Source organism: Scardinius erythrophthalmus (assembly GCF_964197995.2).
Source record: "Scardinius erythrophthalmus genome assembly, chromosome: 8".
In the NCBI taxonomy this organism is placed as follows: Eukaryota; Metazoa; Chordata; class Actinopteri; order Cypriniformes; family Leuciscidae; genus Scardinius; species Scardinius erythrophthalmus.
Genome location: NC_138228.1, coordinates 4,462,631 through 4,731,199, shown reverse-complemented (window position 1 = coordinate 4,731,199; position 268,569 = coordinate 4,462,631). Strand labels below are relative to the sequence as shown.

Here is a 268,569-nt window from a genome sequence, read left to right as displayed (position 1 = left end):
TTCAAAATATCTTTTTTTGTGTTCAACAACTTTTGGACAGGATAAAGATGTCCAAATGTTTCTTATTTTGTTTACATATAAAACATTTATTATTTAGTACTGCCCTTCAGAAGATATTTGCATGTTTCCCAGAAGACGAATCATCCTCTATTACCTTGATCTTCATATTCAGAAAGGAAGAACGTTGGTCAGTTTAATTGCTCAGGACTCAAGAACAACCATCACAAAACAAAAACAAAAAAACAAGGGCACAAACTTTTGAATGGGGTCATTTTTTATAAATTCAGCTTTTTTTTTTTGTCTTGTGGACTGTGTAAACATATTTTATGTAAAACATCTTATTCAGGACAGTACTAAATAAAAAATAACATGCATTTTGTATGATCCCTATTAAAATGATTCACATTTTCAGATTCTGCAAGGGGTTCACAAACTTTCAAACATCACTGTATGGATGCATATGTGTCTCTATATATAGTGAATTATATTGTACTAAAACTGGATGATTTTCTGACTCCGTTATCATTGCATATGCGTAATATATGAGCGTGTTATGACCCCGCCTACACGCTTTCACCCATAAAGATTTACACATCAGTTTGTTGACTCCAAGATGCTATTTTTATCATTTCAAGCTTGTGTATTTTCTAGCTCATACCATATTCATTTGCATAATTTCTCTTTGGTGAAAAAACAGGGTTTTTATGCACAGCTAATTATAATATAAAACTATTAAGAGGTGCACTGTAAATAGCCAAGCTGTTGTGGTTTCTGTCCTGAAATAGCTACTAAATAGCTGGATGTCTAAAATAAATAATATTAATTAAAATAGACCATAATGCTGCTTTTATTGTGTAACTTAAAATAGCCATTTAAGCACTTTAAGCCTTGGGAACGTGATAGAGGCTTTCATTAGACTGTAAGCTGGGTCAGTGAGAACATTATTACACAGTATATTAATATGCATTATCATTAATTGCTGTTCACCGCAGCTGTGTTTGATGTTTCATTTCGTTTCTCTAGAGATGTGTTGTAACGAGTGTCATTAAAACACGCAGGCACTTTCCACAACAACAGTGCAATCACAAACATTTCCAAAGGCAAATCCAAATTAAATTTTCAATCAAGTGCATTTATTTGTTCATTACAGGTACATACACATATACACGAGATAAAAGAAAGCCGTGTGTTGCTCTCGGATGTCTCTGGTGTGGGTTACTGATAACTGACTGGAGGGGCTGTGCTGTCGCTCGATGGGGCAGCTTGTTGTGGAAGTAGTACATCATTTCCTACCATGATATGACCTAATTTCTGACTGCGGGGAGCTTGAAGGGCACCTGCCAGCGCAGTTTATGCTGACTGCTGTTTTGTGGCTTTAATCTTTTGGAGCAGGACACATTTCAATCTTTAATGCCTGGTACACATTGTACGGTTTTGGACTGTCCCAGATGAAAGATGACCAATCATGGCGATTTCTCTTAAACACGGGTCCTACGTCATACAGGCCTAGTCAATACAAATGCAACATGAAATTAAGTGAAAAACTACTTTCCTCAAGCTCCATTTGCAAGATTGAAAATCCAAGATGGCCTCTTTCTCCCAGCCATGATTCGTCCATGTTCACTGTTTCAGCGCACGTAAAAACCACAATTGTCAACGCGATTCTTCTTGCTCTATTTGTTCACCACTAGCTCATGCTGATGAGGGTTTATTCTTCTATAGTAACTAGCGTCGTAGCCTACGATCACATACATGTCGTACCCAAGTTTATTAGATCCATGTCGTACAGTGGGATTTGTAATGATCTTATAGGATTGCCGAAATCGTACAGTCTGTAGCAGGCATTAATAGTGTTGTTTACTGATTGTATTATCATGCACTTGACATTTAAATGTCGACTTTCTCTATGATGTACACGTCTGTTAAAAAGTCTGGGGTTGACTGTGTACAAAAAAAAAAAACACGTTCTTACCCCAGACTTTTAAACGATAGTGTATTTCTGGCATTTATATATAGTCAAGTTTCGGGAATCTATGGGTGCATTAGTATACTGATACTAAATCAGTCTAGATGGATCTATTGTGTGGATTATGTTAACAGTTCACCAGTCAAATTAAAAACTAGGGTTACAAACATAAATATCCTGCTGAAAATGGGAGTGCCGTTAACTGTGTATGAATGCAGATGGATCTGAAAGTATGAGAAATGTGATGTAATGTGTTTTATACTTTGTTTTAAAGCACTTCAGTCGCAGCGTCGTTTGGCACTGCTTATCACTTGCCTTTAGGGTTATCAAGGTGAAATGTAGACCCACAAAAGAGATTGAAGTATTAGTTGAGTGCTACAACAAAATAAAGAGTGCCCATGCAGAAATGTCACCAACTCGAGCGTCCAATATCCCAGAATCCCCTTTTAACTAAATGGATTTCATGACCTCAAGTGCATGCCTTCAATCGCACGAATGCAGCTTCAAGTTAATGACTGCCGAGACTGGCAAATACCCTTTAGTTCACATCTACAAAACATACATGTTATATGCTTAGCTCAGTATGAATATAAATCATTTAAAGATGTTTTCATACCTGCAAACTCGTCGCCTTTGGGTGAAACTGTCTCTGATGGGAACCGACTGTCTACACAAAACGTTTGATGGCATTTTCTTTTTGTTCGACCTTCGTACAATACTAACTACGATGATGTTAATTCACCTTATTTTTAACGTAAGAGCCATTTGTAATTTGAATGTTACCTACAGTTATCTTTAGCTGTACAAAAACAATCTAATGCTAAGCAATTCATTACTGTATTTTAATTACTTTTCCCTAATAAAGTTATGGATTACTCTTAATTCTTCTGTAATTTAATGAGTTATTTCTTAAGTGATTGCATTAAATACTGTATATAAAACAATAGTGGATCTAATGTTAAAATTTATGTTTTTAATGTGACCTTCTCCCTTTAAATACTTTGTTCATCTGGATGAGGTTGATATGGGATTTAAAAAGTAATTAGTAATAAGTAATCTAATTCGTTTTAGAGAGATTAATTAGTACAGTAATCTAATTACACTGTTGAAGATGTAACTAATAGTTAGTAATTCATTACTTTTTAACTACTTAGCTGGTTATGCTGCTTGATTTTGCAAACTGGCTTTTTTTTTAAATAATATTACTTTAATTTATTATTGTAATCATGAACACATTGGTCTATAACGCAAATAAAGTAGTTTTACCATTCGAATTTGCATTTTCATTCAGCCAGTCTGCATTTTTTGTTCAGGCCAATTATGTATACAATATTATTTGAACTGTTTAAATCTGTGCTTTTATGGTTATTTCACAGTTTTAGGTTGTTATCATAGACATTACTGTTGTTTCAAACAACTTTGCAACCAAAACAACACGTAGTTCAATTCTATTATGAGAATTTTATGAAATGATTTTAACTGCTTATTCCTGATTTGTTCCCTTGTCTGCCGGTCCAGAGTTTGCAGGTACGGTTTGGCTGAATCATAGATGTCTCCATATGGTTGTGTTGTTAGGTTAAAAAAAATGGAGAGTCTACATTTATCAAGCTATGATTATTCCTACAGGAGAAGGTTCAACCGTGAACAGTCTTCAGAAATGTTTCAATGTCATTTTCTTTTCGTCCTACCTGCGTAAACACAGCGGTGTTTATAAGTGCGTACAGGGGTAACCGCCATATTTCTGCTTTTCCACAAGAGCTATCTACTGTCAGAGACTGACTTCGCATTTTCATTTAGCCATTCTGCAATTTTTGTTCAGACCAATTGTATAGAAAACACATGATTGTTTAGAAAATTACTGATTCATCACCTTTTTCACCGGTCCAGAGTTTGCAGGTATGGTTTAGCTGAGTCATATGAAGCGTCTCCGTACAGTTTTGTTGGTAGGTGGACAAATGGAGAGTCTTTTAGCAAGCTATGAATAGAGTCCTGCAGGAGAAGCTTCTCATAACAGCATTACTCAGTGGAATCTGCAGTATATATTTGACCCTGGACCACAAAACCAGTCACAAGGGTCAGTTTTTTTTAGATTGAGATTTATACATCATCTGAAAAGCTGAATAAATAAGCTTTCCATTGATGTATGGTTTGTTAGGATAGGACAATATATGAAAATCTGGAATCTGAGGGTGCAAAAAAAAACGAAACATTGAGAAATTCGCCTTAAAAGTTGTCCATTTATGTTCACAACTGTGCTGCATTCACTCACAAACATAAATGTTTTATATATTTACGGTAGGAAAGTTACAAAATATCTTCATGGAACATGATCTTTACTTAATATCCTAATGATTTTTGGCATAAAAGAAAAATCGATAATTTTGACCCTTACAATGTATTGTTGGCTATTGCCACAAATATACCCGTGCGACTCGTGACTGGTTTTGTGATCCAGGGTCACTGTACCCCATTGCATCTGAACTTTTGCCTGCGCATTCCTGTTTTGCATCCTCATATTTGCCGAATCTGTCTGAACTTGTACTTGTTTTCTATCTAACAATTTCCAGCTGAGTTCAGTTTGGAGAGTGGTTCAATTACCATCTTTAGCGCTCAGCTAGAAAATGACCCAGTTTTCTCGAGTCATGTGTCTCAGAGGGCAAGTCCTGCCGTTTCACAGCCAAGTCCGTGCTGTCCTTGTCGAGTTCCCTTTCTAACAAACCCTCAGGCCTCAGTCCCTCCCTCCCCTGCCAACGTACACACAAGTGTCAAGACAGAGCGCAGGTCTCTCTTTCACATTTTTTCCCGACCCAAATACAAAGATTCCAGCTAAATCTACCCTCTCTCCAAATGTAGCGACTTGATTTTTCCCCTAATCTAAAGAACACGGTTACGATCTGAATCATCTCCACGTTCTATGAGCTTCAGACTCTAATACGACCACGGTGAAGTTGCAGAAAGGCGCCGTCTCTGCTGAACGCATGTACTTATTACAGATGTAGATGAATGCAAGTGTGTAAAGAGCAGCGGTTTGTGTGATGAGGAATCAGGGAGGTGTGTTTCTGGAAGATTGGAGAGAGGATACCGATGCTGTAGTCTTTAAGGTGGTTTCCCGGACAGATAGGAGATCAGGGCAGCGATGGCACAGATGTAAGTGATGATGCCGAAGACGATGGAAAGCACGGAGAGCCACAGAGCCTGCCGAGATGCTGCGCTGGCACCTTGGAAATCTCCTTGTGCTGAAGCTTTGTTTGTCTGGAGTGGAGAAGATAAACAGCAGCATTAATCATAAAGAATGATGGACGTCCCTTTCCTCTCTCCAGGTTGTTGGTTGAAATGAAATGTCATTACACTATCCTCTCTTTTATTCGTTTCTCTTCTCCATTCACCTTTGATCCCCTCATTTTAGACAACACCCTGTGCGCTATTGGAAATCAATCACCAGAGGTCTCTCATTATGACACTAATTTAAGTCTGAATGAAATCATTGATCAGTCTTGAGGGCTGAACGTCTGGAGTGGCGCCTCCATTGAAAAGGTGTTTGAACAGAATAATAAAAGTTGCATTTCAAGTGGTTACACCTTTCGTAAAGATGATCAATCAGCGGTGCGTTTTCTGTACAACGACGTAATTTGCTGCTTAACTACCGTAGTAGTACCGTAGTATGATGGATTGTTGAAGAAATCAACTAGTGAGTCACGACTGTTTCCCGAAAACATATTGTCGCAAATTCGTCATTCAACCATGTTGGTTAATGATGTCGAGCACGTGGTGGAGTAATAACTTCTTTTAATGAATCTGTTTGAGACTGAATTAATGCTATATGTTTTGCTATAGATTACAGACATGGCATTTGAGGACTAATTCTAATTTTTCTCAGTTATTTTTCTTTATTCCTAGATTCAATCATAGGCTCGTTCTTCCGTACTAGAGCACGTTCGCACAAAAACGGTGCTTTAAATCTCTTGACAAACTAAAAGATGTAAATGACATTTGTATATTTTCTAAATAGTAGATATAGATTGTACTGAATGTCAGCTATTTTGCTCAAGATAAGGATTTATTAAGTCCACGTCATGCAAATGAACTCTGCTTCTAACCACAGGTCGAGAGCTGTCGTTCCAAACACACAACTTTGTGTTTGCGAATGTTGGTTAGAACGATGGTTTCGGGAAACACCGACTCGTTGAACTGCTGATAACGACAGAACTTGCGACCATGGTTGGCAAACGATGCTTCTGGGAGACGCACCCCAGATTAGAGCTTTCGGGTTTTGTGTGTGATATACATCATGTGGTCAGCAAACGGTCTGTGATTGGTCCGTTTGAGTAATGCCTGAGGATGAGACAAGACAGCTGAATAACACAAGTGCCTGGACTTGTTTTAGACTTACGTGTGCCACTTTGATTCACTGGTGACATAATCCTGCAAATCTCAGTGTAATCCTGCCTAAACCCTCAGGTGTAATTCCGTAATGTCCACACTCACAGAACTTGCCCTGAGCTTTCTGCTAATCTCTGCCACTTTCAGTCCATTTGCCCTTTAGACACAGAAGTCTGTCTGTCAGTGCATCTTTAAATCGATCTGCCTAATCATCTATAACTATAACTAACTAAAGGCTCTGATATACTCACGCCGAAGTTCTTCTTTAATTCTTCGCTTTGGGGCAAAAAGAAGTTTGAAATATGTAGTAGCGATATACTGTTAGCAAACATCCTGACGTCGCCTGCGCTGCTGAGAGCGACATTTAGATGAATATGTTAATATGTTGCTGCGCACTTTCCTCACAATAACAAAACAACCACACAACGAGAATGGTAGTGATGAGAAAACAGCAGATAAGAAAGTATCTGATAGTAGCGATGTGGATCTTTGCGCGAGCTCTGCAATTCAGCACTCCATCATTCACGTCACGTTTATTGACATAATTATTATTTACAAATACCATACCATTTATACACTGCTTAAAAGCAAGCATCTTTACAGTATTAAAATGAAAAACAGTGTCAGTATCTCTTTCAATTAGAATTACAACTACGTTTTCTACTATAAAGCGGCTCTCCAGTTTGTTCATGTTTTTCTTTTCTTTTTTGCTGTTTATTATGGTAAGACAGTTAGTTGACAGGAAGTTGGAGAGAGAGAGAGTGGGATGGGATCGTGAAAGGTCCACGAGCCGGGACTCGAACTCGGGACGCCCTGAGCTTTATGCTGGCGCGCTGCCCACGAGGCTATTGGCTCCGACACTCGCACTCACGTTTATGGAGAAATGGACCGGAGAAGATTTCCATGTCAAAGAAGGCAGAGCCTCAGAGCGACACCCAACTATTGCATAATCGAAACGGACCAATGGTGGTACGAAGGTTTTTACCAGCCAGAGGAAACTTTTCCGTAAGGTTTGTTTTGGCAAGCCGTTTCCATCTCCCTAAACAAATTTAGTTTTGGCCTGATTTTGTTCGAAATGACGTCACACCAGTGATTTTGTGACTTTGATTTAGCTTGAAGTATACTATCTATATTCAATACTTGAAGTTCTATCTATCAATCTATGACTGTCTGTCTCTCCATCCATCCATCCATCCATCCATCCATCCATCCATCCATCCATCCATCCATCCATCCATCCATCTATCTATCTATCTATCTATCTATCTATCTATCTATCTATCTATCTATCTATCTATCTATCTATCATCCATCCATCCATGTCTGTCTGTCTCTCCATCCATCCATCCATCCATCCATGTCTGTCTCTCCATCCATCTATCCATCCATCCATCCATCCATCCATCCATCCATCCATCCATCCATCCATCCATCCATCCATCCATCTATCTATCTATCTATCTATCTATCTATCTATCTATCTATCTATCTATCTATCTATCTATCTATCTATCTATCTATCTATCTATCATCCATCCATCCATGTCTGTCTCTCCATCCATCCATCCATGTCTGTCTGTCTCTCCATCCATCTATCTATCTATCTATCATCCATCCATCCATCCATCCATCCATCCATCCATTCATCCATGTCTGTCTCTCCATCCATCCATCCATCCATCCATCCATCCATCCATCCATCCATCCATCCATCCATCCATCCATCCATCCATCCATCCATCCATCCATCCATCCATCCATCCATCTATCTATCTATCTATCTATCTATCTATCTATCTATCTATCTATCTATCTATCTATCTATCTATCTATCTATCTATTCGTCTGTCAATCCATCCATCCATCCAACACTGAGTCTACACTTGATGTGAGTGGCTTGACAACAGCAAATAAAACCCATCTATCATAGATATAAATGTAGATTAAACCACATTTGTTTGATATTCACATTCTGTAGTCAAACTGTATTTAAAGAGACTAGATGAGATGTTATTATCAGGCACTATGGAGGACTGCTGCAGTCCTCTATATAATGGACTTCTGAGTGCATGATTTATGGGTTGTGTCCTCTTTCTTCCTGTCTTTTTTCTTTTCCTCTCCATTAGTTGGCATTCCAATCTGTTTTCTCCCATGCATCATCTGCCATTTCTATAATATTTCACCGAAGGACATGAATGACATCAGAATTCTTAATGTTCATAAAATATACAAGGTTAAGAGTAAAGGATATTGATAATAGTGCTGTCAATCAAGAGTCTTTTGAGAGACAAGTATTTCGAGTGTCACAAAGGACTCCGTATTTGCAATATGCGAATATTGTTGAATGAACAACAAGAATTATATATCCACAAAAGCCCAAGAGAATGGCCCAATACCTTTTGGGAAAGATAGAACGCAGCAATACCCAGAGGCCAGAAACAACAGAGCATGGAGAAGAAAGCCAGGCCCAGGTAATCTTGAGGGATCATGATGGGAAAGTTGCTCTCACTGTCTGTGTCACTGAAGTCATCGCTGGAGGAGTCCTGTGGGTAAATATCACAATCATAAGCACTACTCAACCATACAAGTCCAGAGAGCTTATGTGTTACATAATGGAAATGATTTACTGGTCAGAAATTAAATTCAATTTGTCATGGGATAAAAGTTTTATTAATTTATCATGTATTAAATTGTATGTTGTACTTAATTCTTCAGGGAGTTTCAGATGACTTAAATTTTAGGTTATATAAATTGTTTTTCTAACATGTGAACTTCAAATGTAATTATGTTTCATCCTACAAAGGCAATGACTCGCATTCACTTGAGCTGTGTTGTAATAATGTATCTGTTGCAGGTTTTTCTGGTTCCTGTAAGATAATGTGACTGAATGAGGTTATGCCAAATGTGCGCTAGTCGTGCTGCAAGCCTACAGGCAAATTCTGACTCATGTTACAAAAAAAGAGCTGTGTTTTCAATTTGTGTCTTGTGTTTGACAACTCTGCTTATTTCACTTTCTCTCCAACCAGTGTTTACATCCTTCAGATGCGAGTCATGTATTTTGTACTTCACTGACTTCACTGTAGTATATTCATGGACTTAAAAAAGTAAAGGAAAAATGAAAGAAAAATTACACTTACAAGCATCTAAAGTTTTCCATTGTACACTAAATAACCCAGACAGGTTCAGTTCTGAGCAGTAACTTACTAAAAGCATGATGCAACCATCTTCAAGCTACTTTTTTCCAACCATAAAGCAGTGTAGCGTGACAAAATGCTATATTGCTGTATTTTTCATCAAATTTTATTGCAGCGCTGTGAGTGCAGCAGAGGCAATATTAAAACACACGCTCTCCTCTCTCCCATATATAGCACTGAGAAGTCAGAAAATGAAGTACGGGTCAAATAAATGATTCACTGATACCATTTTAATGCATTTGTGCTCCAGCTTTGACCTGTAGTGGAGATTTTAAAGGAATAGTTCACTTAAAAATGAAAATTCAATCATCATTTGCTCACCCTCAAGTTGTTTCAAACCTGTATGAATTTCTTTCTTCTGCTGAACAAAAAAGAAGATATTTTGAAGAATGTTGGTAACCAACCAGTTGATGGACCCCATTGACTTCCATAGTATTTTATTTTCCAACTATGAAAGTCAATGGGGTCCATCAACTGTTTGATTACCGACATTCTTCAAAATATCTTCCTTTATGTTCAGCAGAAGACATAAATTCATGCAGGTTTGAAACAACTTGAGGGTGAGCACATGATGACAGAATTTTCATTTTTAAGTGAACTATCCCTTTAAACTTGTATTACTGATTCCAAATTACATGACAAAAATTGTAGTCAGTAACGTAGTCTATTAGATGACACTTTTTAGGTAACAGAATCTGTACTTCCAAGCACTGTTTGCAACTTGTCTGGCCACAATGTCAAATTATCTTTAACAGTGGTCAGGTTCCTGTCAACTGTACTTTACGGTCAGAAATGAAAGTTTGAGATCTTAGATTTTAAATTATACGTATACCTCACAGCCATTTGAAATAAAGGCTTATGGATATTTCAAAGAGTAGCCTTGCAATACCATGCCCCACATCACTTGTAAGCGCCTTCTTGTATTTAAATTAGGGCTGTCAAAAGATTAATCGCGATTAATCGCATCCAAAATAAAAGTTTGTGTTTACATAATATATGTGTGTGTGTACACTGTATAATTATTTTGTATATATAAATACACACACATGCATGTATATATTTAAGAAATATTTGCATACATATACTGTATATATTTATATATAATTTATATTATATATAAATATAATTTTTTTATATATAAATTACACATTTTTCTTAAATATATACAAGCATGTGTGTGTATTTATATATACAAATTTAATTATACACAGTACACACACATATATTATTTAAACACAAACTTTTATTTTGGATGCGATTAATCGCGATTAATCTTTTGACAGCCCTAATTTAAATAGTAATATTTTATTAATGCTGTGTCATAGTAGAGCAGGTCCTCATGAAACGCACACACTTGCCGGACTCACAGTGGTTTCTCCTCTTTGTTAGCACTGCCTCTGCTCAGAACAGGTTTTTAAATATTTTAATGGCAGCAGTTTTACACTTGACCTCCTGATGAAAAGCCCTGATGGCGTGACAGCATGTGTAATCAGTGCTGACAGAGAGAACCTCAAGTGCTCTTTTAAAGGGACTGAGTGTTTGTGCTATGTGACAAGCCGCTTTTCAGAGGAATGCTTCTGTGCTCTGACGCAGAATGCTAAGTGTTTGAGTATGTTTGGCTTGAGCAGCATGTGGTGTTTTTGACAGACATAAATGGTCTGATACTTGATGTGTTCTTGGCTGTCACAGGGTAAAGAATCACCTTTTTTTAAAGCCCTCGATCAAAATGATTAAGGGGTAAGCCGAATTGGTAATCTGAATCTTTGCTTTTCCCACCCAGATCTTGTTTGCTGGTGTATGAAATAGAAGTTGGCATGGAGCTCATCAGCATAGTGGCATTATTATTCACACGCCAGTGAACGCAGAGCTTTCGATAATCATGCTGGGTTTGAAGGCCAGTGTCCGCGCTCCACATCCCCCACTGCTATTCATGCCATTTGATTTTTCAATTTAAAAGCTCACTCACCTATCACTGACTGTACAGCATTTGAATTCCACATTTGTGCTGCAATATCCCGAGCATTAGAGGAAATGCACGGCTTAACGGCTAGGTGATTTTCTATTTTTCAAATGCAGAAAGCTATGAGGATTTGGACTGTGAATGAACAACTGCGAATCCAGTAAACAGAGAGTGACTCGGCATGAACTCAGTTCACTCTTCTCTTCAGAGTCCAAATACAACAGCAAGGAAGAAATGAGCCAAAAAGGAAAACCAAACCACCAGCCACCGCACACCAAATTGAGAGGGCAAAAAAACAGGGGTGCAAATATTATTAAAATTTAAAGTAACATTTCTGGTTTAATATTAATCTTGAGTTGTTATTTATACCTGAGGTGGCAAAGCTGAATTTTCAGCATCATTACTCCAGTCTTCAGTGTCACACGATCCTTCGGAAATATGTCAAATTAATCGAATACTTTTTGTGGAAACTGTGATACTTCTTTTTTTTTTTTTTTACGATTATTTGATGAATAAACAGCATTTTGTGAAATTCTACTTTTTGTAGTAGTCTTTACTGTCACTGTTGATCAATTTAATGCATCTTTGCTAAGTATAATCCAAGAAAATATTTTACTGACCCCAAACCTTTGAACATTAGTCATATATGGTTATATGTTGGAACTTTTTGTCACAGGTTTATACATTGCCTTTGTTTATTTTTGCTATACTTTTCAAATGCCTTTTATGTATTTGTTTATCATGATCTCATTCTTTCAATCTTAAACATTGAATCTGCATTATAAAAATAATGAATTATTCCATTTTAAAAATTTGATAAACATAGTGAAATGAGCACAAACCATATTTATTTAAACATTCATTAGAAGTGCACTGTCTGTAGTTAAAAGGATAGTTCACCCGGAAATTTGTATTATTTCATTAATTTCTCACCCTCATGTCGTTCCAAACCCGTAAAACCCGTTCATCTTCGGAACACAAATGAAGATCTTTTGGATTAAATCTGAGAGCTTTCTTTCAGCTCAAACGTGCTGAACATGTCAAGCAAACATGATTGAGCTTGTGATGTGTGAGCTGATGACGTTTTACATGTTCATTCAATCTGTTCATCATATAAAGCGATCGAGTCTCTTCAGAAACTGTGGACTAAACCACTCAATTCATATGAATTAGTTTTACAATCTCTTTATGAACTTTTTGAGGCGTCAAAGTGGTAGTTGCGTAGCTGTCAATGGAGGGACAGAAAGCTCTCAGATTTCATCAAAAAGATCTTCATTTGTGCTCTGAAGATGAACGAAAGTCTTACAGGTTTGGAAAGACATAAGGGTGAGTAATTAATGACAGAATTTTTATTTTTAGGTCAACTAACCCTTTAAACAAACACCCATGTATTGTATTCTGGATGTAGAGGCCTTACCTCAAAGTCTGGCAAAAGGTCGTCCCCATCTTCTATGCTGTAGGACACACTATGAACATCTCTCGACTCTGCAAGCAACTTCCTTTCCAATGGTGAACCAGGACCAATGTCCACAAAGGTGGTTTCCAGATACTCCTTACTGTGGATGCCCAGGGAGTCAGCAGCGGCCCAAATAGTAGTAGGAGGATAAAGAGTCTCTAGAGTGCTAGGCAACGAACACGGATCCAGGAGCTGCTGCTGTTGAATATCTGTAGAACTGCAATAATTCCTCCAGTCCAGAGGGGGCAGTCTTTTGTCCTCCTCGTTCCTCATCAACATGCCTTTGAACAGTCCACCACCACTTGAGTTTTTGGGGCTGTCGCCCAATAATGGATGTTCTAGTTCATCCAAATTCTCCATTTTGAGAGATCTGGATTTGACATCAACTGATGCTTTCTGGCTGATCTGGCCAACAGTTGTATTCTTAAGAATATGTCATTTATGTGACCGCAGCAACACAGCAGTTAAAACTGAAGACTTTTTGGTTGATTTCTCACAGATACAAGCATAAACCTTAGCTGGAAAACTAACTCATGTGCTCCTCCATCTCCTCCGAGAGCACTTATTTTAGTGCATGTGTTTAAGTGCACAGAGCTCTTGAATAACCCATTTTCTTCACATGTCAGAAGCTATTTGTTTCTTCGCTGGATGACTGAATGCAAGATCCATGTAGCACATTGTACACGACGGTTATATCTCAGCCCATAAATATGCTAATGTGCTTCATTTTGCATGAAAAAAAGATGGAAGTCATTTCTGATGATGGAACACCGTGATTAGCAAACGACTGTAGACAGGTTGTGAAATTGTGAGGATTTTAAGCGTGAACCTCCCTTCTGCTCTCACCCATTCAGACGAGAGGACCGAAATGTTTTGAACAGGATTCCGTAATAGGAGACTTTTATCTAAATATGTAGTGGAATAAAAATAGCTGTGAATTAGACAGACCAAAGCTGATAGGAATATTCTCTGAAGTGCCAAAAGCTTTAAAGGAAGTGTCACTGTAAGTGCAAAAAAAAAAAAAGCATTGACAGGAGGTTGAAAGACTTATCAGCTTTATCAGCTATGCACATATATATATATATAAATATATCGTTTTTGTCTCCTGGTGTATTTTCAGAGACGTCGACAAAAATAGTATCCGGCTTCTGGTCAGCAAGTGCTCAAGAAACCCATTTCGCTTGTAGCTGAATAGAAACGTCTTGATGAAGAAATCAGAGTGCTTGGGTATTGATTTAAAGCACTAGCTGAGACCTGAAAGCTCATGTGGGGACCTGTATTTTTAATGCGCCGCGCTCTCTCCCAGTCAAGTGAAGTCTCTCAGGGCCGTGTCCGGCACCTCTCACCTCTCATGTTGACACTTGGGCCTGCCAAAAGAAGAGAACAGAGTCAAAAATGGCGTTTAGCTTCAGCACACACAAAAAAGCTCTCGATAAGTGATCCCCAAGTGTCTCTATTTTATAAGGCCAGTCTGTTGTAATGTTTGAGTGGCAGGATGGTATGTGCCAAAGGAACGGACACTAATGAACTCGACATCTGCCTCTGAACACTTCTAAGCGGTCTATTCCAAAGAGCACGTCTGTCTCAAAGGCAAAGAGCATCAGTGAGAGGGCAGAAGACTCGTTAGTTTGGAAATATGAGAGGGCAGCGGCCCAAGTCCCCTTTAAAAATGTTAGATGGGCATGACGGTTCGAGAGCAGACCCTCTGGCGGATCGTGAGGCGTTACACGTCATCTAGTCCACTTACTCGCTCTGCATACAAATCTCTGCGGCCCTCACCTAAAAACAGCCTCGGTACTGCCATCTGAATCTAGCGCCGCAGAGAAATCGAGGTTTGTGTATTCATAAAAAGATATTTCCAATGTAAACACCTGGACGAATGCCTGGTTATATAAGAGCGTCAGGGTGAAATGGAGCTTGTGATGTGGGATATATTCCCTTCACCTTGCTTATTTTGTTAGTCAGACTCATTTGTTATCAGCCATTTTGAATATGTATCAACTGCTGACTGCTTTTCTTCCCCATGATAGCCTCTGGTTTACTTAACCAATTACTCTTTTGAATACATCTTATATTGTAATGTGTATATTGTCATGCATTTATTACTCTACTATGAGTAGTGTCCCCTTACTGCAGTGACCTTTAAGGATGGAAAAAGTGCCATTTGACAGTTTGTATTAAAGGGATAATTCACCCAAAAATGAAAATTCTGTCAGTAATTACTCGCCCTCATGTCGTTCCAAACCTGTAAGACTTTCGTTTTTCTTCAGAACACAAATTAAGATCTTTTTGATGAAATCTGAGAGCTTTCTGTCCCTCTATTGACAGTCTATGCAACTACCACTTTGATACTTCAAAAAGTTCATAAAGTGATCGTAAAACTAAACCATAGGAATTGAGCGGTTTTGTAAAAAAATTCTGTAGAGACTGAAAAGATTGAATTTAGGCTTTTATTCACATATAAACATTGATCAGCGGACATAAACAGAAGCTCAACCGAACCTGCTTGACGCGCGAGAAGCGCTAACGTGCTGCGTAACACGAGAATGAATCTCATTGGTTCTCGCACGTCAAGCGAACAAGCTTGAGCTTCTGTTTACCACAACTGATGTGTGAGTTGATGAATGTGAACAAAAGCCTAAATTAAATCTGATCATCATATAAAGCGATCGAGTCTTTTCAGAAAATTTGGACTAAACCGCTCAATTCATATGGATTAGTTTTACAATCTTATGAACTTTTTGAAGCGTCAAAGTGGTAGTTGTGTAGCTGTCAATGCAGGGACAGAAAGATCTCAGATTTCATCAAAAAGATGAGCGAAAGTCTTACGGGTTTGGAACAACGTGAATAATTAATGACAGAATTTTCATTTTTGGGTGATCTATCCCTTTAAGAGTCTCAGATTGGCATTACCCTTGATTGTAGACCTTTATTTGATTGGTCATTGGCTGAAGAGTCTCAGTCAGTGGGTGTTAAAGAGAGCAACTTGGTCCGATCAGAATCTGCTGTCACATTTCCCAGGAGCCCCTCTGTCACTCAGTCGGCCCCTGAAAAACCAGAATGACGGTCTCAGAATGATAGGCATCTGGTGCAGGTGAGTGTCTGTCTCTCATTGTTAACCTTGCGCTGTTTTCAATCAGTCCTCTACATGTCTGTCTGCACCAGTCTCACACACCTGACATCATCTCCGTCAGTGGCATATGTTAGAGGTTTACCTGAGGCATCGATGAGGATTTTCTAATTTAATATGGAAATGGATTTAGGGTTAGGATGCACGCCGCATCATTTAAACTAGTTGTTAATGTATTCTACTAAGTGTTAATTGAAACTTTGATAAAGCGATCTAGCATGCTTAATATTAATGATATGCAAGAATACTACATTAGAAAAAAAAGCTATTTAAATTCAATTTAAAATTTGATTTTAACGATTTGCTCAAGGGGATCATTTGCCCTCTGCAGTGTGTGTGTGTGTGTGTGTGTGTGTGTGTGTGTGTGTGTGTGTGTGTGTGTGTGTTTGTGTGAATGTAATATAAAGGATTATTTATTATTATGCTATAAAAAGATTCAGTCGTCATTTATTCAGCTTTCGAAACTTTCTTTGGAACACAAATGAACTCTTTTTTTTTCCATATAATAATAAGTTAATGATGGCCACAGATATCAAGCAAGATTTTATACTTATAGATTTTATACAAAGTTATACTGTGAATATTGTGCTCAATGCCTTAACTTTTCAGATTCTTTTATTGAGCATATTTGTCTTTTCTTTAGTCCTCATTTCATTGCATTGTAGAGAGCAGAACATTCTGCTTAAACTCTGTAATTTCTGTGTTCCATATTAAAGAAAAGTCAATTTATACTTTTGGATGAACATTAAAAATTCATTTTTATTCAGCAAGAATGCATTAAATTACCTAAAATGACAGTAAAGATTTTTACAATGTTACAAATGCTGTTCTTTTGAACTTTCTATTCATTAGAATATTGTTACATTTTTTTATATTAGAATATTAGAATGTTTGTGAGATCATGGCAGCTGAAAAAATCAGCTTTGCCCTCAGATATAAATATATTGAAATATCTTAAAATATAATGAAATATTTTATTTTAAATTTTAATATTTCAAAATATTATTTTTGATCAAATAAATGGAGCTTTGGTGAACAAAATACGTATATACTACTGTATGTGTTATTGCTTTTGTCACTTGTTTGTATGCAGTTTTTAAAATAAAGCTGTCAAATAAAGCTGAAAAATTGATTCATACAGTTGCCCACTCATTAGATCATTTTTTGGAAGGCATAACAGATGACAGTCAGTTCTGGTTAAAGTTTTTAACATTCTAGCCATATGTTCAGTGCTTTGCCTCGAATAGAAAGTCAAAAAGGAAATCTGATTTCAGCAGCACATCGAGTGGCATGATAAAGAAAGTAATTGACTCTATGGTGGTGCACTTCAATCAATAAAGTTGAAGCAAAATCGAATTGCATCTGATTTTATACACTATCCATTACCATATGAAGATATATAGATCAGCGTATGAGACTGTTCCGGTCGAGTGCAGATCTGTGGTCTGGATAGTGGCATTGAGAGCTGAAGCCTGCATTACTCTGCTTCATATTGCTTTGCTCTGCTCTCCTGTCGTTCTCCTCCTCCGCTTGTGGTCGAGCTCTTGAGCGCAGACAGAACGGCAGGGTGATAATTCAGGAGCAGATCCCTGCTCTCCCTGACATCAACATTACTGCAGTGCACCTCTAAACACACTGGATGGAGAAGGCCACAAACATCAGACCTACACCCACACACACTCACACTGTGTATGGCTCTTAAAGGGACAGGTCGCCAGAAAATTAGAATTCTCTCCAGCATGTCATTCCAAACCTGCATGGCTTTCTTTCTTATGTGTGACCCTGGACCACAAAACCAGTAATAAGTCGCACGGGTATATTTGTGGCAATAGCCCTTACATTGTAAGGGTCAAAATTATCGATTATTCTTTAATACCAAAAAAATCATTAGGATATTAAGTAAAGATCATGTTCCATGAAGATATTTAGTAAATTTCCTACCGTAAATATATAAAACATTTATGTTTGTGAGTGAATGCTGCACAGTCACAAACATAAATGGCCAACTTTAAAGGAGATTTTCTCAGTTTCGATTTTTTTGCACCCTCAGATTCCAGATTTTCTAATAGTCGTGTCTCAGCCAAATATTGTCCTATTCCAACAAACCATGATGTATAAATCTCAATTTAAAAAGAATTACCCATGTGACTGGTTTTGTGGTCCAGGGTCACATATGCACATATGCAATGTCTTTTGCATTGTGACGTACATCTGAATGTAACTACAGATTAGCGAAAAAGAAAATCTGTAGGGCGGAGACTTGGTTCTATTCATTTAGATTTGAAGATTAATTTGCAGTTGATAGTGGACGGGTTTGAGTGGACTAAATGACTGTAGAAGTCTGAAGTTTTCAACAGAAGATCAAGTTATGACATTTTGATTAAACATTGCAAGGTAAAAAAATAAAATTAACATACATACGGTTCATTTAAAAGTTTGGAATAATAAGATGTTTTAAGGTTTTTGATCAAAAATACAGTAAAAAGGTAACTGTGATATGTTATACATTTTTAAGAACGGTTTCTATTGTGATATATAGTAAAATGTAATTTATTCCTGTGATCAAAGCTGAATTTTCAGCATCATCACTCCAGTCTTCAGAGTCACATGATCCTTCAGAAATCATTCTAATATGATGATTTGCTGCTCAAGAAACGTATTATCATCAATTATGAAAACAATTGTGCTGCTTCATATTTATATGGAAACCATGATACATAACTGTCTGGATTTTTTGATGAAAATCATACATGTTTCAATGCTGTAGAAGCATTGTTCATTATTAGTTACTAAAGTAGTTAACTAATGAAATCTTATTGTAAAGTGGTACCTAAAAATATTTCAAAATATTACTGTTTTTACTGTATATTTATCAAATAAAATGCAGACTTCTTTCAAAAACGTAATTATTCCAAACTTTTAACTGGATGCCAAATTCAGGATCAAATCATTCTTTTAAAGTCTTTTTCAATCATACGCTTTCAGAAGACATGGGATATAGCACAATAATCAAATAAATCACATTTATGATGTTATCATGGTGCTTTTTGAAGCTTGAGAGCTCCAGTTCCCATTTGTCGTCATTATATGGAAACGAGAAAAAAGCACATCGTTCAAAATATCTTCTTTTGTGTCCCATAGAAGACAAACAGTCAGGTTTGAAATGACGTGCTTGAGTAAATGGTGGCAGTATTTGAATTTTTGGGTGAACTATCCCTTTAAGCGAGGATGGCTTGATTCCAGAGGAGATGCACTCAGCTTTATTGCTAACCCATAAAAGGACTGCTGTCAGCTGCATTATAAGCCTGATTTCTGCCTCACACATAAAACACCCGGTCAGTTGGACGGAGCTCTACAAGGACAGCACAGCAAATCAGCCCCAGCACTTTTATAGAGAACCAGCTCTCTCTCCTGTGCTCCGGTTTCTTTTTCTATAACTCTCACACACGTTGGCTACTTTATCTTCTTTTTGCGTTGTTTAGAACTGACCTCTGTCTTTTATTTGATTCCTTTAGCCGGTTCAGCATTATTTCCGCTTAACCGACAACCTTTATAAATGTGATTCCACAGCCAAAAAATCTATCATGAGATAGTAATGTGTGTCCACTGTACATTTGGCATTGGGCTTTCTTATAAAGGGACAGAAGATTTATTGTACTTTTTTTGTTTTAAACTGTTTTAAGTCATTTGTTCACCACTATTGTCAAAAAATAAGAAAAATAGCAACAAAAACAAAATATAAAATGGCCCGCCATCTGCTATTGGTCAAACAAACTGATAGTCCCGCCCCAAACTTATGCTATTGGTTGAGCCAGAGTTGCTGTGTGTACGTCAGACAAAGCAATGTTTACAGCAGTGTTTGATGGCTTTACTGTGTCCAGTTTTCAGTGTCAGAAATCATTCAAATATGCTTATTTGATGCTCAAGAATCAATTCTTATCATTATCAATGTTGAAAAGAGTTGTGCTGCTTCATATATTTGTGGAAAACAATACAGGATTCTTTGATGAACAGAAAGTTCAAATGAACAGCATTTATTTGAAATATAATTTCTTTGTAACATTATAAACACTTTTGATCAATTTAATGCATCCTTATTGCTGAACAAACATACATTTATAAAAAAAAAAAAAATCTTGCAATACTATCATTTATAATTTGTTATTATCTTTCATGATTAAGCTCAGACAGGAGACCCACTGCTAAGGAGAAAACATTTGCTTATATTTCATGTATTTTAAATCTTTAAATCATTCATACAAACAAAGCAACAGAGGATAGAGTCCAGACTCTGTAAACGCAGCAGGAAAAAGCAGCGACAGTAAATGCCGATGAACAAGCTGATGGACGACAGATATCACACTGACAGCACAGGAGAGGCGTGCGGAGTGCAAAGGCATTATCAAGCACACTCATCCTTCACTATACACCCTTCAAGACCGAAATAAAGGATGATGGAGAACAGCTGCGTTTTGCTAATTAAAGCAGAAATTAACTCAGTCTATAGGTCTGTATGAAAACACATCAACTTTGATACTATGAATGCATTTCCTAAGATTAATGAGCCGAAGTCCGATACGTCATTTCTGTGCTTTACGTCTCTGGTTATATAAGTGAGCCTTGATATAATTCCAGCACAATAATTCCTTGAGCCCAGCAATGTCACATTATACTCAGGATGGAAAGATGCATAATTCCTCCCTAAATGACATTATAATGGAAAAAGGAATTGAGCTCCACTGAGGGAGGGGTGTTTTTACATCCCAGCATTCTGTGCGTGTGTTTAGAAATGAGCTCATTTATCAGTCATCTTTCTAGTTCAATTGTTTTTACCTTCTTTCTCTCTCTGTTTTGCTCACTGATATTGTTGTAACCATAGTACTATGGCCTTAACATGGTATAGAGAGCAACAGTCGGGTAAGTAAATAAGTAAAACACCATTAATTTTCTCCATGGGGAAATTGATTTTGAATGATAACTTCTAAACCTTTAAAGACAGACCTATACTGTGAGCTACGAGGTTGTTAATCTATGGTATTTGCTTCTGTTGAAGTCGTCAGCTTGCATTATTTCAGCTTATTTTTTAAATAATCGCATTTAACAGCAGAATTCCTAGTGAAAAACTACATTACCTATGATGCTGTGCAGAAAATTACACCAATCAGTGAATCGAATAAAGCAACCAAGCCAAAATAGCTCCGCCCACTCCCACATCTAGTTGATCTCTCTAAGCTCTCAACATACTTAAATATTTGTAAATATGCATATTTTGCAATACACTTAAAATATGTTAAAATATATTTTGCAACACACTTATAATATTACACTTAATATATATTAGTGAGGGGAAAGAACTACAATCCCATGAAGCATTGCGAGCAGCATAATCGAATCAAATCTAAAAGCGATGGAGAAATATAAAACTTCTCATGTACAAATGTTGAATATATATATATATATATTTCATGGGGTTGTAGTTCTTTCCCCTCACTAATGCCCTTAAGTCTTGTACCTTTGTCATTTGGTCCTTCAAATCAAAGTTTGGAATGCTATGATTCACCTCGTAGCTTGGTTCATGGCTTAAAACTCTTTAATGAAGACTTCCTATAGGAACAATTTATGGAAAAAATACTTCCGGAACCAGCGCCGCTGAAAAAGGGGGCGGGAACTGTTGACCTCTACAGTGAATCAGTTTTATACTAATATGATGTACACTTTGAATGCACTGTAATGGGCCATACTCATGTTTTTTCATTCCACTATACTGCTTTTCCACTGCATTTTTGTGTAAACATTGTGGTAGATTTTTCTCTATGTCACACCTGACCTAAGTCTACCTTGGTCTCATCTACAATCGACATCCCCTATCTCTAACTTGGTCCCCTAACTAACTTGCTGTGCAGCAATTATAAACAGACAGACTTCAGCAAAGTCCTTTAAATGCTTTAATCACGGCCGGGAGAGTTCTCGAGCAGTTTCTCAGAGAATCTCACCCAAAAAGAAGATTTAATCATGGCCGGAGGATCTCAGACAAATTTCAGAGAGAATCCCACCAGCAAACAGGAATACAACAGTTTTTATAGAATAGGAGCATGGCGAAAATGACATAACGCCGAGTCTCTACAAGAGCCAAGAATGTGTCCTGTGGTCTCTGGCACCAAGATGTTAGCAGCAGATCCTTTAAGTCCTTTATAGGTTCAAATGTGGATCAAGCCACCATGGATCAAACTTGTTGGTCCAGCACATCCAAAGTGAGATCTAGGGAATTTGGAGGCCAGGACAACACTCCTCAAACCATTCCTGAAGTATGTGTGGCAGGGTGCATTATCCTGCCGAAAGAGGCCAAAACCCAGTCGCCGGTTTGTGGTTTATCCCTCTTCAGATCAGACCTCAACATGTGGCCTTGTAAGGAGATGATCAACATTATTCGCTTGACCTGTGACAGGTCATAATGTTTTGGCTCATTCAACAGATTACCAAACCTGGTAATATCATACTTTTTGTCAGTGCCTTTTTTCTAGTACCTTTTCTCTGTCTCTACTCCCTTCTTTTCCCTGTCATTTCCACTTCTCTCCCCTTGACACTCTGTCTCTATCTCTCGTTCTCTCTCATGAGTTGGGCAGAGCACTCAGTGTTTCAGAGGAGCCATTTGCACATATCTTAGCTGGGTGATTTCTGTCATCCCTCAGGCCCCGTTGTGCCTCACACCAGCTGTGCCAGAGAGAGAGAGAGAGAGAGAGAGAGAGAGAGAGAGAGAGAGAGAGAGAGAGAGAGAGAGAGAGAGAGAGAGAGAGAGAGAGAGAGAGAGAGAGAGAGAGAGAGAGAGAGAGAGAGAGAGAGAGAGAGAGAGAGAGAGAGAGAGAGAGAGAGAGAGAGAGAGAGAGAGAGAGAGAGAGAGAGAGAGAGAGAGAGAGAGAGAGAGAGAGAGAGAGAGAGAGAGAGAATACAGACCTGTAAGGGGATTTCCCTGCCATGGACTGTGCGTGTTTGTCTATGAGCCATGAACTCTGTGTGTCTATGTGTCTGACTCTTTCTCATTATCTATAATCTGATTATAATGGGACATCTCATTATTCTTGTTGATCCACTTGGGTGCAGAAAAGGGCACCGGGGCTTGACAGATCTATACTGGTGACAATAAAGAATGGAAGTCTTCTTTTATCTAATTGCACTGAATTTCTTTGGTTTGGGTTTGATTTCTGGTTGTGCGTCTGAAATCTTTGTGAAATTTCTTGTTGCTGTTGTGTTCAAAAGATGAATAATGCTGCTTTCGCATGTTGGTCCGGATGTTAAAAGGCATCAAGGCATGTCCGAATGCAATCACAATCATCCTGTTGACAAGAGATGCCTTCATACGGTTGTTTGAAGACAACATATATCCTCCACTGCCCACGATATCTCACAAACCTGGGCATGCAATTTGAGGGTTAACTGAACAAACTTTGATAAAAAATATTGATAAAAAATGTTCACAGGAGCAGTTGAAAAATAAATATTTTTATAATGTTTACTACAGTTTTCTACAGGGGCTGCACAATTTGGGGAAAAAATGTAATTGCGACTTTTGTGATGTCGATTAAAAAAGGCTTTAGGTTTGCTGTGCTTGTTTATAGGGCTGCACAATTTGGCCAAAGAAATAAAACAAAATAAAAAAAGCAATATTTCTTATTTTGTTTAATATTTTTTATTTATTAGTAGTATTATTCATAAATACTCAATTTTCTATTTTAAAGTGCAACATTACTATAGTAGTATTTCCCTGTAAAATAGAAAATGAATATTTAAGAAAAAGACAACACTAATATTTATGGCTGTCTTAATTCATTTTCAAACGTTAAACCACACAGCTTTTACTTAGGCTGAAAACTACAGGGAGCCCTTAAAGCTTCTCTTTTGTTGACAACAGTTTCTCATTACAAGTTTGGAAAGATAAGTCAGCACACGTTATTTTCCCAAAATGCATGTGATGTTCCAGTTCGAAGTTTCTTTTATACAAAACACATTGTCTGTTTAGTCAGACTGACTGGGCCGTGAAGCTGCCTTGGGTTTCAGCCACTCAGCCACTGGTTCAGACCTCTATTTCATTCTCCTTTAGTGTGACATGGGTCTTCTCATCTCATGCCAGTGCTTGTTAACCGAGACGGCTACAAAACGTGATAGCTGTGCTGTGCATAGGGAGCAAACTACGATCAATCAGAGCTGCTGGTGTATTGTGCTCTTATGACACATCCATTTATGTGGTAAAGTAGTTGAGGTGTATGTACTGTACAACACAAGCAGGTTTCTATTGCCAGAGGACATTTTATATAAATTAAAAGCCTCATGGTGCAAACAAGGAACCAAACAAGCCTCCAGGCTTTTTGCTGACACTCAAGTTGGATATGGTAGGGGAACATATTTCAGATGTTTCCCACTGCTCATGTAAGAGACACATTTATTTCAGTCTCGTATTAACAGGTTATAGCACTCATGCCAGAGTAACCAGCACAACACTCGTAGCAGAAGTGTATCAGCAAGTATGGTTTCAATGCTAAGCCTATTTTTGTCACACGCAGTATGCTAAACTCAGCGAAATAAACTAGATTTTTGTGTTGAAAATTCTAACCTTAAAACCTATCAATCAACCCAATCTTTTGCACTGTAGGCTTTTATGATATAACATAAAATAATGGAGAGAACAAAGTTATGCACAGTGACAAACACTTTCTGACAGACAGAAGCACAGTAAATGACGCACACACACACACACACACACACACACACACACACACACACACACACACACACACACACACGTTGGGTTTCCATGTTTTATGGGGACTTTCATACATAATGATTTTTATACTGTACAAATTGTATATTCTCTCCCCAAACACAAAACACAACCCTCACAGAAAACCTTTTTTACATTTTAATTTATATTTGATTTATAAGCTGCTTTCCTCATGGGGACCTAAAATGTCCCGGTATTGTCATCCTTGTCAAACATAGGGTTTACCAGGACCACACACACACACTGTGGCAGAGCCTATGGTGTGATGATGTGTAATTATTCATCGATGTCTCGCTCTGGAGTCGGTCATATGACAACAACGAGCTGTTTTTGGAGCTTGATTAAATTAATAAATACTTGTTTATAATGAGGAGGATGTTTTAATGGTTCAAAGACCTCTTATATGTCAAAAGATCAAGGCAAATTTGATTTCTCATATCATGACCTTTTAATATAAAATCGTTTGTATGAATTATTAATGGTTATTAATCATAATAATTTTCTGATTTTTTTTTTTTTTTTTAGATTACACATGCATATATATATATATATATATATATATATATATAAATTCTCTGATGCTTTTGATTTAATGGCTAGTATAGTTCTTCACAATACTATACCATGCAGTCACTGTTAAATGTTGAAAATATTGAAAATATTACAAGGTTGTAATCTAGAAATCCCTCGGTTTGTATAAGGATGCAGTTTGGTAACACAATGTGAAAGCAGAACACGAGCCTCGGCAGCTTCTCTTGCGCGCTGCTAATGCGAGCGGTGTGAAACAGACCAGAGGAGAGAATGAAAGAGCTCTCGGTGGCCTGACCCCTTACTGGCCTTCTCCTCCATCATCTGAGTCACACACACACACACACACACACACACACACACACACACACACACACACACACACACACACACACACACACACACACACACACACACACACACACACACACACACACACACACACACACACACACAAACAAATGCCCATCCCAAAGACACACAATTCAATGCATGTCAAATTTAACAATAATAAGAAAAATCTAAGAACACTTCATAATACAGCAGACACAAATATGATAAATGAGATGCTCTGCCTCACTGAGAACACATTTAATCAAATGAGAAATCCTCTCGCATCGCACATAATCACCGGCTAATTGTTTATTACTCGTGCTAAGTAAAAGGTTATCTCACCAGCATGCAGCAGGCAGGGGAATCAGGCAACACACTGCATGTGACAGCACAGCGCTGATAAACAAGAGTGTGTGTGTGTGTGTGTGTGTGTGTGTGTGTGTGTGTGTGTATACAGGACAGTTTAGATTAGTAGTGAGATTTGTGCATAAGAGGGGGGTGCACTGAGACTTTAGGGATAATAACGCACAAGACCGTATGTCATGAAATAATCTCCTTTTTATTGTAATCTGGAAGTATGTTTTGTAGAGACCGAATTTAATGGTTTGTGTGTGTGTGTGTGAAGGGTGTCATGAGGGTCAGAAAACAGGGAGTCACTTTTTATTAAATATGAAATATATTTCACTTTGAGTAATTGTCTTAATGCACATCTCCGGGGAGCATCTACTACATGAATCACTACAGAGGCGACACTGGACTGCAGATTCAGTGACTAACAATAGAAACGTCTCTCTCTAATGGGAACTGCAGTTCTCCTGAACAATAGCTGAAAGTGTTCCAGCACATTTATAATCACTAAAATCTGACACAATAATAACGGCAAAGCTTGCATGTGTTATGATCGCCAGAGAAATCATTACACCCCATGCAAGAGGCACAGAAGAGCTTTGACTGAATTTTTTGAGGGCGGAAACATAATAACAGCACAGCAAAATTAAAGAAATGTCCCACACATCTGTTCGTCCAGGATGTGACATGAAATAATATATATTTCCACAGAGAAATACAGACAACAGAATGGTATGAATATCCTGAATATAAGAATATATGAATATGAATATAAGAAACTGAATGGTATGAATATCCTGGACAACACTGATTAAAATGCATTTTTATAAGAAAAGATGAGCCAAACGTACCTCTATCATCTGATGCTGAACTCTGGTGTCGGCGAAGTGTGTGGAGCAAAACGGATGAATCCAGCGGCCAAGTTTGAACTTCAGCGATACTTTAGCACCAAGACATATTCTCCATTTGTGTGTGTAAGCAAGTCTGGCGGAGAGAGAGAGAGAAAGAGAGAGAGAGAGAGAAAGAGAGACGGGATGGTGTTAGAGTAAAAGAGTGACAGTTCTTGCCTCCTAAGTTGTAATAAAGCGAGCTCCTGTGTGAGTGTGTAGACACACACCGCAGTACACACAGCTGCTGATGCTGATGCTTACACTTTACTCTCTCTCTCTCTCTCTCTCTCTGCCTGTCTGTCTCACTTCACACTTCTCTGATGGAGTCAGTAGTTGCTCTTTTAATCCTGTTTACGCTGGGTATTTATACCACCAATGCTCTTTTAAGTCTTGCTGGCGAGACTTCCAAACTACAGCAGCGAAGCGGCTCTTTGCATCTTCCTCTCCTCTTTTCTCTCCACATCTCTCTTTCCCTCCTCCACTGTCTTTTTGCGCTCCACTCCACCCCCACTCCCCACCCCCCCTCTCTCCTTGGCTCCAGCATCAGTGTATCGCAGGGTCCTAGAGCCTGACGGTGTTTGCTGGCGTGTTAGCGTGTACAGTGTATCTCTGCTACTGTAAACACATCAGTATGACTCAAGCCTCCTCTCTCTCACTATCTTTCTTTGCTCTTTTTTTCTCTCCCTGATGATGCTTCAGAACAGTGGGAATGTTGGCATGAGGTTGTTTTGTGAAACATTGTTCTCACTCTCTTTATACGGCCACAGAGTGGACAGTCCTACAGAGAGCCAAGATGACTGATCAAAGTTAAAGATAAAGTTTAAATTCAACACGAAACCAAACACTTCCATGTTGTGGCGTCGATGCATAATGGGTGGTCCTTGATGTTATCCATCAGGAATTGATTTAGATATTTAGATTGTAAAAAGTGGCCTCAAGGATGCATTACATTTCATATAAAAGCAGTTCTTTTGAACTATTTAAAGAGCCCTGGAAAATCAAATCTGCAATGAATGATTTCTGAAGGATCACGTGACACTGAAAAGTGTAGTAACGGTGGCTGATGAAAATTCAGTTTTGCATCACGTTTTAAAATATATTAGAATAGAAAACGTTATTTTAAATTGTAAGAATATTTTACAAATATTGCTGTTGTTATTGTATTTCTAATAGATCTAATAAATGCAGCCTCGGTGAGCATCAGGGTCTTCTTTCAAAAACATTAATAAAATCTTACAGACGATACTGTACTTTGATATAAATAGTAGGGTTGGGTAAACATACATATTGTGATCTTCTCCCGATCACATAAAATCAAACATACAACACCACCAGTGTGGTCTGATAAGAAATGGCTTTTTTTTATGGAATTATTTAAATAATATATATAATACTTATCTAGTAGGCAAAACACAGTATATGAAACAAGAAGTATTTCTGAATTCATAGTACTCATAAAACATCAGTTTTTAATGGTCGCGATGTAAGTTTCTAATCAAATGCGGTACCTACTCTACAGTACGTGTTCGACAGTGTGACCAATGCAGCCAAATCCCAAACTAATCTTATGATCCAATTCTTTTTATGACTAGTTCAAAAAGATAAGTCTGCAACACTGTCCATTACACAATGAGCATAGAATTTCCTTCTTATGTAAGAAACATACCATAATGAATCAGAACTGAATCAAATGAAACAAACAGCAAATACACATATCCCCTAAATGATACTCAGGCTCTATTTTCCTCCATCATAAATGTATTCGGTGAATGTGTTTCCATCGGAGTCTATGCCCATGCCTTCTCATTGGATGAAAAAACTGATCTGCCTCAATTGAGCAAATATGTTTTATATGCATAATTTTCTTTTCTTTTTTCATTTATGAACATCTTGCCGCTTTCATCCAGCGTTTTTTATTAATGCGATATCTCGTAAAAATAGGTGGATAGAAACATAGCTACTGGCTTTTGAATAATATAAACCAATAGCCAAAAGATATTTAGGCATTGCTTTAGCAAATTCAAATTCAGTTTTAGCACCATTTTGGTATGAAATGCTCACTTTGTACAATGCAACCAATTCCCAGTGTACAAAGTCAAAACCTTAAGTAAACGGTCAATTTGGATTTAATGTAGGCTTTAAGTGAACAGTGCTGTACTGTGCTATTAGTCATGTTGAAATAGAAAATCCAGCCAGAATTGTTCAATCCATGGCAGTAAGCTCTTCATGTTGTTTTCAACCATCTGACCCACTTCTAGACACTGTTTTGTAAAAACAATTAAGATTTCTGTTCAATATAGAAAAAGAAGCAGGAGAAACACATTCTGTTCTGTCCTGGATTTTAATATTAATACGATGGACCTCAGGGGACCCCGACTGGGTTAAAGCCGAGTGCAGGGATGGACATTAGTAATCAATAACAATCCTCTAGGCTTATGCGGTCTGTTCATGAGGTGTGCTCTCTCTCTCTCTCTCTCTCTCTCTCTCTCTCTCTCTGCCACTGTTGTGGATGGGAATAGGTCAGTCAACATGGTGAATCTGATGCTTCATTTGTCTTGCGCTGTCAGGACGACAGCTGTTTGGTTGAGTGTATGGTCAGCATGGATCAATAGCTTGCTGCACCCTTGCTGACAACAAACACGCACACCATTTACCTCACACACAAATCAGGAGGACAAGGACAGACAGATGAAGAGGTGCAGATCACTGGGGGAAACAAAATAGAACAAGGGAGCGACATATAGAAATACACACTGGCAGAGAGAAAAACACTTCTGTTGAAAGATGTGATGTGTGTCACGTACACACGCAATCTAATGTACGTTTTTTATGATAGGCAGTGTTAGAGAGCAACTGACTAAAAGTGTCGATGCTACCAACTTAACAACAATTTTCAGTAAAAGTATGAATGCCAACCAATCAATGCTACCAAGTAGTGAAAAGAGTAGCAAGTTAGTGAGCAAAAATGCTTGTTGCAATGCACTAAAAATGCATTTTACATCCAAGCCAACTGAACCAATAATCAAAATCTCTCTCAAAGTGAACTGAATCAATAATAATAATAATAAAAACACTGATTCAAATCCCTGCATGTTATTTTAATTCCTTTTTATTCCTAAATACAACTCTAAATACATCTCTCTCTCTCCCTCTCTCTCTCCCTCTCTCTCCCTCTCTCTCTCTCTCTCTCCCTCCCTCTCTCTCTCCCTCTCTCTCTCTCTCTCTACTATATTTAAGGGTAGTAGGGTGTATTCTAATTTTTGTTGTTGTATTTCATAAAAATTGAATATGTTTAATGCTGTCACCCTAATTGAGATTAATTTGTTCATTCATTCATTCAAAAATGGACCAGAAAAATATGGTTGTAGTTTATACTGCTAATTTTTCTAATAACATTTATTAATTATATATATATATAATATATATATATTTTTTTTTATAATTATTATTGGTCTTTTTATCTCATAATATGACTAAGCATCACATAAAATTGCATAGTATCTCATAATTTCACATTTGTATGTCAGCTTTGTCTCTTGTATCTTTGTTTAATGTTTCCCTGTTTGTTTTGTGCTTGAGCACATGGCTTTGTCTTTGTTTATGTTGTGTTTGTCCCTTGTCTTGCCTCCTAGTTTCCCCTTACCACGCCCCCTCATTTAGTCCTTGTCTAGTCCTTGTTCACTAATTGTGTTCACCTGGTCCTCGCTTGCTCCACTCCCTTTATATTGTAATTCCTTGCTGCTTGTCTTTGCTGGATCTTTCTTTTGTGTTCATGTCCAAGACCTTTCTCAAGTATTGTGTCATTTCCTGATGTGATTGTCCAAAGCTCTTCCTAGCTTGTATCCTTGCAGTTTTTGCTTTGGGGTTATATTAGACTAGCTTCCCTTTATTTAGCTTTCTTTAGTTTTACTTGAGCTAATCTTGTTTTTGTTTGACTCGGTCTCAGATTTATAGAGTTAGTTTCTGTTACTTTGTTTTTGTCTTTGATTTATTATTTAGCCTTGGTTTTTGTCTTATCTAATATCTAACTTTCTCCTGTTATGGACTTGTTTTACTTGAGTTATTTACTTTAGTGTTTTGTTCGTTAGTTCTACTCTTATATCTAAAAGTTTAGTTTTTCAGTTACTTAACTACAGTGTTTGCCCTGCCTTGTACTTCTCTAATGTTTTAGTGGTTTTGTTCTTGTCTTGTGTGTCTGTGTGTCCTGCCCAACCTGAGACTGCACTGACTGCTGATTACTGGGCCGCTCAATCCTGTGCCCGAGTTTCCTGTCTAGACCTCTGTTGTGGACTGTCTCTGGACTTTGCATCTGTTACACCCTATTGTTAATAAATCACCATTCACTGCTCATCTCTGCGCTTGGGTCCTGTTATTTCCAGTGGTTCCTGACAGTCAAGATTATGACTTGTAATTATTATCACTTTTTATCTTTAGAATTTTGACTTTTTACGTCATAAATTCAAATGTATCTCCTAAATATGACTATCTAATTTTGACTTATGTCATTTGCCAACCACTTTTTCCTCTTATGTGGTGGAAATAGGCTTCATATGAACACCTAGTATCTAATTTTTTATTGCGTTAAAACAATTAAATGAACAAATAAAAATACACCAAACAAAACAATTTACTAAAAGATTTAAACACTCACTAAATATAATAAATGTGTACCTAGTACTGAAACTACATTTTGAAAAAAACTTTAAAATACGAGTAGCTTGGCAAGTTCTTAAACCAAACCAGTCTAGTAAACCTAGAACATTTGACATTTATGCATTTGGCAGACGCTTTTATCCAAAGCGACTTACATTGACAGATTCAAGGTACACATTTTCATTCTTTTCAGTTCTTGCTTTCCCGGGGAATCGAACCCATGACCTTGGCGTTGCAAGCGACAACGCTCTACTGTTTGAGCTACAGGAAAACTCCTGAGACCGGTACTCCTAGTACAGGATTCCCATCATGCAAAGCAGCAAAGAGCACACCGAACTCTAATCCATCCTGAAGCAGAAGGTCATTGTCATGACGTATGCGGAGGCACGCTGACCCATCTCACCCACCCATCTGAAGAGGTCAAGGCCATTTATTCAGGTGATTAAAGCAGTAATCCATATGGGAAGTATGTGATGTTTTTATATGCAGGAGGATCATGGGGAATAGAGAGGTTCAAATTAATTGACCTCACTCTCAAAAAGCAAAAGATCACACACACACATACACGCACAGCCTGCCTATATTGAAATGTATGGCATTGGCATATGTGAGTGCACATGCTGTTTATTCAGGCACACAGAGAGCAGACAGCCTGAAATAATCCCCAGTGACAGCAGAGAGAGCTCACGCACCTGACAACACCACGACAAATGAGCTCAGCGCTCAGCTCCACTCCTGCTCATTACATCTGGACACGCACAAGCCTAAAAGAAGACAGTAATGTGCACATCAAAAACTGAGAATGTGTATGGAAATTTGTGAATGCTTAGAATGCATACACAGATAGACAATGAAATATGAATGTGATCATTACACTTAAATATAATTAAATCAAATGTAAACTATTCTTCTCTTTATACTGCCACATTAATGTCACTTTTTTCCACATTTTCTGCACTATTTAGACAAAATGGATTTAAACATGGTCAAATGTGTAAACTCTGTTTATCTGAAATCACCAAAACAAACACGCCCCTACCGAAAAGGATCAAAGCCCTATCTTGATGGCTCCACCCCCAAATTCACACGCCCCTTACTGCTGATTGGCTACAAGTGTGTTTTGGAGCTCAGAAATGGCTCAGACACTGAAAGCCCTCTTGACAACTTGCAGCGCCAAAGCAACTAAACATCATTCATTTTCAACGACAGCTGATGATAAATGAGCGACAGTGGCTGTCGTGATGAGATTTGAGTGCGTCCAGCATCTTGTCAAGTTGAGAAAAGTTTAAATTTATGCCAATAAACTGCAATGATGCATTGACAACCAGAAATCGTGATTTTTTCAGGGCTGGAGCTAAACTCTGTAGGACAGTGGCCCTCCAGGACTGAAGTTGCCCATCCCTGTATTAGAGCATGCTCTAATAAATGTTTAGAAACATTTTTTTTTTTAAATGTATCAACGCTTACATCTCTCATTTGTAATCAGATTATCAAAGTTATGGCCAGTTATAATAGTTATGGCATCAAGCAGCAGGAACATTTGGAAACCCATTTCTACAACTTAAGAAAAAAAAAATCATGTTTTGTATTTGGATTGTATATCTAAATTGACATAAAGTCAAAATTATTGTATTAAAAGCTTAAAATCATACTTATGAGATTAAGTTAAAGATAAAGTTCATGTCATAGAAATTAAAAAATATGACAAAGTAGAAAAGGCCAAAATTATGACAGTCAATTATGAGATAAGAGAAAGTTTGAGTTTTTGTAATAATGATGGCTTATTATATTACAATTCTTGGTCTGTTTATCTCATAATTATGACCTTTTATTCTTTTCATTGTTCTTTCTTTTGACTGTCTTAATTTCCACTTTTTATCTTATAATTAATTTGACATAATTTCAAATGTATCTCAGAATTATAACTTAATCTCATTTCGACTTATGTCATAATTATGACTTAGAATGTCATAATTATAATTTACCAACAATTTTTCTCTCTCTTATGTGGTGGAAATGGGCTTATACCCAGGGGGCAAAACACCTGTTTTTTAGGAAATCAGACATGGGCTGCTGTAAAAGGTTGTCATATAAAAATGAAATCTATGATGTCTGAGGATCACAACCTGGGTGGCCAACCCGGTCAACAAGCTGCTGGAAACTTGTAATTAGGGTCAAAACAATGCTACCTCAAATTCGGCTTTAACTCCCAGAATCACCCAAACATGCTAAAACGGTTTAATTATATTCATGAATCGTGAGCCATATCTTCCTGATACTTTATGCTAGAACCAAACTGAGCACACCTTTAGAAAGAGTGGAAGATAAGCTTTCATCTGATATCTTGATTGTACATGTAATTAGAATGTAAGAGTTAACAATGCCTCTTAATTCATAGGTAGGCAAAACAAAAAGAAAAAAATATTGAACATTCCATTTGTAATCGGTGGCATTCTTTTCCCTTTGTTGTTGTTACAATAAACAAATTACCATGTAAAGTTAACTTTTACTGGATGAAATCATATTTTGATGTTTTTTTTTTTACTAACCAGACAGTCCTCATGGCCCATAACACATTTAGAGGGAATTCAATTTCAAGCCTATAATACACAAGATCCAAGAAAGAAGTTTACCATTAACTGGTGTTAATTGTATACTGCTCTGTTTCTGTATGTACAGTATATCGTTTGCATATTTATGCAATATATTATGACACATCATAAAAGTGCATCTGTCCATCATAAAAGTGTGTCTATCCATCATAAAAGTGCATCTATCCATGGATAGATGCACTTTTATGATTGACACATGCACTTTTATGATGGATAGATGCACTTTTATGATGGATAGATGCACTTTTATGATGGATAGATGCACTTTTATGATGGACAGATGCACTTTTATGATGGATAGAAGGCACTTTTATGATGGATAGATGCACTTTTATGATGGACAGATGAACTTTTATGATGGATAGACGCACTTTTATGATGGATAGATGCACTTTTATGATGGATAGACGCACTTTTATGATTGACACATGCACTTTTATGATTGACACATGCACTTTTATGATGGATAGATGCACTTTTATGATGGATAGATGCACTTTTATGATTGACACATGCACTTTTATGATTGACACATGCACTTTTATGATGGACAGATGCACTTTTATGATGGATAGATGCACTTTGATGAAAAATATACCCATTGACTGTCATTATAAAGCTTGGAAGAGCCACGACACTTTTTAATATAACTCTGATTGTATTCTTCTGAAAGAAGAAAGTAATATACACCTAGGATGACGTCAGGGTGAGTAAATCATGGGCTAATTTTCCTTTTTGGGTGAACTATCCCTAGGACCATAGACATAAAATACAAATAGGACTACCAAATTGCCTATCACAGTTTTTGGCAAGTAAATCACGTGATGTGACACATCCTATTGACCCTGTTCACATTTCTGGGTTTCTCAGAAGTGTAAGGCATCATAGTTGGGTTAACTTCTATAGCAGTGAATGAAATACTACATTAAATATAAATTTTTGTGTTCCAATTTGCTCAAATAGCAAAAGAAAAACGCCACAACAGTGTTTTCACAACTTTCAAAAAGAGTAAAAAAATAGATAATGGCAGTCGGAAGAAAGAAAGTTGTCAACTTTGTCACAGCCGCGCTATTAGAAACATCCTCACAGCAGCGTTAACTAGTTTTTGTGTAAATAATACAAATATAGTGTTATATGCGTAATTATATTTTATTATGACAGTATGTGGCAACATGTATGTTAAAAGCGCATCTTCTGCACTAAACAATAATACTGCAATATTCTAGACTCTTACATGTACCTAACGCCACACTTACACTACAGAAGACTGTAAAAAATATATTTTTGTATTTTCAAATTACAAATTACTTGTATTTTAATTAAATACTTTTTGATGTATTTGTGCCCATCTCTGGTTAAAGGTTGTCAGAAGAACTGCTCCATGCTACATAGGATGCCGTTGCTAGGGGTTGGCAACCAAATGTAGTAGGACACAGCCTGCTGAAACACTAGAGCAGCGACAGCAGCGGTGATTCCATACAGCTAAACAAATTGTATAAACATTATTACAGAAATTAGTTATCACCCTAAATTGTAATCTGTTTGTCTGTTTCGTTTTTTTTTTTTTTTTTTTTTTGGTACAAATTGCTACTTAATGTAACAGTTTTAATCAGTAAATACTTTTAAACCTACTCCACACATGACTCCTGTGTGTTTTAGTCTTTCAGCATTTAGTTGTCAGTACCTTTGTCTCACACTCCAAACACCAGGATTGAACTAATCAGCCTAACCCAAAATCCTCAAATCCCTTTTTTTATTTCAATAGAATAAATAAAGCTATCCCACTTGTGAAAGAATATTAGAAATAGACATTGCAATACAAATAATTGATATTGCATAAATATGCAAACGATATACTGTACATACAGAAACAGAGCAGTATACAATTAACACCAGTTAATGGTAAACTTCTTTCTTGGATCTTGTGTATTATAGGCTTGAAATTGAATTCCCTCTAAATGTGTTATGGGCCATGAGGACTGTCTGGTTAGTAAAAAAAAAAACATCAAAATATGATTTCATCCAGTAAAAGTTAACTTTACATGGTAATTTGTTTATTGTAACAACAACAAAGGGAAAAGAATGCCACCGATTACAAATGGAATGTTCAATATTTTTTTCTTTTTGTTTTGCCTACCTATGAATTAAGAGGCATTGTTAACTCTTACATTCTAATTACATGTACAATCAAGGTATCAGATGAAAGCTTATCTTCCACTCTTTCTAAAGGTGTGCTCAGTTTGGTTCTAGCATAAAGTATCAGGGAGATATGGCTCACGATTCATGAATATTATTAAACCGTTTTAGCATGTTTGGGTGATTCTGGGAGTTAAAGCCGAATTTGAGGTAGCATTGTTTTGACCCTAATTACAAGTTTCCAGCAGCTTGTTGACCGGGTTGGCCACCCAGGTTGTGATCCTCAGACATCATAGATTTCATTTTTATATGACAACCTTTTACAGCAGCCCATGTCTGCTAAACCCCCTTTGCCCCCTGGGTATTATCTGAACACCAACCAGTGAACAATAAGTACAGCAAACCAGTAATATACAGTGATTTAAAAAAAAAAAAACCTCAGAGGATGTGAACAGGGCTGGATTGACAACTGAAAGCCTGATCAAATTAGCCAAATTATAAAAAAAAATTATATTTACAATCTTGCCATATATTTAAAAAAAATCTTTCTGTGGAGTTCTGGGCCTGCTAATACCTGACTATTCACCTCAATTAACCTCTCAAATGAGGTTTAGTATGTAAAATGAAATTGTGACAGCATACAGTACCAGCTCGTCATTGCTTGATAAGAGTAGTCTCAGCACATGCTGCGGCTCAGAGTAGCTCCAGTTAACGACTTGTCAAATTACAATCCTCTTAAGGAAGCTGAGCCGAATCCGGCTGGTTTCCCACTGATTTCCTGACCCTGTTGTCTAGCGTTACACCCACACACACACAAACAGCGACCTCAGCAGCACAAAGACCGTCCAACCTCATTACCGAATCAGCAGCTGAACCAACTTACTCAACACACACTCCATCTTCACAGTCCAACATGTGTAATTCTCTCACAGCGAGAGCAACTAAATGGCTGGAGGGAGAGAATCTGATCTAAGAGCCTTTCACATCTGATGACCTTAAAGTGGAACTTCAATTTTCAACATGCTTTGTAATGTTACAGTGTCAGTAGTATGTGTAAAAGAACAATGTTTACTCAATCTCCAAGTTACCTGGACCAAGAAATTCCCATTTATTTGTCACCAAAAGTCTCCCGGATGACGCGAAACGCATCACTGCTACTGCCTACATTACAACACGCCGGATCCTTCACTGAAACTGAAAGTAACTCACTCCCGCTAAACGTTTACTCTCTGAACTCTTGCACCCGGGAACAATACAAGTCAACACCATTAAGATTAAACGTTTGCTAAGAAGTATTTGCCCAGTGCATTATGGGTGTTGAAGTTTTCCCACCTATTTGGCTAAAGGAAAGCATCATTACTCCAGTCTTCAGTGTCACATGATCCTTTAGAAATCATTCTAATATGATTTGCTGCTCAAGAAACATTTCTAATTATTATCGATGTTGAAAATAGCTGTGCTTCTTGATATTTTCTGTAGAAACCGCAGCATGTTTTTGATCAATTAAATGTGTTCTTTTCAATCAATTAATAAATCAATAAATCTTACTGACCACATCTTTCTTTCTTTTTTGCATCATTATAATATCAGACATCTTAAAAAAGGGTGTATTCAAACTCTGTGACTGTACACACATTAAATTAATTTTAATGCATTTTTGAATAAATTAATAGTACAAAAAATGAGCATCACTGATCCTAATAGCGTCCTTGAACAAGCAAGGCTTTATCTAAAGATATTATACATGATAAATTCAGCAGCTAACAGTGGCGTGAGGCAGAACCTGATTTGTGCAACATGTTCCTGGATCAATATCTTTTCAACCAATCAGATCTGAGGGAGAAGTTTACAGTTTATGTCAGGTATAAACTTACAAATCATTGTTATTCCCCTTCCTTTGATTTTAGGGATAAGTTAGGGTTAGGTTTAGAAGGTAGGGATATGTCGGACAGGAATATTGTTCAAGGATTAACAAAATATGTTGACCAAGGAACGCATCTAACTCAGCAAAATCAGAACGTGCGTCTGTGAGCATGTGCTGTGCTGAAAACCATAATAGCAGCACATTTCCAGAGTAGCTTTTGTTTCAGTAACCCGACGGCTCTATTTTGAAGTTTCCGGGGTGGCTTGTGCTTTAATCTTCACTTTCAAAGGGAATCAAGTGATGTAGGCGTGTGGACAGACTTGTCGGTGACTTTGAGCTGAGACAAGAGCACTTCAGCCTTTCTCTTGTAGCTAAAACCAAGCCTAAATGCTGACAAAGCGTGTGTGTATGTGTGCTTGTGAGGGGGCTGAGCTGTACCGTGGCTGCAGGCTGTACATCACTGTGGAAGAGATGCTGTCTTTGTGCAATCTTCTGTTACGCATGGCGTTACATGCCAAGTATCAGCAGTCATCAGAATCCCTTATCTTTCCTAGAATGTTCCAGCGCTGTTCTGTGCCTCAGGAGCCATGAATTATTTATCTCTAAAAGAGGGGGGAGAGTGAAAAATTGGTTGAAAGGATAATCAGAATGGAGGGATGGGATGAAAAAAAAAGGAAATCCCACTAAAATCCCACTGCCTATCCAAATTGTTCAATCCCTCTCTACATTTCAATCTATCCTATTCTCTCCCGTGCTTTACCCCCCTCTGTGAAGCTCTGATGATGTGCGTCCAAGAGCAAGACTCGTTTAGTGAGGGATCAAGCTGACTTCAATCAACAAATGTCTCGCACACAAATACTCAAACATGCAAAATGAGGACAGAATCGAAAGCCCATTTCTGTCCTCAATAATCAGGAACACTCCAGTCATGCTCAGTCTAACTCACATTTGTTAGGTGCCTCATCCATGAAATTTGCAATTAAGGCATTGTGACGGTCAATATTTAGACAGGCTTCGGCTAACACAATCCATTTATGGAGAGATGTATGACTCAGATGTTGCTCCCTCATAGATCAGGAGACATTTAAGATATCTACGTACTGTATCAAATGTTTCTCCAGAAGTTCCTTTGGAGAAATAAAAAAATTACACAAATGAGAAACAATTTTTGACATATAGTACAAGTAAACAGTGATCAATTAACTGAGGGTGGCATTTCTCAGACAAAATATATGCAATTTTCAAAGGATTGTCTAAGAATTCATTTAAATGTTCTGTTTATATATGACTTATTATTTTACTTATTTCCTTGCTATTGTTGTTTAATCTTATGGTTGTGTGGTTTGAAGGGATGTTTGTCAGAGAATGTCTCCATTTCAAGGTTTTTAAAGTCACAGGATGGTTTTGTAAAGCAGTAATTTTCCATTGTTAGCTGTGGAATAATAACAATTGTTGGATTTGTACCGATTTACAATGGAAATTAATCAACGCTGACCTTACTTAAACTGGACAATGGCTTTCTTCTAGAGCTGCTGTACAGCCAAAACAATCTTTGTTGCATTATTTTCCTTTTATCACTGTAGAAGCTGCTTATATAAATAAAAGTGACTCGACTTGACTAGATGAAAACAAGATTTTAATCTAGTCATACAAACTACTTTTTCTACAGTAAGTAAAACCAGTTGTCGATATGGCTTGGTTCCTTCAATTTAAATCTCTGGGATTTAATAACCCATTTTATTTATTGCTCTGCAAAAATCTGTTCGCTGCAGTTAAAACAGCATCTCTCCGATGAGCTGTGATTCATTCATATAAGCTAAAGTGTATCATTTTTGCACGATTAGCATCAAACATAATTGCAAAAAACGATTGTTTTCAAACACTCTCCAATTTGAAAGAATGTGGGGTGGAATGAAATAAGACTGAAGGGGTCGAAGCATTAGAGAGCGAAAACGTCAATCAATGTATTTACTTTGAACCCAAATGAGAAAAAGAAGGCAGATGAGAATGAATGACACTAAAATATAAAGGGTCAAATGGAGGGAGAAAAAGCAATGTAGTCAGGAGAAAGAGTGAAAGGAGAAAAGGTTTCAGTGAAACAAAGAGAGCAGCCTGTGGGGACTGAGTCATGAGTGCTTTTAGCCCTCTCAAGAGCTGTAACCTAAATTAAAGTGAGGCTGCTAATGATTATTTATTTAGCTGCTCTTGGTCTGCAGTTCTTCCCACACAAACACATCCACTACAGGCAAAGGTTTGGATTGGAAACGCTTCCTCATTCTTATTTATTGCTGTTTTCTGCTATTTAGAATCATAGCAAAGAATGAGAAGCATGGGAATTTTGTAATATGCAAACATGTTAGATCAAAATGATCTATGTGAGTGTTTATAGACATTCTCGGATGTCCAATAACTTCATTTTGTTCTGAGAATTCTCTTGCACAAACACATTTGGCCATGAGTCAGACACACAGCGAGTTTCTCACGCTGACATAATGGCATTACAACAGATGAGAGCGAATGAAACAATGCTGAGAAATGCTGGCGAGGTAACATGCTTTAGGAGACAATACTGCTATTAGTGTGGGTCAGCACTGCCAATGATGATCCGACTCTCGAAGATTGACGAGTTTTACTTAGCACAGCGGTTTTTCCTCTTTGCATTTTTTTATTAGCCTCGGTGAGCCACCTCATTAAGAACCAGGAGAAAACGACAGCTTAATGGATTCATTCAGCTAATAATATAATAATAATAATAATAATGTCATCATTTACTCACCCACATGTTGTTCCAAACTCGAATTATGACTTTCCTTCTTCAGTGGAACACAAAAGAACACATTTGGAAATGAGACGTATGTAATCTTTAGTGTGCAATAACAATAAATAACTAGTTTTCAAGTCTCAACAAGGACAAAAAAGCACCATAAAAGTAACATAAATTTGGTTCGTCCGACTTGAGCGCTAACCACTGTAACCAGATCACTAAGTCAGTGACTTTGAGAAGCACATTAGTGAAATAGTGTAAATAGTGAGTGAGAGCAGAATGATGTCTCTCCCTGAGGTGGAGTCAGATTTTTGCCCTTCATGTTGGATCAGAGAGAATAAGTCTGTTTTCTTACCACTACATCTAGTCTCCTAAGGTGTCTTCACAAAGATGAGGCTATCTGAGGTGGCTCTGTGTGTGCTCCAAAAACTGTGGAAGAATGCAATGACACTTAAAAGCAGAACTAAAATATGGCAGCTATTAAAGTTCCCCTGTAGTCAATCATTTTATCCCTTAAAACTCATCTTTGATCACCAAAATGACATATTTAAACGTTTTCCCTTGAAAATAAAATTCTTCATGCCTTAAAATAGCTTGAATGTAACTCAACACCCTTGCCTCATTTAGTATACGCGGTTTAATGAATGAATCAATCATTTAGACTAATTTTGTGAACTACTGTGGATCAACTGACTCATTGAAAGGTCTGAATCAAACAAATTATTTATTAATCAATCTTGCCAAAATACTGTCAAAACAATTCTCCTTTTGTGTCCAGCAGAAGAAAGCATGTCATACAAATTTGAAACAACATAAAGGTGCTCGTGTGAAAAAGTACACTTTAGCATACTTATCTTAACTTTAGAGTGCTTTTTGACCGCCTTAAGTGTGACTTAAGTGCATCTTTATATGTAATTGTATAATATACAGTATATATACGTATGTCCTGCCAAATGCGTTTATGATAAAATATATTTTAATGTCATTTCTATTGAACCTTGTATGTCATGCATTTAAATATATTTGAAATTAGTTACACACGTGTAATGATGAAGATGCAATTTAGTACATTTCAAATATTAATGTAATATTGAATAACACACACTATAGTTAAAGGTACACAATGTAACTTTTGGCCCTCTAGCAGTTAAAAAACAAAACTGCATGCATTTTGCAGAAGAACATTGTTTTGGTTGTGCTTTGACTCTGTGCGACTGCGGATAAATATGTTTTTTTCTCTTTACTAAAAAATATTCACTCAATATTCAAATATTTATTAAAGCATCATGGTTTAATGTTAAAAAGTTGACATTAAGTGTGTAAAGTAACTGTCATGAAAGTATACTCTCATTAAAGTATACTTAAGTTGCTTTTTGTTTCATTAATATTATCTGCAAGTACAGTATTTTTAAATATACCTTTAAGATTTGAAGTCCACATTAACTACAATTCACTAGGCTGAGTAAAAGAAATTTTAGTTTCTGGGTCAGCTTGCCTTTTAACAATCATTAACAACATCAGACAAGAACATAATGACACAAGGTGAGACTGTAGCTCACTTTAAACCTGCTCTATCACACACAATGTGCATTTGAGACTCACTCATGAGGCTTTCTTATCCTCGCCTCCCAAACACACACCCACGCAGAGTACAATGTGTGTCTTTATTACCGTCTACCTCACAAACACACGCAAACAGAGTTCTCGGTATGTGCTATTATCCTTCCCTTCCAAATTCACACATTCAAGGGATTTCGTGAGGTTTAGTGGGATTCTGATGACTGTGAAGAAGATGATAAATAATGAAATAAATGCCGAAGTGGCCATTTAAGGGGATTAGACTCACAATGGGAACACCTTTCAGAAGAGGGTGAAAGCGGTGTGTGTCTCAGACTCTGTGGAAATTAAAGTGATTAATTCTGTGAACCAAGGAATGGAAGGGAGATTTGGTAATGGAGGCAGATTAAAAGTAATTGTCACAGAACCTGACCCTGGAGAGGAGAAGAGAGACAGGCAGACAGAGCGAGATAATCAAGAAAAAGAGACATACAGAAAGACAGAATGGTGGCATAAATCAAGGCACTATATAGATAGAGGGAATCAGAGAGACAGAGCTGGACTTAATGACCAGAAGAGTGATTAAAGAGTGAGTGAGAGCAGAATGATGTCTCTCCCTGAGGTGGAGTCAGATTTTTGCCCTTCATGTTGGATCAGAGAGAATAAGTCTGTTTTCTTACCACTACATCTAGTCTCCAAAGGTGTCTTCACAAAGATGAGGCTATCTGAGGTGGCTCTGTGTGTGCTCCAAAATCTGTGGAAGAATGCAATGACACTTAAAAGCAGAACTAAAATATGGCAGCTATTAAAGTTCCCCTGTAGTCAATCATTTTATCCCTTAAAACTCATCTTTGATCACCAAAATGGCATATTTAAACGTTTTCCCTTGAAAATAAAATTCTTCATGCCTTAAAATAGCATGAATGTAACTCGACACCCTTGCCTCATTTAGTATATGCGGTTTAATAAATATGCAAATGAGCCCTCCTCCACTCACTCGCTCAGCTCAGAGATCCACTCGTTGACGATCACACGTTGATCTGATTGGTTACAAGGTAGTTTGTGATGTCAGAAACACCAGCGATTTCAAAGCGTGTTTTTGAGACTGTCTTTGGTTCACTGCAGTTTTAAGGAGAAAATACTCAGTAATGGTGTTGACTTATGAATTTACACATGGTTTGTCTTAAAGCGTATTAAAAACACCACACAGACATATAAACAACATCAAAAACTTGATTTTCAAAACAGGGGGACTTTAATATGATAAATAATATTTGGATTATTATTCTTTATATTAATGTATACAATACTTACAAATAAAAATACAAAATATAAATAAAAAAATACAATATTTATACATTAATTTACCAATTATATTTTCATATTTTTATTTCTATAGTCACTAGTTTCAGCACTAGTTTCAGTGTGATTTTGCTTTAACACAATAGTTCAGAGTGAAGTTAAAATTCAGTTAACTGACATATAGGGTAATAGTACAAGTAGTGTGCTATTTTTAATTCAGCCAGTCATATGAATGAATCAGACAAATCAGTTGACTGAATGATTCAACTACTCAATAGCCCAAAGTATACTTTGATTTTTACATGTAGGCTAGGTTATTCATACAATGCGCATAACATAAATTTCATCAGCAGCATAATACATGCATTCTGTACATGCATAGCAAGATTTGTTTTGCTCAGCTTACATGCATTTGCACAAATTAGTTTGTCCACAAAGTGGCAACACTTCCCCAACCAGAGCAACGGCTATATATATTCCTAGCTAACCGAGGAAGAAGTATCTAAACTTATCCTCTCCAGTCATCCTACCACCTGCCCTCTAGACCCTATCCCCTCACACCTTCTACAAGCCATTTCTCCCACACTTCTACCAGCACTCACACACATCATCAACTCATCCCTCCATACTGGCACTTTCCCTACCGCATTCAAGCAGGCTCGGGTAACACCACTGCTTAAAAAAACAACTCTAAACTAGGGCTGTCAAACGATTAATCGCGATTAATCACATCCAAAATAAAAGTTTGTTTTTACATAATACATGTGTGTGTACGGTGTATAATTATTTTCTATATATAAATACACACACATGCATGTATATATTTAAGAAATATTTGCATGCATATACTGTGTATATATATTTATATTATATATAATTTATATTATATATAAATATTTTATATATAAATAACACATTTTCTTTAATATATATATGCATGTGTCTGTATTTATATATAGAAAATAATTATACTCCGTACACAGACATAAATTATGTAAACAAAAACGTTTATTTTGGATGCAATTAATCGTGATTAATCGTTTGACAGCCCTACTCTAAACACATCATTTGTAGAGGATTACAGACCTATCTCTCTCCTACCATTCATTGCGAAAACACTTGAAAGAGCTGTTTTCAAACAAGTAACATCCTTCTTGTCTCTGAACAACCAGCTGGATATCAACCAATCCGGCTTCAAGAAAGGGCATTCAACTGAGACTGTCGGTTACAGAAGCCCTACGTATCGCAAAAGCAGCTTCCAAATCTTCAGTTCTCATTCTCCTGGATCTGTCTGCTGCCTTCGACACTGTGAATCATCAGATCCTTATGTCCACCCTCTCATCACTGGGCATCACAAGGAACTTCACTCCACTGGTTCGAGTCCTATCTCACAGGTAGGTCCTTCAGGGTCGCATGGAGAGGCGAGATATCCAAAGCTCATCAACTGACCACAGGGGTTCCTCAGGGTTCAGTTCTTTGACTCTTGCTCTTCTCCATCTACACCACATCACTGGGACACATCATACAGGCACATGGTTTCTCTTACCACTGCTATGCTGATGACACACAGCTCTTCCTCTCATTTCAACCAGATGATCTCACAGTAGCTCCACGGATCTCAAGCTGCCTGGCAGACATCTCGGCATGGATGAAGGAACATCACCTGCAGCTCAACCTGGCAAAGACTGAGCTTCTCGTCCTCCCTGCCAATCCATCTCTACAGCACGACTTCACTATCCAACTAGAATCATCATCAATCACCCCATCAAGGTCAGTCAGAAATCTTGGAGTTCTATTGGATGACCAGCTGACCTTCACAGATCACATTTCAAAGACAGCCCGATTATGCAGGTTTGCACTGCACAACATCAGGAAGATCAGGCCTTTCCTAACTGAACATGCATGCAACACAACTTCTCGTCCAGGCCCTGGTCACTTCTAGGCTTGACTACTGCAATGCTCTTCTGGCTGGACTTCCATCATGTGCAACTAAACCTCTACAAATGATTCAGAATGCTGCAGCTCGTCTTGTCTTCAACGAGCCCAAAAGGGCCCACGTCACTCCTCTGTTCATCTCTCTGCACTGGCTACCTCTCGCTGGTCGCATCAAGATCAAGGCATTGACGCTTGCTTACAGATCTATCACAGGCTCAGCTCCCTCCAACTTTCACTCACTTCTACGAGTCTACATCCCTACCAGAAGCCTACGATCGGTCAACGAGCGACGTCTCGTGGTTCCATCACAGAGAGCCACAAAATCACTTTCCAGAACATTCTCATTCACAGTTCCATGCTGGTGGAATGCTCTCCCCACCCTCATCCGGAATGCAGAATCCCTGACAACATTCAAAAGACAGCTGAAAACCCCTCTCTTCCGTGAGCACTTGTTGAGCGTTGTTTTTTGCCTCTTCACGATGACTCGCTTAATTTAGTCCTAATTTGTAAATCGCTTTGGACAAAAGTGTCTGCTAAATGACTAAATGTAAATGTAAATGTAAATATATGTCCAAATTGTGTGAGGGGATTCACGCAACTCTAGTTTACATGAGTACGAAGACATTTTTATTGGTCTCTTCTAGAGAGAAGTAGCGCAGACACTGGACAAGGATAAAACTTTCTTGCAAACATATATAATTTAGCTAATCAATAATTCAATGACTCCCTCATTAGGATCGTCTGAAATCGAAGGTACTTATTTCGAATAGTAGGTAAGTATGCTATTTCCAGTGCAGCCTGTGTCTACACCAGACACGAGTGGGACGACGTGACAAAAGCAAATAATTATTATAATCAGTGATGCTGTCTACACTGGATGTAGCGATATAACATGACAAATTCCCGACAGTTTGACTGATGCCTCATTCTATTTCGGACATACTCCAAGCACTCACACTACTTATGACACAAAGAACACATTGGCTACATTTACACTGTCAGTTTTTGGGATTGACAACCACATTTACTTACAGGTGTCAGTCTCGAAATGTCCCGTTCATACTGCAACTTAAGCCTGTTTTATACTTCTGCGTCGAACTAACGCCGTAGCTACGGCGTAGGCTGTGTGTAGCGCGCGTACCCTTCGGCGTAAATGTAACAACGCGTCAACTTTACGCAGACACAAGCGCTGTGATTGGTCTGCTAGAACCCCTCCCTCGGGTTTCACATGCTCCCTCTGCAAGTGTAATTGCGCGTCAACGCGGACAACGACGCAGAAGTATAAATGAAAACCAACGCGTTGCCTACAGCGTAGAGGCTTCGGCGTAGGTCCGACGCAGAAGTATAAAACAGGCTTTACAGTTGCGTCTCGAATACTGTCTGTATGAACGTGCAACGGGAGTCAAGTTCATATTCTCTAACCAGTAACCACAGAGACAGTGAACAAAAGTAATATTAAAGATGGTGACATTCATTAAACTGAAAAGTCTTATCACTTATAATACGACAAGAGTCCAAGACTAGAGCCACGAGTTCATCCGTCAAATCATCATTAACTGACAACAGCTTTTCTGGGTGGAGAGGGAGCATTTGAGTCACACATAACACAAAATTGATGGGTACATAAAACCTGTAAAGCTGTAATTTACCGAAACCACACGTGAAAACCTGCAACACTCGGTAGACACGTGTTTGTGCAGAGCGGCTCTCTCAGACCACATAACGTGACAGAAAACTAGTTGTCCAGACCGGTTCTGTTTACACAGCGCAAGTTTTCTAAGAACGTGGTTGTGATTCCTGAAATTATACAGGTGTGAGTTCAGTTATAGAATTAGGTTGTCACTCCCATAAATAACTGAACTGTGTGTGAATGTAACCATATTAAGGACCTTTTAAGTGTATTTTATCTATTAGGTCACCAAAATCTATTTTTAAAAGCTTTTTGTATTAATTGAAATGTCTCCTTTAATAAAGTTAAAAAATAATGACATACATTTTATCTTTATATTAGAAATGATCTTGTTTTTTCAGTTGACACCACCTACTTTGTCATGTCCCTCATGGCCTTCTATGAAAGTGTACTTGGGATATGAATAATACAATTTGAAAAAAGTCCACACATTTTGCCATTCCCATGAATCTGTGCTTTTTTTGCTGGTAATGTTTTTTTTCTAATTAAATTCATGATTATTAATTAAAATCACATTATTTAGCTCCGTACCTCAGTAACCCTTTAACCGCGTTACATAAATCATTCTCCCATAATGAACCTTATGTGACATCAATAACAGGAATTAACATCATAAAAGTCTTCTGTACAACATTGTGTGCAGACACAGGCAAGTTACCACCTTCTTTTATAACTATAACTTAAGTTGGGATATGGGATATTTATATATAACTTATATTTTATGGGAGTTGTCACTCCTGTAAATAACTGAACTGTGAGTGAATGTAACCATATTAGGGACTCAAATACACCTGACAACCGTATTCTGCTGCTGTGTGAACATGGCCATAGATTTGCAAGTTTTTTTTGTTTTTTTTTTTGTCGTGTCAAATGTAGACAGCATCAAATACTGTTGGACTGTATATCAGTGCTCTTGGAATCAACCAGTTTCTGTGTAAATGCGTATCATCGCTGTGCAATCTCATTTCCTACATAAATGCACCTGGGAATGTGTTTTAGGCTGACGCTAATCACTGAAATGCTACATGTGAGAACAACAAGATGGACTATAAAGCGAGAGAACGAGAGAGACTGATCTAAAAAGGGAAGCGTGGATGGCGTAGGAGCAGGTGAGTGAGAGTAATAGATGGAAATGTGTCTCATGAGAAACATCGAAGAAAATGAAGACACGGGAAGAGGATATTTGCGGATGTGGAGGTCTTTAGTGGTGTTCTCCTCCACTTGCGGCTGCTGTCGTCCTGAAACTCTGAATGATTTATTAAAGAACGGTTGCGAGAGAGGAAAGGAGGGGACAGAGAGGGCAGCCAGGCGAGGCCTGATTAACCGGAGGAGGGAGAGAAGACAAGCATCCCTCTATTATTCATTACTCCAGAGGAACCGAGAGAGGGACAGGAGGGTATGAAGAGCGGAGCCGGAGATAAAGAGAAAAACAGGGAGAGTGGAGAGAAGAAGAAGAGGGGAAATGATGAGAAGATATTTTTATGTGGCACTCACTGTCTCTTTTGCCCTATTTTGTGAGCCTCACAGCCTCATGCATGTGTGACGTTTAATATCTATACATACAGTGCAAATTATAGGGCGTTTTTTTGGGAAGGTGTCTGAACCCATAATTAAGGCTTGAACCAATACCGTAAACACACATTTAAGTCAACAGTCATTAAAAAACAAACAAACATGTGGCAGGGTTCATTTGTCTACACTACAGTGACGTGTTTATAGTTATTAACTTGTATGCCTAGAAATGAGAAACGCTACAGTACACACATGAAGTAAAAATAATTGTGTATTCTTAATTTATAGGGTGCAATGCAAGAAGAGGCTATTTGTTGAAATTTGAATCTCATAATCTAAATGCAATTTCATCCTGCCAAACAACAGAATAATGAAGTGTTGAATTAAAGATATGAAAATATCTGTTAAAAAATGACAAATTATATTTTTTCTTGATATTAATAACACAGAAAATACTTAATGCTACAATTAGTAAGTATCTAACCATTAGACTACAAGTCAGTCAAATAAAATACATGCATGCTTTCCAAAAAGTCATTATCGAATGGGATTTAGCCTAAATAAAAATACTGTCCTTATTTATTTATTTTTAGATTTAATTACAAGTAAAAAAGTTTTGTTTCAAAATATTCTATTGTAAATTTGAGACATTTAGCTAACTGGTTAAAAGACATATGGCAACAAAATTCGATAATTACATTAAAAACATTCCTTCTAATACAAATTTAGACTTATGTAATATTTATATATATATTCTTCGCAACATACAGTAGCAGTCTCCTTACTTTGCTGTGTATTTTGGTTTATCATAGTTTTATCATAGGGTTTGTGTTGCCACAATTACTGACTGCAATCATTTCATGTTCATCATGTTAAACAAACAAGATGATTTAATCTTTTAATTAGGTTCACTGAATTTGTTCACTGAGGCACAAGCACTGATTAAACGCTCCTGAAAGGAAAATGAAAAGCGTTATAAAACGTAGTAATGGCATCATTTGCAGTCAGTCAGTGTGTTTTTGTTACTCACACCAGCCCCCATCCATATGTCTGTCCTGTGAATAATACAGTATGAAATGTGCTTGTTTACAGAAAGATCTCCCAAGTGTCCATCTTATAAAGCCAATATCTTGTGTGGTAATTACTCATCACATGGCCTTTAATACTTTAAAGATGAACATTCAACATTTATGACTTCAGGGACAGGGATATGGTGCGGTGATGTGATGTGTGTGTGTGATAGCTTGTCTGAGGGCCAGTGTTGTTTTGGTTAGCTAAAATTATTAAAAATCATTAGGTAGATGTAAAAAAGAAATCATAATAATAGATGTAAAACTTAAGCTGGCGAGTACTAAAATTACTTAAAATGGAAATAAATTCAAAATACACTATTGTGACACTGGACCACAAAACCAGTCACATGGGTCACAATTTTGAAATTGAGATGTATACCTCATATGAAAGCTAAATAAATAATATTTCCATTGATGTATGGTTTGTTAGGATATGGCAATATTTGGTCAAGATATGACTATTTGAAAATCTGGAATCTGAGGGTGCAAAAAAATCAAAACATTGAGAAAATCTCCTTTAAAGTTGTCCATTTATGTTCACGATTGTGCTGCATTCACTCACAAAAATAAATGTTTTATATATTTACGGTAGGAAATTTATAAAATATCTTCATGGAACTTGATCTTTACTTAATATCCTAATGATTTTTGGCATCAAAGAAAAATCGATAATTTTGACCCTTACAATGTATTGTTGGCTATTGCCACAAATATACCCGTGCGACTGGTTTTGTGGTCCAGGGTCACATATGGAGAGAAGTATTGGGACACCTGACCTTTGCACCAACAGGAACTGTAAAGACATTGTATTATAAATAATAGACATTAAAATGGAGTTAATCCCCACTCTGCACTCTATGCACTCTTCTGGGAAGACTTTCTACAAGATTCTGGAGTGTTTCTGTGGGAACTATATAAATAATCCTAAAATAACACTGCTCATATGAGGGCTTGATGATGTGATTGTGCAATGTTAAATGGCTTTAAATAGAAAGTGCCTAATTTTAGTGCCACATCAGATGTTTTTGTTTTCAGTTTGAATGGACAGGCCTCTGAAATCAGTCATCAGTATGCTGTCGATATAGTTTTATCTGTAATAATTTATCCTTCTGCTATTAATTTTATGGATTACCTTCATATTCAGCTGACAGGTTTCCTTTCCTCAGTTTACACATGAAGAGGGAGGAAGAGATAAAGAAACAGAACAGCCTTTCATTTCTCCCATACCATTTTTCCACTCCAATTATTTTTTTCTTTTTTTTCTCTCTATTTTTTCCTTTAGAGACATCGGAAAAGCCCATCTGTTGGAGGCTGATTACACATTTATTTGTTTTGAGGTGCACGTACACCGTCTTGTCACGCCAAGCGGGGCTGTCAGGAGCTGATGGGCCAAAATGCCATCTCTAATAATGGCCAACTCATCTCTAGACTAACAGAGTGTGTCTGAGAAAGGGGAAGGGAAAAACAGGGAGAGAGACAGAGAAGAAAAAACACAGAGGCAACAAGACAGCGCGAGAGAATCGAGCAGCTGATGGCTGGCAGTGGAGTGGAACTCAACAAGGCAAAAAAACGAGGTATGGGAAATAAAGGGATGAGGTCAGGAAAGTGGGAGAGAGAGAGACTAAAAAAAAAAGCTGAAAAGCATTCAGGTGTGCCTGTGGATATGAGGTTCGGTTTGTTTCTGAAGGGGGCACGCTCTCTCTGTTCGAGTTTTCCAGAGCACTCTATTCTCTCTTCCCTCCATCATAATGGCGTTCCAATGAGGCATCAAATGAGTTCTACCTTCACACAATCACCATTCAATACAAAGCCCCATCACAACAGCACCAGTATACATCAAACACACCTCTCACAGGGAGGGATGAACATTGGTTTGCTCTATGCATGTATGTGAATCAGTCCCGGCGCCAGGACACACTTTTATCAATCTCAGGGGGGCTTGAGGGTTGAAATTGTATTCGTGGGGTGGGGGTGGGGCGTGGGGGCGGGCGTGTGTCTTGAAATCATCATAGCCCCCCTTGACGGCAGGCCTGGTATGAAGATCTATAATTTTCCCGAGCGTCTGGAAATTGTCTTTGGGGAAATGCAATGCTTTTGCGAGAGAAATTAAACTTTTTCTTTTTGCTCCACACTTTTGTATGAAACAAGACAATCTAATCCAATAAGGAAATCCACATGATGCCTTTGACCAATCAGAATCAAGTATTCCAAAGAGTGGCATAATACCATGAAATCAAAATTGACAATATGGCAGTACTGTATTTATTATGAATGATTTACCTGTGCATATTATTATTGTTTTATTACATTTATTTATTTATTTGTATTATACATTACTTGTAATCTTTAATCAAAATATTAACTTACCCTCCCACTTGCAGTAACATGTCCTTTTCTCTGATGAATTGTTTAATGACTGGGGCAAAACAACCTGTCACTCACATGAGATCATGGCTATAGAGAGCCTAAGTCCCACCCCTTCCGGTCGACCACCATGGGACCTTATTTCGGAAAAATATTGTATGGTAGTCAATGGCGAGAGACAACAAATATTTTGATCTCGTTTGAATTGTGCCCTGATTTACACATATGATGTTTGTCAATTTAAAAGATACATTTTAAAGTCAAGAAAGTCGCAGCTTGATGTAAAACTGCTGAGGTATAAGACTGTGAAAATACGTAATTACAAAGACTACAAACCCAGAAGGCGCACATGCGACGTCATACCTTTTCTCTCAATGAATGAAGCTAACTTTACTGAAGCTAACGTCTGTCATTTTTTCTATAGTCTTACATTATAATCGTAACGTTACGCCGTCATGCCTGAGTGTTTTGAGCCAGAATACACACATACGAGCAACGGATCTTGTGACGTACATAGTGCGAGACGAGAGATGTAGTTCATTGAGCGATTTTCACATAAAACTAAACGTTACTCTTCTGTTTTATGACAAACTGCGACTTTCTTGACTTTCATAATTACCTTTTAAATTGACAAACATCATATGTGTAGTTCAGGGCACAGTTCAGACGGAATAAAAAGATAAGTTATCTCTCGCCATTGACTTCCATACATATTTTTTCCGAAATAAGGTCCCATGAGCCGGAAGCGGAGGGGCGGGACTTAGGCTCTCTATAGCAAACCACAGTGATCCAATGAATTCCAGATTTCTAAAATCAAGTCCCGCCCTACTGTTTTCTTGTTCGTGAAGAAGTTCATCGGATGGCCTACGTTACAACGGTGAAGAAAAGACAATTGCATTCGCAACTTAAGATTCATTTTGAGATTCATCAAACAAAATACTTGTTTAGATGTTAACCTGCATTTCAGCTGTGTTCTCTTTCTCTAAAGTTTCTCTCACACATCATTTTGTAGTGTCTCTTACCGGTTTGTGTTCTTCTGAGCAGTATTTTCGTTTGCTTAGTCTAAACGGTGAAACAAAGAAATAACACTGTCTAAAATAAATAATACTGAAAATAGTATAAATAATAAAAATTTTAACAGCAATTTTTTGCCTAATTTCACTTACTTTTCGATTTATTACTTTCCGTTGAAGCTGCATCGTTTCAAACGCAAAAAGGCGCGAATTACTCAAACTTGAGTTTTTATGACGAGAGCGAGATCGCGGAGTGATACGAGAAAAATGAAAGTAGTACCAGTAGGCCTACGTATAAAAAATATATAAACAATTATAATCGATATTTATTACACACTTGATAAAAAATAACCCATTATAGCGCATAATATCGAACCATGCGCTGAGGACATCTCAAAGATGTCAAAGGCAGATCTGCCTTTGTTATACAAGTAGGCCTACAGATACTTTCGCTTCGTTAACGAGTACCCAGCTGTGACTATAATAGTGCACAGTGATGTTTACTTAGTCCATGGTTCTCCGAACACTGTATTCAGGAGAATAAAGCCCCTCGAGGCTTATGTAATCTTACCACACACAAGCATAAAGATATTACAAGCAAATAGATAATAAAAGCTCTGGATGACACTCCAGTTCTTCCAGTGTAGGTGGTGGCTTTGTGTTATTAACAGGCTTTGCCCAGAATTATATTTGCATATATGAAATTCTTTCATCACATAATGTTAGCATGCATCCTTTGAGTGAGGTGAAATGAACGAGTCTATCTGATAGCAGGCTGATCAAAAGAATCCTCTGGAACTTAATTAACAAGATTAATTACTAGCTGGTTTTGCCTTAATTAAACCAGAGTAAACATAATAATGCTAAATTGATTAATCAAATATGCTTCACATTATATATTCCCCATCTCTATAGAATCTTTAAAACCCATTAATCAAAATACATTCGATTTATACCTGAAGAGTTTGAAGAAAATTAAGCTCATATATCATTTGTAGACTTCTCCCCCCATTCACACACGAATAAATGAGAATGCTGCTTGGGTGACCTCTAGGGGTGATTGGTGCAAGTGTGATTTTAAAAATGACTGGGCTTTGCCCTCTGCTTGTGGCTTGCATGCACTGTGTGATCCTGTGTGCAAAGAGCTTTATTAGCAATTATGTATGTTCAGTAAAGATTCAAACAAACCACAAATGTACAATTAGTATTTATTTATGTTTCTTTTGTGCAAGAGTATTACAGAAAGTAACAATTTGTCATTGTCTTCTTAACAGTCACAGTCAGTGGATTCAACGAGGCTAATCAAACAAACACTCACGCACAGTCGCACACACACCTCTAAAGCAAACTTCCCTCACATCAAAGCAAATATTTCATATACAACCCACATGGAGAGCATATTGTTACGAGAGGAAAACTTTCACTCATATTTCATACTACATAAAGGTCACTATGAAAACAGATAGAAATAGCAAGTTAAAAGTTACATATAAAAAGCTAACATTTTGGTGTGGAATACTGTAAAAAAAATGTAAAGATGAGTTAGGACACTATTTATTCAAATGCATCTCTAAAAAAACCCATTTATGCAACATTACTAATTACCAACTGATAAAACAAATGTGAAAAATATGCATAAAAAAGCAATACTGACAGACTGATGAATTCCTTTCTGCTCAGTGCTGAAAAACATTAGTCAGGACAGAGAATGAGCCTTTCCAAACAAACTGATGATGAGACTTTTATACATTTATTATCTAATCCAATCTGCTTATACAATTAAACTAAGTCCCTATTCTCAAATGACATATGCAGCATGCTCTGATTTACAAGATAAATTGTTATTAATGACAGTTTTACCATTGGTAAGGTCTATATAAACTTATATATCCACTATTCCCAGTGAAGTGACTTTGTCATGGTGTTCTAATAGTGAAAACTGAACTGAAACTTGATGGGATTGAACTACATTCCCATCAAAACTGTCCATTATACAAGACAGAAGAGAAAAAAATCTTACACATATTCAAACACACTTGTGAAACCTGTGTTCAGACTTGCTTGGCACGATTCAGATGCACTGATCGCTTTTGTCTTATGTTAGAGGATGGGTTCAGCAGAGTGACTTAGGCCGCACTTTTGGGAAAAGCTGCATGTGAGAGAACAAGAAAGGACAAAATTACATTAATTTAAAGATTGAGTAAAAATGATTGGAATGTATGAAAGACAAAAAAAACTTGACCAGACAAACAGCATTTTAAACATTGCAGTGGAAGACACCAGCGCATATTTTGTGTTTTAATTTCTTCTATAAACAATGTAGAAAGACTTTTATTTAGAAAAATGTCATACTGTACTAGTTTAAACTGGCTTTTGGAACATGGTATCTGGTTTGTTACTAGTCCAAGGTGGTCTACTAGCTTTAAAGGTGCAGTAAGTGATTTATGAGAAAAAAAGTTGATATTTGAGATCAACCCAAACAAACACACCCCTCCCTTCATTGCTCCGCCCCCAAAATGCACCAACACACAATGCATAGTAGATGACTCTTTATCATAGCTGAAGCCAAGCAAAATAATGCTTTGTGAAGAATAATGCGAAGATAACAAAAGACAAGGAGGAACAAAAAATGAACAGAATACACAAGAGTACATACAATAAGAGTTGTTAGTTGTCTCCAGCAGCTCTAGACAAATGATGATACTCAAAACTGTCCTGTTACTATAGATAACATTACAAAAACAGCTTCGGTTCTGTAAAACATAGCAAAACCAACGTTACTTATGTTTGGAGCAGAAACAAAAAACGTTTATAATATTAACGCAGGTCCTAAAGCTCTTGCCTGATCATAACCCTTCTTTTTCTAGTGATATTCCTCTGACCTTTTCTCTTTTGTAATGTCTCTCAGCCATCTCTCTTTCTACAGTCTTTCTTCAAATCTCCCTCCTGCTCACTCACTCTCTCTCCTCCCCCACCATGAGTGGACACGCCCCCTACTGCTGATTGGCTCACTCTCTCCCCTCCCCCATCATGAGTGGACACACCCCCTACTGCTAATTGGCTCGCTCTCTCTCCTCCCCCACCATGAGTGGACACGCCCCTACTGCTGATTGGCTCACTCTCCTGCCCCATCATCAGTGGACATGCCTCCTACTGCTGATTGGCTACAAGTGTGTTGTGCTGCTCAGTCCGATCAACTTTCAACAGCGTTTCTCGGAAATCATTTACTGCACCTTTAAATTATTTTTTTGGACTTTTTGACACAAAGGCCATCCATTTTCCAACAAAATAATGGTACATGTACTTACTATAGTAACAGTAAATCATGCAACTAAACCAGACATAGCAAACCCTAAATCAAACCTTAAACATAACCCAACAGTAAGTACATGTAGTAAATTAATATTACTCAGTAACTGCAAAGTAATTACACTGTAACAACATCACCTTGAAATTAAAGTGTAAACAAAACGATTCAAAGCCCCCTCCCCCATATTCTTATTGTCTAAAATATTTTTATGCAATACGTTTTTATTACCAGAAACTGGGATTTATTACATTAAATTAATTAACCACATTTTAATTTTGTGATTCCAGAAGATAAAGGTTTCTGATTCACTGTTCTTTAAAAAAAAAAAAAAGAATACACATCATGATTGTTTCAGCATTTTAATTAAGTTAAATTTAAATTAAGTTATACTATATATATATATATATATATATATATATATATATATATATATATATATATATATATAATTAAATATTTGAAGTCATCAAGTGTCTCCCTTTGCCAGGCCCCCTGAGTGGGCCTCAATCCCCCAGTTGAGAACTGTGTATTAGACCATTATTTTTCGTGTAAATGAGCTCTTCTTACCCCAAAGTAGTTGTTTGGTACGAAGCCCTCTCTGCCACACAGTGAAGCCCACCACCAGTCCACGCCCTCAGGCTTCTGCAGGATGGTCACCATGTCTCCCTCTCTGAAGCTCAGTTCATCAGGAGCCTGCGCAGGATATCCCCATAGAGCGTACACCACCCCACTGTTCTCTACGCCCATCGCTTCCTCCACACCTAAACAAAAACACACACGTGAAACTGAGCGTAATGGTGACTGCAGCAAATTACACTGTTGCATGCATGACTGTGCTCAAACTATTGTTGGTGAGTTAATAAGGGTGGATTGCATGTCATCTTCACCCTACAGTTTATGAATTGCCTGACTTGTTCTGACCGTTGTTTCCAACCCATATGAGCGGATGACACTATTAACTCAGGAATGCACAACTTATTGTGACATGCTAAATTTAATGCTGGGAGTTAACACACATGTAGGCGTTACGCCTATAAAAACTTGTGTTGCGCCATTTAGTTTACCTCTGTACACAAGTAATGTCTGTTAAGGTTTTCTTCGCATGACACCATCCTCACCTCTCAGGAAGCCCTCACATTCCTCGAAGCCCGGGGCGTACGGGTCACACTTCTGTGACGCTGTGGCCCCATCGCTGTCTGTTACGGCCATCACTGCCGCTCCGTTACGAACCAGAAACTCGCACATTTTACGCTCATTACAGGATGCAGCACAGTGCAAAGGCGTCCTGCCGATGAGATGAGAGTGAATATATAGTGTAGATGCATATGCAAACACATAGGCACATATATATACTAGGGCTGACTTCTAATAGTCGAGGATTCGACGATTCGATTCGGAGAGGTCTGATTCGACTATGAACCTCATAGTCGAATACATGGGCGTCAGTTTGGTTTGAAATGTGCTGGGGACAGAGACGCATTCGCATTTTCAGAAGGGCTGGGTACCATTTTTATTTTATTTTTTCGCTTTCGCGCAGGTCATGTTTTGAAAGACGATGTCCTGTAGCTTACTAATGTAAATAAATAAAAATGTATTCAAAAACCTGCTTCACGTTTTCAGCAGGGCTGCGGAGCGGCTGTGAGTTGACTCCACGGTTCTCATGTGCGTTAAAAAGCTTTACGTGGTTTAATGTACCTAAACAATGATTACCAAATTCCCCTCTCATGTTGCTCCTCATAACCACTTAAAATGGTAAAAAAAAAATCGAATCCAGAGTCCAATTATTATGGACGTTAACAGATATTAAGCGTTTCTGCTTCACATTTTCAGCAGGGCTGCGGAGCGGCTGTGAGTTGACTCCACGCGGTTCTCATGGGCGTGAAAAAGCTTTACATGGTTTAATGTACCTAAACAACCATCACCAAATTTCTCTCTCATATTGCTCCTCATGTTTATGAAATGTTATGATATATGTGTGATATATATGTTTTTTAGCTCTTTTGTTTGAAATGGAAAAAATCTAGCTGCTGTCTAAAAAAAAAAAAAAAAAAAAAAAAAAAGGTTCGACTATCAGTCGACTACGGCAAAATCTAACGAATCAGATTCGACTATGAAAATCCTTAGTCGAAAACAGCCCTAATATATACACTTGTTAAACTGATCACTCACCATCCGTGACTGTCCGGAGCGCTAACGTTCGCCCCTATCCGCACCAGGAACTCCACCACTTGTGAGTGTCCACCGCAGATGGCATTGTGAAGGGCTGTGATGCCTTCATCATTCGACTGGCTTGGGTCACTCATCTATACAGGGACACACAAGTGCACTCGTTATTTACAAGCAAGACACTTGAATACTTGAACATTTTATTCAGATTCTATTTTGTATTTTGATTTTGAGTATTATTTTAAAGTATTTTTATTTATGCAAAATCATTACATATATTTATAACATGTTTAATATAATTTGTATCTTTGAAAAGTAAAGTCACTGTAATTGCATTGAGTTTTTGTTCAGATTTTAGTGCACATTTACAGTAATTCCTTTACATTTATTTTTCCACGTCCAGTTTTAATTTTTAATTTGTGCAAATAATTACAAATATTTACATTCACACTTAATTAAATGCATTAACTCTTTCCAGCTGGCATAAAAAAAATAAAAATAAAAAATAAAATCGCCAGCCACCACCAGCATTTTTAATAAATTTTCACAATTTCATGGCCCCCAGAATATTTTGTTGTATGAATATCTGAACAAGCAATATATCAAAAGAAAGAACACAGCGTGTTTTATCCTAGCTTCATGCATTATTTGATCAACACTTGAATGTGGGTACGTTTTATAAAAAACAAAAAGCTGAAAAAAACATATAACATATAACAGTGAAAACATGGAAAGCCAATGGCGTCAATGGTGGGGAAAGAGTTAAATACAATCCATCTCAAGACTAGGGCTGTCACAATATCATACTTTCACTACATGATTATCATGGCCAAAATCAATATTCTTTTGTGTCTGTTTTATGACGGGTGGAAACCAGAGTTAAGGTGCAATATGTGACCCTGGATCACAAAACCAGTCACGAGTCGCACGGGTATATTTGTGGCAATAGCCAACACTACATTGTAAGGGTCAAAATGATCGATTTTTCTTTTATGCCAATGATCATTAGGATATTAAGTACAGATCATGATCCATGAAGATATTTTGTAAATTTCCTACCGTAAATATATAAAACATTTATTTTTGTGAGTGAATGCAGCACAATCGCGAACATAAATGCACAACTTTAAAGGAGATTTTCTAAATGTTCAGATTTTTTTGCACCCTCAGATTCCAGATTTTCTAATAGTCATATCTCGACCAAATATTGCCATATTCTAACAAACCACACATCAATGGAAAGCTTATTTAATCAGCTTTGGTGCTGGATTATTTACGATATTGTTACGTGTAATATTTTCACAATATCAATATTTAATTTTTTTAATATTACCGTTATCGCCAATAACGGTATATTACGACACCCATACTCAAGAAGACCCTGTGTTCTGATCTATTCAGTTGTGCGCTGTCTGTTTTTTGCCATTTATTGGTGATATATATATATATATATATATAGTTGCCAGCCCCTGTAAGCAACCATCCTGCAAGGTACCAGCCGAATCCCAAAGCAGTGACACGTACCTCCTGTGCAGCCCTCTGTACAGTTTCCAACTCTCCTACTAAGGACCCATCCAACATCAGAACCAGTGGGCTCAAGTGAGCTCTACGGATGGAGGATTTATTGGCTTTGCTGCCCTTCCGTAAGATAGAGTGAACACCCTGTAAGAGCAGATTAAAATCAAATATCCTCTTAACTGTCATTGGTGTCCACTGTTACTGAGCAATATGTAATCTGTCTGCCTCTCACCTTCTGTTCAGGAGAGACCTGTATCTCTGTGATTGGCATTGGATTTATTGTCACAGCAGATTTGGGACTCTCTTCTCCATCTGAGGAGCTGGCGCTTTCAGCAACTGGCTCTTCCTTGATGCGGATGGTCTTCCTGCGAAACAGTTTATTCATCATCATCTTGTAAGCGTTGGGCTGGGAAATGGGCAGGTTATACTGGGGCTGAGGAACTTCGGCTGAGCCGCGTCTCTTCAGGGCCCTGGGGAACTCGGCCCGAATGCGCATCACTTCGTCTAGGTCCGTGTCCAGCTCTGACTGAGGAGCCACGACGGGCTGAAGACGTGTGGGACTGAGAGGACGAGGGGGCATCTCTAAATCCTCCACTTTAGGCTCTCCGTCTGGTTTTTTACTTGTGTCTTGTTTCTCAAGCTCAGCATCAACATCTCCAGGGTGAAGTACTGTTTATAAGAAACCAACGAACAAAAAAAAAAATAGCATTTTAAATTGCAAATAAACGTGTCCATAATAAATTTCAAATCCATTTCAAACTTTTCCAGACTGAAATTTCCAAACATCTCTGTAGATTTTTCAGACCATATTTAACATAAATGGTTCATACAGCATTATTTTCACCATTATATTTGGTATATAGTACAGGCATCTGTAAATATTCTCTGGGTTTTTTCATTGATCACCAAAAAATTGCAATGAAAACACCCTGCTCGTATGAAACATTCTTTTAAGTCTTAATTTTATATTTTAGAAAACTGAAAAGGGGCAATAGTCTGGAAACACAAATATTTTTTTGTGGACTAGTTTCCAGGTCTGGATCATGGTCTTGATAAGAATGGAAAAAGAAAATAAATAAAAATTCTATACTTTTCTTTACTTTTCTAAACTGTGTTGGAACCCTGAATAATAATAATAATAATAATAATAATAATAATAATAATAATAATAACAATATTTAAAAATGCAGCAGCATGTGCCAAGTTAAAATGTAATCTTTGTCTTAATGGTTTTAAAATAAATTCTTCAATTTAATGACTAAATTTAATAACATCACATGACTACAAATGTCATGTTATATTACCATGAAGTTAAAAGTAATAACACATTTTCTTGAATACACACATAAAAACACAATTCAATTCAATCAGTATTTTCAAAGGAAAACTGAATAGATATTTCAAGGAAAAAGTTTTTTCTATTCACAACTCAATTTACAAATATCAACTTTTTGGGAAGTTGCACAACATTACATTTTAAAACTAATCTTGCCTTGGTCATGCAATGGTCAAATCATCTGCTTTTGTAATAGACTGCAGGGGGTCTACTTTATGATATCACTTCCTGTTTTATTTTATTTTTTATGATGGTTGAACCATAAGATTTTGATTTAGCAGACAGTTTTTCTGTCATAATACATATTAAAATATACACTGTTTATACTGTATGTATGTATATATATATATATATATATATATATATATATATATATATATATATATATATATACATACATACAGTATAAACAGTGTATATTTTAATATGCGGGGGAAATAAGTATTGAACACATCACCATTTGTCTCAGTAAATATATTTCCTAGATGTTGATAACAACCCAAGTAAGCCATACATACAAAGAAACCAAAACAAATAAGTTCAGATATTAAGTTATGTGTAATAATGTGAAATGACACAGGGAAAAAGTATTGAACACATGAAGAAAGGGAGGCGCAAAAAGGCATGGAAAGCCAAGACAACTGCTGAAAACTTACAGTAATTAAAAAGCAATCCAGCCCCCTGTCAGTGGAAATTAATAACAGCTGGTTCAGTCCCAAATGATGGCCTACAAAAAGGTCTCATTGCCAAGGTGTCACACAAGACACATCTCATGATGGGTAAAAGCGAAGAGCTGTCTCAAGACCTTCACAACCTAATTGTTCCAACACATAATGATGGCATTGGTTATAGGCGCCATTCTAAGCTTCTGAATGGTCCAGTGAGCACTTTTGGGGCCATAATACGGAAGTGGAAATAATTTCACTATAAATTTGCTTCGACCAGGTGCTCCTCGCAAGATTTCTGATAGAGGAGTGAAAAGAATAATCAGAAGAGTTTTACACATAACTTAATATCTGAACTTATTTGTTTTGGTTTCTTTGTATGTATGGATTCCTTGGGTTGTTATCAACATCTGGTGAAAATTTCATGCCAATAGCACCTTTGGAAATATATTTACTGAGACAAATGGTGACGTGTTCAATACTTATTTCCCCCGCTGTGTATATATATATATATATATATATATATATATATATGCAGAGTTCAGATGCAAAAGCCTCTAAGTGCCATCAGAAATTTTCTTTTTTATCAAGCTCATATATTTAAGTTCAATAATTTGACTTAAATGGCAAAGAAAATTACCTATTAATTGCCATTTAAGTGAAATAACTGAACTTAAATATACGAGCTTGATAAAAATGATCATTCTAGAAGAAAATTTCAGATGGCACTTAGAGGCTTTTGCATCTCAACTCTTCATATATATATATGTATAATTAAACATTAATATTACAATATTAATAATCATAATAATAAAAATAAATAATAATAAAACACTCTGCTAAACTACATATGAGATTTTTTTCAAGAATCAATTTTAAACATTGTTTTAATTTTTAATTGACTTCATGCCTTCAAAAACAAAAATCAATCAAAATCAAAATTTATTTTATTTTAATTCAGAAATGAAAAACATGCTCATGAAAGGTTTATTCAAGTCACTGTATGCATGAACTGTGTTTTTGAATAAATGAATAGTGTGTGTTACATCATTGAGTGCTCGTTGGTCCACTGGTACCTTCTCTATAGTAGAGAGCCTGTCTCTGAGCTTGCTGAGGTTGAGGCGTCTGGATTTGCCGCTGGTATTCCCGGGGCAGGGGAGGGTGTTGCTGGGGCTCTCCCATTGGGCCAGGGGTGTATCTGATGGAGCCAGGGTTTTGGATCCTCATGATGAAGGAAAGCGGGATGGGCCTGTGCTGACGGACTTCAGAGCTTGGAGGGGGAACGGGGATACGGGAAATGATTTGCTGAGAGCTGTAAGCTGAGCTGGGATTTGAGGGGAGTTCAGGCGGCACTGAGATCCGAGTGTTTCTCGGGAGCGAGCTGTGAAATGATGGGAGAGAAAGGGGAGCGGTATCCTGAAGACAGAGAAGAAAATGTAAATAAGAGAACATAGAACGCATTGTTTTTTTCTTCACATTCATAGTCAGTTACACTGTAGTATTATTATTATTATGTTGTTGTTTTACACTCTTTTATTTGTATATTTGTTTCTGTAGGCAAATGCTTTGGCAATACAAATTTAAAATACTTGTCATGCGAATAAGAGCACACTATAAATGTGGAAATTGTTTTAATTCACAGCACAAAAGACAGTAATGACAGGAGCTTGTAAGAAAATGAGATGACAGTGGTTGCCTGTTTCATGGGAATTGTCTACACTTGTTTCTTATACCTGGATATCCTAAGGCATAATTACATATAAACTTTTTTTTCATTGGTTGTTATAGTATTAAGTTACAGTTTGGTTGTTAACCTTTTGCCAACCATAAAAAAGCATTATGTGGGAGAGAAAAAGAGAAAAAGTCAACGGGTTTCAGTTGATCCAGATAATCCAGATTATTTGACATTTACACAATAACTGGCACCAACAACCACTTTCGCACACACGCCAAAGTTTGCACACCTTCTTTGTGGAAGAAGGTGCATCCAGGTTCGATTCTTTCCAGTTGCTGTTGGGTACAGCTGGTCTGATCCACTCATTCTCTACAACAGAGGAAAACACATGATTAATGAAGAATTAAAGGAACACGCCGACTTTTTGGGACTTTAGCTTATTCAGCGTATCCCCCAGAGTTAGATAAGTCCATACATACCCTTCTCATCTCAATGTGTGCCGTAACTCTGTCTGACGCACCCGCCGCTAGCCTAGCTTAGCACAAAGACTGGAGGTAAACGGCTCCAGCTAGCATACCGCTCCCAATAAGTGACAAAATAACGCCTACATTTTCCTATTTACATGTTGTGATTTGTACAGTCACAGCGTGTACAAATAACAAGGTCACATGAGACACAGCCATCTTCTAACCGTATATATACTGGGAGCTATATTCTCAGAAGGCGAAGCACTGCTAATTCTGCGGAGTGAATTAACCAATAAAAAGGCTTTTCTTTGTCATAATATATCTTGGATTTTAAAACTTTAAAGATTGTGTAGAGGACTATATTTATTGTATAATATTATTAATATTGTAAACTTTTAGAGCAATTAAAGTCATAAATTATTTGTATACCATGAATGGTCAAATGTGTTTGTTACATAGAAGCAATATTATGTGACTGTGGAATTGATATAGATTAAGTTATTTAGATTTTCTTCACATTTTAAATTATTTTCTTTTTTAGTCGTCACTTAACATTTATGTCAAATTAATAAAAAAAAAATATTAAGAATTGTCTCATGTAGCAGTTAATGTAAAGTCTGATATAGTTTAATAAAATTGTTAAATATAATTTTTTATTTTCTGAAATAAGTACAAAACAGGCACTAAATTTCAATGAAAACATCTGAATGAACAAAAACAGGTCTTTGATTATTAATTTCTGTTAATTGTTGCACAATGTTGCCTCTGGGTTTACAACTGAGCAATGCAATTTTATGAAAGAAAAGTGAGTCATTGTGCATTTACATTACTTTTATATTCTGTGTAAACTGTGCAACAGAACTTACTATCATAGGTGTGGTGAGGCTTTCTCTCGTATGCATCCAGGTCTGTCTCGTTCCAGGGGTTCTTCTGCCTCTGCATTCCCTCTTCTGAAAGGAGATGGAAGAAAGAACCGATGAGGGAACAAACGATAAACCAAAAAAGCAAACACCAATCACCAAACTTTACCACCAATCAAAGACCTTTGGTGCCCACTGAACTTTTCAGTAAAGAACTTTTCAGTAAACATTTCAGAGCGTGAAGAAAAATCGAAAGAACCTTTTTCCACTATAAAGAACCTTTTATGCGCAATTGAAAGGATCTATAGATGTTAAAGATTCTTTATGGGAATAAAGAACCTTTATTTTTAACCCTTTGATGCACAAGCAATGCAAACCTCTTCTAATGCACAACATGGGTCTAAAATGACCTGTATTCATTTCCTATGTTATTTAATGCATGGTTGGGTGTTTCACCCCCCACATTTTTTTTCATCTTTTGAAAATAATTAATTTTTTAATGTACATTTTTTTTTTAAAAACTTGCGTATTTTGTTTATGTAGAGAAATTCTAAATAAAGTGAGAAAAAAATATTAAGCAGCACAACTGTTTTCAACACTGATTATGATAAGAAATTTTTCTTGAGCAGCAAATCAGCATATCAGAATGATTTCTGAAGGATCATGTGACACTGAAGACTGGAGTGATGATGCTGAAAATAGTAAATTACATTTGACTGTATATGAAAACAGAAAACAATTACTTAAAATTTTAATGATATTGAAACTATATGTGAACAATATTGCTGTTTTAACTCAAAAAAATCTTACCGACCCAAACTTTTAAACAGTAGTGTGTATGTGTGTCTATAAAGCATATACAGTGTGTATATATATATATATATATATATATATTATTGAGTCATGATTATTCTGCAATAGTGAAGATTGCCCAACCTACTAAAGCATTGGCATAGATCAGGACTTGCGAGGACTTGCTAAAATGACCTGTATAAATTTCCTGTTATTTAATGCATGGTTGGGTGTTTTTTTCCCCCGCATGTTTTTCATCTTTTGAAATTAATTTATTTTTTAAGTGTTTATTTACATGCATTTAATACACTCAAAATCCCAAATACCTGGTCTGAATGACTGGAAGTTGCGTGGTAGCGTGCTGGCTGACGGTTGACTAAAAGGCTGAGGGGAAGGAGCGCGATCCAGCCTTGGTGACCTGTTCATCGAAGAAATGGGGCTCGATGAGGGCTGAAGCAAGCCGCGAGACGTTCTACTGTCGTATGTGGGGCTGGATAAGGGCGACAGTTCCACATAGCTCAGCGATCCTCTCATGCTTTGTTCTTGAGACCTCTGCGGCATTCGTCGCAATGTATTTGGAGACATATTAGAGGGTATCTTTTGGTCGACGGGATATCGTGAATCTGATATGTCTTTACGTGTCATGAAAGGGGAGCGCTGCTGGGTTAAAGGACTGGGAGATGAAGGCCTGAACTTCATGCTGTCTAGGCCAGGTGATGGAGATCGAATTGTGAGGGCAGGAGGAAAGTCCAGGTTGGATTCGCTCCTTTTGATGGTGGAGTCTGAGCTCTGGGAAACAGGGATGCTTGTCTTGATGTTCTCAGATCCTTTCTTGTTTGCGCTTTGCAAACCGCTGTTGCCATTGCTGCTGGCCTGGGGTTTGGGGCTGGAACTCTGCAATTAAAACATCCAGAAAAACATCATTCTGTTGGATTCAAATACACAAGAACAATAATAAGCCGCATATGCATCATCTCAAACTGTGGAATGTAGATAGTAACTCAATAAAGCTCTGGGATGACCATGGGAGTCTTTTTCGCAAATAAAAAGCCTTTATTATTTCATGGCTACACACAATATTGGATATTATGTTTAAAAATCCAAAAAAGTCTCTTTATTTGTAGAGAGAAACTATTAAGTTTTTTTCAGCTAGGATGGATTGAATTATATTATATAAAGATAATAATGATAATTATGATTAGGTTGCTGTTTAAAAAACACACAAGAAATTAATTCAGCATTAATAATAATGAGACATTTTCTTGAGCATCAAATCAGCATATTAGAATGATTTCTGAAGAATCACATGAAACTGAAGACTGGAGTAATGATGCTGAACATTCAAAATTTTAAATAGAATATCACAATATTGCTGTTTTTATTGTATTTTTAGCAAATAAATGCAGTCTTGGAGAGCATAAGATATATAAATATAAGTATTTTACTTTTCCCAACCCTAGATGTAACTGGTTGCTATTGTTTGTATTATATTTTGCAGTTGTTTTGCAGGTCATTTAAATAGTTATGACCTGCAAATATATCTTTCTATAAGTAAAAAGATGTAGTCCATATTGTCTAGGCCTACTGATTAACATGCATGCATCATGATTATATTATCACTGCAGGACATTGTTGTCACTGCTTGAAATGTCAACTACCAAAATAAGATAGAAAGCCGGCTTGACAATAGTAAAGCAGCTCAGTCTCGAGTCAGTTCTGTACCCGTGCAGTCGTGGGTTGTGCAACAGGAGTGGCTTCTGACAAGAGAGAGCTGAACTCCCGTGACAGCTCGTCCGCTGTGGCCAAAGATGCGCTCAGTTCATCGTTGATGGACTGAACTACAACACACACACACAAACATTGAGTAAATATACAGTAATGAGCATAAGTGGTTAGACAAAGGACAGGAAACATGATATAACAAGCCGTTCCAGAACTATGTACAGTAGCAACTTATTTGCCATTTTGTAGGCGCTCACAGAGGACTGAAAAATGTTAGCGTGCTTAGACATGCAACCATTTTATTATAACTGCTGCATCGTAACCTGTCCCACATTGCCTGTACATAGGAATGAAGCATAACTGCTGGTGTACTGCAATACTCACACATCAAGTTGCTGCCATAGCTGCCCTGGGAGTTCATGGTGTTTGTGTTTCTGTAGACGTGACCTCCAATTCATTCAACACACCGCCTGAGTGCAGAAAAGAAGATCAGATCAGTCTTTCATTGACCATCATTATCTATCTAACATCCGATCTTTAGGATTGCAAGATTTCTGAGCTTTCATTGACTCAAAACGGAAATATTCTAAATCAGTTGTTCTCTATTCTATTATCTATTTATTTGATGCTAAAGCACTTTTTATTTTATTTTGTTCTGACAGTAAACACTTCTTTACCTTTACATTTACCAGATGTGCACTGTTTTCGCCGTGATGGTTTTGAATTGCTTGAAATATGATTGGAATCACTTCGAAAAAGGAAAATACAGTTAAGTGCAAGATGTGCAGCGCAAGTCTGTCATATAGACTACATTCTTTTAATGGTGAGGCTTTTGTTTTTGTTATCAGGCTCTCAAAAATAATAAAAAAATTCGGATTTAGATTTATCGGCCAATATATCGGTTATCGGCTTTCAAATATAAAGAATTATCGGTATCGGCCAAAATCGGTGCATCCGTACTTTCCTTCTAGTCCTTCCTCCTTTATGTTTAACCACATAAACAGCCTAAACTACCAGTAGGTAACTACAAGCCATCTTTTCAACATAACATCTTTTAAGCAGTCCTACAGTGTTACAAATTCATTTTTAATAGTTAAAATATAGTCATATCATCAGAAAAAGGGTGCAGTAACTAGAATTAGAAGAGACTAGATCCTTCAAAAGCGTGGGGTCAGTACGATCTTTTTCATCAAGTCTGCATTAAATTGATCAAAAGTGACAGAAATTACTTTTACATTGTAAAAACAGATTTATATTTCAAATAAATCCTGTTGTTTTGAACTTTCTATCAAATCAAAAAATGTAGGCCTGTATCACGGTTTCACAAAAATATTAAGCATTTTTATTCTGTCCTGAGATGGAATTCTTATACTTACTATAAATACATAAATGTGATATTTCAATGGTATCTGTAATTGTGTGATGAAGAAAAAAAGAAAAGAAAAAAAAACTTATTTTTTTATGTGGAGAAAATCTAAATAAAGTGAGAAAAAAGAAAATGAACTGTTTTCAACACTAATTATGATAAGAAATGTTTCTTGAGCAGCAAATCAGCATATCAGAATGATTTCTGAAGGATCATGTGACACTGAAGACTGGAGTAATGATGCTGAAAATAGTAAATTACATTTGACTATATGAAAAGAGAAAACAATTACTTTAAATTTTAATGATATTGAAACATTGAAATGTGAACAATATTGCTGTTTTAACTGTAGTTTTGATCAAATAAATGCAGCCTTTGTGAGCAAAAAATCTTACCGACTCAAACTTTTAAACAGTAGTGTGTATGTGTGTCTATAAAGCATATACAGTATCTATATAGAGGTGGGCGGATCGATCCTAAAATATCGATACTTCGATACTGACATGGTATCGAAAAGGATCGATCCTCACATAAAAATATCGATCCAAATGTGTGTTTTTTTTACCAGTAATTTTTATTAATTTAGCACGCAATTCAGTGCATAAAATAAGCTTCTAAGTGGAAAAATAAGCGAATGTTAGCGGATAATTGTGTAGGATAGAACTTTTTCTCCTAGTCATCTGGATGCAAGACGAAACCAATCAATCACAGAGAGTGTTCGATGCTGGTGCTTCACTGAGCTTACTGCACGTTTGGGAAACGAAGCCTTGCTTAGATGACAGAGAAACAATCGGGAGTTATTTTGCAATAAACAAAGCAAAAGTGTACATAACGGTTCAAAATGTTGAGGACAGTAAGATTTTTTTTAAATGAAATTAATATTTTTATTCAACAAGGATCGATGCATTAAATTGATCAAAAGTGACAGTCAAGGGTTTTTTACTGTTAAAAATATCTACTTCATATAAATGCTGTTCTTTCAACTTGGTTCATCAAATAATTCTGCATCATGGTTTCCACAAAAAAATATGAAACTGTTTTCAACATTGATAATAAGAAATGTTTTCTGAGCTGTAAATCAGCATATTAAAATTAATTATCATCATAACTGGAGTAGCCTATGCCGAAAATTACGCTTTGATCAATTGAATAAATTACAGTTTAGTATGACATAGAAAACAGATAGCCTATGTTAAATTGTAATATTACAGTTTTTACTGTATTTTTGATCAAATAAATGCAGAAGAGAATTAAAAATCTTACAGACCCCAAACTTTTGAACAGTAGGCTATAGTGTACAATAGTACTTTTACTATAATTAGGGTAGTTTTGTAAAAGTCACTGACTAATAATTACAGGCGAGTTGAGAGCACAAATCACAAAATATTTAGTAGTCATGAAAACGTTTTCAGATTTAGCATATTCACCTCATAAATCATGACACACTGCTCTAGCACAGGAAAGTGCATACAAGTTCAAGTGCATGTTTTTAAAATTAAAAAGTATTGGTATTTGTATCGGTATCGATATCGGCGATACTGGCCTTGTATTTACTTGGTATCGGATCGATACCAAAATTTGGAGTATCGCCCACCTCTTATATAAATTATTGAGTCATGATTATTCCGCAATAGTGAAGACTGCCCAACCTATTAAAGCATTGGCATAGATCAGGACTTGCGAGACTTTCTAACTTATTCCAACAGTCAAACTATGCCTTCAGAGAAACGCCCTGTCCCAACATCTGTTCCTGCAACCCCTTCTTTACACTATAATTAACTGTTAGTGAATCAAGAGCAAGTGACACTATGACTTTCACATGCTGATGTGTCTAAATACTTACCCAACATGTGTCAGAACAAATAGACATGTGGGCTGTGCATAGAGACAGATTTTATGCACATCTGAAAATTTTGTTAGACTTTCACCCTCTGTAAGTAAAAAATAAATAAATAATTATAATAATTATACAAAAAACTGTATTAGTAGTTTGCCTGTTCTTTGTGCAGTTTTCAATATTGGAAGAAGTTTGTGGACATTGCTCATTATACAAAGTTAAAACATACAGCATGCAAATATTGTCCTTTGTGAAACAGTGACTTATGAATATATTTGGTGAACTTTTAGTGGGGTTGTATTAGTGACACTTTCATTCTTCATGGTGTAATAATCTGTGTGTACATGTGCTTTTCGTGCTCTCTTGCCAAACAGCAGTGTGACTGATCTACAGAGCATTGCCCGGGTCACCTAAACAAATGCACTTCTAAATGCACTTACTAAAATAAAGTGACAAGATTTCTGAAATGTTACTTGAGCGGTCGACATACCATTTAAATTTTCAATCTAAATTATTTATAAGTTACAAAACATGGTTTTATTTTGACCATGGGGAATGTAATAGGGTGGGTCATAGAATTGCTTTTTTTTTTTTTTTTTTTTTTTACAGAATTTCAGATCTATCTTTATTCAAAAATACATTAAAAATGCAATTTACACATACAAAAACTTGAATACACTTCTAATATGATGATGTTGTATAGTATATTTTTATTAGACATTTAAGATATGTTTGTAGAATAGCCTGCACAATTATATAAATGAAAACATCTGTTTACTATTTTAGTATATTTTATTCATCTATTATTTTAAAAATGTAATGTATTCCAGTGATCAAAGCTGAATGTTCAGCATCATGACTCCAGTCTTCAGTGTCACATGATCCTTCAGAAATCATTCTAATATGATGATTTGCTGCTTAAGAAACATGTGAAAGCATTTATTATTCTTAATAATTGTATTATTTGTCATATAAATCTTTTGTAAGAGTCATGTAAACGTTTTTACTGTAACTTCTGATCTATTTAATGCACCCTGACTGAATAAAAGTTTAAAAAGGATAAATAATAATAATAATATCTTACTGACCCCAAATTTTGAATGGCAGTTTCTCATCCTTTTTATAAAAAAAAAAAAAACTGTGCAATAAGTGATGGATGATATAATGAGTTATTTTTACACATGTCAAACACATTAGGTGTTTCTTCACTTTGCATGTTTGTTCTGAATGCACGACAAAAAAAACACAAAAAAAAACAGGAAAAACACAATAGTTTTCTCTATGTATTCTCACACACTCCCTTTTTCTTCCTCATCTGATTTTAATCCCTGATCTCCACCTCTCATTGCACTGCTCCACAGTCGTTTGCCAATACGGCGAGCCTGGAATGTGGAGTTGAGAGTGACACAGGTTAATAATAACTCTCGTGCTGCGCTGATAAGGCGACCTAACCCATTTTCTGAGCCTGGGGAGGAAACCATGACTAAAAGTTTAAAACAGCAGTGCTTTTCACTGATGAATCAGGGTGTGGTGACAGAAACCATCAGCTCATGCTCTCTCTTTCTCAATCGGTTGTTACACTTGTCCTTTACCCTGATTTGCATGATATGAATTTCAAACTAATCATTTATTTGCATCTTGTAAATCTCAGCCTCTGTCTTATGATATAAACAGGCTTTAATTTATTATTCATGTGGCGCTGCAAAAACTGATCAATAACAATCGATAATGAAAATAACTGACAGATTAGTGAAGATAATATTATAATATTGAAGATAATTTGATTATCAGTTAATTGCTGTGCACTGTGCATGGAAAACATCCACCAGATTATTGAATGTGTTCTCCCTCTATCAGTTAACATTTAGTTAGTGCTTGTTTTTGTTGATTATTCTTTTTTAATTTTTAAAGCTGTAATTCATGTTAAAATAGAGACAATGCCTTTAAAATCATATTTTTGAAGGCAGATTAGTGTCATCCGTTGGGAGTAAAAAAAAGAAAAACATCTGTAATGCCATGGTGTAACCACTAGGTTTCTTACTTTTTTAGGTTGTGGATTAGTAAATATATATATATATATATATTAGGGCTGACTTCTAATAGTCGAGGATTCGACGATTCGATTCGGAGAGGTCTGATTCGACTATGAACCTCATAGTCGAATACATGGGCGTCAGTTTGGTTTGAAATGTGCTGGGGACAGAGACGCATTCGCATTTTCAGAAGGGCTGGGTACCATTTTTATTTTATTTTTTCGCTTTCGCGCAGGTCATGTTTTGAAAGACGATGTCCTGTAGCTTACTAATGTAAATAAATAAAAATGTATTCAAAAATCTGCTTCACATTTTCAGCAGGGCTGCGGAGCGGCTGTGAGTTGACTCCACACGGTTCTCATGTGCGTTAAAAAGCTTTACCTAAACAATGATTACCAAATTCCCCTCTCATGTTGCTCCTCATAACCACTTAAAATGGTAAAAAAAATCGAACCCAGAGTCCAATTATTATGGACGTTAACTGATATTAAGCGTTTCTGCTTCACATTTTCAGCAGGGCTGCGGAGCGGCTGTGAGTTGACTCCACACGGTTCTCATGTGCGTTAAAAAGCTGACTCCACACGGTTCTCATGTGCGTTAAAAAGCTGACTCCACACGGTTCTCATGTGCGTTAAAAAGCTTTACGTTGTTTAATGTACCTAAACAACGATTACCAAATTTCCCTCTCATATTGCTCCTCATAACCACTGAAAATGGTCAAAAAATCGAACCCAGAGTCCAATTATTATGGACGTTATCTGATATTAAGCGTTTCTGCTTCACATTTTCAGCAGGGCAGCGGAGCGGCTGTGAGTTGACTCCACGCGTTTCTCATGGGCGTGAAAAAGCTTTACGTGGTTTAATGTACCTAAACAACCATCACCAAATTTCTCTCTCATATTGCTCCTCATGTTTATGAAATGTTATGATATGTGATATATAGCCTATGTGTTTTTTAGCTCTTTTGTTTGAAATGGAAAAAATCTAGCTGCTATCTAAAAAAAAAAGGTTCGACTATCAGTCGACTACGGCAAAATCTAACGAATCAGATTCGACTATGAAAATCCTTAGTCGAAAACAGCCCTAATATATATATATTTAGACATTCTCAAAATATTTTTTTTTTGTAAAGGTTTAGATATTTTCTGTTTGAAATGTTGATTTGAAGTGTCAGGTTTTCCATAAGTTTTACTACAGTCAAACCTGAACACAGAGGAAGACATTTTCTTACATATATTATCAAAATTCAATAAAAATATAACAAATTGAAAAGGAAATCTTTATCAAAGCTTAGACAACCTCATTACAAACTCTTATTTGAGTTTTCTGGCTCAATTTTGCCATATTGATACAGCCACACCATTTCATTTGTGTGTGCATAATAGTGTGTGTGTGTATGTGTGTCTGTTTTGTACTCTCAATGTTTCAGAGTGTAAACCCTTCCTTGTTGTCGGTTTTGTACTGCATTGTTGCTGAATTATTTATTTTATTTCACGCATTTGCAATGCAGTGTTACAGTCAAACCTGTGTTTTGTGTTACAGTCAAACCAGTTCATATTTGGGAGTGAGTGTGTGTGTGTGTGTGTGTGTGTGTGTGTGTGTGTGTGTGTGGTGGTGGTGGTGGTGGTGGTGGGGGGGGGGGGGGGGGTGCGCACTCTCGATCTTTTAGAGTGTAACCCCTTTACTGTTATGAGCTTTTTTCTGTATCGTTACTGATTTGTAGATTTTACCCCCAAAAAATTCCTCTTTGTTCATATTTTTTGTATTTCGCATTAATTTCCTATGTTGGTCATTTCTGACCGCGAACAACACGAGTGTGATTTTTTTTTAACGACCATTTTTAGAATTTTTAGAATCAAGTCCATTTTGTGGTCACATAGCGACAGCCACAAAAGTCACAGAATGTCATATCATTATAATGAAATACTATAGCATTTTTTTTAAAATGACCAAACAACCCCAGAGGGTATGGTAAGCAATGGGGGTGTCGCAAGATCTTGCGATATTAAAATGTGATGAGAGATTTCTTATAGAGGTAAAAAGCTGTCTCGTGATATCACCATGACAGAGCGTGAGGGTGAGATTAGCACAGAATATGCCACCACTATGTCGCCTCCACTGTCGTTTTGCTTTTTTATAGAAATAAAAACCATTCAAGTCAGTTGGATAACGATCACAACGAACGTCTGCTCTGCTGCAGAGTCACACACAGTGTAGGAATCACAGTTCACTGATCATGTGACGAGAATAAGGCGAGACCTGATGTGACCGACAAGACGATGGCAGGGGATTCAAACCTAAGTTAGGCTGGGCTGTGTTGTAACTACCTCTTAACGCTGGTCTCTGTTTGCACTTTGAATATGGTTGCACTTACTGTTTGCACTTAAAAAAAAAGTGTTTTTTATTTTGGTTATTTATACTGTTTTTATTTCTGTTCGATTTGTTGAAAGGAGTTCAAACAGGAGGTTACAGCCTCAATCAGAACAGAAGCTCATAATTCACGTACAGTAAGGTAAGGTGTATATTGTTGTCTTTCAATGCATATGATAATTCATACTCAGAAAGTACAACTGAATGACATTCATTACAAGATGATTAGTTAAAAAAAAAAACATTTCAAAATGCACCTGCAGACTATTTTTTCAGTCAGGATTTTTAAAAATATTATGCAAATATCTCGTCTCGTTCTCATGAACCCAATCTCGTGTCTCGTCTTGTTCCTGAGAAGTGTCTTGTAAGAGCCTACATCAATACATTCACATTTGTTTTTATAGCCTTCAAATTGCACATAGTTTGGAGGACACCATTGGGCAGGATGTGGAATAACATTTTTGTAAATTATTAAATTTTAAAATAAATTTTATGTTAATAATTTTTTATTAACGCTTTCAAATAATATTATCATTGTTTAATAAAAAAAATTGGCATACCAATTATTCAACAAAATAACCAAAAGATTAATTGATTATCAAAATAATCTTTCGATGCAGATTTATTTTAGGCAGGGTTAATTTGAAAAGTGTTTATATGTAAAGTTTCATCTTGTAGGTGAATCATTACAAAAACCAATGAATAATAAATAAAGGTCAATCACTATCTACAGACAAGACAACAAATAGTACATTTTGTACCAGCCTAAGCAGCATTTAGATCCCCACAGTTCTCCAGATGGTTAATTAAAGGCATAGTTTACCCAGCAATGACGATTTGGTCATCACTTACTCACCCTCGTGTCATTCCAAACCTGACTCACTTCTGTAGAAAACAAAATATACTTTGAAAGATTTGTTTTGTCATGGTCAATGAAGTTCAGTAATTTTATACCCAATAGACTTCTTTTGTCTCAGACAGAAAAAGTCATACCGATTTGGAGTGACATAAGTGTGAACTATCCCTATAATCCCTATAATTATAAGTGCGCATTCATGACAGGTCTCAGACGTGACGCTACCTCATGGCACTGAAACAACCAGTTTCAAGAGTGTTTCATAGTCTAACTGATAAGAACAAACTAACCATGCATTCAAACAGCATATAATAGGTTTGGAATTCATGAAGGACCTTGCCAAAAAGGTGTAATGATTTATTACCAGCTGAGATGCATGCTCAGAAAAAGGTAAAAAAGGAAAAAACACTTTTGTACCTTTTAGGTACACTTTAGTTTTAATATGTAGCGTAATATATGCACCCTTTAGGTACAAGTGTAGCTTTTGAAAAGGTATCACCTCAGTGACAGCTTTTGTACCTTTTTGTCTGAGAGTGTACTAGGAGGTGCATCAGATAAACAATACAAATCAATTACACAAATATGCAATGACTGCAAAATGGCCATGTACAAAAGCTCCGAACTCTGCTCTCACAATGAAAGGAATGAATCTTGAGGCTTGGGATTTTATTTCACAACCTTGAAAAGTCTTCCTCTGAAGGGGAGTGGAGCAACCTTTACCATGACATGGACCATTGACTGGATACAAAAGATCAAAATCTTATGAACCCCCTCGCATTGTCACATTATGGGCTTTCGCACCAGGTAGTGCTAGGAACTCAGTTATATGAGCTAGCCACCAGAGTGGTCCCCCGAGAACTTAATGTCCCCCTAGAGCCATTTTCCTTTGCATTTGCACCGCCAGCAACTCTGAAGTGACGTAATCCGGGTGACAATGACCGCATTAAACACCTGGAGGATGCTGTGATCCGAGCTGTGTTTTTGTTGTGTGTTCGGCCATTCAACGTACATCTGCGTCACTGGTAGTTCCTTTTGTGCTGGGTTAGACCCTACTCTGAAGTAGGAGCAAATATAGTCCCCTAAAAGGCGAACCTATAACTAGGGGTGCAACGGATCGCAGTTGATCCGTGGTCCATACGGACCAGGCCCCACGGTTCGGCACGCATGTGATTCGCGGATTAATCGCTAAATTTAACCATCATAGAGTGAAAGTTTAGCATTTGCACGTGGCTTCTCTTGATTATTCACACAATCAAGCCTTTTTAAAACATTCAAGCGCAAGAAGAGGCGAAAGAGAACTCGATCACGTGTATCAGATGGCGTGCAAATTACGCATTGATTCCTCTTTCATGTCTCTTTGCACTTGAACAGACTCGTACACACAAAATTATGTTAAAATGCCTGTCTCTGCAAGTATTCTCAGAAATACAGTTGGTTTATGCCTTAAGTGCACGTAAACACACTCAAAAAATTAATTTTTGCCTCTTGTTAAATTTAATGAATTAAAATAAGCTAAAGTAACAAGATTGTTTAATATTTTGTCACAACTTAATTTAATTGTGTTCAATAAACCTAATATATTTAAAATTGAAGTTTACTTAATTAATTTGTGTGAAACTATATGAATCATTGGGCACTAACTGGGCAGTGGATCTGTAGTTCCCAGCATGCTTTGCAAGGGACTGCATTAGGAGGGTAAATTTAGGGATTCAAGTGTTATTTTATTTTTTCTGTAAATGGAAAGATGTTGTTAGTTAATGTTAGTGTTTAATATTCAGTTATTTTAGAAACTTAGAGGACTTTCTGTAATGTTTTTGAATTTTGTGGTTACCATTATGCAGAAGAGTGGCGATTGTGTTTAGTTTAGGGCTGTGGGCGCTCAGTAATACACTATACATGAATTTAACCTCTTCTGCAGACCTGCATAAGTAATATTCAATAACACTCTGTAAAAAGTGGTTTTAATTCAATTGAACACTAGTAGCTTCTATCATTGGAAATAACTGTAGAGTCAAATTAGCTCAAATTATAATGTTGGCGATTAAGGCAGGGCAAAAACTTTATCTAGCAGGAATGACTCGTTCATACAACAAGATTACAATAAATAATTTCAAACAAATTAGATTTTCTTGGAAAAATGTAATTCATTTTAGTAGAAAAGTTTTCCTTAATTTAATCAAGTTCGTTCAACAGCTTATTTCAGTTGAGAAAGAAATCGGATGTGTATCATTATATTGTATCTGTTGATAAGGTCTTAAAGTGACAGCAGCCTATTAATATCTGCTGTTCTCTATATGTTATTAATGTTAATCTAACAACAAAACACATCTTTAACAATGATTAATCTATATCTAATGTATACAGTGGACACTATAGTGTTATTTTACATTTAATGATTTCATTTCTGTACCTGAATACTGTTAGACCATATTTTACTTGTAACTTTGTTATATTGTATTTATGATCTACGCTTGTAATTTGTGTATTTATTAATGACTGTTCACTTGTCTATAATAATGTTTAATAATTAAAAGCTTGATTTTTGATGTGGTTTTGAAGTGAGCTTTAAATTGTTAATGAAAAGCAAAGTTACCCCCCTTTATTTTTTTTGCTGATCCGAAAAATTAACCCACAAGAAAATATTTAAAAAATGTCTCAATGTTTTATTCATAAAATGATCGCTGACTGCTCTTCAAAATGTTCGACAGAAGAACGCAAGTCATGCAGATTTGGAATAGCATGAGGGTGAGTAAATTATGCAAATTTGAGTTTTGGGTGTGAAAGAAAACTATAATACTGAAATAGAAATACAAAAACACAAAGACAGATGCAAAAACACACAGATCAGTCAGGTCTCCTGCCACTGCTGAACTTAGAAATCAAGACATTTGATCATATTTGGCTTAAAGTTTTGGGTTGACACACAAGAACAAGGAGTGTCAGGTAAAATTTCAGACAATGACGGCCACTGGAGAACATTCTGACTAAACCCTGTTAGTCATGCTGATCTCATGGGGTGCGTTTAATACAGCTCACACTCTTTCTGACCAACGATGCTAGACACTACTGCTTTTCTAAGGGATGTTTGTTTATGTGCAGCCTGTGTAGAGAGGAATCTGAAGAGTCTCAAATAACATTTGCCTCTGGAATCTCTCAAGTCTTCGGAATTACAAGCTTAACATTCCTCGTGAATCACACAAGATATATCCAACATCCACCCCGACTGCATCCGACCTTTACAACATTAACCGCAGTGCCCACAAGGACAGGCTGGCATGTGATTGAACAAACATGCAAATTTAACAGATAATAAAGTGCAAAAGGGAGCCACAAAAAACAAGTTGTAGCAGGACAGGATCGGACAGATATGCAGTTCAGCTGGTTCCGACAGCTTTTAGTCTGATGGTAAATCAGGCCTGAATGCTGAAATTGGACTTAATCCCAACACCTTACAAAAATAACATGAAGGTTAAAGGCTAAAAAACACACAGTGTTGATCAAAAGATGTGGCGTGTTTAAGCCCGTAAAGCCTGACATATGAAATAATAGACAGAAACATCTCTGAAATGGAAGATTGTTGAACCTATTAAGGAAAATCTTTTTAAAAACGTTTGCATGTATGTTTTAGGTTTTGTACCATATCAGGCTTTTATAGCCCATATAGTGAGAATATGCATGGAGGAGGAAATAATAAAACACCAGAATTTAAGAATTAATCTTTATAACATTATAGCAGACAACTTACATAAAATGCATAATATCAGTTGTCACTCTATATCTCCCAATAATGAGTTAAATGGATAGTTCAGACATTTTTTTTTATTCTGTCATCATTTGTTCACCCTCATGTTGTTCCAAACCTGCATGAGTTTCTTTATTCTGTTGAACACAAAGAAAGATATTTTAAAGAATGGCTTTCATTAACTGTCTTTAAAATCTCTTCTTTTGTGTTCAACATAAGAAAGAAACTCATGCAGGTTTGGAACAGCCCGAGGGTGAGAAAGTGATGACAAAATGTCTATTTTAAGAAAAAAGATTAAAATCTCTTTAAGACAATATTTAAATTCTTATTTTTATAGTCAAAGCGCTGTAATTGTATTGTATTTATATATTGCAATGCAATACAATTCTGCTTGAGATGGACAAATAAACGTTCCTCAAAAGCCTGTTGTATACGTACGTTTGAACATGATGTGTCTAAAAAAATGATGCATGGATTATAAAGTGTCCATCTTGAAATATTACTGACAATTTAAATTTAATCTTAAAACATGGTGGAATTTATATGCTAAAAGCATTTTACTTGCTAGAAGATTGTGTACAAGTTTTTCAGCAAAGACCTTTGATCATTTTGATAATTTAGAGACCTTCATATATCAAATATGATACAGACTTTATAGGGTTAACAGGTTTAGTCTTCATGTGTCCCGACAAGAAATGCTAACGAACATCTGTAACACGAAGCAACTCTCATTTTGACAGGCCTCTTTCATTTTCTGAATCTGAACAACACAAAGTAGCTACTACAAAACTACATTGTTACTTAATAAATAAGAGCTCTAGCAAACTTTTGGTGAATTCAAAGACTTCATTCAGGCTGAATGATGAATAATATATTGTTGAGAGTGAGTGCACAGCTCAATGAGAACTGACTTCAAAAGATTTTTCCAAGACATCTGATTCCCATTAAAGCTTCTCTGACTCCTCCTTCTACATTCTCTAACACAAAGGCGACTTAAAAAAAACTTTCGAAACAGTAGATATATTTTAAAATATATAATACGAAAAAAAGGTTCATTAAAAAGGCCTGGCATAACGGACACGACCGAGTCTACTGTATAATCCACATCGCCTTCTCAAAGACAAGTAAAAGTACTGAACTCTCAGTCAAAAGCACAATAACATAAATATTCCTTTACCTTGAATAGCTGTAACAGTTGTGAGGTTGTCGTGCTGTGTAAAGTCCTAGAACTTATTCCCGCTGAGCATGGATGTGTTACATGACTAGCTGGAAAACATTGCAATGGTGAACTTGTTTAACTCTTGCCTGTGAAGTTCAGAGATATTCGGTCCAGCCCACTTGCTTCTGAAACCCGACCCAGGTGTTTCACAGCTGGCGCAGGTAAACAATGCGACCCAATCCGCGCAGACATGGTATTATATTTGTTTCTTATTTGTATCGTGATTGCTTTTATGTATTTATTTAAGATCTATTTAGAATGCATTGTAAGAGTTATAGTGTAAAAATGTCCGTATTCTATAAATATAGGCTAGTAAACAAATAGGGACAACCCTAAAAAAAAACTAAAATACGAGAAGGGTTATAAATATTTTTTCTCTTGAACTAAAATATATTTTTTTTATATAAATCTCATGAATATTAAACCAACGTCATTAATATTACACAAGAGCATCGTCCACATCATAGATTTGTATACGTAGAAATCACATTCGACCGCTCTAGACACGTCGGAGCGTCCGCCATCTTGGAACGGTCACCCATAGTAAGAATCCTCAGCTTCTCGTTGTGAACCCGCCAAGATTTAAAAATTCCCGTTGAAATAGAATAACCTTTCACAGGTGAGAATGTGTTTGTAACTTGATTTGTGTTTTTTATGTATTAACTCAAAAATATATGTTTTTACTATGGTAATTTGGTAGCATGTTTATACTTTTACTATGATCTTTTTTTCTTTTTTATGTCGCGTTAGCTGTAGTTTTCGTCTTGTATTGAGTTTAGCAAAGTACTCCATTGCAGATATAGATAAACATACATGAGTCTAACTACGGTAGCAGATGCTCAGTCAACTTGCTCAAAGAGTATAGAAGCCTCTTTGACTTGCTCTCGAATGTCAAATTGTCTCTGCGAATGTTCACGGACGGACCGGCTTTGACCGTTCCAATATGGCGGAGGGCGGACGCTTATGAGGCATGACCCACGTGACGTCCTTAACATCCCGCCTTCTCAGATGACGCATTTTCCGCCAAGATGGTTGTCGGTGCCTTTCCAATTGCAAAGCTGCTCTATCTAGGCGTACGACAATTGGGCAAACCAGTGGCTAACAGGATAAAAGCAGGCGCGCGGAGAAGTGAATTCTTTAAGAATTATATTTGCCTTCCTCCGGCCCAAGGTAAGTTGACATTTGTCTGTTCGTGTTTAACGATATGTCAGTCCATGCTTACGGTGTCTGAAGGCGTGAACGTCGAAATAATCACACGCCAATGACGTTAGTCTGCATTTGCTGTTTAGCCAATCGCAGAGCCGTTGAGAGATGGCTCTGGCCAATCGCGACTGCTGCGATATTCTTATTGGGTGTTTTCAATAACTGATTTACCAAGCGACCAATAAGATACTAGAACGAAGTTCCCTTTCGACAAATGAGGTTCGGGTTTGTTTAACGGGGGCGGGACTCATCTGTCATTGAGGGTACATCGAAAGTGCCTTTTGCTACTACTTCTTGATTTTAAAATCCTTGACATAGAGACAACTGATCATGCTTTCTTTTGTGTGCACTCAAATAATTTCTTGGAAAATATGTCTTATTAGTTGAAGACAACGATCCAGTAACTGCCCACTTTTGCTAGAAAACATATTATATTTAGAATGCTGTTGGATGTATGTTTCATTTATGCAATGTGGCAAATTCTTTATTCATAAATGCAAATGTATGAAGACGAAACCTTATTTTTCAGTATTTAAAAGAGGCTTTATTTGTATTTTCTTTCCATCATTGCAATGTTTGAAAACTAAAAAGGCCCAGAATTTATTCTTATTTATTTATTATTTTTATTTGCATTTATGAATGCCATAATAAATGTCTATTCTGTTCATTGTTCAATGAAAAAAAAAACATCTTGATTTGTTTCATATAATTTAACATTATATTAATATACAATAAAAATATATTTTCCTGATTATCATTTAATTTATACATAAAGTAATTAAATATAATTTATTTATACAATTTCAGTCAGGAGTAGTTAATGTAGTAGTAATAGTTAAATTGATGATTGTTTTGTGTTGAAAAATATATATTTTTGGATTAGATAGATATAGATATCTTTTTAATATATATCATAATTTTAATGAATATTGCTTTTATATTATAGTTTTTTTACACTAGTCTCTCTTTAAATATATTTTAATAATATTCTAGTTTTTAAATACTAATCTTTTAAAAATATTAAAGTATTTATATTCTAGTTAATGTTTCAATATAATTTGTATACACAATGACGTCACTGTTTTCTGCAGAACTGCTTTGTAGATGAAATAAACAAATGTAATAATTTATTATCTTTACAACGTAACTGAATCAACACTGAACAATGACACTAGTATTTTCTTTTACAGCCGAAATGAACTCATCATGAAATGAATTTATTTTTATTTTTTTTACAATCTGTATTGTATGAAGCGCTATATTAATAAAGGTGACATGACTTGACTAGTCTGTTACAGTGAAGGTAAAACCACAGTGCATCTTTCCATGAATTCTCTCATGTTTCCTCTGTAGCGTATCACTGGATCGAGATGAGGACGAAGATGAGGATTATGGGTTTCCGTGGCTCCACCATCAAACCGTTGAATGAAGAGGCAGCAGCAGAGCTGGGAGCGGAGCTGCTCGGAGAAGCCATCATTTTCCTCATCGGCGGAGGCTGTATGGTGCTCGAGTACAGCCGGCAGGCCACCAACGCCAGGCGCAAGGAAGAGGAGCTCGCACACACCATTACCAGTCTGCAGACACAACTAGGAGAGCTTGCACTCGCCACAGAGACACTGGATGCCCAAATCAGAGAGGTTAATAGACTTCTGCTGTCCCTCCCAGCAGCCCCAAGCACCAAGTAACAACTTTCATCACTAAAACATGCCCTTGCTGAGACCGGTTCATGGGGACGTTTCAGTTGTGGTGCGGCACTGCCATATTAACACATGGTTAAACCCTCCCATACACTCGAGGCTCAGCAAATGAGGAAGGAAAAGAGAGTGTTTGTGTCTGATAAGTGACTGACCGCCAGCATTACATAATAAAAGCTTCTTGTTCGATATCCGTTTGGTTGAATGATGCTGTTTTCAAATGAAAGTTGTTAGTTATTTGATGACGCTGTTAAACTTTTGGCCACTTATTATTTCAGAACTTTTCATTTTTTTCCCCATTTTTTGCTTTAATGTAATATGCTGTCGGAGTTGGGCATTCATCATTCATTAATGATCTGAAAATGCACTTGAATTGTGAATACTTGAATGACAAATTCTATATAGTAAGTATGGATGAGTCCCTCAATATGGGAAGCAGAGAGCCTTTCTCTGTGTGCGCTGCGAGAATATACTCATTACATCAGAAGACTGCTGTGTTTAATATGGCTTGTGTATATGGATGTATATTTATCATTGTAAAATAAAGTTAAATATTCTATGATGGTTGGGGTTTTTTATATCGTGCAAAAACATTTTGTGGTTATCAAATGGCATTTTTTCAAGTATCACATAAGAACATTTTCACTATATTAAAGACACACAATGTTGTGTTTACTTAAAGAAGTGCATACATTTGAAAAGTTGTAGCACTTTCAGTTGTAAAATATAAGCTCCCATATACAATGGCTTTAGACTAGAAAATATTAATTTTATTGTCACTACACAACTAAAGTATGTGCATATATATATATATATACACTACCGTTCAAAAGTTTGGGGTCAGTAAGATTTTTAATGTTTTTAAAAGAAGTATCTTCTGCTCACCAAGGCTGCATTTATTTGATAAAAAACAATAATAAAAACAGTAAATATTGTGAAATATTATGACAATTTAAAATGACTGTTTTCTATTTTAAAATATTTTAAATTGTCATTTATTCCTGTGATCGAAGCTGAATCTTCAGCATCATTACTCCAGTCTTCAGCGTCACATGATCCTTCAGAAATCACTCTAATATGATGATTTGATGCTCAAGAAACATTCATTATTATTAGCAATGTTGAAAACAGTTGTGTACAATTATTTTTCAAAATTCTTTGCTGAATAGAAAGTTCAAAAGAACAGCATTTATTTAAAATAGAATATTTTCTAACATTATAAATGTCTTTACTGTAATTTTTGATCAGTTTAACTCATCCTTGATGAATAAAAGTATCGATTTATTTTATTTCTTTCCCCCCAAAAATAAAAATAAAATTCTTACTGACCCCAAACTTTTGAACGGTAGTATATGTGTGTGTGTGTGTGTATGTGTGACCACCCTGAATTTAGTTGGGTCACAGGGATATTGGTTTGTTTGTATTTCTTTCTTTCTTTCTTTCTTTCTTTCTTTCTTTCTTTCTTTCTTTCTTTCTTTCTTTCTTTCTTTCTTTCTTTCTTTCTTTCTTTCTTTCTTTCTTTCTTTCTTTCTTTCTTTCTTTCTTTCTTTCTTTCTTTCTTTCTTTCTTTCTTTCTTTCTTTTATTACCTACACATGTCTATTTCAGTTTACTTGTATATATAAGTTTTATTATTGTAGTGAATTGTTTACATTGGGAACATTGGCATTTTCCGAATTCTGGTTGGCAGTTGAGAGAGTGGAGTTGCCGTGACGATTGCGGTGCATCTTCAGACAAACCACTAACTACTGTCTCTCTCTCATACTGTTAAGGTTAGTTATTAAATTCATTAATGTTCATATCAAATGTTTATTTACATGTTTTAATGTTAATTAATGTGTTAATGTGTTAATATATATATATCACATGCTTTTGTCATAAAGTCCATTCGTGTATACTTACGAGTTCAGCCAGTTGTGTGAATTAGGCTAACGTTAGAGAGCATGTCTGTACATATGGTTAAAGGAGAAGTTCACTTTTAAAATGAAAATTCTGTCATCATTTTAATATTTTGAGGAATACTGAATCAGTTTTTGTGCACGTGAAATGTTCACATTTGAGATCTACAATAATCATGATGTTCACACACAACGCACTCCTGATTTCTGAGGACAGGAGAGCTGTCAGTCAATACATTGGAAAACAAAGTAACCCGTGTAATTTATTTGAAGAAGAAAAAAAATGATGTTTTGCTGTAAATGTAAAAGTAATGCAGTTAGCTACTTGAAAAGTAATCACTAGTCTTACGTAACTCGTGTTACTTGTAATGCCTTTACTAAGTTAGTAAATGCACTTTAATTTTGCCTACAACAATAACTGTATTACTTATTTGAGATATGTATTTAAATTAATACATAATTGTATAAATTATTGGTCTGTCCGTCCATAAAAATTCAATCTCATGACTACACAGCCTTGGAAGTGTCCAGTAGGAGGCAGCACTCAAACACTGGACATCATTCAGTCTCAGTCACTCTTCTCTTCTGCTGACCTGTCCTGAAGCACGCGCTGTTCCAGTCCTGTGTGTTTACACCACTCACACACTCCTTCAACTCAACAACAGCTTTTCCTCTGGTGAGTCCATCTATACTAGTTTTACTGACATTTTAGAGTTTGCATTAGTGAAATCAATGTCTATTTACACGAGCACAGTTAGCTAGAATCCGCAGTTTGACAAATCAAACGAATGCATGTGTCATTTCTCTTAATAACGCATCATAGATGTGAAAGCATTTGCTGGATTACAGTAGATTTGCGTGTTTACACATGCATTTATTGCACAACTTAAGTGTGCACGTGATTTAGCCAGTTAGCTGTGCGAATGACCCACCCTGCGTGAAAAATAATAGCTGGTTTCTACTTGGACCAGCAAAATGCACATCATCCTAAAGTCGTGGAGTTGCTGGTGTCTTGCTACTCTGAGCTGGTCATTAGGTGTTTTCATGAGCTTGTTTTTTAGTGACCAGTAGCACTAAATCTAGCTAACATATTCCAAATCACAGTGGGATATGCAATGCATAAGCATTATTGATGTTCTGGAGATAATCATAGTTGTCTTCCATCAGCAGGATTGGGAGCGAGGGCTCCACGTTATGTCATGCACGATGAGTGTGGATGTGAAGAAACTGAAGGTGAACGAGCTGAAAGAGGAGCTGCAGAAGCGTGGGATGGACACCCGAGGCCTTAAAGCGGATCTGGTGGAGCGTCTGCAGGAGGCTCTGGAGGACGAGAAGAAACACACCTGTGATGAGGACGAGAAGAAACACACCTGTGATGAGGAGACAGAAGCAGGTACTAGAGTTTGAGTGCATGAAGATGCATGCTTTTGATCTAATGATGATGATAATGCTTGTGTGATCTCATGTGTGACAGGAGTTGAGGCTGGGAATGATGAGCGGTCTGATCCGGGACAGATGGACGGTGAGAAACAGGGCTCTGATAGTGAGAAACAGGGTTCTGATGGTGATCCTAAAGGCCCTGAAGATGAAACTAAATCTGAGACTGAGGAGGAACAACAGGTGACCGCTGAGACGATCTGCAAGGAAGGTAAGACTGCGACTGGGAGTTTGAATGCATTTCATCCTCAATTTTGAATTATGTGTCCCACTGGTATGTGACTTGTCTCGCTTGTTCATATACACGTAATTAAAACTTATGATATTTTCTACCTCTTGACCAAAATTGATTTTTTTTTTTCTTCGAGAGCAGGGTGGCTGAAATATTCATCACACGTGTCAAGTCAAGTCACCTTCATTTATATAGCGCTTTTGACAATATTAATTGTTTCAAAGCAGCTTTACAGTGATAATAGGAAATTACAGTAACAGAGTAATGCTAGTGTTCCTTATGTGTGTTGATTACAGTAACACACACAAGTAACACTACTTAAGATAGCAAATAACTCATGCTGCAATGACATGAGTATTAATTTTACGTAATATTTACTAAATTAGAAATAACTTGAAAATGAATCGATATGAAAAATATCATTTGAGCTTATTGTTTTCACATTATTTTCACAAATTGTTATAAACATGAATAAAAAGGAAGTAAACACAGTAACAACAATGCACTCAGGAATATGTGTAAGTCTTATTAATCTGTTTCCATGCCACTTCCATATGTGCTAAATCAGATAGAGGTCAGGGGTCTGTACCATGAAGCCGGTTTAAGTGGCTAGCCCGATATGTTTTAGTTTAGTTTGTGCCAACCCTGGGTTTTAGGCACCATGAAAGTGGTTTGTCTTTTAGCAGTGTTCATCGCCATAGTAACTTGCGCTCCACGACTTACCTGGTCCGGGTCAGGTGATGTTCCAGGTAAGAGGTTGCAAACCGAACTTTGACCTATCAGCTGTGAGCAAAGTGACACATGTCTGATGCGATAAAGTCACTCCACCTGTTTCTACTCCAAATTAAAGGTCACTACTTAGCAAATGATTTTTAAAGACAAAATCGTCCGGCTCTTAATGCTTATTTAGAATAATAATTATGTACAATTTTAGTTTATCAATTATTATTACACACAGTTTAATTGAATAAATATGTAAAGGTAATATAAATATGCTTTAGAATCAATAGATGAAGATATAAAATGACTATATGTGAGTTACATTTTCTCTACCTTTATCAAATGTATAAACTAATTTCACAAATTTAACTTGCACTGATATAGCAAGACTTTTGTTTTACATTAGTTGTCCTCTTTCATAGACAGCTATTTTCTTCTTGCTGTTTAAATTCTTTATATTTTTCAATCTTGTAATATTCTGTAGTGAATCGCGCTGCTTCTCTCACGAGAAATGAATCGTAGTTTCACTCTTTCTCAGCGCGTGATTGGCTGTTCGCTACTGATGTCACACCTAGCCTGAGTTGACAGAAAGTTGATGATCAGCATAATGGTACCAACAAAGCCTGTTTAGATTGGTTTGGTCAGCTCAAAACTAATCCTGTAACCCTGAGTTTGTACAGGCCGCTGATGTTTTGCAGTGCGACCTCAGTCTAAACAGTCATATCGGAATTCATGACTTTTACGGTACTCAACATTCATCACTTATAATGTTTTTCTAGCTGGTGATACTTTTAATACATCATTGCCCCCTTTCATTACTTCGGATGCCCCGTCTTCAGTGCTTCAGGCTTCCTTTGGAAGTTTCCTGAGGCCCTCGAGTGTTGACATCCATTTTTGATATTATCTTTTTATTTGGAAAGGCAAAATCCCATCACATACATTAATTACAATTTTAGTCGTTCAAGTACATAGGTAGGGATGAATTCAGGAAGTTTAGATGAGTTGTCCATATTGCTCGTCTGAGTTTTCCTTTTACGGACCACTACTTATTTCAGTTAGGAACAATAACAAATACATCCAGTGCCTTATATTGAATATTGATTGTTTCACAGCAGAAGAAGTGACACCAGTGAAGGTGAAAAATGAAGATGAGATAAAGCCGGAGCAGCAGCGATCTGACCCTGACGGTGAAAGAGAAGATCTGGAGAGACGGCAGACTGTTAAATCCAAGTCTGAACAGGACGGACATGCACATCATGGCCACAAGAGGCGCCATGATGAGAGCCACGGTTACAGCTATTATGAACACCGTGAAGACAGGAGGTGAACTTACCACAGAGCTTCTGTTATCATCCTATCAGCATTAGGATTTTGACTTGATGCGGATTGACATTGTGATTTTCTGTTTGATCACAGGTCCCGTTCTCCTCTGCCTCCCGCTGAAGAGGACGAGGAAGACTTTGATGGCACACTAGTGGCCATTGACACTTGTACGGAAGGGCTTGTTTTATTCAATCATGATTTATTATCTCGAAAATAGTCATGATAATGTAATTCTCTCTGCTAACCTCAACAGATAACTGTGACTTGCACTTCAAAGTCTCCCGGGATCGCTGCAGCGGATATCCGTTGACCATCGAGGGGTTTGCTTACCTGTGGTCTGGAGCACGGGCCACGTATGGCGTAAGCAAGGGACGCGTGTGCTATGAGATGAAGGTAATGTATACCGCTCAGAAGTTTGGGGTCAGTCAAACAGGTCTCTAATCAAAATAAAGTAAAACAGTAATATTGTGAAAAATTATAACTCTTTAAAATAACAGTTTTCTATAGATATTTGAAAATGATATTTTTTTTCCTGTATTCATTTATCCCAGTCCTTCAGAAATCATTCTAATATGCAGATTTGCTGCTCTGAGAAAAAAAGTTTTTTTTTTTTTTTGCTCAATATTTTTGTGGAAACTGATAATTTTTTTTCAGGATTATTTGATGAATATAAAGTTCAGAAGAACAGCATTTATTTGAAGTATTTTGTAACATTATGAATGTCTTTACTGTCCTTTTAATCTGTTCATATTAATTTCTTTCAAATCATACTGACCACAAACTTTTAAGTGTAGTGTAGTTTTGTTATTTCTCTATGGTTAACTCTTAAATCAACTTAAATGGGTAATTCACCTCTGGCAAAATGTGTTTTCAATTAAACTTGGCTGCCTATACAGTTGTAAGGCTAAAAAAGGCTGTTGTCAACCTTTTCCCAAATAGGTTGGAAAACTTCAACACCCATAATGCACTGGGCATGTTGTCGTCAAAGGCTGCTATGGATGCCCCCCAAAATGACTATTATTTAATAAATGTATTATCTCTAGTTGTCATTCTGAATAAGGTGTTTTTTCTTCTTTCTTTTTTTCAGATCCTTGAGAATGTATCAGTAAAGCATCTTCCCAGCAGCGAGCCTGACCCGCACGTCGTGAGAGTCGGCTGGTCTCTGGATTCCTGCAGCACACAACTTGGTGAGGAAGCACACGTTCACTCGGACACTGAGGGTTTGTTGTAGAAATGATCTTTATTGATACTTATGTTAGGATATTACTATGTTTCAGGGGAGGAGCCGTTCTCTTATGGGTATGGCGGAACAGGGAAAAAGTCTTCCAGTTGCAAATTTGAAGATTACGGAGAGAAGTTTGGTGAAAGCGATGTCATTGGATGTTATATTGTGAGTGCTTCTTGACTTCTTGCTGTATCCTGCTAATCAGGCGTCTGACTTCTAAAGGTGCCGTCACGTTTACCATTGCTATGCAAAATCCAGTCACTTAAATGTGAATTGGTTCAATGAAGAATTATGCACAGGAAACTTGAATTGAGTGTGGCATTAGCATGTTGCTACGCTAATGACATGATACTGTAAAACTCTATTCTGAGCATATAAACACATCAATATTGGGTAAATTGCTTTCATTTTAGTTAGTTTGAACAGTGGATGGGACTCTATGATGCCTTAAAGGAATAGTTCACTTAAAAATGACAATTCTGTCATCATTTACTCACCCTCAAGTTGTTTCAAACCTGTATGATTTTCTTTCTTCTGCTGAACATAAAGGAAGATATTTTGAAGAATGTTGGTAATCAAACAGTTGATGGACCCCATTGACTTCCATTGTATTTTTTTTTCTTACTATGGAAGTCAGTGGGGTCCATCAACTGTTTGATTACCAACATTCTTCAAAATATCTTCCTTTTGTGTTCAGCAGAAGAAAGAAAATCATACAGGTTTGAAACAACTTGAGAGTGAGTAGTAAAAAAGATTTTCAATTTTAAGTGAATTATTCCTTTAAATGCTGTTTAGGTTGGCAGCTCACTAGGTTGTGGAACGGAGAGAATAATGAAAGAAAAGCAAAATAACGAACATAAAACTACTTGAATGAAGTAGTTGACTTGATGAATAAACTTGTAGTCTCATATGTTTGTCTTTTACAGGACTTTGATAGCCATGAGCAGGTTAAAATGGCTTTCTCAAAGAACGGGAAGTGGCTTGATGTGGCATTTGACATATCTAAAGAAGAGCTGGCTGGTCGTGCGCTGTATCCTCATGTCCTGGTGAAGAACTGCGCTGTCCAGTTTAACTTTGGCCAACAGGAGGAACCTTTCTTTCCTTTGCCAGATGGGTACACGTTCATCGGGACCGTCGACATGGAGAACAGGGTCAGAGGCACTGTTGGTCCTACCAACAAATCTGATTGTGAGGTAATTTCTCCTAATTCGCTCCATACAGTGTTGAGGAACACAGTTTGACCCATAAAGAGAAACCAATATGTTTAATGAAAATCTGAAGTTTAGTCCGCAGTTGACAGAGAGTTCACTGAACTCCACACTTCCTAATGCTGTAGAAAATAAGAGTATCCAGTCTCAAACTAATTTTGGATACAGAAACACCAGAACTTATAGGACGATCAGTTGACGTCATTTATACAGGTTCACAAAGAGTAATTCTAGTAGCGTCCAAACATGGTGTTCTGTTCTTTACACAAATGTGCTTATTTAAAGGTGCAGCGAGTGATTTCTGAGAATCAACCCAAACAAACACACCCCTTCCTTCATTGCTCCGCCCACAAAATGCACAAACACACAATGCAAGAGTGGATGACTCTTTATCATAGCTGAAGCCAAGCAAAATAATGCTTTGTGAAAAATAAAGCAAAGATTACAAAGAAAATAAAGTACATGCAAGCAAGAGTTTGTTGTTTGTAGCTCCAGGCAAACAATGACACTCAAAACTGGTGCACTTTTGTGCGTTATTGATGACCCTAGGCACAGTTGTTTGTACACATTAGCCAGGCTAAATAAATAAACACTGTTACTGTATTCCTGACATGGGTCAGACACATTGGCCATGATGGTAATACCTGAATAAATGCAATAGATTTAAAAAACTATGATTCCTTTTTGTTATATAATATAAGAGGAGGGGATTGTAAGTCTGACCCTTTAAAAGGTCATGACCATTAGATTTTATGTTTTACTTTATCGTTGCAGGGAACATTTTGTATCATTGTTTAAACATTGTCTGATTTGACATTTTTGACAATGAAATCTTACAGTACATAGATACACTACTGTTCGATTTTTATTTTTTATTTTTAAAGAAATGAATGCTTTTCAATTCAGCAAAGGTGCATTAAATTGATCAAAGGAGACAGTAAAGACATTTAGTGTTACACAAGATCTTAAATTAATGCTGCTCTTTTGAACTCGCTATTCATCAAAGAATCCTGAAAAACATAATAATGTATTACGGTTTCCACAGCAATATTAAGCATCAAACCTGTTTTCAACATTGATAATAATCAGAAATGTTTCTTGAGCATCAAATCATCATATTAGAATGATTTCTGAAGGATCATGTGACACTGAAGACTGGAGTAATGATGCTGAAAACTCAGCTTTGATCACAGGAATAAATTACATTTTACAATATATTCACATAGAAAACGTTATTTTTTTTCACAATTTTTTGGTTTTTAGTGTATTTTTGATCAAATAAATTCAGTCTCTGTGAGTATAAGAGACTTCTTTCAAAAACTAAAGTATGTAATGACCCTAAACTTGAACAGTGGTGGATATGGTCTCAAATGAAGATGTATAATCAAGAGAATATGGCTGTTGTCTGTAGGTCGTGATGATGGTCGGTCTTCCTGCTTGCGGTAAAACCACATGGGCCTCTAAGCATGCAGAAATGAACCCAGAGAAGAAGTTTAACATCCTGGGCACAAACGCCATCATGGAGAAAATGAAGGTAGGATCAGCAGCTTTAAATGTGTTTTATGGTCCACATTTGAGAAAAGATGTCATGTTTTTGACTGGAACAGACTTTTTTTTTGGTGCAAATTTATACATATATATATATTTTATACTCTTGAACGGTAGTGTATATTGCTTAAAAAAAAAAAAATGCATGGTTCTCTTGTATGGTCTTAGGTGATGGGATTGCGTCGCCAGCGGAACTATGCCGGACGCTGGGATATCCTGATTCAACAGGCCACTCAGTGTCTGAACCGACTGATCCAGATCGCCGCCCGCAAAAAGCGAAACTACATCCTGGATCAGGTACAGCAAACACCTTCCCATGATTCCCAGCGAAAGCATTACTGTGAATGAGCTGTCGTGTTCTTCTTCTAATTTATTTATGAATCTTTCTTGATAAATATCTTTCATCTTTAATCTTATCCTTCATATGATAGAGATGCAGCAGCCTTTGATTGAATGTTGTATTGAAAGGAGAAACTGAAGTGTCACATCATGAACATCAAACATGTTCTTTTTAGCATTTTAATTATCTTGCATTTCCAATTATGTTGAATTGTTCTGTGAGCCTCTCTGATAATGATTAGTAGCCCATGACTGTGTTAAGACAAGTATTCTCTGCCTGGTGAGTGAGAGAAAAACACATTTTATTGCAACGGTAATTCTAAAAGAAATATACTTAGTTATAAAGAGACGTCTGTTATCTTGTGGGTTGCTTTTGTTGTTGTAGTGTTTGTTTTAGGGCTGTGAAACGATTAATCGTGATTAATCGCATCCAAAATAAAAGTTTGTTTACACATAATTATATGTGTGTGTACTGTCACTGTGCATAATTATTTTGTATATATAAATATACTCACATGTATATATTTAAGAAATAGTTGCTCTTTTTTATATATATATATATATATATATATATATATATATATATATATATATAAAATATTTCTTAAATATATACATGCATGTGTGTGTTAATATATACAAAATAATTATGCACAGTGACAGTACACACACATATATTATGTGTAAACAAACTTTTATTTTGGATGCGATTAATCGCGATTACTCGTTTCACAGCCCTAGTTTGTTTCTGTAAAAAGGTAAGTGGTGAATTTAATTTCTTGGCTTTTCAGGACAGTCCTAGTATGTCGCACTGAATGACGTGACGAAAACTAGTTGTCCAGTTATGTTCACACAGCGCATGTTTTCTGAGAATGTGTTTGTGAGTCCTGAAAATGTACAGGTGTGAGTTTGGTTATAGAATGCGGTTTTCTCGTAAATAATTGAATGTAACCGTATTAAGGACTCAAATACAGGACTGACAGCCGTATTCTGCTGCTGTGTGAACGTGTTGTAAGGGTCCATCAGGGAAAGAAAGAAAAACTACTCTTACTTCTTTGCCGGGTTCCAGATATTGTTCCTGGAAAACACATTTTTACAGAACGCAAACGAAAAAATAATAAACAGCTTCTGCTTCTTTCTTGTCCCTATTTCTAGACAAATGTATATGGATCAGCCCAGAGACGAAAAATGCGTCCTTTTGAAGGCTTTCAACGCAAGGCTGTTGTAATTTGTCCCTCGGACGAAGATTTAAAAGAGCGAACGTTAAAGCAAACCGAGGAAGGGAAGGATGTTCCCGATCATGCTGTTTTAGAAATGAAAGGTAAGAACGCTGCTTAGGAAAACAACAACATCAGAAATGATAAAAGATAACTTGATTAAACTTCTGCCTTTTGTAATTAAACTTTAATGATCATAGAAAGCGGCTTTATCTCTCGGACCCCTGTTCTCAGGCCCTGTTTACACCTGGTATTAAGATGCATTTTGGTCGATCGGATCACAAGTGGACGAGGCTATATACAGGAGTAAACGGGGTCTAAAACATGTCCACTATTGACCACTTCCAGGGGTAGTCAAAAACGCTTTTGACTAGATTGCTTTCGTAGTGTAAACACTCATGTGGTCGAATGTGTTCGAATAGTCACAAAAGACTCTACTCTCCACCTACTGATCTAATGCGTGAACATTATGGGAAGCGACTAGCCAGACGGGATTTAAACTTTGTCGGCTGGAGACTCAAGTTTGGTTTAAAGACGAAAAATGTACCAAGCACAATGTTCTCTCACCATTCCTGATATCTAACACACTCACAGCGTTCGGCTGGTCTTGAGGCCGTCAGAGCAGAAACTAAAGCTGATGCTCTCCATCATCGTGTGTTTTTGTCATCTCCGTGCACATTCATATGTAAATTGCGTGAGCTTACTTCATCCATTAGATTGAAAGATCTGAAAAAGCCTGTACATTTACACACCCATAGACCCTCGCTTCGACGAAATCAGGTCAGAAGTGATTGAAAGTGGACAAAAGCGACGGATTAAAACATCAGGTGTAAACGGGTTTGTGTCTCCCTCATCTACTTGTGATCTGATCGAACAAAACGCATCTTAATAACAGCTGTAAACTGGGCCTCGGGTTTGATTGGGTCCTTTTGATCGTCCAACTCTCACCTGCGTGTCTTAATGAAACATCAGATGCTGCAAACCAAGCATTGTGTATTACAGTGCAATAACATTTAAAAATGCCTATACAATAATAATTCACACTAATATTGTACCAGTCCAAATCAACACATTTTGGTTTAGTTCCAGAAGTGTTTTTGATGTTGCAGTGGTATTCAATATTAAGAGAGTTCAGAATTTAATAAAGATTTAGTTTTCCGGTGGTTTGATCCGTCCCACCTTCTTTCCTCTTTCCATGGCTTTAAAGCCAACTTTGCGCTACCAGAGGTTGGAGACTTCCTGGATGAAGTGACCTTTGTTGAGCTTCAGAAAGTGGAGGCAGAGGAGCTGGTGAAACGGTACAATGAGGAGGGTCGTAAGGCCGGGCCTCCTCCCGAGAAACGCATGGACAGCTGGGGAACCCGGAGACGTGAAAGCAGCCACCAGCAGTACGACAACCACGGAGGATCGAGAGGAGACCACCGGAGCAGAGGAGCGCCTGCGGGAGGCTATAGGGGAGGTGGGGTGACCTTATGATCACTTATTCAAAAATTCTGTCATTTGTGTGTTTTGTCATCTTGCTCTGTGCTTTGTCAGGTTATAACCGTGATGGTTACAGTCAGAACCGCTGGGGAGGAAATTACAGAGACGGGCGAGACGGATACGGCAGCAGACATCAGTCTGAAGGATCCTACAGTAATAACCGCTATGGCTCCTATAGCAAAGAGGGGAATAGCCAAGTGAGTGATGTTCACAGCCATGTCCAAATCTAACTCTGTGCATGAAATTCGTTCTGGACGATCATCTTGTTTGTTAACATTCTTAAGTCTGAATTGGTTTGAAATTGACGCCATCCTTAATATTTACATCTGAGGTGAGCTTGTGGTTATGGTAAGGGGTGTGACATTTCCCGAACACTCGATACGCTCTGCTAATCACAACACACTGGACCAGCTAACCAATCACAGCACATTTCGTATTTTGAAAGGAGGGGCTTCATCGAAACGATGCGTTTGGGCCAGACTGGTGCTTTAATAATGTAAAATATGGGGAAAATAATGTGTTTTTTGAACAATCAATACTACACCCCAAAAACAAAATCAAGGCTTAGTAAAAGGGCATAATAGGACCCCTTTAACTGCTGTGTGTGTTTTTGTTGTTGAAAGTAAAAAGCATATTTACATGTTCATCTAAACGTCGCTCTCAGTAGTGTGTGTGGCGTCAGGATGTTTGCTAAAGGACAAAAATGACCTTTACTGGGAGTATATTGGGGCCTTATGAGATGTTTATGTGCATTTATCTATTTATTGTTGTTGATTTTGTTTTATTTTGCTTTCTATTTTTTAGAGTTATCATCAGGGTTATAATCAAGGCTACAACCAGGGCAACTATAGCCAAGGAAACTACAACCAAGGCTACAACTATGGCAACTACAGCCAATATCCAGGTTATGGACAAGGTTACCATGACAGTCAAGGATCTGGACAATCATATAACCAGCAAAACTACAATCAACAGTATCAACAGGTGAGTTACAAGGAATGTTCTGTGATTAAAAACGACTTTAGCTACAGCATGTGAAAGCATTTGTGGCGGCTGAAAACCATTTTGAATTGTCCCTCAAATAACAGTTTTAAAAGCTTCTAATCTGCTACTCTTGGTAAAACCTTATAAAATAGGAATATCATCAAGTTCATATTTTGGAAATGAAATGTACAAATCAATTTCCGAAAAATTTGATTACTGCTAATAATAATTAAGCATATGACAGCTTGTTAGCACTCCACCCGAATGTTAATTTTATAATAGTCAAACTATTCATGCACTAAAACGGAAAAGTTTTTCCATGGCGTTTCTCAAGTACAGATAACAATGTTGTCAAAACGATCTCCGTTCACACTTATCCACAAAAACGACTAAAACGCTGTATTCTGCTGCCAGGCCAGTAGTGGGCGATGTCATAGTCGTAAAGAAGCACTACACACCGATAGACTGAACACCTAATACACATGCGCATGATGTCACCGTTCTCACAAATTCATGTTTTTGTAGTTTACGGAGACGATAACGCTATCATTTTCAAAAACATGCCCTTTGAAACCCGTTTTCACGGCCAAAACGTATAAAAAGTTTGCCTTTTTTAGTTAAAAATGGTGCGTAAACAACCCCTTAGATTGAAAGTGCATTACTGTAAATTAATTTTCTATTCTTTATTATAATAAACTGATTGAGTGTTTCAACTTATTGTCTGCATGCCACATATGCTGTTAATAGAGTTGTTGTTAAAACATTCCTTGAATATTTTATAATCATTTAGGTCTTATTACATTTAAACACATTAGTCATTATTAGATCAGATGATTGAAATGTAAAACCATAGGTGCGTTCACTCCATGTCGTAATTACGAGATTTCAACTAAGCGTACACGTCCTCATAGAGCTCGTAATTACAACTTGTAAACTTGGAATTTTCTCAAAGCTCCTACTTGTACCACCTGACCGCTGCAGATTCATTTAAGTGTTGCGATGGAAAGGCATAATTCCCAATCCGAGGACGTGAAAGGCTTTTACGTCACATGTTGTCATCTGGAAAATAAGTTCCTAAAGTTGTCGTTTTATTGAAGCGTGATGTTTTTCTCCAGTATGCGCAGCAGTGGCAGCAGTATTACCAGAATCAGAGCCAGTGGAACCAGTACTACAGTCAATATGGGAACCACTCTGGACAGCAGGGCTCACAGTGAACAGGAACAACGCTCTGACATCATCCCACACGTATACACACACCATGCCACGCTTCTCTTATTAAAACACGCCCGTCCACATCATTTAATTTTCTCTTTCCCACCATTTACACATTTATTTCCAAGACTGTTATAAGTCAACGATTGTTTGGAACTTAATGACTCCGTATAAAATTGACTGATATGATCAAACCCCTGAGGTTGAAATAAAGGACTATAATATGACTGATTTCTAGTAGATGTGAAAGATATTATTATTGGAAGGTGCTTCATGTTGTAGTACCACATCCAGCCTGCAGGTGTAGAAACTGAAATGCTTATCCAACACTGAACAAAGTTTTGATTTGCATAAATTCCATTTAATTTGGAATGTAGTTGCTTTTCATATAACTATTATAAGTCTTAATTTTACACAAGACATGAGTGTAAAATTTTTTTGTTTAAATTGTAGTTGTTCAATGTTTTAGATACTCATTGGCATCGCAGATGGGAAGATGAAGAGTTTTGTGTTGATAACTTCCCTTCTTGATAATAGAAAGCGCAAGCCAATTTTAAGTGTTCATAACTATCCTGGCTGAGAAACTAGCGCATTTATTTCTGAACTGTTTGGTGTTCTTCGTGGACGTTATTTGTTCTGTCCTGTCCAATTCATTTTTGCTTTGAGAATTAAATTGTAAAACACTACCGTGGCTCTGCTGATGGTTTAAAACCCAAACATGAAGTGTTGTCACACTCACAACATGTCGAATTTAATTAAATCAACCAGCGTTCGTTCGTATGGGACAAAAAAAACACATTTCGGTCATTTTGTCATTTTTATCTCAATCACATCAGGCAGTGCTTTATTATGGAAAATACTTAAGATTTATCATTCCTCAATAAATAAAAATCTATAGCCTAAATTCAAGATTTAGTAAAACAGACATTCAAGTTGGAGATGGTCTAACAGAAAACATGTTAGAAAAACAATCAAAATTGGTCCACAGTGTTCATTTAAATGACCCTTAATGTCACTCTCCCGCTCTTTTTCCATACGCCGGACGGACACGATCACTAATGAAGTAGATTGTGATCATTTTGAATTGAGACAGGACTATTGTCTGATATAAACAGTGATATAATACCCTTTGTCTCCTTCTCAATGAAATTGTTCATTACATAAGGCACAGTGATGCATTCTGGGTGTTATATCAGCACAGAAATCACGTCCCTTAACAGAGGAGGTACATTCTTCCTGTTCAAGTCCAATACAGTCGGCCATTTCCCATCAGTGTGAATATTAAGGCAGTAGATGTTTGTACTCAATCGAACGATTCTTGCAGAAAGCACCTCGCACTTCGTGTCGAAAGGCAAGAAAGTCCGTCGGTCTCGTACAAAGACGAGTGGTAGTGAGGTTGATGATGTCGCAGTCCACTTTTGAGCACTCGTGGAGATGCGAGGTCCATTTAACCGGTCCTCGCTGGCAGTTGACGCTGGTGCATAGAGAGTTCTTACTGTACGGATCCACCGACAGGGTTTCAAAGAGCCCTGAGGAAGCGGACCATCTGTAATTCCTTAAATAAAATCCCTTCACATTTAATGAACGTCATGAACAATCTGTTGAAGACAATAGAACAAGACAGTTGGCGAGAAAGATGAGGACATGTTCTTCAGTCTGTTCTGTCCAGTGTATTTAACAGTTCCACCACACACAAACAAACGGCCATTTGCACAGACTACTTCAGTCTGGTTCCTTTCGTTTATCTTTGTTCAGCTTCAGTTCATCCATTTTCTCCTGTAGGAGAGAACTAGGGGCAGATGAACCTCGCACCCTTGCTGGTAGAGTGGCACTCTGGGACGATAAGGCAGGTAACGTTAGTCTCAAGATGTGTATGCTAACCAGTCTCACCCACCAACTATTTTTGAAAACATCCACTTATGTTTGCTGTGAGGAATGCAAGAAAGTAAGACATTGTGTGCTTCATGGCAATACCTTTTCAAGGGGGGGGTGTTGTTTCTGGGAATGAAGACGATCTTTCCGTTTGGCCACCGGCGTCCAGACTCCTGGGTCTGTCTGAGTGGACCTGTCGGATAGTGTGCCCGCCTCGGCGTCGCTGTCTGATGAAGTTTGGCCCTTGGAGCTTTCAGATCGGTTTCCATTAGGAAAGACAAATGCTTCCTCTTCAGAACCTGATTTTGAAAGGCCGGAAAACAGAGCCAATAAATCATCTGGCAACTCAAGTCACCATGAAATCAAAATTGACCATTTTTTGTTTATTCTTAATTATTTATCCATGCAAATTGGCTAACGTCCCCTCACTCTTGTAACATCTCTTCTCTGATGACGTGTTTAGTGACGCAAGGACGCGACATGAGATCACAGCAACAGCAAACCACAACCTAGCCTCAACCTCAGACGTCACAGACCACTGGCTGAACGTCTGATGCACATGGCACACTTAACTGGAAACAATTCAGCATTTTTGAAGTCTTCATCTGATTGGTTGAATTCTACAGGATTAGCAGTAGAAATGTGTGTCGCGTTCTTTAACGGTCAAAGCCGTCGTGATGCCAAACCCCCTCATGGAAAAAGAGCGCCGCTGTGTTATCAACTGACAATGAGTCATACTAAACGCTGGATTTTCAAAAGTATGTAAAGTTCATGGCAAAGACTTTTAAAATGCATCCAAGAGTTTTACACACCGGTCTGTTATTGTACGGACTGAACAGAACGAACTGATTTGATTGGTTGCTTTACATCTCGGTCAGACGGCCTCTGGACGGTCCTTGGCCAATAAAAGCTGCTATGAAGTCCAGACCTTCTGCCGTCAGTCTGAAGATCTGGCTACGCACGACTAACAACCATACAATCAGTCCCGCTATACTTTATTTATTTATTTATTTATTTTTTTCTTGTTCAAGAAGACGTTTTACGTCACAGTAGGGAAGACAATACTGTCACAGCTTCCATTTTATGAAGACTTAAAGGATTTCTGTGGCTCTTAATCCATGTGTATTAGCTTTGAAGCTATCTGTATCCTAGTGTACTCATAGACATTGACATGAATTCACTTTTAGCAGATGTATATACACATTTTAATTTTAGTCCTGCTCTTCCAGGAAAACAGATCAAAAATATACTGATGACTCATTCTGCACTACACAAATGTCTTTATCAAACAGTTTCTAGAATTATAACGGCCAAATACTATTTACAACTGACAGCAAGCAGTAAATGTCTATGCCATTAGTTGTTTTTTTTACAATCACTAGGACACATATTTCTCGATACTTAGGTCAGTTTTTCAAAACAGCACAACAGCAGTTGCTTTGATGCATGTGCCAATCTTCGCTAGTGTTATGGAAGAATGATAGCTTTAGCACATTTTGAATGTCAAATTAACACCTAACTGAAAGTTGGTTAGGAGAACTGTGATGACTGTTGAAAAAGTGACAAGTATTGACGTACAGGTAAGTGTAACGGTGCATCGGTTGTTCATTGGATAGAGGCAGATCTGAATGTTAGCTTGAGGTCAAATTTAAGAAAGGGGCGGGGTTTAAGTGGACTAAATGATGTTAGACATGCGTCACCAGAGAGAAGTCTGTCATTTCACCAAAATATTAAGACATTTAAAAATAAACATACACATAAATGAACCACTCACAATAAGATTAATACAATGCATTCAGAAAACATCGAATTTACATTTCATGCTGACTTTAAAAATAAAAGGGACAGGCTCTTCGATATATATGTCCCGACCAAACTTCCTGTTTAAATTGGAAATGCATCACTATTGGGGGAATTCCTGGTTAATTTTTAAATAGCATACAGCTGTTACTAGTTTTGCTGCATCTTTATATGCTTAAAATACCCATTAAATAGTTTCATGAATGATAGCATATTATTGTACTTATTTTTAATAGTATGGGAATTATGCTATTTCACATTCAGCCTGGGTTCATCAAGCTAATTCATAGGGGTTTTAAACGTGCATTAGCTTAAAGGTGCAGTGTGTGATTTTTTTTTTTTGGTGCGAATTGCAACCAAAAGAAGTTACGGTGGAGTAGCCATTTAAGCAATGAGGTTTCTTTACAAAGATACACGGAAATTGTTTACTTAATTATTCAGTAAAACGAAATGTTATTGCGAATATTATTGTTACTTGTTGATCATTGTGTCAGTGTTTTATTCGCTGACTTTAGCTAGTTTCTTTGCATGAAGAACGACATAGTGATGAAACGCGTTTGTCCGTTAAGGGCTACTGTAGAAACATGACGGCACAAAATGGCGGCTGGACATGTAAGGGCTGGGAATGTAGATCCCCATATCTTCTATCTACATACACCGATAGAAACTGCTCATTCTAAGGTAATAAAAACATAATGGTTCATTATGTAATGTCTTTATACACCACTGAAAACATAGTTATGTATACGATATTGCATTTCTGTCAACAGATCCTCCTAAATATTACACAGTGCACCTTTAATACAAGGTGTTCTAGAATACTTTAAATTCTGATTTGTCAACTGTGTTAACATGCAGTCAAATATCTTTTTTTTTTAAATGACTGCTAAAATATATTAACAAACAATAAAATTAACATACAAATATTCCTGGCAACCGATTTCCCAGCTCGATCTAATGAGAAAACCTTTTTCACAAGGTTGCGATTTCGGATGATGGGATTCGTATGAATATGTAAAATATTTTACAATAAAGTAAGCATGAAGGTCTACCCATAAACCTATCTGAGTGCGGCGTAAACAGATTATACAAATAAAATATTAATAAAAATGAATTATTTTATGAATACAGAAAATACACAAAAATAGTTCTGTTAAAAATAGTTATAAACAAATAAAATAGTTACGAACTGCATTGAGTGTTGGTTTTCCTTCCTCTTAGCTATGCTAGTTTCATGATCACACCATGGTGTCTTTCTTCTTTCATAATAATATCATTCTCAAATCAATATTTCATATCCACTTAACTGATTTATGCGATAATCATTCAAAAATAGCATAGTGGACAATTAAAAGGTCAATATTGCAAAAATAAACCTCTTCAGGATAGTACAAAGTCCCTCTATGCCGTGATCACCCTGTTGGCGGTTATTTTGCGATATTGACCGGCTGACATACTGTATACAGTATCATGATTGGCATAAGAAAACTCACTCCAGCTGTTGCCCTTAGTGTGGTGGCCTGAGACGGGCCCTGGGGTGCTGGGACAAGAGCTACTGGTCACCTGGAACCTCTTCATACACTCCATTCCCACCACATCCTTACAGTGCTTATGACAGTTTACTCCACAGTCTGAAAGAAAGAGCACGGTTAAAATGGTGCTGATGTGCCAATCTATAGGAAACTGGTTGATTAGTATGTTCTAACCTTTGCAGTGGTAGCCTTGCTTTTTGACTCCCCATAACTATTGGAGAATAGAGGGGAAGAAAGTTAGATGAGGTACAAAAAGACAAGTCAGAGCTGAGCTCCGCAAATGCAATGGTCCTCAGTTTTAACACTCACAAATCCTCCGCAGGAGTCACAGAATGTGGGCCTTTTGTACGTGGTTTCGAGGAAGTTGTGGAGGTTGAAGCCGAGCTTAGCACACACTGACATCCCACGTATGAAATATGAAGTGATTTCCTCTCTACTGATCTCTCCTTCTCTGAAAAATAAAGGACAGAGATTGATTACTTTAATGAATTGCTCACGTAAGTCAATCAGGCCTGGAGAAAATCCCATTTTTCCATATATATATATGAAGAGTTCAGATGCAAAAGCCTCTAAGTGCCATCAGAAATTTTAATAATTTTTGTAAAGCTTGTATATTTAAGTTAAGTAATTTCACTGAAATGACAATTAATAGGTAATTTGCATTGCCATTTAAGTGAAATTATTGAACTTAAATATACAAGCTTGATAAAAATGATCATTCTAGAAGAAAATTTCAGATGACACTTAGTGGCTTTTGCATCTGAACTCTTCATATATATACATATAGCAATTAAGACGAATTGATCCATTCAAAATATTTCCATTTCAAATCAATCAAAATATATTAGAATGATTTCTGAAGGATCATGTGACACTGAAGACTGGAGTAATGATGCTGAAAATCCAGCTTTGCATCACAGGAATAAACAGTTTGAAATAGTAAATGGATATTTTCTTTACTGTATTTTTGATCAAATATATGTAGTCGTGGTGATCTTAAGATACTCCTTTCTAAAACATTTAAAAAAAACTTTCGACGAAAAAAAGTGTTGAGTTTCACTTCTTGTGTGTTTTTGGGGGTTGCGTCTATCAGAGTGTAAAAGGCCTCGTACCTATCGCTCTCGTGTGTGCAGAAGGAGAAGGGGAAATTTGCAGCAATCTTCTCAAAGTCGTCCAGAGAAATGTAGCCATCCAAGTTCAAATCATAGTTCTTCATGATGGACTGTAGGGGGCAACGCAATCATTGTTATCTTGAAAGCGAGAGACTGACATCTGAAATCTGTTTGTGACATTTGGTCTTGCATGCTATTAAGGAAGTGAGAGTGGACGGCCAGGAACCTGTCACACTGTCACAGTAAGGAACTGGCCCTATAAGAGTGGGAATAAACACGTTTCTCACTTACATCCACCATCTGTTTAACGTGTTTGGAGATGGTTGCGGGATCCAGGCGTGGAGTCAGTCCCGAACCCCACTCTGCAACCACTGGGGGCTTCACTGGAGCTACGGGCTACAGAACAAGTGTGGTTAGAGACCTGACAGTTTTGTTCTGACACTCACATAACACCAGCGCTCATAAGATCAGCAACGTTGGAGAACGTTGTACAAACAAAGCCGTTTTATTTGTAAAATGCGAATGCTGTCACAGACAGAGGATTTATAGGAAATAATCAAACAAAGCTTGTACGTAACAACACCCACACTGAAAGCAACGAAGATAGCGATCGCGCGTCTTTCAGCAATGTGTGTCTTTTTTGTGGTTTTCTTTGAAGTGTTTGCACAAAGAGGAGTGCGCCGAGTCCTGTACCCACACATCAGAACGGGATACTCCCTGTCTATAAACAGGTCACATCCAAGGTCAGACGATATGAAAACACTAGCATAAGTCATGAATATCAGCCTGTTGAATATGTAATGCATGTCAAAGTTTGTGTATGCAGTCTTGTTTTAGATGTCAGAGAACTACATTTTCATACTTTCTGAAGAGATTCTGAGTGATACTTGCATGCAATAATGCCATGCAATGCCAACCGTTGGAGGTTATCAGGGTGTTGCTATGTGGTTGCTAATGCGCTCTGAGTGGTTTTCAGGGTGTTTCCATGTGGTTCATAGCGTTGTAGCTGGTTTCTTACTGGGCCGTGTCAAAAGAGAACACCTCCAATTCTCTATGATATAATGGTCCATGTATGGCATTTTTCGCCTGCTGTTGTTTGCAAAACTCCCAAGAACTCTTTAAGATTATTGTGACCCAAAATGACTAGCTTTTTAAAAACTTGGGATGCTATTCGTGACCTTTTTGAGCTCTTTTGCAATTAAAACTTGATTGCAAACTAGTCATTAGTAACTGGTGTCAATGACAGTAGGAGTACAATTACCTGTGAACATTTTAATGTATAAATTGCTAAAAATAGCATTTTTTTTTTCTTTTTTCCAAGACATTCAGATGGATGGATGGATGGATGGATGATAGATGATTGAAAGATGGATAGATGATAGATAGATGGATGGATGGATAGATGGATGATGTATGGATAGAAGATAGATAGAAGATACATAGATGGATGGCAGATAGATAGATAGATAGATAGATAGATAGATAGATAGATAGATAGATAGATAGATAGATAGATAGATAGATAGATAGATAGATAGATAGATAGATAGATAGATAGATAGATAGATAGATAGATAGATAGATAGATAGATAGATAGATGCATGGCAGATAGATGGAATGGATAGATAGATAGATAGATAGATAGATAGATAGATAGATAGATAGATAGATAGATAGATAGATAGATAGATAGATAGATAGATAGATAGATAGATAGATAGATGATGGATGGATGGATGGATGGATGGATGGATGGATGGATGGATGGATGGATGGATGGATGGATGGATGGCAGATAGATGGAATGGATGGACAGACAGATAGATAGATAGATAGATAGATAGATAGATAGATAGATAGATAGATAGATAGATAGATAGATAGATAGATAGATAGATAGACTGACTGCTCATAATAGATGTGTATTCAAATCATTGCATCTATTAATTAATTAATAAATTAATATTTAAGAAATATATAAATGAATATATAAGAATGAGAACCATGTCGTTGACATTAATATCTTGTGTTAGGTGTTTGATTGAATCCTGAATCCTAAGCATGAGCTACAGCCAGATGGCAAGGCAATGCTTATTTTGAGGGCCTCACCTGAATTTTGGGGTTCTTGGGTTCCTTTGCGTAGGAGAGCTCATATATCTCATCCTCCGTGTAACACAAGTCTAGCGAGAGCTGTGGGCAAGGTGGGGCAGAATCGTTACACATGAGAGGACGCCTACTGTTTGCAATCCACATCTCTCAGTATCACACACAAACAGCCGAGCATAACCACAAAGATGAGGGCTGCCCGGCAAGATGTTAAAAATACAAATTTAGGCTTAAAAATAGATGCAGGCTCTCTATAGAAATCAAATAAAGACATGTTTATATGCTTCTAAATAGACACAATTGTTCCATGTACTGGTGGGGCCTGGTCAGGTATTTACAACCCACAGCATGCATGATGAGGCACAACAAACACTTCCGAGAAGAGAGGCTTTCCAGTGTAAATGGATTTGTTGTTAATAAATCACTTTCAAACCACCATTTCCCCTCCGTCTCACCGTTAGCAGGTGCAGCAGGTCTTTGTTGGCCTCAAACGGTGGGGTGCAGTCATGGATGGCCAACAAGTCGCTAATGTTGCTGTATAAATGCTGCAGTTTCCCCAAGTTGATCTTATCGTCCTCAAGGTAGTCTGGCAACGCCTCGTTGAGGGAGATCAGATCTTTGAGATGAACACCCAAGATGGGCACCTTGAATCCAGTGCATTCGCTGTACACCCGCCTGTAGTTTGAATAGTTGCTGTAGGATGACAGCAGCTCTGTGAGCTCACTGAGAGTCTGGGGGGGAAGGGAAAATAACAGGTATTAAGCCTTTCTGAGAAGTTAGATCTCTTTTTCTTTTTTTATTGATATCAATAAAGATCGCTTTTTTTAATATTAGTTGTGATTTCTGAGAAACACTGTTGATATTTTAAATCAACCAAAACAAACACACCCCTCCTTTCATTGCTCCGCCCCTAAAATGCACGAACACACATTGCAAGAGTGGATGTCTCTTTATCATAGCTGAAGCAGGGCAAAATAATGCTTTGTACAAAATATAGCAAAGATGACGAACGAACGACAAGGAAGAACAAAAAATAAACAGAGTACACAAGAGTATATACAAGCAAGAGTTGGTTGTTAGTTTCCAGCAGCTCCAGACAAACATAGACACTCAAAACTGTCCTGTTACTATAGATAACATTACAATAACATATCTTGGTTCTGTGAAACATGGCAAAACCAATTTTACTCATTTATGGAGCAGAAACAACGCAACCTCAGGCCTTCCTGCTTAGGTCTCTCCAGCACTGGAAAGCTTTTCTAATATTAACGCGGGTCCTAAAGCTCTTGTCTGATCATAACCCTTCTTTTTCCTGTGATAGTCCTCTGAGATTTTTGCTTTTGTATTTGTAATGTCTCTCAGCCATCTCTCTTTCTACAGTGTTTCTTCAAAACTTCCTCTTGTTCACTCACTCTCTCCCTCCCCCATCATGAGTGGACACGCCCCCTACTGCTGATTGGCTCACTCTCTCCTCCCCCATCATGAGTGGACAAGCCCCCTACTGCTGATTGGCACACTCTCTCCTTCCCCATCATGAGTGGACATGCCCCCTACTGCTGATTGGCTCACTCTCTCCTACCCCATCATGAGTGGACATGCCCCCTACTGCTGATTGGCTCACTCTCTCCTTCCCCATCATGAGTGGACATGCCCCCTACTGCTGATTGGCTCACTCTCTCCTACCCCATCATGAGTGGACATGCCCCCTACTGCTGATTGGCTCACTCTCTCCTCCCCCATCATGAGTGGACACGCCCCCTACTGCTAGTGTGTTGTGCTGCTCAGTCCAATCCAATTTCAACAGTGTTTCAGAAAATGCTTACTGCACCTTTTTAATTACATAATTTATTAATCTGTTAATTATAACATTTCAAGTTGTATAAATTATTATAAGCATAATGTACACTACCTTTCAAAAGTTTGTATTTCAAAAGATTTTAATGTTATCTTATGCTGCATCAATCAGAAATGTAGTAAAAATAGTAATATTGTGAAATATTATCACAAATTTGCTATATTTTAAAATTTAATTTAATTTAAACCATGATTCAGGAATCTTTGATGAATAGAAAGTTCAAAAGAACAGCATTTATTTGAAATATCATTTTTTTGTAATATTATAAATGTATTTACTGTCACTTTTGATTAATTTAACGCATCCTTGCTGAATAAAGGTATTTATAGTACCCTGCTCGCAGAAACAGTTCAACCTAAAGCAATCTGCGCTGTCCTGTACCTTACACAAGGGCAAAACAGCAAGATTGTTATTTCAATTGTCCTTCCAAAATAGGACAACAGCTAAAACATTTACGTAAGGAGCCCGAATCCTTCAATAAGATGGGCCCACAAAGAATCTGCAATCATTTTTGCACTGAATTTGGAGGGAAACCTAGATTTCTGTGGATTTGGCTCCACTAGAACTGCATACAACTGAACTAATATTAAACACTGAAAGCACTGATTTACTTATGGTCGCTGTGTTGTAGAGATTGTGAACTGCACTAAAGTTGCAGCTGTTTCATACTAATCAAAGAATCAATACATAGATCAATAGCTGAAAGATCAATGACTTAAAGGGATATTTCACTGCTGGAAAGATGAATGTGTATTTAAATTGGGTCATTTATGTAGTAGAAATGTGAAATTATTTCAGAAGTTGGAGCCTTCTAGACTGAGAAAAACCAAAAAATGTATTATTGGCTCATGTGGATGAAAGACAACAACTCCCAGAATGCACTTGCTTCGCTGCCCTACGAGGCCACGCCCAAGCCACGCCTACCGGTAACAGAGGGCAGTATCAATGATACAACTAGGCTACTAGTGACTCGAAACTGAAAAGACGGCGTTTTATCGTGAGATCCCCCTATGGGCGGGTTGAACACATGCGGGACGAGCTCCTCCTACTGGCTGTAGTCTCTCGCCTCTGGACAAAAAAGCCTCAGATGAGCTAAATGACGATTTTTGCGTCATCTGAGGGTTTTTTTCCAGAAACACAATACAGAAATCTTTCGTCTCAGGGGGACATGAGGGAGGGAAGCACGGTCATTCCAAAATACTACCGGGTTTCTACTGATACAAAGCTTAATGCTAATCGGTGAAGTATCCCTTTAAGATCAGGCAATTTGTTAAGCCCATGTAAAAATAGTTGCGTGTGAGCAAAGAGGATGTGGCTAGCAAACCTAGGGGTCAGACAAACTGACCTTTGTGACATCAGAGGACAGCAGGCTGGCTGTATCTTTAAGACGAGAGATTGAACTATGACACAGGCCTCCTATCACCGCCATCAGAGTATTGAAGTTCTGAAGAGCTCTCAGCTTCTGCTCAAACAGGGGTACAGATGAGAAACATGCAGTGAATCGTTGCATTACATTCTCTCGACGCGTGGCAACACCGAGCTGCGCACATCCTCTTTCCTGTAAAAAAGCACTTGAAAGCGACAGTTATGCAACAGTTCTCCCAAATCATTTCCCAATACAGGAACATTACTCTCGAGTGGCATACTTATATCAGATGTCCTCACTGACACATCATTTGACGCATTTGCATATTTTCTAGGTGTTTTCTTTGGGTTGTCTTGTACGTACGTTTATGTTTGTGTGGTTAAATACAGGCCAGCACACAAAGCACATATTATGTAATCGTTTCCTCTGAGCCAATACATGAAATGCTCAGGCATCCTCAAAGTGAGCTGTCTTATAGGCTTATCCTGATAGGTGTCACTCATCAACTGACCGATATGATGAATTTACATGGTACTCAATTTTGTAATCCAAAAAATTTCATGTCTTCAGTGTCATGTTGTAAAATGTTTTACGGTGAGTCAGACATCTCACGGACAGATATCACAGGCAACCTAAAAAAATGAATTGCCGCAGGGTCGGAGATAAACCACATGTTTTGTCATGCTCTCTACAGGACATTTTACGTCAGTGTCTTGATGGAAAGTTACAGACGTACTGTTCCAGACTACTGAAACATACATTTCAACATGTACGATTCTTTCATTTTCAGATCCACAACAGAACACAACAGCGACTGCTCAGTGTTCACAAAATTGGTTTCCAGGGGTGGTTATCCGATTCATTTTCTACAAAGAGTATTTTCTTTTTAAAACATTCTTCAATAAAAAGTTTAAAGCCAAACGAATCACAACAGTACAAACTTTTGATTAGAAGCGGAAAAAAAATATACAAAAAAAGTAAAAGATTGCGTATGAATGAATGAACTACAAATTCCATGAAACACTGGCTTGGATGTAATTTAAAACAGCAATTATTGATTATATACTGATTTGACTGATATGCTGATTATTTCAACTATTAATTAAAGGTAATTAATTGTAAGTACAGGCTACAGATATTTTATTACAAAATGTCACTGTATACTGTATCTATAGTAGTGCTGTTAAATCGATGAATAGCATCTAACATAAAATGTGTTTATATAATATGTATATATATATATATATATATATAACATAAATATTATATTTATGTGTGTGTACACACACACACACATATGTATGCATGTATACGTGTATATATATATATATATATATATATCCGGTCTCTAGTTCATAAACGCCAGAGGAGAACTGGCCCCCGACTGAGCCTGGGTTCTCCCAAGGTTTTTTTTTTTCTCCATTAGGTCACCTGATGCAGTTTTTCGGTTCCTTGCCACTGTTGCCTTTGGCTTGCTCAGTTGGGGATACTTAATTTAATTAATCAATCAACAATACTATTGATGAGCATTACCAAACGTGGACGTTTTACACTAGAAACAAACACTGATGTACTATTTTATTTAATACTGTGAAGCTGCTTTGATACAATCTGTATTGTGAAAAGCGCTATATAAATAAAGTTGACTTGACTTGACTTGACTATATATATGAAGAGTTCAGATGCAAAAGCCTCTAAGTGCCATCTGAAAATTTCTTCTAGAATGATCATTTTTTATCAAGCTCACATATTTAAGTTCAGTAATTTCATTTAAATGGCAATGAAAATATGAAAATTACCAATTAATTGGTATTTAAGTGAAATTACTGAGCTTAAATATGTTTAATAAAAATGATCATTCTAGAAGAAAATTTCAGATGGCACTTAGAGGTTTTTGCATCTGAACTCTTCATATATATATATATATATATATATGTGTGTGTGTGTGTGTGTGTGTGTGTGTATATATACACATGCATATATTTTATATCTAAATATATATAAACAATATATACACACACAATGTATTATATAAACAAAAACTTTTATGTTAGATGTGATTAATCAATTGGACAGCACACACATATATATATATAGTTAATAATTAATATTAATATTTTAAATTCATATCAAAGTAATCAGATCTTTCTTGCCACATCATATCGTTTCCTCTCCAGGATTATGGGTAGTGTAGATCTTTACTGAGAATTTGGCTAGTGCACCCGCTTTTTTTTATAATCTAAATAATCATATACCATCATTTAACAACCTCTGATCCTATTGTAGTTGGCTTGAAGTGTTTATATTTCATTGCTAAAATTCAATTTCTCAGGAATTTCTACCGTTGCGCTCGACTGAATGTGTGTGTGTTTGTATGTAATTACCTGTGCTACATGAATGAACTTGGTGAAGACCTCTGCTCGCTGCTGTGGGGTGTGTCTGTTGAGGATCATGAGCTGGACCCATTGGGAGACTCCGTTGCACAGCATGACAGAGCGCTCGAGCGCCGGATTATCCCTCACAGAGCCATGAACCACGTAACTGCGGTAGTCCAGGAACTAACGTGACACACAACAACAGTCACAGCTGAATCCAGATGAGCACTGACTCACGAATGTGATCGACAAGACATAACGATCCTCTGATATGATCTGACATGTCCTGGTATGAGTGCAACGGGTGTGATTACGGTTGCTTTATTAGTCAGCATAAGTATGTGCCGTCACTTCAGCATTAAACTGAGGTTAGACTGTCACATAAACTCAGACTGCACGAGCTTTCCCTGCTGTGTGAGATGTGAGAGATACTGTCATAAGCCTTCAGGGTGACTTACTGAGACGTTGCAGAAGTTTTTGAACTCCAAGTAGCTGAGGTGTTCGGCCATCTCATCTGGTTCCATGTGGTCAAACAGCAGCGAAACCTTCCTTTTCTTCACAGAGGGAGAGGGAGTCTGGGAAACATTCACTGGAGGATTACTGGTTTCAGACATAGTGATGGACAGACAGAAACCAAATAGATCGTCACAAATCAGACTGGTGAAGACAAGAATGTAGTCAGAAACAAAGACTTATACTGAAACAAATGACTTTGTCCAAAGCTCGTCACATTATAGTACAGTTAGCAATACTATAAAATTACACAAACTGAATTATGTAGTGTCTAAACAAATCAAAACTATCAAAAGTTTTTTTAAATCACGAGAAACATGATATAAGGTTACTAACGCTCTGTCAGTGACCGGAAGATTTTCTGGCATGCCAATAAAGCTACGTGAATCTCGAATATAAAAACACTCACATGTAAGGTGTATTGAAGAGCTGATAGTGTGAATCGGTTCCTTCAACCCTGACCAGAGCCCAGAGATCTCCCATTGCTTCTTCTAACAGAGGGTCCACCTCAAACATCAGTCTGAACTGATTCATCCACTGCCTGAGACAGACACAGAAGAAGCGGAGGACAACGAATCCAATCAATCCTTTCATTCGTTAAGTGATTTTTAGGTGCGCGCGTGAATGTTGTGGATCCACCAACCTGATGAAGTGGCAGATTTGTGGGCGCCTCTGTCCCCTTTTCTCTGCAGGACAATCCTTATATGTTATATCAAGTCAAGGAGGAAGAACAGAAGAACGAGAATACAAACACTTACACTCAGTGAAAATAATTCACCCTTAATAAACAGGCTAAACTAAAACAGGGCAGCTCTTGTTTCTTTTTCAGTGGGACTAAGAGCCATGCGAGGCTGTGACTGAATGATGGACGAGGTAAAATAATGGCAGTGGTGCTTGAAGGAGGATATAGAGAAAGCAGCTTATGGGCGAAGATGTGTGATGGTACAACCCAGTTATGCATCATCAGGGTCATATGGACAAGCTGCGTCCCTCTGCTCAGTTTCCCTTCCGAGTCTACAAAACAAAATGTTTAGAATTAGATACAAGATGGTTTCCAGGGCATTGAGGCCACCTCCAAGTCTATGTCTATATTGTCCTCTCTATACGTGGCTTGGATATTTCGCCTTCTATATGATTTTTTATGGTTTATTTTATTGTCTGCCATCTGAAAATCGCACATCTTTGACCGATGACCAATAAATGGGCGATATTAAAGGGGCTATATGGAAGAATTTTCACATATTAATCGCTTTTTAATTGCCAATGTGTGAATAGACACCTTTTCCGACTTCCTAGTTTGTCTATGAAAGCCTGTAGACTGATTTTTATGTTTTTGCCGGGAAGTTTAATTCAAACTATAGTCTCGCACAGCCAGGTCTATACAGTCTATAAGTCTCAAATATACTTTATAATCAAACTTTCATAACAGTGTAATTTTGCCATGTCATGAATTGCAGAGCTCGTGGCAACAAATCCACATCGCTATGATCAGATGCTTTCTTAACTTCTGTTTTCTCATTTTTGTTGTGTGTTTATTTTGTGATTGAAAGGAAAGCGTGCAGCACATTTATAACAATTATTTTTTTAATTATCAACTTTAAAGTGATAATTAGATGACGGAAAAGGTTATCTAAAGGTAAAAAAGTGGGAAATAAACATGAAATATTTAGTATCAACCAATACTGATGAATTTAAAAATCTCAAATATTGACCAATAACAGATATGGTACAAATATACAGTGGATCCCTAATTTAATACTTAGGGTAAGAAAAAAAACATGCAAAGTGGATTATAAAAAGTGGGATGATGAAAAAAACAACTGAGGGAGAGGGGGAGAGACATCTAAAGATAGAGAGAGCAAGAGAGAGGGCAGGCCTGCGAAAACTGAGGCGCACAATCAGGCTTTGTCTCATTAGCATAGAGGGACAAACACATTCCCAGGCCTTGAATGCTAGTAAACCAAAAGATTTCCCTCTGTTTCTCTTTTTCTCTCTCCCTCTCTCTTTGACAAGAGCTGCTGTCCCTCTGTCCCTCAAACTACTCGGCAGACTTACATAATCTGGCTGGCACACAGATACTGGGAATGATGGGCACATGAGGCCAGAGACAGGGCTGAAAACCCCAGAAAAGTGGGAGATATATGAATTTCTGTTCTGACAAGTGACTTGACATTTACTTTTTTGCTCACCAGCCACAAAATTGGCCACAATTTTGACATAGATACCATGGGGAAAAACTGCCAAATAGATATTTTTTAATATTATCTCATAATTTGTCAGCAGGTTTATTAGGCTGCTGTCACTTTAAGACCCGACGCACGGATCCATTATACTGTTACAACTATTTTTTACAGTCTATGTGTTACACATGCGTTTTCTTTCTCAACTGTTTACATTCACTTAAAACATAACTGATTACGTGAATACTCGCCAAGACCGGCATTTTGACATTATTTTTGTGTGTATTTGATTGTTTAAACGCGAATATAGTCAAGTCAAGTCAAGTCAAGTTTATTTATATAGCGCTTTTCACAACACAGGTTGTATCAAAGCAGCTTCACAGTAATAAATTAGAACAATACATCAATGTTTGTTTCTAGTGGAACGTCTACGTTTGGTAATGCTGATCAATAGTATCGTTGATTGATTAATTCAATTAAATATCCCCAAATATCCCCAACTGAGCAAGCCAAAGGCAACAGTGGCAAGGAACCGAAAAACTCCATCAGGTGACCTAATGGAGAAAAAAAAACCTTGGGAGAACCCGGGCTCAACGCTATAAGCAGCGAAAAAGAACTCAATTTAGTGCTGAGAGGCGGCTTTATGTGCGCACACTTTGGATTTGAGCACAAAATCGGAGAGATGAGAGAGCGAGAAAGCGCAGCTGGAATCGTGTATTCTGCGGAAAATGAGAATTGGAAGCAGATATTTCAGTATTGATATGCATTGAAAAATCTATATTTTTGACAATAGTACATTGCACTTAGTTTATTACCTCAGATGCCTTTTTAAAAAAAGTACAATTGAAAAATGCATGTATAGATTATATATAAATTTCAACCCGGGTGTTAATGTGAAGCCCTGGATGTAACTACTTTAACTACTCAGAAGTCATCATTTGGTCATGTTTTCTTCATGAAAACATCAGGACAAGCAACCTGTTGAATGCAAATGGCTGTCATGTAGGGTGAGGCTGACATTGACAGACAGATACAGGTGAGTCGAACACTGACCGAAGCAGTGGAGGCAGCGGAGGATGAGTTCGTCCAGGCTGGCAGAGCGGAAAGAGTGAGCCGGTGGACTCTGAAGAACCCGGCTGATCTCCTGAGGACTCGGGCAAGTCATTCTCCTCTGAACTGGTCTTCTGCTCTTTATCACAGTACAGGGTTTCCTGCTGCTGTAAACGTGGGGAAAAAAAGGTATATTCAAACAACCAATGCTGATCAACAATACAAATGGGACATGGACACAAGCATTTATTCAAAATTCCCAAACACAAACAAACTAAACATAGTGTATATAGCAACAGTTTACAGAACAGACCTGCCCATCAAACCACAGAAGTTTCATAGTATCACATCGGTCACTTGTCTTTACCAGGCTAAGCAGCATTTAGATCATTTGTTTAATATTATGAAATATGTCGTTGATGTTGAATACTTCATTTGTGGTTCCCTAATGCTGCATTGAAAACCGCAGCAGTGATGGTGGGGCTTTTTGATATTGGCTGTGTGTCATGGGTTATTATATGTGATCTGGTGAGAAATGTTGTGTTAAGTGCTCTGTTTTGCTTAGACTACCTCTTAGGTATTAGCACATACACCTAAAGATACTGTACATCCACCCAAAGGCCCTGGTATACTTAATTTTCTGCATTCTGTCTTGTGAGCCTTTCAAAATACACTCCTTAGGCCGCGAGTGCGGAATGTGGACAGCTGAAGTATGCTTTGGGCTTAAAGGGATAGTTCACCAAAAAATTTTAATTATCCCATTATTTTCTCACCCTCAAGCCATCCTAGGGGTATATGACTTTCTTCTTTCTGCAAAACACAATCAGAGTTATATTAAAAAATATCCTGGCTCTTCCAAGCTTTATAATGGGAGTGAATGGTTTCGCCGGAACTAGACTCGTGTCCGGCCATTAGGTATGGAACAAGCCAGTGATTATAGTTTATAAAGTTAGAAATATGGATATTTTTCTTACAAAAACACGTCGCTTCAGTTCAGAAGGCATTAATTAACCCCCTGGAGCCGCATGGATTACTTTTATGAAGGATGGATGCACTTTTTTGGGCTTAAAAAAAAATGGTACCATTCACTCTCATTATAAAGCTTGTAAGATCCAGGATAATTTTTAATATAACCCAGAATGTGTTTGGCTGAAAAAAGAAAGTACACCTAGGATGGCTTAAAGCGGGTGAGTAAATTATGGGATCATTTTCATTTTTGTGTCAACTATCCCTTTAAATTGTTTGTTTATTCTAATATCCCTTTCTTTTCTCATAGGTCTGACAGTTTCACATGACATACATCATAAAAAATGTCATAGACATACACTGTAGGAGAGAACTGAGTCATATTTAAGGGAGAGAAAATCATAGAGCCTCGAGGCATGTGATCGTTTGACTTGGGCCAATAAGCAAACACCTAGCAACCACTTAGAAACTCCCAAGCAACCATCCAGAACTCCTTAGCAACCACTTAAAAAGTCCTAGCAACCAGTCAAAACTCTCCAACAACTACTGAAAGGGGGTAATTCTAATTTTTTTTTTACTTCCATTCTTATGTGGGGTACAGGAAACACTAGGCCTAGCTCAAGCAAATAAATTTTGCTGTGCCACAAAGTTCGAATTTATATCACGTAAAGACGTGTGACCAATAGAAGATTGATACGCCACACCATGACCTTGAATAAAAGTCACGTAAATCTATGCAGAACACCTTAGAAACAACATATAAATAACCTAGCAGTAGCAACCAGCCAGAACACCCCAATACCTACTTAGAAACGCCTAGTAACCACACCGAACACTTAAGCAAATACTTGCCCTAGCAACCAAACAAGCAACGACTTGCAATAGTCTTGCAACCAGACAGACAAACACTTGAATCAAGGACTGAGAAACCACTTATAAATGTCCGAGCAAGCAACTATGCAGACAACATTAGCAACCACTTAGAAACACCCTAGTAACAACCCAGAACAACTTAGCAGCCATCCAGAAATGCCCTAGCAACCACTTATAAATATCTTAGCAACCACTTATAAACGCCCAACCTGCCAGTACACTCTAACCCATAGAAGACCTAGTGAATTAATAGTGAATAAACAGGGGATAGGCATTGACACAAATTTCATGATTCAATTCAATTCACAAGCTTGCGATTCGATTCAAATTGATTCAATATCGATTAATTGGGGCCTATCAGTTAAAGATGGCAAAAGTGAAGTACATGATAAGAAATACAATGAATTATGCAATATAGTAGCCTACATATATTTATCAAAATGCTCCTGTCTAAGTTAATTTTTCTAGCAGACTAGCACGTTTTTGGACATTGAATGGCTTTTCTGAGGATGTAGCCTAACATGACATTATATTACAGGCTGTTTTATTGATGTCATTCCGCGACAGAAACACTGATTGAGCGCTTACTTGAGACATGATACGGATTTCAGTAAGTATCTTAAAGTATCTTTCAACATACCTTCTAAATCATGTTTATTTCATGCTGCATTAAAGCTGTAATAAAGCGCGTAAGAGATGATCATTCACGTGCGCTTCGTGAAGGCGCCATATAATGTTGCGCCATAATAAAGAGCGCCAAAACGGTATATTGTTTGAATTTCGTAATAGATTTGACAGAATTTGAAAGATGAAATGTTGTTTTATATCAGAAGTAATAAAGCACCAAACTTATTGCGATTTATGGATGGGAGGCGTCGTGTTTAAGTTGTTTATTCATCAACGGAAAACAGACTGAAAGATCGACTTCTGGGATTGAACCCTCTAGGCCTCTTCGGTCAAAAAACATTTTACGTTTTGAATTTTTTTTCAATGTTGCTTCATAAATGGCATGACACTTGGTGACTTTTGTGGCAGTAAGTATTATGTGAACACACACACACAAAATGTTCATATATATTTTTTAAAAATAATTATTTTTCAATAAATGCAATATTTCAAATTAATTGTAATAGAAAAAATAGTTAGTTAAAATGGTATAAATATTGCATAGTATTATAAAATCCTAAATAATAATCAAAAAATATTTTCGAACAAAAATATATTACATTGATTTTCCTGAAGGAAAAAAAAAGTTACAAGGCTTCAGTCAGTTTTGACTGTGAAGGTAGTCAAGGTACCAAGTGTGAACCAAAAATTAAGAGTCTCCGAGGGGAATTGATATCAGTTCTTCAAAATAAGAATCGATTAAAATTGAGAAAGTTTTTACCCAGCCCTACTAGAAACCACCTAAGCACATTTGCAGTGAGTTTTGCACAGGGCAAGCAACACTCTTTATAAAATATAAATATCTAGTGGCTTAAATTATTCAGATGAAAACCTACAGGTATGTTTACTACAGGTGCTAAATTAAATATTATTTATATCTACTCTAACACATATTTTTTTATGTCCCTGTGAGCCTTCGACCAAGAGCAATGGGTTCCACTTGAGGCCTGTGTACTGTACATGTGTGACTGTTCGCGCTCTGCAAGCCCTACCAGTAGATCAAGTAAGTTGATGTTTACAGTATATGTAAGGTTGTGTGTTGATATCTGCCGCCCTATAGATGCCACTATTCAGGCCGTCAATGTCACAGGAAGAGAGACAGTTAGAGAGTGTAGATAAGCATCTCTCTCTCTCTCTCTCTCTCTGCTTTGCTCTCTCTTTTATCAGTCACACAAAGAAAACATAAACATTGTACATCAGTCTACCAGTACTGTAAAATTCACATCTGCTGCTGGCTGTGTAAGTTAGTAATATGTCCTTCTTGGACATGGACATCGAATTGTGTCTCTGACTGCATCAGCAAGAATCACTGTGGTCTGTGACAGTAGTGTCACGAACAGGAAGCTGGTCGAGACTGCAGAGAAGTAGCGATGAGTTCTTAGAACGTCCAAACCCCTCCCAAATGCTCTCTCTCCCTTCCTCCTGAACCAATGTCCAGTTCAGCACACTCGTTTTCAATTCTCTCTGCACACATACACTCTGACCTTCTCATCTCATTAAGCAAACCAAGTCTAACCACTGAGATCAGGGCTACACGAATACACGCTCAAGCCAAGAGCATAAATTAAATTCGGTTAAAGTTTATAGACCAGGAAGAAATTTTGGCCTTCCTATTTATACCTTCATAAAATACACCTCATATTTCCTTCTCTTCCTTTCATTCTATTTCTGACAAGCCAGATATTAGACATGACTGCATAATGCAAATTCCCCATCACATTTTCACGTCTCTCGCTTGCTTATTTGCATCACCCTGCTCTACGGCTGATGACAATACACAATACACACTCTGCAGACCTATACACATACACATAGATACAGACGCAAACACACAGTAAACAAATGAGGGAAAATGCACTTTGTTAATGTAAATGAATTTGTAAACAAGTCTATGCAAATGTATGTGCAGTGTGGAATCGTCTGGGACCCGGGGATACAATGTTGTATCAATATTTGGTGTTACTGTAAAAAATGAAAAGTGAAGTCAAAATCTAAACGTAAAAGAAAGCCCTGTGATTTTCTTTCCTGTGATTTTATAATTACGACTATATTTAAGAGTTGCAACTTCAATTTTATCTTATATTGCTATTTAACTCTTTCCCCACCATTGACAGAATTTTCTGTCATTTATGACAACGCCATTGATGATAATTACCAGCAATCCGTGTTTTCATTGTTATATGGTAGGGGGCGCTATTACAGATCTTCCGATAGAGTACTAAATCTCCGGATCAAAACAGAAAACACAGGAGAAGAAGAAGCAGAAACAAGCGATAAAAGCTTTGCTTACGCACTTGTAAAATAACGCAATCATCACACATTAAACAGTATATAAAACTGCTTAACATTACTGAAAGAAATGTCGACCCAGAGTAAGGAAACAACTGTTAAGCTTTGAGTGTGTTGATGGACTCGATCGACTCCATCTGTGTTTTGATCATCATTCTGAATCTGATCCGGACACGGAAAACACGATTTTCTCAGCTTTTTGTCCAAAATATTGCTTTTTTTTTTTAAATGAAACTTACCCACATTCACGTGTTGATAAAAAAAGAATGCATGAAGCTAGAATAAAATGCTCATGTCACTCAATTGCATTTTTATGTATTGCAATTTTGACTTTTTAAACTGTCAATGTGATAAATTATTTTATTTTTTACTCTAAAGGTGCTATCACATTCTGTCGAAAATAAGTGTGTGGATATCTGGAGGTTGGAGTAATGGGCATCCTGAAAGGTCTTTACAAGTGGTCGCAAAAGCTCCCTGTTAAGCCCGGGACACGTCAAAGAACTAGCGAAAGCTGACTGTGTTGTCGCCTCTCTTCGGTTGCGTCTCGGCCAAAAAGCTGCGCTTGAACACACCAAAAGGACTAAAGGCGACTGTCATCTAGCATGTGCGTTCTGCTCCTGTGTGGAAGTAAATATCTGTCTATATCAGCAGGAATCAATAATCTATTTTCGTCATTCAAAAAGGGAAACCGAAACTAGGACTGCATATATACAAACCGTAAACAAAGCAGTGCTTGCTTAGAATTTTAAATATCAATCACGCTGATCCAGTCAGATCATGCATTTGAATGCTCAGGTAAGATGATGTAAAATTATAACTGTACCGTCTTGACTTCTGCTCGCTTTCGTCACTTTCGCTTTTATTCACGTGCACTGACTCGCTCGCTAAGCCAATCAGAGTTCTCTCTCTCACCAATGAAAACCAGACGGTGTCCGACTAGAGCCAACGGTGCGAAACACGTAGCCGTCCCACGCTCAGAATCGGCCTGAAGTTGCCCGACGGGCCTTTAGTGTGTGGGGTAGCATTGTGTACCTTTCAGCACGTCATTACACTGACCTTCAGCTATCCCTGTCTTGCGAAATTTGGAAGAAAAAAAAAGTCCATTGTCAATAGCATAGCGATGTATGAAGCACTTCTCACACAGAAGTCAGGACTCTCAAGCCAAGCAGATTTCTAGTTCAGCATGGAAAATTTGCGTGACCAACTTAAGCAAAATCGGTGTGGAAAACTTTTCTCCCTCACATGAAACTCCAGAAAGCAAGCATTTGACTTCTTGAGTGCTTGCTCTCCTTCCAAATCAACTCATGTCTCTTAGGTGTCTTTGAGCCATTCAATACGATTAAAATACTTAAGCAGGCTTACTGTTAAAATCAGATACTCGTAAGACTTTTACTCAAGTGGGATTGGTTACTTGGAACTTGTAATGGAGTCATTTTCACTGTAAGGTATCTGTACTTTTACTGAAGTACGGTCTTCAGGCACTCTTTACACTTTCTCTGCCAGAAAGCACGGATTCCTATTGAAATTACTGGATTTCGCTTGTGAAAATTCTCAAGCAACAGTAAATGTGAACGCAACTTAAGTTTGGATAAATAATTGAACTGATCAATGAAAAATGATCAATTATTATAATTAAATATACTGACCCCTTTAGAACCAGTGTGCTGTTTTTAGCTCAGCGAAATTCTTTTTGAGTACGTTTGGTTTGTGTGCATCTGCACATGACAGCCTGGCATTCAGTATCATAATCTAATGAAGCATTTGCAATCATACAGTGTATGAGTGTTTCAGCCATGCATAGCACCTACTCGCTCACTTTCTCTTCCTCTCCTCCTGCACCCATTGCTCTATTCATGTCATTCAGAAAACAACTTCTCCTTTCTCTTTGGAAATCCCCCCAACCTCCCCCCTACCCCTTCCCTGCCACAGTAGCCAGTGTTTTACTCCCAGTTCCTGGCTGCATCTCCAGCTCCATTACCCTACCCCCAACCCTCTCCCTCCACACACACACACACACACACACACACACACACACACACACACACACACACACACACACACACACACACCACACATGCACACACCACACATGCACACACACACACACAAACCACACACGCACACACACACACACACACACACACAGAGAGAGTCAGGGAACATGCAAATTCTTCCCTTTCTTTCGTTAATTGATTAATTGATGCCAGAGGACTTTGAAGGTCTTGTTTGTAGCCCACCCTCTCTCTCTCTCTCTCTCTCTCTCTCTCTCTCTCTCTCTCTCTCTCTCTCTCTCTCTCTCTCTCTCTCTCTCTCTCTCTCTCCATGAGTCTATACCCTATCCATATCTGCTTCATTAACATGTAAAACATTTTTTTTTACATTTGACAAATACTGATATTTGTCAATTATATATTTAAATCATTATATATATATATATATATATATATATATATATATATATATATATATATATATATATATATATATATTCTTTTACATTTATTTTATATATTCATATATTATATTTATTTGTTATAATGGCTTACATATTTAATATTAAGATCTCAGATGTGACAAAACATTTACAGTATATTTGACAAATAGTGATATTTGTCAAATATACATTGAATATATATGTATCATTTACAGTAAATGTATTATATATATTCTTTTACACTTATATATATATATATTCATATAATATTTATTTGTTATAATTGCTTTCATATATATATATATATATAGTTGTATATATATATATATAATTTTCAAATTATATATTTAATATTAAGTATTCTTTTTTTATTGAAATATTGAATATGAAATATTAACCATTAAATATTAAATAGTACATGCTTGCATAAACTTGCTGTAATGAGACTCATGCTGATAGCATCACTGTAGCCACGGCTATGTCTGTCATTTCCAAGCAATCAGATAAGACCTCTGAGATAACATGCACAAAACAGACGCCCCAAAAGCTCCTAGTCAGAAATATCGATTCTACCATTCTCACGTTCATTTATGACATTTATCTCGTTACACTAGTCATTTTGCACAGGCAGGACTTTTATGTACACTGACACTCTTTTAAAATCTGACTCCGTATGTAGCATTTGTTAACTTACTGATTAGGTGTTAAATTAGTGGACAATTGCAATGTTTCTTCACAACACCAGCCAGTATGTTCCTGCTAATGCCTCTTATGTACTGTAAACACAACGAGCGAACATACCTCTATCCACAACAGGTCACAGGAGTATAACTAGGTCAATAGCAATTCATCTCCCTAGTGCGAAATCCCCTCTTAAAGATCAGAGACAAGCACCACTGCTTCTTCACAGCACACATGTGCAAATCTATACAATCTTGAGAGCGTTTGAATGATGAATGTGCATTTTGAACCGTTTTGAAAGTGGCTAGCCTGTCTTTCTCACAGAGAACTGAAACCTAAACACAATGTTCTGAAGAACATGAGGAGAAACCACAGCTTTGTCAGATAACCACAGTGATCACTTTGCAATGCGCTGCAAAATGAGGCACCGACAGACTTGTCAAGCCTCAAGTGCACGTTAAACCCAGTGACACCAAGAACTAAAGCAGAGCTTTGCGTTGAGGTGTCGTCGAATCATTTCTAAAGAGGCAGTCAGAATGGAATAGAAAGCCTGAAAGTCTTTACCTTTTTGACTCCTTGCGATTCATGATGCCGAATCCTGTGCTCCGGTGTCCTGTTGGTGTCCCTCCGGGCCGCTTAAACCCTTACTCGTCCCATCGGGCACCTTGCACTCGCTCTCCTCCAGCCAGAGGTACTGAGTGACCTCTTACAGGCTGGGACGAACAGTGTCTGTTCAGTCACGGCTGTCAAAACTTCAAACCTGAAAACCAGCTGTTGCGGCTCAGAGTTTTCTCTCTCTCTCTCTCTCTCCTTCGCTCGCTCACTCACTCACTCACTCTCACACACTCCCCCTCTTTTCTGTTTCTCTGAATATCACCAGAGAATGTCAACCACAGGGCAAAGAGTTACCAAAACAATAAATAAAGTTCAACAAACCCCTATTCAACGACACCGCATTAGAAATGAAAAAAACTGAAACCGTAGACCGTCAAAAAAAAAAAAAGGTTGTCGAAATGAGCATAATCACAACAAACAGCTAACTGCATTCACTACAAACAAGTCCCTATTTAAAATACAGGCACTGGCTCTGAGAGATAGGGGAACTGTCATCTGTGTGCATGTGTGACAGAGGGAGGGGAAAAAAGTGAGCGAGAGTGAAGAGAGGGAGGGATTGAGCGCTCTTTGGAAAGAGTGTGAGAGTGAGTGATACAAATTAAAAATCATTGAAAGGCCGATTGAAAACAGACAGGGGCCGAATCAGGAGAACTCAGTCCAGAGTTTGCTCTCATTAGCTTCTTGTGTGCGTGCGTGCGTGTGATTGTTACATTATGGGGCAATATCATATGGCAATATCCAAAATTCGTGGAGACATTTCTTGGTACCAATGAGGAAAACAGCTTATAAATCATACTAAGTTATGTTTTTTGAAAATGTAAAAATGCAGAGAGTTTTCTGTGATGGGTGTGGTTAGGTGTAAAGGGAGAGAATGTACAGTTTGTACAGTATAGAAATCATTATGTCTATGGAAAGTCCCCATTAAAAAATGTGCGTGTGTGTTTGTGCGTGTGTGTTTTTACACATATTTCAGTACCAGTTCCTTGCCTTCAGGCCACAGGTACAGTAAATGAGTGAGCCTTCGGGTGTGTTTTCCACGAATTTCCGCGTACAGTATAATCGTCGCGTGTCTGAACCTGCTGTTTCTGTTCATTTGTTCAGTCCATTTTTAATTCTCTTCACCCCTTCTTTTTCCCTCTTTAACAGTAAGGTAGTGTCTCCAGGGTTGAATCCCTCCACGTGCAGCTGGAGCGGGACACTGAAAGGATGCCTTGTTGAAGATGGAGGAGAGGAGATGATAGGAAAGACTGCTGCATGTGTGTCCGTGCGTGTGTCTGCATGCAAACTCTGTGGGAACCTGTGCCCATGTGTGTGTGTGTGTTCACACAGAGGTGGGATTCTCCTACGAGCCAGACGAGGGGAGGGGGGCTTCTGTCGGTTGAAGGATGAGTGTGAATGAATCAACCACCATCTTTCAGAATGACACCTAGAATATCAATTCTGTGAAATGTGTCTCGTCTGCTCTGTATCGAAGGGGACGCAGATATATATCTGAGTCGTTGCAGAAGTATTCGTGTGTTGTGTGAATACGTGACTTTTTTTCCACCACAAATGAACTTGCAACAGAGCCCTTGCTCATCACTCCACCTTTGTTTACTTCCTCAAATGGTTAAACTAGTCTTTCATATGGCAAGGAAGCACTTGCACTGGCTTATTTCACTGAGGTAAATCTGAGGGAGGAGGGTGTATTTGTCAGTAACAGGTGGAGCTGGACTTTTCAAAATTGCTTATCTTTGTAGATTGTCTCTTTTTGACATTTTCAGCAAGTTTATCGCTGCACATTCTGCAATTGCGATTGCATAACTCAAGAAACCACATCGGCACCCGACATCAGTGTTAAAATCATCAATGTATTCATAGAAATAAAACTAAATTGCCCCCTCAGCTCAAATAGTACTAGAAACTGGTTATATCAAGCCCATACAAGCTATTAATTGCTTCATCTGTTGTTGGAACACAAATGTAGCAAATATTATTAGCAAACTATGGGTTCCACCAAAATACCATAGTTACTATCTAGTTATTGCTTCTACAAAAAAATTGGGTAACTTGGTATTAGGAAACAGTCTTATATAGGCTATAGGCCTGTATAGACTATATTTCTATATAAAGTTTCTTTCTTTTGTTTCTCATTTTGTTTTTTATTTAAAAAAAAAGTTTTATGCACATATTAATTGAGACTACATAGGCTACGTTAAAAAATGTATTTATCATAGTCAGACCTGTCAAAGTGATCAGGAAAAACAGCTGCAAGGTGATTAAAATGGTGAAACACTTGAAATAATTGTTGACAAGTTAGCATATATACACAATCTCTATAAACAAATCAATTATTACTTTTTAATCACGTTCAAATAATAAAATTTGTGATTGGTCGCTAAGCTCGTTTCCGACCGGAAACGGAGGCAAGTTGGAACGGAAGTTTTGAAAAACTAATCGGACTTTTTTCCATTCAGGAAAAGGAGGAATTCAGTGTGAAATCATTAATAACTTTTTTTAAATTATCTATGTCATTAATATCTATGTACGTTTAAGTTAATTAAATTTCGCTTTTTATTTAAAAAGCCGTAATGCCGATGTCAAGCCGTAATTGAATATGAACACCGTCGGGAAGCGTTTTAGTAAATTAAATAGTGAAACCAATTATTTCAATATCATATAAGGAGTAGTATATTATTATGTATCATAGTCTTATGTATTATAAAACAATAAATTATATCATATTTAAACACAGCCTGGCTACTGTAAATAATTCTAGCTTCTGTTTTCTTTCTGTAGAGAGTTTATGAGGGGATACACTGCCATCTAGCGGTGACTTTGAAGGACTACAGGATGGCGCTCAGCAAATGCACTCGGGTTCCCAGTCTTCATTACGTGATGTCTGAGCATGCTCTCTGAAGTTCAGACTCCCCCAAAATCCATCAGCATCCCTGTTACTCCATACTCTGATGTAGTTGCTGTTGGGCTTAGGAGAGAGGAGGGACACGCACGGAGATGACACTTAGATGGAGATTGTGGAGGTGAGGAGTGATGCCAGCTGTCATATTTCATTGTGTTCGTGGTCTGGATGAGTGTGTGTGAGTGTGTTGATGAGTGCAGCACGTTGGCTGATTGTCCTAGAGTAATTTTAGGGGTGTGTTGCTTATGCAGCTGTCATTCTGTCTAGCCGACCGGTGGTCTCTGTGTGTGTCTGTGCATGCAGAACAGGGAAATATGATTGAATCTATGATTAGCTATCTTCTATCTATCTATCTATCTATCTATCTATCTATCTATCTATCTATCTATCTATCTATCTATCTATCTATCTATCTATCTATCTATCATTAATTGCTTGTTTAATTGGTCTGCTGGCTCAGTGCCCTGTTAGGCTGTTGTGTTGATTTTATTTTCATCATTTACATTTCGTTCCTGATCCAGAGTCTTAAAATGACATAATAATGTGGATAGTGTATACAGTATTTTCCAAACGAAAGATTTCCTGCATTAGAGAAAGGTCATCATACAAAAGTCATTATACTACGGCGGAATTCAGAGAATGTTTCACCTACATTTTTGCATGTAGCCATTTGTATTCTAAAACAATTTGTATCCTACATGTACTAAATTATATTTTAGTATATATATATATATATATATATATATATATATATAATATACCTAATTATTATAACCTATAATTATTATAGGTTTATGTTTATATATATATATATATAAATTATTATGATTATTATTATGATTATTATTATTAATATAATTAATTTAAATAATTGTTGCATTTAAAATTTATATTCTAAAACAATTTGTATCCTACATGTACTAAATTATATTTTAATATATATATATATAATATACCTAATTATTATAACCTATAATTATTATAGGTTTATGTTTATATATATATATATATATATATATATATATATATATATATATATATATATATATATATATATAAATGATTATGATTATTATTATGATTATTATTATTAATATAATTAATTTAAATAATTGTTGCATTTAAAATCTATATTTGTTAAAATATATATATATTTTTTTATATAATCAGTTGTTTAAGCAGCAATTAGGTTTATATATATAATTATAAATTACATATTTTTTATAATTATATATAAATAAAAAAACTATATATATAAAACAAATATATAATCTGAATTCATTAATATATTGATATTTATTTTAAATACAGTGCCAGAAATAGAGTTCTTAAAAAAAATATTATAAAAAAAATAATTGTAACATTTTAAAATGTATTTTTTAGGCAGCAATTAGGTAAAAAAAAAAAAAAAAGAATATATATATATATATAATTATTATATATAATTATTATATATATATTTTTTAACCTAATTGCTGCCTAAAAAATACATTTTAAAATGTTACAAATGTATTTTTAAGAACTCTATTTCTGGCACTGTATTTAAAATAAATATCAATATATATATGTATGTATGTATGTATGTATGTATGTATATATATATATATATATATATATATATATATATAACCAGAACATTAATGTTCATTAATATATTGATGTTTATTTCAATACGGTGCCAGAATAAAAATTCTTTGATTTGAATGTGTTTGTGTTAATTGGCCGTCTGTGTTCTGCTTCAGTCACAGCGCGTGCTGAGGACACATCTGTGCCCAATATATCTGTCTGTGTGCGGCTCACGTCAGGACGAGCCGTTTACCGTGTGTTTGTGCACAAATATCGTTATAGTTCTATCACTAGTTCTGGAAAACTCAACAAATGTAGATCTTGATGAATTCTGCTGTAATTCTGATTTCTTGTATGCCTGTATGAGTACATGTGTGTCTTAGTGTCTTCTCCGCCAGACATCATCACACACAAGCACATTTTCCATTTATAGCTCATTAGACTTGTGCGAGGATCAGTTTTAGGCAAAGGGGGTGGCCCACTTGTGCAAATATGGTTGCAGTGTGTGAGTGTGTAAGAAGGTAGAGCAGGATCTCAGAGAGAGAGAGAGAGAGAGAGAGAGAGGAGCAGTGCTGAATCTTCTGTCACTCTCTCTCACTCCACCGTGAGAGCTACAGGAGGACTCACGCTGTCCTCCAGCACACCCACACACACACACACACACACACACACACACACACTGAGAGAGAGAAGACACTGAAACACTGAAGACAAAACGGAAGGATTTTCTGATTTCTCCTGAGGAGCTGCGAATAACCCTCGGAGAAGGATGGCAGAGGGAGAGGGGGGAGATGAAGAGATACAGTTCCTACGGACGGTAAGTGTCGCTTGACCTGCTTTTGACTCAATAATAATGTTGTTTGCGAAGGACTCAAAGTTGAATCTCAACGAAAATTAACTATTTTTTTCACTATCATGTCTCCCCCCAGTATTTAGACTAGTGGTTAAGTAGTGTCGGTAAATATTAAAATGCAAGATTCTTGAACTTTTATATCTGGTTCCCCTCAATCTTGAACTTTTGGTTACATTATTGCTGTTGTAAATGGTTAGGAATGTTCCTGCATGCGAGTGTCGATCTGTTCGTTCGTTTATAAGCATGCATGCTAATTTATTTGTCAAGCGCTTGACACCCTAATATATAGTGTTAACTCCCCCATACACACTCTCCTGGCTTATTCAGGCTGAATTGTGTAATACTGTGGTGTTTTTGGACAATTTTACAAGCCTGTTTCTCATCCTGTATTTAGTTGACTATTTTTATGGTGGCCCACTTGTCTTCTGATCTGCTTATGGACTTGATAGTCTGCCTAACAACTCAGTGAGGGACGACGTCTCTTATCAGGGACATGTCCTGCTTTTGTTATTGCTGACTGTGAACTCATATTGCATCTTTCCACATATTCTTCCAGAAGATTCTGTCATCCGATGGATGTGGATGTGTGTGGATGGACAGCGGCTGGTGCATCTGTTTGCATCGTTAGCTATTTTTACCTCAGGAAAGGAGAGACTTTTAGAAGTGGAGAGTAAGACGCTCCTTGAGGGGGGACAGCTGGCCTCTGCCCTCGTCTCTCAAACTGAGCAGTGCACACACAATCCACACAGTTGGACGGACTCGGGGGGGAAAAGGGCGTACAAGAAGAATTGGAATTATACAGCATTTGTGACATAAATTAGGAGATAAAGAGAATTTTGAAACTGAGATTGTCAGGGGCCGGGGCCCACTAGGGGGCCTCAGCAAAATTCCAATGGGAGGCACATGATAACTTAAAAGTTATAAAAATAATATATTCAGGGCCTTAAAGGGATACTTCACCGATTAGCATTAAGCTTTGTATCAGTAGAAACCCGATAGTATTTTTTAATGACCGTGCTTCCCTCCCTCATGTCCCCCTGAGACGAGAGATTTCTGTATTTTGTGTCTGGAAAAAAACCTCAGATGACGCAAAAATCATAATTTAGCTCATCAGAGGCTTTGTCCGGAGGCGAGAGACTACAGCCAGTAGGAGGAGCTCGTCCCGCATGTGTTCAACCCGCCCATAGGGGGATCTCACGATAAAACGCCGTCTTTTCAGTTTCCAGTCGACTAGTATCCTAGTTGTATCATTTCTCCCGACACTGCCCTCTGTAACCGGTAGGCGTGGCTTGGGATTGGCCTCGTAGGGCAGTGAAGCAAGTGCATTCTGGGAGTTGTAGTCTTTCATCCACATGAGCCCAAAATACATTTTCTGTCTTTTCTCAGTCTAGATGGCCTCCAACTTCTGAAATAATTTCACATTTCTACTACATAAATGACCCAATTTAAATACACATTCATCTTTCCAGCGGTGAAATATCCCTTTAATTTCATTTTGGAAATTGGGGGGGATTTTTTAAATTAGATTTTTTCCCCAAAAAAATTATTACATTTATCTCGCCTAAATGTTTGCGCTAATAAACTGTCACATGTAGCTCTCAAACAGAGTTCACTGTGAAGCATCGTCTATTGTGAAGGGTCGTTTCATGATGGTTGTTGATGGTTGTGTCTATTAATGGGTAAAGCTACAGTAACGTCTTCAGCTTGAGATCCTTTCCATCTAAACTGGTTATATCTCTTAATCCTAGTACTGAATGTTTTATTAGCAGTTCTTCAGGTTTTTTTTCGAAGAACATACTGTTCTTGAAACTTCTGGAATCACAAAATAAATCATGGATAATTCATTTAATATATAAAGGACCCTTGGCTCCTTCTTTTGTTGAAAATGGCATTTAGCTAATGTCAAAAATCACATTAAATAGGTTAGGTTCCTAAGAAGATTATAGATTATTAATGCAAAAGGCTCTCAAGGCTGTGTGTTGCAGGGACTTTTATCATGGGTAAGAGGTGTTCTTATTTTCTAAAAAACTATTACCAGGCTTTAACTGAGATAAAATCCCATACACAAAGTCCTATTTTATAATATTGCTTGTAAAATGGTGGCAACAGTAATATGAAGAAAATGAGACACCAATGTACCATTAACAGTTAAATGTATTAATAATTGAGCAATACGTGGCATTTCCTTTTCTTTTATCAGATAATTATATAAATAAGAAGTTAATTTTGAGTAACTTGAGTAATTTAGCCAGTAGGTTTGATTTTTTTGAAGTTGTAGTTTAAAAAAAATTATGATAAAAATATAATTTACAGTAAATAACATATATTTACAGTTGCCAAGCAATATAGCATCCAATCAGAATTTCGAGTTGTAGCTGACAGTTTTATAAATTGATGCGCTGGATGTTGAAGACCGTCTTTTGAGACTTCAGTCTGGACGACTGTCAATCCATTTGGCCAGTGGGATCAGCGGATCTCTCATAATACTCCCTCACGCCTCATTTAGGAATGCTAATTAGAGCTTTATGTGGATGACAATGCTGCAAAGAATCCCTCACGCCTTTACGATCAAAGGTCAGATTTTTATATTCTTCATGAGACACCAATACAAAGTCTCGCAGCTGTTCTGAGCCCACATGTGCGGAAAGACATATTTGTATTGTTGTCGGGAAGGGAAGGATGCAGACTATAGAAGTGAAGTTTTTTTTACAGGCATCATTAGATTTCAAATGAACATTTTGCTCCTTCGTTTAAATGAATAATTAATTTAGTTGTGTTTTATGACTGATGTTTAGTGTCATCTGGTGTGAAGGAACTCTTTGACTATATTTGTGTGTGTGTGTGTGTGTGTGTGTGTGTGTGTGTGTGTGTGTTAAAAATGGCCCACTTCTTCCTCTTCACTCCCACTTACTCGCTCTATTGTTGTTTTTTTATATCACTGTATGAGGACTGGAAAAGAGGGATGAGTGGATGGGAAAGAGGAGAGTATATGTAGTACATATGTATGAGAGAACATATTCTGTCACTGTGATTTAATAATTATGGACCCTGTAGCAGAAATCCATCTTTATTAGTTTTTCTGCTTTTTACTTAACGGTTGTTAAAAGAAGTATGAATACAAAAATATTTTTTTTAATTTTCAATCTTCATCTGCATAAATGACAATATCCCAGCATCATTCTAATGAAGTGTGTTGTTTATGTGAGATTTAAAGTGCAATGAAGGAGGTATTGTGTGCTGTGTGGAGAGTGTGTGTACCTGCTGTAATCCATACAGTGACTCAGCATGTGTGGGTCAGTCAAGAACTGGCAGTTTTCTGAAGGACTCAACAGTGTGTGTGTCCTTGGGGGAATCCTTTCAGGAAAGCCCTTTGGTTTTTTTTTACTGACATCTTCGGTTTCTGAGACATGCCATGGCACTCTTTCACAATAATGTTACATTAGGGGCCGTTCTGAACTACTTTCCCATTGTTTATGTCTATGTAAAAAGTTAAAAGAAGTTAAACTTCTCTATAAAAAACACGTCTCTAGTCTAGACCTTGCATTTTTATTCCCGTTCCACTGCCCTGTTCTTTGTGAACTGCCCCTTATGGTGCCATTATGCAATCAATAGCCACTTTTCCACCATTGGGCAGAGCGGTAAGGAATGGTTCCAGTTATTTTCCACTTGAGCCTGGTTAGGCACATTTTGGGTGTTTTCACACCTACAGATTGTTTGTTTAGTTCTGAAACAAAGACTTAATTTGTGACAATGTTGCATTTTCTTCTTGGTTCGGCTCACTTTCACAAGGCAACTGTTCAAAGCATGCCAAAATGTGTTTAAGCAAGTCACATGTGAGTACAACTGTCTTCTTATTAGTCAGTTTTTCCTCTGCATCATCCATCACGATGCTTGACAGGTTCGCTCCATGAGCTTATTGTGGCTTTATTTGTAACTGTCGAGTATACGAATGTAGCCGTCATTTCCTGCTGTTAAATTATATACTACATTCGTATTAATACTGCAGCAAATTCAATCACGCTCTCTCTGGATCTCGCAGTGCTGTCTAGAGGTTATCTGTGTCAAGACACACGCAAACATATGAATGTTATAATGCATCTAGAGCAGGATTCAAGGCTTCATGGGACAGCATTCTCGCACGAAGCGCAATTACACAACATTTTAAGATGAAGAGGTGCTCTTTTTGTTTTCAACTGTGATAGCTTAATGTGCTCGCTCACAGAATCAGACACTACTGCTATTTATTTAGCACATTTCCCATTATTAATTATAATACCATTTGGGCCTTTGGGTCGGATTGCTTTCACACCTCAAGCGAAACACCCCAGAGTTCGTTTGCAATCGGGCTGAGACAACATCGTTCAGGTTAGTCTCTGGGCGATTGTTTTGGTGTGGATCCGAGAGCGATTGCCGTGTTTACATATGCCTAAACGAACCGAACCAAGGGAGAAAACGCATCAGGTTCGGAAACAAACGCTCAGTTGTGAAAGCACCCCCTGTTTTCTGAATGGTTTGGCCCAAAGGTGCAAAAGCGGCTAATAGGGCTGTCACTTTACGTTCGAAAATCGATTGCACAATCGATCGGACCAACCAACGCAAGTTTCGAAAACGAAAATAGGGAATCGATTTTAACGGTCTTTTCTCGGAGCGCGTCCAGCTCGTCATGTTATGCCCGCAGCGAACACGCGTCATTTGCAACTGCCAGCTCTGACAAACACGCACAACAGCAATGATCCTTCTGCATAATGTGCCTCTTTTTACTACAAAACTGTGAATTTTCCCGGTATTCAGACAGTCTCATGCATTCAGAGACAGATTCGGGCAACGGTCTATCGCCTACATAGGCGAAATTTGTTTGGCATTTCTAATCGTAAACACAGCCATGTTGAAGAATGAGGTAATGTTTTTCATATGCTGCGTGCTATGGCAGTCCACTATGCTTATTGCTTTTCGAGAATGTTGCACTAGTCATTGTGCGCGAAACTTCACGCCAATAAATCATCAGAAATATTGCTGACTTGTGCGCGTCAGGCGCGGCGCGCCCTTTTTACGTTCGTCCTAATGCCTGTTAGTTGTCCGTGGATTTGCCCATATATGGGGTTTTATTTTTCAATTTTCGATTTTACAATCGATTCAATGAACACTTATGTCTCAAAAATCGAACAGGATTTTTTCATAAAAGTGACAGCCCTAGCGGCTAATGTTGTCATGACATAATTTTCGTGCGGCTCCAGAATCACAATGCATTTATGGCTCAGGTGACACACATTTTCTTTTTTGAAACACTTTAGTTTAGGATCCAATTCTCACTATTAACTAGTGGTTTATTAGCATGCTTATTACTAGGATATTGGCTATTTGTTCTTATGATTGACACATTAAAGCCTTACTCTGCATGTCCATATTCTACATCCTTTAATCCTACCCATTACCTAATTTAAAAACTATCTTACTAATTATTAATAAGCGGGAATTTAGGAGTTTATTGAGGCAAAAATCGTAGTTAATAGTTAGTTCATAGTGAGAATTGGACCCTGATCTAAAGTGTGACCAAAATACCCAATACCAAAGATGCCATATTTTCAAAGGAGGTCCTGCGCCAGCCAAGCCACTGCTATTGAGACGAATGCGAATGCTACCGGATAGCTTTCTCCAGGTTTTACTGAGCTCCTTAAAGGTGTTGAAAATAAAGCGATGGAAAAGAGAGAGAGAATAGCATCAGTGGTGTTGGAGTGCATTTGAGGGGGTATTCGGGTTCCAGGCTATAACAGCCGTTTCCTTTTATAGTTCCACCACTATAAGCGCCTGGCACTCAGGAGGGAGAGCAAGAGAGTCTGTGTCCTACTTCGTCTTTGCCTGAATCCATAGGGAGGACAGCGAGTATGTGTGTGTTTTTACATGTGTGTGTTGCACATGAGGCATAAAAGGCATCTAAGTATTGTGAATTGGAGCCTGTAATCACTTGTAATGATAATTGATTGATTTGATTTGAGTAATAGAGAACAAAATAAGGTTAAAGAGAGAGAAATAGAGTTAGTTTAGTGGCTACTGTAACACAGTGTTGTAGTCAGGTCACCAACTGGGTCCGAATCGAGTCTCGATTCACCAAAGAAGAGTCCGAGTTGAGTCCAAGTCGAGTCACCATTACCTTAGTTCAAGTCTGACTCGAGTCTCGAGTCCCCAGTGTTCGGGTCCGAGTCGAGTCTCGAGTCACCAAAGAAGTGTTTGAGTCCAAGTCGAGTCTCGAGTCACTAAAGAAGAGTCCGAGTCGAGTCACCATTACCTTAGTTCGAGTCTGAGTCGAGTTTCGAGTCCCCAGTGTTCGAGTCCGAGTCGAGTCTCGAGTCACCAAAGAAGAGTCCGAGTCGAGTCACTATTACCTTAGTTCGAGTCCGAGTCGAGTCTCGAGTCACCAAAGAAGAGTCCGAGTCGAGTCCGAGTCGAGTCACCATTACCTGAGTTTGAGTCCGAATCGAGTCTCAAGTCCCCAGTGTTCGAGTTCGAGTCGAGTCTCGAGTCACCAAAGAAGAGTCCGAGTCGAGTCACCATTACCTGAGTTCGAGTCCGAGTCGAGTCTCAAGTCCCCAGTGTTCGAGTCCGAGTCGAGTCTCGAGTCACCAAAGAAGAGTCCGAGTCGAGTCACCATTACCTGAGTTCGAGTCCGAGTCGAGTCTCAAGTCCCCAGTGTTCGAGTCCGAGTCGAGCCTCGAGTCACCAAAGAAGAGTCCGAGTCGAGTCTCGAGTCACCAAAGAAGAGTCCGAGTCGAGTCCGAGTCGAGTCACCATTACCTGAGTTTGAGTCCGAATCGAGTCTCAAGTCCCCAGTGTTCGAGTTCGAGTCGAGTCTCGAGTCACCAAAGAAGAGTCCGAGTCGAGTCACCATTACCTTAGTTCGAGTCTGAGTCGAGTCTCAAGTCCCCAGTGTTCGAGTCCGAGTCGAGTCCGAGTCGAGTCACCATTACCTGAGTTCGAGTTCGAGTCCGAGTCGAGTCTCGAGTCCCCAGTGTTCAAGTCCGAGTCGAGCCTCGAGTCACCAAAGAAGAGTCCGAGTCGAGTCACCATTACCTGAGTTCGAGTCCGAATCGAGTCTCAAGTCCCCAGTGTTCGAGTCCGAGTCGAGCCTCGAGTCACCAAAGAAGAGTCCGAGTCGAGTCACCATTACCTGAGTTCGAGTCCGAGTCGAGTCTCGAGTCCCCAGTGTTCGAGTCCGAGTCGAGTCTCGAGTCACCAAAGAAGAGTCCGAGTCGAGTCACCATTACCTGAGTTCGAGTCCAAGTCGAGTCTCGAGCCCCCAGTGTTCGAATCCGAGTCGAGTCGAGTCAAGTCACCATTACCTGAGTTCGAGTCCGAGTCGAGTCTCGAATCCCCAGTGTTCGAGTCCGAGTCGAGTCTCGAGTCACCAAAGAAGAGTCCGAGTCGAGTCACCATTACCTGAGTTCGAGTCCAAGTCGAGTCTCGAGCCCCCAGTGTTCGAATCCGAGTCGAGTCTCGAGTCCCCAGTGTTCGAGTCCGAGTCGAGCCTCGAGTCACCAAAGAAGAGTCCGAGTCGAGTCACCATTACCTGAGTTCGAGCCCGAGTCGAGTCTCGAGCCCCCAGTGTTCGAGTCCAAGTCGAGTCTCGAGCCCCCAGTGTTCGAGTCCGAGTCGAGTCTCGAGCCCCCAGTGTTCGAGTCCGAGTCGAGTCTCAAGTCACCAAAGAAGAGTCCGAGTCGAGTCACCATTACCTGAGTTCGAGTCCGAGTCGAGTCTCGAGCCCCAGTGTTCGAGTCCAAGTCGAGTCATCAAGGTTGAGTCTGTGTTATATTTCAAGACTGCCTAGATTTCCCCACTCTGGCACCTTTTAAGAGCTGATATAATTATAAAAGAGGGTCTACATTAAACAAAAATGACACCACTGTCACGATTGCAAAGGGAGTTTATTTACTGATTTTTTTCTGCCACAGCATATTTTTTTCATTGATTACATATACACTTTGCAACACAGTAATTTTCCAAATGTGAACATGTAGTAGGGAGGGAGCCTGCGAATCATGCACTATTGAAAGTAAGAGCGAAAATGCAGCGTTAAGTGAGTGACGTCAGTGAGTGTGTTGTCAAGCAAGGAGAGCAAGCGAGCGGTAGCGGTGTCCGACTGAGAAGCGTATGTGAGGCTGTGAGGGAAAAAAGAGATCCCGGCCGGTCTTGGAGCCCAAAACAGGAAAAGTGTAACATCTTATATAAAATTTTTATAACCTATTTAGTCAGAAACTTCATCCAACATCATTCATTTGATGAATGCTCAAGTTCGCGAGTCCAAGTCAAGTCACGAGTCCAGAGAATAGGGACTCGAGTACTCCATCACTACTGTGACATAATGAGCATTTAAACATCTCACACTCTTAGAAATATGGTATTAAGGTGTTTAACTGATTTATTTAAAATGTTGTAAGTTTTCTCTCTTAAGATGGATTTTTGTGATGATCAGCCTCAGAAATGAGGCGAGAAGGATCTAGAAGCACTAATTTTAGTGCTCAGTTATGCAGATAGAGCCCACAATAATGGCCTGTCCGTCACAGGGGACTCTTCATGGGCAGGGTGTGAGGTGTGTGTGTGTGTGTGTGTGTGTGTGTGTGTGTGTGTGTGTGTGTGTGTGTGTGTGTGTGTGTGTGTGTGTGTGTGTGTGTGTGTGTGTGTGTGTGTGTGTGTGTGTGTGTGTGTGTGTGTGTGTGTGTGTGTGTGTGTGTGTGTGTGTGTGTGTGTGTGTGTGTGTGTGTGTGTGTGTGTGTGTGTGTGTGTGTGTGTGTGTGTGTGTGTGTGTGTGTGTGTGTGTGTGTGTGTGTGTGTGTGTGTGTGAGATGGAGGATTAGCCCATGAGCTCTTCAGAAGATTCCTCAGGTCTTGAGTGTGTAAAGCAGCAGTCTTCCTTGGGCTTATATTTTGCTTAGCCCACAGATGATCGAATCTACACCTCAGCCCTAACAGACCATCTGTTCAGAGACATAGATTTGTGTGCTCTGTCATGACCACATCTTTACAATAAACAGGTGTTCCCACTGCTAGCACTCCAGAAACTCGCTTACGTCAGCCAGAAACTTTTGCTGACCCCTGGAGTCCACTACTGCACTGTAATGTGTGAAGGAAAATTACTCATGGTTCAAATTATTACACACATAGCAGCTTCGTAGCTTTTCTCATGTTCCTCTGTTGTAAGTCGCTTTGAGTAGAAGCATCTGCTAAATGCATAAATGTAGATGTAGATCTTGGCACCAACATGAATATATGACATTAAAAACAGTCATTGCAGAATATTTTATCTACTTATCATCAATATTATGTGTTTTTTAAGTCATTTATTCAATTCATGATGTTTATTTGTAACAGCAAAGGCTCATTTATTTCATTGCTATGCTATGTTCACAATAGTTATTTACTGAGTTATTAATCTACACTGTAAAAAAATCAAGTTGATAATTTATTTTAAGGTGTAGTGTTACACTATACATGTACTTACTATAGTAATAACAGTAAATTATGCATTACTAGCAGCTAAACCTAATGCTAACCTTAACCCTGAGTATTACTTAATGTTATTCGGTAATTATTTGTGTAATTGCACTGTAACAAAGTTGTCTTAAAATAAAATTAAACCGAGAAAAGAAAAAAGCTACAAGCTTCAGGACAGAGAATACTCAACTACTGGAATTTTTTAATTCAATTCACATTTATTTGTATAGCGTTTTTCACAATATACATCATTTCAAAGCAGCTTTACAGAAAATGCGCATTACAGAGTCCACATTATAAAACTGTTATATTAAGTTGGTCTGTGCTTTCATCAAACATAATAAACTCAAAAATTATGTTTTTTACTTGTGTATTCAAGTAGCATTTTAAATTAATCTGAGCATTAACATTATAATATTGATGTAGAACTTCCTTTGTCTAATTTGGGTAGCAGTTTGTTGGGCAAAATGAAAAAAGGTTATTTCTTTGAGTTGGAAGAAATGGAAGAAACTTCACGGAAGAGAACACTAATCACCATAATGATGACTTAAATCATAACACAACTTTTACAACAAAATACAATCAAAAACATTAGCTAAAACGTCTATGAGTTTGGAATAGCAAAAATGTATTCCCTTGTTTTAACCAAAAACACCAATTATTCAAGTGCATCATCAGTGATCAGACCCTCATATGTGACCCTGGATCACAAAACCTGACGAATTTGAATTTGAAGTCGCACGGGTATATTTGTGGCAGTAGCCAACAATACATTGTATGGGTCAAAATTATCTATTTGTCTTATATGCCAAAATAATTAGGATATTAAATAAAGATCATGTTCATGAAGATATTTTGTAAATTTCCTACCGTAAATATATAAAACATTTATTTTTGTGAGTGAATGCAGCACAATCGTGAACATAAATGCACAACTTTAAAGGAGATTTTCTCAATGTTTAGATTTTTTTTTGCACCCTCAGATTCCAGATTTTCGAATAGTTGGCCAAATATTGTCATATTCTAACAAACCATACATCAATGGAAAGCTTATTTATTCAGCTTTCAAATGATGTATAAATCTCAATCTCAAAGAACTGACCCATGTGACTGGTTTTGTGGTCCAGGGTCACATATTAACTTTTTCTATACATTTGATAGTTCAGTTAACCTTTAAAGTAGAATTTGTCTGACAAAATAGATTATTTAGTAATTAAGTATTTTACATAATTAAAGGTAGGGTAGGCGATTTCGGAGAGGCTAAGCTTTTAAAGCATAAGGGCTAATTCCAAATGGCGTTTTTGGGGCTTTCCAAACAAAAGTGAACAACTGAATCACTTCACGAAGCACCCTTCAACAAGTTTATCAGCGATGGGTACATGCAATGGTCACTTCAAGGAAGTAATTGTATCCTTTACGGTCATGTGACCCAGGATGATGAATCCTTGTGATTCATTTTGAAGCTAGATGATGGGAGAGTTTGAGTTAACGTATAAACAGGATAATTCAAGTTGTTTTGTTTTGTCACATTCTTGTCATAAATGTCATATGATGTTTAAACAAGTTTCAGGTAAGAAATGTGTTTGATCGTAGATACGTTAGGTAAATGTGACTACATGCAGGGTTCAAAGGCAAGTTGAGAGCAGAGAGGAAGTTTACTCAACTTATGTTGTATTTCATTGCACTTGTTGAAGGGAGCAATGAAATACAATGTCATTTCCTCATCTTTACCTGGAACATCAATGGTATCTGCCCAATTTTGAAATTAGACTATAAGATTAGTATATATTCTCTGCTTTAAATGTTTGATTTAATGTTTCTTCATTGTTTCTCTGGATTGTTGGGTCTTTGTTTTGTAAAAGTAACAGAACAATCTGAAAGCTGCCTTACTTGCATAGAAATAATACTAGTACTCTTCATTGACAACATCAAAGCAATAGTTTACCCAAAAATTTAGATTTTGTCATCATTCACTCACCCTCATGGTGTTTCAAACCTGTATGATTTTCTTTCTTCTGCAGAACACAAAAGGAGATATTTTGAAGACTGTTGGGAACCAAACAGTTTTGGTTACCTTCGACTTCCAATGTTTGGACAAAAAACACAGAGACATTTCACAAAATATTTACTTATATGTTCCACAGAAGAAAGAAAGTCAAACAGGTTTGGAACGACATGAGGGTCAGTAAATAATGACAGAATTTTCATTTTTAGGTGAAATGTCTCTTTTTGAGCCTTTTCTGTGGAAAATAATGCAATCTAATTCTCGTTGGATAAACAAAGATCCAATATTCATTAGGGTTATGTTATATTTCTCTAAACAATGACCCATAAGCACATGATCGAGCTTCTGTGAGTCAAACTATTAAAATTCTGTTGGTGAAGTCATGGTTATGACTCATAAAACTGCGGATGTTTCATGTTTAAGGGCTCTAGATGTTTTCAACAGTTGATGAAACTGCATCAGTGATGAGAGCCTTTATAAGTGCCTCTCATATAGACCCCTGGGACAGAGAGATAGTAGTTACTAGGCCTGTGCACACAAAGTCTACACAATTTGTTTGTTTTATCAACCAAATGTCACAGTTGTGTTTCAATGTCTTCCTTTGTTTGTTTTCCCGCCACTCCTTTGTTTCCACGGTAACCTTTCATTAGTTCATCTGGCACACCTGTTTCCTCATTAGTCTTGTCAGCTGTGTTTCCCTGATCTGTTTCCCTATGTATTTAAGCCGTGTGTTACCTTGTTCATGGTTCGATCTACGTCGTATTATGTGTGTGTGAACCCTCTGCCTGTCTTCTATGTACCAGTTTGATTTATATTTTGAGTAAAAGTTTGCATTGAAACTTTTGATTCTTCTTCGTCTTCTGCCTGCACCACACCGTGACACCACAGTTTGTCATTTTTTTTCTCCATCACTGTGCCATTAGTCAGTATTTTAATATCAAAATATTTTTTTTTTAAAGTTTTGTCAGATGTTACACTGCAAATGTAGTGTTTTGTGAACAAAAAATATTGAGCTGTTTCACTCGCTGAGCAAATATATTCATATAAAGTGAATATTGCAATGATTTTAGTTAACTTTTTTATTTGACCATTATATGTTTCTTAAAGACCGCGTCATTAGACTAGTTTTGTGATCTCTCTCTCTCTCTCTCTCTCTCTCTCTCTCTCTCTCGCTCGCTCTCTCGCTCTCTCTTTCTCTCTCTCTCGCTCTCTCTCTCTCTCTCTCAATAGGCTAGATTAAATTACTTAAATGGTCATGACATAAGAAATCAAATTTGCCTTTATCTTTTGACATAAAAGAGGTCTTTGTATCATTAAAACATCCTGCAAGTTTATACCTTAACTTCCTTCTCATATGAACAAAATATATATTTATTCAATCAAGCTTCAAAAAGGGCTTGTTTGGATACTGTGGGGTTGTGACGTCACACTGTGACTTCAAATAGGCCTACATTTGTATATTACTGCCTCCAGTTCTACATCATCACACCATAGGCTCCGCCCACTGGCGTTCAGTCGCTTAACGGCTGACATTCGATGTGAGGCTACACTGGATGTGAGGTTCACACCAAAAGAAAATAGAAGCCATTATAATCACTGATGCTGTCTACACTGATACAGTATACAGATGTGTGTTCACTTTCTGACACACTCCACACGCTTGAGTCTGTCGACAACAGGACAAATGATAGAGTGAACGTTCGCTTTGACGTTTAAACAGCTCGTTTGCTCATTTCTGTAGACACTTCAAAGGATACCTGCGTCAGGAACAAGTGGATAGTCATGGATTGGGTCGCAGGATTATATGTTTGTTCAGAGCATTTGACTGCAGATGTTTTGTAAAAGAGGCACAGTGTAATGGAGAGTTCAGAAATAGCGAGTGAGTGATGATACTGTTTCCTATGCAAATAGTTTAGCCAATCATAACAGTGGCCGTTTACTGACAAGCCTTAAAGGAGCAGCGCCTTAAAACAGATCATTTCAGAATGAGGATTGAAAATAATCGTTTTTCCACTTATGTTTTTTTTTTTGTGCTAAAAACTTAATTAACATGAGTGAACCTCAAGGAAAATAAAATAAAAATCCATGTCATGACCCCTTTAAACTTCAGTAGCAAAGTTTAAAGTTGGTAGGTTTGATTCATTTAGTGTAAACTGTCTGTTGCAATGAATCATTTCACATGTCAGCAATTGGTGGATATGAATTAAAATGATTAAATCATACATTTTGGAATTCATAAAAATAATGCGAATAACATTTGTATAAACAGTGCAGTTTGGGGTCAGTAATGTTTTTTAAAAATGGTTTTAACAATAGAAAAATACAGTAAATACAGCAACACTGTAAATTTTGATTTTACATTTTAAAGAAAAACTATATATATTTTAAAATATAATTTTTTCCTGTGATGCAAAGCTGAATTTTCAGCATCATTACTCTATTTTCAGTGTCACATGATCCTTCAGAAATCATTCTTATACGCAGATTTGCTGCTCAAGAAACATTTATTATTGTGCTGCTTCAAATTTGTCCGGAAACCGTGATACTTTTTTTTCAGGATTCTTGATGTATAGAAAGTTTAAAAAGAACAGCATTTATTTAAAAAAGAAATATTTTGTAACAATATCGATATACTGTCACTGTTAATCAATTGAATACACCCTTCTTGAATAACAGCAGCCTATTAAATCTTTTTTCATAATGCTTTCCGTAGAGCGGTGTGTGACAGGTTTCAGCCGTTGAAGAAGTTGTTGTAGTATAGTATGTTGTAGTTAATGCTTGGTTTTCTGTGTGGCTGTGGGATCTCAGACCCTCCTCTGCCCTGAAAGAGCCTCTGAACTATCTGCCAGTCAGCAGTGGAGGGGAATGTGAGAATGACAGGTGCACTCGCCTAAAATAGCAATGCTGAGGAGTGGGGGAAGGCCCAGGGCAGAGAGAGAGAGAGAGAGAGAGTAAAGATGGATGAAATTGGAAGGTATCAGCAAAACATGTTTAGGGCCAAGAGGACTGCAGTACTGTTTCAAGTGAAGTTAATGTTGTGTTTAGGCTGAAATATATATATATATATTAAAGCATGAAAAAGGTGCATTTGTATGTGTGGGCGTTTGAGAGACACTCTTAAGTTTCTTGTCAGGTAGAGTAATAACCAGATTGGCCTCATAAAATATTTGGACACTGAAGTCATTGTTTAAAATGTATGAATGTGGCCAGTATGTCACTGAATGTGATGAAATATCAAAGCAAATGGCATTTATTTTAAAGAAAGATGCATACATTTTTTTAAGTATTTATGCCGTTCAGAATTAAAGCCCTATCCGGACAGTAATTGTTTCTCATGTTGGGTGTCTGTAGAAATACATTTGAATGGCACCTCAGTGATAAAACTCATGCATTCAGATGGCGATCAACATGATTATCAGATTATCTCTCAAAATGATGTACAGTATGTCATTTTAAAAATGTGGAAATTAGCATAAATAAGTTAACGCAACCTCGTATTTACACGAGGTCAACATAACGCTGCTTGGCTTATATTCTTAATCTATATAATTGTACATAATACATATTTTAAAACTGTATTGCATACCTGTTGCTGTCATAATACTGACCCATTTTATGCTTTTCTTCTCTTTCTCCTTTTTGTTCTTAACAGCGATGATGAAATATTGTTCTTGTAAATACTTTCCAGCATTTCAATAAAAAATTGTCTTTAAAATGCAAATTACCATGAATCGTACGGTGCTCGGCAGTGGTCAAAAAGGATTTAAACAGTGAATTTTGAATTGATCTCTTCTTGTAAACTTAGAGATCAGCAATTAAATCACCTCACAACCTTGGTGTTCATCAAAAAAACATAATTCGGCCGGGGATTTTTAGGCGGGTGGTGGGAGAAAAACACAGACATTTTGTATTCAAATACCGTACATCCCTATGAGAAACAATTACCATCCTAATATGGCTGAAGACAAAGTATTTAGCTTCTTTCTATTGTCAAATGTTAGTGGATCTTTAAAGGTCTTTTTATACATCCACTAAAGATCACCTCGACATCAGTCGGTTGAAAGTAATAGCAGCAAAAAGTGAAATTACTTAGTAGAAAAAAATATTTTTTGGTTTGATATTTTACTATTACATTTTTAAAAGTGTCCAAATACTTTTTGAGGCCACTGTATGCTACTACTTTGTATATCTGCTTTTCCTCTTTGAAGACAGTCTGCCTATGAATACAGATATTAAAAATCTTCGCACAGTGGCTCATTTGCAGATCATTTCTGTCAGCTTGCCTGTTTCTAGTGCGTATGTAGCTGTCAAAATGCTGCCAGTCGTTAAAAAGCAGTGAAGTAGGACACTGACAACCGTTTTGTCGTTCTCTTCACCTGCTGTGGTCCTGTCTTCATGGTAAGTGATATCATGCACATACGTTCCTCTGATGCTAGTAAATATATGCCACTCTTGAAAGCTGTCTTATTTCTGGAGCTGTTGGAATGAAGAGTTAGTAGGTGTTGCACGGAGCCAGCAAACACATTTCTTGTTGCTTGTCCTCTTTTTCCGTTCAGGATATCATTGGATTTTGGTTACTTGCTAAAAAAAGAAAGAAAAGAATGGTAGAAATAACAACTCTTTTCACTCAGGTTTCTCCCCAAAAAAAACTAAACTGGAGATACTATAGTCTCTTTAAAGATTGTTTTGGAATATGATATTATGTCTATGTCCTACAGAATATATATATATATATATATATATATATATATATATATACACACACACACACATATTATATAATTACAAACTGTTGTGTTAGATATGAATAATAGTAATTAATCGATTTGACTGGACTTAACGAAATGAGTAAACAGTAGTTAAGCAAAAATTATGCTCTAATATATATATATATATATATATATATATATATATATATATATATATATACATACACACACACACATACATACAGTATAGTATGTTAAGTCCTGTCAAATTGATTAATTGCGATTAATCACATCTAACACAAAAGTTTGTAATAATATAATATGTGTGTGTGTGTATATATATATATATATATATATATATATATATATATATATATATATATATATATATATATACATACACACATAATGATATATAATTTTATGTTAGATGTCATTAATCGCGATTAATCGATTTGACAGGACTAAAATATTTGCGGGTAATTGTACTCCTGTCACTAATTACATAATTATTGGTAAGTTTTGATTGCAAAATATCTCAAAAAGGTCACAAATGGTAGTGTTTTTGTCAAAACAATGAAAGTCAGTGTTAGTCAATGTGAATATCTGCATGAAGGTGAGTAAATGATGACAGACTATTTTTTTTTTGCATAAACTATGCCTTTAAATGACTAATGAATGATGTCATCGGGTGGGTTCATAGAGCGCTGCAGGGATGATGTATTTTTGTAGGCCCGAATCACCATGGTTCCCTTGACAAAAACACAATAAGATTTTTCCATTGGCTTTTGGATTATTGCGGACAATAGGGTCTGTGACTAACAAAAGTTTATAATCCTTATACGTTTTGTTCATCATGATAATCTTCACATAATTGAATCCAAAATACAATCACTATTAGAAAAAAAAGCCACACCATAGTTGCATGGCTTCAACTAAGCTTCCCATAACTCTTTATTTAAAAAAAAAAAAAAAACATTTTCCCTGAAAGTTTGAGCCATTGAAAAACCCATTGAATTCGGGACAATGGAAATGGAAGTGCTAAAATTCTCTTTCCAGCTTTTGGCCTACAAAAATACACCATCCTTGCCATATATATATATATATATATATATATATATATATATATATATATATATATATATATATATATATATACATACATAGATGCCTCATTAGTGTCTGTTCTATGGACTGCTATATATAAGCCATCCGCCATAGGCCATGAGAGCAAGTTCACTGCATCTGCAGCCTAGTGTGTATGAATATCTATATCTGCAATAGACATTAGCAGATGATTTTCACAGCATTTAGTTTATTATTAGTGTGATAATTCTGCATATGGATATTGCATATTGAGTTATACGTAAAAACATGAATCAAGCACATTCTTGCCTCTGAAAGGTTATCCCATTTCGTCTAAGTTGGCTGCCATTGGCTGCTCAATGCAGTGCCATTTTCTATGAAACTTGTTTTGTTGGTGTGAGTGACGAACAGTGTCAAGTTAACTGTTTTGTCGAATGGAATCTTTATGATCGTTGCATGACTCTATATGTAATGAGCAACTTCCGACAGGAAAATAATAAACCTCACAGTGCCTGCATGACTGCCCACCTATAGAGGAAGTGACATTTTGTATTGGGAAACCATTGCAGGGGGTCCCGCGTGTAAAGAGTGATGTGCCTTTATGGTCCAGGTTAGTCGGGACAGACAAAGGCATTTTAAAAGGGAAAGTCTTTAATGCACCAGCCCCTCCTTCTCCTTCCTATCGACTCGGGTTAATCCACCCACACCATCCCTCCATCTGTCAGTGTCAGCGCTCAGTGAAGGCCAGAGTCACAATGAGGGGATCTGGCTTGAAGAGGTCTTGATCAGCACACTGGAGGAGAAGGGGAATCCCCACACCGAGTCTAATAATAACCCTGTTGTGTGTTTTGATGGAGCACTCTGCATTTACTCTTTCCCTCCTGAAGGTTGTTACATTATTATGTTTATACGTGCTTGATCGGTCAGTGGTTTTTTAGGTTTGTTACAGCGCATTTTGTTTCTTGTGTCACTTTATAATGAAGGCTAGTCTCTGTCAGTGTGAAGCCATAGTATTGCAGCCACACCATGAACAAATCTAAATGAAAATTTTTTGTTTTGTTTTGTTTATAAAACCGATTGTAGTCCTGGATGCTGATTGGTTACTACAGTGTTCCAGTGATGATGATGAACATGTACTGATACTTAATATTGTTCGGACAATACTATTAGAGGAGCAGAACTAACTGTTGTCCAGTATAATATAAACTATGATGCAAATTATCTGTTTACATACACAAGCATTCAAAAACATGGGGTTGGTAAGATTTATTTAGTGTTTTTGAAAAAAGTCTCTTATGCTCACCAAGGGTGCATTTAATTGAGAACAGTAAAAACAGTATTAATATTGTGAATATTTATACAACTGTATTTTTTCATAGTAAACATATTAATTAGTAAACATAAAATAATATTATATAAATTGTTATAATTATTTGAAATTATTTGAAATTCCAAACTTTTGGCCAGTAATATACTGTATATATTACCTATCATGCATTAAAATATTTATAGGTAATTGAACTCCACTGTCACTGGAAATAATTACATGATTTTATAATTATTGAAAAGTTTTGATTGCAAAATGTCACTAATAACAAAACAAATTTTGAGAAAGCCACTCCAATTTCAGTAATTTTGGGCTGCATCAATCTTAGATGTTCTGTGCAGTCCTGGTGAGACCGTACTATGTTCAGTGGTCTCGTATTTCTGTTCCCATTGTTGAATTGCTACACAACATATCATTTTAATGAGAATGTCAATGTTGAGTGCAATGTTCCTGAAGGGAGATGATATACACTGGTATAATGGGAAAACACATCAATAAGTAACCGCTTCGAATCATTTGGCTACCGTGGTCTTGCACAACTTTGTTCTCATCCAGTAACACCCCCCAGCTTCTCCTGACCCCACTGAGACCTTTGTGACACCAGTGGTGATCAAACACCTGCGCCTCTCGTTCTCTTTGACACCCACAGGTGCCACAGCACGTCTGTAAACACAGTTTGCTCATTTATGTCAGCTCACGGTCTATTAAACTCAACTGGTGGGTTGCAACTGAGGACCACTGCACTCAATATTTATTTATTTATTTGAATAGGGACAGATACAGTATACATAAGCTATGTTTCCATCCAAACTTGTGCATTTTTCCATCTCTTGTGTTCAAGAGAACAAATTCAACACTTCCTGGGAAACCGGTGCAAAATATCTGTATTAAAAATGGAAGTTGCTGCATTTAGGGACGAAACTCTGGCTCTGTCTTCCTACATCATGACTTGCATCTCAGAGCGTCACACGAAACACAATAAACTTCATGTTCTTTTGTGTTGAGATGCTGGTGTCTCTTAGGCATTTTTGAATGATCAAACCAACATTTGATTGGTCCGCTGGTGAGTTATCCAATCACATCCACTGTTGGAAGCAAAGTCATGTGAGTGTTTTGTTGTGCATCGAGGGATTTATTCGATTAATGTGTTTTCATCATAGTTTATGTGCATGTCTCCTTACTGGATAAAATATTTAATCCACCTCAATTGAGCGAATACATTTTTTTAATTTAAGCACATCTTGGCATTTCCATCCAGCGTTTTTTATACAATATCCCAAAATGTGCATAAAAATAGGTGAACAGCCATCTAATGCAAGTATCATAGTGTCTGTTGTTGTGAAAGCCATTATCTATATTTTAATATTAATAGTAGTATTTTATTGCATGCCAGATATACAATTGATCTTTTCTTTTTTTTTTTCTTCAATCTTTTTTTGCTATTGATATTTGAAATTCTAAATTTGACGCAAGGATGAATAATTCTAGATGGAAATATAATAATATTTATTTTAATAAACAATTTTTTTATATTATTAGAAATGGAATAACTATGTGAGTGTACAAATGTATTCATTATTTTTATGTCACAACAAAATGGAGCCTATATTTGCATACTGTATATAAAATTGTTTCTTGTTTTTTAATTTGCGAATGGGATCGTTTTTTCTTTATGTGAATAAACAGAAAGCAGTCATCTGTTGGTGTGGATGCTAATATAGTTATGTCTTTATAGTTATTGTTCTTGGTATAAACAGGCCGTATGAACAAGATTATGTGTGCATGCACCTGTTGTGAAATGCTATTATTATTTCCGGCAGGAATGCTAAATTATTATTGAGTGAAGATATTTATTGTTACACAGTTACAGTATATCTCTGCCCTCTTCTTTAAAATAATTCTTAAATAAATAAGAGTATTTAAGGTTGTCTTGCTGTGACTCTAGACCTAAGTATGGTTTGGCTGTAATTTTACACCTGTCTGAAGAGGCAGAAATAAGTCTGACATGTTGATAAGGCCCAGGTTTCATCCAAGTTCCTCCCACACTCTTTGTTCACTGTAATCTACATGAGCTCTGAAGCATTTAAGCAACACATTAGCGCTGATTGTTGGGGTCCTGTGGTGTAAAGTGTTCTGCATCTGTCAGATCCCAGCCTATTTATACAGGGATGAGCTAAGATCATGAGGCTCAGCACAGCAGCTTACCATGAGACCGACGTATCACACAGCAAAGTCTCAGAATACTTTAGTGCTCGGTACAGACGTTATTAATGGTTCTTGTTCATTCATAAAAGATTTGGGTTACACTTTATTTTAAGGTGTCATTGTTACAGTGTAATTATATATTTAAGTACTGAGTTATAATAATTAACAACATGTACTTACTATAGGGTTAGGGAAGGATTAGGATTTGGTTTAGGGTTAATTGCATGTAATTATGCATAATTTACTGTTATTACTATGGTAAGTACATGTAACATATGTAACAAGGACACTGTAAAATAAAGTGTTACCAAGATTTGTGTATGATTTTAGTCTTTCTCAAAAGCAGCATCATACTTATGGGGATGCTCAATACTGTATATTGGTAAAGTTGTTATATTGGTGGAGGTCAGTATAGTATAATTTAAGGGGTCATGACATGAGAAATCAAATTGACCTTGATCTTTTGACATATAAGAGGTCTTTGTACCATTAAAACATCCTGCAAGTTTCAGAGCTTAACACATCCTCCTCATATAAACAAAGCATTTATTTAATCAAGCTCCAAAAACAGCTTGTTTTGATATTGTGGGATCTGTGATGTCACACGGGCGAATACATTTGCATATGACCGCCTCCAGAGCAAGACAACGATGAATAATTATACATCATCACACCATAGGCCCCGCCCACTGGCGTTCAGTCGCTTAACGTTTGGCATTTGCCTGCACTGGATGTGAGCGTCACAGCAAAAGCAAATAAAACCCATTATAATCACTGACGCTGTCTACACTGATACAGTGTACAGATGTGTGTTCAGTTTCTGACACACTCCACACGCTTGAGGCTGTCGACAACAGGACAAATGATAGAGTGAAAGAACGTTCGCTTTAACACGTCCAGTTTAAACAGCTGGTTTGTGTCTCTTGAGCAATTAGTTTTGTAAACGAGGCACAGTGTAATGGAGAGTTCGCAAAGAAACTTTTGTTCTTATAAGATGAAGCAGCAACTGTATTGGATCTGACAGCAGCTGCATCACAAACCAGAAGTTAATCATTTCATGGCCATTTTATTTGGATAATGTTTTCAAAACACTGTTGGATACTGTTTCCTATGCAATGACGTTGGCCAATCATAACAGTGGCCGTTTACTGACAAGCCTTAAAGGAGCCGAGCATTAAAAACGGATTATTTCAGACAGAGGGTCAGAATGAAGAGTGAAAATATTGTTTTAATTTATCCATTATAATGTTGCAATGCCTAAATTTTTGTTTTATGTTTTATTTGTAATGTATTTAGACAAAATAGCAAATCAGTTATCAAATGAAGGCAATATATATTTGGGTGGCACAGTGTCTCATTCGCCTCAAAGCAAGAAGACCCCAGGGTCGAGTCCCGGCTGAGCCAGGAGGACTCTCTGAACATGTTTGCACAAGTTTGCATGTTCTCCATGTGTGTGTCAGGTTGGGGGTGAAGGAAGAAGCGAGGACTCAGGTGCAGAATTGATGGGCTTTATTTTAAAAATAAAATAAAACAGGAACAAACAAAAACTACCCCGAAGGGGAAAACAAGACAGACTTGACTTTGACTCGGCTTGACTTGACTTGACTTGACGGCAGGGAAACACACAGTGTAGATACGACAACGAACCAGCACAGAACTGCAAACACAAGGAGAATAAATAGGGAGAGCAAACAAAGCAGGTAACGAGGGAGGACAGGTGGGGAAAATGAATCAATAATCAGGTAACAAGGTGGGCGGGGTTAGACAATCGACAGGAGAGCACATGGCACAAGGAAACACATGACAAGCCATGTGCTCACAACAAACAGGACTAGAACACAAAACGAGACATGAACACGCAGCTAGTGAAAACTCATAAGCCACGTGTTCACACAAAACATAGCTGAAAAACTAGCTGTGTGCTACACAGCACAAGACAAGAAAAAACACGCAGACAGAAGAGCGCGCGGCTCGAGCGAACTCGAAACCGCGCGCGCTCACGTGACAAGACAGAGCGCACGAGAACGAGCGAAAGCTCATTCCGTGCGCTCACAAAAGAAAACAAACACGCGGAGCATTGATGTCCGAATCCCGACACAGAACCGAAACCTAACTAGACAGACATGTCGGGATCCAAACACCATGCCCCGCACATATAACAAGGCACATAGACAAGTGAGTGCACGGCCCGAGCGCGCTCGGAACCGCACACTCACACAGAGACGAGACAAAACAGGGAGTGTCAGAGCTCTGTCACAAAACCAAGAAATTAACTAGACCGAAGTGACAGAACCCTGACACTACCCCTCCTCCAAGGGACGCCACCTGGCGTCCCAAAGCGGGACATCAAAAACAAGACAGGAACATGACAAGACAACTCACCAACAGACAATACAAGACAGGAAGATCAAGACACAGAGACAAAGTGGGGAGGGAGGGAGGGGAGCCAAGTCAGAGCCAGCAGGAACATCCACAAAGTCAAAAAGAGGGACCAGGGAGGGACGGGCGGGTTGAGCCAGGGAGGCTCAGGCAGATCTGGGGTCATGGCAGAAGACCAGGGTGGAACCGGAGGGACAGACCAGGGAGATTCCGGCGGGTCTGGAATCCTGGCTGAGGACCAGGGCGGTGCTGGGGGAACTGACCAGGGAGACTCCGGCGGGTCTGGAATCCTGGCTGAGGGCCAGGGCGGTGCTGGAGGAACTGACCAGGGAGACTCCGGCGGGTCTGGAATCCTGGCTGAGGGCCAGGGCGGTACCGGAGGAACTGACCAGGGAGACTCCGGCGGGTCTGGAATCCTGGCTGAGGGCCAGGGTGGTGCCGGAGGGACTGACCAGGGAGAATCCGGCGGGACAGGAGTCCCAGCTGAGAGCCAGGACAGTACAGGGGCCTTGGGTGGCGTCGACAGGACAGGTTGCAAGGGCAGAGCCATCAGGGCAGGCGGAGCAGGCTGGCCAGGCTTGGGAAAGACAGGGACTATAGTGAGGAAGGCCATATAAGCAGGAGCAGGCTGCTTGGCGGCTGCTTCCGGGCTGGCAACGGGCTCTGGGACAGCCTCCGGGAGCTTGAGCGGGGCCGGCAGGGCGAGCAGCTTGAGCGGGGCCGGCAGGGCGAGCAGCTTGAGCGGGGCCGGCAGGGCGAGCAGCTTGAGCGGGGCCGGCAGGGCAGGACGCCTGGAAATGGCCTCTGGACCCACAGCAGGCTCTGGGACGACCTCTTGGTCCTGGGGTATGGAGGAAGCCTTCCTCCTTCTCCTCCTCCGTTTCCGAGAGCGAGGTGGTGCTGCAGCCTCTTGGACCGCCAGTGGGGGCGCTGCAGCCTCTTGGACCGCCAGTGGGGGCGCTGCAGCCTCTTCGGCCGCCAGTGGGGGCGCTGCAGCCTCTTCGGCCGCCAGTGGGGGCGCTGCAGCCTCTTCGGCCGCCAGTGGGGGCGCTGCAGCCTCTTCGGCCGCCAGTGGGGGCGCTGCAGCCTCTTCGGCCGCCAGTGGGGGCGCTGCAGCCTCTGCGGCCTCTAGTGGGGGTGCTGCAGCCTCTTCAGCCGCCAGTGGGTAGGAGGCAGAACTGTTCTTCCTCCCTCTCCCCGAAGGGGTCATCGGAGGACTGGGGACCTGGCAGTTTGTGAGGTGAATAGGAGGTGGACCAAGAGGTGGAAGGCCACCCTCCTCCCCACGGTTGTATACAAACCCCACAAACTGCCAGAATGAAAGGATCCCCAGCATCCCCATCTCCCAGGCAGGGACAGGCTCATTGAGGCCATTGTTGAAAATGTCCTTGAGCGCAGTGTTGTTAATATCAAGCCCCTCCGCAGTGATGACAAACTGGTGGGCAAACTCTTTCACTGTAGACACCCCTTGGCGAAGAGAAAAGAGCATGCCATAGCGCTTCATCTTCAGAAAAGTGGAGGGGCAAGCTCTGGGAGATGGAAACAGGAAGATGACCATCTTTCTGCTGAGTCCTCTGATGGCTGGTTCGTTCTGTCAGGTTGGGGGTGAAGGAAGAAGCGAGGACTCAGGTGCAGAATTGATGGGCTTTATTTTAAAAATAAAATAAAACAGGAACAAACAAAAACTACCCCGAAGGGGAAAACAAGACAGACTTGACTTTGACTCGGCTTGACTTGACTTGACTTGACTTGACGGCAGGGAAACACACAGTGTAGATACGACAACGAACCAGCACAGAACTGCAAACACAAGGAGAATAAATAGGGAGAGCAAACAAAGCAGGTAACGAGGGAGGACAGGTGGGGAAAATGAATCAATAATCAGGTAACAAGGTGGGCGGGGTTAGACAATCGACAGGAGAGCACATGGCACAAGGAAACACATGACAAGCCATGTGCTCACAACAAACAGGACTAGAACACAAAACGAGACATGAACACGCAGCTAGTGAAAACTCATAAGCCACGTGTTCACACAAAACATAACATGAAAGCACACAGCCAGTGAAAAACTAGCTGTGTGCTACACAGCACAAGACAAGAAAAAACACGCAGACAGAAGAGCGCGCGGCTCGAGCGAACTCGAAACCGCGCGCGCTCACGTGACAAGACAGAGCGCACGAGAACGAGCGAAAGCTCATTCCGTGCGCTCACAAAAGAAAACAAACACGCGGAGCATTGATGTCCGAATCCCGACACAGAACCGAAACCTAACTAGACAGACATGTCGGGATCCAAACACCATGCCCCGCACATATAACAAGGCACATAGACAAGTGAGTGCACGGCCCGAGCGCGCTCGGAACCGCACACTCACACAGAGACGAGACAAAACAGGGAGTGTCAGAGCTCTGTCACAAAACCAAGAAATTAACTAGACCGAAGTGACAGAACCCTGACAGTGTGTGCTCGAGTTTCCTCTGAGTGCTCTGGCGTCCCCCACAATCCAAAGACACGCAGTTTAGGTAAAATGGAGAGTTAAAACTGCCGTAGATGTTTGAGTGTGTGAAAGCCCTGTGATGCTGACCACCTTATACACATGATATCAGCCTTTTTGGGTGGTTGCTTTTGTGTCTGGGTTCTGAATATGGTCCAAGAATGTGAGTCACCCAGAGTTTTGCTACATTAAAAATGCATTTACCTGTTAGTATCAGGGTTGTACTCTCTCTTTCTCTCTCTGTTACACACACACTTCCTACTTCCAACAACAAACCCGAGACATCATACCTGGTTATCCTGCCCCATGATGATTACCTTATGGCACAAAAAAAAAAAAAAAAAAAAAAAAGTGACCTTTAACCTCCTATGAAAGCCGTTGTCAATATGATCTCTTTAACATCATATGAAACATCATATGGGATTTAAAAAGTAAGTCTGTATTATTGACCATATAAGTCATGAAGGCTTTAATACCAGCCTTATACTGAATCTTCTTCATCTTACACCTGGAGCTTTTTAAAGCATCTGTGCCCTACACTTGACAGAGGATAGACTGACCCCGTTTCCTCCGTGCAGGGGATTGTGGGACAGAATGTGCCTAACAAAAAACACAAAGACTCTTAAAATATATTGTATAGGAAGAAAGAAGATAATTTGTGTGGTTTGAGTGGTGACAAAAGTGCTGTTACGGGAGAAAAAGACAGGCTTGGACACAGTGAAATAGGAAATGGAGAGAAAGATGGAGAACAAATGATGGAGAAAAGGAGGTTAGAGAGAGAGGAGAAGGGAGCGCGAGCTCATCATGAGTCAGTGAAGGGAACAGCTGGGAATGTTACGTGACAGGTGGAGAGTGTTTGGAAGCGGCTGTGTTTATTACTCTATTTACATGCCCTTGTGTGTGTGTGTGTGTGTGGGTGTGTGTGTGTGTGTGTGTGTTTGTGTCTCACTAATCAGTGTGTTATCATTCAACATATTTGCACATCTAACTCTGAATAGGTATTTATTGCACTCCATTGTCCACAGTGATTGTCACCATTGCCACCTGGCTCTGTTCATCCTCTCACTAATTCCTAGTGTTTATGTCTTCCTCTCTCACGACCCGCTCTGACTCACAGGAAGATCAAGTTGTGCTCCAGTGCACCGCGACTGTCCTGAAGGAGCAGATCAAACTATGCCTTTCCTGTGAGGGTTTCGGGAACCGTCTGTGCTTTCTAGAGACCACGTCAAATGCCCAGGTACGGTCGGCAAAAAGCCGTCAGGTGTTGATATTCTGAGCAGGAATGCCAATCCTCATTACAAATATCCATATATTTTTGTCAGGTAAATAATACAAAAAAAATACTAATAAAGTAGAATAATGGTTACTTATAATTACTGTATGCTCACTATTAATTTTTTATTATTATTAAATATTACATTTTATATGCATTTTAATTCCTTATTATAAAACAGATTACAAAACACATTTTTCCTAGATCAATAAATTTTATTTTATTTTAATATTCCTTATTACAAATATACAGTGTACAAACAGATTAGGCAATACTGTATATATATATATATATATATATATATAATAAAATGAAAATATTAATACATTAAAATGCATTTAAAATGTAATATTTAATACAAATCTGTTTGGTATACTGTATATTTGTAATAAGGAATACTTGTAATAAGGAATTTATATGAAAACACTCACACAAACTCATTTATTTTGCTGTTTAAACTGCAGCAATCAACATTTTTCATAATTAAACATTGTTTATAAAAATCCCATAAATTGGCATGTCATAATGCCAAATAAATAACCTTTTTTTTTGCTATTTTCAAAACCATTAATCGTGGATGAGGCTAAACTTTTGTGTGTTTCTTCGTCTCCGTCTGCAGAATGTGCCGCCTGATCTGGCAATCTGTGCCTTTGTCCTTGAGCAGTCGCTGTCGGTGCGAGCCCTGCAGGAGATGCTGGCCAACACCGTGGAGATGAACGAGGTGAGAGTCTGCACAAAGGAGTGAGAGAGAGAGAGAAGGATGGAGAGGGGGAGAGCAGAGAGGGCCTAAAAGAGAAGGAATGATGAGAAAATACAGGGATAATTGAAAAAAAGGGTTGTTGAAATATGAATAAAATTACATTATGAATAACAAAACATGTTTGTTTTTTTACCATTTAAAAATGGTTTAAAAAAAAAAAGGAAAGGAAAAATAAAAAATATCATTATTGCAAAAGTTTTGCTAATGTAGCCTGTAGAGCTAATAAAGAAAATTTACACTTAAAATGTGGTTTTGAAATTTAAAGAAGTGGTAAACTAGTGATAAGAAAGACAGAGACAGTGAGAGGGGTGCTGAAGAATTTAACATAAAAGAATCTAATATTTGGTGTTAATATAGCTTAACGAGAGATTTATAAGCTATTCTTTTGTAGGCCGGTCATTTTTGACTGGTAACACTAAGGGCCCTATCTTGCACCCAGCGCAGTTGACTTTGTACACCAACGCATGTATCATTCCTATTTTATACCCGACGCACAGCGGACTTTTCCCTCCACAGACGCACGTTGGTAAATTAGGGAATGAACTTGCGCTCCCGGGGGCGGTTCAGCGAAAAGAGGAGGCGTGTTCTGGCACAAACGTTCCCTGGTGCTATTTTGCAGTTCCAGAAAACAGTTCCGTTTCTGACCAGGAAAAATCTAGTCTAAAGTCAGTGGCGCGTTTTCAGTGGCGTGTTCAGATGCTATTTTAAGGGCGCATGCTTGGCCATAATGTAGCGTGTGCACAACGCACATACACTTTGCTTCTCTCATCTACACAGATGCAGCAGTTCACATTTTTGCAAACCATACAAAATGACAAGGAAAAATATTCCGCACGAAGGAAATCATTGTGGTGTCCATGAAGATGTGAAAAAATAGGCATAAATCTAGCTTACACATTTACCAAAATTATTATACGCCTGTTTAACCGAAGTTTAACCCGTCCCCATACAATGTCACCTCTCTGTGTTTTACGGCCCTGAAGAGAACGTCGGTCTCCTCGGCTGTGAACCGCTCCTGGCAAATCCGCCATTATAATACCAATCCGCCATGGAACAAGCGCGCCTGCTCTTAAAGGGAATGTGAGATGTCGCTCTGATTAGTTTATTTCACGTTATGCCCAAACCACACCTATGAGTAATGAAGCTACTTCAGACCAACCCATTTTAGATTTACGTCGGGCGCAAGAGTCATTTATCCCGCCAGTATAATAGCAACCGAGATCCGCCCACAAAGTTACTTGCGTTTTGCGTTTGATACTTGCGTTTCAGATCGTTAAAATAGGGCCCCAAGTGTGACATTGTGCCATTTTGTACAAGATAAAAGCACTTCAAAACAAACTTCCTGGTTTGACATTAAATCACACTAGTGTAATAAACACTAAACATTTTTTTTTTATCCCCCGAAAAGTACAAAAATTGTCCAAAATCTTTTGAGAAATAGTTATAGCCTGTGTGAGCGAAGTCAGTAAGTTTTAGTAGAATATGATAACATTAACTAAAATTTTAGGGAAAAAAGAAAATCCCATCCTCTTCTTAATTAGCATATTAATAACAGTGTAACTGTAACCATGGTATTGTGGCAGAAATAGTCGATATTCATTTCAGGGTTCATACAACCTTTTGAGAGTGAAATTCCAGAACTTTTCAGGGACTTTCAAGTGCTTCACACAACTTTTTTAAGCGATTAAAAGCGTTAAGCTTTTGATTTGTGTGCCCCCAAATGCTCTGCTTGTCCTCATGCCAACCCGTTTCATCATTACTCTTTCTTTCGTTTTATCTAAACCAGCCAATAAGAGTTGTATTTTACTGCTCTTAATTTTTAATCTATCTCTGTTTTTTTTTATATATTTTGGGTGCATGAGGTCATCAAAACAGTTTAATAGAGGTATCTCTGGCATTCGAGGGCAGATTTGTTAGTGTAACTTAATGTTTCATGTACTTTTTGTCTCTCTTCTGACCCTTCATCTCCTTTTCCTGCCAACTATAGGCAGTCGATTTGGATAAATGGGTATGTCTCATGTCTCATCGTATTCTTATTCCCTCAAACCTCAGCACCCTTCCTCTCCTCTGTTCCTAAATCTCCTACTCAGTGTCCGGTGTGGATGAAATAATGCTGTAGCTCCTCTTCTCTCCTAAACCTTTACCTCTGTCTGACCATTGACCGCTGTCACCTGTTCCTCACTTTGTCTGGTTTGGTTGGAGTTGAAATCCCATTTTTGCTCTTCAAATGGCATTTCAAATGACAGCTAGTCCGTGTGTATACGTGTGTACATTTGTAAGAAAGAGAGCAAGAAAGAGAGAGAGAGCATTCCAGTGTAAGATGAGCTCAGTGCCTCTGAATCCTGGCTAAGGATATGATCTTTAGTCTACAGCCCACAGCACTAACACACAGTTCTGGCCAAAATGAAAGACTGCAGATTTCAAATACACATGCCTTGCCCCTGGCGTGTGACTGACAGACAGACAGACAGACAGACAGACAGACAGACAGACAGACAGACAGACAGATAGATAGATAGATAGATAGATAGATAGATAGATAGATAGATAGATAGATAGATAGATAGATAGATAGATAGATAGATAGATAGATAGATAGATAGATAGATAGATAGATAGATAGATAGATAGACATACAGATAGATAGATAGATAGATAGATAGATAGATAGATAGATAGATAGATAGATAGATAGATAGATAGATAGATAGATAGATAGATAGATAGATAGACATACAGATAGATAGATAGATAGATAGATAGATAGATAGATAGATAGATAGATAGATAGATAGATAGATAGATAGATAGATAGATAGATAGATAGATAGATAGATAGATATAAAAGTAATATTCCTATAATGTTTGAAGATTGATAAAACATTATTGACGTACGTATAACAAAGAAAAAAGTTTTTAAAGCATTTAAAAAAACTGGAGGTTTTGAACGGTCAGAGAACGTTTAGCACATTTAGTATATAACACTTGTATGACTTGTATGAAAATGACGCTTTTTTCTGTGCAATTATGGTAACTGGAGCTTTTAAAGGGTAAGTTAACCAAAATTGTAAAACTAATCCATATGAATTGAGCGGTTTAGTCCAAATTTACTTCGTAACACACAAATTAACCTCATTGGTTCTTGCTGAAGCTCAAACATGCTGCGTAACACGAGAATGAACCTCATTGGTTCTCGCATGTCAAGCGAACATATTTGAGCTTCCATTGAATGTTTATATGTGAATAAAAGCCTAAATTCAGTCTGTTCATAATGTAAAGCGATCGAATCTCTTTAGAAAATTTGGACTAAACCACTCAATTCATATGGATTAGTTTTACGATGTCTTCATGATCTTTCTGAAGAGTCAAAGTGGTAGTTGTGTAGCTGTCAACGGAGGGACAGAAAGCTCTCAGATTTCATCAAAAAGATCTTCATTTGTGTTCTGAAGATGAACGAAAGTCTTACAGGTTTGGAACAACACAAGGGAGAGTAATTACTGACTAATTACGAGTAATTACTAATTTTATCCTAATTTTATCCCTTTAAGCTTCAAAAGGGACTCAAAAGAGTTATCTTAAAGTTGGACCTTTCATGACAAAGAGCTAGAAGTACACTCTAAAAAAATTTGGAGCAACATAAGGCAAGATTACCAACCTTATGTTATACCTTAAGGTTAGATTTTTCTTTATTTGGCAGAACGATCTGTTTAGGGTCTGCTGTGGTGTGCTCTCTCTCTCTCTCTCTCTCTTGCTTATGTATTCATTCTCATAAATACTATGAGATGGTAGCCAAAACTCACTAATAGCAACAATAATCGTGTTCTCTTGCTTTTAAACCTTACTGGATGTTGAGAAAAGGTAAGTGTTTGTTGTCCTCACGGCGACTGAATGTGAATCCACCTGGTTTGGTGTGACCTTTGACTCTTCTCTTCATTGGTTGTTTCTGTACTTATGTATGCTCTCCCCATGGTACTGTAACCATGGTAGATTGTGAACGGATGTGAAGAAATCATTGGTACTTTTTCATAACACTCTTTTTGTTTTCAATGTTCCTCTACTTTTGTCTCTCTGTTGTCTCCATGTGAAAACGGTGGATCTCTTCAGTTTCCTATGTAAAATGTTGCCATATACCATCCAACACAGGGTCAATCGACTTGTCTGATCCTCAGGAACAAAAACAGAAGAAGTTGTGTTAACTTCATGTTCTCTTTTGTTCCTCAATCTCAGTCATCTCAGGGAGGAGGACACCGGACGCTGCTGTATGGTCATGCCATCCTCCTGAGACACTACCACTCCAGCATGGTGAGCTATGACAGCATGACAGCTCTTTTTCACCATTTATGATGTTTAACGTGATGATGCTCATTTTGTTACCCTGAATCACAGTATCTCAGCTGCCTGACGACGTCCCGTTCACTCACAGACAAGCTGGCCTTTGATGTGGGCCTGCAGGAGGACTCTACAGGTACACACGACGGACTCTTGACTGTTGAAATGAATATAGATTTGAAGCCCCACTGTTGGTCAAGAGCAATGGGTTGTTCTTATGCTGACTTATAAGGGCTGCTGGCGACACAGATTTGAATCTGTTCCTTTTTACTGTATTTAAAAAATAAAATACATTTAAAGTCTACCAAAACATTTTTTTTTTCTGGTTGCATTTCTTTTCCTGAGCTGAACGATTGCTACTACTACTAAAAATAGTAATAATTATTATTAAATTCAAGGATAAATTACAACTTCATGATGTGTAATTTATTATAAAACAGTGATTTTGTCTTGTTATCTATTGTTACACTTGTCAAGTCAAGTCAAGTCACCTTTATTTATATAGCGCTTTTTACAATACAGATTGTATCAAAGCAGCTTCACAGTGATTACATGTTAAAATAATACAACAAAGTTTGTTTCTAGAAGAAAATTGCGTCATTGTCCACCTTAAAGAAACACGCCGACTTTTTGGGACTTTAGCTTATTCACCGTATCCCCAGAGTTAGATCTATACATACCCTTCTCATCTCTGTCTGACGCACCCACCGCTAGCCTAGCTTAGCACAAAGACTGGAGGTAAATGGCTCCAGCTAGCATACTGCTCCCAATAAGTGCCAAAATAACGCCAACATTTTCCTATTTACATGTTGTGATTTGTATAGTCATAGCGTGTACAAATAACAAGGTCACATGAGACACAGCCATCTTCTAACCGTATACATACTGGGAACTATATTCTCAGAAGGCGAAGCACTGCTACTTGGGCGGAGTGTTCCTTTAAGTAAGGCAGATCAATAATATTGTTGAATATTAAATGTCCCCAACTAAGCAAGGCAACAGTGGCAAGGAACCAAAACTCCATCAGGACTTGCGACAGTAATATTTGTATGCATTTATTTGTGTTAAAGCAGTATTTGTAATACATACTGTATGTTAGATTTGTTTAAACTTCACAGATTCTTTGTGTCTCTGTATGTTCAGGGGAAGCATGTTGGTGGACCATTCATCCTGCATCCAAACAGAGGTCAGAGGGTGAGAAGGTCCGAGTAGGAGACGACCTGATCCTGGTTAGCGTGTCATCAGAGAGATACCTGGTAAGACTTTCTAGAGCCGTAGAAATATCAAACATGATTCTCTATGCAGTTGACAGCTGGTATCTGTGATATCTTTTGCAGCATCTGTCATACGCCAGCGGGGATCTGATGGTAGACGCCTCCTTTATGCAGACCTTATGGAACATGAATCCAGTCTGCTCGGGATGTGAGCTGGCAGAGGGTCAGTGTTCAGCAAAATACAGAGAACTCACAATCAAATCAAATATAATATCGGTAATTTAAACCATAAATGACCGTGTTCTTGTCTTTGTATGTACCCTTTTCAGGATACTTAACTGGAGGTCATGTCTTAAGACTGTTTCATGGTCACATGGATGAGTGTCTGGCCATCTCAATGCCTGATCAGGGAGAGGAACAGCGCAAGTGAGTACAGAATATGCATTAGGGCTGTCACTTTACGTTCGAAAATCGATTGCACAATCGATCAGACCAACCAACACAAGTTTCGAAAATGAAAATAGGGAATCGATTTTAACAGCCTTCAATTTTCCAGCTCGTCACGATACGCCCGCAGCGAACGAGCGTCACACAGCAACTGCAGGCTCTGACAAACACGCATAACAGCAAATTATCTTTCTGCATAATGTGTCTCTTTTTACAACAAAACTGTGAATTCTGCTGGCATTCAGACAGTCTCATGCATAAAGATACAGATTTGGGCTACGGTCTACAATCGCCTTCGTAGGCGACATTTGTTTGACATTTCTAATCATAAACACAGCCATGCTGAAGACTGCAGTGATGTTGTTCATTGATGTTATGGCAGTCCATTCTGCTTATTGTTTTCCGAGAATGTTGCACTCCTGTTTGTCATTGTGCACGAAACTTCACGCCAATAAATCATCAGGAATATTTGCTGACTTGTGCAAAGCGCCCCCTCTTTACGTTCGTCCTAATGCCTGTTAGTTGTCCGTGGATTTGCCCATATTTGGCGTTTAAATTGGAAACGTCTTTAGACATGGAAAATCAATTCAATAAACACTTATGTCAGTCAATGAACACTGAACACAGCCCTAATATACATACATATTAACATTCAAAAGTTTGGAATCTGAAAGGGATTTGAAATGTATTTGAAAGCATCAACCAAGGCTGCATTTATTTGATCTGCATTTTGCTGCATTTTTATTTGAAAATACAGAAAAAACTGCAATATTGTGAAATATGATAAAATCAAATAATTGTGTTCTGTTTTATTATCATTTAACATGTCAATTCATTTCTGAGATGGTAAAGCAGCCATTCCTCTAGTCTTCAGTGTCACATGATCCTACAGAAATCATACTAATATGCTGATTTGGTGCTCAAGAATTTATTATAATATTTTTGTGGAAATCGTGATTTTTTTTTTTTTTTTTTTTTTATGAACAGAAAGGTTAGAAAAAAAGCATTCAATTGAAATAGAAATCATTTTTAACATAATTTTCACACGCACACACACACACACACACACACATATATATATATATATATACATATATATAATTGTATATACAATTGATTATTTAAGCAGACTGTTTTTGTTACATTACCTTGCAAATGATTGACAAGCCTTTGCAAACTGTGTATTTCACACCGAATGAATGCTTAATATAAGTGATGATGATAATCTTAACATGTTCATCTCTCTAGGATTGCACAATATGAAGGAGGAGCGGTATGTAGTCAGGCCCGTTCATTGTGGAGACTTGAGCCTCTGAGAATCGGGTGAGACAATCTCACATCTCATAACTGTGACGATATATAATATGTTGATATTTTTTGGCTTATACCTTTGTGTGTGATTTCTCTGCAGTTGGAGTGGTAGCCACATGAAGTGGGGTCAGGCCTTCCGCGTACGCCACATCACAACGGGTCGGTACTTGTGTCTGGACGAGGAGAAGGGTCTGATGGTTCTGGATCCAGAGAAAGCGAACACTAAACTGTCTGCCTTCTGTTTCCGTGCATCAAAGGTCCGTTTGAACTCATCTAAATACAAATCTCTATTTTGCCAGTTTTACTTTATAATTGTTCAAGTCACAAACAGCCTGTGACACTGATATTTGAATTCCTTTCTATGTAAAGCATTTTGAATAACTGTTTTCATTTTACTTGCTTTTATTTTGTGATTATTTTTATTCCTTTCTATGTAAAGCACTTTGAATTGCCATAGTGTATGAAATGTGCTATATAAATAAACTTGTCTTGCCTTGACTAATTGCATTTCTGTTCTCTCTCTATTTTTCTCTTCCTGTCTATGTGTTTGTTCCCACTCTCCTCTGTTGTGCTTATTCCCGGAGAACAGGAGAAAGTGGAGGGGGAGAAGAAGAAGCGAGATGTGGAAGGAATGGGCGTTCCTGAGATCAAGTATGGCGAGTCCATGTGTTTCATGCAGCATCACTCCACAGGGCTGTGGCTCACGTACGCTGCTCTAGATGCTAAGGCGGCTCGTCTGGGAACCATGAAGAGAAGGGTATGAAGCTCGCTGAACCACAAACCACATGATACCCACTTATATACCTGATGTCAAGGCTTTCAACCTATTTATTATGATCTTACCTCTCTTTCTCTCAGGCCATACTACATCAAGAGGGCCATATGGACGATGCACTGACTTGCTCTCGCTCTCAAACAGAAGAGTCTCAGGCTGCTCGTATGATCTACAGCACAACGGGCCTTTTTACACAGTTCATCAAGTATGACTGTATATCACACACACTATGACATATCATTCATTTATACTGTATATTATACAGTAACAATGAATATTGAGTAAAATGTATTTTCAGTTTTTTATGCTACGGGGCTGTCGAATGCTTGAATCTGATTGGTTGACAAACGTTCTAAGGCGTGCAATTATTTTCAGGGAAACGCATTACAGTTCCGTATCACTTCGCCAAATGATTTCAGTTATTTCAAAGGTCCTTACAGCCTACAACATTAAAATAACCAAAACCCACAATGACACTGACCAAGCAAATAAACATAGTGAACAATCCTTACAACAGCACATCCTTACACATATACAGCACGGACACACACTCGCTCAGAAACGTGTTGTCAGTGCTGCTCTGACGATTTTGTCAGTAAAATAGTTTAGCAACTTAAAAGCTACATGACTTTTCTCACTAGCGAGGTAGTAACTGCGCTGTTCTTGAAGCAGATAAACTTACAGTTTCGCTATTAGTAGAGACACTGCTGCCGAACACTGTTGAGAAACACACAGACTCGGGTAATTCACATTTGTGACCCTGGATCACAAAACCAGTCACAAGTCGCACGGGTATATTTGTGGCAATAGCCAAGAATACATTGTGTGGGTCAAACATATCGATTTTTCTTTTATGACAAAAATCATTAGGATATTAAGTAAAGATCATGTTCCATGAAGATATTTTCTAAATTTCCTACCGCAAATATATAAAACATTTATTTTTGTGAGTGAATGCAGCACAATCGTGAACATAAATGGAAAACTTTAAAGGAGATTTTCTCAATATTTAGATTTTTTTGCACCCTCAGATTCCAGATTTTCATATAGTTGTATCTCGGCCAAATACTGTCCTATTCTATCATATCATACATCAATGGAAAGCCCATTTATTCAGCTTTCATGTGATGTATAAATAATTGACCCATGTGACTGGTTTTGTGGTCCAGTGTCACATATGCTTAATCTCTCTCTGTCTCTCTCTCTCACTGCATTAATAACTGCATTAGTCTACTATCAGTGGCTCAAGCCTCCGTTACTAGCTCTAAAATGACGTTTTGGTATTAGCATCCAAGGCTTGGGATGAGATGTGTAAAAAATATTCGTACACACAAGAGCGTTTTTAAGGACAAAAACCTGACAAACGTCTAAAAAAAACTATCTTAACAATGTCTTGAGGTGTGGTATCAGTAGTATAAGTGGAATAATTGATCATGAATTATTGACAAATAATGCACAACCTTTGCGTCATGGCCGCATTACCACCGCGGGTGTGCATTATTTTTCTAATAATTCAACGACCCGTCGTCAGTTATTCCTTGCATATATAATTTTTCGTTTTTGGCACATAAAAAAAAGAGTATACTGACTAAAATGGAAAAATAAGCTATATTTCTAATATTGACCTATTCAGGCTGAATTCCAGAAATTTTCCTAGACAGTTGTTTTATATTCTCTGAATGTGCTTCATCCTCTCCTCTCTCTTCAATGTCAGAGGTCTGGACTCTCTGAGTGGGAAAAACAAATCTCCCGGTCCAGTGTCCCTGCCACTGGACGCAGTGATCCTGTCCCTGCAGGATCTGATCCATTACTTCCGGCCTCCAGAAGACGAGCTGGAACACGAGGAGAAACAGACCAAGCTGCGCTCTCTACGCAACCGACAAAACCTCTTCCAAGAAGAGGTCTGTGTATGTGTGTGTTTGTGCCTGTCTGTCTGAAAATCAGCCCTGATCCACATTCATTTAATCATTCTTTTGTAATGCAGGGCATGATCACAATCGTGCTAGATTGCATCGACCGCCTGAATGTCTACAATACTGCTGCACACTTCTCTGAGTTTGCTGGAGAGGAAGCAGCCGAATCCTGGAAAGAGATTGTCAATCTGCTCTATGAACTGCTTGGTGAATAAATATACATTTAAATATAAATAAATAAAATAGAAATAAGTTTGGAATAATTCAGATTTTTAAATGTTTTTGAAATAAGTCTTGTATGCTTGCCGAGGCTGCATTTATCAAAAATACAGTAAAAATAAATAAATTGTGACATATAATTACAATTTAAAATAACTGTTTTCAATGATTTCTGAAGGATCATGTGATACTGAAGACTGGAGTAAGGATGCTGAAAATTCAGCTTTGCATCTCAGAAATAAGAATAAAAAAAAAAAAAGAATAATTTTATTCAGCAAGGATGCACTATATTTATCAAAAGTGACAGTAAAGATGTCCATATCAAATAAATGCTGTTTTTTTTTCAGCTTCTGTTCATCAGAGAATCCTGAAAAGAAGTATTACAGTTTCCACAAAAATATTAAGCAGAAAAAAATGTTTTAAACTGATATAATAATATGAATATTTATTAATAACTTGGCACCAATAATAATTGTGCAGCAATTCAGCATATTAGAATGATTACTGAAGGATCATGTGACACTGAAAACTTTATCATCACAGGAATAAATTACATTTTAAAATATATTACAATAAAAAAACATTCATTTTAAATTGTAACAATATTTCACGATGTTACTGTATTTTTGATCAAATAAATGCAGCCTTGGTGAGCATAAGAAACTTATTAAAAGATCTTAATTATTCCGAACCAGTAGTGTAAATATAAAGAGTGTAAGTTTAAATTGTGCATGCATCTGTAAATGTGTGTCTGTTTTTGCAGCGTCTCTGATCAGAGGAAACCGTTCTAACTGTGCTCTGTTTTGCGATAACCTGGACTGGTTGGTCAGTAAACTGGATCGTCTGGAAGCTTCTTCAGGTATCTGCAAAACCTTCTTCAACAAATGGCACAAAATGAACACAAACTGTTTTGATGTCTTGCAACATCTTGCTCTTTATGTCTTTCTTCTCTTCTCTAGGCATTCTAGAGGTGCTGTACTGTGTTCTGATTGAAAGTCCTGAAGTCCTGAACATCATTCAGGAGAATCACATCAAGTCTATCATTTCTCTTCTGGACAAACACGGTCGAAACCATAAGGTCTAACTGTAAACCTGATTTGGTCAATTAACATTTTGCTACACATAGACGATCTCACTCTCCTCTGCCTTTTTCTGGACAGGTTTTAGATGTATTACGTTCTCTCTGTGTGTGTAACGGTGTTGCTGTGAGGTCCAATCAAAACCTCATCACAGAAAATTTGCTTCCGGGCCGCGACCTCCTGCTGCAAACTAACATTGTTAACTATGTATCAAGGTTTGTTGAGATATAAATGTTTATATTATAACGCTTTTTTGCATGTTCAACTTTCTTTAGTGTGTAATGTTGCTGTTTGAGCATGAAGAAAGTCTGCAAAGTTCCAAAGCACAAAGTAATTCTCTATATCAGAGCACAGTTTCTGAAACGCCTCCATAGTATTCTTGAGTTTTCTTCCGGGAACAAACATACCACAATATTCCATTTAAATAATACTCGCCCTAGGCATACGCAGAGAAAAGGGGCGTTAGTAGTGTGTTGAAACTCACGGTTATGGTAAGGGGTGGGACATTTCCCAAACATGCTCTTGACCAATCACAACACACTGCTCCAGCTGACCAATCAGATAAGATTGTGCTTTTCGGAAGGAGTGGCTTCATAGATAGAGGAACTAAACAGATCATTACTGACAGACTGGGAAGAGAGGAGCTGCAACAATCAAATGTGTTTTTCGAACATTCAGGCATGAAAACCTATTCTAGCAGGTCCCAAAAAACAAAATCAAGTTTTTGTAAAATGGCATAATATATCTTCTTTGGGTTAGTTTTCCCAAAAATGAAAATTCTGTCATTAATTACTCACCGTCATGTCTTTCCAAACCCATAAGACTTCATTCATCTTCGTAAACACAAATTAAGATATTTTGGATGAAATCTGAGAGCTTTCTGTCCATTCATTGTCAGTCTATGCAACTAACACTTTGACGCTTCAAAAAATTCATAAAGAGATCGTAAAAGTTCCTTTCATATCGTTCCTTTCCTTCATTTGAGTTCCACAGATGAACAAAAGTCTTGCTGGTTTGGAAAGACATGATGGTGAATAAATGATGACAGAATTTTCATTTTTGGGTGAACTATCCTTTTAAAATTAATTGCACCTTGCAGAATTTCATTTACTGCAGCTTTTGTTCCTGAAGATGCACTAAATCAAAGAAATTGAAAAGATTATTAACCGTTTACTGTATAAATGTCACTTTCTCCTTGTAGCGTGAGGCCCAATATCTTTTTGGGGACTTGTGAAGGTTCCACACAGTTTAAGAAGTGGTACTTTGAGGTGATGGTGGACTATGTGGAGCCGTTTGTGACAGCCCAGGCCACCCATCTGCGTGTTGGCTGGGCTCTGACTGAGGGCTTCAGTCCGTACCCTGGAGGAGGAGAGGGCTGGGGTGGCAACGGTGTTGGTGATGATCTCTACTCTTATGGCTTTGATGGCCTTCACTTGTGGTCAGGTAAATGTGGTGATCTTGTATATTCTATATACAGCAGTGTGTGAGTATTTATGTTCCTCAAACATAATTTTCTCTGTGTAGGTCACGTGTCTCGTCAGGTGGCTTCGCCCAACCAGCACATCCTGGCAGCAGATGATGTTGTGAGCTGCTGTCTGGACCTGAGCGTGCCCAGTATCTCCTTTCGTATTAATGGGCATCCAGTCCAGGGAATGTTTGAGAACTTCAACGTAGACGGCCTTTTCTTCCCTGTCATTAGCTTCTCCGCTGGAGTGAAGTAATTAACGTTATTATTTTGTTTTGTTTTTACTTTTCTTATAAAATGTATGTACATATATTCACAAATATATTAAAATAGAAAACTGTTCTTTTTAAATTGTAATAATATTTCAGAAAGCGACTGTTGTAATATATTTTTTTGAATAAATAAATGCAGCCTCTGTGAGACATATATATCCAAAAACATCTTATCGGCCCCGAGACACGGACAATATTTTCTGAATAATTAATGAAAACACTAAATACTAAAATCAGTAGATTAGAAATATGATTAATTCATGCACATTTATAATGTCTTCTCACTTGCTGACCCGTGTTTTCATTCATTTCTCAGAGCTCGTTTCCTTTTGGGAGGCCGCCATGGGGACTTTAAGTTCTTGCCCCCTCCTGGTTATGCACCATGTTACGAAGCTCTTCTTCCCAAAGACAGAATGCGCATTGAGCACATTAAGGAGTATAAACATGACTTCAGTGGAGTCCGAAACCTGCTGGGCCCCACGCAGTCCCTCACACACACTTCATTCACTCCCTGTCCTGTTGACACTGCCCAGGTAAACTAAACTACCCACATTTGTTTCCCTCACTCCACTGTTGCTTGGCAGAAACACTTTCACTGAGCGGTCAATGTACGTGTTGTGTATGTCATTTGTAGATTGTGCTTCCTCCTCATTTGGAGCGGATCAGAGAGAAACTTGCCGAAAACATCCACGAGCTCTGGGCCGTCACCCGTATTGAGCAGGGTTGGACCTATGGAGTGGTGAGCGCTTTCTGCCTCTTGTTTTTTCGCAAATAAACACCAACTCAACCACACACATACATATAGGCTGTGTTCACACTTGTAGTTTGGTTCGCTTGGTTCGTTTGGTCCGGACCAAAAAAAAAAAAGTCCTGGTCTGCTTAGCATTCACACTGGCATTTTAACATCGAACCTAAAGATATCGAAGCTAAAGGCATAGGGATGTGTTCACAAACGGATTGGTCTGCTTTTATTATGTATATAACTTACCGAACATCCATAACAATGCTGTACTCTGGGCTAAATGTGCTCGTTGTATGTGTGTAGCCTACATATGATGGTATTATGACCAGCTGAGAACTCGTGAAGAGCTTATAAAATGTATTAAGGAGTCAAAACAGCGGCAGGAATCCCTCCGTTACACACACAAACGAAGATCTGCTGCGAGGAGACGTGGTTCTGATGCCTGTACTAATCTGTGATGGGCAACATCACAACCATCACGAGAAAAAACAGGCATGCTTGAGCATTCTGTCCTTTTTAGGTTCGCATCTTGAGACATCATGTCCCGTTTTTTGGTTTGTTTACATGTCTTTGGTCCGTGTTGCATTCATTTTTCATTCGAACTGAGTTCAGAGTTTGTTTGGAAGCGTGAACGCTGCCATCTGAACCCTGGTGACACCAAACAAGCGGACCGAGACGCTGAAAAGATGGGTCTCGGTCCGCTTGTTTGGTGTCACCAGGGTTCAGATGGCAGCGTTCACACTTATTCAAATGAACCGCACTAACAGAGCAATCGCACCAGGGTTCGTTTTAATCAAACCAAACATGCCAAGTGTGAACACACCCATAAACACAAGATCCTTAATGAAGTTAAATGTTTAAATAAAGTAAAAAAATGCTATCTCTCTCAGTTCAGGGATGATAATAAGAAGTTGCACCCGTGTCTGGTGGACTTTCATAGTCTTCCAGAACCCGAGAGGAATTATAACCTCCAGATGTCTGGAGAGACCTTGAAGTGAGTGTCTGTTGAATCTCAAATCTCTGAAGGTCACTTGCTTATGCATCCGTCTTTCTATCCAATTTATTGATCAACTTTTTTTTTTCTCCTTGGCTTCTCCAGAACCCTCTTAGCTCTGGGCTGCCATGTAGGCATGGGAGATGAGAAAGCAGAGGAGAATCTGAGGAAGATCAAACTGCCCAAAACGTATGTAAACCTAAAAAAACCCCACACTTTCATCTTGTAAATGTATACGGATTTGGTTTTCATATTTTCTGTTTCTTGGTCAGTTATGTGATGAGCAGTGGGTACAAACCTGCTCCTCTGGACCTCAATCATGTCAAACTGACGCCCAATCAGAACCAGCTGGTGGAGAAGCTGGCGGAAAATGGGCACAATGTTTGGGCACGGGACAGAGTCAGACAAGGATGGACCTACAGCATTATGCAGGTACAGTAGATGTGGGAGCAGAAATTACAGTTACGTCACTGCAGTTGCGTACACATTATGGTGGACGAAAACGGGCGAGATCCAAGAAATATGAAAGAAAAAAGTAGACCATCCAGGCAAGGGCGTAGTTTTGAACATTGGGGGGTTGAAGTGTGAACCGTTTCCCAGGACATGCTCCCTCGTGTGATTTATTTGTTTTTTTATTTTTGCAAAATGGTCTTTTGTGGTATCTTACCTATCATCCACACATGCAAAGTTGGTTGATAACATAATTGATAAAGTAATAGCCTAGTTAACAATTACTTGTTTACATAGCGTATATGATGTATTTTATATTACTTATATTAGCATTTGGTTTATTTCCTACTTCTTAACAATTCATCAGGCTCTTAATGATTTTGGCTATGTTTTGCTAATATCAGTCATCATTTGAACAGAACACATTTTACACATAGGGAAAACAAATTGTTTGGTCAATACCTCATGAAGGTCCAGAATTTAAAGCTCCTGATCCTAACTTATACTTTCCCCTATGAAAAAGTGCCATAATTCTTGTACTTGTTTAACTGTAGCATTTGTTAGAATAAGGCTGTAATTACAGGTGAGATCATTGATGGCTCCTCGTTGGGCCAATGTTGACTTCTTTTTTTTAATCTATAGCATTTGTTATGAAAAATAGCAACTTACACATTTTGAAACTATTGCTACAACATGCCACAGTTGTAATATAAATCTATAGTGAATAATATGTTTCATTAACAGATTATCTATTATCATTTCTACAAGTTAGTCCAAAAAACGTGAGTAGTTTAAAAAGCTTTCTAATTTAAGTTAGATCATTTTTATCTGTACTTTTAGTTTATGTAGTCTTTTTAGACTTAATAGTGTTTTAAAGTTGAAAATTATTTTAAATCAGAATTTTAAAGTGTTTTAAATCAACTGAAAATTCAAATGGATCGCACATTTTATCATATGCGTTGTGATAAGAACAGCTTGCACAAATCTTGGAGCACACTGGTGAGCGCGTGCACATTATGTGTGATTTGTGAATTTCGCTTCAGTCATATTGCGCTGATAATTGAGTTTGGACGGGAACTTTTGGACGGAATATCTGTGAACTGGAATTCAATTAATACTTGAAAGGGAGCCCAAACTTTTTACTCTTATTACTTACCCTCAGGACATCTTGAATAAACGTAACCCTCGTTTGGTGCCATACAACCTGCTGGATGAGAGAACAAAGAAGACTAACAGAGACAGTGTGAACAACGCTGTACGCACTCTGATTGGCTATGGATACAACATCGAGCCTCCAGATCAGGAGAGCAGTGAGTCTTTGTCTTTCATATACGACTTTCATGTCTTTCATATACAGCGTTTGACATTTACTTTTACTTACGTTCTCCAGCCACTGTGGCTAATGGTTTTCCAAAGTTACTAGCCACTCAGCATTTTTACTGGCCACAATTTTGACACCGATACCATGGGAAAAACTGCCAATATTTTTTATATTATCTCATAATTTGGCAGAAGGTATATTAGGCTGCTGTCACTTTAAGACCTGACGCACAGATCCATATAGTGTTACACATACGTTTTCTTGCTCAACTGCTTACATTCACTTAAAACATAACTGTCTGTGTTTACGTGAATACTTGGCAAGAGCAGTATTTTGACATTATTTTGTGTGAATTTGACAGTTTAAGCGCTAGAGGCGGCTTTATGTTCCTGCACTTTGGGTGTGAACACAAAATCTTCGGGAATGAGTAAATGCGCAATAAGCGCAATCCCACACAGATATTCCAACCCTGTAACACCAACAATAAAAAACGAGTATTGGAAGCGTTTTTCAGTATTGATATGTATTGAAAAATCAATATGGTTGACAACACTTCATTGCACTTAGGTTATTATTTCAGATGCCTTTTTAAAAAACTGCAATTGAAAAATTTATATATTATATATAAAATTCAACCCGCCAAAGTGGCTAGTAAGAGATGAAATCCACCCGCATTCGGCAGGTTGGCGGATGTTAATGTCAAGCCCTGATTCAGTAGGATATACTAGGATCCAGAATTGGATGTAAATGTATTGTTTATTCAGTTCTAAATTCTTCAAATCTCTTTTTTCCACAGGTGGTCATGTTGAGAACACAGGTGGAGATAAAGTACGTATCTTCAGGGCAGAGAAGCAGTACGCCATCACCTCAGGAAAGTGGTACTTTGAGTTTGAGGCTGTAACCACAGGAGAGATGAGGGTGGGCTGGGCTCGACCGAACGTCCGCTCTGATGTTGAGCTTGGCTCTGATGAGCTGGCTTATGTCTTTAATGGAAACAGGGTCAGTGGTGTCATATTAATCTAACTCTGCTGTGTTATATGGTAACAGGCTGTAGGACATCTTTCCAGCTAATTGGATTGTTTGCCGCACAAGTTGCTGACAAACTATTTTGTATAGCTGCAATAAAAGCTAAACTACTCTCATTTTCACTCCCTGCAGGCTCAGCGATGGCACATTGGTAATGAGCCATTTGGTCGTCAGTGGCAGTCTGGTGATGTGGTCGGTTGCATGATAGACCTCACTGAAATGAACATCATGTTCACTCTTAACGGAGAGATGCTGATCAGCGATTCTGGCTCTGAAATGGCCTTCAAAGACATCGAGCCTGGAGACGGTGAGGATTTGAGCTATAAAGTTGTTGTTTTTGTAGTAAATTTTCAATAATTAGTTTTTTAGAGGTAATGTGTATTTTTAAATAAGCTTTGTCATGCAGGAAAAGTCTGTAGTTAAGTGTTTGGGTGAGTCTCAAGAGGTTTGTTTCCACAGACACAGATCAATCCTAGTCTTGGATTTAAAAAGATGTGTAATTGAAATTTAGTTCTGATTGAATAGGTGTTTGTAGTATTAAGGAAATGGATTTAAGGTATTAAATGGATAATTCACACAGAACTGAAAATACTCATCATTTACTTTCACTCTCGTAAAACCTGTATGAATTTCGTTCTTCCATTAAACAAAATATAAATTTCTGAATAATAGACTGGCTTGGCAGCAACCTAAAGGTATTATAAAAACTGTCCATATGATTAATGTGCCATGTTTTAAGTCTTGTAAAGCCATTCAATAGAGTATTTCAATATGCAAATTTAATAGCAAAATCTAATATGGCACCTTAGATGTTGATTACATTTTTGGCACAAAATGCACAAGTATTAATGGTGTTTGGCATCAAATGGGGTCAACATGCAGCTTTAGTAATTAAGTAATTAATTACTAATAAAAAAAGATATAATTAGTAATTAATTTAGTAATTAATGTAATTATGAGATGACAACACATGACGTTCTTGAATCTGCAGTGTTCAGGTGGTACAAGTAGGAGCTCTCAGAAAATTCCAAGTTTACAAGTTATAATTATGAGTTCTACTTGGATGTGAGGTGTAATCTGGTAATTATGGTAATTATGATGGCATGAACGCACCTATATATTGCGAGTTATTACTTTTATTTTTTTACTGCAATTGCCCCCAGAGGAACTGATTTAACTTCAGCTTTGCAGTCCATAGCTAAGGCTAACACAATTTATCACGATTCTTAAGTCACAATACAAAATTATTGCGATTAAATACATTTTGTGGCATGCTAAGTATTGTGATTACATATATAGCTATGTATTACCTTTTTTCAACTGCAAATGTCCCCAAAAAGAAGCTGATTTTAAAGTAGCTTTGCTGTCCTTATCTAAGGCTAACCCTATCTCTCTATGATGGAGTGTGAGGTCAGTCCTCGTGTTCGAAGTATTCCCAGAGTATTTTATCATCATACAAGACTCTTTGCAAATCTAATGTGTCATATATCCATCACCTTTGTCCCATCCTTGTTAAAAAATTTCAAAATAAGTCCATACGTTGTATTCAAACATGGATTATTTCTTTCTCTGACGACTCCGTCTTGGTTTTACCAACTTGCACACTGACTATCTCTTCCTTTTGACCTTACCAGAAAAAACAGCATTATAGTAGTGGACTGAAAAAGCAGTTGATTTTGTTATTCTACTATCGAATAAAAGATAAATACTGGATATATTGTATTTGTAAAACAATATTGCCACGCAAAATATCTCTTTTCTACATTGTATCGATTTTGTTGCTATAAATCAGCCTCTTTTCTTCATTTTTCTCTCTCCAGGTTTTATTCCAGTCTGCATGTTGGGTCTTTCTCAGGTTGGCCGCATAAACCTAGGTCAGAATGTTAGCAGCCTACGCTACTTCGCCATCTGTGGGCTCCAAGAGGGCTTTGAGCCATTCGCCATCAACATGAAGAGAGACATCACAATGTGGTTCAGTAAGAGCCTGCCTCAGTTTGTCCCTGTTCCCACCGACCACAACCACATTGAGGTATTTGAGGAATCTTTGTGACATTTAATTGAGTTTAAAGTTAAAGTTTATGGACCTGCTTTATTGTCCTTTATTGTGACCTGTAGGTCTCTCGTGTGGATGGAACCGTAGACAGCGCCCCCTGCCTGAAAATAACCCACAAGACATTCGGATCCCAAAACGCCAACACAGACATGTTGTTCTTCAGACTGAGCATGCCTGTAGAGTTCGACCTGACCTTCAAGGTCACCGCTGGCACCACTCCCCTCACTCGGACCCTCACCATCCCTGAGGATCAGGTGCTGGAGGTGGACCCCGACTCTGAATTTGAGGTGCTGAAAAAGTCAGCCAGTCGCAAAGAGCAGGAGGAGAAGGAAAAGGAGCCATCCGTGCCCAAAGATATCCCAAGCAGTAAAGAAAATGACAAAGACACTGCGTCCGAGAAAGGAAAAAAGAAAGGGTGAGAACTGAGGACTTTTATGAAGTGGTAACACTTTACAACAAGGTTCATTAGTTAACATCAGTTAACTAACATAAGCTAACCACAAGCAATACATTTGTTACTGTATTTGTAAATCTCAGGGGTGGTTGATTATGATTTCACTTATCTAACTTTAGTTAGTGTGTAATGTTGCTGTTTGAGCATAAACAACATCTGCAAAGTTACAACGCTCAAAGTTCAAAGCAAAGGGAGATATTTTCTTTTAAAGACATTGCTTTTTAAGGACTACAACAAACGGCTGGTAGGGACTACACGGGCTTCCTCCCGGGTTAGTGACATAACAAACCCTAGAATCTACATAAACCCCGCCCCCGGGAACGTGATTTATAGATTATCATGACAAGCTACATAAATTCATCAACTAACCATTCAGAAATGTTGTCACTTCTTGAGTCTCTCAGTCTTTGTCTGACTCCAGTTTGAACATAAAAGGCAAAAAGGTTTTTAAATTTTAACTGCATGTCTGTGTGAGGTTCTGCTAACACAAGAGCTGTTGAAGCTCCGCCCTCTGTGCCGGGAGCACAGCTCATTTGCATTTAAAGGGACAGACACAAAAACTGAGCTCTTTTGCTCACCCTCAAAAAGTGACAATTTTAACATGCTGTAAAAAAAATCTCTGTGGGGTATTTTGAGCTAAAACTTCACATACACACTCTAGGGACATCAGACTCTTATTTTACATCTTTTGAAAAGGGCATGATACCACCCCTTTAATAAAAATAAAGCTGTTCATTGTTTGTTCATGTTAGTTCACAGTGCATTAACTAATGTTAACAAGATTTTTATAAAGTATTAGTGAATGTTGAAATTAACATTAACAAAGATTAATAAATGCTGTATAAGTGCAGTTCATTATTAGTTCATGCTAACTAATGCAGTTAACTAATGAACCATATTGTAAAGTGTTAAAAAGTGTTTTTCCTGTATATGTATACCTTTATATATGTATACCTTTAGCATACCTCTAAAAAGAGTACTTGTTACCGAAATAATATACCTCTCTTGTTCTCTACAAATCTCTCGTTCATACTTGACCACTCAAATGTATTCCCTCAGCTTCCTGTTTAAGGCTAAAAAGGCAGCCATGACTACCCCTCCTCCACCTCCACCTCTTATGCCCCGTTTGATGGAGGATGTTGTGCCCGATGATCGCGACGACCCGGAGATCATCCTCAATACGACTACAGTCAGTCTTCATTACAAGATCTATCATATATGACACATTCTCTGCTCGTTTCCTCACGTCTCCTTCTCTCTCTCTGTCTCCACTGTGCAGTATTATTACTCAGTCCGTATCTTCGCCGGGCAAGAGCCTAGCGGGGTATGGGTGGGTTGGGTCACCCCTGACTTCCACATGTATGACCTCAACTTCGACCTGTCTAAGGTCCGTACTGTCACTTTGACTGTTGGAGACGACAAGGGCAACATACACGACAGGTGAGATGTGATAAAGATTCAGCTGTCATTGAAATGTTGGCCAATGTGGACAAATACAAGAAGCTGCAGTGCGGAGAAGCATTTGGTTAAAAATAAATGTTCAGTATAGTGAGGTGATGTAGGTGAATATCGATTTTGGTGATGTAAGAGCACTGCACTGGTGGCCTACTTCAGCAACCGACCTTCAGAATCAGTTGGGAGAGATTTTACCTCAAGAAACTTATTTTTACTGTGAAACCGAAAAAGTGTAATACCTATCATTTATGATATGTACAGCATAGTATTTTGGATGTACAGCACATGTTAAAAACATTTGCCTCTAGAAAAATAATAATAAAAAATATGATGGAGAAAAATTATTTTCTTTTTTTAGTATTTTCTTCTTGTTTTTCAGTAAAAAAAAAGTAAGAAGCCTTAAAACAAGATGCATTTATTTGAGATTTTATTTAATTTTTACAATGGGGTTAGGCAAGGCAAGGCAAGGCAAGTTTATTTATATAGCACATTTCATACACAATGGTAATTCAAAGTGCTTTACATACTATTAAAAATAAACAGAAGAAATAAGAATATACAAAACAGTTTAGAATAAAGAAACAAGAAAGAACTAAAAATAATTAAAACAGTTTAGAATAAAGAACAGTTTAAAATAAAGAAACGAGAAAGAACTAAAAATAATTAAAACAGTTTAGAATAAAGACTAAAATAAGACACAGTATAAACAGTCGGACAGACAGTGACACAGTGCTCATTCATTAAATGCAAAGTTAAACAGATGTGTTTTGAGTCTGGATTTGAATGTGACTACTGTAGGAGCACATCTGATCTCCTCTGGAAGCTGGTTCCAGCTGCGGCTGGCATAATAGCTAAAAGCAGACTCTCCATGCTTAGAGTGAACTCTTGGAACTTCTAGCTGATGTGATCCTAATGATCTGAGTAATCTGTTGGGTTTGTATTCCGTGAGCATATCTGCAATGTATTGAGGTCCTAGGCCATTAAATGATTTATATACTAGTAATAATACTTTAAAATCAATCCTATAAGTAACTGGCAGCCAGTGTAATGACCTGAGTACTGGTGTGATATGTTCATATTTTCTGGTTCTGCTAAGAATCCTGGCAGCAGCGTTCTGTATGAGCTGCAAATGTCTTATGGTCTTTTTGGGAAGGCCAGTGAGGAGTCCATTACAATAATCCACCCTGCTGGTGATGAAAGCATGAACAAGTTTCTCTAAGTCTTGACTGGAAACAAAGCATCTAATTCTTGCAATATTTTTCAGATGATAGTATGCTGATTTAGTTATTGCTTTGACATGACTATTGAAACTAAGGTCTGACTCTAAAGACACACCAAGATTCCTGACTTGATTTTTAGTTGTTTGACCTTTAGAGTGAAGGTATGCGTTCACCTTGAGAACTTCATCTTTGTTTCCAAACACAATGATTTCAGTTTTGTCTTTGTTTAACTGTAGAAAGTTTTGGCACATCCAGCTGTTGACTTCATCGATGCATTGGCACAGGGAGTCAATGGGGCTGTAATCGTTAGGCGATAGGGCTAAGTAGATCTGTGTGTCGTCTGCATAGCTGTGGTAAGCGATTTGGTTCTTTCTCATTATTTGGCTCATTGGGAGCATGTACAGGTTGAACAGGAGTGGCGCAAGAATTGAGCCTTGAGGGACTCCGCATGTCATGGGCGTCCACTCAGACTTATGGTCACCTATACTCACATAATAACCTCTCCCATCTAAGTATGACCTGAACCATTTTAGGACTATCCCAGAAATCCCCACCCAGTTTTCCAGCCTGTCCAGAAGTATTTTGTGATCGACAGTGTCAAATGCAGCACTGAGGTCGAGTAGAACCAGCACTGATAATTTGCCTGAATCCGTATTTAAGCGAATATCGTTTATTATCTTAATGAGCGCCGTCTCTGTGCTGTGGTGCGGTCGGAAACCAGATTGAAAATTATCAAAGTATCCATTTGAGTTTAAGAATTTGTTCAGCTGGTTGAAGACAACTTTTTCAATGATTTTGCCTGTGAAAGGAAGATTTGAGATCGGTCTATAGTTGCTTAATATAGTCTTATCCAGATTGCTCTTTTTCAGGAGGGGTTTGACAACAGCAGTTTTAAGGGAGTTTGGAAAACTTCCATAGAAAAGTGAGGCATTTACCACTTCTAGGAGATCTGCTTCTAAACAGTCTAACACACTTTTAAAAAAAGATGTGGGAAGTGTGTCAAGGGCGCAGGTTGATGTTTTAAGGTGCTGAACGGTTTCTTTCAGAATTTTGCCATCAATTTCTTCAAAATCAGACATAGTAACTACTTTCTCAGGTTGTAGTCTGATCTGTCTGACCTCAGTGCAACTCAAGGATGTGCTGATCACCTTTCTAATATTATTGATTTTCTCAGAGAAAAAGGTAGCAAACTCACTACACTTGCTGTCGGAGAGCATTTCACTGGGAATCTGGCTTGGGGGATTTGTTAGTCTGTCGACAGTAGCGAAGAGATTTCGAGTATTATTTAGGTTTCTGTTTATGATATTGGAGAAGAAAGTCTGTCTAGCTTTGCCTAGTTCCATATTGAAAGCACGAATGGTGTCTCTATAGATGTTATAGTGGATTACAAGTTTTGTCTTTCGCCACATGCGCTCTGATTTTCTGCATTGTCTTTTCATAATTTGCACTGCTGTTGAGTTTCTCCAAGGTGCTTTTTGTTTACCATTCTTCCTGACTTTCACAGGAGCAATATCATCAATTACATTTTTAACCTTCGAGTTAAAAGAAACAAGGAGAGAATCAACCGAGTCAGCAGATATGCTCGGTCTTAGGGATATGGCCTTCATAAATAGTACACTAGTGTTCTCATTTAGGCATCTCTTCTTGACAGACACAGATCTAACTTCAATGGCAGGAGAGATCAATAAATCAAAGAAAATACAGTAATGATCAGAGAGTGCGACATCCTTAATATCATTCAATGAAATGTTTAGACCCTTACTGATAAGTAAATCTAGAGTGTGTCCACGATTGTGTGTGGGCCCATGTACATGTTGAATCAGATCAAAAGTTTTTAAAACAGTATTGATTTCTTTTGCCATATTATTTTCTGAATTATCTATGTGAATGTTAAAATCTCCAGCAATAGTGAAACTGTCAAACTCTGAGGAAATTATTGATAACAGTTCTGTAAAGTCTTCAGCAAAGGCTGAAGAGTATTTTGGAGGCCTGTAAATAGTGATAAGTAAAATCCGTGGAGCACCTTTTAACACAATACCCAGATATTCAAAAGACGGGTAATTACCAAATGATATTTGCTTACATTGATAGACATCTTTAAAAAGAGCAGCTACACCCCCACCTCTCCTTCCAGCTCTGGAGACACTCATAAAGGTAAAGTTCGGAGGAGATGTTTCATTGAGGATTGTTGCACTGCAGCTGGCTTCTAGCCAAGTTTCATTTAGAAATATAAAGTCCAGGTTGTATGTGCTTATAAAGTCATTGACTAGAAGTGATTTATTTTTAAGTGAGCGGATGTTTAAAAGTGCTAACTTAACAGTCTTGCTTTTTGTGTCCACAATCTTAGTTTGTCGTGTGATAGGCACCAGATTAGATGGGTTTGCTGTACGGCTTTTAAAGGCCTTAGACTTTCTAACATGTGAATGAACAGATGATACAGGAACACTGGGTTCCCGCTTGTTCTGTAAACATTTGAGAAAGTTACTGTTATCACAGCGGGGACCCGGCACAAATCACTTGGAGCTGGTATCAGTTGATTTTGTAACACCTCGAGCAGACGGTGGAAGTTGTGGGCCCTGGCGTTGTGGAAGGGGCCTTAATGCTCGGGGAGGAGGGGGAGGGGGGAGAGGGCGAGCTGCGCCCATAGACTTTGGTGGTAGTGATGTTTTTCTGGTTGATATCTGGGGGCTTCCAGCGAATTGGGTTCCAGCATACACTAGTTTTTCCATTTTCTCTGAGAAACACATCAATGGGGATGTAGGAGATAGTGATAGCGGTGAGAGTGGCTGTGGTGTTAATGGAGGCTGTAATATGCTGTCTTGGCTTTCCTGGTCGTGTTTGGGTGCTGAATCTGTTGTTACTGGTGGCTGTAATGTACTGTCCTGGCTTCCCTGGTCATTCTTGGGTGCTGAATCTGTTGTTATTGGAGGCTGTAATATGGTGTCCTGGCTTCCCTGGTCATTCTTGGGTGCTGAATCTGTTGTTATTGGAGGCTGTAATATGCTGTCCTGGCTTCCCTGGTCATTCTTGGGTGCTGAATCTGTTGTTATTGGAGGCTGTAATATGCTGTCCTGGCTTCCCTGGTCATTCTTGGGTGCTGAATCTGTTGTTATTCGAGGCTGTAATATGCTGTCCTTGGGAGCTGAATCTTGTGACATTTCTAATATGTCACAGTCTGACTCTGGTGAGCTCAGTGGGCAGGGCTCAGCTGAAGTTGTGTCCATGAGCAGAAGTTGTTTTGGCTGCATGGTGTTATCATTGTCTTTGTGAGATGTGTCAGCCGCATGTCCATTCAAGTCCTGAAGCGAAGTCCTGTGGTCATTCAAACTGTGTCCAGGTGAGTGTGTGCCATTCTGGTTGATTGGATTGGCAGAAGGATGGTGAAGGGAGAAAAGGATATTGTCCTTTAGCACTCTTGAACCCAGTTTGTTTGGAAGATGGCCATTTTGTTGAAACAGTGGCCTCTGATTCCAGAAAAGATTAAAGTTGTCTATGAAGTTCACTCCTTTTATATTACAGGTTTTTTGCAGCCATGAATTAAGCCCAAGCAACCGTGAGAACCTGTTACTTCCTCTTGCTGGGAGTGGTCCACTGATGAATGTTTGTACTTTCAGTCTTTTGAGTGTTTCAAAAAAGTTCATTGAAATCCTTCTTAAGCTGTTCTGACTGCTCTTTATGGATATCATTCTTCCCCACATGAATGATGAGTCGATTTGCAGTCTTATGTTTCATCAAAATGTTTTGAATTTCTCTGTTTACGTCAGAGGTTGTTGCTTGTGGAAGGCAGCATGTAGTTGTATCTTTCGAGCTGGTTAGAAAAAAAACTTAATTCACACTTAATTTAAAGCCTTAAGATTTAATTTGAACTAAGTAAATTATGAAATTTTGCTTCCCAAGTACTGTAAATATATATTATTTTAAGATTTTTTTTAAGGTCTTATGCTCACCAAGGCTGCATTTCTTTGTTTGAAAATACACAAAACCTGTAATATGTTGAATGTTATTTCAATTTAAAATAGTAGTTTTTTATTTTAATGTATTTTAAAATGTAATTATTTGCTGTAATATCAAATCTGAATTTTCAGCATCATCACTCCAGTCTTCAGTGTCACATGACCGTTAAAAAATCATTCTAATATGCTGATTTGCTGCTTAAGAAACATTTCTTATTATTATCAGTATTGAAACCAGTTGTGCTGCTTCATATTTTTTATGAAAAACATGATTAAGTTAAAAGGAACAGAATTTATTGAAATTGAAATCTGAAATAAAAGTATTCTTTCTCTCCTTCGATTAATAAAATATTTGTTTATTCGTGACTTATAATATCTTGTTTGTTCATCAGTATGAGGAGGAGTAACTGCTATATGGTGTGGGGAGGAGAGTTTGGCAGCAGCACTCAACAGAGGTTCAGCCAGGAGGATCTGGTGATTGGTTGCTTGGTTGATCTGGCAACAGGTCTAATGAATTTCACAGCCAATGGGAAGGAGATCAACACTTTCTATCAGGCGAGTGCAGGTCATCTCTTTAAAGGAGCTAGTGGCCCTCAAAAGTTCTGTTTTTAACTTATCCACTTTCACTTGCTCCTGTCTTTGGTACGTCATTTCTGAACTGTTAGGAGTGCATATTGTTTATTTGAACTCATATGTATACATGTGTTCTCTCAGGTGGAGCCCCACACTAAGCTGTTTCCAGCTGTGTTTGTATTGCCTGGCAGCCAGAACATGCTGCAGCTGGAACTTGGAAAACTCAAGGTCAGCTTTATCCTTTACTACTGACCTTGAAGTCATTGGGCCCTATTTTAACGATCTACAGTAAGCGCATGGTCTAAAGCGGACGGCTCAAGTTCACTTAGGGCATGTCCGAATCCACTTTTGCTAGTTTAACGACGGGAAAAATGGTCGGCGCGCCATGCGCACGGTCTAAAAGGGTTGTCCCTATTCTCATAATGAGTAATGAGTGTGTTTTGGGATTTACGTGCGTTAAACCAATCAGAGTCTCACCTCCCATTCCCTTTAAAAGCCAGTTGCGCTCTCGCCATGGCGGATTCGCTATTTACATGACGGAATTTGATAGTGGAAAGACCGAACGCGTCTCCAGAGCGCAAACGGATCTGCTCGTGCGCGAGGTAAAAGTGCGCAAGCAGATCATCTACGGGACAAGCCGGATTCATTCCACCATATCTTTATGCACACAATAATAATCTTTTACATTGTAATCCTTTTATTTTAAATATTTGGCATGTTTGTGTGCTGCTGTGCGTCCCTGTGCGTTTAATAAGCAGAGTGTACACGCGTTGTGGACCCGCCTATAGGCGCATAGTACTAACGCGCTTATTAAATAACCAAAAAAATAGCAACGCGCCAACAATGCGCCAGAACACACCTCGTTTTCAGACCACCACGCCCATGGGCACTCAAATGGGCGCAAATGCATTTGCTATTTAAACAACGTGGCGCAGGACGTGAAAATGATAACTGCGTCAGGCTGAAACTAGCAAAAAACACTTGACGCTGCATTACGCCTGGTGTAAGATAGGGTCCATTAGCTTTCTTTTAGAAGTACTTTAAGTAATAGTCTTTTAGTTACATGTCTCACTTTTTTCTCCATCCTATAGAATATCATGCCTCTTTCAGCAGCCATGTTCCATAGTGAGCGCAAGAACCCAGTGCCCCAGTGTCCTCCTCGGCTTGATGTTCAAATGCTGACCCCTGTGATCTGGAGCAGGATGCCCAACCACTTCCTGAGTCCACAAGTGGGGCGGGTGAGCGAAAGGCACGGATGGATGGTGGAATGTACAGATCCTCTCACCATGATGGCTCTGCATATACCTGAAGAGAACAGGTACAGTAGGACGACTCAAGAACAAAAAATCAAAACTGAAATGATCGTGGAAAAAACTTTTTTTTTTTTAATTGTCTTATGTTGTATGTATTATCTATCTACCTATCTATATTTCTACCTATCAATCACCCAGAACACCCTAGCACATCTTTTTTTATTTTTTTTTATTCATGTGCCCTCACAAACTTAAATCAAAATAACTTCTCTTCCCTCTTGCAACGGTACTTCTTCTCTTCTCTGACGTGTTTACTGGCACAAGGGCAGAAAAACCCATCACTCACATGAGATCACAGCAATAGCAAACCACGATGATCCAATCTACTCCTCCAATCAAACCCCGTTCTACATTTTATCACTCGGAAATTCGTCTCAATAAGGAAGAAAAGCCTATCACATATTCTGTTTAAGGCTGACTTCAAACCAGTGGTGTGGGGTGATATATATATATATATATATATATATATATATATATATATATATATATATATATATATATATATATATATATATATATATATATATATAAATATATATATATATATATATATATATATATATAAATTTATGTCCCTGTTACACTTAATTTTCCAGGTTAAATAAACATACCATAAAAAAGAGAAACCAAATATAATTCTATTTTGTTTTTGTTTTCTACACTATGTAATGTTCTATTTATTAACACCAAGTACACATTTCATCAAGTTAGTGTTTTTACACATTTTTACTTTTATTCCAAAATAATAACTAATAACTAAAGGCAGTTATTTAAACAATAAACAGTTTAAACAATATATATTATTTGTGAACTAATGTTCAGCTTTTCTATTAAATAGTCAACTTATTTTCAGCAGTCATCACGCTTGTACACACTGGTCACAGACACAGTCTTTTAATTTCCCCAAGCTCACTAAAACCCCACAATCGCCATTTCAAGTTAGATTTTTTACGTAACATAAAGCAGTGATATCTAAGTAGATTAGTTGTTTACTTACTTTTTAATTAGTCTTCCCATTAACGCCATCATTGTCTTCATTCAGGCCGATTAGAGAGCGCGCACAAAAACAAGAGGCTGGTTTTATCACACAAACCAATCATATCCAATCATAACGGATCGTATCCAATCATAGCGCGATGGAGGCATTGCCTCTTCTCATGTGACTTTCCCCCATTCATTCTCAATTACCCCCCACTAAACCCACCGCACGCTTTAGGGGGTCTGTTAAAACTCAATGGGCTCAGAGGAGGCACGAGAAGACGTGGTGTCCCACTGTAACTTTACCTGCTGGTGTCACAGTCACTGTCACTGGTGTCACGAGTGACTTTTACACTTTTTAATGTCAAATTTTGTATTATTTGTGTTGTTTTATTTTTGTAATATGGATTATTTTCTCATCCAGTTTTTTTTGCCTCCTCGCAGGAAACACCCCTTGTTCAAACTTTATGGCCAGGCTTTCTTAAGCTAGCATTTACAGTATCTAGTATTTGTATCTTTTTTGTCTAGATAGTTGACATGTTCCTCTCATTGCAGGTGTATCGACGTCCTGGAACTGTCTGAGCAGCATGACTTGCTGAAGTTCCACTATCACACTCTGATGCTTTATTGTGCCGTGTGTGCGTTGGGCAACAACCGCGTGGCCCATGCCCTCTGCAGCCACGTGGACGAATCCCAGCTCTTCTACGCTATTGAGAACACGTACCTGCCCGGCCCTCTCCGCAGCGGCTACTACGACCTTCTCATCAGTATCCACCTGGAGTCAGCCAAACGCAACCGCTTGGGAACCAACCGCGAGTTCATCATTCCCATGACGGAAGAGACGCTTAGTATTAAGCTTTTCCCAGATGCAGATTCGGCCCAAGACCTGCCAGGAGTGGGTCTCACAACCTGCCTCAGACCCAAGCTACACTTCTCCCCCATCAACTTTGTGGGCACTGACCCAGATCTCTACACCCTAAGCCCCATCATCCCTCTGCAGGTACAGTGGGATCCAATAGTGATTGTTGGTACATATAGATAATAGGGATGGGCATGATTAATCGACGATCGATAATTGATCGTTAAGAATTTCGTCGATCACGTTTATTTGTTATCGATTAATCATGCAGGTTGTGTTGCGTAGTGTGAGTCTTGAAGCAATGGAATTAATTTTAGCGCGGAGGTACCTGTGCATCCCGGCAACGTCAGTCCCCTCAGAGCGGGTGTTTTCGGCGGCTGGACTGGCTGTCACCAGGTTGCGGTCGCGTCTGATCCCAGATCATGTCAACATGCTTATCTTTCTCAACCGAAATCAGTAGACTGGTGCAGAAGTTCTATGGGAACTTCATGCGTTTTCTCAGATCGGATAGCTATCTGATTTATCAAAACGATTCCATTTACACCTGGTCACATAAATGTGTTTTTGCAAAACGGATATAAATCCGATCTTGAATTCCCGCGCTATATGCATTTAAATTGTTGCACGTCACCGAAAGCAACTGATATGAGCTGCATTTTATTGATCATCAGCGAAAATGTCTAAATCAAAGACCGCAACAAGATGCGGCAACAGCCCTGGTAAGATCATTTCGGTTCTTTACTTTTAATGAAGATGATTGTGTGTTGATGAATGACTTTCACTTTGATTTGCGATAGATGAATAGATGCTCATCTGTGGTGATGCGTGTTGAAGTAGCGTCGTCATATCTGGCTATAACATGACATATAGCCTATAACACGCTCTCACACGTTTATTTCTTAGCATTTTTGGGATAAGTCAAATTTACATATGTGGTTTCAACAACCAGATGCATTTACTCTTGTCCAGTTTCATATGGAATGCGTCTCAGATCTCCTCCTGAAGTGGTTTGAGCGATCGGGTTTAAATCCGTCTCAAATGCGTTTCGGAGGGCATTTACACCTAGTCTTTTCACGATCGGATAACCATCCGATCACAGAAAATGGATGAAGTGGCCATGGGTCTCTGTTTAAGAACGCCGGCTCGCAACTGCAGGTTCCGCTGTTTTAGAGCACCGCAGGAATCTTCAAGTCTACCGAACGTCCAGTTTCACTGCCACAAGTTGATCTTCTTGTAATAAAGATCTCATCGAGGACAAACAAACTGTATTTTTGTATTTTCATTGCATTTTTAATTTATAAAAAGTTAAAGAAATAATGAATTTCAATATAAAAATGTTAATGATTAATCGATAGTCGATCGTTAATTCTCCCGACAATCGACTAAGAAAATTTAATCGAATGCCCATCCCTAATAGATAATACAAGATTAGAATTTAAAAGTGCAGTAAGCAATTTCTGAGAAACACTGTTGATATTTTAAATCAACAAACAATGACAGTCAAAACTGAATAATTAATATTGCAACAACAGCATATCTTAGTTCTGTGAAACATAGAGACAGAGCGCAACGCGTCATAATCTGAAGACCACGCCCACCCAGGGGGAAAACAAACCAACCGTCCCCATTGACTTTGCATTGCGAGAGGCTGCCTCCTTGTCATTTCTTGCTTCTAACAAAAGACAGAAAAATGCCTAAAAGCTGATGTGTGACAAGGTGTACAGCAAACAAGCTAAGGAACCCAGAAATAAGTTTTCATAAGCTGTCGACCCCAAAAAACGAGCGTTTGAGGACATAAAAGTGGATACAGGCTGGAACAAATGGGTAAATTGTGGGATCCTGACACTCAGTATGCACTAAAAATACACTACGTGTGCAGTAAGTTAAACATTTGGTCACTGGTGAGTCAAATATCAAAATGTCTGTTTTATATATTATATTTCTGTAAGATAAACTATCCTGTGTTGCCGATTACGGTCTCCTCCAGCGGGCATACGTTAGTTCTCAGAGTAATGAGACACGTGACGCTCTGTCTCAACTGCCTGTATCCACTTTTATGTCCTAAACACTCGTTTTTTGGGGTCGACAGCTTATGAAAACTTATTTCTGGGTTCCTTAGCTTGTTTGCTGTACACCTTGTCACACAGCAGCTTTTAGGCATTTTTCTGTCTCTTGTTAGAAGCAAGAAATGACAAGGAGGCAGCCTCTCGCAATGCAAAGTCAATGGGGACGGTTGGTTTGTTTTCCCCCTGGGTGTGGTCGTGGCCTAAATGCGCTCTGTCTCTATTGCAAAACCAATGTTACTCATGAATGGAGCAGAAACAACGCTACCTCAGGCCTTCCCGCTTAGGTCTATCCAGCGCTGGAAAGCTTTTTTAATATTAATGCTAATCCTAAAGCTCTTGCCTGATCATAACCATTCTTTTTCCAGTGATTTTCCTCTGAGCTTTTCTCTTTTGTAATGTCTCTCAGACATCTCTCTTTCTACAGTCTTTGTTCAAATCTCCCTCTTGCTCACTCAGAAATCTCTTCCTGCAACAAGTACCAACAAGAAAAATTAAGTGCCAAAAGACAGAGGGGATTGGGGGGTCAAGGGAACATATAGTGTACACAATAATAATAATAATACAAGTGATGGAAATCAAAAGTGGCAGGTGATTTCGCAGTTATAGCAGCAGTGTGGTAACAATACCTGAGGTAATAAAGATTATTGTTATAGCATTTTATCGATACTGTATAGTATGAAGAAATGTTAATAAAACATTGTATTTTACAGTTGTTGATAACAATCTCTTTGTTAATATCTACACTCTTTCTGCTTTTACAGGAGCTGAAGACCCAGGCTCTAAGCATGCTTACCGAAGCCGTGTTCGATGGCAGCCAGGCCATGCGTGATCCTGTCGGAGGCAGCGTTGAGTTCCACTTCGTTCCCATTCTCAAACTCATCAGCACCCTCCTCATTATGGGCATCTTCAACAATGAAGACGTCAAGCACATTCTCAAGATGATTGAACCCAGTGTGTTCGGGAAGAAAGAGGAGGCAGGAGAGACAGAGGAACCAGGAGAGGAAGCTGCTTCCAAGGAGGAAGGAGAGGAGGTGAAGGAGAAAGAAGAAGCGGCTGAAGGAGAGGAGGAGGAAGCCGTGGATGAAGGAGTTGGAGAGGAGGAGGAGGATGAGGAGCTGAAAGCTCTGAAGAAGGAGGGGGGAGAGGAAGGAGAAGAGGTCGAGAAGGCAGCGGAGGAGGAGGGAGAGAAAGTGGATGGAGAAAAAGCAGAAGAAGAAAAGGAGGCAGAGGAAGTAGGAGAAGAGGTCAAAGAGGAGGAAGAGGAAGCACCAGAGGAGGGGCTTCTTCAAATGAAGCTGCCAGAGTCTGTAAAACTGCAGGTAAATTTAATCTATAGATTATTAGTCAATTCTTTGAGGAACACATTTAGAGGAGATCAGCGATTATCTATCTATCTATCTATCTATCTATCTATCTATCTATCTATCTATCTATCTATCTATCTATGTCTGTCTGTCTCTCTATCCATCCATCCATCCATCCATCCATCTATCTATCTGTCTGTCTGTCTGTCTGTCTGTCTCTCCATCCATCCATCCATCCATCCATCCATCCATCCATCCATCCATCCATCCATCCATCCATCCATCTATCTATCTATCTATCTATCTATCTATCTATCTATCTATCTATCTATCTATCTATCTATCTATCTATCTATCTATCTATCTATCTATCTATCTATCTATCTATCTATCTATCTATCTATCTATCTATGTCTGTCTCTTCATCCATCCATCCATCCATCCATCCATCCGTCTATCTATGTCTGTCTGTCTCTGTCTCTCCATCCATCCATCCATCCATCCATCCATCCATCCATCCATCCGTCTATCTATGTCTGTCTGTCTCTGTCTCTCCATCCATCCATCCATCTGTATATTATGTACATTTTTCTTGTTTGTACTGTTTATAATACTGTCTTTACCTGTCTCTCCCCCTCTTTTAGATGTGTACCCTACTGCAGTATTTCTGTGACTGTGAGCTCAGACACCGAGTTGAGGCTATTTTGGCTTTCTCTGATAACTTCGTAATTCAGATCCAGTCAAACCAGCGTGAACGATATAAAATTCTAATGAAAGCATTTAGTATGTCTGCTGCAGAAACCGCTCGCAGGACCCGAGAGTTCCGCTCTCCTCCTCAGGAACAAGTATAAGACACACTTCTACTTTAAACTCTTCTTTAAAACACACATATGATTTTAACTGTTATTCACTAATTATGAGTATATATGTGTAGGTTTTCCTGTTGACTAACTTCAAGCACAGCCCAGATGATGAGGATTGCCCCGTGCCAGAGGAAGTGCGGGAAACCCTCCAGATTTTCCACAGTGACCTCCTAAATCACTGCGGTCAGTGTTCAAAACATCTCACAAAATTACTGTATGGCCACATTACAACACCAAGCATCTGCTGTTGCAAAATCACCTTGTGATCAAACTGATTCAGTTCTTCTGAGGAGTCAAACTAGAAAAATGATGACACAAAAACATTATAAAGAAGACCTTCAGACTGTCAGTTCAAATGCAAAGTGTGAACAGCAAAAAAATCACATTAAATCCGTTTTGAGCTACATTTATATGTGGTTCGAAATCCTATTCAAATCACATTTCTGGAAATCCGTTTCAGTCTGACCGCTCTAAATGAATTTCACTTGGTTTGTCACTTTCTCACGCCACGTAAATCGTAAACATGTTGGACGTTGTTTTTTCCCCCTCTGTACAGACGTTATCAAAATGGTCCCCGTTCACACGGATCCACAAAAACGACTAAAAACGCTGTATTATGCATGCCAGACAAGTAGTTGCAATGTCACTTTGTAAAGTAAAACTAAGCACCTGAGCACATGCACATTCAAACGAGCATGCCTATAGACTAAACACGTACAGTAATACAAGCTGTCACCATTTTCACACATTCGCTTTCGTGAAGTTTACACGGAGATGATAACAGTATCGTTTTCTTGTGTTTCTCAAGCCACCAAAACACTGCTGTTGTGTAAACAAACAGCCAGAATGCATATAAAGTCACAATTTCACTGGCATGAAAACCAATGCAAATTTTTGGGGAAACGAAAGTGTGCCACGGGACACACAAATGAGATCTGAACAGTTTCGACATTGTGGACAGTCAATAATTTACAATCCGATTCCATTTTGAATTCCATATTGCGAACCTAGACTTATTGACTGACCAAAATCTGGACTATGTTGTTCTTATCCATATTTGTTTGTACCTCAGGTGTCCACGTTGAAGAAGAAGCGGATGAGGAAGTGGTAGAAGCGTCTCTGAGAGGGAGACTGCTCAGTTTGGTGGAGAAGGTCAAGAACCTTAGGAAGAAAAAGGAAGAAGAGGAGCCAGAACCAGAGGAAGAGCCCAAACCTAGTGAGTAAATGTTGTAAAACATCTTGAGAAGGTTGTTCAGATTCATCTCATCTCATGGTTGCACCGCTTTCTTCAACTATAGATCAATATTTTTGTTTTTCACGTAGTTCAAAATGCTACTAGGAACGTTTCTGGATGTCATTCTATTCCTCAGGTTCTTTACAGGAGCTGATATCCCACACAATGATCCACTGGGCTCAGGAGTCCTTTATTCAGAACCCTGAGCTGGTGCGGCTCATGTTCAGTCTTCTCCACCGGCAGTATGACGCACTGGGAGAGCTGGTCCGCGCCCTGCCAAAAGCCTATGCCATCAATGCTGTGTCCATACAGGACACAATGGCCATGCTGGAGTGCCTGGGTCAGATCCGCTCCCTGCTCATCGTCCAGATGGGCCCGGAAGAGGAGAGGCTTATGATCCAGAGCATTGGGTGGGTACTTCTAATGACAGTACATAAAGTGCTTGACATCTCAATACATATTTGTGACCCTGGATCACAAAACAGTCATAAGTCGCATGGGTATATTTGTGGCAATAGCCAACAATACATTGTATGGGTCAAAATTATAGATTTTTCTTTTATGCCAAAAATCATTAGGATATTAAGTAAAGATCATGTTCCATGAAGATATTTTGTAAATTTCCTACCGTAAATATATAAAACATTTATTTTTGTGAGTGAATGCAGCATAGTTGTGAACATAAATGAACAACTTTAAAGGAGATTTTCTCAATGTTTTGAATTTTTTGCACCCTCAGATTCCAGATTTTCAAATAGTTGTATCTCGACTAGGGATGGCTCGATACCATAATTTTGGTTTCGGTACGGTACCAGAACCTAATACCTCGGTATCGATACTACATCGATACCACAGGTGACAAATAACCAGCCTCAAAATTTAAGTGAATTGAAACAATTTTATTAAAAAACACTGCTTGAAACTCTGCAGTACTGAATGTGCAAACAAAAAGTATCAAAATGTTAAAATAAATAAATAAACAAAAAAACAGTCAGGGAACTTACAGTAGATTAAATTTTGATTTTGAAAAAAAAGAAAGAAAGAAACCTGAAATGATACAATTAAAATAGGTTAATATCTATAATAATTGATTAATATAGAATAATAATAGAATAATGAAATGAATAATTTTTAGCTGACATGCATTAACAGAGAATTATCAACATTTATATCATTTATTCATCTTGGTTTGATTACTGTTTGGTTTGTGTTTGGGTTCATATTAGTTTAATGCATTGCATATAAAGTAATGTTAACATGCTAAACATGTATTAGTATATTTAAATAATAATTACTGATTGATCTAGATTAATAAATGCTATAATACGGTTAGGTCAGGTTACCTAATGAATGTTGACAAATGTAGCTTAAATGTAAAGTGTTACTCTAACATTCATATTAGTAATATCCATATTACTACTATTACTCTAGATTCCTTAGATTCCTCTAGGGGTCGCACTCGCCACAGCAGCAGTGATATGCCATTCATTTTACTATCACTAATACTAAAATTAATATCACTAATCTCTTTATTCATTCAAATTCAATTAATATATGATTGTTTGAAAGTGCAAAAATGATGAGACCTAAACTTCATTGGTTCTAGCGTGTCATGCAAGCACATTTGAGCTTTCGTGTTTACCGTGTCATATTTAATTGATAAGCTTTTATGTATGTGCGCTATGAATAAAAGTCTAAATTAAAACAGTTGAATGATGGACTCACCTGTCGATCTCTGAACTCTTTGAACAAGTCAGGATGATCAAGTGACAAGTGCTCAACGTTAGCCAGATTTGATGTGTTGCCTCCCGTCGCAAATTTAAAGCAGTGTTTGTAGAGTGGTGCATTGAGGTCTGTTGCTTCACCTTTCTCATTACTTTTGTAGGCAAAGTAATGCTATATTTCACTCCTACTGCTCTCTTTATTTATTAATTTCGGGCGTGTAGAATGAGCTTCATCTGTTTAATCCATCGTGTTCCTCCGTTGTCACCGTTTGCCGGTTGTGCGTGACCCGCGTCAGTTTGGGTAGCGCACTGCCGCCTAGCGGTGAACTTCGAAACAGCAGCGCATTAAATACCGAATTGAGCAAAATTATGATATTGTACCGTTTGAAATATAATATATACCGGTATTTTTGCAGTACCGGTATACCGCGCATCCCTAATCTCGACCAAATATTGTCCTATCTTAACAAACCATAAATCAGTGGGAAGCTTATTTGTTCAGCTTTCAGATGATGTATAAATCGTTTCGGTTACTCACGTAACCTCTGTTCTCTCTAGAAGAGGGAACGAGTATTGCGTAGTTGCTTACGCTACGGGAAAGCCTTTCTTTCTCGACATACTGAAGCCAAAAATTATCCTTAATTTTTATAATCTTGTCAACGCAGTGCGGCAGCCTGCAGACCTAGGGCAAGCTTACTAGCGTGCCCATTGGCTGCCCTGCGGCAACTGCAGCAGCCTACCGCTGAGCCCTTGGCGTGACGTCACGACCAATGAGCGCGCTTGGCGCGCTTAATGCGTCACAGCCCGCGAAAAGGGGTGTGGCTTAGCGTATATAAACAGGGCTCGGAGGCTGCTTCTCTGGTTTCTGTCGCATGAAGCGAAATGAGCTCGTGGTGCGAGCACGGCGGGCTACGCAATACTCGTTCCCTCTTCTAGAGAGAACAGAGGTTACGTGAGTAACCGAAACGTTCTCTTACGAGAGGTTCTCTCGTATTGCGTAGTTGCTTACGCTACGGGAACGCCCTTGTCAACGCCGTGCGCGCCCAGCATCCACTGAATGAGTCCCAGGGAGAGCCCGGGGAACGTGATAGCAGAGAGCCGGGCGGCCCGAAGAGGGCTAGCGCCGTACATAAGCACACACTAGGGGGTTAGGAGCGGCACGGCCGGTCCGAACTGACAATTCCCTGCATAGTGCAGCTCAACCAGTAGAGCTAAATCACACAACGTAGCCCGCGCACAGATAGTGGGCTGGCATACGCGAGACTTAGACTGATAACACTTTCGCCTGCAAGGCGGGAACATCCAGGTTGTAAAACCTAACAAATGTGGAGGGGGAGGCCCAGCCTGCCGCTGCACAAATGTCATGAATGGGAATCCCGCTGGACCACGCCCACGACGAGGCCATGCCTCTGGTTGAGTGAGCTTGAATGCCCAATGGGCACTGCAGGTCTTTAGACGCATAAGCAGCAGCAATAGCGTCCACTATCCATCTGGACAGGCTGTGTTTCGAGGCGGCGAGACCCTTGGTGCGCCCGCCAAACGAAACAAAGAGCTGTTCCACCACTCGTTTGACTGAAGACAGTGCTATCAGAAAAACGGTTTTGAGCGTGAGGTATTTCATATCCACAGTTTCCAAGGGTTCGAAGGGATGCGCTTTCAGGGCCTCCAAAACCAGTGAAAGATCCCACATAGGAACCGAGGGGGGTCGCGGGGGGTTCATCCTCCTGGCTCCTCTAAGGAAGCGGATGACGAACTCGTTCCTTCCTAATGCGCGGCCCAGCTCTGAACAGAGAGCGCTGAAATGGCCGTGACATAGACTTTGAGCGTGGAGGGGGACCTGCCCGCGTCCAGTAACTCTTGAAGGAAACACAGTACTCGCGATACCCCACATGTCTGTGGATCGAGCCCCTTAGCAGTGCACCATCTGTTAAACACTGACCATTTCGACATGTAGAGCCGCCTCGTAGAGGGGGCTCTAGATTGTATGATCGTGTTCATGACCCCGTCTGGCAGATCAGCGTGTAATCGTTGAGGCTCCACGCATGCAGAGACAGCGCTCTGGATGGGGATGCCATATCGAGCCGCGGGCTTGAGAGAAAAGGTCTCTCTTCACCGGTATCGGCCAGGGGGCTGAGTCTGCCAGCTGTATTAGATCCGGGAACCAAGCTTGGTTCTCCCAGTATGGGGCTAAGAGGAGCACTGTGTGGCGCGCTTCCCTGATTCTCTTGATGACCTGAGGCAGCAGAGAGATCGGGGGAAAAGCATACAGCGGGCCGCTGGGCCGGGTCTGGGCCAGCGCGTCCTCGTTCTTCGAGAAGAACTCTGGGCAATGAGCGTTGTCTTTTGACGCAAAAAGGTCGACTTTCGCTTTGCCGAAACGGCGCCACAGTGACTGGACTGTTTGGGGGTGTTGAGACCACTCCCCAGGGGGAACGCTGTCCCTGGACAGTCTGTCGGGGCCCTCGTTCAGGTGGCCAGGCACATGCGCGGCTCTCAGCGAGCGCAGAGGGTGCTGAGCCCACACGAGGAGGCGTTCCGCCAGGGTGCAGAGCGTCTGATCTGACACCGCCCTGGCGATTCACATAGGCCACTACCTATGTATTGTCCGTGCGGACTAGAACATGGTGACCGTGGAGGAATGGGAGGAAGTGTTTGAGAGCTTTCTCGACCGCGAGCATCTCTAGACAGTTTATGTGTAGGAGATTCTCCTGGTCTGACCAGCGGCCATAGACCGGTCTGCCTTCGAAGAGCGCTCCCCAATCTAGGTTGGAAGCGTCTGTCGAGACAACTTTCCGGTGTGAAATCACTCCCATAGTCACTCCTGTGTGATACCATTCGGCTGCCAGCCAGGGCTGCAGGGCTGAAAAGCAGCTCTGATTCACTCTGACTCGCAAGCCGCCGGCCGCCCAGGCTCGGTGGGGCACGCGCGCTTTCAGCCAGCGTTGAAGCGGGCGCATGCGCAGTAAGCCCAGCTGGAGCGCTGCTGCAGCTGAGGCAATATGCCCCAGGATACGCTGGAATGTCCTCAGCGGAACCCGGCTGCCTATTTGGAGGGATGCGGCGAGGAGGCGGATGCGGCGCGCGCGCTGCTCCGACAGTCTGGCCGTCATAGCCACCGAGTCCAGTTCTATTCCAAGAAGGAAATTGACTGACGGGGCGATAGCGAGCTCTTGGTCAGTGACCGAGAGACCCAGATCCTCCAGATGGCTGAGAAGCGCTGTTCTGTGAGACACAAGTTCCGTCTCTGACAGCGCTAGAATAAGCCAATCGTCCAGATAATTCAGTATTCGCATTCCCTGTTTTCTCAGGGGAGCGAGAGCCGTGTCCATGCATTTCGTAATGTACGGGGTGCCAAAGACAGGCCGAAGGGCAGGATTGTGTACTGATATACTCGACCGTTGAAGGCGAATCTCAAGAATGGCCTGTGACGGGGAGTTATCTGGATCTGAAAATATGCGTCTTTTAGATCGAGAGAGATAAACCAGTCTCCTGGGCAAATCTGCGCGAGGATTTTTCGGGTTGTGATCATTTTGAACGGCCGTCTCATGAGGGCTTTGTTCAGATGTCTCAGATCTAAAATAGGTCTTAACGCTCCGTCCTTCTTGGGTACGAGGAAGTAGCGGCTGTAAAGGCTCGACTCGCTTAGAGAAGGATGAACCTGTTCTATAGCCCTTTTGCGCAGTAGCTTCGCTATTTCGGCTTGAAGCAGGTGCGCAGCTTCTGAACTCACTTTCGTCTCCGTCTGTGCTAGAAAGCGCGGAGGGCGACGAGCGAATTGAAGCGAATAGCCATGTTTTATAGTACTCAGCACCCATTCTGACGCGCCCTGAATAGCTTCCCATGCTTCCGCATGCATAGCTAGGGGTCGAATGGTCTCTGGGTTCAGATCGCCGCGCTGCGCGGGATTGGGGAACCTGTATCAGAGAGGATGGAGCGGCGTGCGCGCCGCTGGTGCTCGAACACGGGGGCTGGTAAACAGTATTGGCCGGCTGTACAGCGTTCGGTAGCTCGGTCCCAGAGGATGGAGCGCGATTTGCTGACAAACACCCCTGGCGCGAAAGCGGCGTGGGGATTGTAATGTCTAAAAGTGAGTGCGCGTGCACCTGAGCGGGCGCAGAGTTTACACTTATGACACGGCCAGAGTTTGGGAGCTTAGAGGGTGTGCGACCCGAGGTAACTGAATGGCAGAGCGAGCAGCGGGTAGGTGTGAGCACAAAGTTGTGGGCACATTTACTACACTTAGTACTCGAGCGGCTTGTGTCCGCTTTATGAGAGAGCGCTCTATGCGCGTTACCATGGGGACCATGTTTGTGTGAAGCAGTGAGCACATGGGAGTGGGCACATTTTCTACACTTATAACACCCTCGGCTTGAGCCGCTGTTGCCCGGGGTAACCGAGTGGCAGAGCGAGTTACAGGTAGATGTGAGCACAGAGTTGTGGGCACATTTACTACACTTATTACTCGAGCGGCGTGTGACCGCTTTATGAGAGAGCGCTCTGAACGCGTTACCATGGGGACCGTGTTTGTGTGTAGCAGTGAGCACATGGGAGTGGGCACATTTTCTACACTTGTAACACCATCGGCGTTATAGAGCAAATGCTTTGATGGCTCATATGTTTAGACGCTCATAAATACTCAAGCACCATCCTGTGAGATGCGTGTTCGCTTTCTGTATGTAAGAAAGCTGGCCGCGAGCTCGGAGAAGACAGCAGAAAAAATATGTTCAGCCGCCAGAGCCGGATTTGAACACGGTTCTCCAGTGCAGAAGCGTAAAATTCTGCCACTGAGCCACAGGGGCACACATGAGCTTCCAGTTGGTGCGAGCATATGACCGAGCGTCGTGTTTCGGCGTTTGTTTGCAGGCGCGCGTGTATTAAAACAGGCCCGTTTACTGCAGCATTAGTATTTCCAGCCGCCTAACTTAGAGGGGACTGAGAAATATGTATCCCGTGAGATGCGGGTTTGCTTTCTGTATGTAAGAAAGCTGGCCGCGAGCTCGGAGAAGACAGCAGAAAAAAGTTTTTTTTTTTCTGCTGCCAGAGCCGGATTCGAACACGGGTCTCTGGTGCGGAAGCCTAATGTTCTGCCACTGAGCCACAGGGGCACACATGAGCTTCTGGTCAGTGCGAGCATATGACCGAGCGTCGTGTTTCGTTTCGGCGTTTGTTTGCAGGCGCGCGTGTATTAAAACAGGCCCGTTTACTGCAGTATTAGTATTTCCAGCCGCCTGAACTTAGAGGGGACTGAGAAATATGTATCCCGTGAGATGCGGGTTTGCTTTCTGTATGTAAGAAAGCTGGCCGCGAGCTCGAGAGAAGCAAGCAGAAAAAAGTTTTTCTGCTGCCAGAGCCGGATTCGAACACGGGTCTCTGGTGCGGAAGCCTAATGTTCTGCCACTGAGCCACAGGGGCACACATGAGCTTCCAGTCAGTGCGAGCATATGACCGAGCGTTTGTTTGCAGGCGCGCGTGTATTACAACAGGCTCGTTTACTGCAATAATAGTATTTCCAGCCGCCTGAACTTAGAGGGGACTGAGAAATATGCGAGGATTGGAGGAAGTCCGGCCTAAGCGGGACGAAAACACTCTCTCTTCCTCCTTTCGCCGGTGCTCGTGACGTCCGCTCTGATATCCCCTGAGAACGGCGCAGTTGCGCGGCTCGAACAAAGGGAGAGAGAGCGGTAAGATGTCATTATGTGCTGTGACATCGTTTGTTTGCAGGCGTGCGTGTATAACAGGCTCGTTTACTGCAATATAGATATTTCTAGTCGCCTGAGCTAGGAGGGGACTGAGAAATGTGTGAGAAACGGAGGTGGCCGGAGAGTGACGCGCGCGACCGAGACGCGGGGTAGCTTTCTTATAACGTAAAGGAAGCCAGCCCGTGACCGTCTACTTCTGACATCCCTTGTGAGCAGCGCCTTGCGCGGCTCGAACAGAGGGGGAGAGGGCGTGCGTTAGGGCTGGGCGATATGGCCAAAATTTCATATCCCGATATAGCTCATTTGATATCCCGATAACGATATACATAACGATATAGCAATTTTTCTGTTAATTCAGTTCATGAATAGTCTACCGTAAATCCTCTAATATTGGCCTGTATTCCATTACCGGCCGGGTCTCTAACATTGGCCGGTCTCGCTGTTGCAACATTATGCTTGTGATAGTAATATGCAAATACCACAGGGGGGCAATGTTTGCTAACGAATCCAAGCCATAGCTACGGTAGCCTGGTCATGTCAATCACTTCGCTCTTGACTCGCACGTGACGTGAGACTTCAGTCGGCTAACGTTGTTTACCATGGCAGCCGCGGAGCCAAAGAGGATTTTTGGCGAAAATCTATTTTTTTAACCCCCTGGGTTCGACAATCGCGCCGGCGCGATAGGTTTTTTTTTATTATTATAAGTGCAAAAGAGATTAAAAATATTCTGTTGACTTTGATCTTACGGAGAGTGCGCGCTATTCAAACGGAAATAATCTGAGGCGATTCACGCAAACATGTGAACAGAACACCTACAATCAGTTGGATATGTTCACTTTCAGGTTCACCTCGTTTTCATTTCGAGGAGCAACGGATCCGGTTGAGGAATAGGTCAGTTCTATATTTGCTTTGTTCTAATCGCAATAGTGTCTGTACACGCAAAAAGACTGATTAAATATGAATCGCGTTTCTCTCTGTGTGTGTGTGTGTGTGTGTGTGTGTGTGTGTGTGTGTGTGTGTGTGTGTGAATGAATGAATGCACAGATGCGCGCTGTTGTGGAGCTACTAACGGGTTGGGTTGGCTGGTCATCTAGTTGAGAATTAACTTACCCTGGTCTGAACCGCGTCTACTACCGTCTTCCTCCATGTTTGTTTATGTATTGCAGCGTGCATGGGCATGCCGTGAGGTTAATTCTGCCGTAAAACGCCTTATCGTGGCGTAAACGATAGAGCCTTATATAAAACGATAGACATTTTCTATCGTCCAGACGATATATTTCGTCATATCGCCCAGCCCTAGCGTGCGTCATCCGGGGGGGGTAGCTTCCTTGTAACGTAAAGGAAGCTATAGCCCGTGACCGTCCGTTCTGACATCCCTTGTGAGCGGCGCCGTTTGCGCGGCTTGACAGAGGGGAGTAACCTGCTGGTCTGCTTCATCCCCTGAGGCGACGGCAGTGCGGGCAGAGGCCGGCCGCTGCGCGTCGGTGAAGGGCGGGGGAGAAGGAGAGAGCGAGGCTCGCGGGAGGGGCTCCGGCGAGCGCTCAGCTATAACCACTGGCTCGGAAGGCCTTGAGAGCGGCGTTTTTTTCTTACGCGGCCCGGAAGAGGCAGCCGGAGAAGGTGGAGGATCGTGAAACATGGCGAGTCGAGCCCGCAGGGTCGACATCGGCAAGTCCTCACACTGTTCACAGCCGCCCGTGAAGGGCGCGGGCTGCGTGGTCGAAACCCAGGCAGAGAGCGCAGATTACGTGGCGGTCTCCGTCGCTGAGCGCGGCTCTGCACGAGCCACAGGATGAGCGAGGCATTTGCAACAACGCCTCGCGCTCTTTTAGATGCAAAGTGTGTCGCGGGGCGAACACACAAACACATACAACACAGAGCAGTAAAAGGATATATTCGCCGGATAGCGAAGCAGGCAGGGAAAGCTGAAGGCGGCGAAGGCGGCCGGCGTCCTCAGGCTGAGATCCTCGGCGTGCTGGTCGCTTGATTCGACGGCGGCTTCCTCAGAGAGCAGCGATGCGTAGAGCTTCGCTGAAAAGACAGAAATCGGAGAAGCAGCCTCCGAGCCCTGTTTATATACGCTAAGCCACACCCCTTTTCGCGGGCTGTGACGCATTAAGCGCGCCAAGCGCGCTCATTGGTCGTGACGTCACGCCAAGGGCTCAGCGGTAGGCTGCTGCAGTTGCCGCAGGGCAGCCAATGGGCACGCTAGTAAGCTTGCCCTAGGTCTGCAGGCTGCCGCACTGCGTTGACAAGATTATAAAAATTAAGGATAATTTTTGGCTTCAGTATCTCGAGAAAGAAAGGCTTTCCCGTAGCGTAAGCAACTACGCAATACGAGAGAACCTCTCGTAAGAGAACTTCATTTCATAAAATGTACCCATGTGACTGGTTTTGTCGTTTAGGGTCACATTTGATGTACCCTACAGTTCAAAAGTTTGGGGTCGGTAAACTTTTTAAAGTTCTTCTGCTCAACAAGGCTGAATTTATTTGATAGAAAAATACAGTAAAAACAATAAAATTTGGAAATGTTATCACAATTAAAATAACTATTTTCTAATATAATTTAAAATGCAATTTATTCTTGTGATGCAAAGCTGAATTTTCAGTCGTCAGTGTCACATGATCCTTTAGAAATATGCTGATTTGCTGCTCAAGAAACATTTGCCTAATATTATCAATGTTGAAAACAGTTGTGCTACTTAAAATGTTTATGGAAACCATGATGCATTTTTGGGGAATTCTTTAATGAATAGAAAGTTCAATAGAACAGCATTTTGTAACATTTTCAATGTCTCTTTACTGTACTTTTGATCAATTTAATGTGTCTTTGCTCAAACTTTTGTTTTGTTCTCTGAACTTCTTTGTGTTTAGCTAAAAATCACATCATGTGTGGTATTTCAAATGCATTTTTTCTCCTGTCTTGTAGAAACATCATGAACAACAAGTTGTTCTACCAGCACCCTAACCTGATGCGTGCGCTGGGCATGCATGAGACGGTCATGGAGGTCATGGTCAACGTGCTGGGAGGTGGAGGAGACTCTAAGGTGCTTTCCTGTTTTTGTTATACACGTACTGAACATTTAAAACTGTTATTCTTGGACAAGAATCCGACTCTGCAATTGAAACTAAAGGGAAACAAACATGTTTTTCTCTGTTTATAGGAAATTCGATTCCCGCAAATGGTGACCAATTGCTGTCGCTTCCTGTGCTACTTCTGCAGGATCAGCCGTCAGAACCAGCGCTCCATGTTCGACCACCTCTCGTACCTGCTGCAGAACAGTGGCATTGGACTGGGTCGGTTGCTTTGTAAAACCTATCTGATGCAGATAGCTTATTTTTATTATTGTACACCAAGAATGAAAATTATACCTATATTAGCGTCCACACCAATGCACAATGGATAGGGTGGATTCTGATTGGCTTTTTTTAATCATTAATTCGCTGGAAAAAAATTGTTCTGACATTGATCACAATTATATCATACAGGTACCTCTGTGTTGTTATCGTTATACAGTAGCTGTGATGTGGGCTTCCTTATTCTCACAGAATTAAAGTGATCATTAAAACGTATAGTTCATAGTTATCGTTGGTGTGATCATGCTTTTAGTCTATTGTAACAATTTAAAGTAGTTTTTTCTAACCAGAGGTAGAATACTTCAAACCTTGGAAGGTGCATAGAAAGATTTTTATTTTTGGTTTGCTAAATTGATAAAACTTAAATTATAATTTTAAAATAAATATATTATAGCTGTCAAAATATAAAAATTCTGTATTCTTTATTTGGATCCCAAGTAGCTTCCACAAAGTGGTTGCTAATGTTCCTGGGCTCTGCAAAACAATACAAGGCTGTACAAATCAATAAAGATAATAACAAGAATACAATTACACAGATTAAATCACACTTCCACATTATAGTCTTTTGGTGTTTCCAGTAATTTGAAGTAAAAGCACATTCAAAAAGAAATAATTCAATCATTTAAAGTAGCAGCACTTCAAACAAACAGCATACATCTACATATTTTAAGCATATCTTTACAAATTATCTTTTGCTTGCTCTGGATTCAGGCTCTTGTGTTGTGCTAGCTTTGTTGAATCTGAGTGCGGCATTTGATACCATTGACCATAACATAATAATTCTTGAACGTCTTAAATGTATGGTAGGTATCCAGGGCACTGCACTACTATGGTTTGCTTTACCTCGAGAATAGGACTTTTTCTGTAAATATGGGCAATTTTTCCTCATTATCTGCTCCTCTTTCATATGGTGTGCCCCAGGGATCCATTTTGGGACCTTTATTGTTTTCCCTTTATGTGTTTCATTTTTCAGAACTACGTCTTATCATTGCTATGCTGACAATACTGTTTTACCTTCCAGTAAGGCTTGATACCACTTTCATTCAGTGTTTTATTGAAATGCATAAATTATATTAAGAGTTGGATGACAAATTGCAGCTTAATGAGGAGAAAACGGATTTTGGGATTTTAGGTTGTCCTGCAAATTCTTCGCCTGTTCTGGAAGCCTGGTTTCGTCCACTCTCAACCAGTGTATGCAAACTAATTAAAAACCTTTGAGTGATCTTTGACCCTTCACTATATTTTTTGATAAACAAATTAGTGCCGTTATTAAAGGAAACTTTTTCCATTTGAGATCTATTGCAAAATTGAAACATCTTCAAATATATTAGTGACGTTCTTCAGCCATACCGTTTTGAAAAAGTTGAGCCTTATTCACTTGATGTGTTTTATAGTCATGTCTTAAACCCACATATACACGTTTTTCAAAGAAGAAACAGGGTATGTGACCCTGTAAAAATATACCGTCAGTCGTAGATGTAATTTGGACTATGCCGACAATCATTTGATTTTTTTCCAATTAACCACTTAACACTAGTTAGTTTTAATCTAAATTATATTAAAATAAAACAAAACAATTTAGACCTTTTTTATGATTTTTTTTTTTTATGTGTGTGTGTCTTTTTAGGGATGCGTGGATCTACTCCTCTGGATGTTGCTGCCGCGTCCTGCATCGACAACAATGAGCTTGCCCTGGCTCTTCAGGAGCAAGACCTTGAGATGGTAATGCTCAGAAGTCAGAACAAATTTTTGTATTTATGATATTGTGTTGTTAGGCATTTATAATGTACCACTGCATAAAAATTAATTTGTTCTTTGTGCTACTCAGGTGGTGACATATCTGGCTGGTTGTGGCCTTCGGATGTGCCCCATGCTGCTGTCTAAAGGCTACCCTGACATAGGATGGAATCCAAGTGGAGGAGAGAGATATCTAGACTTCCTGCGCTTTGCAGTGTTTGTAAACGGTGATGCTCAGTGTTTAGTGTAATTCTAACTCTGAGTCCTGTGTTTTAAGGCATTCTTAATTAAACGTTGCGTTTTTTTTGTCTCCCCCTGCAGGTGAGAGCGTAGAGGAGAACGCTAACGTGGTTGTTCGTCTGTTGATTCGTCGGCCTGAGTGCTTTGGCCCCGCGCTGAGAGGAGAGGGTGGTGCGGGTCTGTTAGCTGCCATCGAGGAGGCCATTAAGATCTCTGAGGACCCTGCCCGAGATGGGCCAACTCCGAAAAAGGACAGACGTTTTATGTAAGATGCTTCAGTGAGAGTGAATGCTTGCATTTCGCAAACAGTTTGCCATTAAATCTGTGTATATATATTAGATCCCGACCGATAAAGGATTTTTAAGGCCGATACCGATACAAATATTTGGCGATTTAAAAATCCGATATTCCGATATATCGGCCGATATATATTTTGAAAAAAAAATCTAGAAACGCGTAACAAAACATGAACAGATTTCCCTAACATTAGTTATTTGTCGTTATTTAAGAGTCCTCAGCCTTACTAAAATAATATGATAATGCAGTTTAAAAATAAACTTGTTTGTTTTATTGTCACAACAGAACAGAATATACTGTATTAAAGTTCTGATAAATATAATGTATAAAAATACAAACTTAAGATATGAAACTTAAAGTCCTTTGAACAAAACAAACCATGTTGAGCTACAACAAACCATTTTTAATCATCATTTGCTCCCTGCCTTCTAAAATCTACTACTTAGTGATGCACTAAATACATTATGTGACTCGTTAATGCTGCGGCTAAACGAAGTCAGCAACGCACACTTGGATTTCACACACGTGTAAAAGAAAAGCTAGCCTAACTTTTATGCACAGGCTATGTTTGATACTTTTTCTCTATGTCTAAATGTTCGCTCCTCGCGTGCCTAACTTACATTTTACAATGCAGAGACTGGAACTACAGATATGCTAGTTATAAATACCGTAATCATTACTTTATTTAGGCAGAATAAGTTCGTTGTGATTTCCAAGCTCATTGATGTTAGCGATCTTCCTTGTATAGTGCCCTCTGGTGGACAAACTATGCAGCGCCAACACTCATAACATGGTTGAAGGGTGTTTCGTCCGCTTTTATTTTATTTTTTAAATATTCATTTATCGGCCATTATAAATGCCGATACCGGTAGTTTGGAAAATGCCTAATATCGGCCGATAATATCGGCCCGCCGATATATCGGTCGGGCTCTAATATATATAGATTTTACCCCTTATATTGGTTCACAGGTTTGGAGGGGAGGAGCAGCCTGAGGAGAACAGAGTGCATCTTGGAAATGCTATCATGTCATTTTACTGTGCCCTTATTGACTTGCTGGGTCGCTGCGCTCCTGAGATGCATGTGAGTATAACAACTTAATCATTTTCCTGTGAAGTCCATGACAAATGTAAAGTTTCTAAACAGGAATCATTTAACTGTTTTTTAAAAAGAAGTCTCTTCTGCTCAACAAGGCTGCATTTTGTTTTGATCAAAAATATATTCAAACAGTAATATTATTACAATTTAAATTTTATTATTTAAAAATATTTTAAAAAGAAATGTATTCCTGTTATCAAAGCTGAATTTTCAGCATCATTACTCCAGTCTTCAGTGTCACATGATCCTTCAGAAATCATTCTTAAATGCTGATTTGCTGCTCAAGAGACATTTCTGATTATTTTCACTGTTGAAAACAGTTGTGCTGCTTTATATTGTTGTGGAAACTGTAATAAAAAAAAATCAGGATTCTTTGATGAATCAAAAGTTAAAAAAACAGCATTGATTTGAAAGAGATATCTTTTGTAGCATTATAAACATATTTACTCTCACTGTGATCAATTTATTTAATCACTGCTGAATACAAGTATTATTATTATTATTATTTTTTATCTTACTGACCCCAAACTTTTGAATTGTAGTGTTTAAGATGAAGGTCACATTTCAACAGATTTCATGTGGACTGCAATTTTCAACCTGTTCTTTACCCACAGTTGATCCAAGCCGGTAAAGGTGAAGCTTTGAGAATCAGAGCCATCTTGAGGTCTCTCGTGCCCATCGAAGACCTGGTGGGAGTCATCAGCCTTTCTGTTCAGATCCCAACCTTAGGCAAAGGTATACAAGATTTTATTGAAAGAACGACCAAAAAATTTAAAATCAACATTTTGGTCTTTCTTACATTTTTTACTTTGAAGTGAAAACAGGCTTCCTTCTGCATAATTATCTCTGGATTTGTCTGTGATACTTTTCATAGATGGTCAGATCGTTGAGCCAAAAATGTCAGCGAGTTTCGTGCCAGACCACAAAGCCTCCATGGTGCTTTTCCTGGACAGAGTGTACGGCATTGATAACCAGGACTTCCTGCTGCACGTGCTAGAGGTCGGCTTTCTGCCAGATATGAGAGCTGCAGCCTCTCTAGATACGGTGAGCTCTTAATATTGTCAATCATATTTCATCACCATCTATCATAATATAATATAATATAATATATGTAACGAGAATACCCTGTTCTGTTGTTTTCATTGTGTTTTTGGCTCTGTACTGTGACCTAGTTTTCCTCAGTCTGTTAGTTATTTGTTATCCTATTCACCTGTTGTCTATTTATGATCTCATTGGTTTCTTTGTTTGCTCTGTGTACTTAAGCCTTCAATTCTCCCTCTGTGTTCATCCGTCTTCATCTATGGTATAATGTGTGTGAAGTATGTTCTGTGAGATTTTCCTGAGTTTTGTTATTAAAGATCCTGTTATAATATAATATAATATAATATAATATAATATAATATAATATAATATAATATAATATAATATAATATAATATAATATAATATAATATAATATAATATAATGTATAAGCAATACATCACATGAGTAGCTGTGCTGTTATAGAGCAGTGCCAGTTATAGTACAGGATTTCGGTTAATAAAAATATAAAGTAATGAAACTTAACTTTGCCCTTGGCCAAATAGATTTGCTCTGGAACAAGTTATAGATTAATAAGGCTAAAGATTGCCCGCTTGATATACCCAATAATTAATTATACCTGAACACTATCGACATAAGAGCCAGCGGTGAATTCCCGAAGGACTGGCCGAGATAAAGCTGTTCTCTGTGGGTACATGAGCGCTGAGCGGCTGCTGATGGCCTGGAGCTCACATCACCGAAAACGTCTAAACAAATTGTCAAACAGGCGCAATATTTACAGACCCTTTCCAAAAAATTTGAATATCATGGAAAAGTGTTTTTATTTCCATAATTCCATTCAAAACGTTAAACTTCCATAGATTATAGATTCAGGGCCCACAACTTAAACGATTTCAAGTATTTAGTTGTTTATTTGTACATAATTTGGGCTTCCAGACTTCATTTTCCAGCAGGATTTGCACCTGCCCACACTGCCAAAATAACCAAAACCTGGTTCAATGACCATGGTATCACTGTGTAATTACTGTGTGATTTCATGTAATATTCAAATTTTTTGAAATCCTGTTTTCGTGGGTTTTATGAGCTGGAAGCCCAAATTATGTACAAATAAACAACTAAATACTTGAAATCGTTTAAGTTGTGGGCCCTGAATCTATAATCTATGGAAGTTTAACGTTTTGAATGGAATTATGGAAATAAATCAACTTTTCCATGATATTCAAATTTTTTGGAAAGGGTCTGTATATACAGTATATGTCACATATTTGAGGTCTAAATAACTACATTCTCGCCTAATAACTCTTAAAACTACATTCCATGACACAACAACAGTAGGATTTGTAAAATTATGGTAGTTTGCTCGTCCACCGTGACACTCTTTGTGAGAAAGGCTGCAAGTTGTAATATAATAACAACATTGTGATTTTAATTGTAATGTTCCTCCAGTTGGCGTTTAGCACCACAGAGATGGCTCTGGCTCTGAACCGTTACCTGTGCTCAGCTGTGCTGCCTCTGCTCACTAAGTGTGCCCCACTGTTCGCTGGCACTGACCACCGTGCCATCATGATCGACTCAATGCTGCACACCATCTACAGGCTGTCCCGTGGCCGTGCACTTACCAAGGCCCAGCGGGACGTCATCGAGGACTGCCTTATGTCTCTTGTCAAGTTAGTTATCCACTCTGTACTGACATCAGCACTAGAAATGCCAACTTACAATATTGGAGCTAATAAAGTTATATTTGTGAATTTTAGGTATCTGCGGCCATCAATGTTGCAGCATCTGTTGAGAAGGCTGGTGTTTGATGTGCCAATCTTAAACGAGTACGCCAAGATGCCCCTAAAGGTATGCAAGTATAGATATTTTAATTAGTTGGAGTGATTTTTGTTTTGTTTTGTTTCTTATCATCATATTTTTGTGCCAGTGTGCTTTAGCTGATCGTGTTTCTTTTTAGTTGTTGACCAACCACTATGAGCGCTGCTGGAAGTATTATTGCCTGCCGAATGGATGGGCGAACTTTGGAGTCTCATCAGAGGAGGAGTTGCATCTCTCTCGCAAACTCTTCTGGGGCATCTTTGAGTCCCTCGCACACAAGGTTTGGCAAAAACAAACATGATGTAACAGATGAATTCTTATTGAAAAATGAACACTTACAGTTCTTGGCATCTCATCTCTGTAGAAATTTGATGCAGAGCTGTTTAAGATCGCCATGCCCTGCATCTGCGCCATAGCGGGTGCCATCCCTCCAGACTACGTGGATGCTAGCTATTCATCTATGACTGAGAAGAAAGCATCTGTCGACGCTGAGGGCAACTTTGACCCCAAACCAGTGGAGACAACCAAGTGAGAAAACAATTAGCTATAGTGTTATTTTCACATCTTTGAGTTTATATACAATATGTGCATATGCGTATATTTCAGGTATGTGATTTTTCTGTATTTACACAGATTTTCATATTTTTCTAACTGTATGACTCATAAATGTCAGGGAAAAAATTGCTGTGTTTTACATTTACATGTAATACATTTTAAATATATGTATTCCATGCATGGATACCATAGCGTGAACCATACAATTTTCTTTCATTATATGGAATGGTAAAACCCGCCCTCTGGCGTCTTGCATGTTGAGTGAAGCAGCATGACGCATGATCTTCCCAAATATGTAATGAGAATCATTTGTAAATATGTCAACAGAATAGAAGCTTTAAAGGTGCAGTAAGGGATTTCTGAGAAACACTGTTGATATTTGAAATCAACCAAAACAAACACACCCCTTCCTTTATCGCTCCGCCCCCAAAATGCACAGACACACAATGCAAGAGTGGATGTCACTTTATCATCGCTGAACCCAAGCAAAATAATGCTTTTATGACACATCATGAATGGACACGCCCCCTACTGCTGATTGGCTAACTCTCTCTCCTCCCCAATCATGAGTGGACACACCCCCTACTGCTGATTGGCTCACTCTCTCTCCTCCCCAAATAATGAGTGGACACGCCCCCCTACTGCTGATTGGCTCGCTCTCTCTCCTCCCCAATCATGAGTGGACACGCCCCCTACTGCTGATAGGCTCGCTCTCTCTCCTCCCCCATCATGAGTGGACACGCCTCCTACTGCTGATTGGCTCACTCTCTCTCCTCCCCAAATAATGAGTGGACACGCCCCCTACTGCTGATTGGCTCACTCTCTCTCCTCCCCAATCATGAGTGGACACGCCCCCTACTGCTGATTGGCTCACTCTCTCTCCTCCCCCATCATGAGTGGACACGCCTCCTACTGCTGATTGGCTCACTCTCTCTCCTCCCCAAATAATGAGTGGACACGCCCCCTACTGCTGATTGGCTCACTCTCTCTCCTCCCCAATCATGAGTGGATACACCCCCTACTGCTGATTGGCTATAAGTCTGTTATGCTGGTCATTCTGATCCACTTTCAACAGTGTTTCTCTAAAATCGCTTACTGCACCTTTAAGGCCTCCCAGTGTTTTTTTCTGCCAAAATAAAAGCTCTCTTTTCTCTCTTTTTTTTGGTCCTTGGCTGAACAACACAACAAATTATTTTGAGGGAGTCGTTAAAAGATTTGTATTGAAATGAACAACACTAACTGAACGATTATGTTTTCTTATTGCTTCTTTGCAGCACCATCATTCCTGAGAGACTTGATGCCTTCATTAACAAATATGCTGAGCACACGCATGATAGATGGGCTTTTGAGAAGGTTAGTAACAACACTTGTGCTTATTTGTGATAGCTAAATGCATTGAAGGATTGAGAATTGGCTCTTAACCTTTTGTTTCCATCTTCCAGATCCAAAACAACTGGACATATGGAGAGGTCCTAGATGAGAACGCCAAAACTCACCACATGCTGCGGCCGTACAAGACTTTCTCAGAGAAGGTCTGAATGGATCTTCTTTGAAACGTATCTTTATTAAAACCAGTCTCTCTGCTTTGTTTTGTCAGTTGGTTGTCCAAAATCAAGGTCAACCTTTCTTTCGGATTCTCTCTCCAGGATAAGGAGATCTATCGCTGGCCCATTAAAGAGTCCATCAAGGCCATGCTGGCGTGGGAATGGACTCTGGAGAAAGCTAGAGATGGAGAGACTGAGAAAACTGAGGTTAAGACCACCAGGAAGATCTCCCAGACTGCTCAGGTAACAGAGAGATGGAAGAAAAAAGATGGAAATTGCATGTTAGATGAGCCCATTAACCATACCTATACATCCGTCTCCTGCAGGCCACCTATGATCCCAGCCAGGGATACTCTCCCCAGCCAGTAGAGCTGACAGGCATGGCCCTGTCCAGAGAGCTACAGGTATATTATTTATATTCATTCAATATAAGACAGTCAGAAACCCTTGTGATTGATTCATTCCTCATGTTTCCATCTGTTCAGTCTATGGCAGAACAGGTTGCTGAGAATTACCATAACACCTGGGGCCGCAAGAAGAAGATGGAGCTGCAAGGCAAAGGTATGCTTGTTTATTTTGTTCACTGTATTACTGCCCAAAATAATATTCATAACATAAATCATACCCGCCTGTGGACTATCTCCTAGTTTATGTGTTTTTTGTGTTTAGGTGGTGGCACACATCCTTTGCTGGTACCATATGATACGTTGACGGCCAAAGAGAAGGCAAGAGATAGAGAAAAAGCCCAAGACCTGCTTAAATTCCTCCAGCTCAATGGATATGCTGTCACCAGGTACAACAGGAATGCCTCACAACAAGAAAGAAATTATGCTGTCCTTGAAAAGGTCCAGAGGTTTCATTAAGCATGCCGAAAGTCTGCAAATGAGAAAAACATTTATTTTACACACAAATATACAAGAATCCACCAAAATACTTAACTTCTAAACACTAATTATGTAAATATAAGTAGAGGCCAAAAGTGATGTCCAGCCTAGGAAAATTGTCATCACCCTTTATTCAAATATTATGAAAAAATGTGTCAAATATTGTGTAAGCATATTGAGTAGTTGTGCTTTGTTTGGATTTCAATTGTTTTATTTGCCAAATTGTGTGGACATAATTTTTGCCCAGGCTGTCATACAAAGAAATTATTTTGCCAAAAAAGAAATAACTAATGGTTATGTTGTAGTCAGTGTATGCTTTTTCCTGTAACCTTTTTGTTTTTCTATGCATTTTTTTTAAATTCATGTAGTTGTAGTTTGCCTTTTTTGCCAAATAATTTTGTCAGATAAATACCTCAACCAAGTCTAGTGTTTTGTTGTTCTCTCATACATATTTTATGGCATGTTGAATTGGCTCTTACGGATGTTATGAGGCGGGAAAAATACCATGTTGTGTCTCACCGTTTTTCTTCTTTAGGGGTTTGAAGGACATGGAGCAGGAGATTTCCTCCATTGAGAAGCGGTTTGCTTACGGGTTCCTGCAGAAGCTGTTGAAGTGGATGGAGATTGCACAGGAGTTTATTGCTCATCTTGGTATATATCCATAGCAGTTATTTCTTCAATCTAAAAACTGTAGATGTTAGTTTGCACTTGATGAAGGTGTTTCTGATGAATGTTCTGTGTGTTTGTTACTCCAGAGGCCGTTGTGAGCAGTGGAAGAGTTGAGAAATCTCCTCACGAACAGGAGATTAAATTCTTTGCCAAGGTGAGACACCTTTGACCGACAAAATGAGTGCATGTTAAATAAAACAGAGATCAGTTGGAATTAGTTGGAAGAGATGCAGCCTCTCACACTCTCCTCTTTCTCTTTATATTGTCTTCATGTAGATTCTGCTTCCATTGGTAAACCAGTACTTTAAGAATCACTGTCTGTATTTCCTGTCCACTCCTGCAAAAGTCCTGGGAAGTGGTGGTCATGCCTCCAACAAGGAGAAGGAGATGATTGCTAGGTAACTAATGCTACAGATCTTTACATTTCTGTGGTACCCTAGTCCATTGGTTCCCAACCCTGGTCCTGGGGTGCGTCTCAATCAGCTCCCTAGATCATGAATCAGTATATCGTGTACATGAATTCGGGCACTGGTAATGGCTCACTCATATTGGGACACTGATGACTTCCTCATTGTACAACAGCAGAACTGCTATCTTTCTGCTATTGTTTTGATGTTATTTATAGTACATTATGATCAATATTTTGCTCACAAGACCTCAGATGGATGTGTCAGATATGAGAATATGCAGTGTTGGGGGTAGTCATCTTTTTATGTACCTTAAAGATTTAAATTTGATTACATGAATGTTTACAGAACCTTTTTTAACGATGTTGGTTATGATAGTTTTGACCTGTCCCACCCTCTCTGCTCCTCACTCTTCTTCTTGTCTGTTGGTTTTCTCTCTGCCCCTTCCTGGAGTATTTTCCCACGGGTCTCCTCATTCTTTTATTACATTTATCTTCTATGGATCACGTTATTTTGCTCCTACTTTTCCATCATCTAAACCTCACCATTTTATTCCTTGTCATGCCATTCTCTCTTTCCCAACCCTCCACCCCTCTTTTTTCCTTCTTTCTCTATCTATGTATCTTCTATCTCAGTATCTTCTGTAAGTTGGCTGGTCTGGTGAGACACAGGGTTTCCCTCTTTGGTAAGAATCCTGCATGATGGCCTGATTGCACATTTCATTTTTCCACTGTCTTTCCCTTTTTCTTTAATGTTTCACACCATCTGTACATCTGTTCCTAATAGTTCCATTTATTTGCTCCGAGTTCTTGTTGGTTTTATCTTCCTCCTTTTCTTTCTTTCTTTCTTTCTTTCTTTTTTTCTTACTTTCTTTCTTTCTTTCTTTCTTTCTTTCTTTCTTTCTTTCTGTCTTTCTTTCTTTCTTTCTTTCTTTCTATCTCTAATAATTTGCAGTGCTTTGCTTAAATTGGTGCATCGTTTGCAGTGTTGGCTCGGTATTTCGGAAGAATATCTGCTTTGGCTTTTATTATACCTCTTCATTCTACTGTATATCAGTGTCATATTTCGTAGCATAGAAGCCTCAGTCCATATGTTGTAGCTAGGCTAATTGTAGGTGAAAGTTTAAGGCCTATGTCATGGTCTGAATGTTTGTGTGTGCAGGCACTGATGCCTCCGCCGTAGTCAACTGTCTTCATATTCTTTCCCGCTCGCTGGATGCCAGGTATGTTTGTTGACCACATCAAGCCCTGTATTTTACTGACATTTACATCCTCAAGTTAGTTCACCCAAAAAGGCCTAAAAGGGTTCACCCATCAAGGCTTTCGTTCATCTTTTGAACAAAAATTAAGATATTTTTAATGAAACCTGAGAGATTTCTGTCCCTCCGTTGAAGGTCTGTTCACCCTAAAACTCTGACGCTTCAAATAAAGAGATCATAAAATAAATCCATATGAATCAAACAGTTTAATCCAAGTCCTCTGAAGAGACAAAATCACTTTATATGATGAACACATTTCTTTAGGCTTTTATTCACATAAAATTCGTTTGACGTGCAAGAACCAATGTTACACAGCACGTTCAAGCTTCAGCAAGAACCACTGAGGTTCATTCTTGTGTTACGCAGCTTGTTTGAGCTTCAGCAAGAACCAATGAGGTTCATTCTCGTGTATCAAGCAAGTACGGTTGAACTTCCATTTCACAGTGCACGGATCAATGTTTATATGTGAATAAAAGCTTAAAGGGATAGTACACTTTGAAATTAAATTTTGGTATGTTTTAGTTTACCTCAAGGGCATCCAAGATGTAGGTGTCTTTGTTTCCGCAGTAGTTTCAATTTTGATATTTATAGGTCAAACCGTTCTTGTCTGTCAGTCATATAATGCAGGTCTATGGTCACCGTCTCAAAGAGCATGCACAGAGTCCAAATTAAACAATTCCCCATCGTAAGTACACACTGATGGCCTAAGACACGAAACGAGCGGTTTGTGTGAGAAAACAAACAGTATTTATATCGTTTTTACCTCTTGTACACTTTCCGACGCTTACGCAGACTAAGCCAGAACGCGCACACACGTCACACACCGAGAAGCGCGCGCCCTCAAATCACTTGGACGTGGTTGTGTAGAGGTAAAAACGATATAAATACTGTTCGTTTTCTCACACAAACTGCTCGTTTCGTGTCTTAGGCCATCAATGTGTTCTTACAAAGGGGAATTGTTTTAATTTGGACTTCTCTGTGCATGCTCTCTGAGACAGTGACCATAGACCTGCATTATATGACTGGCAGACAAAAACGGTTTGACCTAAAAATATCAAAATTGAAACTACTGCGGAAACAAAGACACCTACATCTTGGATGCCCTTGAGGTAAGCTAAAACATACCAAAATTTAATTTCAAAGTGAACTATCCCTTTAAATTAAATCTGTGAATGAAAGTCTTATGGGTTTGGAATGACAGGAGTGTGAGTAATTGAGGACAATTCAATTTTGAGTGATCTATCCATTTAATTAATGTTTATGTATTAAAAATCATGCTTATCTTTTGTTTTTCTTTCTCTTCCAGGACTGTGATGAAATCTGGGCCTGAGATTGTGAAAGCTGGTCTGCGCTCTTTCTTTGAGAGCGCTGCCGATGATATTGAGAAGATGGTTGAGAACCTCAAATTGGGGAAGGTGTCTACCAAAAACCAGGTCAGATGTAAACATGTTCCTGTTCTCTAAGATTTCCCTATGTTCTTTGTCAAAGTTTCTAAATTGAGCCCCTTTCTCCTCTCTCTCTCTGTCTCTGTAACAGGTGAAAGGTGTATCTCAGAACATAAGCTACACCACCACTGCTCTTCTGCCAGTGCTCACTTCTCTGTTCGACCACATCGCCCAGCACCAGTTTGGAGATGATGTCATTTGTAAGATATTTTCATAGGTTTTCATAGGAGTTCATTTAACGCGACTAAATTGAACTTACATAGCAGAGTACCTTTAATTAAGATTTAAATAGATTAATGAAGGGAATAAATAATTAGTTGGTGACAGGAATTAAATTGAAAAGGCTGTTCATATTTTACACATTATTTCAATGGAAAGAATCGCCGACAACTCTGTCTGGTCTACAAACAACCAAAACACATGCGAGAATTGACAATGAAAATTATTCTTGTTAAAATGATGCTTGCAAGAAGCTTGTGATCCAAGTTTTCTGTGTGCCGATTTGCAGCGAAAAAGAAAAAAGATGAATATAAAGGAGAGAATGTTTGCTTGCAGAAGCCATGCTTGCTGATGTTCTGTTGCCGGTCCATGACTCCTCCCCCTGAACTCTCTCATTGGCTGTAGTTTGTCGCCAATGTAATTTCCAGTCAAAACTCAAATCGGGGCTAAAATGTACAGTGTGTACCCAGCATTAATGTGCTTCATTTAATATGACAAAAACTGTATTGCTAAAACAGTGAAAAGTAATGTCAAATAACAATAATGAAAATGACATAAATAAGTGTAATTTAATCTTATGTAACTAAACTAATAACGATGAAAACATCATAAGAAAGTTGTACTATTTAATGTAACTTAAAAATAGTGAAATTTAATTTATTAGTGTAAATTTATAAAATATACATTAATACAAAGGGTGAAAACTGTAAATTAATAACATTTAATTTAATTTGTTCTGAAAACTCTTCAGCAAAATATAACGTTATAACAAAAATAACAATCAAGAGTTGTGTAAAATAAGAATATTTATGCGAATAGTTGTGATATTGTAGTTGTAATTGAGGGTATGTTTATACGACAACAAAGTACTAAAAACAGAAAAGGTTTTCCTTGGTGTTTTTACGGGTTTACAGACGACAACAGTATCAAAATTATCCCTATTTATCCGCGAAAATGACTAAAAATGCTGTATTATGCTGCCAGGCCAGTAGATGGTAATGTCATTTTGTAAAGAAACATTACACGCCTATAGACTGAACACGTAATACACGTGGTTTAGAAGTTTACATGTAGACGATAACGGTATCATTCTCAAAATGAGTACTTTGAACCCGTTTTCAAAAGTTTGCATTTTCATGCCCCGAAAAAAACGTTGTCTTGTAAATGGACGGCCAAAACACATAAAAAGTTTCCCGTTTTTAGCCCCTCATTTTTTTGTCTCTTTTCCTCCATCACTCAGTGGATGACTTGCAGATATCCTGTTATCGTATCATGTGCAGTATCTATTCCCTGGGCACTGTAAAGACCCCTCATGCTGAGAAGTAAGGAAACAGCTTCATGTATGCGCATTTGTTTCTATATGAACCGTTTTACAGGATGGCATGTGTTAATGAATGTTATGGTGTGATACCACACAGCCAAAGACCAGCTCTAGGAGAGTGTCTGGCTCATCTGGCTGCTGCCATGCCTGTTGCCTTCCTGGAGCCCAACCTCAACGAGTTCAATGCATACTCTGTGTACACTACCAAAACCCCACGAGAGAGAACAAGTCAGTAGCTCACTCTGAACGTATACCATCAATGGCTGTTGCGATCAAATAACGCTTCCTTAACTCCCTCATCCATGTTTTAGTTCTGGGTCTGCCCAGTCAAGTGCAGGAGCTGTGTCTGGACATCCCTGAACTGGACTTGTTGATGAAAGAGATCGGGGATCTGGCAGAGTCCGGGGCGCGTTACACAGAGATGCCCCATGTGATTGAGATCACCCTGCCCATGCTGTGCAACTATCTTCCCCGCTGGTGGGAAAGAGGCCTGGAGAACTTTCCCGAGCAGGAGGGCAATCTGTGCACTGACGTCACCTCCGAACAACTCAATCAGCTCCTGGGTAGCATCATGAAGATTGTCGTCAACAACCTGGGCATTGATGAAGCTTCCTGGATGAAGAGATTGGCAGGTGAGAAACAAATGCAATAAATGGCAGTCAGTCAGTAGGGTAGGAATCAATCCAGTTTTTATTCACAAGCTTGCAATTCGATTCAGTTCCGAAACTCGATACTATAGTATATATCGAATCCATATATAGTCTAATCCAGGGGTTTTCAAAGTCTAAGACAGTGGGTCTCCCTTTTGACACAATTTACCCAATGACGCCCCCCCCCCCCCCAAAAAAAAACACACACACACACACACACACACACACACACACACACACACACACACACACACAGCAATGTCAGACTCTTAACTCCTCACTTTTATCATTGTTAGTGTTCACATGAAAAGTGCAGTTATGGCCTCGTTTACACTGTCAGTGATATGTGACCCAATTCCGATTTTTTGCTTATATGTGACACAGATCGGATGTGTTCTATGACTGTGTAAACAGGAAAAAAACGCATGCATTCGGATATTTCGAGATCGATTTTCATGGCTCAAAATCATGGTGATGTTTGGTGAACTTTGCATAGGCCTATATGGCAGAGCTAGCATCAAGCATATTTCGCGTTCGTCCATCTGTGCAAGACAATTTAACCCTTTAAGCATGCACGATGTTTCAGATAGCCTAGTATGGCAAGTGTAAACACATGAATCGGATACAGTTGAAAGAACGTGTAAATGGACGGTAAATTGGGCATCAAGACCTGCAGTGTAAACGAGGCCTTATTTTCAGAATAATAACAATTTAACTTTTTAAAATTTATTAATTTAAAATAATTATTAGGCTATAAGTTTTACCACTCTCCGTGCCCCACACTTTGAAAACCCCTGGTCTAATCCATACTGCTGTCTGATATTCTTTTTTATTTATTGACTTTTTCACTTGAATGTTCTGTATTTTTCAGCTGTACCTTTTTATAAGTTTGATTTGAATGTTTTCTTTTGATTTGAATTTTTTTATTTATCTGTATATTACTGTTGAAACATATGGGTCTTATGGGCATGAAATCCTTAGCTGAAAATGGGCCACTCACCGGCCCTGGATCTATTCTTGGGATTTAAGAATCAATATCGGTTCATCAAAATGAAAATCAATTGAAATCGAGAAAACGCTATTGCCCTAGCAATCAAGACTGGTAAGTTTTTCATCTTTAAACCAGACTTGGGTCTTCAGCCGACAAAGTTTAGTTAGCCGCTTCCCATAATGTTTACGCATTATGTCAGTAGGAGGAGAGTAGGCGTTTTTTGTAGGTGTTCGAACACATTCGACCACATGACACTACGAACATGACACTACGAAAGCAATCCGGTCGAATGCGTTTTTGACTACCATTCGACCCCATTTACACCTGTACGTAGCGTCGTCCACTTGTGATCCTTTCTAACAGAGTTGTTCCTCCACAGTGTTTGCTCAGCCCATCGTGAGCAGAGCGAAGCCGGAGATGCTCAAGTCCCACTTCATCCCCACCATGGAGAAGCTGAAGAAACGCAGTGGAAAGGTGGTGGCCGAGGAGGAGCAGCTGCGTATGGAGGGAAAGACGGAGGTGGACAGCGAAGAGGGAACCATTCGTGATGAGTTCGCTGTGCTCTGCAGGGATCTGTATGCTCTTTACCCGCTACTCATCCGATACGTCGACAACAACAGGTATCGCTCATCCGCATCCTTTATTTCTGTTAGAAGATCACCAACAGACGTACCTTTGGAGCCTTTGAAGGAGTAAGATTGTCTGATTTGGTTCTTTATGTCATTTAAAGGGCGAGGTGGTTGACCTGTCCTGACCCTGATGCGGAGGACCTCTTCAGGATGGTTGGAGAAGTCTTCATCTTCTGGTCTAAATCTCACGTAAGTCTGTTTCCTTACAATTAAAAGAAGTTAAAATCTCATCTTGTGTCTTTTTGTCTCTTGACTAGTTCCTTCTTCTTGGGATAAATTGCCACCATATCGGTATCGGCCAATGTATGTTCATTTTTAATGTTATCGTTATCGGTCCGATAGGAAAATTTGGTCGATATATTAAAGCTGATAAATAATGGATTGTTTCCTTCAGCTGAGACACTTCAGATGCGCACTGTTCAACATGATGGTTATCAATTGCTTGAAATATGATTGGAATCACTTCAAAAAAGGAAAATACAGTTAAATGCTACATGTGCAGCTCAAGTCTGTCGTATAGACTACATACAGTTATAATGAGAACATTAGAGTTGTGTGCTTGAGACATGGCTTTTCATGACATAACTTTTGTTTTTGTAATCAGGCTCTCAATTTCAACAAAATTTTTGATTTAGATTTATCGGCCAATATATTGGTTATCGGCTTTCAAATATAAAGAATTATCGGTTATCTGTATCGGCCAAAATTTTCACATCGGTGCATCCCTACTTTGGGGGCGTTTACACGATAAACTTTATATGCGTTTTGACCGTTTATTTACACGATAATGCCATGTTGAGGCCCAAAAACGCTAGTTTCTTTGAAAACTATGCTGTTATTGTCTTTGCGTAAACTACAAAAACTAGAATTTGTGGAAATGGCGATAGCATGCACATGTGTATTGTGTGTTTAACATTGTTTGTATTCACCGCTCTGTAGAAGATTTGTGTATGTGTGCAGGCATGTGTTGTTTCTTTAAGTGGCATCGCCATCTACTGGCCTGGCAGCATATTACAGCGTTTTTAGTCGTTTTTGTGGATCCGCGCGAATGGGGATCGTTTTGAACGTTGTCGTCTGTACGCAAAACTTTTCCAAAACGCAAAGGAAATCCTTTCCTTTTTCAGTGCATATTTGTCATGTAAAACGTACCCTTAGTCTCCTTTCATGTTGTCTCCTCCAATATGTCTTCTTGTGTCGTCTCTTCTCATCGCTTTTCATCTCTTGTCTTGTTTGTTTTGTCTCTTCTCACATCTCTCATCTCCTTCCGCCTCTTGTCTCTTTTTCTTTTGTTATTCAGCATAATTCTCTCTTCATTTTACTCTGCAGAATTTCAAGCGTGAGGAACAGAACTTTGTGGTGATGAATGAGATCAACAACATGTCCTTCCTCACTGCTGACAGCAAAAGCAAGATGAGCAAGGTGAGCCCGTCCACTTACTACCACTAACATTTGAGTCTAAATCTAACAGATGTCCTCTTTTATTTACCATCTCCATCGTATCAAATAGTTTTTTTAATGATTGATTTTGTTTAAAATGAAATGAAAATTGTTCGACTTGTTAAAACTCCATTTCTTCAGACGACTGATGTCCTCGTGTCCTGTTGAGGACAGACACTGTTTTTGCTCCCGCAGTGGGTTTATAGATCCTTTGAAGTTTTTTCCTGTCTGTGAGGGTGTAAGTTTTAACAGTGCTGTCTCTCTTTGTGTCCTGTCTCGGTGTGGATTCGGGGTCTGTAGGCCGGAGACGGAGAGGTCAGACCGTGTTTCTGCACGAAAAAAAAAGAGCTGTGCTGATCGCATGGCGATCTCCCACACACACTGGCAAATACTCACACAACACACACCAACCAGAAGTCCAAACCCTCATTCACTGCCAGTGTGTGTGAGGTGTGTTTGCCCTCAGCCATAGACTTTAGTCTCAGGAACATGGCACTCTCTTCAGCTGGATCTTTAACTCCCGCTGGATCTGAGTCCCATCGTCCTGACAGTGATTTTGATTGATGTGCCTCTGATGGATTTTGACTGCTGCAAGTTCTTGCAGACTTCTTTCACTTCTGTCGTCCGGTTTGATGTTAATGTTTGATCTTTTCCCCCCCCACAAGCTCTGGTGGTGATGCTCCCTCACTAGGAGCAAAAATACAAACCATTACCCATCACTTAATCTTCACAAATTTCAGGGAAATGTATGAGCACATTGGTAATGTAGAGAGGGAACATGGCTTTTCCTATCAGGGAACAGTTCTCATTACATCTCTCATCTAATATTTCCCTCCCTTTGTTTAATTCAATGTATCCAGTACTTTCTGTACTTTCTGCTCCTTTTATTTGATTAATGTGTCCATTCTGTCGACATGTTCCCCAAACCCAACTCACTTGCTCACTTCCCTTAAAAGTTTGTCTCTGTCAGGTGTTAGCTAGCACAAGGATATTATTGACTTTGGAGGATAGCACCTCCTCCTCTGTGCTGTGAGACGGCCATTACTGGAGCAGCATCTGTTATCTCCTCACCATGGGTTCCCTCTGCCTAATACACGCTTCATCTCGACTGATCTCTCCTCTTATCTCATCTCTTCTCAAGCCTCCTCTCTTGATTTCTTCTCTTGGATTGTCTCATCTAGGGCTGGATGATTAATCAGACTAAATTTGAAATCGCGATGTGGATTAGTGCGATAGGCTGCTATTTATTAAACATTAAAGAAACAAATTTGCGTTACTTACTATAACATGCGTTTGAAACAACACGCAACGTTTCATACTTTTTTTTAAATAAGAAGCGTTTATAAACCTGTTTATAAACCCTGTTATCCTACGTTTTCATCCAAAATAAAAACTTAGTGGTTTAAAGTCTGAAAATGAAGAAAAAGATATTAGATATTAGTACTGTTATTTTTACAATTGTACTGTAAAATAAAATTATTGTTATTATAATATTTTTCTTAAATACTTATTTTTAACTTTAAAGAATTCCTAGTACAATATTTCTTCTTGTTTTGTTTATTATTTTTGTTTCAAAATGGTAATAATATAATTATTATTATTAATCTATAAAATAATAATAATAACAACAATAATTATTATTAATAATACTAGAATCATATAATAGATAATATTTCCTATTATCCTATATCCTATATATCCTACAATTTGGACTGCAGTACCCAGTTCAACCACTAGCTGTCAATATTACATACTGCACCTTTAAAATCAAATTGCCCTCTAGTCTCTTCTCATCTTGTCTCTTGTCTCGCCTTATCTCTTTTCTCTATACTAGTCTTTTCTCGTCTTCATTTTTCCTCTTGTCTTTGAAAGGCCAGAGGGAGCTCGTGTTGTAGAAGGCAACAGTCATTAATGGCGTCTTACAGGCACAGATTCAGAGAGTGTGTGTGAGGGATGGAGCAGCCCCAAAGCCTAGTGATGTTTTTATGTGTGCTGTGCTGGAGGGTGGGCGACCTTACACTACTAACAACAAGACTGCTGTATGTTTAGCACTAACATTTCCTAATAAACTGACTGATAGAGTATAACATGCCTTTGAATCAAGATGTTATTTCCCCTCAACGCTAGTTTGGTGAATTTCCCCCAATACATAGAAATTAGCCACCATTAACACATTATTTAACCATGTAAAAGCTGTAGCTAATTATAATCTATTCAGAAAACAAGACACTTACAGAAGGGAGATGTTTACAGAGAATTGTTTCTATATTCACATTATTCACTTAGAAAGACTTTTTAGTCTTTTTTGAAACAAACCCATATTCATTTCCCAAAACAGCCCGTTTGTGGTCAAACCTGAGTTTCTAGGTAAGAGCATCGTTGTGTCAGTCTAACTCTGTAGGATTTTTCTAGGGTGGAGGCTCAGACGTTGAGCGGACCAAGAAGAAGCGTCGCGGGGACCGTTATTCCGTTCAGACCTCGCTGATCGTAGCGGCTCTGAAGAAACTGCTCCCGATCGGCCTCAACATGTGCTCGCCTGCAGACCAAGAGCTTATCAATCTGGCCAAGATCCGCTACTCTCTGGTACTTAGCCATATGTTTACGCCATATAGAATGATTAGGATGGTTGATTGATTTACTGCCAAACAACAACATTTAAAAAAACATACTATAAAAGTTTGGAGGTGGTACGTTTTTGTGATGTTTTTGAAATAAGTCACCAAGGCTGCATTTATGCAATCAAAAACACGGTCAAACAGTGAAATATTATTACATTTAATATAACTTTTTTTCTATTGTAATATATTGTAAAATGAATTTTTTTTCCTGTGATGCAAATCAGAATTTTCAGCATCATTACTCCAGTCTTCAGTGTCACATGATCATTCAGAAATCATTCTAATATGCTGATTTGCTGCTCAAGAAACATTGATTATTATAAATATAATAAGTTTATATATATGTATGTATGTATATATATATATATATATATATATATATATATATGTGCATATATATATATATATATATATATATATATATATATATATATTATTATGTAATACATTTTTGTAACATTATACATTTATTTATTGTCACTTTTGATCAATTTAAAGTTTTTTTTTAATCCTATTGACCCCAAACTTTTGATTGGTTGTATATATTAAATAGCAGTGTTGTTTAAGTTACTCTTAAAAAGTAATTAATTACAAACTACTAATTACATTTTAACAGTGTAATTAGATTATTGTACTAATTACTCTCTCTTAAAAATATTGCATTACTAATTACTTTCTAAATCCCATATCAACCTCGACCAGTTGCAAGGATAGACATGAAACTGCTATTTTAATTCTTTTAAATAAACAATAAAAAATTGCATAAATCATTCTTGAACTGAGCAAAGCGATTAAAGGGAGAAGGTTATATTAAAAACATACATTTTAACATTAGATGTTAATTGTTGTAGTCTATACAGTATTTAATGCAATTACATCAGAAGTAACTGTAATTAAATTACAGAACAGTTAAGAGTAATCCATAACTTTACTTTTTCAAGGGAAAAGTAATGAAATTACAATAATGCATTACACCAAGTTCTATTAAATAATATTAATTTTGTTGACTTTTTGGTGATTTTAATATGTTACAGAAAGACACAGATGAGGAAGTGAGGGAGTTTCTCCAGAATAACTTGCATCTACAGGGCAAGGTAAGTACAGACACAGTCAAGTGAAGAAAACATCTTCAGGATAATCAAAATCCCCTTCACTCAGCGGCCATCTTTGAAACGCCTCTCGGGCAGCTATTTCAATAATGGAAGCACAGCTCCTATCTCTTTGAATGGGGAAACATAAAATTCTCTAAATCTGTTCACCAAGCTTACGATTGAATTTAATATTTGAAATGAACAATGAAATCTGACAACAGCGGTCTCATAAATTTTGTTTCCAAATGCTCAATTAATGACAAAAAAAGGCATTTTTCAGGCTAGACCAGCCAATGCACATATGCCGTCATTAGCGCGCGTCTCAGAACACTGACTGCCGATTGGCTCTTTTATGTATAATGCGGGATTTACTCCGTCATATTGCTTGTTGCACTTTCTCCCATTCATAGTAATGTGAGTGCACCTATCTAAAGTCTTTGGTGTAATATAAGTGTCTGCATGTATACATCTCTGTAGGTTGACGACCCGTCCATGCGCTGGCAGATGGCTCTGTATAAAGAGACCTCAGGTCAGGCTGAAGATGCTGATGCACCAGAGAAGGTTGTGAAGAGAGTTCAGGAGGTTTCAGCGGTTCTCTACCACATTGAGCTGGTGAGGCCTGTTTGCACATATACATACAGTTACACACTATTTTTCCTTAGCGTTAAGCCATTTCTTCATCCTCTTCATCTTCCATCAGATTGAGCATGCATTCAAGTGCAAGAAGACAGTTTGGCACAAGCTTCTGTCCAAACAGCGTCGCAAGGCAGTGGTGGCCTGCTTCAGAATGACGCCACTGTACAACCTCCCCAAGTATGAAGACACACATAACCTCAGTTTAATGATGTCCAGGAGTGAATTGGGCTGCACAAATGTGATTTTTCTTTAACTCCAGGCACCGGGCGTCTAACTTGTTCCTTGACGGTTACAAGCGCAACTGGATTGAAAATGAAGGCTACTCGTTTGAAGACAAGATGATAGATGACTTATCTGTAAGTTTGTATATCAGCTCCCTGTTTACATCCTGTTGAGCGCAGTTTGTTCATAGCATTGGTTTGTGCAGAAAGCACTGGAGCAGGAAGAGGAAGAAGAGGAAGAAACCGAATCAAAGCCAGACCCCCTTCATCAGCTCATCCTTCACTTTAGCCGCACCGCTCTCACCGAGAAAACGTAAGTCTCTCCGTCTTGACACAGTATTTCTCGTCAAGTCAACTCACATTTATATATATAGGGCCCTATTTTAACGATCTGAAACCATAGGCGTAATTTGCGGGTGGGACGGGTGGGACATGTCCCCACCACTTTTTGGTAAGGTCGATATTGTCCCCACCACTTTTGAAACATCTCACGGCACGAATGTACCAATACAAATAAACAAAACATCACCATTTAACTACCAGAGCATTAATTTCGTTCTTTGTCAAATAAGAGGCGATCTAGCGCTGAAATGTGTTGTTTTTGAAATCAAGTGATCAAAGTGCTTGTTGCCGCTGCGATCAGTGGCGCGGATACTGTGTTTGTTTGTGGCTCGCGCACAGTCTTCACTCGGATGCGCGCTTCAATCCGTTGTGGAGAGACTCTCTATTTGTTCCGGTTAAATTACAAAACAAAATGCACACAAACGTGTCCATGCCTGATATACAACCACTGAAAAACATAATCGAGAAAAAAAAAAAGCTATATGAGTGCGGTTAGAACCGAGAACCTCTGACACGTTGGGCGAAAATTCTGGACCAAATACACGCTTAAAATAGTCGGATCAACATATAATTAAACATATAATTAAACGACTAATTAAACCCAATCACTGTACTATTTAAATCGATTGCTGGACATCGTAATGTTATTGTACATACATCTGTTTTATGATTTAGCATTGAGTTACCCCCCCCACCTGTCCCACCCAGTTTTTAAAACAAAGTTACGCCACTGTCTGAAACACAAGTAACTCTGTGGGCGTCGGGTGCAAAATAGGAATGATACATGCGTCGGTGTACAAAGTCAATTGCGCTGGGTGCAAGATAGGGCCCCTAGTGGGTTAAACAATACAGATTGTTTCAAAGCAGCTTCACAGAAATAAACAAGAATAATAACAGTGTTGCAAAATGAATTACAGCTTCAGTTACAGTATTAAAGCTGCTCTACTGCAGACAGTTCTCAATATTCAGATCAAATTAGTTCAATTTAGCTCATTAACAGTGTCAGTGTTGCAAAGTTTATCAATTATAAAACAAATTATGTTATTTTATAAAGCAGCTCTTCAGAAGCCAATTGTCATCATTCAGTTTAAATTAGTACAGTTTTGATTCGGTTAGTTCAATATCAGTGTAAATGTGGCAAAGTTAATCAATTATGAAATAAACATAATTCAGCTATAAAGCAGCTCTACAGAAGGCAATAGTATTATTCTGCCCTAGTCAGTTCAATTCAGTTCAGAGACTATGTTTACATGTGCCCTTATAATGGGATTTTGGCAATATTGCGATTAAACTTCATGCAAACAAAATACCTTGATCAAACTAATGCTATCAAGCTCGTAACTGTAGTAACCACAATCGCCATAGAAATGTGTCTTGTATTTGACAAAAGTGGATTAAAACAGAGCGCGACTGTATTTGAGTTCATCATTTGTGCTATGCATTGGGGTATGTGAAGAATGGCGTTAAAAATAATAATATTAAAAACGGATAATTTCCATAATGACCAACGCAATCTACCAAGAGCAGTGCAAATTAGAGTCTGGTTTAAGACAGATTTGGGGCGATAAATAATGGTGCAAAAACCAGTAAATTGACGAGCATAAAGCTTAGTAAATCACCTTGCGTGATTCATTTAAATACTCTCCTCTCATACATTTTGCATCTGAAAGGGAAACTCCTACAAATGCATATGCAATAAGTTCAGCCGCAAAATAACCCTTTCCACGTCATTTCAGTGCTAATTTATCACTGCGTGTCTTTAGTAAATCCTGACAGTAATTTTTTAACGCCAAAAGAGGGATTGCTCTGACACAAGCTGTTAGAAAATCTGGCTCTTAAGTCCTTAGTCTGATTATTGTAAAAAAAATCGCATTATTGGTGCACATGTAAACGTAGTCATCGAAGTTTATCAATTCCAAAACTCCTTCAATGGCAGCTCTACAGAAGACAGTCATTTTTTCCCCGTTCAATTCACTTCCAGTTATGTTCTCTTCCAATACTTTCAGTGCATTCAAATATTCAAATCAATGAGATTTGTCAAGTCTCACATTTGTTTCCTCCCTACTGCAGTAAACTTGAAGTGGATCATCTGTACATGTCATATGCTGATATCATGGCAAAAGTAAGTGGTAAACATAACTTTTAAGATTTTGTTTGTAGACTTTCATAGAGTGCAAGCTAACCTTACATGTCTCTCCCTGCAGAGCTGCCACATTGGTGAGGAGGACGAAGGGGGAGAGGAGGGGGGCGAGGAGCCAGCCTTTGAGGTGCGACAGGCAGAGATGGTATGGGGGGGCCTGGGGCTGGGGCCATGGGAGTCAGCGGAGCCAACAGCTACAGCTGCAGCTCCTGCCACGCACTGAGTGAACACGTCCAGAACCACTGCACCCCGCACACTCCATGTCTCTCATCCTCTCATCTCTCTTTCTCCTTCTCTCTTTTTCTATACCTGTTGTGGACTGATCTGTGCACTCCTTTGCTGGATCTGAGTCTTTGTCTCGTTAACAGTTTATGTTCGTGTTTATTGCATGACTTGAGAGAGTGCAGAGAGATGGCTGCACACAAAACAGAACAAGACATGCTGAACACATCAGTTTTGACCAATTGTAGACCGATGATCTTTAAAAAGGAAGCTAACAGAGGTGTGAATAGTTTTTCTAGCACTTTCCCCCCGAGCCAGGAGACCAATAATGTGAAGTATTTGCAAAATAGGCCTCAAAACTGCATTGTTGTTCTCTCTCTGGCTGCTTAGAGTAGTGTATTACTAGCGCTGTTGATGATATCTGGAGTGTGTGTTTGTGTGTGAGACTCAAGTTCGCACTCATACACACACTCAACGAACACCCTTAACTGGTCTCCTAATACATTACCAATCCCACCTCTCCAGAACCCTATATTCTCTAAATTTGTTGGCAGTCTCCTGTAGTTTTATATTCCGTCTGCATCTTTTGTATCTCACAGCTTTAATGACCTACTAACCCTGAGGACTTTTTGACTTTTTTGACCTTCCTGTTGTGATTTAAATTCAGAAAATGTATCTTCACCTTCTCACCTCGCCACAAAAATTCAGGTTGAGGGAGTTTCAGTTGCTCCATTCCATAACCTAGTGAGCTAACTATACAGCATTTTAAGGTACTGTATCATTGATAGCATGATAACGTAGGCTGTTCCAAAGAATAAGTCTCATAATTATAAGATTTATGGAAAAGGCAATTCCGAAAGACACTGCATGCATTGGATTCATTGAAGAAAAAAATAATCATCCATGATGGATGACAATATTGAGAAATGTTACAGTATATAGTTCTACAAAAATCAATACAATATCTCCATCCTATAACAAAATGGACTATTTCAGACTAGTATAGTATTTGTGTGTGCTATGCATATTAACGAAATCGCATCCTCATAAAATAGTTACGTTTTCTTTGAGATCGGATTGGAAACGCTCAAAACGGCAGTGGCTTCAGTTGTAAAATGTGAGCTGTTATTCTGTAATATTTATGTGTAATAATTTCTATAATTAACTATTGGTAATGGTTTCATCTTTCAACTAAAGTTTTTTTGCGAACTCTCCATTATTGTGTCTCGTTTACAAAACAAAATGTTCCGAACAAACATCAGATCTTCCGACTAGATCCGGGACGCCATTAAAATGATTGTTTCCGACGCTGGGATCCTTCAGAAGTCTGTAGAGAGACAAACCAGCTGTTTAAACTGGACGCGTCAAAGCAAACGTTCTTTCACTCTTCCATTTGTCCTGTTGTCGACAGACTCAAGCGTGTGGAGTGAGTCACAAACTGAACACACATCTATATACTGTTTTAGTGTAGACAGCGTCAGTGATTATAATGGGCTCTATTTGATTTTGACGTGACACTCACATCCAGTGTGGGCGATTGCCAAACGTTAAGCGACTGAACGCCAGTGGGCGGGGCCTATGGTGTGATGATGTATAATTATTCGCCGATGACTTGATCTGGAGGCCGACATATGCAAATGTATTTGATCGTGTGACATCACAGAACCTGCAATATCAAAACGAGCCGATTGATTAAGAAAATGCTTTGATTATAATGAGGAGGATGTTTAAGCTCTGAAACTTGCAGGATGTTTTAATGGTACAAAGACCGCTTATATGTCAAAAGTTCAAAGCAAATTTGATTTCTCATGTCATGACCCCTTTAATAGTGTTATCATAGAAACACATAATTCTAAGTAGGATGTTTGACTCGTCATCCAGTAATTATGGTAATTACGACATGGCATGAATGCTTCATAACTGTTATATGAAGAATGTTTCAAGTGAGTCCCATGTGAGAATGCTTCCTTAGAAGGTTGTTATCCATCTAAGCTTGGTAGGTTTTGGAAGAGAGCTCAATAAAACAAAGCAAAGTTAAATGATGCCAGATTTCTGACATGGTGAAGAAGGTTTTATGAAGGCTGACAGAATTTTCTGGATTTAAATCAGGCCTGTAATGTGATTACCTTCTGTGTCTCCAAAAGTGTCTCCATGTCTTTGTTTCAAATTGGTGTCTTTTTTTTCTGTACTCACCAAAGACTACAGTAAAAGCCTGCACAGACACACCCAAACACATTCAGAACTTCACATTACAGAAAGACACACTTGACATTTTCCATAAAAAAAAAAAACACAGGAAAAAATGTGATTCATTACAAAGATTTCCAATAGACTATTAAGTCACACATGTTGTAGGACATGGCCTGGCTCTCAGGGCGGGGGAGGGAGTGGGCGGGGCTTCTTGCTGGGGTTGGGGTTTGGCGGCGGGACGCTTGGGTGCTTTTAGGGGTGGGTTCAGCTTAAAATAAGCGCGCTTCATGCATTGTATGTACTTGTATAATCCTTTTTGTCAACAGGGTATCATCACCACCAAATTTCAAATGGCTAACTTCGATAAATGTTCAACACTACAGAGAACAATTTCTTCAGTTTATTGTAAGATATATTATTATTGTGAATATGCTGTTGCCGTAACAATATGCTACATTAATTCAATATCCTAAATAGTATACCCTGAGACATAGACAATTAATATCGATTTCAGACTTCAAGAATTCGCAATACAGGAACTTCTAAAAAGTAGCCAATACTGCAGTATACTCATATGCTTTATTTTTTAGAGCTCAGGTTTGCACTGGGACGATTATATCATTATACCATTCAAAAGATTTAGGGTCAGCAAGATTTCTTTCATTCAGTTGGTCAAAAGAGACTTTTGTTTTTTGAACGTTCTATACATCAAAGAATCTTGAAAAAAATGTATCACAGTTTCCTCAAAAATATTAAGCAGCACAACTTTTTTGGACATTGATAGCCTGGAATAATGACCGTTAAAGAAACAGTTGATTAAAGTTATTTCACAGCATTACTGTTTTTCTATATTTTTGATCAAATAATTGCAGCCTTGGTGAGCATAAGAGACATTGACAAGCCCAAACGGTAGTATATTCTTGATATGATTATACATTTTTCACTTACTTTTAATAATAAATTGATAATGCCTCTCTTATGTCATATCCGGCTGCCGTGAGCTGTGACAGCAGTCGTGGTGTGAGGGTTTGTGAGAAATGTGGTTAAAACAGAGGGAAGAGCCAGTGTAACCACACAGATGTGTCTCACTGTTCAGGGAGAGCAGGTCTGCTTGCTGTAGTCTAACGTTTGTGCCAGTCAGCAAACGTGAATGGCTCAAATAACGGACACATTACTAATAGCACTTGTGTTTTGGATGTAAAGGGTGTGTAAGATGTGTGTGTGTGTAGATGAATGAAGAAAAACAAGCATAAGTGCTGATTAAGAAGTAAAAACTTGTATAAACAACAGTAAGTACACTACTTTTTTCATTAAGAATTGTAAGACATTCAGCGAGAAACCAAACTCAAAATAGCTCTTTTAAACAAGATCTTTACTAGATAAGATTTTCATGATCCTTCTTCTCATATATAGTATATAGTGCTTGACGTATGAGTGCGTGTGTGTGTTGGATGATTGTGGGGCAGGGGTGTTTAGAGCCTGGCATCATTCTGACTGGACTTTATTTCTGTCTAACAGGAGAAGGAGATGGAAAAGCAGAGGCTTCTGTACCAGCAGTCCCGTCTACATGACCGTGGAGCGGCGGAGATGGTGCTGCAGATGATCAGTGCCTGCAAAGGTGAACACACAATCAAAAAATATTATATCACGGTTTCAACATTGATAAGAAATATTAGTATATACATTAGTAAATTAATGTCAATATATAGTAGCCTGGAAATCCAGACCCAAATCTGAAAGATTAATGGTCTGGCATCGACTAATGAAAATCGGCCAGCTCGAGGGGCGGCATCTCACTGCACGCAATTGGATAACACTACGACCAATCACAACAAGTTATCGCTTAGCTACCAGCGGAGCTAACTGGGAGATTAGACTCTTGCCGTATCCGGTCGGCAAAACAGCAAAAACGCCCTTCTTGCAAAGGAACGATTCGAGCGCCGTCTTCTGTTCCTCTTTTAGATAAAAAGCCAAGTCTAACTCGTTCATTGTAGCGGCCAAAGACGTTTCAAACAACTGGTGTTTATCCATAGCCATCTTGCAGTGTTTAATGACTTCGACGTCACAGCGCTGTCGTCATCTCGCCTCTGGCCCGCCTATATCAGATAACCCGATGTGATTGGTGCAGCTCGGATACAAGGGCATATTTAATAAGCATCATTACTCGACGCCAGAGTAACTCGCTGAGCAAATTCAACTCGTGCTCTCGCGAGAACTCTGGATTTCCAGGGTAAATATATAGTATGTCAATATGAAATGTCAATATGAGTAGCAAATCATCATATTAGAATGATTTCTGAAGGATCATGTGACACTGAAGACTGGAGTGATGATGCTGAAAATTCAGCTTTGATCACAGGAATAAATTGAATTAGAAAACAGTTATTTTAACGTTTGTTCTGTATTTTTAATCGAGTAAATGCAGCCTTGGTGAGCATAAGAGACTTCTTTAAAAGAGATTACAAATACTTTTGAACAATACTAGTGTAAATGATTCTAGCTGATATCTTTACCAGTTTGCCTAGCACTCACAAGTTTGGTCAAACATAATTGTCTCTGGACATGTGTCATCTCAGGTGAGACAGGAGTCATGGTGTCCTCTACTCTCAAACTTGGCATTTCCATCCTCAACGGTGGCAACTGTGCTGTTCAACAGGTCAGCTTATAGCACTCTCTCTATCGCTACAAATAATGTTCCTGTTTAATGCCTGAAACATGTTGTCAGACCTGGCTGTTCTCACAAATTACTGCATGGACAGATAGTTTAAATCAAAGACTGTATTGATGTCTGTGACAGAGGATGTTGGACTACCTGAAGGACAAGAAAGATGTCGGCTTCTTCTTGAGCTTGCAGGCTCTCATGCAAACCTGCAGGTACATGACCATCACTTCCTTTTATTTCATTGTTAACTTGAGAAAGATATATATTAGAGTTGTCAATCTATAATAAAAATGTCTGTAATTAATCGCATTTAATCACACCTAACATTAATCACATTTTTATATTGCAATAATTTCTCAGTTCTCATCTCTAATTTAATGTAGAAACAACATAAACACAGTATATTTTAAATATATGATCTAACAGGTAGGAAATATATAGAAATTGAATAAAGTTATCAAACACTTCACTGCATAAATTACAAATTACATAAAGATAAATCCTTATTAAAGCTACAAAAGTTATTTAGTCAAAAGTAGAATTATTTTCTTTTTGTCTTTTGTTCTTTGATTAACATTAATGACAGACATCAGCAGGTTTATTAGATTATAAGATATGACGCGGATTTAAGTCATTAAATCCTAATTAGTTAAATGCATGATTATATAATGTAACACTAGCTAAAGGATGACAGAAATACTTTTCACACGTTAAACTGAAAAAATGTATTGCATGCGTTACACGTTAATTTTAACTTGACAATTATGTTGAACTATAGCAATATTTAAGAGTGTATTCTACAGTGCTGCCTATATGGCAGATCAACAATATGACATGAATACGGTGTTTTGTGTGTGTACAGTGTTCTGGACCTGAATGCGTTTGAGAGGCAGAATAAGGCTGAGGGTCTTGGGATGGTGTCAGAGGAAGGCTCAAGTGAGTCAGCATTCACACACCAGAAAACGCATTCACGTCCCATTTGCATCATAATATACAGTAAAACATTTTCAAAACTATTGTAAAGATTGTTGGTTTATCATTTGGCCACACAGCAAAAAATATATATTTCTTAATCAGTCTTATTTATAGTAAAATAGAAAGAAAAATTTTATGAGATAATAAGGTTTTCTGAATATATATATATATATATATATATATATATATATATATATATATATATATGTATGTGTGTGTGTTAAGTTTACTTTCCTTACCCCATTGCAATATTGTTTTTTAAAACTTATTTTAAGCATAATATTAACAGGTTTATGCTTTAAAAAATGTATATATATCATTGGTGTAAGAAAAATAAACTTCATTATGTATTGCTTGAAAACAAGTGTTATTATTTCAGTTTTGCTTCTGAAGTAAATATATCTTATTTTGCACTGAATGCATAAGAGGTTTGTGTCCCACAGGAGATGTTTCCACTGTGTTCGTGTAAGAGTGTTTAATGTGCATTATCTTTGTTTCTTACAGAACCGTCAAAGTGTATCGTTCATGTTAGTCTGTTTTATTTCCCATGCCGGAAACCTACTATCCTACAGTGTCCAACTCACTGCCTCTCTCTCTTTCTCTCCACCAACATCACTCCATCCCCACCTCCTTATATATGCCTCTCCTCTCCTTCTTTCCTCCTCCTTTTTTTTCAGACCTCAAGCTAGAACGCGGTAAATAATCTTGCCTCTATATATTCATCGTCACTCTCTCTCTCCTTCTGTCCCATCTCCTGCTGTCCTCCTCCTTTTTCCAGCTCTTTACATTGTGAAAACCTCCTTTCGTTGGCGTGTAGTTTACCTGCATTTCATTTCGTGCTCAAGGGAACTTTAAAGATAACTCTTCAGTCATTGCAAAGGTTTTGGGGCAGCCGAATCCTTTATAGTTCTTTAAAAACAATATTCCACTTAATTATGCAGTTCTTATAATACTGTTATTGAATTCTGTTTTCTTGATAGAGTTTGTCCTGTTATGTTAGCAATGGCTGTAAAGTTTCTTTGCGCTTTGCCCTTGAGCGCTCTATCACAGATCTACTGTAACTCCCAACATTTATTGACTGATTGAGAGCAAAGAAAGAGATGTTTGTCCTTTCTTTTCTGATCAGTTTTCTCTGAGGAGATCACAGAGAACTATGGTGACCACTGTCACCGAAAACATGAAATGATTTGCAGATTCAGGAAACTCCCCCAAGTCTTTGATCCACTGAAATGAGCCATCTAGCATTATTTGAACCATTCCCTCAAATAATGAGCTGCCATGTTTAGAAGGACACAAGCGTCTGACATGGCACACTGTAGTACACCTTAGAAATGATCTAGCTTCTAGTTTGTAGAGCGGTTTTACTAACTTTCATTAATGGTCATCAATAACCATTTAATTTGTATGGCGTTTGCCCAGATTTGCTCTCCATTTTAGTGTTGGTTGCTATTGATATTAGACATGATATTTGGAAATAATAGCTCAAATCATGTTTCTTTTGAGAAGAGGTGTGATTCTAAAGAACTTCTAAAGAATTTTTCGAGAATTTAACTTTTTACGAACTTCTTAGTGTTTATTTTAAGAAATTTCTTTCTTAATTAGTTTTTGTGAATCCAGCCATCAGAGAAACCGCTTAGCAACACTCTAATACCCAATTGAGGAATCTAGTTATGAAATGGAGAGCATTTCACGGTGAACACCTTAAAGGTTCAAAGGGGCTATATGTAAGAATTTTCATGCGTTAATCAAATTTTTTTATTGGCAATGTGTGAACAGCTTGTAGCAAAACTTAAAAAAATGAGACCTTCCCCGACTTCCTATGTGGTCTATAAAAGCCCGTAGACTGATTTTTATGTGAAGGATTCGGGTCGTTTTTGCCGGGAAAATCAAAAGTGCTTTACTCTTCTCTTCCGTGACACATGAAATGAATCCTTAATGTTCAGGATAATGCTGAAAGTGCCATTCTGTGCTGTAATGGCAATGTGTCATGTAAAGAAAAGGGAATCGTTCAAACTATAGTGTCACATTGCCGTATAGTCTATAGTCTCAAATATACTTTATAATCAAACTATCATAACAGTGTAATTTTAATGATATTAGCGAATTCATTTTAATATCTGTCGCCATGATGCCGGTGAATTGCAGAGCTGGTGTAAACAAATCCACATCGCTATGCTTTCTTAACTGCTTTTTTCTCAACGCTGTTATTTTTTACATTTTTGTTATTGAGAGAAAAGCACGTAGCACATATTCACATATTCATCTAATCGTCGAGTGGACGGCATCCGGATGTTCGTTAACAGTATATTGCTGCAAAGGTATTTCCAATGTCTTTTTACTTCTAAACAAAAAACGAAAAAGAACTTTGCCGTGAGTAAATCGAGGTATTGAATCACGCTCAGTCTCTTCGAGTTCGAGCAGTAAGTTGCTGTCTGCAGTTCACTCAACGGCCACCGGTGTCACTAATAACAAGGGTTTCTGAATTCTACATACAGCCCTTTTACACAGTAACTGAAAGCTTACATTAACAACTTACTAATTAAACATTCATTCATGCTTTATTTTGTCATAATGCTTATATCCTACTTCCCAGTGCATCTTAAAACTAGATGGCCAAAATGCAATTTATGATGTCTGTGACAAAACGATAATATTTTTATTAGTTAAGTAGGGCTGCACGATTGAAGAAAAAAAACTGACATTGTGATATTTATTGTGATATGTTTTGCGATATGAAAGCAATTTCACAAGATGACTTGAATAGCTCTATTTGTAGAGAATCAATCATTCTTGGATGATTGGAGTGATTTTGTAGCAGAGTGAATCTGCATAGAAAATAATAAACAAATTACAAACAGATCAATTCCAAGAGGCTCCTAATAAATACAATAGAACAAAGATACAAATTAATTTCGCAGTACTTTGTTTTTCAGGTAAATCTAACAGTATTCAGGTGCAGAAATTGAATAACCAAACACTGCATAGTCTTCACTGTATGAATTATATACAAGTAATTAGTTAATTAATACAATTTATCTTTGTTAAAGCTACAAATGTAATTTTTTCTTCCTTTTTTGTTGTTTGATTAACATTGCTGACAAACAGCTGCTGGTTTATTAGGCTGCTGTCACTTTAAGACGAATGCACGGATCCAATATAATGATACGCACACGTTTTCTTTCTCAACTGTTTACAACACATAAGCGCCTGTGTTTACGAGGATGCTCGCGAGACAGGCATTTCGACTTCATTTTGTGTGCATGTGTCCATTCAAGCTCAAAAAGAAGAAAAAGAGGCCTGAACACAACCTGGTGTGTGAGTTCCAGTCTTGCACTTAATGTTTAAGCTGACAGGACTTAAAAAACACATGTAAATGATAAGCTTTCACTCTATGATTGTTAAACTTTGCAGTTAATCCGCGAATCACATGCTTTCCAAACCGAGGGGAAGCTGGCCCGTTCGGATCATGAATCAACTACAATCCCTATATTTGACATCGCACATCGCTATATTGATGCTAAAACGATATATCGTGCATGCAGCCTTATTAGTCATTATAAATTAATTAAATGATTGTATGTATATAAATGAGATGTTTGGATGCAGTAATTATTTGTATTGTGTTGACATAGCAGTGCACTGTCTCTGTATTTTTCTTGTTTTTTATCTAACCTCATTTCCAGATACTCACTATCGGACTGATATATTGTGCTCTAAACTTGTGTGATATGTATTCTATGTTTTACTTCGCATTTATTAATATCTTTGTATTTATTTTATTCTGAAAAGTAGCTTAATTTATATAAGATTTTACCATTTTTTCTTTTCCTCACAATGATATTTTTCATGTTTTTTTCTTTCTTAGCCTTCCTCTTGTCGAATTATAGCATCTTATTCCATTACAGATACTTCATAGCACATTACCCATAATCCACCAAGGCCCAACTTCCTCTGGCTCATGTCTCCCCTCCTCTTCCATGTGTCTAGGAGTGCAGTAGATCTGTTTTGCATGATCGTGTGTCTGTGTGCTGTTTTTTGTTAAGAAAACTCTTCTCCCTTTGTGTCCTCTGTGAAGATTTCACAGTGTAGCGTTTCATTTCAATGTCAGTTGTGTTAGTTATCCATGTTCCATGTGTGTGTTCCCTGAATATTTCTGTACACGTTGATGTTTTTCTTTCAGTCAGTGTATTAATGTTTGTCCCTTCAAAGTAGTTGTACCATCAATGTGCGATCTATCAGACTCTCTGTGTGTGTGTGTGTGTGTTTGTATGTGTGTGTATGTCTACTAGTGCTGTCATTCTGGGAGAGGGGAGGGCTTTAATCAGTTACTCTTTATTTTAATGGTCTCCTTTAAATATGCTGTTGACTATAAGCAACTTTGCACCTACATGTCAACTAACTCTCATTAGAGTATGAGTAACGCATTAGTATACTGGTAGGGTTAGTAGAATAAGTGTATTTAAATTGGGTCATTTATGTAGTAGAAATGTGAAATTTTAGAAGTTGGAGCCTTCTAGACTAAGAAAAGCCAGAAAATGTATTTTTGTCTCATGTGGATGAAAGACAACAACTCCCAGAATGCACTTGCTTCGCTGCCCTACGAGGCCACTCCCAAGCCACGCCTACCGGTTACAGAGGGCAGTATCGGAAGAAATTATACAACTAGGCTACTAGTCGACTGGAAACTGAAAAGACGGCGTTTTATGGTGAGATCCCCCTATGGGCGGGTTGAAGACATGCGGAACGAGCTCCTCCTACTGGCTGTAGTCTCTCGCCTCTGGACAAAAAAGCCTCAGATGATGCAAATTGATGATTTTTTGCGTCATCTGAGTTTTTTTTCCAGACACACAATCCAGAAATCTCTTGTCTCAGGGGGACATGAGGGAGGGAAGCACGGTCATTTCAAAATACTAGCGGGTTTCTACTAGGGCTGCACGATTTGGGGAAAATATCATATTGCGATAATAGAGGTCAATATTGCGATTGTGATATGCGATATAATAAACAAATGGTTTCATGAGTCAACTTGCTTGGTTCTCAAGGAAAATAAATTCACACACAGATTAGTGATAATCTGCCTAAAGAAAAAAGTTCTTTAGTCAAGAGCAGTGAGTGTTTTTCTCTGTTCCCTTTGTTCTTTGATTGACTTTAGCGACAGCTATAATTAGTGGCTACTGTGTACTGTCTCTTTAAGACCAGCCGCTGCTGTCAGAGACGCGGATCTCACACGCGCCTCATTCTCTCACGAGTCACAACTCTTTACGTTCATCATAAGACTACTCTTATGTTATGAAGATACTCGACAAAAAGACATTTTGGCATAATTGTGTGTGTTATTGTTCGTTCAAGCTCGAAAGAGAACTGTATTCTGGGATGCTGTTTTGTGCGCACGCACGATATTAGCGCGAGTCTTTCTGTGTGTCACAGTCAGGACATTCACAGGCAGCGCGTTCATTTTGGCATACATGTGTGTTGTTCGTTCTACCGCGAAAGAGAACTTGGTACTGGCGGGCTGTCTGTGCGATATTTGCGCGCGTCTATCTGTGGGTCGTGTGTATTTTGCAGGTTTAGAAAACAATTGCGCCACTAACCAGGAAAAAATAGTTTAAAGTCAGTGACGCGTTGCGCATGTTATTCATATGCTATTTTAAGGGCGCATGCTTGGCCATAATCAATGTAGCGTGTGCACAACGCGCATACACTTTGATTCTCTCATCTACACAGAAGCAGCAGTTTTCATTTTTGCAAATCATACATTATTACGATAGATAGATAGATAGATAGATAGATAGATAGATAGATAGATAGATAGATAATTTATTATAAAAGCATACATCTAGCTTACACATTTACCCAAATTATCATACGCCTTTTTAACCGAAGTTAATTTGGGTGGGTTTCTCCATCCCCAACGTCCCTGACGAGAGCGTTGCTCTCCTCGGCTGTGAACCGCTCCTGGCGAATCCGCCGTTATAATAGGAATCCGCCATGGAACAAGCGCGCCTGCTCTTAAAGGGAATGTGAGATGACGCTCTGATTGGTTTATTTCACGTTACGCCCAAACCACACCTATGAGTAATGAAGCTACTTCAGACCAACTCATTTTAGATTTGCGCCTGGCGCAAGAGTCATTTATCCCGCCAGGAAAATAGCAACAGCGCCAAGACCCGCCTACAAAGTTACTTGCGCTTTGCGCTTTGACACTTGCGTTTCAGATCGTTAAAATAGGGCCCATTCACTGACAGCGCGTTCTTTTTTTGTCTTATCACGCATGAATGGTTTAAGCATTTGCATGAATAAGAGCGGGATCATGTAACACTAGCCAAAGGATGCCAAAAATTAACAGATGCTGCGTTAATTGCGTTAACAGCGCAAATTTGTTTGTTTAATATAAAATCGCAGCATTTTGCGTCATATAATCGTGTAGGCTTGACATCGCGATTGCGATACGATTAATCGTGCAGCACTAGTTTCTACTGATACAAAGCTTAATGTTAATCGGTGAAGTATCCCTTTAAGCAGACTAATAGTTTAATGAAAGTTAGTTGACATGTAGGCCGTGTTTATAGCTGGTGTTAAGATGCGGTTTGTTCAATCAGACCACAAGTAGACGAGGGAGACACAAACCCTTTAACATCTGGTGTTTTAATCCGTCTCTTTTGTCCACTTTCAATCACTTCTGTCCTGATTTCTTCGAGTGGAGGGTCTATGGGTGTGTACATGTATGGGCTTTTTCAGATCTTTCGATCTAATGGACGAAATAAGCTCACGCAATTTACATATGAATGCGCACAGAGACGACAAAAACACACGGAGAGCAGCAGCTTTAGTTTCTGCTCTGACAACTGAATGCTGTGAGTGTGTTAGAAATCAGGAATGGTGAGAGAACATTGTGCTTGGTACATTTTTCATCTTCGAACTAAATCTGTCTTCAGCCAACGAAGTTTAAATCCCGTTTGCCTAGATTGCATCACATAATGTTCAGTAGGCGGAGAGCAGTCGGTCTTTTGTGGCTGTTCGAACACATTCGACCACATGAGCGTTTAAACTACGAAAGCAATCCGGACAAACGTGTTTTCAACTACCTAGTGGTCGGAAGTGGACAAGCTCAACATTTTAGACCCCGTTTACTCCTGTTTTTAGTGTAGTCCACTTGTGATCCGATCAACCAAAACACATCTTAATACCAGGTGTAAACAGGGCCGTAGTTGCAACATTACTTATAGTCAACAGAAAGTCTAAAGGGGAGCATAAGTGTTATCCTTTAATCTGTGGATTCAGTGTGGACGTCAGGTCTCTGCCTCCCCTTTCCACGTTTGCTGGTCTGCCCTGCAGTAAACAGCTAAACAGATGTGCCACAGCAGGTCTTTGTGGTTCTGCTAACATGCTAATGGGAGCTGAAGTGCTATGAAGTGATTAAACTCACAGAAAAAACATGTTCTCACTCCCAACTCGTCACATATTGACGCTTGGTCAGGACCCTTTAGTGTCACTTTTTAAAGCACTTTTGCTTCATTTTTCGTCAGAATCGTGTGCAACCAAATAAAGTGACAGCTGATTTGATGATGCAAAGCCAATCATTTTAAAGTTCATATTTTTGTCCTTGAAAGACTATAATAGCTAAAAGTCAAAGTCAAAATTCATAAGCATTCATGTCAGTGGGCACGGTTGGACTTTATTTTACAGTACGTGTTCTTACAGTGTACTTACCTAAGAAAGTACTGGTTAATATATGTAACTACATGAGTTCAAGTTTTAGAGGTAGGTTCAGGGTTATTACACAGTTGTTGTAATTACTATAATAAGTGTGTAGTATGAACATGGGGAACAGGACTGTAAAATAAAATGCTACCCTAATTTTAGTTGGCTCTGAAATGTGTCACATGGGTGAAATACACACTCATTCAAGGAGTGCATTTAATGCATGGGCAGATAATGAACGTTATGGCACAGTTTAGTTGAATGATAAAGTTTACTCTCTTTAACCTAATGCTGCTAAACTGAATATACAAAGTGAAGCACACTTTTTGCTGAAATATCCACAACATAAACAATATAGAAAAGGGCACAGTTTATCAGTCGATCAGATGCTCGTGAAAGTTGGGCGTTTTGTTTCAGAATCATCCTCGACGGTGATCGCTTTTGGGTCTGTTCCTCACACAAATCATCGTTTGAAACACTTGGAAAACTTTTGTACCTTTTGAATAAATTATAACTATTTTCTTCCTGTTATATCCTGTTATATAATATACAAATGTGTTGGTATGGGCTTGGTTATGTGCCCAAATATTTCTAAATAGTGTAATGTAAATAATATCATTGTCACTGTTTAAATTGAAAATAACACCTCAGAATATATAATGTCATCATGATGATAAAATTCCAATGCCCATCGCATCTGCGTATGGTGCCAAAGTTTTCTCATCGAAAGCAATGCTCGTCTATAAAATGACTTTATAGTCATTAAAAAGTGACGCCAAGGGGTTTTGACCAAGCAATTATACACAGCCTAATCACCCTGAATACTGAAGGGACAGTTCTTTCAAAAATTATGTCAAACCTTTATGCTGTTATATTTATGAAACAACATTTTGATAAATGTACACTACTTTTTAAAAGTTTGGGGTGAGTAAAACAAGCTATTTTTTAATCTTTGTTTTTTACACATTAACCTTTTTAATCTTTGAAAATAATCTTTTTTTTTTATGTCTAATAATTCACTTTGTATTTAGAAGTCTAGTGCAGTAAAGCGCTGTTCGGTATTTCTTTACCCACATTGATGCTGTTTGTGTGTGTGTGTGTGTGTGTGTGTGTGTGTGTGTGTCTCTGTTAAGAAGAGAAAGTGATGGCGGATGATGAATTCACTTGCGACCTCTTCCGCTTCCTGCAGCTTCTCTGTGAAGGCCACAACAACGGTGAGCTTCCGGCACAAATGCTTTTGAATACTTCTACCATCACTGTAGTATTTGGACAACACAAGACAGCAGAGAAAAATAAAAAGAAATGCTCCAAAAACAAGAACAATGATCGAGAAAAAAATAATAATTTGATCACTAATGCTTGATTCTTTGTGATGGACCCTGTACCTTTCCTTTGCATTATTGTTCAAAATGTTGGTGTTCGCAAGTTATTGTTGTTAAACTTTAATAAGCAAGCCAAAGACACATTAAATTAATCAAAAGTGACAGTAAAGATTTCAAATAAATGTATATATTTTAAACTGTCTATTCATTAAAGAACCCTGAAAAAATGTATCATGAATTCCTATAAAATAATACATTATATGGTAACACTTTACAATAAGGTTCATTAGTTAACATTAGTTAATGTATGAACTAACATGAACTAACAATGAGCAATGCATTTGTTACAGTATTTATTAATCTTTGTTAATGTTTGTTAATCAAAATCCAGTTGTTTTTTTCATGTTAGTTCACGGTGCATTAACTGATGTTAACAAACACAACCTTTGATTTTTAATATCGTATCAGTAAATGTCAAAATTAATATTAAATAAGATTAATAAATGCTGAAGTATTGTTCATTATTAGTTCATGTTAAGTAATGTAGTTAAGTAATATTAACTAATTAACCTTATTGTAAAGTTTTTTGTTTTTTTATCTTACTGACCCCACTGTAAAATATTGAAAAGAATTTCAACTTTGAGTTTCCATCTCTTTTCAGATTTCCAGAACTATCTGCGCACACAGACCGGCAGCACAACCACGATCAACATCATCATCTGCACTGTTGACTATCTGCTCAGACTGCAGGTACAGCTTCATCTCACTGTCCCGTCTTCTTCATCTCTATATACAGTACAGTGACCCCAGGGGCCCTATCTTGCACCCAGCGCAATTAACTTTGTACACCGACGCATGTATCATTCCTATTTTGCACCCGCGGACAGCGGACTTTTCCCTCCACAGACGCACGTCGGTAAATTAGGGAATGAATTTGCGCTCCCGGGGGCGGTTCAGGGAAAAGAGGAGGCGTGTTCCGGCACAAACATTCCCTGGTGCTATTTTGCAGTTCCAGAAAACAATTGCGTTTCTGACCAGGAAAAACCTAGTCTAAAGTCAGTGGCGCGTTTTCAGTGGCGTGTTCAGATGCTATTTTAAGGGCACATGCTTGGCCATAATGTAGCGTGTGCACAACGCACATACACTTTGCTTCTCTACTCTACACACAGCGGTTGCCATTTTTGCAAACCATAAATAATTACAAGGAAAAATATTACCACACGAGGGAAATCATTGTTATGTCCATGAAGATGTGAAAAAATAGGCATAAATCTAGCTTACACATTTACCCAAATTATTATACGGCTGTTTAACCGAAGCTAATTTGGGTGTGTTTCTCCATCCCCAATGTCACTTTTCTGTGTTTTATGGCCCTGACGAGAACGTCGGTCTCCTCGGCTGTGAACCGCTCCTGCAAATCCGCCGTTATAATAGCAATCCGCCATGGAACAAGCGCACTTGCTCTTAAAGGTAATGTGAGATGACGCTCTGATTGGTTTATTTCACGTTACGCCCAAACCACACCTATGAGTAATGAAGCGACTTCAGACCAACCCATTTTAGATTTGCGTCGGGCGCAAGAGTCATTTATCCCGCCGGTATAATAGCAACAGCGCCTGAGATCTGCCCACAAAGTTACTTGCGTTTCGCGTTTGATATTTGCGTTTCAGATCGTTAAAATAGAGCCCCAGAAGTATTTGGATACTTAAAAATGTGTAACCAAGCGCAGTATCAGGCCCGATACCAGAATCGTATCGGTGTATCCCTAATACGGACTCTTAAGTGCACTTTGTGGTCTCCTCTTCTCATCGTCTTCCTCACTCTTGTCTTTTTGGTCTCAGGAGTCTATCAGTGACTTCTACTGGTATTACTCAGGGAAGGATATCATTGATGAACCAGGCAAGAGGAACTTCTCTAAGGCCATGACGGTTGCTAAACAGGTTTTCAACAGCCTGACAGAGTATATCCAGGTACTGTTGTCTCTGCAATGTGAAGTCAAGCTCTTCAGAATTGCACATTTCCGTCTCCATCACGGTTTGTTGTTCCTCCACCATAGGGCCCTTGCACTGGTAATCAGCAGTCTCTGGCTCACAGCAGATTGTGGGATGCCGTGGTGGGCTTCTTGCACGTGTTTGCACACATGATGATGAAGCTAGCACAGGTAGGAACTCACATGTTGAGCGCACACAAACCCCTATCATGACCGATAAATCTTACCATGTTGATGGCTTTTATTGCATCTAGAAGACCACGCAATTTTCCAGGAAAGGTTCCGACAGCACTGAATCTCTATCATCTGTATGTTGTTTTATTTCAACTTGCCATTTAAGTTTTCCTAATCTAAAAGCAAAACATAATTTTACCAACTTTACACAAAGGAAATCGGAGAAAAAAATGCATTGTATTTGTCACTAAGCATTGCTGTAAAAGACATATAAGGTCAAGTGTATAAAATGTTAAATCAGTTGAAAGTAAAAGTTGTTCTCCAAATTTTCATTTTTATAATGTTTCATCTGCATTGATCATATAATTTGTGCAACAGAATAGAATTCAAACGCATGTCATACATGTACATACTTATATACTCTATATAAGTATGATCACAGTAGAATAATGAAGAATGTTTTCTCTGTCTTGGAGTTTGCATTTTTTTCTCAGAACAAATGTTTAGTTGTAACTATGCATAGTAAATATATATATTTTTTAATAGTATTTCTAAGAAGATACTGACCATGATCTAATTTGGTGTTGACTGTGTTATTAACCCCATAATTCAGTTTCTGCCTCTTCAAATCATGAATTATAGATTTAGAAGAAACCTTATTGTAGTTACTAAAACTAGGTTGTTACATTTCTTTGGTCTCTTATATTATATGGGAAGCATTTCTAAATTGTAAATTGCTGTAAAATGAATTGGCTGATTTACATCACTGTTTAAAGTGTAATAATCGAGTAAATGTTTCCTTACAAAACCAAATGGGTTTTATTTCACTCTCTAGTCATTATATTAAAGGGGTGGTTTACTGCCTTTTTTCTTTGCTTGATTGTGTTTATGGGCTGCAATATAACATGTCTTCGTGTTTCGTTTGTTAAAAAACGCCTTATTTTTCATAAATGTCACCTTTATTGTAAGCCGCTTCCTCCTCTGTCATTCGAACGACCGGTTGACTTCCTGATTCTATGAAACCACTCCCTCAGAAAGAGGCAATGAGCTCAGATTGGTTAGTTCGGCCGGTGTGTTGTAATTGGCTAAACTGCGTCCGGAATCTTCACGCCCATTACCTTTACGGGCGACAGTTGCATGTGCTCAGGTCAAATGTAATGGTGTCAATATTGCCTCATCAGTTTGAGCCAGAATCAGACCCAGAGAGCGGTGATGAAGAGAGTCAAGCAGAACCTCCGCAAACACGGCTCTTACTAAACGTTTCTGAATGGTAATTTATTTTATTTTATTATTATTCTCTCAAAGAATTTCCATACGCTGTTACTTGAAAATGCTACTGCTGTTTGTTAGCTTTTGAGATACGCTTTCCCCCTGATTAAACATTTAATATAACTGAATACATGACTGAGTAATACCGTTTTTTAAAGATATTGTTTTATTGATAGAATGAACAACCGTTTAACTATTCACAAAGCTTAGTTTACTCAGTTTGTCGTTTTCTTTAGGTGTACATGTGATAACAGCAGCTGAAGTTTGCTGTTGCGATAATTTTTTGAAGTTTGTACACGTTTGTCTTATACACACAAAATAGCATCGAACTAACTAGCTAACTTACTATAAACAGCTTTGGCATTGGTTTGCGTTCTTGATCAAATCAAAAAATTACGTCATAAAGTATACATGGAAAATACGTTTACAAAATTTGTACATATTACAAATTCGGGTCCAAAATGTTTGTACGCGTTTGTCATATACTAAAGCCAGCGCTGGCATTTTTTTACATCCTTGATAAAACTAAAACATTACGTCTTAAATTATACAGGCAAATACATTTAAAATGATTAAACCTTACTTGCAGGTTGTGGCCTCTGGTTTTAAAGCTCTAACTGCTTCATGTTTGAGTAATAGTTTCTTGTTGAATCCGGCATTGAACTCGTGTAGATTCTGGAAGCTGTCTTCCGTAAAATGTGCAGCACAGAGAGCTAAACTACGATTGTAATTGTCAGGAACATAACCAAACTTAAATTTTAACCATTGTTGACGAACTACAGCGTCTGTAGGAAGCCTGAACACAGAAGACCTGACAGCTACAGCTCTCCACTATAACTCCTCCTCTTCGACAGCAGAACATGTTCCGGAGGGAGGGTGGATGTAAATGTATGGGTTAGTTACGTATAAAACCCGGGAAGTATCTCGTTGTAGTCCCATTCGAGACGTTTTTGTAGGCATTAAACTTCCTGATTTTTAAAAGACAATATCTCCGCTTACGTTGAACTTTAAGCGCAGCAACTTTGCAGATACTGTTCATGCACCAACAGCAACATTACACAGTATTTAAAATGAAAAAAGTGAAATAGCAATCAACCACCCCTTTAAATAAATGTTTAGTCCAATATCACCACTAATCCACGAATATGGAACATGTTCGCAGTGTGACGTGAATGTTGATGCACTAGTAATCTCTAATCATGTGTTGTTTCTCTTAACCTCTCTGCTGTGGTGTTTGATTTTGTTCTAAAACTTGTTACACATCCGGTACCTATGTACTGCATTTTTGTATTTCTCAAAATTGAGAACCTCTCCCACTCTCAAAAATCGGAGAATGTGCTTATATTGAAACCTTTACTAGTCCTCAGTTTGAAAGATAATTTGCCATCTGTCAAAGTTGGTTTGAAACCATCAAAGTGACACAGTTTGGTTTTACCATATATATGAGGGCAAAATAGATCAAGTCAACTGCAATGAGCTTGTTTTTTTTATTAAACTTACTTAATTTTAATATAAAACAGTTTTACCCCTGGTTGTGTACATAAGCAAAAGTGAAAGATTAAGTCAAATAAAACAAGGAATGATTGGATTTGTCCAAAAGAGTGGGAGTGGGAATAAATACAAAAATGTATTAAAAATGTTGATGGGTAACATTTTTATTCTGATGTGTAACCCTGCCAGATGCACCCTGACCAAGGACTCCGAAATGGCGTAAGGATCTTTGTTTTTGCTTCAGTCTTAGAACATTTGCACTGCTTTCCACAAATTTACACAGTACCGTCTTTTGCTCCTGATGCCGCCGTATTGCTTATGTGTCGGCACGTTTCTCAATATAATGCTCCAAGCAGGGATAATTTATTATTATTAAGTTGTTTGTGAGATTATTGAGATTCTTATTAGACCACTTGCATTTTTTAAAAATGGATATCCCCTCTGTTCCCACTGTATCAGTGTCGAATTTCTGAAAGCATTCTTAACCTTGTTGGGTTCATTTTGATATATTGGAGCTGAGGGAGGTGTCACTATGCCTTGTTCCTGCTGTTGCTCACTTGTAGAGGAAATGTATTTCCCTCGACCTGCACCATATTACGCTTTTCTTACACTCATACATTCTCAAGAAAATCTGTTCAATACTGTGCAAATCTCACAAAACCTGTCAAGATCACAAAATCGCATATTTGATATCAAAGCAACTACATTCTTGCATAAAAACTCTTAAAACTACATTCCATGACACAATAACAGTAGTTTTTGTAAAATTATAGTGGGTTTGCTCCTCTGCCATTGACGCTCGCTGAGAGAAATGCTGGAAGTATAGATTGGTTGGAAAAGGCTGGAATATACACTCACCTAAAGGATTATTAGGAACACCTGTTCAATTTCTCATTAATGCAATTATCTAATCAACCAATCACATGACAGTTGCTTCAATGCATTTAGGGGTGTGGTCTTGGTCAAGACAATCTCCTGAACTCCAAACTGAATGTCAGAATGGGAAAGAAAGGTGATTTAAGCAATTTTGAGCGTGGCATGGTTGTTGGTGCCAGACGGGCCGGTATTTCAGAGTATTTCAGAATCTGCTCAGTTACTGGGATTTTCACGCACAACCATTTCTAGGGTTTACAAAGAATGGTGTGAAAAGGGAAAAACATCCAGTATGCGGTAGTCCTGTGGGCGAAAATGCCTTGTTGATGCTAGAGGTCAGAGGAGAATGGGCCGACTGATTCAAGCTGATAGAAGAGCAACTTTGACTAATAACCACTCGTTACAACCGAGGTATGCAGCAAAGCATTTGTGAAGCCACAACCTTGAGGCGGATGGGCTACAACAGCAGAAGACCCCACCGGGTACCACTCATCTCCACTACAAATAGGAAAAAGAGGCTACAATTTGCACGAGCTCACCAAAATTGGACAGTTGAAGAAAAATGTTGCCTGGTCTGATGAGTCTCGATTTCTGTTGAGACATTCAGATGGTAGAGTCAGAATTTGGCGTAAACAGAATGAGAACATGGATCCATCATGCCTTGTTACCACTGTGCAGGCTGGTGGTGGTGGTGTAATGGTGTGGGGGATGTTTTCTTGGCACACTTTAGGCCCCTTAGTGCCAATTGGGCATCGTTTAAATGCCACGGCCTACCTGAGCATTGTTTCTGACCATGTCCATCCCTTTATGACCACCATGTACCCATCCTCTGATGGCTACCTCCAGCAGGATAATGCACCATGTCACAAAGCTTGAATCATTTCAAATTGGTTTCTTGAACATGACAATGAGTTCACTGTACTAAAATGGCCCCCACAGTCACCAGATCTCAACCCAATAGAGCATCTTTGGGATGTGGTGGAACGGGAGCTTCGTGCCCTGCATGTGCATCCCACAAATCTCCATCAACTGCAAGATGCCATCCTATCAATATGGGCCAACATTTCTAAAGAATGCTTTCAGCACCTTGTTGAATCAATGCCACGTAGAATTAAGGCAGTTCTGAAGGCGAAAGGGGGTCAAACACAGTATTAGTATGGTGTTCCTAATAATCCTTTAGGAGAGTGGATATGTATGAAGCAGTGTACCATACCAAAAAGGTTTTGTGAGATTCATCCAATATTTCTTGATGTATATGTGCAGGGCTTTGTGCTTTTTTGTCTTTATTCATGTTAGTAAGTGTACTGTGTGTGATATTGAAAGACTATGACTATGAATTTATGTGTCTGTTTATGTGGCATTTCTTCACAATATGCTTTAGACCATCATCTAAAAACCTAGAAATAGAATGATCAAATTATGAATTATTTTGTTTTGCACATGTCAAAGACTATGCCAGTATCTGACATCTTTGTCTGGCTTTTTCATCTACATCTCCGTCTATACTGTTAGATGATAGGTTACAGTGTGTGATACTATGTTTGTGTCTGTTTATAAATGCAAACCCAGGATCATTTCTGGAGTAGAACACATTCTGAGGTAAGATGAGAGTAGCTGGACTTTGTCCCAGTAGTGCTGTTTCCCATGTCCCCCCAAAATACAACCCATGCCAGAGATGTTAGTTATGCCACTGAAAGCAGTTATGCCTGATCAGGATACTTCTTTCTTGGTCTCATGGTGCACATAAAAAAAAACACCCAAAATAAAAACACACGGAGAACTAGGTCCTAATATATGTGAATCCAAACGTCTTTATTATTACTGTATAAAGTGAGACATTTTGTGGATAACTCTTTGCTATTTTGTTGTGTGTCTGAATTTGAACACAGGACTCCAGTCAAATTGGTCTGTTGAAGGAGCTTCTTGATCTGCAAAAGGACATGGTGGTGATGCTTCTCTCTCTACTGGAGGGTAAGACATATTTGCCCATCATGTTTAACTTTCACAGGTGACCTACAAACCTGTAAAGACTTGAGTTATGATCTATGGCCTGTTTTATTGCTCCTTTACAGGTAATATTGTGAATGGCACAATTGCTCGCCAGATGGTTGACATGCTGGTTGAGTCATCCAGCAATGTAGAGATGATTCTCAAGTTCTTCGACATGTTCCTCAAACTGAAGGATATTGTGGCATCGGACGCCTTCCGTGACTATGTGACGGACCCTCGTGGCCTCATCTCCAAGAAAGACTTCTCCAAGGCTATGGACAGTCAGAAACAGTACACGCCATCTGAGATCCAGTTCCTGCTGTCTTGCTCCGAGGCCGATGAGAACGAGATGATCAATTTTGAGGAGTTTGCCGATCGCTTCCAAGAGCCAGCCAAAGACATCGGCTTCAACATTGCCGTGCTACTCACCAACCTCTCTGAGCATGTTCCCCATGACACCCGCTTGCAGAACTTCTTGGAGCAAGCCGAGAGCGTGCTGAACTACTTTCGCCCTTTCCTGGGCCGAATCGAGATCATGGGTGCCAGCAAGAGGATCGAGCGCATCTACTTTGAAATCAGCGAAGCCAACCGCAACCAATGGGAGATGCCTCAGGTCAGAGAGTCAAAGCGACAGTTCATCTTTGATGTTGTCAATGAGGGCGGTGAATCTGAGAAGATGGAGCTCTTTGTGAACTTCTGTGAGGACACCATCTTTGAGATGAACATCGCCTCACAGATCTCCGAGCAAGAAGAGGAGGTGATCGAGGATGAGGATGAAGAAAATGAAGAGGAGAGCGGTGGTGGAGGAAATGGAGAGGGAGAAGGAGAGGAAGGGAATGGAGAAGAAGCACCACCCGAATCCAGCTCAGCCTTTTCTGACTTCATCAAGAGCGTAGTGGACTTCATAAGCCTCTTCACTTTCCGCAATCTCAGGCGGCGTTACCGCAAAATCAGGAAAATGACCATAAAGGAGATGATTGTCGGTTTGGTGATGTTCCTTTATACTGTTCTCTTTGGCATCCTGCACTTCATCTACAGCGTCTGCAGAGGTTTCTTCATGCTCATCTGGAACACCCTCTTCGGAGGAGGTTTGGTGGAGGGAGCAAAGAAGATGACGTTGACAGAGATTCTGACTAACATGCCTGACCCGACTCAAGACGAGGTGCACGATGACCTTCCTCCAGAGCCAGGTGCAAGAAAAGTACAGGAATCAGGTGGAGCTGGTGAAGGAGAGGAGGGAGCAGGAGGAGGAGAGGATGAAGCAGAAGAGGGAGAAGAGGAAGATGGTGCAAGGCCGGGTTTTGGTCCTCATGGTGGTCTTGGAGACATGGGAGAAACTGAGCCAGAGGAGCCTCCAACTCCAGAAGGCAGTCCATTGCTGAAGAGAAAGCTGGTGAGTAAAAGAGTTTAGTGCTTGTACTGTAGCCTGATTGTTTATTAATGGTTGTTCGGCAAATTTTTACAGTCTTTTCAATATGAATCCATGTAATTGGGAATTTTGTTAGAGGGAGAAATACAGCCCCATGCTGATTCGCTGCTTGGTTTTAAAGTGACTTTTGCGTGAGCTGTGCTTCATACTCCGCTACACTATTGACTATAATACAATTTAGCTGAAAGTTTGATAATGTAACTGCACCTTAAGAGGGACCGTCCATGTGGATTGTCCCTTATGTTTTTTTTTGTGTGTAAACCACATCATTCTCCTTCAGTTTGTCAAATATAAAGGTACTTCTCACTAGAGTTCTTCACGGAGGACCCGTACGGGTTCGGGTCTATATTTTAAAGGGTCAGCCGAGTCCGGGTCAGGTCCCAATCTATTACTTTGGGTCCCGGGTCTGTTTAACATTGTGTGTAATACCCGAGTTGATCTGAGTACACCCAGCAGTGATCAGAGTCAGTCAGCGCTGTGTTTTGTAACTTGCAACTTATAAAATTAAGATGAGACAAGTGTGAGCTGGGGAAACAAGGTGAAAACAACACGAGCGACCCCAGCCGTCGGTAGCAGAGCGGCTGGAACAGTAAAAAAACTACATATTTCTAATCACCAACAAAATCTGAGATGAATTGTCACATGAATGCTTTCTTTGACGCTTGCTGAAATTGTGTTCAAAAGCTTATATTCCAGGTTGCTCCTAATGCGCATGTGCAGTCTCAAGCGCGCACTCTTTCTTTCTCCCATTTTTATAGTAATATTATGAATGAACCGTCTTGTTATATCTAAAATTTTTGGTCAGACTCGGCTCAGAGAGCACAGAGATGATTGCAAATAAGTAATGCTAAAATGCAAGTCGCATTTGTCATCCGTCATCGTGACAGCAAGTGGACTTTTAAAGCTTTTAATGGATGGAACTTTTCTCAGGTACAAGGGAAAAGGCTGCTAACTGGAGGGAAAAGGGTTTTAGGTAGACAAAGGGTTTTATTTTCGCAACTTGTTTATTGACTTGTTAATAGCAATTTGCTGCCGAATATGTGCCGAATCCAATCGGGTCCAGTCGAGTCTGTCTTCCCGGCTGGATTCAGGTCCAGCTTTTAAATAATAGACGGATCCACGTCGATTCTGGGTAGTACATTTATAATGATAATAATAATTCTTTACATTTATATAGCGCTTTTCTGGGTACTCAAAACGCTTTTACATGTGGAAGGGGGAATCTCCTCAACCACCACCAAAGTGCAGCTCCACCTGGATGATGATGTGACCGCAGCCATACTGCGCCAGAATGCCCACCACACACCAGTTTATTGGTGGAGAGGAGACAGTAGCCGCGTTTCCATTACCCTTCAAATTGCGCAAATTGAAATTGCGAATTGGAAATACGCTTTATCCGTTTATCACAAAAAAGTTTTCACGCTTACATGAGGTGGTTTTTCAGCCAATTCGAAAAAGGAATATTTCGCATAACTGCAATGGAAACAGTTTTTGCGCATTTACAGTCACCTGACTTAGAAAGCGCGGTGTGTTTGGACAGAATATGAGACAAGAGTTCTTTATTAAATTCAGCTGGATTCTAAACCTCATAGAGGGGCAACAATCAAGACCTCGGAGCAGAAATGAGAGAGAAACACCCAGAAACACCTCATATGTGCCGCTCACAGTAAGGGTCTTTCCTTGCCATTAATGCTTTGATTAACACGTCTACGTTTCCTTCCATTAATAATTATAATGTCTAGTGCAGTGGCTGTGATATATATAAACCTACCAACGTCCGTTGCCATGATTTTTGGAATGACTTATCACGAGAGGAAAATATGACGTTTTAGTCGCATAACATCGATTAATGGAAACGCCGTCATTTCGCAATAGTTTTTTATCGATATTTAGAAAAAATTGCAAAAGTTTTGTGCAAATCTGTAATGGAAACGCGCCTAGTGATGAAGCCAAGCAGTATATGGGAATGATTAGGAGGCGATGATGGACAGAGGCCAAGGGGCAAATTTGGCCACGATGCTCTTTCGATGGACATCCTTGGATTTTTAATGACCACAGAGAGTCAGGACCTCGGTTTAACGTCTCATGCGAAGAACGGAATTTATGACATTTCTCGGTTCTGTCCGGGTCCAACTTTCAGATAATAGACAAGATCCAGTGTCTCTTCGGGTACGAATTTTTGGACCCGTGAAGACCTCTTTGCTTTGTAGACTCATAATCTAAATCTCTCAATCTAAACATTCTTGTTTTCTCCTCATTGTTTTGTCGGGTATTTCAGATAAGCGAAGAAGGAGAGGGCGAAGCAGCAGCAGAGAAGGAGAAAGCAGAGGAAGAAGCAGCCCCAGAACCCGAAAAAGCAGAGTGAGTAATGGAGAACAAATGAGCAATTTTTTCCCCATATAAAATTCAAAGTCTTTCAGTCGAGAACAATTGTAAAGTCCTATTCATCACAATATAAAAAACTAATCCTTGGCTAATCCTTCTGTCTCTCAAAGTGTTGAAAATGGAGAGAAGGCCGAGAAGGAAGCAGAACCTGAGCCTGAGGAAAAACCAGAACAGCCAGAGGAGGTAAAAGAAAAGGCTAAAGCAAAGAAAGGCAAGAAGGAAGAGGAAGGAGGCTTTGAACTCTGGAATGAGCTCGAAATCCAAAGAATCAAATTCATGGTAATTGTATTGTACACTGTTTCTGATCCTTCACAGTTATGTAGAAATTATATTGTATTATATTTTTCATTTATCACTTTTGATTCTACCTGCATCTAAAACTACTTTCTCTTCTTCTAGAACTATCTGTCTCGCAATTTCTACAACCTGCGCTTCCTGGCTCTCTTTATCTCCTTTGCACTCAACTTCATTCTGCTCTTCTACAGGGTCAGTGTGATTTTAAAACAGGGGTTTTCAAACTGGGATCTGGGGACCCGAAAATAGTAGATAAAAATAAAAACATTTTAGTTAATGTGTGCATTTAAGGTGTTAATGAAGAAAGTTTAACATATTTCATTGTTGAACACATCAACATTCACCAAATTTGATATTACATTCAAATACATTTAATCATAGGATTAATTATGAGAGTTTTTAATTACATTGACAGACATAGTTTTTCATGTTAATCTCATATGTGCTGTCAACAAAATAAAAAAATATTTTCCGAATAATATTTAAAAAAAAAACATGTTTGAGTACAAAAACATTTATTTAATTTTGGAAACCATTATTATTAATTTTGTTGTCTTTGTAATGTCACACATTATAGATGGATTTTTTATGTAGTCCCTAATGATGCAGATTGGCTAATTTGCCTATTTTGCAGATTTGCTAATTTGCGATTTGTCTATTCATTTGAATTTGATTCTCAATTTATCCAGAATCGTGCATCTCCACTTGACAGCCATGTGATTTGCTGTAATAACATGTTTCAAGAACAAATTGGATTGAAGTCAGCTGTTTCCTCCTGTAGGTGTCCGACAGACGAGGAGACGAGGAGGAGGAGTTCGAGGGTTCGGCCATGTTTGAGGGCTCTGGTGTGTTTGAGGGCTCTGGTTTGTTCGAAGGCTCTGGTGTGTTTGAAGGCTCTGGTGTGTTTGAAGGCTCTGGTGTGTTTGAGGGATCTGGGGTGTTTGAAGGCTCTGAAGAGGAAGATGACGATGAAGGGTTTGTCTACTACTTCCTGGAGGAGAGCACTGGATATATGGAACCTTCTATGACGTTCTTTTCCGTCTTACACACCATCATTTCCTTCCTCTGTATCATCGGCTACAACTGTCTGAAGGTCAGGGGCTCTCTGTATTCTGTTATCATTTACTCACAGTTACCATCACGTCATTTTAAACCTGTGTGATCATTTCTTCTGTGAAACATGAGGAGATATTCAGTAGAATGTGACGCTGCTCTTCCAGTGAAAGCATGAAAAAATGACCATAAAAGCATCAATAATGTCCATATGACTTGTGCACGTCTTCTGAAGCCATGCAAAAGCTTTGTGTGAGAAAAATAAATTTTTTTATTATTTTTCACTGAAATCCTTCCCTTCAGTCTTGTATATTGAAGAAAGGATGGCAGATTTTTTATTTTTTAATTTGTGAAATATTCCTGTCAGGTGTTTGAGCTAGTATGAGCTGCTAACACTGTGTTTGTACTTGTCCAGGTTCCTTTGGTCATCTTTAAGAGAGAGAAGGAGCTGGCCCGTAAACTGGAGTTTGATGGTCTGTATGTAACTGAACAACCAGAAGATGATGACATCAAGGGCCAGTGGGACAGACTTGTCCTCAATACACCGTAATATCACTATTTTATTATTCGTATTATTTATAAATGTATCTCTGTGAAGACTGTGCAATCTGAAATGGCATTCCCTTTTATTTTACTCTCAGGAGTTTTCCGAACAACTACTGGGATAAATTTGTCAAGAGAAAGGTCAGGGGTGTGCTATACTTGTGTGTGCAGATATTTCGCTTCATGTATTGAGAGATGTTGAAGTCTGAGCGTGTTTATGGTGTGTCTGTGTTGCAGGTGCTAGAGAAGTATGGCGATATCTACGGTAGAGAAAGAATCGCTGAGCTTCTGGGCATGGATCTAGCATCTCTTGATGTCAGCGCTATGACACACGAGAAGAAGCCTCAGCCTGATCCCTCAATGTTCACATGGTACAGAAAGATGCAACACACACTCATAAGTCACCAAAATTTCAATATCCAACACAAGTAACAAGAAGTGATTCACTACCATAGCAAAAACGAATATGTCAATTGGGAGGGATGGGAATCCCTATTTTAAGACTAAGACTTTGACCAATTCAAATTAGACAGATCTACCTCTTTATTTCTCTGACTTTAAAAAGTTAGGACCAGTCTTGAAGAATACAATTAGATGACTAACTTTTAGTTTATGCAACGGGCCACATTTCCTTAAAGGGATAGTTCACCCAAAAAGGAAAATTCTGTCATCATTTACTCAACCACAGTTGTTCCAAACCCATAAGATTTTGGTTAAACAAAGCGTAAAAGATCCGCTTGATTCATATGGATTCGTTTACATTTTTGGATCTTTTACATTTTGGTTACCTGGACTTTAAATGGAGGAACAGAAACCTCACAAGTTTCATTAAAAATATCTTAATTTGTGTTTCGAAGATGAACGAAAGTCTTACGGGTTTGGAACGACATGAGGGCGAGTAGATGATGACAGAATTTCAATTTTGTATGGAACTAATCCTTTAAAAGTTTAATTGATGATTTTTGATGAAAAATGCAAATGATGAGACAATAAATTAATAAATAAATGTAAAAAAAATTATAAATAAATGTTAAACAATTCTTGCTATGATGTGTTTAGACTGATGTTATAATGGCTTTTTACAGTCTTTTTTAGTGGCGGTATAAATGCAATCCCATAATTAGATTAATAGATTGAAATAATATATTGGATTTATATATCCAATAAATAGATTTAAGAACAATAGTAAACAAAAACACTACACTGTTAACTACACTGTCATATTAACTCCTTGATTTAAATCTCACAGCAAAACAGTAAGTTGTAAGCTGTGTAGATATGATTCACTACAGCTATAGTTTACAGCTTATTAAAGTTATTTGTTTGGGAATTGATTGGACTATACTTCTCTTTATTTTTAAATCACTAAAAACGTGTCTCAAAAGAGTCATTTGTTTGGGAATTGAGCTAATCTGGTCATTCAGAATGTTTTTGATTCACTAAAATGAACCTATTCATAAGAGTCATTTGAGAATCGAACATCGAACTATCAAAGATCGAACTACTCATAAACATGATATGGTATAATAATTGTAAATAATTGGTATAATAGAATTGATATTCTGTTTTGCATTATACAATATCATGAATCCACAGGTTGACATCTTTCGACATCAAATACCAGATCTGGAAATTTGGAGTGGTGTTCACTGATAATGTGAGTTTCAGTAAAGACAAAACTGACTTTTTCCATATATGCAGTATATATATATATATGTGTGTGTGTGTGTGTGACCCTGGACCACAAAACCAATTCTTATGGGTCTTTTTTTTATTATTGAGTTTTACATCATCTGAAAGCTAAATAAAAATAAGCTTTCCATTGATGTATGGTTTGTTAGGATAGGACAGGAGATGCAACTATTTGAAAACCTGGAATCAGAAGATGCAAAAAAATCGAAATATTGAGAAAATCTCCTTTAAAGTTGTCCATTTATGTTCGCGATTGTGCTGCATTCACTCACAAAAATATTTTTTTGATATATTTAAGGTAGGAAGTTTACAAAATATCTTCATGGATCATGATCTTTACTAAATATCCTAATGATTTTTGGCATAAAAGAAAAATCGATCATTTTGACACTTACAATGTTTTGTTGGCTATTGCCACAAATATACCCGTGCGACTCGTGACTGGTCGAGGGTCACATATATCACTGAGGATATTCATAAGAATGATTATTCATTTGGATTCTCTTTTGCTCTTAGACGTTCCTGTATCTGGTTTGGTATATGGTCATGTCATTCCTTGGCCACTACAACAACTTCTTCTACGCCTGCCATCTGCTGGACATCGCCATGGGCGTCAAAACCCTGCGCACCATCCTGTCCTCTGTAACCCACAATGGAAAACAGGTACAGCTCTCAGAGATCAGATTATTAGCCGAGATTTTACAGACATCTGTTCTAGATATGAATGTTGATGATGACTGTGTTTTAGCTGTTGATGACGGTGGGTCTGCTGGCTGTGGTGGTCTACCTCTACACCGTTGTGGCCTTCAACTTCTTCAGAAAGTTCTACAACATGAGTGAGGATGAAGATGAACCGGACATGAAGTGTGACGACATGATGACTGTAAGTGGTTCTGCATTTGGTTGAATTCCACTCTCTCGTTTCCCGCCTGACCGTGATCATGTGTTCTCTCTCAGTGTTATCTGTTCCACATGTACGTGGGTGTGCGAGCCGGTGGCGGGATAGGAGATGAGATCGAGGATCCGGCTGGAGACGAGTATGAACTTTATCGTGTGGTCTTCGACATCACCTTCTTCTTTTTTGTCATTGTAATCCTGCTGGCCATCATTCAAGGTGAGGAACGTGTTTCGTTAGAGAGCTTTAGACCCTGTGGGTTATTTAGTACTCTGTAAATTGAGTTTTGACATGATGTTTGCATTGTGTGCAGGTCTGATCATTGATGCCTTTGGTGAGCTGAGAGATCAGCAGGAGCAGGTCCGAGAGGACATGGAGGTACAACTGCTCTTTATATACTTTCATACTTCACTCAAGTATGCAAAATGTCATTTAAATCTATAGAGCTGACAGTAACTAATCTCAGTGTTTTTTTTGTTTTTGGTATAATTTTTTCACATAAGCCCACCCCTAAATGGACATAGAAACAAAACAATCTGCTCACTTTATGTGTAAATCAAGTCTCTTTGTTGCTAAATGGGTGCTTTATGGACAGAATAAGCAGCTAAATGGTGTTTAGTCAAAGGCCGTGCTTACAGCTGGTGTTAAGATGCGTTTTGTTCGATCGGATCACAAGTAGACGAGGGAGACACATTCCTGTTCACACCTGGTGTTTTAATCCGTCTCTTTTGTCCACTTTCAATCACTTCTGTCCTGATTTCTTTGAGTGGAGGGTCTATGGGTGGGTAAATGTATGGGCTTTTTCAGATCTTTCGATCTGATGTTCGAAATAAGCTCATGCAATTTACGTATGAACGCATAATACAATATTATTGCGATACTCCAAGACATATGATAAATGGTTAACAGAAAATGTACAGTTTATTAAAATGCTATATGAAATGAACAGGCTTGGACTTGGTGCTGAAACCCAATGCACAGGACAATAGAGACACCAGAATAACAATATTCATGAGTCTGAAGCTGAAAATACACAATTATTTTAGATGAATATGCTTGCTCTGTCACTGAATAATGTAGGCCACTTTTTACTGGTAACATCAGACATTTGGCATTATCAGGACCCACAAATTTTCCCCCATTGAATTATTATACATTATATTCAACATCTATATATAGTAGTTTAATGTAGTACTGACACTAAAACTCTGAAAACTTGTTTTTTTCTCACACTGTCATTTTTATTTTGGGGGAACAACACACAATACATATTGTTGCATTTTTGTATTGCGATAAATTGTGACACAATATATTGTTACACCCCTACTAAATAGGTCATTTTTGTTTGTTAAATTAGTAATTAAATTTTTTTTTAATATATTTTTGGGCTTTTTGTGGCTTTATCGGATAGGTCAGTGTAGAGATCAGACAGGCGGGGTGGAGAGAGAGGAATGGGATTAGTAAACGACCTCGAGCTGGGAATTGAACTACAATCTGCCATGTTGTCAATGTCATGTAACTTGCGTTCTCAGTTCACACATTCTCTCCTGTGGAATCAAGGGGTACTAAAGTACTAAAGAGTCCATTAGATGTGCATTTTGGAATCTTGGCAGAAGTAACTGGTCATCCACCTTCTTCTTTTTTACCTATTGTTTTATGAGTACTACTCATTTCACACACTAATTTTTGCTTACTGTGTAGTAGGGAATTATCTTATTCAGACTAAACTTTAACTAGCTTTCTAGATCCTTTAACTAGATCCTCTTCAAACTGTTGCTTTGCCATGACAGTGGTTAACCTCAGAGGAAACTGACTGTTGCAGAAGCTTTTGCTAATCTGTGCCATAGCGCCCCTTGTGACAATCCTGAGAATGCATACCTGTGTTAAGCATTACAGTTTGACACATTCTGAAAAATGATCATATTTTTGTTGTTTTTCCAAAGACTAAGTGTTTCATCTGTGGAATTGGAAGTGACTACTTTGACTCGACTCCGCATGGCTTCGAAACGCATACGTTGGAGGAGCACAATTTAGCCAACTACATGTAAGTATATAGTAAATACTTTTGTTTATTGAGAAAGAGTGCGAGCTAATTTTTTTCTTTCCTCATTTTGAAACCGTGTCTTTTCCGCCGTGCAGGTTCTTCCTGATGTACTTAATCAATAAAGACGAAACGGAGCACACAGGACAGGTCAGTGTCTTTCTTATTCAAAAAAAATAAACTGGAACAACAACAGAATTCAGCTTTTATCTAAACGGGCATACATTATAAATATAATATTACAATACCGTTCAAAAGTTTGGGGTTGGTAAGACTTTATTTGTGTCCTTGTTACATATGTTACATGTACTTACCATAGTAATAACAGTAAATTATGCATATTTACATGCAACTAACCCTCAACCAAACCCTAACCCTATAGTAAGTACATGTAGTTGCTTAATATTACTCAGTACTTAAATATATAATTACACTGTAACAATGACACCTTAAAATAAAGTGTAACCCATTTTTTTATGTTTTTGAAAGTCTTTTATTTGATCAAAAATACAGTAAAAGCATTATTGCCAATTAAAAAATTTAAAAACTTAATTTATTCCTGTGATGGCAAAGCAGAATTTTTAACAAGAAACATTTATTATTATTATCAGTGTTGAAAACAGTTGTGCTGCTTAATATTTTTTGTGAAGACCATCATTCCTTTGATTTTTTTTTTTCAGGATATTTTGATGAATAGAAAGTTTTTGCATTTATTTGAAATATAAATATTTTGTAACATTATAAATGTCACTTTTGATCAATTTAATGCCTTGCTGAATAAATTAATTTTTTCTTACTGACTTATCTTTTGATATACATACACATTTGAATGCTTTTTCTAAATGTACACTTACAACATTAGATTTGATTGTTCTCTCTTTCTAGGAGTCATACGTATGGAAAATGTATCAGGAGCGATGCTGGGACTTCTTCCCTGCCGGTGACTGTTTCAGGAAGCAGTACGAGGATCAACTTGGCTAACGGCCTGGAAAAGTGTGTGTTTGTGTGTACGAGTATAATTTCTGGAATTAAGTTCAAAGAGAAAATTGTGAAAAATAACTAAAAGAAGGGAACAAGGGATAAATGACTGACTGTAGCCTTGATTTGACTCTCACGACCCTCGTCTTCAGTCAACACATCACACTAACTCGCTTATAATACTGAAAACCTTTCATTTCCCCCTGTGTTTGACTAAACGAGAAATGAACAAACATTGTTCGTTCGAAGAAAGTATTTTAAACTGTATATATATACACTAAATGGCCTTTACTTCTCCACTAAGGACTTTTTTTTTTATCAAATCAAGCCAAAATGAAAAAAACACCCCTTAACAAAGCCTTCCTTTCTGTCCTTTTCGTCTGTCACTATGAATCGAAAAAAAATCTCAGTGCCTAATGTTGAATCTTAACAGTACGGTGAGGATTTAAGTATGATAGTCTGTAGGGATCTTTTTATGTGTAGAGTAGCTGTCTAGATCTTTTAATTTTAGCATATATAATATAGCTTTATGTTTATTTATTCACGTACACCACAGAAATATAGCCATACGAGTGGGAGCACCCTGCTCTGTGACTTATATATAGAGCATTTTGACGAATATCGAGCCAGGCTTTTTCCCTGGTGTATGGAGCGAATGGGAGAATGCGTGCAAGCGAAATATCTTAATACCATTTTATTCTCAAGAGGAAAGTATCACGATCCCAAGATTTCTTTCTCGCATTACAAATGGACAAAATGAGAAGTTTTAACTTTGTAAAAGTTTTGCACTCTAGAGTCTTATAATGGGATGCTGTATCTATGCCAAGCACACACTTCCAATGTGTCCTGCTTACACAATGCTGATGCTGTATTACAAATATAGAGAGGTGGAGAGAACCCGTCCTCTCTAGATTTACAAGACAATGTCCTTTCACTCTGATTATGGAAAGAAGCATTATCATGTCTGTTTGTAATAGTAATTTTGCTATTCTGTCAGCTAAGAACTTGACATGTGTCGTTCAGATAGCAAGATGGCAACTTAATTTATCCACTTAAATACATAGATGATATATTTTTGTTTGATTAAGATACTCTGAACTCATTGTGTCACAACCGAGTATTTATTATGTACCTTTTTTGGTGGGGGGATTTAGGTCAGAATTTAGTATAAAAGTGGAAAACGAATGTGAGCTAGATTAAGTTAACAGTGCTAACAAGACAAGTTTTTGCCTTTTAGATTTTTATTCTTCTTTTTGGCGAAATTCACTTTATTTTTGTTGAATATAGATGAAGTGTGTAGGCGTAGGTCTCTGATATTTGTGCATCAGACATCTTAAAGCGACTGAAACAAACTCACAACGCGTGTGTTCTGCACATTAGGAGCGTGTGTTGAGGTCTTTTGGTGTGTTTTGCTCTGAGAGCTCACAGAGGGAAGAAATCAATTCACTTGTCTGGATCTGACTGTGTATCAGGCTGAATCCTGTTTCAATGCACATTAAACAGATTCCACTATTTTAAGAGCACTTCTGGCTGAATTCTGTTTTGTTTACCGTGAAAGTTACTATTTCTTATCTTTGTGTCTTTTGTGCTTAATCAGTGCTTGCATGTTCTTATATTTTTATGATTTGTTTAGGCCTTACTGTATAATACATGTCTTATACTACTGTGCAATTAATCAGTATGCATTGTAAATGTGCAATTCTACAGGTATTTACAGAAGTATATGGATTAGTATAGTAGTATCAATATACCACTAGGTGGCGACGAGTGACTGTCTTTATGAGCGAGTCATTGAATCATTAATTTACCCAATTTGTTTAAACACACATTCTGAAGCAAATCAAGTGACTGTCTTTATGAGCGAGTCATTGAATCATTAATTTACCCAATTTGTTTAAACACACATTCTGAAGCAAATCAAGTGACTGTCTTTATGAGCGAGTCATTGAATCATTAATTTACCCAATTTGTTTAAACACACATTCTGAAGCAAATCAAGTGACTGTCTTTATGAGCGAGTCATTGAATCATTTGCTCAGCCTATTCGTTTAAACACTGATTCATTCGAACAAATCAAGCAACTGTTTCTGAATTCGAAACTAGGGCTGTACGATATTGGAAAAAAATGACATTGTGATATTTCGTTTTTTTGCAATATACATTGCGAAATTAAAACAATTTCACTTGATGACTTAAATAGTTCTTTTTGGACAGAATGGATCATTCTAAAATGACAGGTAAGTGCACCTGCATATAAAAAAAGAAGAAAATCACATTTACTCAGAAGACTTTTTAATGTGATCTAGGGCTCATGACAAAATCATAATTGTTCATTATTTGCCTTGATATTTAAATTGTGATTATTAGGGAGGGGGAGGAGGAGGGGAGGCGGGGATGGGAGGGTAACAAAACACTTAATCATTTGCTCAACCAGTTTGTTCAAACACAATGATTCATTCAGGAACAAATATAGGTGACTGTGTTAATGAGCGAATGTGATCCACTCGACCAATCCTTTCAAACACTGATTCATTCTGGAACCAAACAAGTGACCGTGTGTGTCAATCAATCACTTAACTAATTTGTTCAAACCCACCGATTCACTCAGGAATAAAACACCGCCACAACCGGGTGTTGTTCAGTGTGAATGAGTCCGCTGCTGCTTCGTTTGGAGCTATTTTCATTGGCGGAAATAAGTTACTTAATCTTCATGTTTATTAAATTGAATATTAAAAGAAATATCTTGCCAAATCACAGTCATGATGATATACGGAACAACAGCATTCTTGCTTGTGTGATATTGCTCAAGTATATAATAATATAATATCCTCCTGAGACCCAGAAAAAAGTTTTTTTTAGGTTTTTCATGTCATCACATTGTTTAGAGCATAAGAAACAAATGATAAAAATGTATATTTTATTCATATGTTATGCTATGTCCTAGTGGACACCAGGACTCAGTTGTTTAAAAAATAAAATGACATGAAATTATATGTATTTTTTTTCAGTCACAAATAAATGTTGGGGTTTCAGGATTTATTTCAACTAAAATTTGTATAAAGATGATTCTCAACTATGTTATGAAAGACGTAACGGAATGAATTGATACACCATTTTACTTTATGCAATATGTGGGTAAAATGGCCATAAATTAACAATTCCATTCAATGCAATGTATCTATACACTGTATCTAATCTGCACATTAATGTGTTCTTGGAGCAACATTTAATGAAAAAAGAAGTGTAATAGTTGGAGTAATAATTAGCAACATTTTAATAATAATATTTAATATTTCCATATTCACTTGTTGTGTCTCCCAAAATGCCTGACCAACATGATTTAGGTCCTGATGTCCTCTACAGTGGACATGAAATCAATGCCATTTTTTTATTTGAAACCCTATAACGTTTTCCTGAAATATTGGTTTATGAAATACAATTTGAAAAGTAGTCCGATTTAAATTATAATTACAATATATTAGCATTTTCCATAAGAGTGCTACATTTGATCACTAAATTAATGTCAGACATTTTTAAAGACCAAGGATAAGTTGTTTTCATGAAACCTCCAAACATTTGGTATCTCTGAAAAGTCACGTGACGTCAGAGAAATTCACTAAAATATAATGTCCACTACAGTGGACAAAAGTCTATTCCTGGGTCCCAGGAGGAGATAAATAATATTATTCAGTGTTGCCTAACCAAATGCTCAACATATGAATTGATTCTGTTTAACATCACATATTTTGGGACATGATGTCTCTGAGTATTATAGCTACATTATAGTGCTGAAATTGTTATATAACTAGCTGACTGTCATGACAACAATAAAATAATAAAAATGATTATTTGAGCAAGCCTCTCTCGAATCTTCCCAAAGAGCTCCTGAAAAAACAAATGACTCGGTGCTTATTTCCCCACAGTATCTCAGAGAAGGGCAAGGCATTGCTGATACCATTCATAGTGATTCAGTGGAACATGCTTTTCATTTAGTGATTCATTTGTGGAACAACGTTATTCAGCATCTCTTTTTCGGTTTT

At 38.4% G+C, this 268,569-nt stretch overlaps 7 protein-coding genes across 15 annotated transcripts in view; 4 read left to right on the top strand and 3 right to left on the bottom strand.

Moving 5' to 3' along the window:
- The window catches only part of exosc5 (exosome component 5), a 4,665-nt gene extending 4,069 nt beyond the window's left edge, over positions 1-596 (top strand). The window contains exon 6 of the mRNA XM_081372151.1: positions 1-596. This exon is cut by the window's left edge and continues 299 nt beyond it. The gene's annotated coding sequence lies outside the window, so the exon portion shown is untranslated.
- Positions 597-1,119: 523 nt separating this feature from the next.
- On the bottom strand, positions 1,120-27,369 carry tmem91 (transmembrane protein 91). Of its 2 annotated transcripts, XM_081371919.1 has the most exons (6): positions 27,220-27,369; positions 26,920-27,052; positions 15,870-16,003; positions 12,918-14,323; positions 8,743-8,889; positions 1,120-5,218 (listed from the first exon to the last, which is right to left on the bottom strand). In XM_081371919.1, exons 4-6 carry the CDS (start codon positions 13,314-13,316, stop codon positions 5,063-5,065), a joined length of 702 nt encoding a protein of 233 aa, XP_081228045.1. In that variant the 5' UTR covers positions 13,317-14,323; positions 15,870-16,003; positions 26,920-27,052; positions 27,220-27,369; the 3' UTR covers positions 1,120-5,062. The 2 variants fall into 2 exon arrangements, with proteins under 2 accessions (XP_081228045.1, XP_081228046.1); XM_081371920.1 differs by lacking the exon at positions 15,870-16,003.
- Positions 27,370-54,624: 27,255 nt separating this feature from the next.
- On the bottom strand, positions 54,625-81,457 carry ppp1r13l (protein phosphatase 1, regulatory subunit 13 like). Its single transcript, XM_081372012.1, has 13 exons — positions 81,326-81,457; positions 68,329-68,414; positions 67,945-68,060; positions 66,549-67,116; positions 65,437-65,520; positions 64,393-64,472; positions 63,505-63,844; positions 60,660-61,096; positions 60,434-60,571; positions 58,913-59,046; positions 57,862-58,028; positions 57,311-57,504; positions 54,625-55,582 (listed from the first exon to the last, which is right to left on the bottom strand). Exons 2-13 carry the CDS (start codon positions 68,363-68,365, stop codon positions 55,547-55,549), a joined length of 2,331 nt encoding a protein of 776 aa, XP_081228138.1. The 5' UTR covers positions 68,366-68,414; positions 81,326-81,457; the 3' UTR covers positions 54,625-55,546.
- Positions 81,458-81,868: 411 nt separating this feature from the next.
- opa3 (outer mitochondrial membrane lipid metabolism regulator OPA3) lies at positions 81,869-84,825 on the top strand. Its single transcript, XM_081372346.1, has 2 exons — positions 81,869-82,537; positions 83,924-84,825. The coding sequence occupies exons 1-2, from the start codon at positions 82,396-82,398 to the stop codon at positions 84,253-84,255; spliced, it is 474 nt and encodes a 157-aa protein (XP_081228472.1). The 5' UTR covers positions 81,869-82,395; the 3' UTR covers positions 84,256-84,825.
- A 1,890-nt stretch (positions 84,826-86,715) lies between these two features.
- On the top strand, positions 86,716-99,774 carry hnrnpul1 (heterogeneous nuclear ribonucleoprotein U-like 1). 3 transcript variants are annotated; one of them, XM_081372218.1, is made up of 16 exons: positions 86,716-86,837; positions 87,332-87,554; positions 87,636-87,809; positions 89,663-89,873; positions 89,967-90,040; positions 90,127-90,266; positions 90,961-91,060; positions 91,151-91,263; positions 92,025-92,291; positions 93,718-93,840; positions 94,023-94,151; positions 95,349-95,514; positions 96,618-96,869; positions 96,947-97,089; positions 97,697-97,876; positions 98,992-99,774. In XM_081372218.1, exons 2-16 carry the CDS (start codon positions 87,356-87,358, stop codon positions 99,088-99,090), a joined length of 2,370 nt encoding a protein of 789 aa, XP_081228344.1. In that variant the 5' UTR covers positions 86,716-86,837; positions 87,332-87,355; the 3' UTR covers positions 99,091-99,774. The 3 variants fall into 3 exon arrangements, with proteins under 3 accessions (XP_081228344.1, XP_081228343.1, XP_081228342.1); XM_081372217.1 differs by having other exon boundaries at positions 86,731-86,837; positions 87,329-87,554; positions 89,666-89,873; XM_081372216.1 differs by having other exon boundaries at positions 86,731-86,837; positions 87,329-87,554.
- A 117-nt stretch (positions 99,775-99,891) lies between these two features.
- rasgrp4 (RAS guanyl releasing protein 4) lies at positions 99,892-125,867 on the bottom strand. Of its 3 annotated transcripts, none has more exons than XM_081372221.1 (17): positions 125,324-125,867; positions 116,854-117,017; positions 114,529-114,634; positions 114,264-114,326; positions 114,030-114,161; positions 113,566-113,707; positions 113,117-113,290; positions 110,712-110,828; positions 107,967-108,242; positions 107,515-107,595; positions 105,696-105,800; positions 105,405-105,514; positions 104,602-104,743; positions 104,467-104,503; positions 104,254-104,391; positions 101,063-101,259; positions 99,892-100,686 (listed from the first exon to the last, which is right to left on the bottom strand). In XM_081372221.1, the coding sequence occupies exons 1-17, from the start codon at positions 125,344-125,346 to the stop codon at positions 100,666-100,668; spliced, it is 2,028 nt and encodes a 675-aa protein (XP_081228347.1). In that variant the 5' UTR covers positions 125,347-125,867; the 3' UTR covers positions 99,892-100,665. The 3 variants fall into 3 exon arrangements, with proteins under 3 accessions (XP_081228347.1, XP_081228346.1, XP_081228348.1); XM_081372220.1 differs by having other exon boundaries at positions 99,892-100,921; positions 125,324-125,848; XM_081372222.1 differs by lacking the exon at positions 114,529-114,634 and having other exon boundaries at positions 99,892-100,921; positions 114,264-114,319; positions 116,835-117,017; positions 125,324-125,521.
- A 4,517-nt stretch (positions 125,868-130,384) lies between these two features.
- ryr1b (ryanodine receptor 1b (skeletal)) lies at positions 130,385-266,052 on the top strand. 4 transcript variants are annotated; one of them, XM_081372212.1, is made up of 106 exons: positions 130,385-130,656; positions 157,501-157,620; positions 158,276-158,377; positions 162,644-162,718; positions 162,803-162,881; positions 163,889-164,001; positions 164,083-164,182; positions 164,289-164,385; positions 165,655-165,729; positions 165,818-165,974; positions 166,307-166,474; positions 166,576-166,697; positions 168,207-168,393; positions 168,477-168,612; positions 169,388-169,483; positions 169,584-169,702; positions 169,785-169,918; positions 170,905-171,146; positions 171,228-171,420; positions 171,757-171,973; positions 172,075-172,179; positions 173,073-173,176; positions 173,282-173,365; positions 173,449-173,608; positions 174,789-174,936; positions 175,744-175,946; positions 176,106-176,280; positions 177,794-178,002; positions 178,089-178,441; positions 179,540-179,669; positions 179,760-179,920; positions 185,501-185,663; positions 185,823-185,909; positions 186,773-186,999; positions 188,528-188,972; positions 191,659-192,216; positions 192,846-193,046; positions 193,136-193,247; positions 194,137-194,280; positions 194,435-194,708; positions 204,651-204,768; positions 204,886-205,018; positions 206,706-206,800; positions 206,907-207,042; positions 207,137-207,320; positions 208,322-208,433; positions 209,063-209,183; positions 209,323-209,492; positions 210,936-211,156; positions 211,244-211,334; positions 211,444-211,584; positions 211,669-211,832; positions 213,134-213,212; positions 213,302-213,391; positions 213,506-213,646; positions 213,730-213,807; positions 213,889-213,964; positions 214,073-214,196; positions 214,823-214,938; positions 215,043-215,110; positions 215,233-215,354; positions 215,999-216,048; positions 216,525-216,585; positions 217,928-218,054; positions 218,158-218,266; positions 219,526-219,607; positions 219,704-219,834; positions 219,918-220,238; positions 221,627-221,867; positions 221,978-222,065; positions 223,203-223,295; positions 223,614-223,628; positions 225,726-225,896; positions 226,966-227,025; positions 227,500-227,634; positions 227,723-227,835; positions 227,918-228,014; positions 228,086-228,192; positions 230,292-230,343; positions 230,426-230,488; positions 234,292-234,391; positions 235,350-235,429; positions 235,571-235,647; positions 236,298-236,371; positions 237,088-237,105; positions 245,245-245,325; positions 246,095-246,183; positions 247,275-247,403; positions 247,490-247,594; positions 253,120-253,201; positions 253,303-254,612; positions 256,927-257,009; positions 257,144-257,312; positions 257,433-257,519; positions 258,109-258,420; positions 258,796-258,926; positions 259,022-259,064; positions 259,161-259,294; positions 260,520-260,580; positions 261,132-261,278; positions 261,364-261,498; positions 261,573-261,729; positions 261,824-261,888; positions 263,454-263,554; positions 263,650-263,701; positions 264,437-266,052. In XM_081372212.1, exons 1-106 carry the CDS (start codon positions 130,609-130,611, stop codon positions 264,530-264,532), a joined length of 15,237 nt encoding a protein of 5,078 aa, XP_081228338.1. In that variant the 5' UTR covers positions 130,385-130,608; the 3' UTR covers positions 264,533-266,052. The 4 variants fall into 4 exon arrangements, with proteins under 4 accessions (XP_081228338.1, XP_081228339.1, XP_081228340.1 ...); XM_081372213.1 differs by lacking the exon at positions 223,614-223,628; XM_081372214.1 differs by lacking the exon at positions 237,088-237,105.
- Positions 266,053-268,569: the final 2,517 nt, after the last annotated feature.

Excerpts from the sequence above, each read along its gene's own strand:
- tmem91 (XM_081371919.1), bottom strand. The coding sequence starts at position 13,316 with ATGGAGAATTTGGATGAACTAGAACATCCATTATTGGGCGACAGCCCC. Across the intron at positions 8,890-12,917 it reads ACCTTTTGCCAGACTTTGAG|GACTCCTCCAGCGATGACTT; the intron begins GTAAGGCCTCTA and ends ATTTACCCACAG. Across the intron at positions 5,219-8,742 it reads CGTTCTATCTTTCCCAAAAG|ACAAACAAAGCTTCAGCACA; the intron begins GTATTGGGCCAT and ends TCTCCACTCCAG.
- ryr1b (XM_081372212.1), top strand. The coding sequence starts at position 130,609 with ATGGCAGAGGGAGAGGGGGGAGATGAAGAGATACAGTTCCTACGGACG. Across the intron at positions 220,239-221,626 it reads CTGGATGAAGAGATTGGCAG|TGTTTGCTCAGCCCATCGTG; the intron begins GTGAGAAACAAA and ends GTTCCTCCACAG. Across the intron at positions 230,344-230,425 it reads ATGCTGATATCATGGCAAAA|AGCTGCCACATTGGTGAGGA; the intron begins GTAAGTGGTAAA and ends CTCTCCCTGCAG.
- hnrnpul1 (XM_081372218.1), top strand. The coding sequence starts at position 87,356 with ATGTCATGCACGATGAGTGTGGATGTGAAGAAACTGAAGGTGAACGAG. Across the intron at positions 89,874-89,966 it reads GAACACCGTGAAGACAGGAG|GTCCCGTTCTCCTCTGCCTC; the intron begins GTGAACTTACCA and ends GTTTGATCACAG. Across the intron at positions 95,515-96,617 it reads TGCTGTTTTAGAAATGAAAG|CCAACTTTGCGCTACCAGAG; the intron begins GTAAGAACGCTG and ends ATGGCTTTAAAG.
- ppp1r13l (XM_081372012.1), bottom strand. The coding sequence starts at position 68,365 with ATGAACTCCCAGGGCAGCTATGGCAGCAACTTGATGT. Across the intron at positions 58,029-58,912 it reads GCTCCGGACAGTCACGGATG|GACGCCTTTGCACTGTGCTG; the intron begins GTGAGTGATCAG and ends TCTCATCGGCAG. Across the intron at positions 55,583-57,310 it reads TACCAAACAACTACTTTGGG|CTTTTCCCAAAAGTGCGGCC; the intron begins GTAAGAAGAGCT and ends TCTCACATGCAG.
- opa3 (XM_081372346.1), top strand. The coding sequence starts at position 82,396 with ATGGTTGTCGGTGCCTTTCCAATTGCAAAGCTGCTCTATCTAGGCGTA. Across the intron at positions 82,538-83,923 it reads TTGCCTTCCTCCGGCCCAAG|CGTATCACTGGATCGAGATG; the intron begins GTAAGTTGACAT and ends TTTCCTCTGTAG.
- rasgrp4 (XM_081372220.1), bottom strand. The coding sequence starts at position 125,346 with ATGAATCGCAAGGAGTCAAAAAG. Across the intron at positions 114,635-116,853 it reads CCGCTGCCTCCACTGCTTCG|ACTCGGAAGGGAAACTGAGC; the intron begins GTCAGTGTTCGA and ends TTTGTTTTGTAG. Across the intron at positions 114,162-114,263 it reads CAAATCTGCCACTTCATCAG|GCAGTGGATGAATCAGTTCA; the intron begins GTTGGTGGATCC and ends TGTCTGTCTCAG.